General features: G+C 32.7%; 18 protein-coding genes, 1 long non-coding RNA gene and 2 pseudogenes across 32 annotated transcripts; 11 read left to right on the plus strand and 10 right to left on the minus strand.

Annotated features, from left to right (window-relative positions):
• The first annotated feature begins 6922 nt into the window (after positions 1-6922).
• On the plus strand, positions 6923-9740 carry LOC146902749 (F-box/kelch-repeat protein At3g23880-like). The gene is made up of 2 exons (XM_085733471.1): positions 6923-8053; positions 9403-9740. Exon 1 carries the CDS (start codon positions 6949-6951, stop codon positions 8023-8025), a length of 1077 nt encoding a protein of 358 aa, XP_085589597.1. The 5' UTR covers positions 6923-6948; the 3' UTR covers positions 8026-8053; positions 9403-9740.
• Positions 9741-12382: 2642 nt separating this feature from the next.
• On the plus strand, positions 12383-14152 carry LOC146902750 (uncharacterized). The gene has a single exon (XM_085737168.1). The coding sequence runs from the start codon at positions 12383-12385 to the stop codon at positions 14150-14152; it is 1770 nt and encodes a 589-aa protein (XP_085593294.1).
• Positions 14153-21645: 7493 nt separating this feature from the next.
• LOC146902751 (F-box/kelch-repeat protein At3g23880-like) lies at positions 21646-25116 on the plus strand. The gene is made up of 2 exons (XM_085732314.1): positions 21646-23677; positions 24609-25116. Exons 1-2 carry the CDS (start codon positions 22520-22522, stop codon positions 24756-24758), a joined length of 1308 nt encoding a protein of 435 aa, XP_085588440.1. The 5' UTR covers positions 21646-22519; the 3' UTR covers positions 24759-25116.
• Positions 25117-29905: 4789 nt separating this feature from the next.
• Positions 29906-31023, plus strand: LOC146902752 (F-box/kelch-repeat protein At3g06240-like; annotated as a pseudogene).
• A 4217-nt stretch (positions 31024-35240) lies between these two features.
• LOC146902753 (cell wall / vacuolar inhibitor of fructosidase 1 pseudogene) lies at positions 35241-35900 on the minus strand (annotated as a pseudogene). Its single transcript, XR_015022170.1, has one exon. The product of XR_015022170.1 is annotated as a cell wall / vacuolar inhibitor of fructosidase 1 pseudogene (transcript).
• A 13091-nt stretch (positions 35901-48991) lies between these two features.
• On the plus strand, positions 48992-50777 carry LOC146902754 (uncharacterized). Its single transcript, XM_085732317.1, has 2 exons — positions 48992-49382; positions 50237-50777. Exons 1-2 carry the CDS (start codon positions 49062-49064, stop codon positions 50456-50458), a joined length of 543 nt encoding a protein of 180 aa, XP_085588443.1. The 5' UTR covers positions 48992-49061; the 3' UTR covers positions 50459-50777.
• Positions 50778-52997: 2220 nt separating this feature from the next.
• RWA2 (O-acetyltransferase family protein) lies at positions 52998-60236 on the plus strand. Of its 5 annotated transcripts, none has more exons than XM_085732320.1 (16): positions 52998-53343; positions 53473-53564; positions 54092-54238; positions 54350-54406; positions 54498-54570; positions 55580-55738; positions 55971-56120; positions 56208-56463; positions 56546-56667; positions 56982-57068; positions 57167-57255; positions 57346-57408; positions 57608-57664; positions 58131-58227; positions 58303-58461; positions 59714-60236. In XM_085732320.1, the coding sequence occupies exons 1-16, from the start codon at positions 53311-53313 to the stop codon at positions 59717-59719; spliced, it is 1647 nt and encodes a 548-aa protein (XP_085588446.1). In that variant the 5' UTR covers positions 52998-53310; the 3' UTR covers positions 59720-60236. The 5 variants fall into 5 exon arrangements, with proteins under 5 accessions (XP_085588446.1, XP_085588447.1, XP_085588444.1 ...); XM_085732321.1 differs by having other exon boundaries at positions 54095-54238; XM_085732318.1 differs by having other exon boundaries at positions 55971-56463.
• A 4597-nt stretch (positions 60237-64833) lies between these two features.
• LOC146902756 (uncharacterized) lies at positions 64834-65588 on the minus strand. The gene has a single exon (XM_085732323.1). The coding sequence runs from the start codon at positions 65495-65497 to the stop codon at positions 65039-65041; it is 459 nt and encodes a 152-aa protein (XP_085588449.1). The 5' UTR covers positions 65498-65588; the 3' UTR covers positions 64834-65038.
• A 2234-nt stretch (positions 65589-67822) lies between these two features.
• LOC146902757 (desiccation-related protein PCC13-62-like) lies at positions 67823-69883 on the minus strand. Its single transcript, XM_085732324.1, has 3 exons — positions 69573-69883; positions 68953-69178; positions 67823-68355 (listed from the first exon to the last, which is right to left on the minus strand). Exons 1-3 carry the CDS (start codon positions 69869-69871, stop codon positions 67978-67980), a joined length of 903 nt encoding a protein of 300 aa, XP_085588450.1. The 5' UTR covers positions 69872-69883; the 3' UTR covers positions 67823-67977.
• Positions 69884-81205: 11322 nt separating this feature from the next.
• Positions 81206-85294, minus strand: LOC146902758 (serine carboxypeptidase-like 33). The gene is made up of 10 exons (XM_085732327.1): positions 84975-85294; positions 84547-84654; positions 84289-84384; positions 84098-84190; positions 83770-83858; positions 83133-83408; positions 82792-82952; positions 82600-82695; positions 82095-82200; positions 81206-81547 (listed from the first exon to the last, which is right to left on the minus strand). Exons 1-10 carry the CDS (start codon positions 85246-85248, stop codon positions 81398-81400), a joined length of 1449 nt encoding a protein of 482 aa, XP_085588453.1. The 5' UTR covers positions 85249-85294; the 3' UTR covers positions 81206-81397.
• A 1921-nt stretch (positions 85295-87215) lies between these two features.
• On the plus strand, positions 87216-87851 carry LOC146902759 (uncharacterized). Its single transcript, XM_085737169.1, has one exon. The coding sequence runs from the start codon at positions 87216-87218 to the stop codon at positions 87849-87851; it is 636 nt and encodes a 211-aa protein (XP_085593295.1).
• A 6228-nt stretch (positions 87852-94079) lies between these two features.
• Positions 94080-99356, minus strand: LOC146902760 (serine carboxypeptidase-like 33). 2 transcript variants are annotated; one of them, XR_015021383.1, is made up of 10 exons: positions 99052-99356; positions 98827-98934; positions 98560-98655; positions 98369-98461; positions 97909-97997; positions 97019-97288; positions 96689-96849; positions 96508-96533; positions 94954-95059; positions 94080-94364 (listed from the first exon to the last, which is right to left on the minus strand). XR_015021383.1 is itself a non-coding variant. In XM_085732328.1 (10 exons), exons 1-10 carry the CDS (start codon positions 99323-99325, stop codon positions 94215-94217), a joined length of 1443 nt encoding a protein of 480 aa, XP_085588454.1. In that variant the 5' UTR covers positions 99326-99356; the 3' UTR covers positions 94080-94214. The 2 variants fall into 2 exon arrangements, 1 of the variants encoding a protein (XP_085588454.1); XM_085732328.1 differs by having other exon boundaries at positions 96508-96603.
• A 730-nt stretch (positions 99357-100086) lies between these two features.
• On the minus strand, positions 100087-105514 carry SFR2 (Glycosyl hydrolase superfamily protein). Of its 3 annotated transcripts, none has more exons than XR_015021382.1 (11): positions 105178-105514; positions 104267-104597; positions 103389-103527; positions 103026-103192; positions 102563-102784; positions 102206-102374; positions 101892-102125; positions 101651-101800; positions 101436-101565; positions 100894-101141; positions 100087-100707 (listed from the first exon to the last, which is right to left on the minus strand). XR_015021382.1 is itself a non-coding variant. In XM_085732325.1 (10 exons), the coding sequence occupies exons 1-10, from the start codon at positions 105347-105349 to the stop codon at positions 100529-100531; spliced, it is 1893 nt and encodes a 630-aa protein (XP_085588451.1). In that variant the 5' UTR covers positions 105350-105514; the 3' UTR covers positions 100087-100528. The 3 variants fall into 3 exon arrangements, 1 of the variants encoding a protein (XP_085588451.1); XR_015021381.1 differs by having other exon boundaries at positions 100894-101147; XM_085732325.1 differs by lacking the exon at positions 100894-101141.
• Positions 105515-107213: 1699 nt separating this feature from the next.
• Positions 107214-120395, plus strand: LOC146902762 (transcription initiation factor TFIID subunit 9-like). Of its 6 annotated transcripts, none has more exons than XM_085732334.1 (4): positions 107256-107590; positions 116248-116299; positions 117584-117878; positions 119904-120395. In XM_085732334.1, exons 3-4 carry the CDS (start codon positions 117615-117617, stop codon positions 120177-120179), a joined length of 540 nt encoding a protein of 179 aa, XP_085588460.1. In that variant the 5' UTR covers positions 107256-107590; positions 116248-116299; positions 117584-117614; the 3' UTR covers positions 120180-120395. The 6 variants fall into 6 exon arrangements, with proteins under 6 accessions (XP_085588457.1, XP_085588460.1, XP_085588459.1 ...); XM_085732333.1 differs by lacking the exon at positions 107256-107590 and adding an exon at positions 107801-107986; XM_085732331.1 differs by lacking the exon at positions 116248-116299 and having other exon boundaries at positions 107214-107590.
• Positions 120396-127237: 6842 nt separating this feature from the next.
• Positions 127238-132897, plus strand: LOC146902763 (gibberellin 2-beta-dioxygenase 2-like). Its single transcript, XM_085732336.1, has 3 exons — positions 127238-127870; positions 131170-131515; positions 132360-132897. The coding sequence occupies exons 1-3, from the start codon at positions 127494-127496 to the stop codon at positions 132606-132608; spliced, it is 972 nt and encodes a 323-aa protein (XP_085588462.1). The 5' UTR covers positions 127238-127493; the 3' UTR covers positions 132609-132897.
• Positions 132898-133376: 479 nt separating this feature from the next.
• On the minus strand, positions 133377-138767 carry A/N-INVC (Plant neutral invertase family protein). Its single transcript, XM_085732335.1, has 6 exons — positions 137752-138767; positions 137099-137264; positions 136714-136925; positions 134908-135401; positions 134603-134651; positions 133377-134079 (listed from the first exon to the last, which is right to left on the minus strand). The coding sequence occupies exons 1-6, from the start codon at positions 138484-138486 to the stop codon at positions 133753-133755; spliced, it is 1983 nt and encodes a 660-aa protein (XP_085588461.1). The 5' UTR covers positions 138487-138767; the 3' UTR covers positions 133377-133752.
• A 14689-nt stretch (positions 138768-153456) lies between these two features.
• MYB108 (myb domain protein 108) lies at positions 153457-155702 on the minus strand. Its single transcript, XM_085733488.1, has 3 exons — positions 155436-155702; positions 154782-154911; positions 153457-154416 (listed from the first exon to the last, which is right to left on the minus strand). The coding sequence occupies exons 1-3, from the start codon at positions 155602-155604 to the stop codon at positions 153765-153767; spliced, it is 951 nt and encodes a 316-aa protein (XP_085589614.1). The 5' UTR covers positions 155605-155702; the 3' UTR covers positions 153457-153764.
• Positions 155703-176322: 20620 nt separating this feature from the next.
• Positions 176323-178702, plus strand: LOC146902766 (craniofacial development-like protein). Its single transcript, XM_085733236.1, has 5 exons — positions 176323-176472; positions 176708-176788; positions 176872-176996; positions 177101-177286; positions 177932-178702. Exons 1-5 carry the CDS (start codon positions 176460-176462, stop codon positions 178298-178300), a joined length of 774 nt encoding a protein of 257 aa, XP_085589362.1. The 5' UTR covers positions 176323-176459; the 3' UTR covers positions 178301-178702.
• Positions 178703-180275: 1573 nt separating this feature from the next.
• Positions 180276-183278, minus strand: LOC146902767 (dihydrolipoyl dehydrogenase, mitochondrial). Its single transcript, XM_085732337.1, has 2 exons — positions 182946-183278; positions 180276-181821 (listed from the first exon to the last, which is right to left on the minus strand). The coding sequence occupies exons 1-2, from the start codon at positions 183201-183203 to the stop codon at positions 180571-180573; spliced, it is 1509 nt and encodes a 502-aa protein (XP_085588463.1). The 5' UTR covers positions 183204-183278; the 3' UTR covers positions 180276-180570.
• A 13627-nt stretch (positions 183279-196905) lies between these two features.
• Positions 196906-198462, plus strand: LOC146902768 (uncharacterized). The gene is made up of 2 exons (XR_015024228.1): positions 196906-197533; positions 197626-198462. It is a non-coding gene; the product is annotated as an uncharacterized LOC146902768 (long non-coding RNA).
• A 1394-nt stretch (positions 198463-199856) lies between these two features.
• On the minus strand, positions 199857-202165 carry LOC146902769 (putative protein phosphatase 2C 13). The gene is made up of 2 exons (XM_085739408.1): positions 201831-202165; positions 199857-201141 (listed from the first exon to the last, which is right to left on the minus strand). The coding sequence occupies exons 1-2, from the start codon at positions 201975-201977 to the stop codon at positions 200143-200145; spliced, it is 1146 nt and encodes a 381-aa protein (XP_085595534.1). The 5' UTR covers positions 201978-202165; the 3' UTR covers positions 199857-200142.
• Positions 202166-205643: the final 3478 nt, after the last annotated feature.

Below are 205643 nucleotides of genomic sequence, written 5' to 3' on the forward strand. Positions count from 1 at the left end.
TTTTCTACGTTAGATATAACACTGAGCGAGTGAAGTCTCGAATCCTTGTAAAATTAGGGTTACTGGAAGCAGAGTGAAGAAGGTGCTTGAGTATGGAGAAGAAGACAGTACTGTATCTGCCTCATGAATTGATCATTCAAATCCTACTGAAGTTATCGGTGAAACTTCTTATACGTTTTCAAGTGTGTCAGCAAGTCTTGGTTTTCTCTTATCTCTGATCCTCACTTTGCAAATTTTGCATTTTCAACTTACCCCAGCAACACACACTCGTATACTTCTCTCGGTATCAGATTCACTGTCTCTTCAAATTAGATATGTAGATTTTGAACCATTACTAAGGAGGTGAATTTTCGAATTCCACGTTCTAATTTTCGTTTTGAAATTAAAGGTAGTAACGACGTGCACCTTCATCGGATTCCTTATTGTAATTTACGTTTTGAAATTAGAGGTTCATGCAGAGGCTTTATACTTGTGTGCTATTATACAAACATCTACTTATGGAATCCATCCACTGGATTTCGCATACAAATACCTGTCTTTTTTTTTGTTCCTCCAACTTAAAAGACCATCACCCTGGTCTTATGTATGGTTTTGGTTACGACCAGTCAAGAGATGATTACGTGGTGGTTTCATTGTGCTGTGATCTATGGGATTATTCATCACATTGGGAGTTTTTCTCATTGAAAGATAATACATGGAAACAGATTGAAGGTGAAAGCTCCCTTTACAAGAGTGATTTCACTCAACACAAAGTAGGGTTTCTCTTTAGTGAAGCTATTCATTGGTTGGTTTATAGTTTTGATTTTGATTTATCTATCTATCTTATTGTTGCCTTTGATTTGATGGAAAGGAAACTGTTAGAGATGCGTCTTCCAGATGATTATGACGTCATACTTGGATATTGTCATTTGTGGTTATTTGGAGAATTTTTAAGTCTATGCGAGAATAATCATGGTAAAGTTAAAATATGGGTGATGAAAGAATACAAAGTGCATTTACTTGGACTAAGACTCTTATTATTCTTAATGACTACATTCTGTCATTGCCAAATGGTTGTCACCGCATGTTCTTGACCTTTACCTACGGACAAAACGTAGGTAATTCTAAGGAGACCATTTTAAAAATATTATGGACCTCTACCTACGGTTGTGGCTGTCACTAAAACTTATCATTGTTTTATTTTATTTTTTATATTTTCTATTCTACTATAAATTCTAAAAATGAATAATTCATACAATTACCACTAATTAAAATTAGTTTAATCAATATAATAAAATATTATAATCAATATCATTGGAATTCGAAATTGATTACTATAACCAATTTTTAGAATAAATTCTTGAAGTGACCTAACTAGAATAATTCTCCCTAACTATGAATTATTATACCATTCACCCAAACCAATACTTAATATTCACAGAAATTAAAATAGACACACACACACACACACACACACACACACACACACACACATATACACTCCATTGCTCATTTAATTTATGGTAACAAAATTTGAATCACTATTCATAATAGCTTATTAAACAAAATGACATAATATCAAGTTACAATTTACAATCACTTCATACCTAAAAAAAATTTACAATCACTTTTACAACAGGGCATAATAAACCAGATTTTAACTTCTAATTTGTGATTCAAATTTTTCCTAAACTCGATAAAATTTCTAGCTCCGCCACTGAACACATCTACATGTCCTTTTCTCTAATTTTGCAGACTTGTATATCAGTAAGAAATACTACTAGAAGAAGAAACAATGAGTGACCAGTGAACCTATGTTTGGATTAATTTTATACCTTTCATTTTTATTTTTTCATCCCTCTTTTCTTAATTGGTCTAGTTTCATAATTGGTCTAGATCATCCCTCTTTTCTATTAAATCCTAACTTGTTACATCCTTTTCTTTTGCCACTTTCTCTGGTTTATAAATATTCTGATCTGATGAGATTTGTGATAGCAGTGTGTTAGACACTGTAGCGGTAGGAGTTATGACTCATAAGCAAGACAGGAATAAGCATCCTCCTCCACATGGACGGATCTGGGATTGGATTATTAGTGGGTCTACAATTTTTTTAAAGGAAGTAAGAGTAAAATTTTTGGCAAAATAAATTACAAACATAGCAACATATGTATTAATCATAACAAATCATCAATCATTTATGGATAATGTACAACATAAGTTGCAAAATCTTAATGTATATTTATATATCTTAGAGCGAGCGAGCACGCGTGCGCGCGCGCGCCCACACACACACACACACACACACACACACACATATATATATATATATATATATATATATATATATATATTTCAAAGTTGCAAAAAAATAACGTAGCAAGCATTATAGCTTAGTGAAAGATAATCAAATCAATGTGTTTGGAGTTCACAAGTTTAATTCTCACTGAGTTTATTTTTACAAGTAAATTTATTTATGTATGTTGTTTATATTATCATGAAAAAATTATAAAAAAAAAACGCAAAAGTTAAGAGTTGAACTGGCAACCAATATGCTTTTATACTAGATAAGAATTATCAAATTAAGAAGGAAACAATTTGTTTCTTTTGATTTTTATTTTAATTTTTTTTTAATGAAATGGTTTTAATTGGGTGTCTAAATATGAGGTGTTATGTTAGTGGAGAAATTTTAAGAAGAGTGTTATTTGAACAACCAATTTGGTGACAACTTATTTGACAATCATATTTTACAAAGAAAAAAGTGGTATTGGCACGGAAACCATAGCAATAGAGAGATAAAGTAAAAAGTAATGTGAGTATGAGAGAGTTGTTGTAAAAGTTGTCACTAAATGGATGTTCAAATATCATTTCTCAAATTCTAATATGGTCACATAACCAAATAAATAGTGTTTGGTCACACACACATAAATTTAAAATTTAAAATAAATTAACTAACATAGTGTGGCAAAAGTGGTATATACTTATGCCTCTTAATCATTTGGTACAAGTTCTATCCCTGACCAGTGCATATGGAAAAACCTTTATTTGGAGAGATCAACCCTTTAAACGGATCTTAGTTACTTTGAGAAGATTAGTCTCCGCAGTTGTACACAGTCTGGTTTACCAAAAATAAAATAAAATAAAATTTAACATAACTTAAAGCCTCTTCACTTTATTCATGAGTAAATCTAACAAAATTAGTATAGAATTATTATTTTTGGGTTCAAATTTAACAATCTACATGTCCTTTTCTCTGTTTAGGTTTGCATAATCGTATATTAGTAAGAATTACTTCTAGAGGAAGTATTCTTTTAAAGCTGGAATAAAACTTATACATAGTATAAAGGGTTCCCTCTATTGTGATGATGTGAAGGACTTATGCTTACACTCCTTGCTTGCAATGTCCTTTTCTCTTTTTATATTCAGTCTTGATAGGATTTCATGTTCAGAATTATTAGTATGAGTTCGGTTAATTAGTACCCAACATGCTAAGAGAGTTCAGACTTTAGTTCATATGTTTTATTTGGTTACTATGTTTACGGTTTTCTTTTTTGTGAGGTAAAAAGCGAGTTTATGAATATACAGTCGATTTTGTTGATATATTTCGTGTTTTCAATATTTCAACTCAAGTTAGGATTTGGTGTTTCCGTTTCCATAAAGAGAAACTAATTGCAGTGCCAAATGCCGCTCAAGTTGAAGGAAATTTTTTATCCACCGGCCGTAAGATTGGTAAAGTTGTATGGAACGAGTGTTGAGTGGTGAAGAATCAACACCCGAATATAATAAGCGTAGCGGAAACAAGGATGTTGTGTTGGATGTGTGGTAAGACTATATGAGATAGGATTGAAAATGATAATATTAGAGAGAGAGTTTGGGAAACATAGAAAAGATGGTGGAAAATAGGCTTAAGTTTTTTTTTTTGAAACAACTTATATTATTATTAGAGGTGTCAATATCATGGGGCCTTAAAGTTTTGGCCCCAGCCCACATAGTAATGGGGCTTAAAAATCCACAAGATTAAAAGACTCACATTCATGCAAGCCCACAAATCAAAAGCCCCCAAGCCCCAAAATTTCTATAAACATTTTCTTTTAAAGTTTTTTTTTTTATTTTTAAAGTTTTTTTTTTTAATTCAAAACAGCTTATTACGATTTCATTTTAAAAAACAACTTATTCAAAACAACTTATTTATGCAAAACAACTTATTCAAAACAGCTTATTTATGCAAAACAGCTTATTCCAATTTCATTTTAAAAAACAACTTATTTCATTTTAAAAAACAACTTATTCAAAACAACTTATTTATGCAAAACAACTTATTCAAAACAGCTTATTTATGCAAAACAGCTTATTCGAAACAACTTATTTATACAAAATAGCTTATTTGTGCAAAACAGCTTATTCAAAACAACTTATTTATACAAAACAGCTTATTTGTGCAAAACAACTTATTCAAAACAGCTTATTTATGCAAAACAACATATTTATGCAAAACAACTTATTCAAAACAGCTTATTTATGCAAAACAGCTTATTCGAAACAACTTATTTATACAAAATAGCTTATTTGTGCAAAACAGCTTATTTGAAACAACTTATTTATACAAAATAGCTTATTTGCTACAAGCTATTATACATTCATACATTCAATCAAATTCAACCACAATTCACACACATTTAGTGGTGATGAATATTGACCCTAAATGTTTATTTCTTAATTATATGGAATATGCTTGGAAATATTGATTTATGCATGTGTAATTGGATTGAGTTCTAAATGTCTGTTGTTGTCACTATTTGAAATTGTTTTATATGGTAAATAAATTAATCTGATCAGATTATGGATGTTGAATGAAAATGTTTTGTTCTCTACTTACGGTGGACTTTGTTAAACTTCAGATAAGAAGAAACATCAAAATTAAATCACCCCCATGATCCTAAGTAGTGCTACAATCATATAGACCTGCCCTCACTTACCAAACTCTTGTAAGTAACCGTTAAGACAATTATAACCACTGTAACATTATGATGAGCAACCTGTTACAGAAGAATCATAATAGAACAATACAGTAACGATTCAAAACAGAATTCTGAGCAATTTATTGGTATCAGACGAGCAGTGTAACTATCTAGTGCTCTCTTCGCAGAACTCTGATTCGCAACCTGGAACAGCCATCAGCGCTGCAGTTGAAATTTCTGTCATCGTCAACGCTGCATGTTTAAATTTAACACAACTTAAATTCTCCATTTAATTCAATGAATAAAACTGGAAATACTACTAGACGAGTAACGATTCTTTTAAAGCTCGAGTAAAAACTTATATGATAGCTTTGCATACATGTTTTTATAGAAACGAAACATAGTATAAACGTTTCCTTCTATTGTGATGCGAAGGACTTATGCTTACTCTACTTGCTTCCAATGTCTTTTATCCTTTTATATTCAGTCTTGATTATACCAAACATGCTAGGACAGACCAGAGTTTAGTTCATATATGTTTTTGCCAATAATTGACATAAGAGCCTAGTTTTCAAATCAAGATATTGTGAGGGGAAATAAATAGCAATTTTCCAGTGAGTGAGTTTGAGTGATCTCAGATAATTGCTTCCTAGTAGTCATGAGCGGAAATATCAATTTTCCAAGGAATCTTCCAATTCTAGATGGAAGAAATTGGGAACGAAGGTCCACATTGATGAAAACATTGTTTGAAGCACAAGAATTGGGCGCAAATCCAACCGAGGCACATAGATAGAACTGCCCTGAGAGATGCAAAGAAGAAAGACTGTAAGGCATCATTATTACTGTGATAAGGATGGTCATTATTATTCATATGAATGTTCGTTTGGAAAGGGTAAGCACGTCAATAATGACTACGAGGCCAAATTGCCTCAAGAAGACTCAAATTCATATCATGTTCTTTTAATGGTGACAATAACTAGTAATTAATGAGAGTTGAAATTTAGAAAGATGGTTCTTTTTTTTTTTTTTTGAAAGAAGAAAGATGGTTCTTAGATACTAGTTGTTATAATTATATGATATGACAAGACATAAAGAATGGGTGAAAGAGATTGATACTAGCAAAACAACAAATGTGGAGCTAAAAAATCACATAACACTAACAATAAAAGGAATGAGAAAGTATGCAGTTGAAAGGAAGGATGGAAAAATATTTGTTATGCAATCTATTACGTGTTGGACAACTTATGCAAAAGGGTTGTTTAGTGACTATGAAGAACAATGCATTGAAATTGTTTGACAATAATCAAAGATCAGAGTTCAAGTCTTCTCTCGCAAAGAATATAACCTTTCATGCCAAAACATATATGAGATGTCTTTTTAGCAACAATGCCTACTCGAGATAGCGGGCTGACTTAGGCCATTGCATACTATTCAGCTTTTTTATAGCCTAAATCTAACCTATTTAATTAAATAAGTTTTTTCAAAATTTAAGCTTAGCCTCTTTATTAAATAGATCAAACCAGATCAAACCTAAACAGGGTAGGTTGTAGGCTCCTATAGACACATATTTCCAACCCTATTTAAAAAACGTTAATGAATTTTAAAAAACATTAATAAAATTTATTATTTCTGTTATTTATCTTTCGACTTTTCAATTAATTTTATATAGAAAAGAATAAAATATATTTTTTTGACAAATAAAAATAAAATAAGATTTTTATTTTCATTGAATCTATATTATAATAAAATATAATAAAATAAAGTATGCGGTCTATATTATAGATCAAATACATAATTTATTCATTGAATCTAAAAAACTACATTTATTCCGTGTACTATTTAATATTTATTTTTATTTTATTTAATTAAGATTTTAATCTATATTTCCTCTATGCATATTGGGCCTCTAAGCATCGATTTTCTAATTTAAATAGAAGGGGACGTAAAACACTCGATTCCTTCCCTTGTAACATTAGGGTTTTTCGAAGCAGAGTGAAGAAGGTGGTAGAGACGCATGAGGAAGAAGACGAAACTACCGTGTCTGCCTCACGAATTGATCATTCAAATCCTGCTGAAGTTACCAGTGAAGTTTCTTATACGTTTCAAATGTGTTTGTAAGTCTTGGTTTTCTCTTATCTCCGATTCCCACTTCGCAAATTCACATTTTCAACTTACCGCCACAAACACTCCCAAGATTTTGGGCATATCAGTTTCACCTCCTGAGTTTCTATCTATAGATTTTGAAAACCACGTTTCTGCTTCACTCAACCTTAATTTTTCGCTTCCCCAATCTTATTTTCCTTTCCAAATTAAAGATTCATGTCGAGGTTTTTTGTTTTTGCACTTTGATTTCTCAAGAAACTATCTATGGAATCCATCAACTAGATTTCACAAGCAAATACCTGTGTCTCCTATTCATTCCAACTTAGAAGCATATTATCTATTTGGTTTTGGGTATGACAAGTCAAGAGATGATTACTTGGTGGTTTTAATTTCCACTTTATCTGATAATTCATCGTCATATTTGGAGTTTTTTTCATTAAGAGATAATACATGGAAACAAATTGAGGGTGATCGCTTTCCTTATATGGATGCTTCGAGTGATCGCACTCTAGGGCTTTTCTTTACCGGGGCTATTCATTGGTTGGCTTATCATCATGATTTATCGGTGGATGTTATTGTTGCCTTTGATTTAACGGAAAGGAAACTTTTAGAGATGCCTCTTCCAGATGGTGATTTTGTCCATGTACCTATAAATTGTGATTTGTGGGTGTCTGGAGAATTTCTTAGTTTATCGGCTATTGATTATGTGAGTGATACAATTGAATTATGGGTGATGAAAGAATACAAAGTCAATTCGTCTTGGACTAAAACTCTTGTTATTCACATTGATAATGTCGCTTACTTTTCCCCTATGTACTTTGCAAAAAACGGTGATATCATTGGAACAAATGGAGGTAATGTGGTGAAGTACAATTATAAAGGGCAGTTGTTAGATCATCGCTCTTATTCTGATGATCCAGATGGATCCCAAGTGGTCATGTATACAGAGTCTCTACTTTCACTTCCTGGTGGCGCTGAGCAAGTTTAAGAAAATCACATAAACAAGAAGAATGCAGGTTCTGAAATATTCTCCTAAACCATTTTCTTGATATTTTTAATTATATGCTAGCATGCAGCACAAGCTGATCCATTATGTCATGAAGCATTTATTAGTTAACTTTTATAATATGCTTATTGAAAATATTTGACAACTTTGTTTATTTGACTCATTGCTATTTATGCATGTGTAGCTGTATTGAGTTCTAAATGTATGCAGTTGTCTTTGTTTGAAATTGTTTTAAACTTTTATATGGTAAATTAATATGTGATGAGTTTATGCATGTTGAAGGAAAAAGAAGGATTTGTTCACCAATTTCAATGGACTGTATTAGCTTTGGCACATGCCATCTCTCTGTTTCAAACCAGGAAAAAAATTAATTACAAACTAATGATTTACACATGAATTTATAAGACTTTAAATCAGTAGAAACATCAAAACTCAATCACCCCATGATCATAACTAGTGCTGCAATTATAACTTAAAGTCCTAACACTTTATTTAATGAACAAAGCAAATATTCACAGTGAGAAAAATTTATCACTGCTTAAAGTGTTGACACTTTATTATGTGAAGCTAACTTTTAACAATGATAATTTTTTTGTTAAAATTTAACACAACTACATGTCTTTTTCTCTACATTAGTTTGCAGTCGTATATAAGTAAGAAATACCAGAGGAAACAGTGAGTGTGAGTGACCCATGAATCTATGTTTTGGTTAATTTGTCATCTTTCATTTTTATTTTTTCATCACTTTATTATTATTCTATTAATTCCTAACTTGTTACATCCTTTTGTTTTGTCCCCCCTGATGAATGTGAGTGATCAACTACTCAGTCATCTTACATGTATTGTGCACTCATATTAGTTCAACCGCTACACATTCAAAATCATTTATTACCACCATTAACTGATCAGTTTAATTTATATAATAAATTCTGATGAGGTTCCTGATAGCTGTATGTTAGACACTTTAGAGATAAGGAGTTGTGAGTTGTGACTCATGAGCAGGGCAGAATAGGCATCCTCCTGCATGGATGAAGTACTGTTACTAAATAAGAATTATCAGACAATAAAAAAAGCAATTTGTTTCTTCTGATTTTAATTTATGTTTAATTTTAATGATATGGTTTTAATTAGGTAAGATGAGGTGTTATTTTTAGTGTCTATACAAGAATTTCTCTGTAACATTGATTCCTTTGAATTAAAAGTCATTAAGTCCTACCTATGCAAATTGATGATCGTTCAAGTGTTTTGAATTTTAGAAGGGTTTGCAATGGTAGTTCAAATGATGTTTCATTAGAAATTGTTTTCTCCTTTGTACAATGATTGTCTTTTAAATGTTTTTCCTTTTCACTCTGTCTGCAGGTAAATGTTTCCCAAATTCTATCTTCGATACCATCCACAAGTCATGCTTTTTCACCATAGGATCCATGCTATGATACTGTCATTCATTATCAAGTGAAGTTACGCCGACATACTTAATTGACTAAAAACTAGATTTGGAAGTTTTTTCTGTTTTTTTCTTTCAACTTAGATTTAGAAACAGCATTATTTTATGTCATTTTTAGTAGGTAATATTATTATACTGCAACTTTGATTTATATTGCACAAGTTCTTTGATTCTTTATCATTTGAACACAAATATATTTTGTGCTTGATTCCTCATCCTTACATGTATTGAATAGATATTTTATTCAGGTTCATTCTATGTGTGTTTGTAGCAATTGAAATCAAGCATGTACCGCTGCATATTTTTTGAGCCTCATGTTCAATAACACCAACTTTTTTTGAGCGAACAATCAAAAATTTATTCAAACGATCTATTCCAAACACAAAGGTGTATCAAAATAAGACTAAAATGATACAACAATCGAACAGAGAAAGAAAAAATTGTACAGCCATGAACTCAGTCCCAAGAGAAGGAAATCTAAAATCAGTAAAAAAGGAAAAGTAGTACAAGAGATCAGCTCCAGGGGCGCTCTCTGAGGCCAACAGGAAAATACTAGACATTGCCTGTCAATATAAAAAATCTGGCAGAAACTTGACAGGAACTAAAACCTGCACTGCAAACAACAAAACCAGTCACCAAAACGGGAACCTAGCAGCAGCAGATGGCCTTAACACTGACATTAGAGGGCACCTAAAACCAGTGTATCGATGGGCCTGTAGTAGGATCAGAAGCTTATCTCCCCATACAACCACAAGGGTCTCAAGACCATTCGTAAAACAAACAGTGAGGCATACTCATTCTACTCAAACCCCATCTCCACGACAACACTTTGACCGCATCCACCCCTTTCAAACGGTCTTCAATCCTATTTGAAAAGATAGTCATTCCTTTCTTTCCAAATTAACCAAAACATTGTGTGCACAATCAACCAAAATCCCTTTCTTAATTTTTTCTTTTTGCAGCCCTACTCAAACATTCAAAAAGAGCGAAAAAAAATTCTGGGGGAATAACCAAAAATAAACCAAGACAACGAAAAATATTGTACCACACTTTCGAAGCAAAATCACAGTGCAAACACAAATCTTTATCAAAAAACAATGCAAAATACAAATGCAACGGTGTTCCCTCTTTCCAACACACAGAGAGCACAATCAAGTGATGCTTCCGCTTCAATAACTCCTCTCTAGCTAGATTCACTTTACACGGGATAGGTTAGAAAGAAGTTTCCAAGAGAAAGTTGAAACTTTTTAATCGGAGCCAGACTTTTTCATAAACTATGGAACACAAAGGTCTTATCCAACTCTAAATTAACCTCATTTAAAATCACATGAGCAAGCAAATTGTAAGTTGATTTCACCGAGAACAAACCATCGCTATCCGGACTTGAAATCCAAGAATCCTCCTCCTCACTCAAACCCACAGATTCCAAGAAAGAAGACATCTCTTAAAAAATATGGACGTCCCACACAAACATTCTCCTACGCCAAAGAAAGACCCACCTCCTACTCTCCCCCCATACCAATAACCTTATTTCCTTTTGTTCCGAAATCAAAAATAACGGTGAAAAACATTCCTCAAGTCCCAAAGGCGAGCATTCCCTAACCACAAGTCCAGCCAGAAACTCGTATGGCTAACTAACTATTACACAACATTGTGCTTCTCCAGGAAACAAACATCAATCACTAACTAACTAAATCACAATTACAATAAAAAATTAATATAGTAGATTAAATTCTGGTTGAAATTGGAAAGATCAAAGGAAGAAAACAAATTCTAATGAAACATCATTTGAACTACCATTGCAAACCCTTCTAAAAAAAAACTAAATTGCACTAGAAATTATCAGCAATTGTATTTGTTACGGTTATTCGTTGCTGATAATTTCTAGTGCAATTTAGTTTTTTTTTCCTTTCTCGATCTTTTAAGGGAAATTACTTTCTCGATCTTTTAATAAGGGAAATTAGTCATTTCTGTTAATGTAACGAGTGGATACAATGTCATCAATGTATGGAAATTCTAAAATAGTCATGCTTGTGTATTATGTTAGTCAAAATAGTCTCTATGTTAAAATAATCACTCAATGTATACAATAACTCTTTTCTTATAGTGATTGATATAACGGTAAATAAGCCTAGTAAGAGACTAATATGACAATATTAAAGGAGTATTTTAACATTATGGATTAGTTTAACTAACGTAGTGCACAATCAGAAACTGTTTTGAAAATTCGATACATTGAAAAACTATTGACTATTCGTTACACATTCAAAGGCGAAAATGACTATTTACCCAATTTTTCAAACATACCTAATATAAAAGAATATCAATGTGATCCACAATTTATATCAACTCACCAAACACTACAATACAAGACGTGCGACGTGAGTATTTATATCAACTCACCAAACACTACAATACAAGACGTGCGACGTGAGTATTTAGATTCAATGTAAAAACCTAATATTTTTTTTGGTGGTGGCCGGGGTTTGAACCCCGGACCTTTCATGTTTTATGCATTGTCCTTACCAACCGAGTTATGCCCACGAGGACATAAAAACCTAATATGAACGGGAGCTTATCATTTTTCCAAAATGATTAATTAATTAAATATGTTGTTAAATAAGAAAAACATCTTGACCGTCAATGTTTTGAATGGCTGAGATAAAGTAACACAAAATTAATAAGGGTTACGGTTTTGATTACATTTTCATTAATAAGGGTTACGGTTTTGATTACATTTTCATCGTCACAGTAAACCAAACCTGACCTAAACCCTTCTTCAAAAAGAACAACCTAACCTAAACCCTGAAAAACCAAACCCTAAACAATACATTCACAAATAGCTGCTCTTTGCGCTGTCGGAAGGAACTTCATCGTGTCACTGACTTCCTCAGTATGAAAAGGAAGAGAACAAATTCTCTCAGTCCTTCACAACAAATTACGGCTTCTTCTATCAAAACAATGGATTCAACAAACTTCCATTTACCTGATGAGTGTTGGGAACGCGTCTTCAAATTCCTCGATGACGACGATTATCATCGCCACTTGAAGTCTATCTCCCTTGTCTCCAAACAGTTTCTCTCTATTACCAACCATCTCCGTTTATCCCTCACTATATGTGATCAAACACACTTCCACAGGTTCCCCAACCTCACCTCCCTCGACCTCTCCTTCTACTGCTTTTTTGACATCTGTAAGCTTCTCCGTAGAATCTCTCGTTTTCCATTGAAACTCACATCACTTGATATCTCCAACCAACCCACTATTCCCTTTAATGCTTTGCAAGCATTCTCTCAGAAGTTTACAACTTTGACCTCACTCACTTGTTCCAACATTGATTCTCTCGGTAACAACGATATGGTTCTTATCTCTCATTGTTTCCCTTTCCTTGAACAACTTGACCTAAGTAGCAGTAGCTCTTTCTCTAGTAGAGATTTTGACATTATGAATGTTGGGGTAAATTCTATGTCAATGTCGCTTCCTAAACTCCACAAGGTTAATCTCTCTGGACATTTCTATATAAAGGACTCGTCACTTTTGCACTTGTGTAAGAATTGTGAGTTTCTTGAAGAGGTTATCTTGTTGAAATGCCCATTCTTAACTCAGGAAGGCATTGCTTCCGCCATCCGTGAGAGACCAACTTTGAAGTCTCTATCCGTTAGATGGAGATCAAATGGACGCCTTGATGATATTAGTTCACACATTATTGACTCGCTCGTGAGTTTGAAGGGCTTAACTTGTCTTGATTTGTCGTCTTTGCATATCTCGGATGGGTTTCTTTCCTCCATTGCAATGGGAGGTCTTCGTTTGAGAAGGCTTGTCCTCCAAAACTCTACTGGCTATAGTTATCATGGAATCTTTCAATTATTATCCAAGTGTCAATGTATACAACATATGGATCTTCAAAAAGCCGAGTTTCTGAATGATGACCATGTTGTCAAGTTGTCTTTGTTTCTTGGTGGTTTGGTGTCTTTGAATGTCAATAAATGTGCGATGCTCACAGGATCATCCCTGATTGCATTAGTTATAAAATGTCCTTCACTTAATGAGATCAAAATGGAATACACAAGGATTGGGGAAAAGAGTGTAGAAAATTCTAATTCTTTCATAGATGTTTCTGTAAGCCCTCAATTAAAGTCTCTCTATTTGTCTGGCAATCCATACTTAAGAGATGAAAACATCATATTTTTTGCTTCCATTTTCCCAAATTTACAGCTGCTTGACTTGAGCTCTTGCGATTACATATCTGAAAAAGGTATTTGTCAAGTTTTAAGGAGATGTTGTCAAATTCAAAATTTGAACTTAGCATACTGCGATGGAGTGAAGTTGCTTGGATTGAATTTTAAAGTTCTCAAGCTAGAGGTGTTGAACTTGTCATATACAAATGTTGATGATGAGACACTTTATGTGATCCCAAAGAGTTGTTGCGGGCTTTTGTACCTGTCACTGTCAGGTTGTGATAATATCACAAAGAAGGGACTGGAGCATGTCGTAGAAAACTGTACGCAACTTCGAGAGATAAATTTAGAATTTTGCGATAGAGTGCATGCTAATATTGTTGAGAAGATGCTATTGTCAAGGCCATCGTTGAGAAAGAAAATTGTTCCACTTGTTATCGATTCAGTGACTGAAACAGGGGACCCTTCTAGCATCATGTTTTGCTAGTATTTTGAAATGCTCTGCTGATATTTAAAGGCTAAAATGTAAGATGTATTTTATTTTTAGATTTACTTCACTGAGAATTCACTTTATTTTTTTATCTGTATTTGCTCATCAGTTTGTGCATGATAGTTGCCTAAGTAATCGTGTAAGATTTTTGTATAATTTAGAATGTAATGCAAGCAGTTTAATGTTATATACAGATTTAAATTGTGTTGTTTTTCATTGCTTTGCCTTGAACTATATTTCATTGATAAGATACTTGTGTCATAATACTTATTGAAGCCATCATTGTTAGCATCGGTGTAAGCAGGGCTGTCTCAACAAATTCGTAGGCCCGGTTTTAATCTTTTTAGAGATGTACAAAAATTTAAATTTTGGGGCCAAAAAAATAAATAAGACACTATTAAGAAAAATTATAAAAAAAAATGCACTCTGGTGGGACTGAAAAATAAATAAGACACTATTAAGAAAAATTATAAAAAAATTGCACTCTGGTGGGACTGAACCGAAGTCCCTACACTCACAGACACACCTCCGTGCCACTGAAGCACATTGAATAGTTTAAAATTTTTTGCTTTCATTCTATATAACAATTATTTGAGTGGATATATATGTGACAATTGGTCTTTGACTGATAGCTTGCGATTGCGATACGGCGATAGCTTGCGATTGTGATACGGCGATAGGCTTTCCACTTCATGAACTCTGCACCTTGCTACATCTTTCTACATAAATTCCAATTGATTTGGCAATTTAGGGGGATGTATTGGATTAGGATTCTAAGGGATTTTAAAAGACTTTTTAATTATGAAAAAGTCTTGTGGTATTCAATCAAGACTCTTTGCAATTTTAAAAAAGTCTTGTGGTATTCAATCAAGATTCTTTGTCATTTTAAAAAAGTCTTTAAGGTATTCAATCAAGACTTTTCATCACTTAAAAAAAGTCTCATGGTATTCAAAATCATTCAAATTTCAAAGGATTGTTTAATAAATTAGATTTTGATGGATTTTATGCGATTGTCTAGTGAAATTTTAACAAAAAAAAGTCTTTCATGAAGACAAGATTTCTTGGGATTGTTTTTCTTTAAAAGTTTTTACTATCTCTTTCTTATCCCTTCTTCCTTCTCTCTTCTCCCTTCCCTCTCTCCTCTCTTTTCTCCCTCCTCTCTCTCTCTCTCTCCCTTCTCTCTTCGTCTCTCTCTTCTCCCTTCTCTCTCTCTCTCTCCTCTCTTTTCTCCCCCCTCTGTCTCTCCCTTCTCTCTCTCTCTCTCTCCCACTTCTCTCTCTCTCTCTCTTCTCCCTCTATCTCCTCTATTTTCTCCCTTCTCTCCTTCCTCTCTTCCCCCTCTCTATCTCTCATAAAAATAAAATAAAAAATAAGAGCATGTATTCAAAATATTATGATAGAGAGTGTGTTGTAATCATTTCTTTTCAATGAGTACTTAAAATTCATAAAATCTTTTGAAATCTTATAAATCCATAAAATCCTTTAAAATCTTATGATGTAAATCCATTGAAATCCAAATTGAAAATCCTGATTGTCTTTTAAAATCATGAAAGTCATTAAAATCCTACAAAATCTTTTAAAATCTTTGAGACTTTTTTAAGCAAAAATTGTCCTTCAAAATCCTAATCCAATACACCCCCCTTAATGTTATCATATTAAAAAGCAAAATTCTTCTATTAACTTCACTTTACGGCTACACTATTGCTTGGTGAGGGGTTTCAATCAATTCGAAGGAAAACTACATTCGTCCATGTTATTGATTTTGACAGGATGATTGATAGTTGAGAAGACATACACTATGCATTCTTAATTAGGGTTTCTTTCGTGTTGCTACATTTGAAATTCATTCGCCCTCCTCTATTAATATCAAGTAAGGATGCCCTAAACCTGCTTGATGAATTGCTCATGAAGAATGTTCTTTTTTTGTTTTCCCTTTTAATAAGGAGTATTGATTTTCCCTTTTCAATAAGGAGTATTGTTTTCCTTTTCAATAAGGAGTATTGATTTTCCCTTTCAATAAGGAGTTTTTGTGTTTATCGGAGACAATGAGTTGCATAGCTTGGAATTGTCGTGGGCTTGGTAATCTACGAACGATTAATGCGTTCAAAAAACTCTTACGAGATAAAAACCCCACATGTGTATTTCTATCTGAGACTAAGAAAAAAGATTTTGAGATTAACAAGTTTAGGAATGTTCAAGGTTTATCTGGTGTTGTTGCCGTTAGTTGTTCAAGAGAAGGTAATAGACGTGCTGGTGGTCTTGCAATGTTTTGGAAGGAAGGGGTTGTAGTGGAGGTATTATCTCTTTCCTCTAACCATATTGATATCTTAATTGCTATTGAAAATGGAGATGAGAAATGGAGGCTCACGGGGGTATATGGTTTTCCGGAGTCTCAAATGAAACATAAAACTTGCGAGTTAATTGACCAGTTATCATCTGTGGAAAGTACTGATAAGTGGCTTCTCATGGGGGATTTTAATCTGATTCTTTCACAGGATGAGAAGGAAGGTGGGAATTTCGGAAGCTCTCATATGATTTCAATGTTTAGGGACAATCTTCAAAATCACAATCTTTCTGACTTAGGTTTTGAGGGTGATAAATATACTTGGCATAATAGACAAGATGGTGAGTCTAATATCAAGGCACGCCTTGATAGGATGGTAGCTACGCCAGCCTGGTCCTCATTTTATCCTTCGGCTTCAGTGGTACATTTAACAAGATATGCTTCAGATCATCTACCTTTGTGGCTGCGGCTTGCTTCTAGGAAGCCAAAGAAAAAACAAAATGTTCTTAAATTACAACGTTTTGAAGAATGTTGGCTACGTGATAGTGGAATTTTGGAAGCAGTGAAAGGTTCTTGGGAGGTGACAGGGGATTCTATGTCTGACAAAATTAATCGATGTGTGAATGATCTTTCTAACTTGAGTAAGGATCGTTTTGGTGATGTTCCCAATCAGATAAAAACTGTTCAAAAGAAATTGGATGATCTTAATAAGCAAACCCAGCATGAGGGGGTGATGTCAGAAATTCGACGAGTTGAGGCTAAATTGAATGACTTGGTGGAAAGTGAAGAAATTTGATGGGCTCAGAGGTCTCGTGCTTTGTGGTTAAAGCATGGAGATAAAAATACAAAAAAAAATCATCAAAAAGCTTCTCAAAGAAAATCTAGAAATTGGGTGGAATCTATATGTGACGATCATGGGGAAAAATTTGATGATGAGGAAGACATTGCCAGAGTTTTTAATAATTTCTTTCAAGATCTTTTCTCTACAAGTCACCCAGAAAGAATTACCGAAGTTGTGCAAGTGGTCAAAGATAGATTGTCGGATGCTATGCGTTACATATTGGAAGCTGAGTTCACAGAAAATGAGGTTTTGCTAGCAGCTAAAAACTTGAAGCCTCATGCTGCCTCGGGGCCGGACGGAATGCCTGTTTTATTTTATCAACAGTTTTGGAGTATAGTTGGCAAGGATGCGACTTCTTTTGCTTTGAAGATTCTCAATGGTGGTGAAAATCCGAGCAACATTAATTATACATATATTTGTCTTATTCCAAAAAAAAAAAGAAGCCAAAGGTGCCAGGTGATTTTCGACCTATTTCTCTTTGCAATGTTATTTTTAAAATAATTACGAAAACAATTGCAAATAGGTTGAAATTAATTCTTCCGGATATCATTGGAAAATTTCAAAGTGCTTTGGTGTCGGGACGTTTAATTACTGATAATGCCTTACTAGCTTTTGAATCTTTCCATTATATGAGGAAAAAAAGAAAAGGCAAGAAGGGGTATGTGGCGTTAAAGCTAGATATGTCAAAAGCATATGATCGTATCGAGTGGAATTTCTTGATTGAGGTGCTTCAGTCAATGAGTTTTTCTCAGAAATGGTATAACTTGATTTTCAATTGTATTTCCACTGTTTCTTTCTCTGTTTTGTTGAATGGAAGTCCTTGTCAGAAGTTTTATCCTCAACGAGGTCTTCGTCAAGGAGACCCTTTATCTCCTTACCTATTTATCTTATGTGCTGAGGTTTTTTCTGGGCTTCTAAATAAGGCACAAGCCGAAAAGGGTCTTCATGGAATTCAAATAGCTAGAGGAGCTCCAAAAATTAATCATTTATTTTTTGCAGATGATAGCCTCATTTTCTGTAAGGATTCTTTTCAAGATTCTCAGACCATTCAAGAAATTCTTAATACTTACCAATCTGCTTCTGGTCAACTTATTAATTTGGACAAATCTGAAATCTCTTTTAGCCGAAATGTACCTGATGATTGTAAAATTTTGTTCCAAGGTTGGATGCAAATTAAGGTTGTTGAGTGTCATTCAAAGTATCTAGGGCTACCTGCTTTTGTTGGTAGGTCTAAGAAACAGGTTTTCAATTTTGTCCAAGATAGGGTGTGGAAGAAGCTGAAAGGTTGGAAAGAAAAATTTCTATCAACTGCTGGGAGAGAAGTTTTGATCAAATCAGTGGTTCAAGCTATTCCTACGTATGTGATGAGTTGTTTTCTACTTTCGATGGGTTTATGTGAGCATATTGAGAGTATGATTAGTAAGTTCTGGTGGGGTAGCAAACAAGGTGAACGTAAAATCCATTAGATTAAATGGGAGACATTATGTAAGGAAAAAAAGAAGGTGGGATAGGCTTTTGAACATTTCATGAGTTTAACCTTGCAATGTTGTCTAAACAAGGTTGGTGTATTATGCACACGACGACTTATTGATCTCACAATGTTTGAAAGCAAGGTATTTTCCTAGAAGCAATTTCTTGAAAGCTTCAACTAGTTACTGCCCAAGTTATACATGGAGAAGTATTTTGCAAGCACGAGTGGATGTTATTGAGAAAGCTGGTATTTGGAGAGTAGGAAATGGTCGTCTAATTAATGTATGGGAGGATAATTGGCTTCTTTATCAAAATGGACACAAGATTTGGTCCCTTAAACCCCCTAATTGTGATATTATGTTTGTTTCAGATCTCATTCACCATGATATTCGATGTTGGAATGCTCCCTTAATTAATGAAATTTTTCTCCCTTTTGAGGCTCAACAAATTCTTCAATTGCCAATTTCTTTCTCTCAATTGCAAGATGAATTTGTGTGGGGTGCGTCACGGTCAGCTACTTTTTCTGTGAAAAGTTCATACCATTTCTTAAAGGCAAGGCGTGAAGCAGATGGCTCACATAGCTCAACGCATGACAATAATTACCAAGTGTGGAAAAAATTATGGAAAATAAAAAGTATTCCAAAACACATCCATTTTGCTTGGAGGATTCTACATGAAAAACTACCAGTAAAAAATGATCTGTTTAAAAGAGGAATAAGTAGTGATCCATTGTGTGCTCTATGTGGGGAACATAATGAAACAATTTCACACCTCTTTATGGAGTGTCATTGGTCAAAGCAAATATGGTTTGCTTCCACTTTAGGTGTGGTATTTAATTCACATGATTCCATGTATGTCCCTTTTCACAAGTGGCTAGAGGAAAATATTATTGATGTCGATAAGGATGTTATAGTCCATGTTCTGGCCTTGTGTTATGAGATATGGTGTGCTAGAAATAATAAATGTTTTGAGGGGACTGATGTTGATGTGGCTGCCACTATTCAAAAAGCACAAAGATCTATTGTGAATTTTAAGAATGCTAGTACGGTGTTGGTGGAGACACTAAGTGGAGGTCCAATTTTACCAATATATGATGTTCATTGGACACCTCCTTTTAGTGGCTTCTATAAGCTTAATGTTGACGCAGCGGGTCCGATAGAGGGTGATAAGTGGGGTATTGGTGTTGTTGTGAGAAATTATGAAGGTGTTGTTGTTGGTGCTAGTTCTTGTCAAGTAGTTTCTTTACCAGATTCAGAGGTTGCAGAAGCCTGAGCTATGCGAAAAGGTTTGGAATTTGCAAAAGACATGTCTTTTCTGAATCTTATAGCATAATCAGATGCTTTAAATGTGGTTTCAGTGTTGAATGCTCACCAACAATCTTCCAACTATGTTGGCTCTATTATCCGAGATTGTATTAGTTTTAAGGATAGTTTTCGTAGTTTAAATTTTTTTCATATTAGGCGTGAAGCCAACCAAGCTGCTCATTATTTAGCTAAATATGCTCTTAAGAATTTAGATTGCATATGGGTCGAAGAAACTCCGCCTTGTATTTCTGCAGTCTTGGCATTTGATTTATTGTCAGACTTTCGTTAATGAAATTGTCTTTAACGTAAAAAAAAAAAAACAATTATTTGAGTGTCCTTCAAAATAAAAATAAAAAGTATTTTAGGCCCCCAAAAATTCGAGGCCCAGTGCCATAGCCCAGCCTCAACAGCCTATGGGCCGGCCCTGGATGTAAGGGATTTGTCTAGTAGTGTGTATCACCTAAAAATTGTGCTCTGAAAGATTAAATTTAACACAATTTAAATTCTCTACACTCTATTGAATGAATAAAACTAACAAATATAATTAAGATAACATTTTGGATAAAAGGTAACACATTTAGAATGGTTTCTCTACTAGAGGAACCATTCTTTTATAATTCCTTCATTTACGCTTTGATGGACTTGTTGATTGGTTCTTATTGTCTCATTGATACTAACATCGCATATTTTTATTGGTGGTGAGATTAGTGAAATCACGGTGGTCCATCATGATTTTGTCTAACTCATTGCAAATCCATACATTCGCTGATTCACACAATTATGATAGAGGCGTATACTTTTGTTTATCAAGTTACACATGAAATATATAAGAAGGTTGATTCTTTTGTTTTTCTTTCAAAATTTGACTGCCCATGCAAATTGATGATCATTCAAGTGTTGTGAATCTTAGAAGGGTTTGCAATGCTAGATTGCTAGTTCAAGTGAAGGTTAATTAGAAAATGTTTTATGCTTTGCATAGTGATTTTCTTTTAAATGCCTTTCCTTTCACCCTATCTGCAGGTAAATGTTTCCCAAATTCTAGCTTCGATACCATCCACAAGTCATGCTTTTTCACCATAGGTTTCATGCGATAAGAAGTTACACCAGCATACTTGGATGACTAAAAAGCTAGATTTGGAAGTTTTTTCTGTTTTTTCTTCCACCTTAAATTTACAGGCAGTATTTTTATACATCGTTTTTAGTAGGTAATATTATGATGGTGCAACTTTCATTTATATTGCACAGTTCCTTTATTCTTCATCACTCTGTATTTTGTCTTTTCAAGATGAATATTTTGTGCTGTATATGATTCCTCATAATGAATAGATATTTTATTCAAGTTAATTTGATGTGTGCTTTTTATCCATTTTAATGGCACTCATTAACTATTACACAGCATTGTGCTTCTGCAGGAAGCAGACATCAAAACTAACTAATTAAGGCACAACCATATGTCAAATAGCAATTAATATAGAAGATTAATTTCTAGATTGGTTGAAATTGGCAAGCCTAAAGGAAGAAGATAAATTTCAGTTACTTTTTGGTATTTGTCAGTTATTCAGTGTTGATCTAGAGCAATTTAGTTTTTTTTTTTTTAATATTTCAAGCATTCCTAATCGTACCCTCAAAAGTAGGGATGACAAAAAAAAAAGTACAAAATATCTACGGGATAAAATGCAGGTCCGACGTGGCTTACTTAAAGGATAAACATGGGTACGATAAAATAAATGGATATTTTAACTATGTGGTAGTTAATCTTTCAAAAAAAAAAAACTATGTGGTAGTTAATGGAACAAATGTAGATTTACTACACTATTTTAAAAGTGGATTTAATGACACACGTACCTCGACATCCGCTTATAAATTAAGAAAATTACTTAAATATCGCATAATTAAATATAAAAGTTAGCATCTTCACTAAAAAACAGATTATTATATTATTTAACTTGTATAATTAATTTTTGCTGAATTTGAAACTAATATTATGTGGTAAAAGGAGGATAATTTAATTACTTTTTCATCACCACACTAAACCAAACCTAACCTAAAGGCTCAAATTGAGTATAAAAAACTTAAACCGTCAACAATACATTCACAAATCACTCTCTTTGCTCCTTATGAGGGACTTTGAGATTCGCTTGCCCTATAAAGTTAAATTAAAGGTGGTTGCTTCTTCTGCTAAGTATATTTTTAAACACATTAACATATTATATTACACTTTAGAAAGACCACACTAAAATGTCAGACATGACATATTCCCACCCCAACTTGTCATAGATGAAACTTTGTAATATTATATTGTCTAAATAAATAGATATATTGTATTAATTAATTAATTAATTAACCCTCTCAAAAAATATTAATGAAATCTTGTTTCCGTAAAAAAAACAGGTACCTGGAACTTTTTAATCCCTCGGTGTGACCATTTTCCATTATCCCCTTTTCCATATGTCATTGTCTCGAAGATGGAGATGGAGAACACGACACTACCGTATCTGCATCACGAATTGATCATTCAAATTTTGGCAAGGTTGCCCGTGAAATCTCTTATACGTTTCAAGTGCCTTTGTAAGTCTTGGTTTTCTCTCATCTCCGATCCCAATTTTGCTAATTCTCATTTTGAACTTACTGCCGCATCACACACTCGTAGAATTTTATCCATATCATCACATTCACCCCAGGAGTTTCGATCTATAGATTTTGAATCATCATCGCTTATGCTTAACAATCATTGTGCTCCACTCAACGTTAATTTTTCACTTCCCCAATCTTATTTTACTCCTGATATTAGAGGTTCATGTAGAGGCTTTATATTTTTGCACTGTTCTTCCAACATCTGCATATGGAATCCATCCACCGGATTTCATAAACAAATACCATTGTCTCCTTTTGATACCAAATTAAAGGATTATCATTTTGATCACCTATATGGTTTTGGTTATGACCGGTCAAGAGATGATTACTTGGTTGTTTCATTGTCCTATGATCCGACCATGGATGATATTTCACCAAATTTTGAGTTTTTCTCGGTGAGAGATAATACATGGAAACAAATTGGGATGGAGGATACTCACTTCCCTTATATGATTTCCACTAATGATCATCGCAAAATAGGGGTTCTCTTTAATGAGTTTATTCATTGGTTGGCTTTTCGTTATGATTTAAAGATGTTTGTAATTGTTGCCTTTGATTTGATGGAAAGGAAACTGTTAGGCATGCCTCCTCTTCCTGATGATTTTATCCATCAAACTACATATTGCGGTTTGTGGGTATTTGGAGAATTTCTCAGTCTTTGGGCTATGAAGGGGCGTAACATATTTCAAATGTGGGTGATGAAAGATTCCAAGTTGCATTCATCTTGGACTAAGACTCTTGATCTACGGATTGATGATGTCATTCCTAACTTTTCCCCTATATGCTCTACAAAGAGTGGTGACATTATTGGAACAGATGGTGGTTCTGGATTGGTGAAATATTCTAATGGTAAAGTACAACTCTTAGACTACCACTCCTACTATAACAATTCAGTTGGATCCAAAGTGGCTATGTATACAGAGTCTCTACTTTCACTCCCTGGTGACCATGAGCAAATTCATAAAGATGACACAAACAAGAAGAACGAGGTTTTGAAATATTCTCCTTCACCATTTTATTTATATTTATAATTATATTGTATTTTTATCTCTTGGGTGGCTGCATTTTAGGGTAATATGTTTTTTAACTTCTTTTTGTAACATAAGCTAGTATGCCACACAAGCTGATCCAATATGTTGTGAAATGTTTAAATGTATGTTGTTGTCACTGCTTGAAATTGTTTTATATGGTAAACTAATCTGGTTAATGTATGCATGTTGAAGGAAAAAGAAGGTTTTGTTCTCAAATTTTAGTGGACTCTTAACGGTGGCATTTGTCATTTCTCTGTTACAAACCAGGAAGAAAAAAACTAATTTCAATTTAATGAGCAATGCTTGAATTTATAAGACTTTAGATCAGCAGAAACATCAACATTAAATCACCCCATGCTCCTAATTCAATGAAGAAAGCTAAGAAAAACGAGAGATTTTTTGTTAAAATGTATGTAACACATCAACATGTCTTGATGTCCTTTTCTCTTCTTAAGTTTGCAAAGTTACATATCAGTAAGAAATGCTACTAGAGGTATCATTCTTTTAAAGTATAAAATTCTGTAATTGGGTGTATAGTGACCCATGAACCTATGTTTGGGTTAATTTGGCAGCTATCATTTTTATTTTTTTCACCCCTTTATTCTATTGATTCCTAACTTGTTACAATTACTTCCTTTTCTACCAGAACTCCGATATAGTGGACTCATTCCTTTATTGGCATAGTTTGAATTACTTATACTTTGAAAGTTAAAGTTTTGCTACCAGAACTCCAAACCATGACTTGCATAATACAAATTTTAGTCTTTTGCATCAATTTTGCTGCTTAAACTTATATTATCAATCTAATGTAAATTTGTAATATGTAATTCAATTTTTCTGTATGACTTGTTGCATATGAGTCACCCTTTCTTTCACAAATTGTTTGTAGGAGGAAGATGAATGTGAGGAAATTGAAGGCGACAATGATGATGACAATGAGAAGGCTGAGGTTGCACCAAAAAGAAAGAGGTCAGACAAACATGATTCAGATGACGATGATGGAGGAGAAGATGGCGTAAGAGTAAGATCCTCTAAATGATAGAGTTTGTCCATTCTTTGCTGAAGAACTGGTCAGCTACCAAACATAACACCATTTGTCCTTTAAAAACATTCCAGAGATGTGATACTCTAGTAATTCATGGAAGTGTTTGTTGCTATATTGTATTTTTATGGTGCAGTATTATTAGGTTTACTATGTTTATCAGGTAAGTGCAAGGTTAAAAACATGTGGTAGGACAAGGTTTACAGTTCAGGTTTTTATCTTCCACCCATTTCTTAGGTGGGTAGATGTTGTTCATTATTGTTTCTTGTACTCCGAAATTGTTGGTAGACAAAAGTTTTTTTTGTTGTGTAAAACCTTTTTGATATAAGCATTTAATCATGCCTTTCTAAGTAGATATTTTTATGAAATATTTTGAACTAACTAATAAAGTGATATCGTGGTGCGATTTCATTAACGGGTTCATGTTGATGCGAGTTTCATGAACTAAAGTTGTATTGTTGTGATAAGTCCAGCATATAGTGAACAGCGAATTTTTCATTATAAGGAGTGTAAACATGCTGACTTCTTGCAAAGAGAAACAAAAAATAGGCAAACTTACGTTTTCTGGAGTGAAACAAATTATGAAATAAAGTCTTTTTTTTTTTTTTTTTAAGTTGAGCAAGTGAGAAATGTTTGAACTCTAACCCTGCATATTGCAATTAAACTATTTTTTTTAATATTTGTTTTTCAAAAAGCTAAAGGAAATACGATCCTTAAATTAATTTCATTTTATCATTTAATTCATTTTTTGTTTCTTCATGTTTTTTTTGTCTTATTTGGCCATTTGCATATGCTTTTTAAATTTCAAATGTATGGTTTTATTCTCCGACGAAGATAAATTCAGCAATTCTGTTTCGGGGATGAACCGAGTCGGTCCAGATCTGGATGAGACTGTGTAGAGTACGGTTAGGAACAAAATCCTTAGTGTGAAGTATTTGCATGGTAGCGGGACATGTGTTGTTACCATCGTCTAACCACAGTTGGATGCTGGAACGTCGTAGGTGACACTGCTGCAGAGACTAACAGAGGATTTCATAACGTCGAGTGAGATTGGGCATTCGAAGAAGGTGGGAAGAGTGATATGCATAGATCAACGATTCTTTCTCTAACCAATTCCGTTAACACTTTGTTGTTATTGTTTAAGATTGGAGTATTGAATTAATGTGTTGTGTTTGGTGGATGATGAATATGAATATATGATGGTGAACCGGAGGGGATGAATATTGATGGTGAAGAGATGAATTTGTTGGGTGGATGATGAATATGATAGTGTTTGAAAATGAATCACATGCCCTTTCTTTTTCCTTTCTTTTTTGATTTTTTTAATTCAATAAAGACATAGTGGCATTTTTTTTTAATTCATTATAGCCACGTAAGGGTTGACTTAATCAAAATTAGTAAAAAGGACTACTATTATAAAGGGCAAAAACATAGAGGACTCCATTTATTTTTATTTTTAGGGGGCTAAAATCGCATCATTAAAAACATAAAGGACTACTATTAAGGTCAGCATTCTTGTATTGAATGTAAAGTGCATAATTTGGAGTCTTCTTGCAAGCTTGTTCTATCAGATTGACATTGTTAGGTTTGATAATTCTGCATTGAGTTGCAACAAGAGTAGTGCATAAGACGAGAATGAATAATGCATTTTTTTTGTTTGGCTTAAGTATTTTCATCTTTTTAAATGGGAAAAAGGAGGAAACAAGCAATTTCTTCTCTTCTCTCAAAAAAAAAAAGCAATTTCTTCTCATAATGGAAAACTAATTACCACCCAATCGTTATTTTTTGGATCGGAGCGTACCTCCCGATCACTTATTTCAGAGGTTGATCATTCTTAGGGACCTATAGAGCAATCACCATATTTATCACTATCTAAATTCTGAATTAGCAGACTGAGCTAAAAGGTGAGCAGCCCTATTGCCTTCTCTCCTAGTATGCTGAATACTAACAATAACAAAAATCCCTAATTTTTCCTTTATTTTCTCTCCTAGTTGCTGTTAATTTGATTTTCATTTTCCTGAGATTTTGAGTAATTTACAGCATGATCCAGAGCCTTATTTATGGATTCTTGGATAAGGGGATCTTTATCCTCAAAAAAAAATTATTTCTGGCTATCCAAATGTTGTCTATGATTGCTATTAGAAATAGTTAACTGATCAGCTTCCATTTGATCAATCATATGGCCAAAACAAATTAATAAAATTTTGATCTGATTGAGTTAAAATTGATTCCAAACCAATTTGCACCGCCCAATTATGCACTCTTTAAAAATATGGTCAACTGTTTCTGCTTTTTAAGACATCTAGGACAGTAGATTCGAATTATCTCGGACAGGAATTATGTTGTGAAATATATCCGCTGTCAAAGTTTGTTATCTTATTCTGAAAAGCATTTTTGTTCCATAGTTAGATTAGAGCTACCTCTTCCTACAAACTGTATTTCCAAGGCTTCTTACATTCTCCACAAAAATGTGCTATTTGTTACGGGAGAATAAATGCAAGAGACACAAGAACAAGTGAAAAGCTTCTCTCTCACGTGGGTGTGTTACTGTTTTACACTTCCTCATTTAGCGTAAATCATGTGCAGTTGAATGATAATAAACGATCGTACCTTTCATGTGTGCTGTTTGCTTCGTGATAAACAACATTTCTCCTAAAGAAAATGAACTGGGTAATTTAAACCAATAAAAAAACTTTTGCAAACTAAGAACATGAAAGACGAAAGCCCCAAAGGTTGAGATTTTCTCTATGCCAAGTGCACAGTAAACTGTCTCGGCAGCAAATTGCTAAGCTAACTAATGTGCTTCCATAGATATGATTTAAGTATAATAATGAGAACCAATTTAACAGACTGAAGTTATTATACAGTGGTACATAGAGTGAACTTCTATTTTTGACAAATCACTCTATCTAATATGAAGATATTTTACCATTATGCAGTAGTATCTTAGTACAATCATGGATGGATTCAGAGATGAGAGAACCAATTCAATAGAGTGAAGTATGTATGTATACATGGAAACATTAGCTAAGTCATAAAATTCCACAACCAGTTCTATTTAAATGATAGTAGAAAGAAAAACAGACATTTGAAGATTTTTTTCAATGTACAAGCTAGAAAGAAAACAGGATTTCACTGTTAAGATCCCATTTACCATTTTTTTTTTTTTTTTACAAGCCCATCTACCATGTTAGAGCACACATTATAACCAATATTGGTAGATTCAGACATTTGTTTACCCTTTGTGGCCCCTGTGTAAACCAGACATACAAATTGTTCATATCAAAACCAAGAAAAGTAGCATCTACCAATACTTCTTCTGAAACAATCTGTGTCTTTTTGCGCGAATCGTATTGTATGATAAATACATTTTGGCTTGAAAGACAGCTCAATTAAAGGAATCTTGTTAAAAATATCAAGCTTATTTTACTAATTTATGATGAAATCATAACTAAAATGTGTAGCAGAAAAACATAACATAAATTTTGCCTTGGGAGGGAGCAATGAACACACATACATGTATGATACATTATGTATATAATGCTGACTGGTATATTTTCTAATGGGTCGTTTTCTTTCCTAATGCCTTAATTATTTCTGTTCATATTTTTGTCAAGCACATTTTGTAATTGTTTCAAAATAAGGCAAGAAAAAGTTGATAACAAGAAACAAGTGATAAAACAAAACACACTACACAGGAAATCAAATTGAATAACTATAATGGAGAGAAATCGTAGGAAAGACATTTACTATGATAAGTCCAAAATTAAAAACTACTTAAGCCTTTGAAATAAGATACTACAGTTCTCAATATATAATTGGCAGCCTATAATATCCAGTGTTGTGAAACTAAAGAAATATTCTATTATTCTATTGTTATTATGTGCAAATAGGTTACATGTGAGTTCTATTTATAGAGAAATACAATGACTTAGCAAACAAGCACAATAGTATGTATGACATGTGAGCTCTATTTATAGAAAAATACAATAACTTACAAACAAACACAATAGTATGCATGAGCTAGTAGTGCCACAATAACTCAATTGATATATGAACATCTGCTTATAATATTGTTTATCCATTCTTTATGATAATTTCTAAATCCGCCCCTAAATCACGGGAGGCTAGCAAGAATTGTGCTTTCCATACTTATTTCAATTATTTAAATAGCAAACATGTTCTTGATATATACTGGATACACTATTTCACAATTTACTTACTAATTTTTGCCAATGACAAAAATTAGTAAGTAACATCCTTCTAATGCAGGGCATAACATTGGCTCAATTGTCTATTTTTAATTTAAATCTATTTTTAATTTAAATTTTGGATTTTCACTTGAATGCTCAATTGTTTTCCGCTGTGTATTTTTTGGATTTTTCTATCTTTATTTTGATGTTGACATTTTTTGGATTTTTCTATCTTTATTTCACAATTTACTTACTAATTTTTGCCAATGACAAAAATTAGTAAGTAACATCCTTCTAATGCAGGGCATAACATTGGCTCAATTGTCTATTTTTAATTTAAATTTTGGATTTTCACTTGAATGCTCAATTGTTTTCCACTGTGTATTTTTTGGATTTTTCTATCTTTATTTTGATGTTGACATTTTTTGGATTTTTCTATCTTTATTTTGATGTTGACAACATAATTTTCTTTTTAGTGGTGGCCGAGGTTCGAACCCCGGACCTTGCATATTTTATGCATTGTCCATACCAACTGAGGTAAGCTCACGAGGATGTTAACAACATAATTTGATTTGTCTAACAAGTAATAATTTGCTAACGGCACAAAAAATCTTTTTGTTCGCCCGTGCGTTCACGGGTGGAAATACTAGTTCATAACATATAGGGATATTTTAGTAGTTTATTATGGCTTTGTCATTTCATCTGTCTACAACAACAAATAAAATAGGACCTTACCCAAACCTCATTAACGTCCCAACTAACTTTGCAGATTATCCTACAAATCAGTAATTTCTTTTTTTTTTTTTTTGGTGAAGCAAATCAGTAATGTATGTTTAGCCTTTTTTTTATGACGAGAATTGAATAAATAATTAATTAATTACCTTACTCTCTCATAAGTCATAACTTGGAATCGATCCGTGATAAAATTAGGGTTACTCAAAGCGAAGGAGCATGAAGAAGACAATGCATCTATATCTGCCTCACGACCATGATAATTGAAATCCTTCTAAGGTTACCCGTGAAGTCTCTTATACGTTTCAAGTATGTTTGTAAGTCTTGGTTTTCTCTCATCTCTCATCCCAACTTTGCAAATTCACATTTTGATCTTGCCACCGCAACACACACTCCAAGAATTCTGTCCATTTTTTATTCACCTCTTGAATTTCAATCTATAGATTTTGAATCCTCTGACGATTCTGCTTCTTCAGTGACCCTTAATAATTTTTTTATTCCCCAATCTGGTGATAAAAAATTTCGTGCTTATATTGTAGTTTCATGTAGAGGATTTATATTTTTCCACTGTTTTTCAAGACTCTACTTATGGAATCCATCTACTGGACTTAACAAACAAATACCTTTGTCTCCTTTTGATTCCAAATTCTTAGCATATCGTGTAAGGACTAATCTATATGGTTTTGGTTATGACAAGTCAAGAAATGATTACTTGGTGGCTGTATTGGGCTATGAGTCAACCTTAGCTAATAATGTCTTTTTATCACATTTGGAGGTTTTCTCCTTGAGAGATAATACCTGGAAACAAATTGAGGGTGCTCACTTCCCTTATAAGAATGTCACTAATGATCATTCCAAACAAGGGGTTCTCTTTAATGGGGCTATTCATTGGTTGGCTTTTCGGTATGATTTATATGTGTATGTTATTGCTGCATTTGATTTGATGGAAAGGAAACTTTTTGAGATCCCTCTTCCAGATCATGATGATTTTCATTATCAGTCTTCATATTGTCATTTGTGGGTATTTGGAGAATTTCTCGGTCTATGGGATGTCGAATATGAAAATTATACAACTAAAATAAAATATGGGTGATGAAAGAATACAAAGTGCGCTCCTCTTGGAATAAGAAACTTGTTCTTCCTCGTCATGACATTTTCCCTATATACTCTACAAAAAATTATGATATCATTGGAGCAAATTTTTATAAATTGGTGAAGTACAACGATAAAGGACAGTTGTTAGGGTATCAATACTACCGTGGGAATCTAGAATCATCCCATGTGGTCATGTATACAGAGTCTCTACTTTCACTCCCCGGTGACAATGAATTTTAAGATGACACACACAAGAAGAATGAGGTTTTGAAATTCTTCCTTCACCATTTTCTTGATATTTATAACTATTTTATCATCAACTACTAGGGTGGCACCATTTGTAGGCTTATATGTGTTTGACTGCCTTTGTAACATGTGCTAGTATGCCGCATGAGCTGATCCAATATGTCGTGAAATGTTTATTGGTTAACTAGTTGTATTGGAAATATTGATAGCTTTGTTTGTGTGATTCACCGCTGGTTATGCGTGTGTAACAGGATTGAGTTCTAAATGTTATGCCGTTGTCACTGCTTTAAATTGTTTTAGATGGTCCTGCTCAGTTTATGCAGGTTGAAGGGAAAATAAGGTTTTTTTTTCTCTAATTTCAGTGGACTCTATTTACTTTCTCCCTTGCCATTTCTCTGTTTCAAACCAGGAAAAAAAATGAACTTCAAATTAATGAGCTACACATGAATTTATAGGTCAGAAGAAACATCAAAATTAAATCACATCATGATCTGAAATAGTGCTACAATCTTAATCTTATCTTAATCTTAATCTTATCTTAATATATATAAATGTTAAACAGTTCTGAATGGTTTGCCCTAATTCTGATCCCGCCTTTTTTGGGGGGTCTGAGTAATTTTTATGAAAAAAAGAGGTTGCAAGGAATCGAACCAGATACCATATGCTTACACTTTACAACTATAGCCACTATGCCACTTCTCTTTTTATTGAAATATTGTTGCTTCCAAAAATGAAATACATGACTAAAATATTTTTTTAAAAGCTCCAACCGCCCTAGCGGTTACCTCTCTCATAGCAGTTATTTTTTAGTAACTTTATTGATAGTAATTCTTTTTCATATTTTTTTGGGTGTACGCTAACTACGTGTTACGATATTAAAGTTGCATCTTTAAAATTGTAGATAATTTGACTGATCCATATGATAATTTTTTTCATTAGAAACTTCACTTTTTCCTGTATTATATTACATGAAGTTTTTGTTCTGAATTTTTTTTTTTTGCAAAAATCATTACAGTAGACTATAACATTACTTTGTTTTGGCAAAGTAATGACTTTGATTCTATATTCATTTTTGTTGATTTCCATATTCATTTTTGTTGATGCAAACTAAATGTTGTTAATTTGATTCTTTGAGATTATGCATGTTGATCACTCTCAATTGTCACTTAGTTTGATTGTTTCTGAGTTTAAATGTAACTCTACGATTAATAGTATAGCCAATTTGATATTTTATATATGAAACTCTACAAAAACCCGTGCATCGCACGGGTTAGGGTCTAGTTATATCCTAAAATCTCAACCTTTTATTCAATGAATAACGCAAATATTCATTGTGGGAAAAATTTAACACAACTTAAATCTCAACAATTTATTTATTGAATAAAGCTAAAAAAAACAAGATATATTATTTGTGGAAATTTAACACATCTACATGTCCTTTTTTCTACGTAAGTTTGCAGAGTTGTATATCAGTAAGAAATACTACTAGAGAAATAATTCATTTAAAGCTTAAATAAACTTCTATAGTGTATACTTTTCTATTAATTCCTAACTTGTTACATCCTTTTCTTTTGCAACTTCTCTGATTTGATACGCTGATTTGATCCACTAGTCAGTCATTTTACATGTGTTGTGCAATTACCTTAGTTCAATCACTACACATAACACATTATTTATGATCATGTAATACCTTCTTGCAGCTTACACTAACACTAACAATTTTCTCACACCACCATTAACTGATCAGTTTCATTCCTGATAGTAGTGTGCTAGAAACTGCAGCGGTAGGAGTTGTGACTCGTGAGCTGGACTTAAATTAGCATCCATGGATGAATGACTGTTTTATTCTAGATATGAATTATCAAAAGAAGAAACAATTTGTTTCTTCTGACTTTTATTTTTATTTAATTTTCATGAAATGGTTTTAAACTTTTAATTGGGTGTCTATATATGAGGTGTCATCAGGGCTGTTTTTATGAAATAAGAGGCTCAATTCTCATAGTAAAATAGACCCCCGGTAAAATAAAAACACAATCTTTTTAAAACTTTCTAATCCTAGGAGGCAATTTAGAAGGCGTAGAGGAAGACTGAAAAAAATATGTAGAACCTGAAATTTAGGAGGCTTATATTATCAACATATACCAAAATTTGTTAGCACTCAATGTCCAGCATATAACAAAATTAGCAATTATATTTTTCAACATTCAACATATAATGAAAAATTTCAACATTGAACATATATTAGAACCATATATATATTTGCAACATTCAACAAAATTAGCAATTATACACTCAAATTTTAAAAAGTAATTACTAATAAGCATTAAGCAACGTATAACAAACATGTAGCTAAGCATCATTAAAAATCAGAATCAGAAGAACTTCTAAACATGAAATGAAATATAAAAAAATTAAGCGACAGAAAGGTAAAATTTAACTAATGGTGTCGTTTGAATTTATCACTCATTCGTTGTGGAAAAGGGGAAAATGAATTGTTTATGCGAAAAAGAAATAATTGTTGTGATTCTTTCAATGAATAACTTTTCAAATTGACTGATTAAGTGATTATTTTTAAATTGGGGATGGTTTGATAGCATCAGATTTATGTCCAGAAAGGAGAACTAGTCTAGAAGATAGATGGAGGTTGGATTGGTGGTGGTTAATTACCGATGTGTGTGGCGGCGTGCGACTAAGAGATGGAGGTCGGATGGGTGGTGCAACAAGAAGTGTTGAGTGAGAAGAAGATACTCAAACATCATACCGGAAGAAACAAAAAGAAGAAACATATTTTTTTTATTTGAGTAGGGAGTGTGTATTGGACTATAATTTTTTTTAGGCACATACCTTTTGGAGGCTTGGCTTGATTGAGCTGTCTGCACTCTCCCGGGCTTGGGTGTCATGTTAGTGTCTACCTAGAATTTCTCTCAACAATATAATGAATAGTGAATAATTAGATTTTCATGATGCTTAAACTTTATTTGAGTTTATTATGTTAGTGTCTACTTAAGAATTTCTCTGAACAATGAATCATGAATAATTAGATTTTCATGATGCTTAAACTTTTATTTGAGTTTTGATGTTTAGTTAGGAATGTTCAAATATAAACGACTTAAAATAAAACCGTAAATCGATTTAAAATAAAACTGCAAATCGATTCAAAAAAAATTGAAAACCGCACAAAACTGAAAAATAATGGATGTGTGTGGATGTCCTTTTGCGAAAACCACTAGGATCGAATTTTAGATTGATTTTTCAAAATCGAGTCAAATTGCATACGCATGTTTTAATATTTTATTTCTTTATGATTAGTATGATATATTGTATTAATATATTTTTTTTAAGGAATATTGTATTAATATATTATTTGTTACGTTTTAATTATTTTGATACTACTAATTCTTTTCATTTAGTCTGTTTTTTTTTTTTACTATTTCATATGTTTCAAACATAATTGATTTTTTTAGGGAAAACATAATTGATTATTGTCATGTCTTAATATTAATTTTTAATATATTATATATTATACTTTTCATTAAATATATTATTTTACCGTATTTTTATAATATTAATATGCTCAAAAAAATTACAAATTTTAATTTGGATATCCAAAAACCGATCCAAATTAAACCGCGTTAATTTGGATCGGGTCAAAAAAAATATTGATCATCCAAACATGAACCGAACCGCATCTTATTTTATCTTTAGACCGGATGAGTTTTTATCTCAAACCCGGTCCAAATAACACCACTAACACCCCATGTTTATTTACTTTAAACTTTAGAGGCTTCAAGCGTTTGTTTCATTGAATTTTGTTGGTATTCACAAGTATGTTTTGCTTAAGACTTTCATCAATTAGATTTTCATGATGCTTAAACCTTTGTTGATTAACTGCATAATAATCCTAAATATATCGAATAGCGTCCACTCTACGCTTCCACCCTACTCCATTTTCGAGGTTGGCCGCTCCGCTGTGAGGGATCGACAACTTTTATATACAGAGGTTTTGGTTGTGTAAAACTTTTTTTACATATGTACTAATTACAACAACTTATTATGTAAACATTTCTTGAAATGTTTAACATACTATAGAGACATGGTGCAATTTGATTTGTCATGTATGCTGGACTCATTTCTAGGAAGGGATATATAATTAATTTCTCGATTTAAAAGGAAGGACTGAGTTTGTACCAAAAACAAAAAGAAAAGTAAGGACTGAGTACTATGATATAATATCATTTTATTAATTTATTAATTAAATGTAAATTGCATAATGAAACATTTTGAGGAAACTGGCTATAGCAAATTTCTAATAATAGCTGCTGCTATCGTTGCTACATTATGCATGACGTTATTGTCAGCAGTGAGTGGTGAATTTCCAGAAAATCCACCCTCACAAGCTTTTTGTTCAACATCAGCATCATTTGCACCATCTTCTGCAAATTTTGGGTTTCCTTTTTGCAAAGCTTCAGTGGCTTGAGCAACATCAGCAACAATAATTGTATTGTATTTACTCTCACATGATTTAAGTGCCTCCTTTTGACCAGGAGGACTCGTTCCAATAAGTTGACGGATTTTGTTTAAGGTAGCGGTTGCTTTGGTCTTAATTACGTTAACCATGATTAATGATAAACCCCTGATATCTGCACTAGGTGCTTTAGGGTCAGAATTTAGGTACTGAATGCAAAGTGCATAATTTGGAGTGTTTTTGCAAGTTTGTTGAATTAGATTGGCATCGTTTGGTTGGATAGTTCTGGACTGAGTTACAACAAGTGTGGTGTACAAGATGAGAAAGAATAATGCAAATGGCTTAAACATTGTCATGTTTTTTAGAATGGAAAAGGAAGATAGACAAGACAAGTTTGCATATGATCAAAGAGGGTGATGGTGTGACCTTTTATACTAGGATTCTGCTTAGTTTTTAGGAATTTAAGTACTCCCTCCGGTCCTTATTATAAGAAACAATTGACTTTTTTGGTTCATTATATAAATGATGTATCTAGTCTATATTTACAATAAGATACATTAATTATTCTATGAACCTAAAAAGTCAACTTTTTCTTATAATAAGGACCGGAGGGAGTAGTCTTCTTATTTATTGCTTCGTAAATTAGGCCTTAAAGTATGCTTTCACTTTAGTCAATTCTTCTCACTGATATTTATTATTGCTTCGTAAATTAGGCTTTAAAGTATGCTTTCACTTTAGTCAATTCTTCTCACTGATATTTATAACCATTAATTGATAAAATTAATTTGTCCTTCTTTTTTGACAGAAATATTAAATTGTCCTTAAAAATAAGGATCTTGTTTTCAATCAAACTTTTAATTTTTTTTTTGTGGTGTCCGGGGTTCGAACCCCGGTGTCCGGGGTTCGAACCCCGATTTTTGTAGTTTTCGGGGTTCGAACCCCGAACCTTGCATATATTATGCATTGTCCTTACCAGCTTAGCTAAGCTCACGGGACAATCAAACTTTAATTTAACACCTTATTATTGAATAATAAAGAGTAAATAAACATTAATTTTTGTTTAGGAGAAATAAATACACATTGAGTTTTGATTAGAGAACATTAGTAAAAAAAATCTTTTGTCAAAAAAAATTAGTAAAAAAATATATTGGCATAAAATATATTTTAATTTTAATTTCTTTTTGCATATATTTCATTTTTGAGATAATATTTAATAAAGGTTTGAATCAAATTTCTCCTAAATAACTATAATTTGGGTTTGAATCAAATTTTTTTTATTTTTTTTTTATGGCGATTTTTAATAAAGGTCAATCCTTTTTTAGTTCTTACTAAATATTTATCTACAAATTTTTTTTTTAAGGAATAAATTTTTATTTAATAGGAAATAAAATATATTGAATTTAATAAAGAAAAAGTCTGCTACTATTGTCCCAAAAAAAAAAAGGCTACTACTCCTTTATATAAGGTTATTAGTTTAAGGGTTTATAACGTTTTACTCCCAGTAACATTTTATGGAGTGGAGAAGTCTTGCATAATCGCAAGGTTTAGGTACAATATTTAGACACAAATGTAAAGGAGAAAAGGTAGGGAAAAAAAGTTAAATAATATATACTTTTAAAATAATTATAATATACTCCTCCGTTTCAAAATGAGTATCGTTTTAGCCAATTGCACACATATTAAGAAATGGAATAAAGTAGTCAAATGTCATAGCAATTGTACCAAATTATCCTAATCAACTATTGGTTTGTTTTTCATTAAAGAAAAAATAATAGTACTTTGGAAGTAGTGTAACATGGTATTAATTGAAGGGTACAATTGAAAAGAAAAAGTTATTATTGCATTGGAAATTGAAAGTCACATTCATTTTGAAACAATTTTTTTTTGGCTAAAACGACACTCATTTTGAAACGGATGGAGTATAATTTTTATACACTCTCCGGTCACTAATATAAGCAAAAAACTATATTTTAGATTTATTCATTTAATGATGTATGTGGTCTATAATAAAGACCATGTGCATCATTAAATGAATGAATCTAAAATGTAGATTTTTGCTTATAATAGTAACCAAACGGTGTACGGATGTATCCAAATAATTTTTTCTTGCCATTGTGACTAACCACGCAATTCTCCATGTAATGTGTGCCTGTAATCTTCTTTTTTTTCCTCATTAATTAATCATGGAAAATGAGCAATCAACCCTTTAAAAAAAAGTAGTCAAATTGTCCTTTAGCGTTAATTTTTTTGTTGAAAGAAATGTTGAATTCAATGTATCTTTGACTTGATTACTCAATGTTCTAAAATATACAATGTCGCAGGCAATCACTGCACACATATTAATACACAACTTTGACTGTTAATATATTTAATTATATATAATAAAAAATTATAAAAATTTTATATTTTGAAAATATTTATCGAGACAAATCAAACAACATCTTACATACTAATATTTGTATTTACATACTCCCTTCGGTCCTATTTATAAAAGAAAATTGGGTCAACAAAAGTTGATGGATGTGGACTGAATTGTTGACCAGATACATCAACTTTTGTTGACTAAAATTTCTCTTATAAATAGGACCGGATGGAATATTAGTATATGGTCAAAATAAGTTATGTGAGTAGTACGCATTATAAAATTACGACATTATTTTAAAACGGATAAAGTATTTATTTCTTTATTTTATGGAAGCAAGCAGATGTAGCTTTGCCACCCACTCCAATGCTGACAAGAAGTCGCAGCTTCATTTGTGTCAACCACTAAAATAGGTGAATTGATTATTTTATTATATACTTCTCCAAAATAAATAAACAAAGTCAAAAAATTTGGCCGAAATTATGGCATAATTTTTTTTAATCTTCAATTTCTTTTTGCAGATAATTTATTTTGGAAAGAGTATTTTATACTAGGGCTGAGCAAGAAATTCTGAACCGACGATAACCCGTCCCAACCAATGGAAAAATCTTAGATTTTAGGGTTAGTAGCATAGAGTTCTCAATCCATCTCATCTTCTCCATAGATGAGCATGAGTGCTAGTTCTGAGTGATTTAGAGTTATGATTATTTCGGTGATGCTTTAAGCGGCAAAAGTTATGGTGCATAAGCCATTTGCTTATGCACCATGCATAAGGACTTCACAACCATTAGATTTATTGGGCACTTGTAATAATCCTAGCAGAAAAGGGAGTATATAAACGTTTCTTTAAGAGAGAGAAGCATTGTTTCAATTCTTTTATTTCTTAAAGTTCAGCTCTCTCTGTAAAGAACAGACCGCCCTATAGCTTATCTTCTCCGGCGAGCTTGTGCTTTCCGGCGCAGTGGCTGCCAGCCCAACAGGCCGCCGCCGCCGCGTCGGACGACCCAAACAGCTCTGATTTCAAAACTCTTTACACTTTTAAACATCGTTTTTCATGCTAATGACAGATCCGAAGCTAAATTTCACAAAAACATAAGGATGAAGCATAGATCGGAGAATCAAGTTTGAAATTACAAATGAGAAAGATACCTCTTCTTGCTCGAAACGGACTGGATCTTTTCCTCTTCTTCGGATTTGAACTGCTTCCGACAGCTTGTGTTGTTGTTGTTGAGCTCCGATCTCACCTGAACGCGATTACGGTTTCCTCTTCTTCTTCTCCCGTGAATTCGGTTTGCCTATTCTCTGGATCGAACAAAAGGAGATGGTGTTATGTCTTGCTGAGATCGGTTCAGTTCCGGCGAGAGTTGTTGTTCTTCGCGGTAGTTCTGATCCTCTTCTCTTCAACTTGGATCTGGACTTGTGTTAATTGAATGAACGATGGCCGACAGTGTTTGAAGGTTTGATGTAATGGATTGGGAAATGATTCGATGTGAAATCTGTTGGTATAAGCTGGAATTCGGATTTGATGAATTATTGAGAATGTTGTGATGAATTGTGTTGTTTATGATCTGGTGTTAGCATTACTCACGGAAACCATTTTCACTGCAAAATGGTTTTGGAGTCCAACTCACGGAAACCATTTTCACTGCAAAATGGTTTTGGAGTACAACTCACAGAAACCATTTCCACAGCAAAATGGTTTTGAAACCAACTCACAGAAACCATACCCATAGCAAAACCATTAGACAATTATTTTGGTTTCTCATAGAAGACTATCAAAACCATTAAACCATAATTATGGTTTCAGTAATAATTTCAGTGTATAACATCTTAATCATTATTCAAAACCATCTAACAATAATAATTTCATTAAAAACCATTACACAATTATCTTGGTTTCACATACATGATTATCAAAACCATTAAACCATAATTATGGTTTCAGTAATAATTTCAGTGTATAACATCTTAAACAACGTTCCAGTAAAGAAACTCATAATCCATACTCATTTCTCTCTCTAACTCATAAAAAGCTCTCATCTCTCTATAAAACAAAGAAACAGCACCGCCGGCAAAAGCCTTCTTCTCCGACGAGACTCTTTTTTTTTCATTTCCGAATTAAAATTTCAATTTTTTTCGCTGTTAGGTTTCATCTTGAAGCGTGATTATGAAGGTATTTTGTTTTACATCATCAGCAACTAAATCAATGAAAAATGTTTTTTTTTAATTATAATGAATTATTACTGTTCTTCATGATTTATGAGAATTATTATATGATAATTATTTGATTTGGTGTATTGTCTATCATTTAGAATCACTTAATTCTGGTTTTTTGTTTTTAGGTATACTTTTGTTGCTCTTTTGCATTTATATGTATTTTTATGCCCTGTGTCATTGAAACTGGTTGTTGATATTGTCAGCGGTAGAATTAGAAAGCAATTGGGGTGTAGAAAGGTTAAATTGTTTTTGTTGGACTAGGTGTTAATGGGCTGGACTTATGCAGGACTTATTAGAATTAAGCTTTCACTTGGGGTGTAGAAAGCAATTATGTTGGGTGTAGAAAGCAATTATGCACGGTGCATAAGGATCTCCTTATGCACCATAACCAGGCAAAAGTTATGGTGCATAAGGATTTCCTTATGCACCGTGCATAAGCACTTCACAACCATTGGATTTGATCACACGTCTCTTTCCCTTTCCCTATCTCTTTCTCCGTCTCTATCACGTTTCTCTTCCCTAACCATCACAGAACCACCACGAACCTCTTCTCCGACCCTCTCTGGTTCAAACCCGAACCCTTCCTCTCCCCTAACTTCGATTCCGAATCAACCACTGCAATCTGCCGCAACATCACCAAATCCTCCGCCTCTAATCAACTCCTCCGCCTCTGATCTTGCCGTCGACGGCGGGATTTGTCTCCTCTGTCTTTTCCGGCGAAGGTTTCTTCCTCGAAACCTAATTCCTCTGTCTTCTCTGTCTTCTCCTCTGTCTTCTCCGATTCAGCGGATTCGTCTCCTCTGTCTTCTCCGGCGAAGGTTTCCTCCTCGAAACCTAATTCCTCTTCTAACAAACAGGATTATCCAGATCCATACTACATCCATTCAAACGAGAATCCATCGCTCGTTCTCGTTTCGTTAGTTTGTTGATGGTTCGATTCGAAAGCCTTCCGGTACCGATCCAACGTGAGGATGAAAATTCTCCCAATTCCAAACAGAAGAAGTTTCGGAATTTGAAGAACAAATTTCCGTTTGTTGATGGTTCGATTCGAAAGATCAACAACTTTAATTCACACGACGGCGAGAGATTCATACAGCTTCAATTCATTTCTTGAAATATTCAATTGCTGTGAATTGATGAAAAAGAAAATTCAAAACCATTAAGTACATCTAATGGTTTTTGAGTACAACTCGCAGAAACCATTTCCACGGCAAAATGGTTTTGGAGTACAACTCACAGAAACCATACCCATAGCAAAACCATTAGACAATTATTTTGGTTTCTCATAGAAGACTATCAAAACCATTAAACCATAATTATGGTTTCAATAATAATTTCAGTGTATAACATCTTAATCATTATTCAAAACCATCTAACAATAATAATTTCATTAAAAACCATTACACAATTATCTTGGTTTCACATACATGACTATCAAAACCATTAAACCATACTTATGGTTTCCTAGAATCGAGCCACTGGTGATAACTAAATCAACCCAGATAAAATGACACTATCTTCAAACAATTAAATTTTTTAAACATCTGTAAGTTTAATGACCAGAGCGCACATGAACCTAAACTGGAGAAGGTAAATTGGAATTTTCCCGTCAACAAAGTTCACACAAAAAATGGTCACTGTTATTTGAGCATGAAAATTTCTGTTTATGTTTGAAGGAAAGTTGACAGAAAGGCTAAAGTGCACATTTTTATTGTTTGATGACTAAAATGAAGATGGTCCTAATGCTAAGTTGTATGGAGTAAATTGTAGTTTTCCTTAAAAAAAAATACAACCAGACTACAGATTTAGTGCCAGTAGATAGCAATACATCTTAGTAAATAGAGGTAAAAAAATCAGAAAGAGATAATACCCCTGCTGGAACCAGAGTAACGGTTACTGTTCTAGGAGTTCGTGTATTGTTTCTCTTGGGGGTGTATGACAAAATGGGTTGGGGTGTACGAAGCAATTATGTTGGGCAACCAGTGAATGGGCTGGGATTTATGCACGGTGCATAAGGATTTCCTTATGCACCATAACCACTCCCCCATAACCACACCCGCTTTAAGCTCACCTTTTTCCTTCTTGAATTGTAATCTACTATTGACTTTAATTTATCCATTAGTTTAGATTTTCACTTTTTATTTATGTTTCATTTCATCTTTGTGGTTAAGCTCGTCATAAATTAAACCTCTTCTTGTGGTTTAGACATGATGAGGTTATGATATTTTTTACTTAAGATTTATAAAGCAAACTGTGTAAACTCAAAATCTTTAAAAGTGAAACTTGATTTCTATGTTCAAGCAAACATGGGAAACTCTGAACAAGAAAAAATATCTTACTTTTCTAACTTGTATTATATAATCTGAATTCTATGCTTATCAAACAAGTCTTAAATCACCAGTCCAATCAACCCAATATATAATAAAGACCGAATAAGCATGGGAACATGAGAAACCTACTTCCCAAACCGATTAACCTCCTCCATGATACCATCCACCGACTTCTTTAAATAGGGGAAGCCCATGGGGAGAGATTTCAGAGGACAAACATTTTTTGATGGTCGCTCGAAATTATTAGAGGTCGAAATTCCTTCTTAAAGAAAATTATTTGAATTTAGCATAAATAAAAATTTAAAAATCAAAATAATAATATATTTTGGGCTTAACTACAATTTTATACTTCTTAAATGTTACTGTCTAATTCAAACCCCGTCCTTTTATACTTCATTAAAATTTTCATAATCATCTATTTATTTTTATTCCGCAAACTAAATTAATTAAATTAAATTAATTTTTTTTTTTTGAAGAAGCAAAAATGGTATATATTAACAAAACCACAAGAGTCTTCTCTGCACAAGGTGTACTAAGAAGACCCGTCAAAATTTACAATCTGTCAAAGTAAACAACAAGAAAAAAGGTTAGCCGATACCCAAACAAAACAACAGGTCCGACCACCATCTCTGACAACCAAACACAAATGTGGCATTATTAGCCTTCAGCCACCAAAAGGAATGAAACTTAACTTTATCTAACATCTCATGAGTAGAGGAATAAGAATGATTAAAAAACCTGTTATTTCTTTCATTTCAAATTACCTAGACACACACAAGCCAAAGTGTAACACCCCGTTTTCCCAACGTAAAAATTTCTTAAATAAAATCAGAGTTTTTCATCATAAAACGGAATGTCACATTTCTTAAAAAAACGTAAATGGAATAATAATTTATCCTTCAAAAATATAACAACATAATCTTTAAAACTTCGCAGCGGAATAGTTTGACAACTTAAATAATCTTTGGCACAAGGGCCTCAATATAAAATTTCATAAAACTTAGTTCAACATCAATTCTTGAAAGATTCATAAAGTAATACGTAAGGAACAGAAAGTAAAGACATAATCCCATCCCGTTACGTATCAGAGCACCTAAGACACACTTGTGAGGAGTCCACTCACGACCGCAACTAATCCTGGTTACCTGCAAGTTACCCATACGAAGAGCAACATTTCCAAGCAGAGGGGTGAGATTTCTCAAACAATAATATAAAGCATATAAATCATATAAAGTACATTCAACAACTTAAACATCTTATAATTCATTAATCATATCTAACAACTTAAACTTTCTTAACTAGTGTCACTATTCTTCCTATATTAGTCATATACTTCATCTTATATTATCAATAATATCACATACATCATCACATATCATCATTAGTAAACATGTAGCATCATATCATAAATCACATAGCATCATACCATAAATCACATAGCATCTTATCATAAATCACATAGCATCTTATCATAAACAACTTCATAATCAATCATCATAAGCAACTTCGTAATCAATCATCATACACATCATAATCATTCATCATCTTAAGCATCATAATCATTCATAAAGCACTTCATTAATAGCTCATCAACTTGACATCTTAACATCTTAACATCTCGATAACTTGACATCTTAACAACTTGACCTGACAATGCATCTAGACTCGACTATGCAACTCTTAACGTCTTAAACCATCTTTGATCATCATGAAAATGCAAATGCATGTGGTACCATTTTAGGGTATAAGCCCTCATCATCGTGGTTGAACATAAATATACTCCTAGGGCATAAGCCCTCATCGTCGTGGTTGAGCAAAAGCTCCATCGTCGTGGTTGAGCAAAAGCTCCAGGGCATGAGCCCTCATCTTTAAATGAGTATGCATGGACTCAACATCTTACGTCTTAGAAACTTTATGAACATCTATGACATCTTAACAACTTGACGACTTCATAACGACTCGACGACTTAACAACTTTATATCATCTTAACGTCTTAACATCTTAACATCTTAGCATCTTGACAACATATGGATCACATAAATAATTCATATCATATCATAATATAACAATATCAAATGATAATAAACAACATCTTAAAACATCATATTCATCAATCATAAACAACATCATATAACATCATATTTAAACATCAACAATAATTCACTATGTATCTTTGTAAAAACATAATAAATTATCCACAACATATTTTCATGTCAAACCAAAGCTACTGGAAAGGTATCACAAATATCAACAACTTTCATGTTTACAACAAAGATCAATTCAAAACAGAAACATATGAACAAAACGCAAAAACATGAAACAGAGAATGCTGTCACCATACAATTTTGTTAAGACCTCCCTGTAGTATTTTCATCATAACTCAAAGACCAAACATCATTTTCACGTCAAACCAAAGCCACTAGAAAGCTAACAAAATTATCTAAAACTTTCATGTTTACGCCTAATACCAATTCTGTACCGATCAATACCAGTTTTCATTTTAAATTCGGAAAAGTTGTGCTGAAAGTCCATAAAAATTCACTGTGACCTACGTGCAGTAATTTGACCATAACTCAAGTTCTATAAATCCTATTGACGTGAGACCAACGACATTAGAAAGCTAACATCCATACCTACAACTTTCGTGTTTACACCTAAGACCAATTCCGCACTGATCAATACAGGTTTTAATATCAAAATTCGAGCAGAATGCAGATTTTCTCCAAGTTTCACCTAATCTCATGGTTCTAACCTCAAAACTACTACCAATAATCATCCTATGGATTATCTAAGGTTTGTACACAATTTCTACATCAATTCAACAAGTTTTCATCATCTAATCATCAAAACTCTCTCAAAACCCTAATTCTCACAAACTCTCCCCCAACTTGTTAGATGTAATCTAATGATTTAACAACTTAATATTAATGCAAGATAGTCTCACCCTCACCTTAGATTAATTCCTGAATCAGCAGCAGCGTTCTTCTTTCCTAAGGTATTTTCCTCTTCTCTTGACTTTTCTCTTCTCTTCTCTTCTTTCTTGTTCTCCTCTTTTCCAAAAAGCGGTTTCCGGTAAACTCTTTCTAACCTAAGCTTCTCTATTTATAATACTAAACGCTCTTCCTAAATCTATTTTGGCCCAACAACTTATTCTTCTTTCTATTCTAACCCCCTTCTTATTTCTCTTACACCTCAAAACTACTCTATTTCTCATAATCTTATAAATAATATTTCTCTACTAAATATAGTCTTCCACAAAATATATAATAATACACCATATAACAAATAATAGCATATTTCATCAAAATATATGTATATAATATTTTAACACCAAATAACAAATATACCTCTTCATTGAATAATAAATATATTTGCACACTAGATAACATATATATTTTCACACAAAATAACAAATATATTTCTACACTAAATAACATATATATTTCCACACAAAATAACAAATATATTTCTACACCAAATAACATATATATTTCTACACCAAATAATATATATATTTCTACACAAAATAACAAATATATCTCTTCACCAGATAACAAATATATTATGCTAGTAAATACCAACATACACCCTCCGGTCACGTATATAAGCAAAAAAAAAAAACATCAATCTTTGGTCACAAATATAAGCAAAACTAACCACTTTACACTGTTATTCCTAATATACCCCTTTAAAGTCTTCTGTGGTTTTCAAACACCTCTTGGAATACACGTACATACATGTTTTCCATAACAGCTTTCCATAATGCATTCATTTCAATTCACCACAAGTTTAACTCTTGGTGTACCCAATATTATAAAAACCCATTTATTGTCAATTCTCCACAATAATATCTTCCTCTAATTTACGGTTGTCTATCACCCTGCAATACAACTTCTTCTTTTCAACTCAAAAAAAAAAAATGGCATCCCCACAAAATTTGTTTAATGAAGTACCCTCATTTGATTTGGGCATCGACAGCAACTCAGAAGATATTTCCCTTCTTGTTGTTGAAGACTCACTTGATGGGGATGGAGATACCAACGTAATTCAAGATACTTTGTTTGAAGGTGAAGTGATGTCAAAAAGTGATGATGAGGTCACAACAAAGCAAACACGGGTGTTTGAAGATGTAGCATTTGGAGGGCAGTACAAGAACAATTTTGACTTGAACAAAGCCCCTATTGAAGATGGGTCTTCTATGAGTGTTTGTGAAGTTCCAGAGGTCATGCAATCTGGAAGAGTGAAAAATCTGCGTCAAAAAATTGTTCAGCCATGTGAGAGAGCTTTTCTGGACTTAAACATGGAAAACTTTGATATGAATGAAGTTCCAAGTGAAACAATGGACTCTGGAGCTGAGATTGATGAGTTGAAGGATTAAGCAAATATTTGGTGTGTTAAGAAGCTGAAATGAAATTGTTTTAAAACTCTAAAAATAATTTAAATGAGTGGTTTTTGAAATAAATGTGAGGTTACTTTGGATAATTGAATTGATGTTTCCAACCGAATGAGCTTGTTCCAATGCCTTGCCTATTCTCACGTGAGGGGGAAACCAAAAGTTGTAATAAATTTCTCTGATTGCGGTCGTACAATGATGTTGGTGTATTAATTTTAAGAAAAGGGTAATATAGTCAAATTAACTTATGTTTTACACAAAATTTAGAAAATCAACTACACTTAATTGCATTTCTTAATCACCGTGAAAGTTGTTTTTTTTGCTTATATATATGACCGGAGGGTGTATAACATAACAAAATACCACTCATCAAAATAAATCGACTAAATCATAAAAAGACATCTAATCTCAAAACTACCTTCAAATCTACTTACTCTAGTAATTCTCATATTCTTATAAATAATAGAATAATGCCACTTAATAAAATACTAACACCTCACATATTTAAATAAATCACATAAATAGACTCTAACTTAATAAAAATAATTAAATAAAAAGGAGGGCGTTACACAAAGCAGCTGCAGGGATGATCGCCGCGTCTTTAACCCACCTAAACAATAAGTAAACTGGATGAAGTGATCACAAATGCTGTGAGGATCAACACATGTAACCCCCAACCAAGACCAAACTATCTGCCACAAAGAGCCAAAAGTGGCGCAATGCAGGAACATATGAGAGGCCGTCTCAGTTTGTCCACAGGCCGCCGTACATAAAGAAGCCTCGGGCGCTATGATGTCGCGATTCACCAGGTTAAATTTAGTCGGTAACCTGTCACGGAGCAAATGCCAAGCAAGAATAGTCACCTTCAGTGGAACCTGAGCATGCCAAATAAGATCATATGGAGTATGTGCCTGAATGACGTCCTGGGATGTGAGAAGCTGATAGGCTGTCCGCACTGAAAAACCCCCTACAGTATCGGGGAGCCACTGCCACTTATCTGAAACATTAGGCTGCAAAACAAAAGTGGAAAGTAAAATACTACACTCCTCCAACAACTCCTCCTCCCACGCCCACAAACTCCTCTGCCAAACCTACGCCTCCCCACCCTCCTCCCAACCCAGATCAAACATAGTAGCGACTGAGCACGACTTAATCGCGTACGTAAAGGAACCTCCCCTAACCACCTATCATACCAAAAATATGTGTCGGCACCATCTCCCACCAAGCGCACCACCGACGAAGGGAACCAACCGCCCCCACCCTCACCTACACCATCTCTAAATTTTGTTATCTCCCTCCACCAAGATGATACACTCCGCCCCCCAACCTCCAACCTCCCCACCTCCTCACCATACCTCGCCACCAACACCTTATACCAAAACCCTTCCCTATCTACTAACAGCCTCCAACACCACTTTCCTAGCAAAGACAGGTTAAACTCCCTCAACCTCCTAACACCCAAACCCCCATGCTCCTTTCGTAATCAAATAGTATTCCAACCAATCCAAGACATTTTTCTATTATCCTCACTTCCTCCCCAAAAAAAATTCTGTAAAAATAGATTCAATGGAAGAGATTATACCTGACGGAGCTTTGAAGAAGGAAATTAAATTAAATTGATTTAGACATTAATTTACTCACATATTGCCAATTACGATATCAAATTCACCTCAAAATTTAAAGGTTTTAAATTCTTGTTCTCTTGAAATCCTAACACGACATCATATTTTTTCAATAGGTAGATAAAATGACAAACACAATATAAAACTCACACACTCAATTGTAATGTCTTAAATTCAAATACAAGTGAATATATTTTATTTAACGATGTCGGTATAACCAATTGAGTCAAGCCCTACAGACTCTAGTACGATATTGTATAATAAAGAATCAGAATGAATTAATTTCAATTTGTTTTTTAAATAAAGGTAAAATGAGCATAATTGTGAATTTTGTTGACAGAAGACGTGGGCCGGATATAAATGAACAAAGCCCAGAAAAAAACCCTAACTCGAGTGACAGTTAAAACAAAAGTCGCGGGCGCCGCAGTGCGTAATCACATTATCTTCGTTGTAGTACAAAGACCGTCCGATTAAACGCCACGTCATCGATCCGCGTGAATTCGTGTCTCAACGGCTGAGATCGTTGTTTGAGAGTAACTGTAGAAACGAAGGGAAGAAGAGTGTGTTCTTCTCTATTCTCCTAGTGCTCAATTTTCGATCGATTTCTCCCGAACATAGAATTTCAATTATTTGTGAATTTCAAGATGAAGGTTACGGAAGATTCGAAGGATAAAGTTGAGGAGAAAGAGGTTATCGTTTTGAGTGATGAAGATGACGAAGGAGATGATTCCGCGGAGGAAGTAGACGACGGCGATGACGACGGAGACGAGGATGATGACGACGGTGATGAGGACGATGATGAAGAGGATGACGACGACGAGGATGCTCCTGGCGGAGACGACGATGATGAGGATGAGGACGACGATGATGAAGAAGCAGCAGGTGCCGGTGAGCAAGGTGGTGACCCTGACGACGACGACGACGATGATGAGAACGACGACGATGATGAGGAGAACGATGAAGAGGTAACCGACTTATATATACTTGTTTTATATAAACCCTAATTTGTTGAAATTGTTAATCTCAATCATAGATTGTTCGTTAATTTCATTCATAGGTTTAACTTTCCTTTAAAAGTATTTTTAATTTTTCAATTTTGAGTTAGGGTGAAGGTTTTATTTCAGCTTTTTCTTTTACTCTGTTCATGAATCATGATAATTGTTAAGATCTTGCAATTTTCTCTGTTGATTTTTACTATATACGATCTATTTTTCTTAAGATCTTGCAACTTTCTATGTGTTTTTTTAGATTTCGTTTTGATTTTTCAATTTTCAGTCTAGTATTTTTAGTTAGTTTTTTTTTTTTTTTTTTTAGTTTTATTTTTATTTTATTCACTCTGTTCGTGAGTATTTGTTAAGACGTGAGAGCTAGCAATTTTCTCAGTCTTTAGTAGAATTTATGATTTAGAATTATGCAGTATGTTTGGTAGTACTTATAAAAAATGATAGAGGACACTCGAGCTTAAGTTCATCTGAATCCTTTTAACTACTAATTGCAGCATACTTGGTATATAATATCATCATGAATTGTTCAATTCTTCAGTGTTTGATTTTTTTTTTTTTTTTTTTTATAATTATTTATATTTTGATTTGCTTGCTTATTCCTCTATGAACTCAATAACATGTGACATAAATTGCGTCTATTATGTTACTCAATTGTTGTGTTTTGAATCAGCTACCTGTATAATTCAATTTTGCTGCAAGTCTTTTTTGTATTTGAATTACTCACATCTATTTTGTCACACAATTGTTGTGTTTCTGCTTGCCAATCTCTGCTACCTCTATAATTCAATTTCACTTATGAGGATAAAATATTGTAGGAGGATTTGGGAACAGACTACCTTGTGCGCCCTTTAGGCAACGCTGAAGAGGAGGAAGCATCTAGTGATTTTGAACCGGAAGAAAATGGTGAGGAAGATGAAGGTGCTGATGAAGATGATGAGAAGGCTGCCGAGGCTCCACCAAAAAGGAAGAGGTCAGATAAAGATGATGATTCAGATGATGACGATGGAGGAGATGATGAGAGACCCTCAAAAAAATAGACTTGGGTCTATTATATGCTTGAGGACTTAACAAGTCAACCATAGGTCAATTAGATCAATATCATTTCTTTGAAAACTTTTCAGAGATAAGATGATTAGGTCCATGGAGTTGTTTCGTTCTCTCTTGTATTATTATCATGCAACATTGTTAGGATTTCTAGTTTCTGTCTGGTTGGTGCATAGTTGATTGTTGGTTAAACTTCTGCTAGGACAACTTTTACAGACTCAAATTTTATCTTAGTAATTTGTAGGTCAGTTGAACTCATGCATAATATTTCTGACACCCTGAAATTGTTGGTAGATTTCTTCTGGTTTTACATATTCGTTTTCTTTCGTTACAATCTTATTGCACTCATTTTTTGCAACTGCATATTGATTGGGGCTTCAGGTCTATTGAAGTTGTGAATGTTGGATTCGCTTCTCAAAAAGCGACTTCCCCATTCCATGACTTATTTGTTCTACAATGAATCATTTGTTTGATATCTATATAACTAGCTGAAGGCCAGAAACGGGTTATACTTCTGTTTCAGTAAGTTTTGCCTATGGATTTGGATTGAAGATGGCCTGATGTGATGCCACTGCGCTTGATTGACATTTTACATTGCTCACCTCACCTGCAATCATAATGTCCTTCATCCAAGTAAATGCAGAAAATAAAAGGTCTAACTACAGACTCTTCAATGCTCTTCATCCAATTTTCTCTTCATGATTGAATAAATTTCGTATGGGTCTTACTAAATCAATGTGTCTTATTATATATTTTGTGAGATCTACTTCTAAATCGTGTAGGTCTTGTAAAGAGAGTATAAGATACAAAAAAAAAAAAATACGGTGTTTTGAAAGTTAAAAATGATGACTAATATGAAATAAGTTGATGAGGTAATCGCCTTACCCTTAGGTGGACTAAAGACCCACGTAAACACAGGATAGGAGGAAAGCACCACTGACCAACAACAAATCAAAAGTGATCCGATAATTTATAAATTAGGAAGTAACTTTTCCTACCTTTCAACTAACTTACACATCAAGTAAATGTACATAAGAGTAAATAAAGTAGAATTTTGCTCTCCACCCAACACATTTTGCTCGCGCCCTGCAGCCATGCCAAAATTGCCCTTGCGCATGTTAAGTAACGCAGCGTACGTTAACTCACACTGTGCAAGTTAAGTGACGCCGCGCAAGTTAACTCACGCTGCAGTGTCGATGCAAGCTTTTTTCGTGGACAGAATCGCACATGCGTTGGTTGTTGTATTTGAGGCATAAAAGGTCAGTTTGTTCGAGCATTTACAAGATGGTCTCAACATAACATGTTGGTGCATGAGGGAGGAGTTGTTACGTTGTTGAATGCCATGAATTGTGTGCAAAAAATGGGATTGCTACGTGTGAAGTTTCTAAGTGACTAGTAGGTTCTTATAGATGTTGTGTGTGCTAATAGAGAAGGTTTGATGAATTTAATGTCATTGTTGACAACATTAGGCGTATTAGCCTATACAAAATGGATGCACAGACTCTACAAAATTGTAGTGAGTGAGTTAACTCGCGCAAGTGTAAAACAGTGCGTGAGTTAACCCACGTAGTGTTTTATACTATACATGACTATGCGTTAGTTAACTCACGCAGTGTTTTACACTAGCGCATCTTAATTGACGCAGCGTTACTTAACTAACGCATAGTTTTACACTTGCGTTAGTTAACTTGCGCAAGGGTAAATTTGGAACGGCTGCAGGGCGCGAGCAAAATGTGCAGGGTGGAGAGCAAAATTCAATAAAGTATTTTTCCGGTTTAGATGTTTACTTTCAAGCAAGCACAAGTACACGATCTTTCTATCAGCTGAGAAAATACATTTCCAAACCATGTATGATTTTCTAAAAAATTTGAGGTGAAAAAGTTGCTCCCAAAATTAGAAACCTTTTCCCAACTAAATTTTTTTAACATGCGAATGTAAGTTTTTTTTTTGGTTACAGTATGTAAGTTTCATTCAAAATAAAAGTTTTAATGCAAGATGTGATCAAATGTCATGTGACTAACATAAAAACATACAACTGTGCGATTCTTTTATAGATTATTATTATTATTATATTGGTATGAAATTTTCACCTCCTTTTATGTTAATCTTCATAAAAAAACCCATGTCATATTGCATGCAAAGTGGGTTACCTTTTTCAACTGAATTTTTTTTAAACATATAAATCAGAAATCAGAACCCTGAATATATACGCAAGAGATACAAACAACTATTATATTTTCTTAATCAAACACCCATTTTATTTTGATATATGTGAAATTGAAAAGAAGGCAGAAATGAATAGCCCTAAAAAAATGGCAGAAGATAAATGAGAAATTTGGAGAGTTTAATGAGAAGATTTTTTTTTTTTTGTTTTTTATTAAGGATTTAATGAGAAGATTATTAACACTGGTAATAATAATGTAAATAATATTTCCCTCAAAAATAATGTAAATAATGTAGTGGGGTAGTTGGGAGTGGGGCACGCGGGGAATGAACTGTAAACATATGTGTCGGTGATAATGATGATAGATTAATGTGGAACTCGATCTCCCAGCAGTATCAGATTAATAAACTTGAATTCAAATTACAGAAATCAATGCAAATTGTCGGTTGCAACGCACTTCCATAAACAACACAAGTCAAAATCCTTTTCACATTTTTTATTCAAGTGAGTGAGTGAGTTCTACTTGCACTACACTAAGCATTTTGCTTACACAAAATCTCTTCATTCACATTTCCCAAATCTAGGGTTCACATTTCTTCTTCACTAGATCTAGCCGTAGATCACCGTCGAATGCGGCATCAATTCCGGTGAATTCAACCGCATCGGAACGATATTCACGAAATGCATATTCTCAGTCCTGTTACTCCCGGTCAGGTTCGTTTTCGATTTCTTCTTCTCTCAGATCTTGCACCGTTTCGTGTTATTCAACGGATCGTTATTTAGTTCGGTTTACTGATTTTCCGTGATGTGAATTACTGATTTTCTGGATTTTGATGCTTTCAGGTTTCGTTCTTGCTCGGGCTCTTTCCGGTAATTATAGCATGGATATATTCCGAGATTTTGGAGTATCGCAAAAATTCTTTAACGTCCAAAGCGTAAGTTTCATCCATTGGTTATTCTTTTGCAGCGTTAATTTTTACTTATTTTTGATTGACGGTAAAAAAAATTGTGCTGTATTATCCGTTTGAGCATTAAAGTTGTTTGAAACTTTATGAGATTATTAACATTGTGTGTATTTTTACTATATCTGGTTCTAAATTGAGAAATGCAACCAATGAAGCATTGACACTATGACACTAACACGTCCACACCGATAAAAATTTGAAAAAAATTTAGTTAATTCAATGTAATCACATGTATTGGTGTTGGACACCAAACACGCCTTCCATCAGAAGTGTCGGTGCTAAAAAGTATGCAACCACAATTGGGACCGCAGTATAATGAATGTTGTTTGAGGTTTCTGCAGTGGTTGAATATGATCATCAGCCAATTAAGTGGTAAAGTGTTTTGGGAGAGAGAAGTCTTGTTGGATGGTTTATGTTTTATCCAATGTGTAAAGAAGGGAAGGGATTAAAAACGTGATGCTAGTATTTCTTATGGAAGTTGTTTATATTCATTCTAGTAGGCACTCGGACATCGGTTTAGTTGAAGTGCGCACTGATGTTGTTAAAGATGAAGAGACAACAGTTTTATTGGAGGGAGGAGCTCTGCAGCCAGCATCCCCAACTCCAAAAGCTCGAAGCTTCACTGCTTCAACATCGATTATTCGGTATTAATTCACATAGCTCTTCTTTTTGCTTGCACAAATTGTGGTTCTATATTTCTGTCTGTGCTTAAATGAAAACTTATGCATGTACTTGGCCATTTATTATTTCTTCAGGTTCTTCTTTTTGGACGAACATTTCCTTATTGAAAACCGTTTGACACTTAGAGCCATGTAAGTGAACCATTTTATTTATATGACAAGATATTTAAATGTGTAGATCAAACTACTAAATTCTATTTCCTTCACTCATACTTTGTTATAGGTCTGAATTCGGTCTTCTTTTGGCCTACTACTATTTGTGTGATCGCACAGATTTCTTTGGCTCATCAAAAAAGGTTAATAATTTCACCATGTTACTTCCTTTTTGTCTTTTTCTCGATACCTGGATCTAATCATGTGATTGAATAGTCAGTTCTGTAAGCAAATATTGCAGCATGACATTATAGTTCAATTCCTCCCAACTGTTATCTTCATAATGTTTCAACATACTTGCATCTTTTGTATTGTAGCACTTTATATTTCTTTCATTTGGGTAATCATGGATAGACACCCACCTCTAGTACTTATTGAACTTCTATCATAATACCACCAAATATTTGATATAATTTTTGCTTAATTTATATGGCAAAACGGATCGCACAGTGAAGAAAATAAGAATTGGTTGCGTTATTATAAAAATAAAACATAATTAGATAGGCAATATAGGTATTAGAAAGAAACATTCCAGTCTTTAATAAAACCTAATTAGATAAAAAACTGAAAGGCAGTATAGGCATTAGAAAGAAACATTCCAGTCTTACTGTATTTCCCCAATTTTTCACAATCTCCTCCTATTTTGAAAATCTACATTGATCTCCCCTGAATTTTTGTGGTTTGGAATACTTGGGTGGCCATTTGAAATTAGGAAAAATATCCAAGCGGGTCGGACCATTGTTCTGGAAGAGTTAACTGCCAAAAGATTGAACTCAATCGTTAAGGGGGATAAAAAGAGAAAGAAAAAAAAAGGGTGTGAATTACTTGTTGCATTAGTACTTGCACAGTTTACCACCTTAGAACCAATTACCTGTTGGGTCATGAGGGGAACCCGGGGACCATTACCCAATGCATTGTAATGCTCATCAACAACAATAACCTAACCTTATCCCACTAACGGGGTCGACTACATGGAGCGAACCATGCCGTAATGTTCTATGATATATTATATCTCAATCCAACTCAGTGTAATGCTCACATTGTGTGCCTTATCCATAAAAGCATTAGTATATATTTGAAAAACATGTTTTTCATGTGCCTTTCATGAATTACTGATATGATATTTTTGCTGACAATCATCTGTTTTTGCAGAGTTACAATAGGGATCTATTCATCTTCCTCTATTTTCTCCTCATCATAGTTTCAGCAATAACTTCATTTACAATACATCATGACAAGTCACCATTTTCTGGGAAATCCATACTTTACTTAAATAGGCATCAGACTGAAGAATGGAAAGGCTGGATGCAGGTTGGTCACGTTTTCAATTCATATTTCATATGTAGTCTCTTTGTTATCATCTATGATGGAAATACTTTCAGATCCACGTTTGCTATAAAGGAAGCACCATTCAGTTTTGGCCAAGAATTCTAGATTTTTTTCATTATATACCCCAATTATTCAACTCTTATGTGACTAACATTCCACATTTCTACCATTTGAAATTGACACAGGTATTTTTTATTTTTTTTAACAAACACAGGTATTGTTCTTGATGTACCATTACTTTGCTGCATCTGAAATCTACAATTCAATCCGTTTATTCATTGCTGCATATGTTTGGATGACTGGATTTGGAAACTTCTCATATTATTATATACGTAAAGATTTTAGCATGGCAAGATTTGCTCAGGTATACCAATTCCTAGAACTATGGCATTGCTATTCACATTTGGTCTGTACTGACTGTAACATCTTCCGTCTTTTTCTGGTTGAACAGATGATGTGGAGGCTTAATTTCTTGGTATTGTTCTGTTGTGTTGTACTTAACAACAGTTACATGTTATACTACATCTGCCCCATGCACACTCTTTTCACTCTTATGGTTTATGGAGCACTCGGTATTCTCAACAAATATAATGAGTTTGGGTCGGTCATTGCTGCAAAAATTGGTGCTTGCTTCTTGGTTGTTATCTTAGTATGGGAGATACCTGGAGTATTTGAATGGGTTTGGAGTCCATTCACTTTCATGCTCGGTTAGTAACATTTTTGATGTTTGGGTGCACACATTAAAGCACAGCAGATCATGCTGACAGGAATATTTCTTTGAACTTGCAGGTTATACTGATCCTGATCCATCTAAATCACATTTTACCCGCTTGCATGAATGGCATTTTCGCTCAGGGCTTGATCGATACATATGGATAATTGGAATGATATATGCTTACTATCATCCAACTGTGAGTTTCTCATTTTATATATTTGAACAAGCCAAGACAAATCTAACATTCACCTCCATCCTCTCTGTTATTGAGTGATGATTTTGAAATGGCAGACTATGGCCTGGTTAGGATGATCTTCTAGCTTATAGGAGTTTCTCAATTTAATAAGATTATGAGGAGCCGTTTAAAAAATTCATAGTTTTTGCATGATTCTCAATATATTTTTTCCCTGAAGTGTTTCTTGAGAATCTTATCCAAACAGTCTCTATATTCTACTTCTGCCTCTTTTCCTTTGAGTTCAGCATGTTAGTAACTATCACATGATACTATAGGTTGAACGATGGATGGAGAAATTGGAGGAAACAGAAATTAAACGCAGAATATCAATCAAAGCTTCTGTTGTGCTAATATCTTCAGTGGTATAATATTTTAAGTGGTATTGTTGTTATACTACCAGTACACCTTCGATTTGTATAATTTTTGTGGCCCTGACTGTTTGATATTTTTTCTCTTACAGATGGGTTATTTTTGGTTTGAGTATATATACAAGCTGGACAAGGTCACGTACAACAAATACCATCCTTATACCTCGTGGATTCCAATAACGTATGCCCATTTTTCCTCATGTATTGTTTTTGGGACTTGAGCTATTCAATACCTTTCTAGTGATTAATGTGCCATTTATTTATTTAACAGGGTTTACATATGCTTGCGCAATATTACTCAAAGTTTCCGTAGCTATTCGCTGACCCTTTTTGCGTAAGCTGTCTTTGTAGACCACAACTTTTATTATGCTCCTTTCCTTTGCGCACATTTAAAAATGCACAGACATGTATATACTCAATGAGATAATTTGTACTGCATGTTGTCAAGTATTTATGTATTGCATTGTAATAACTTTACTTTGTTTAAGGTTTTTAATTTGTGAACTAACTTCCTAATGATTCTTTGCTCCTAGATGGCTCGGGAAGGTTACACTGGAGACTTACATATCCCAGATTCATATCTGGTTAAGGTATTCAAAAGTTGATTTCTTGCTTTTAGCTTTTACTGGTGCTTCACTAGATATAATTCATTTATATTTTGATAGAGTTGAGGGGGTGTTTGGTGCCCACTTAGATGCCTAACGATATTAGATTCCTAGGCATGAGATACCAGGATGTTAGTGCACATAGAATTCACATGTTTGGCATGACATACCATAGATCAATGAATTCATTGATGTGCGTTTTTAGTTATGCCTTTCAATGCCATGTTCTTTTGAATTTTTTGTTTCTTTTTTGACATTTAACTTATTGATCAAGACTCTCTACTTTTACGTTAATCTTTTTCATGTCAAATGGGGAAAATCCATGACAAAGACGGGTGCATAGTTACATCCACAAAAGGATTTATGTATGCATTCCTGATGCAACTTGTGTGGGTAACTTTTTCGTTGTTTATCCTAATAAATTTTTTCCCCTGTCATCGGTTGATTTCAGGTCAGGCATTCCAGATGGTCAACCCAAACTGTTGCTTTCCCTGATCCCAGATTACCCAATGTTGAACTTCCTGCTTACTACTTCCATATATGTTGCAGTAAGTAAACACCGCTGTTTGATTTAAATTCTTTATATTGGTTTATTCTGGATTTAACATTCTACTTGCCTGCAGATTTCCTATCGGCTCTTTCAGCTGACCAATACACTGAAAAACGCATTTGTGCCTAGCAAAGATGACAAGCGCCTGATACACAACCTAATTACTGGGACAACAATCTCAGTTGTTTTATATTCGTTGTCCTTTCTCTTCCTTACGATACCCCAAGTCTTGGTAAGTGTCATTACACTGACTGGATATGATCTTAGTCAGTTGATTATCCTTGCATCCAAGTCGTTTTTCTGTTTACTATGTTAAGTTTATTATATGTTTTGCTAACGTACACAGCAGAATAAACAAATACATCCCTTAAAAAAAACTAATACATGTGTGGGAATCACATAAGACATTGGCATATGGTTTTCGTAGATTTAAAATAACACAATATGGGGGTAACACGATAACAAGGCTGGCAAGAAAGTGATGGGAACTGGTATTTTAATTACAGAAAAATAGGGGCACTCGTTATCATTTTCCTTTATTTATATCATCACTGCCTAATCTTCTACTTGTTGTCTGACCAGCCAACAGGGATTACATACCAATATTCCCACCCCCAAACATTTGTTTTGTAGTTTCTACTTCGGTGAATTTTACAACTGTAGTTTGAACTTAAATTGAATGGGCTAAATAAACCATACCTGGAGGGTCTAAGGTGCCGATGTGCCATTACATAACACTTAATAATTTAGTTTCAATTGACCAAAAATGCACCTGGAGGACGATGTTGGTGGAGGTCAGACTGGATGGCCTTCTTTCGGAGCCCGGTTTTTGGATAGAGAATCAAGTCTACCTTTTTTCCTTGTATTCCTTTTCTTCTATTAAAAGTCCTTCCACAGTTCCACCATACCCCTGGAAGCATTTTTTTGTCTTTTACTATTTCTGTTTCCTCAAAGTTGGTTTCTCGCCTTGCTTGTGATTGTGATACCATGTTCTTTTCCTCCTCTCTCACCATAGTTCTGGTTCTTGATCTCCTTCTATCTTCTCGACCCGATGGTTTTTGTATCCTTTATTGGATCCAAAACCTCGAGTAATCTTCTAAAAACTTGCGACCTCTTTCCTTAACTCTCCAGGAATGTCATGATCTTGTTATGTATTTTGGCTGAACTTGACAACCCCTGAATCCATCCATGTGCACTGCCTACAGCCCTGTGACTGGATCGCTGATGATATTTATCCATGACATGGGACATTCCCTCTAATCCCTTCCTCTTATTTATTTATTTATTTATTTAGTATTAGCCCAATCCTCTGCTAGCTAACTAACTAAGAGGGTTACCAATAAGAAAACTGTATGCATGCATGCCCTATAAATAAGTTGCAACATACAGTAAATGAAATGCAGTCCACTTATGTACAATAATTTGAATTTTGTATTTGCATGTTGTTGCACTATGCATTTATCTGAATACTCATAAATCTGCAGGTTTGATTCTGTAAACATGTACTATATTGCAAGCTTGTGCCAGTTTCCAATGTACACTGAAAAAAGCTGTGCAACTGATACAATTGGTTTGTCAAGTCAAGTAATTTAAAGAAAGATGCAAGTCTTCACAATCCTCCATGACCACCACCCACAAAAAAATCTACTAAAGGAAGAAGGAACCCTTTCTAATAGGCTAGTTGCTGCAATTTTAGAAAGTTTGAAGTTGTATAGAATATAGGTGAGAAGAGGGCAGAGTGGATGGCATGTCTTTTATTAGTTATGCAACCTCATTCTTTTTGTTAGTGTTGTAAAATAATAACGTCTGTAATACCATTTGCCATTATGTCAGTTAGGAGGGTAAGAGTTGGAGGAAAGGGGAATGAAGGGAAAGATAAGAGAATCCCTCACTTTTTTTGGGAGTGTTCGTTCTTGCATGGGATTAGATGAGAATACTAATGAGTATTTTTTTTCTTTCTTGAGATTATAATAAATAGAATTAATGAATTTGAAAATTGATTCAAAATCATCCAAAACCCTCCTGCAATGCATGTTTTTAGTTTTCCCATATTGGAGGATTTTAGTCCAATGAAGAAAAATAAAATCCCATACAAGGTGGAAGACAACTCACCCTTCCTTCCCTCTCTTTTTCTCTAAACGCCCAAATAAAGTCATAGTGAGTTTTTGACCAAAAAAAAAAAAAGTCATAGTGAGTTAAGTAAATATTGTGGTTATTATCATCTATTCTTTAGATTTAGATATCATTTTCTTAGGGGAGATTTAGATATCATTACATTATTACCTAGCATATTTTTGTTTAGATTAAAATACACTCAACATGTAAATGATATATTTATCAGTAAACCAAAATTAAGTGGAGTAGAAAATGTCTTTTTGGAGAAAATTATAGTGTGTGTTATTCATACTTATTTTTCTCGCGGATAACTACATGATAATTTTATTTTGTTTATACTTGATACAGTTTTTTTGTTTTTTTGAGAGAACTTTTGAGATAGTTCTGTGATGTGAAGTCTTTACTTTACACGTGACATGTTTGTTTTCTACAAATATTAGTTCCAACAACAATTGCAGAAATGCCACCCAATTTAAATGCTCCTACTTTTTTTGACAGAAATTTAAATTGCCCCTACTAGTAAAATCATTTTTTTAAAAGATGGTAAGAATCATTTATTGTTTCTAATTTCTTCATTTTAATAAGAATAAAAAATAAAATATAAATGAAAAGGCAAGATGTATTTTTGTTCCCCTCCATAGCCTTGGATTTAATCGACTGAACCCACAGTATCTAGAAATCAATCAATTAACGAGTTTCATCGTATTAAAAGAGACATGTTAGTATTTATCTAAGAGAGACATGTTAGTATTTATCTAAAATAATTTGGTAAGAGTTTGTTTAAATCTTCTTTTTTACTTTAATACAACTTAAACTTTTTCTTTTTTGAGTAAATATAACTTAAACTTTTAATTAGTTGTACTAGTCGAGATACCCGTGCTACAACACGGGTAGCGCGGCTTTGCCGCGCTGTATGGCTGCGGCTCCGCCGCGTGTCGTGTCTCGGCTGCGCTTGGCATAGTGATTTTTTTTATGTCTATGGTGAAAATATGTAAAATATTTAAAGCATAATAATGTATATATTGATCGGTAGTAATGAAAAAATTATAAAATAATTAAATTTTAATATGAACAAATATATATTAAATTTTAGTATTGCCGATATTAAAAAAGTTAATAAATAAAAATAATCATAGTTTTTATTTACTAATATCTTTTAGTGTGAAAAATACTAATAAGCATCCCGTGAAAAATCATAATTAATGTATTATATAATATTGTTATCGTAAAATATATTTCATAAATAAACATATGCTAACATATTCCCGTAAAAAGAATACAGTCAGATATATTTTTGTTAATATATAGTCCATACACTCATATATATTTTATCAATATATATAGTTCTCATTAGATTTCAGAAATAAGAATATACTAATATATTCCCGTAAAACAAACATATACTCATATATATTTTTATTAATATATAGTTCATACACCCACATATACTTTATTAATATATTAATAAAACTTAGGCAGTCGCGGTGTTTAAATAGAGATATTAAAAAATACTAATTTTTTTAAAGATTAAAAAATACTAATTAAAACTGATCACTCGTTTCTTTAAAAAAAAAACTGATCTTTCGTTATAGTTACTAAAATGGGTCCCTGTTACAATTGTACACTCCAACGGGTTTTTTATTGATACATTCTTTTAAAAAAACAACGGAAAAAACTGAAGTATGATTAATCATAGTATATTATAATTTTTTTTGTTTGTTTTAGTATTGACGATATTAAAAAAAAATGAAAATACGTTTCACAAATAAGCATATACTAACATATTCCCGTATAAAAACATATAGTGAGATATATTTTTATTAATATATAGTTCATACACTCATAAATATTTATCAATATATAGTTCCCATTAGATTTCAGAAATAAGAATATACTAATATATTCCCGTAAAACAAACATATACTCACATACATATTTTTATTAATATATAGTTCATACACCCACATATATTTTTTGAATATATTAATAAAACTTAGGCAGTCGCGGTGTTTAAATAGAGATATTAAAAAAATACTAATTAAAACCGATCACTCGTTGTAGTTACTAAACTGGATCCCGTGTTACAATTTTACACTCCAATGATTTTTTTAGTGATACATTTTCAAAAAAAAGAAAACAACGGAAAAAATGAAGTATGATTAATCATAGTATATTATAATTTTTTTGTTTGTTTTAGTATTGACGATATTAAAAAAAATGAAAATACATTTCACAAATAAGCATATACTAACATATTCCCATATAAAAACATATAGCGAGATATATTTTTATTAATATATAGTCCATACACTCATAAATATTTATCAATATATAGTTCCCATTAGATTTCAGAAATAAGAATATACTAATATATTCCCGTAAAACAAACATATACTCACATATATATTTTTATTAATATATAGTTCATACACCCACATATATTTTTTGAATATATTAATAATACTTAGGCAGTCGCGGTGTTTAAATAGAGATATTAAAAAAATACTAATTAAAACCGATCACTCGTTGTAGTTACTAAAATGGGTCCCGTGTTACAATTGTACAGTCCAATGATTTTTTTAGTGATACATTTTCAAAAAAAGAAAACAACAGAAAAAATTGAAGTATGATTAATCATAGTATATTATAATATTGTTCTTGTTTTAGTATTGACGATATTAAAAAAGCTAATAAATGAAAATACATTTCATAAATAAATATAGAATAACATATTCCCGTAAAAAAACATATAGTGAGATATATTTTTGTTAATATATAGTTCATATACTCATTTGTATTTTATCAATATATAGTTCCCATTAAATTTCAGAAATAAGAATATATTAATATATTCCCATAAAACAAACATATACTCATAAGAATATATTAATATATTTTTATTAATATATAGTTCATACACCCACATATATTTTATTAATATATTAATAAAACTTAGGCAATCGCGGTGTTTAATTAGAGATATTAAAAAATACTAATTAAAGCTGATCACTCGTTGTAGTTACTAAAATGGGTCTCGTGTTACAATTGTACACTCCAACGGGTTTTTTAGTGATACATTTAAAAAAAAACAGAAAAAATTGAAGTATGATTAATCATAGTATATTATAATATTGTTCTTGTTTTAGTATTGACGATATGAAAAAAGCTAATAAAGAAAAATAATCATAGATTTTATTTACTACTCTCTCCGTCCCGGAATAACTGACCCATTTTCTAAAAAAAAGTGTCCCAAAATAACTGACTCATTTCAATTTTCAATACAACTTTCATCATTCCCAATACAATATAACACTAAATAATACTACTTTTATCATTCCCAATACAATATATTTCACTTTCCCCTTTATTTATACATTTTTCTTAATCTGTGTGAAATGAGCCAAGGGGTCAAATAAATTGGGACGGAGGGAGTAATATGTTTGAGTGTGAAAATATTAATATGCGTCCCGTGAAAAAACATAATTAACGTATTATATAATAGTGTTATCGTAAAATACAAAATCATATTTTGCTATAACAACAACACTTGTTAGTTTCCTCTAAAAAAAAACTTGTTAGTAAAACCGAATTGAAAATTAGTAGACAAAATGGAGTTGAAAATGAAGAGAGAAATTGAAAAATGGAAAAAGTTGGTAAGAAAAAGATAAGAGAGGAGATTGATATTGAGATTGAGAGAGAAAAGTTTATTATTAAAAAATAAAGGTGAGAGAAAAATTTATTATTAAATAAATAAAGATGAGAGAGAAAAGATTATTATTATAAATAAAGAAATATGAGAGAGAAAAGTTTATTACTCCCTCCGTCCCGCAATACTTGACCTACTTGGCCATTTCACACAGATTAAGAAAAGTGTAAAGATGAAAGAAAGAAAATGATATTTTTACTGAATTGCCCTTATTATTATTTTTAAGCCTTCACTTTTTTAAGTAATGATTACTTTCTTTGTTCCACTACAAACTTTTACATAGATACCACAAAAAGTAACTATAAGGGGTAAACTTGTCAAATTAAGCTAAAAATTTTGAGAAGGTCAAGTATTGTGGGACAATTTTTTTCCAAATAGGTCAAGTATTGCGGGACGGAGGGAGTATTAAATAAAGAAATGTGAGAAAGTGAGTTTTAGTAAAGTGAGTTTTGATAGTAGATATGACAAAAATAACCCTAAAGTTGTAAAGGAAAAAGTTTAGAAGAAAATTAAGTATGAGTAGTTAAGTAACACAAAATTATACTAACACAAAATTATCAGTGGATTTATCAACATTATACTAACACAAAATTTACTATCCAAGAATTATTACGAACCACATGTATCACCTTGTCTTCAACTTACTTAGCGTCTCCATCGTAAATGATCCTTTCAATCAGAATTACGGCTCTTGAGGGTGACCCTTGCACTGGTCATACTTGATGAATGATGCCATGCATAAGAATGACACACACACCCCTTCTAAGAAGATTACGTGAACAATTTGGAAAGAGGACAATAAGCAGTTTATTAAGCATATTCTTATGGAACAAATATTTCTTAGCATATTCTTTTTCTGGTACCCTCTTATTTTACAGAGGTTCCCAATTTTCAATAAACTACAGGCAACAAATCATAAAAAATATATACAAAGTGCATCACATCAAGCATAATATGATGTGAATAATTATCATAGCCAGTTTTTGCACTAATTAATTACAATTTGATTTTCCTTGTCTTCAAGTTTCCCAGCTTGGAACAATGACACTGGAAATGACATGGACAAACCAACCAAAGACTTGAATGTGATGAAGGATCCACCTTTCTTAACTGGCTTGACATAAATCTCCTGCAAGGTGAACCAAACCAAGAAATCTCTAGCCTTAACGCCAGTAAGATTCTTGATCTTGTTTGGCTCCACATAAGCAGTGACCACTGAATCATAGCAAACAAGTATGTTATCAAACCTACTCTCCATCTTCTTCCCAAGCTTGAGCCAAACAAAGCCTATTTCCTTCACGTGCCCACATTCTTCAATGTCCTGTATGGTTAACAACCCATCTGGTAGACCTTTTTCTGCTAGCAAAAGAGAGAACTTCTCCCTGCAAACTTTGTCACCATAATACACCTCTGCTTTGGATTTCAATTCTTCGGTTAACAAAGGCATTGCTTGTGCTTTGTGTATTCAAATAAAGGTTTTGGTGTTGGTGGTGTTTATTGGGGGAGCTAAGACATCAAAGCAATGGATAGATTTTGAAGTTTTATAACACCTGAAAATACATATATGGGACCGACCAATATTGTGTCACTAAATTTTATGTTGGGACCTAACAGTTCAACCTAGGTTCTTCTTTTCTTACCAAACGGTCTAGAGATAAGCTTAAGAGGTGGATGGATTTTAACTTTTATCAAGCCTCTTTTTATGGGAAATGTTTTATAAAAGTTCATTTTGATGCCATCTATTTTATTATGTATCGTGAAGCTTGGGAAATTAGAATATATATAATTATGAAAAGTTTTTTTATGGATGAATTTATAGTTGAAAGTGACTTGGACTCGTTGATTAAGTGATCATCGATTCAATCTCCAACTCTTATATATAAAGAAAATTAAATTAAAAGAAGAGAATTCATCTTTTATGCTTTGTGGAAATCCCAACTCAAGTTACATCCAAATAAACAATGGTGAAAAATCAAATCAATAACATGTTAACCTAAAAAAATGTGCGCATTAAAATTTGATAATATCTCAAATAAAACATTTCCGGTAAGAAAAATAAAGATACAAGATATGTTTTTTTTTTAAAAGACCAAAAATATAACCCATTAAAACTGAAAATGGATTCTTTAATTTGAATTCTCTACCTTTAAGTACTTTAGAGAGAATAGATGTGAGAGAAAATATAAGATGAGAGAGATATAGCGAGAAAAGATAGATGTCCTGTATGGATCAATTTGACACCATTTTATTTAGTAGTGGTATTATTTGTTTTTTTGGGACAGGTTTATTCTTTTCTTTTTTAAATATGGTTTATTCTTTCCTAAAAAAAAAAAAAAAGGTTTATTCTCCTTCTTATTCGTTGTTAGAATGGCATCATCATTTTATACCTAGGATTTTAAGCCTATTTTAATGTCGGTGAGAAACAGCAAACATTTGAATAGGATATACGCAATTTATGTTGCGGTGGACGGTGGTGGTAAATATTTTTTTTATGAAACGGATTAGTTTTTGAAAAGGTGTATTATACATTATTTTCTTGGTAAAGTATTATATATCAGGTTGTATTTTTGCTTGGAGTGTCTTTTTTTTTCCTTCCTAATCTATGAGTTGAGATTCTCTCCATTTCCTACAATCACATTACTATAGTTTTGTACTCCATCCGTTTCAAAATACTCCCTCCGGTCACATTTATAAGCAAAAAACCACTTTTTAGGTTCATTGAATACTTAATGTATTTGGTATATATTATAGACCAAATACATTAGGTGTTGAATGAACATAAAAAGTGGTTTTTTGCTTATAAATGTAACCGGAGGGAGTACATGTCTATTTTGGAGAAATTGCAGTAACCAAGAAACCAAATAAATTTTGTTATTTTTGATGAAATTATATGTGTGTTTTCTATAATACCTTTAACCATTTATTATTTCATTCTATTTTTTCTCTCTTTGCAATAAATATGCAAGGGTATTATTGACAAGACAATAATTAATGTTGCATTGAAACTTGAAAGTGACAAGTGGAACAAAATTATTCTCAAAAATGGACAAGTGTTATGAAACGAAGGGAGTAGTAAATACATGATATAAATGCACACATTTCTATACTATGTGACACTAATTGAATATTTATACATCGAAACTATAATAATGGATTGTCATTTATTGTAGGAAATGGAGAGGATCTGAACTCCTAATCTATATGTGCACATATACAAAATGTAAAATAGGGTAAGTTAACTCTGATGCATGGGTACTTCATAGAAGTGCCAGTATTGGATACGCACCCTTGTTGGATACGCGTACTGTACTCGACTATACTGAACTGTATCCATTTTAACTTAGTTCATTTGCTGTAGTTGGTGCAGTAAAAAACGTACAAAAGGTGGAAAAATAACCAAAATTGTTTGCCTTTTATATTGTATTTCAATTCTCTCTCTTGATTTTGTTAAAAATAGTGGAGAAGATGGACCAAAAAAATAAATCTGGAAACCAACGTGATAATAGAAGTATGGTTAAACAAGATTAAAATATGAATAGTATTATACTATTTTTATTAAAATTGATTTTCTTTTCTAAACATGTTTTCACAACAACAATGATAATAATTCACTTGAAAAATCTTTTTAGATGTTTTACATTAACGTATCCGTACTTTCACTTTTTAAAATTTACTGTATTATGTACCAGTACATATGCATCGTATGTAAGTAACCCTCAAAACAAATCAATTTAACATAGAGATTATAACTTTTGTCAAAAGAAAAAGTAAATTACTATAACTCAACTTAGAATATTGTTATTATAACAGTCTCAAATGAGATTTATACTCCTTTATTTCGACACTTCTTAATTAGACATAGTTTATTTATAGTTACCTCTAAGACATTGTTTATTTTATTCATTAAACTCAACATAGTTTATAGTCTTAACCTATAGTAATAGCTACACACTTAGCTATACGACCATCTGCTCCCTTAGGAAAGAAGCCACCAGGAACAATTTCATATCGACCATACATTATCCTCAATATTTCCTCTGGAGTCCTTGAATATGAAAGTGAATTTTTGTCACCAGCAAGTACATTTCCTGAAACTTTACCTTCAGCACCTTGTGATGTAGTGACCTCTAGACCCTCATCTTTTACGCCTTTGTTTCCTAACTTATTTCTAAGCATTGAAATGCGATTTGTAAATTCTTCAACGGTTATTGGGTATGGTAACACCTTTAATTTTCGACGTTCATATAGCAATGTTCGAATAACTGCATCTTGTCCTGATTCTACTCCCAAAAGGCTTGCAACAAGCTACATAGCATATGATAAGAATTTGGCAACTTTAAGTTCACAAAATTTGAAATAAAATTAAAAATATTAAATTAAATTAAAAATTTGTGAAATTCATCTCTAACTTTATTTGAAAATTTGAAAATTATAAACTACTTTTTTATTTAATTTAATAGTTTTTAAGAGTAACATAATAATTTCAAAGTAGTTCAAAGATATCTCCCTTTTTTTTTTTTGCATTATATAGAATTTCCCTTTTTTTTATACCTTGAATTACTTGCTATATGCCACCTACTTTTTTTTTTTACATACAAATGTAGGATTTGTCTAATGTTCACAAGTAAAATACACTTAAAACATGTACATGTGTGTTTTTATCGTTAGATCAATAAATTTCATCATATCACATATGATTCAAAGATGAAATCATTAATGCAATGAAGAAAATTAACATGTATATGATGCAAAATTTATCTCACTTATGCACCATCGAACTAAACACAAATGTATAGCATAAAAATGCATGTATTTCTAAAAGTAATGTTATACATTTTCACTTTTGTGGTATATAAAGGATATAAAGGATTTGATAAAGTTAGATAAGTTAGGCTAACATACCTTCTTGGACGTAGATTCTTGCAATTCAGGAATAGCTCCAACATACCCGGTGAGGCCAACATAAGGAATGATGTAGGACGCAAGCAAGTAATTGATGGAATTGGCATAAGGATCGAAAGGTGGGTACAAAGGTTTTTCAAAGGCATTGTTCATCACTTGTGCAAATGATTCCTTGCTTATATTTAACAATGGCCTAGGAAACCCTTTTACAGTACTCTTTATGGCCCTGCATGCAAAATCAGGAATATTAATAAAACTCTACTTTACAAATCAAAATTTAAAGTTGTAAAATATTTTATAGTCCAAATTAACAATGTCACACCATTAAGTCTTATTCTATACATCATTAATAAAAATAACATGTGATGAAAATAAAATGTTCTAGAATTTTGAAATTTGAGGACTTTATAGAAATGGAGGAACTAAAAAACTTTCAGATAAAATAGGAGTTCATAAGAGCATTCAAAACAAAATAGAATTAATAATCAAAATTAGCAACGGAAAAAAAAAACTCCAATTTTCCAGTTAATTAACTTAGTGATGAAATTAGAGACGGAATTCTCTCAATTTTTTTTTTCTTTCTAGAATTCCCTAACCAATTTAAACTTTTCTAGTGTAACCTTATATGTCCAACTTCCTGCAAAGCAAATTGGAAGATAACATCTCTAGTGAAGGTGTCCAAAAGGGCCATTTTGGCTCCTATGGGAGGTGGTCCTCCTTGGGCTAATTCTGGTGCAACAACATCCAATCCATGACCCGTAGCACCAAACAAGAAGAACTCTGCCTCTAAATATTCTAAATTTAGAGGGAACTCCAAAATATCAGCATCAGTTATATTGATGCTAGAAGAGTATGATATTGGGATCGGGATGAGGAGGGAAGTCAGCAAAAAAGCAATGGAGGAAATGTGAATCAACATGTTTTAGGATATATTTCATTTGTGTCTCGTGGTGCATATATATATGGATTTTGGTAACGTACATCCATTTATTTTTTACTTTAAAAAAAAATAAAAAAATATCCATTTATTTTTTAAACAAATGAGGACTTTAGCAAGTTACGACTAAAGGGGGCTAAATGCACGTTAAGGTACAATGATACATGTTAAAAAATAAATGGGTGTGAGTTAGCAGTTCCAATAAATATTTCATATTTGTTAGAATACACATACTCAATTTTTAGGAGTGTGTTATCAATTGATAACCAAAAACTTGTTAAATAAATAATAATGTACATGCTGCTAAAATATTCCTTCATAAAAAAACTAGAGTGTATTCTAGCAAATTAACATTTAGTTACTACTAGTACAAAATAGTAAACTTGAGTTTTTAGTCAAAATCAAGCGAGTGTATGTTGCTAACTTACGCCTTCATGATTTTATATGAATGTAAATTAATAGTCATATACGCACACACATAATATTGATATCGTTTTCATCCATTCTTCTACATCTCATGTGAGACCCACATTCACTACACCTTCCAAGAAACAAACTATTGAGAAAAGATGAAAATGTAGGGTTGACTTGATGCGTAGCATGGATGGATAACGTGTCAACTAAACATTACATTTTACACATATTGTGAGCTCACCATAAATAATAAAACAATTTTTGTTGATTTTCTAGGTCTGCAGGCAGCAAATTTTTTTTGACAAAATGCATGGGTTGCATTTAATGACCTTGCCTGCCAAAGGTACAAGCACGCCAACAGTAGGAATTTAAATAGCCAGTTTCCTTATGCCATTTTTGGCATATCCCAGAATCTAAGTAACATAACCAATATAGAGAGGAAATATAGAGAGAGAAATATACATGAAATATAGAGTGAGAAAATTGGCGAGCTTCCATTTTCTGCATCCCTTGTATTTGTTGAGAGAGCGAGTACAGAGTGGAGATAGTTTCTTCATTAAGCTTCTTTTAGTGCAAATATTTTTCTACTTTCAAGGGAGTTGTTTATTCTCTTGTATTTAGAGAGGTGTTATAATCCAGTTTTTTTTTTTTTTTTACTATTGACATGTGGATTTCTCCTTTATTTGTTGAAAAGTTTCCACATAAGTATTGTGTCTGATTTCTCTTTTTTCATATCTTATTTAAGTTGTGTCAAAAATATCTTATTTAAGTTGGTGTGGTACTTTCTTTGATATCCGATATAAGCAACAAATTAAAAAAAATTAAACAAATAAATAGACATATCTTGTTTAAATTTTTAATTACATACTTCAACTTTATTTGATTTTTTTCACTTATATTTAAAATCCGGGTAGTATTATTTTGTTACTCTTCTACGCGACATATATATATTTAACGTTTCAGACTCATTTGATAATATGATATATAGGATACTTAAAATAAGGAGCACTCATGTGGTGACTCTTCTAGTTCTAGAAATAAGTACAACTCGCCTTAACTTAGAAGGATCTAATGTAAGGAGTAATATAGAGTATGTTAGGATGCACTTGTCTTAGTGTGAATATGCATTTATAGAAGTATTATATGACCTCGTAATAAATCAATGAAGAATTTCACCATTATCTTTGGTTTCTTATATATGAGTAGTTCTGATGATATTCATCACCTATATCATAATATATTAGTTCATGCAGTTGCACAATGCAATGCAATTAGCATGACATAAGAAGGAAACCGAGTCATAGGAAAGTTTTCACCAAAACAAGAAAGTCATAGGAAGGAAAGTTTGATTAATTTACACGTGTATTGGTATGTTCGTGTAAGTTGGCTTTAAAAACTAAAGTCAGCATGTTTAAATGGAGAGGGTTTGGCGCCGGCCTGTTGATCATGATCTAGAAAGGGTGGGTTTGGTGCCTCTTTGAATTTGAATTTGAATTTGATTATGATCTAGAGAGGGTTTGGCGCGGCCTACAAGATGAAAAGTCATTTTAATTTTTAAACGTGTGAAATATTGTATATTATAGTTAATGAATGTATCAAAATTGAATAATGTTATTTGAATATTTAAAAAAAGCAACAAGTATTTGAAAACTAATATAAGCAAACACAATTTATAATTAATGATGTGACTATAAGAAAGAGAAATAAGTAATTAAAAAATAAAAGTAAATTGATCAACATAAATTATAAACATCCGTAAGTGTCAAATTTATTAATAATTTTATAAACTAAATTGATCAACATAAAACTCGTTTGAGAACTAAATTAATTTTAAGATATATGAGAATTAAATTGATGAATATAAAACACATTTGAGAACTAAATTAATTTAAGATGTATGAACGCACATGACCTCATATCCTCGAAGGTTCGTTTTTAATTGACGGCTAGCATCAGTTAATTATTAATTAATAGTAGGAGTAACAGTGAAATAGTTTATCAACTAAAAGAACTTATTTGAAACTTTTGAAACTTAAAGGACTAACTTGAAAATTCTGTTAAACTAAAAGGACTTAATTGAAACTTTCGAAAGTTAAAGGACTAACTTGATAATTTTGTCAAACTAAAAGGACCAAACGTGGTATTTGGCCTTATTTTTATTTTATAATTACAAAAGTTAAATAGTTAAAAAATTTACATGCCAAAAGTGTTTTACTTGGCCAATATTCTAGGTTCACAAATTGTTGAGCTCTTAAAGCTTGAATATAAAAAGAATTGTGTGCAACCTTTTTTTCTAATCCTGGACTAATACACTACACACTTTATTCTCATCTTGATGAAAACAATGAAAATGAAGATGATCACCATTCACTATGATCAAACTAAATATTATTATTACGTAGGTCATAATCTAACACATAGATTTATTTTTACTTCGTCAAATAATAGATTCGTTGTATTTAGTTTGTATCAAACAAGAAGTTTTTTCATTATTTTATCCAATCATTTTGACTTGTATTCAAAATGATTGGGTAGAGTTTTTGGTTTTTATGTAATTGTGTTCAAATGCAGATTTTAACGACGGGAACTATCTTTCTATAAAGCTTCAAGAACATTAATCAAGTGATGCAGATTATTTTTTCTTTGTTAGATATATTACTGAACAAAATCTAGCAATATATCTATATTTTTGTTGTTTTAAATAGTTAGAAATGTATATTTTTGTTCAGTAATATAGGTATATCACTGTTGAGGGCCAATGATGGGAGTTGAGACGCCATTGTTGAAGGCCTTGGAGAGAAAGAAAACTTGTACTGAATAGTGGAGACGATACTTCCCCACATAATTTGGAATGGGCTCTATCATTGTTGGGTGTTACATTTTCAAACTTGTATAGGTCTGTCTGAAGGCAGCTCCAAGGAGATACCAAACCTCTAATTTGACCTAAAACCTGGAAAAATTGCTTCAGGGAGATGACCAAATCGCAAGGTCTAACATTAGTTTGGGGTTTCTGTAAATATGTGATTGAAGACGAAATCTGAAAACTAAAGTGTATTGTGTTGGAATATTTTATTTGATTATATTTCAATATTAATATGTAGGCATATGTGTTTAGTTAATTATATTAACTATTTATCAATTAACAATCTTAGGGGGATGTATTGGATTAGGATTCTAAGAGATTTTAAAAGACTTTTTAATTATGAAAAAGTCTTGTGGTATTCAATCAGACTCTTTGCAATTTAAAAAAAGTCTTGTGGTATTCAATCAAGATTCTTTGTCATTTTAAAAAAGTCTTGAGGTATTCAATCAAGACTTTTCATCACTTAAAAAAAGTCTCATGGTATTCAAAATCATTCAAATTTCAAAGGATTGTTTAATAAATTAGATTTTGATGGATTTTGTGAGATTGTCTAGTGAAATTTTAACAAAAAAAATCTTTCATGAAGACATAAGATTTCTTGGGATTGTTTTTTTTAAAAGTTTTTACTATCTCTTTCTTATCCCTTTCTTCCTTCTTTCTTCTCCCTTCCCTCTCTCCTCTCTTTTCTCCCTCCTCTCTCTCTCTCTCCCCCTTCTCTTTTGTCTCTCTCTTCTCCCTTCTCTCTCTCTCTCTCTCTCTCTATCTCTCTCTCTCTCTCTCTCTCTCTCTCTCTCTCTCTCTCTCTCTTCTTCCTCTATCTTCTCTATTTTCTCCCTTCTCTCCTTCCTCTCTTCCCCCTCTCTCTATCTCTCACAAAAATAAAATAAAAAATAAGAGCATGTATTCAAAATATTATGATAGAGAGTGTGTTGTAATCATTTCTTTTCAATGAGTCCTTAAAAATTCATAAAATCTTTTAAAATCTTATAAATCCATAAAATCCTTTAAAATCCTTTAAAATCTTATGATGTAAATCCATTGAAATCCAAATTGAAAATCCTGATTGTCTTTTAAAATCATGAAAGTCATTAAAATCCTACAAAATCTTTTAAAATCTTTGAGACTTTTTAAAGCAAAAATTGTCCTTCAAAATCCTAATCCAATACACCCCCCTTAATCGATTAATGATTAAATTAAGTAATGATACAATTTATTTTTTTTAATTGGATAATTAATTTAGTATTTAATTAATTGATATGAGTTTGTTACATACAAAACTTAAAAAAGCGTTTCGAGTCATTTGACCAGATAAAAACAAAGAGCAACGTAGTAGTTCTTCAAAAGATCACATTCAAAACAAGCTATAGTCCAATAAAGGCTAAGCACTCGAAAGATATCTTCGAAGACATTAAATTCTTTTTTTTTTTTTTTGGTACAGAAAAGACATCAAAACTTTAATCGAGAAGAAAATGAATTTGGTAGCATTTGATGATCCAATTTATTCAATTTTCAAGCAACGACCTCATCAAATCATGAACGTGCAAAAGAAGTTTCACAAGGGAAGTTATATGTGAGGAGTCGTCATATTCAAAAATAAAAAACTAGAAGAAACTTGCAAAAAAAAAAAAAAATTCTAAGTTAGCTAGAAAAAGACACATGTCATTCATGCATCATTAGAATTGGTTTTGTTCATTTTCTACAAATAAAAGAACTATATTTTATACAAAGGAGTTCATTTTCGTTCTATAAATTTGCCTAATAGATATCTGCTCACATAGAATAAACATATCTTTATGATTTGTGATTGAAAGAAATATGTAACTCGCTTTAAAATAATAATATCATCTCTTTTTTTACCACATATTAATATGTAGGGAAACTAAAGTGTTTGGGGTTCTTGCCATTTTTATCTTTACATGTCTGTTTCTTCCTTCCGTCTTCAATAACTTCTTATTATCACACATTTATTTTCCTACAAACTAATACTTAAGACATCAAACCTATTATCAACTTGAAACCCCTCAAGGATTCGTCTTGAGTCTTAGATTGATCATCGAGTTCATTTGTTGAAAGTTCATGTTAACTAGGCTGAATATGAGTGGATGTCAGAATGTTCATTTTGAAATAATGAGAATTTTAATTGACCATCACATAGTATATATGTTGTTGTGAAAGTGACTCAAAATTGGAGTTTGGAGGCCAAAATTGATGTTTGCTGAAAGTACAAATCGGGGCCCGAATGGCAAAATCGGGGCCCGATTTTGGCTGTCTTTGGGAGCAGTTTGGTGCTGGAAAAATCGGCGCCCGAATGGTAAAAATCGGGGCCCGATTTTGCGTGCTGTTATTTTTCATAAACGTATTTTTGGGACAGATTTGGTACAATTTTATGGGAGTTACTTTTACTATAAATATAGGCATTGTATCAGTGTAAACCTTGAGATAGAGGGGGCTGAAACAAGGGTTTAGAAAGGCAACAACAAAACTAGGGTTTGTATAGAGTTTGTCTCTTTGGAACAAACACTAGGTTTTGAGGGTTGATTCACCTTGGGAAACACTATTAGGATTGAGTCTCTTGGTTACGGGAAGAGGCTGGGATTTGGGTAGAATTAGGAAGCGGGAGACTTATTCTTGTAACCCATTGATATCTCTTTTGTAACGTTACTCATCATATAGTGGAAAGGAGGGCTGCTCTCTCCCCCAGACTAGGTCAATTTGGACCGAACTGGGTCAACAAATTCTTTGTGTTCTCTCTTCCTTTTCTCTCGCTGTTGTTTTCTACTTTTGGCTTGTGATTATAATTGTTCCATACACTTTGATTTTGGTTGCTTAATTATCCCTTGCTCCACACATCAGGTTGTTATTGGTGTGAATTTTTCATCGAATTCGCAACAATTGGCGCCCACCGTGGGGCAAAGGTCAAAGGATAATCAAGTATCATGGGTTCGAAGTGGGATATTGAGAAGTTTAACGGCGATAACGATTTTGGGTTATGGAAGGTAAAGATGGAAGCGGTATTAATACAGCAGAAGTGTGAGAAAGCTTTGAAGGGTGAAGGTTCGTTACCGGTCACCATGTCACAAGCGGAGAAGACCGAGATAGTGGACAAGGCCAGGAGTGCCATTGTCTTGTGCCTCGGGGATAAAGTTTTGAGAGAAGTAGCGAAGGAACCAACCGCGGCATCGATGTGGGCAAAGTTGGAATCTTTGTATATGACAAAGTCTTTGGCTCATCGGCAATTCCTAAAGCAACAACTCTACTCATTCAAGATGGTGGAGTCAAAGGCCATCATGGAGCAACTTACGGAGTTCAACAAAATCCTTGATGACTTGGAGAATATTGAGGTGCAACTTGAGGATGAAGATAAAGCTATACTCTTGTTGTGTGCTCTACCAAAATCTTTTGAATCATTCAAAGATACCATACTCTATGGCAAAGAAGGCACCGTTACCTTGGAAGAAGTTCAAGCGGCTTTGAGAACCAAGGAGTTGACCAAGTCCAAGGACTTAAGAATTCATGAAAACGGTGAAGGCCTAAGTGTCTTAAGAGGGAATGGTGGAGGAAGAGGTAATCGGAGAAAGAGTGGTGAAAAGTCAAAATCTGAATGCTTTAACTGTCACAAGATGGTTCACTTCATGAAGGATTGTCCGGAGATTAATGATAACTCCGCACAAATTGTCACTGAGGGTTATGAGGATGCAGGTGCTCTGATGGTGTGGTGTTGTTTGGAGGATGAAGGTGATGTTGGTCACCTTGGGATTGATGCCTAGTGAAGCGGTAATCGTCTGGAGAGACGTTAAACACTCAACATCAGCCTGGAGAGGCGGTGGTAAGAATACTCATGATCAGTCTGGAGAGGCGGAGGCAACAATACTCATGATTTACCTGTTGAGGTGGAGTTTCAAGGTTGAAGACATAGTGGGATGTATGCATTTACTAGTTGAGGTAGAGTACGCTCAGCTTGAGGTGGAGTTGAACACACCGGTAATGGTACGACTATGGAGGACCTTGGGTGTTATGCTCTATGGTGAGCAAGGGATTTCTTCATGAAGACGGAAGGCATTCCGGAGGTTGAAGAATGTATAGCACGGCTTGCAGGATTACCCTAAAAAAAAGGCCAAGGGTGATTGGATGCAAGGAGACCTTCAAGGAAGCGGGAGATGTCCTGTGTTGAAGATGTCATGGTGAATGCTTGTGGAACTACCTAAAAATCCTAGTGTAGTTGAACTGCAAGGACTCTTCGAGAAGACGGAAGACGTTCCGATGGCTGAAGAGGTTGAGGTAAAGGCTTGTGGAACTACCTAAAATTCCTAGCGTAGTTGGACTGCAAGTACCTTCGAGAAGGCGGAAGACATTCCGATGGCTGAAGGGATTAGGGTGTAAACTTGTGGAGCTACTTGGTGTAGTGGGAAGCAAGGGAAAGAGCAGCAAGGTGTTGATGTTAAATGGGCATCATCACTACTTTGGAGTCAAAGTGGAGATTGTTGTGAAAGTGACTCAAAATTGGAGTTTGGAGGCCAAAATTGATGTTTACTGAAAGTACAAATCAGGGCCCGAATGGCAAAATCGGGGCCCGATTTTGGCTGTCTTTGGGAGCAGTTTGGTGCTGGAAAAATCGGCGCCCGAATGGTAAAAATCGGGGCCCGATTTTGCGTGCTGTTATTTTTCAGAAACGTATTTTTGGGACAGATTTGGTACAATTTTATGGGAGTTACTTTTACTATAAATATAGGCATTGTATCAGTGTAAACCTTGAGATAGAGGGGGCTGAAACAAGGGTTTAGAAAGGCAACAACAAAACTAGGGTTTGTATAGAGTTTGTCTCTTTGGAACAAACACTAGGTTTTGAGGGTTGATTCACCTTGGGAAACACTATTAGGATTGAGTCTCTTGGTTACGGGAAGAGGCTGGGATTTGGGTAAAATTAGGAAGCGGGAGACTTATTCTTGTAACCCATTGATATCTCTTTTGTAACGTTACTCATCATATAGTGGAAAGGAGGGCTGCTCTCTCCCCCAGACTAGGTCAATTTGGACCGAACTGGGTCAACAAATTCTTTGTGTTCTCTCTTCCTTTTCTCTCGCTGTTGTTTTCTACTTTTGGCTTGTGATTATAATTGTTCCATACACTTTGATTTTGGTTTCTTAATTATCCCTTGCTCCACACATCAGGTTGTTATTGGTGTGAATTTTTCATCGAATTCGCAACAATTGGCGCCCACCGTGGGGCAAAGGTCAAAGGATAATCAAGTATCATGGGTTCGAAGTGGGATATTGAGAAGTTTAACGGCGATAACGATTTTGGGTTATGGAAGGTAAAGATGGAAGCGGTATTAATACAGCAGAAGTGTGAGAAAGCTTTGAAGAGTGAAGGTTCGTTACCGGTCACCATGTCACAAGCGGAGAAGACCGAGATAGTGGACAAGGCCAGGAGTGCCATTGTCTTGTGCCTCGGGGATAAAGTTTTGAGAGAAGTAGCGAAGGAACCAACCGCGGCATCGATGTGGGCAAAGTTGGAATCTTTGTATATGACAAAGTCTTTGGCTCATCGGCAATTCCTAAAGCAACAACTCTACTCATTCGAGATGGTGGAGTCAAAGGCCATCATGGAGCAACTTACGGAGTTCAACAAAATCCTTGATGACTTGGAGAATATTGAGGTGCAACTTGAGGATGAAGATAAAGCTATACTCTTGTTGTGTGCTCTACCAAAATCTTTTGAATCGTTCAAAGATACCATACTCTATGGCAAAGAAGGCACCGTTACCTTGGAAGAAGTTCAAGCGGCTTTGAGAACCAAGGAGTTGACCAAGTCCAAGGACTTAAGAATTCATGAAAATGGTGAAGGCCTAAGTGTCTTAAGAGGGAATGGTGGAGGAAGAGGTAATCGGAGAAAGAGTGGTAAAAAGTCAAAATCTGAATGCTTTAACTGTCACAAGATGGGTCACTTCATGAAGGATTGTCCGGAGATTAATGATAACTCCGCACAAATTGTCACTGAGGGTTATGAGGATGCAGGTGCTCTGATGGTGTGGTGTTGTTTGGAGGATGAAGGTGATGTTGGTCACCTTGGGATTGATGCCTAGTGAAGCGGTAATCGTCTGGAGAGACGTTAAACACTCAACATCAGCCTAGAGAGGCGGTGGTAAGAATACTCATGATCAGTCTGGAGAGGCGGAGGCAACAATACTCATGATTTACCTGTTGAGGTGGAGTTTCAAGGTTGAAGACATAGTGGGATGTATGCATTTACTAGTTGAGGTAGAGTACGCTCAGCTTGAGGTGGAGTTGAACACACCGGTAATGGTACGACTATGGAGGACCTTGGGTGTTATGCTCTATGGTGAGCAAGGGATTTCTTCATGAAGACGGAAGGCATTCCGGAGGTTGAAGAATGTATAGCACGGCTTGCAGGATTACCCTAAAAAAAAGGCCAAGGGTGATTGGATGCAAGGAGACCTTCAAGGAAGCGGGAGATGTCCTGTGTTGAAGATGTCATGGTGAATGCTTGTGGAACTACCTAAAAATCCTAGTGTAGTTGAACTGCAAGGACTCTTCGAGAAGACGGAAGACGTTCCGATGGCTGAAGAGGTTGAGGTAAAGGCTTGTGGAACTACCTAAAATTCCTAGCGTAGTTGGACTGCAAGTACCTTCGAGAAGGCGGAAGACATTCCGATGGCTGAAGGGATTAGGGTGTAAACTTGTGGAGCTACTTGGTGTAGTGGGAAGCAAGGGAAAGAGCAGCAAGGTGTTGATGTTAAATGGGCATCATCACTACTTTGGAGTCAAAGTGGAGATTGTTGTGAAAGTGACTCAAAATTGGAGTTTGGAGGCCAAAATTGATGTTTGCTGAAAGTACAAATCGGGGCCCGAATGGCAAAATCGGGGCCTGATTTTGGCTGTCTTTGGGAGCAGTTTGGTGCTGGAAAAATCGGCGCCCGAATGGTAAAAATCGGGGCCCGATTTTGCGTGCTGTTATTTTTCAGAAACGTATTTTTGGGCCAGATTTGGTACAATTTTATGGGAGTTACTTTTACTATAAATATAGGCATTGTATCAGTGTAAACCTTGAGATAGAGGGGGCTGAAACAAGGGTTTAGAAAGGCAACAACAAAACTAGGGTTTGTATAGAGTTTGTCTCTTTGGAACAAACACTAGGTTTTGAGGGTTGATTCACCTTGGGAAACACTATTAGGATTGAGTCTCTTGGTTACGGGAAGAGGTTGGGATTTGGGTAGAATTAGGAAGCGGGAGACTTATTCTTGTAACCCATTGATATCTCTTTTGTAACGTTACTCATCATATAGTGGAACGGAGGGCTGCTCTCTCCCCCAGACTAGGTCAATTTGGACCGAACTGGGTCAACAAATTCTTTGTGTTCTCTCTTCCTTTTCTCTCGCTGTTGTTTTCTACTTTTGGCTTGTGATTATAATTGTTCCATACACTTTGATTTTGGTTGCTTAATTATCCCTTGCTCCACACATCAGGTTGTTATTGGTGTGAGTTTTTCATCGAATTCGCAACATATGTTATAGTCTCAATATACCGGACACCTCATTTTATCCTTTGATCTGAAGAGTGACTAAGGCATAAGGAGTCTAGGTTGAAGAAGAACCACAAATTGATGTTCGTCATCTGCTTCCCTTTCTTAGTTTAAGGATTATTGTTATTGTTCCCGAGAAACTTTTCACTGTCGTAAATCCTAAAATATACACACACAAATGTTTATTTGACTACACACTAAAAGTACGATAATAGTTATCATCAATGTTGTTGAGCATGCCTTGCATAATTGATTATTAAGTCAATTCCAACACATTGTATCTGGTGAGTATTGAACTAAATGATTTATGCTTTTGCTATATGGAAGTGGTGAGCAGTTGCGCGGAATTAGAATTCTAAAATTGTTGTTGTTTCCTTAGCTTATAGATTATGTGAGTAAACAAATTAAACATTTAGACGCTATGCCAATGAAGTTGAGAGTGGATGGATTTTATTTTCCATTGAAAATTAAAACCGGTGTGTGTGAGTAGCATAATGCTATTTATTAAGAAACAAACATGTAGATTTCATGGATAAAGTAAAGACATACATACATCAGCTAATTTTGACATTCCTTTTTGATTATATTGATACACCAGCAAATGAGGGTTACATTATATCATATATTCCTGTGACTTAATTTAATAGATTGGTAACTTGTGAGTTTGAAAATGCAGAATTCATTCATGATGATCATGGACGTATAGTAGGGAGATGATCTCCAGTTAGGAAAGAATGAATAAGAGAGAGAGCCTCAGTTGGTTTGTTGAGAGGCACCAAGTGACCAGCTCCTCTCACTGTCACATATGTCAATCCTTCATACTCCACTATCCTTCCTCCAACCTGCATTCCATTCATATCCATTAAGTCTTAGAGGAGAGAAAATTTTGAGTTTACAGCGGATAGTTTATAGCTTATAAGATCAAAATAGATTTATTTAGTAACAACTTTTTCTAATGCGTTTATAGACGTGTTTCCTTTTTACTAGCTTGATTATGGCGTTTGCATATAAAAAAAAAAATGTATAGTGTTTTTTGACAAGCTACTCTAAACATCTTATAGTATACTTATTTTTCCCTTAATTTTACCTCTTAGTTGAAATTAATTATTATTTCCTTTAAAAAAATTAATTATTAACTAAATATTTTTTTTATGTCAATTCATAGTTATTCGCTAGTTCAACAATTAATTTTATCAAACACCACAAACTCAATCAAGTAACTCATCAATTATCCACTGTAATTTTCCTCATTCTCTAATCAAAATTAAGGGAAAAATATATACTACAAGATATTTTTTCTTTATTCTAATGATTGAAAATAAATAAAAAATACTACGATTTCATTTTAATTAAGAATTTATACAATGGCAAAAAAGATAAATAGAGGACCTGATTATTATGGTACCAAGATCTCCAAGTAGACTTTAGAGGTAGTCCTAAAGCCTCAACACAATATCGTGTCCCTATCACAGGTAGTCTGCCATCTGCATCTCCACTATTAATTCATTCCACAAGGTACAAACAAACATACTCATTAATCTCATCAATTCAATTCATCAATCAAAAATTGAATCACATGAGTACGTAACCCTTTCACCGAAAGCTACTAACAACTCTATGCATGCAACTACCTCTATTAATTTTAGAATTTAAAAGCATGTGACCATAAAGTCATAAATGCATTTTTCACTTTGCACTTGGTCCATAAACAATATGGATCCTTATCTATAAAGATGAGATAGTAAAAATACTCCCTCAAAAAAAAAAAAGATAGTAAAAATACACAATCTATATGGTTAGGATAAGTAAACATTTTTTACACTCACAATATATATCTATTCAGTCTTAAGGCTATCCTAACGATTAATTTAGAGTATAAGTAAGAGATATATACCTGTAAATCCATATCTTAAGGCCACCTTTGATGAGTTTGGTGTAGATGGGCAGGACAGAAAAAACAGAGAAGTTGTAAGTCCTCAATATGGAATCACTGAAAAATTAGACATAGATGGAAATTAGTATTCAATATTATATAGATTATAGAATAAAGTATCAATTAAGGGATCTATCAAATTGTAGTGCTTACTTGCAAACCTTCCATGCTATGTTATTGTTTTCTTTTATAGTATTTGCATGAAAAGATGATTGAACATCTACCCTGTTGAAAAATTCTTCTGCATATGTGGAATAACAAGGATCATAGCCCCCAAAAATTCTCATCCTCTTCATTCTATAATCATTTTTCACCTGCAATAACCAAATTTTCCCTCTAACTTAAACAAATATTGTTTCATAAATGATATTTTGACACGCAAATTTAACATCAAATTTCGATATCAACTTCAATATTTAATGCAATTCAAATATATACTAGTTAATACAGTGCTATCATTTAGAATCTATAGATTTGTGACATTAGTTATCTACCTTGGAAAATGATTCAGGGACATTATTTGTTACTGTCACTGAGGATGTACTGTTTGAATGACATGCTGGTGCATAAATGTTGTATATATCAATTTCTGAGTAATCATGGAAAACTTCACTCATGACCTGATTGCACTCATTAGACCATTGAGATTGTTTAAAATCACAAACTTGTTTTGCTTTCTCATATTGCTGGTCTGATATAACTGCATGACTCCATGCATATTCTAGAAGGCCTTTGTTGTCATAGTAATCTTCAGTTTCTGGATTCCCTACCTGAAAAAATAAAAATCATTTAGGGGTGCATATTTAGGGCTGTTTGTTGTGTTATAAAAAAGTGATTCTGGTATTCAAAAATTTAAAGATTATTTTTTTAGAGATTTTCCAAAATAGCAGAAGCTATTTTGTGTTTGTTTGTCATGATAAAAGTCAAATATTTAAAAATCATCTATCAAATGCAATTTTCAAGAGAAGATGTTCAAAATAGCTTTCTTAAATAGTTTTTAGGTTTATTTCAAAAAATTTATAACAAATAAATGAGAACTAAAAATTGTTTATTTGAAAAAAAGTTCTAACAAAATGTCCTTAATCTCCTTAATTTTCCATTCTTTATTTTGGTTAAGGATGATTTACTTACAATAAAACCTTTAAGATTAATAAAGGTGTTTTTGCTTCTATCTTTGTTTCTGTCAAAGATTAACTCTGCAAGCTGAGGGATATAGTGGCCTGAAAAATAGTTGCAATAAAAATGTGGTTATTATACAATAGTATATGCTAGTAGCGAACTATGAAGCACTAAGACATACACGGACACAACACTGATACTGACACATGATAACTCAAATAATTTGAGAAAATAGAGATATAGATACACATTGCACATACAGGACACGCCTCAATTTGAAGTATCGGTGCTAAGTTTGCGACGAAAAGAGATCATAGTTATAATTAGTTATAAAACTAACCAGCATAGCTTTCTCCTGCTATGAAAAAGTCCCTGGATTTAAACTGTGGAAATCTTTGTAGCCAGTTCACCAAGAAATTGTAGGCATCCTCAGCTGATTCAAGTAGTTTGTAATTAAATATTACGGTGACTTTAACAAAATCAACACAATTAGATTAGATGATGATCTTATCTTATACAATGAAAACTCACCTACAAAATGATCCTCTAAAATAGTGAGATCAGAAGAGGTATTGGTGTAAGAAAAACCAACTCCAATGGGTGACTCCACAAATAACAAATTTGCTTCTGCATAAGTTCACAATTTTCAAGTAAGCAAAATTAGTATCATTATTCTTTTTGCAGCATTTATTGGCACAGCAATAATTGGATACAAACAGATACTCAAACAAGACAAACATATACTATATACTATACTTCATAGTAAAAAATTGGGAAGAAAATATAAACCTTGATTCCAAGAGTATGGGTTGAATGTTAGTCCTTCACCATTTTGGTTGACTAAAAGAGGTCCTATCTCAACAACAGCACCATATCCAATTGAGGAGCATCCAGGTCCTAATTCAAAGGCAACATTACAAAATGAAATGTAGCATCACTAAATAAATAAATAAATATGACTAGAGTTGGATCTCTACAACCATACATAAAAAACTATATGTTATAAAAATAAGTATTAAGTCTCGGAAAGGTATAGTCCATTGGCATAGATTGAGAAGTTGAAAAAGTATTATGAAAGAGGTTCAAGGTTCAATCCATGTTGCTAATAAATTCATACTCCCCTAGCAAATTAACCACTAACATTTACTAATAATAATATAATAATAATAATAATAATAATAATAATTAGTTATAAAAATGAAATGATGAGAGATCACCTCCATTGAGCCAGAGAAGGAGAGGTTTATTGGAGGGTTGAGATTGAGCTTCAAAGAACCAATAGAAAAGGGCCCTCCCATGATCTTCATTGACAGTGATGTAACCTGAAAAGTGTGAAATTGGTGGTGTCGAAGGTTGTCCTGGTAGATCACTTATTCTATCAGTTTCATAACTTCCAACATTTATTTCAGATGCTTTAATGAACAATGAAGTGGTAGTAGTTAAAACAAAGAAACATATTAGGAACTGGACTACAAACAGAAAAACATTCATTTCTCTAGCTAAAATGAATAAAATTGGTTTTCTTTAATTTTGACCCAAAGCCAATGTAAAAGCATTGACTACTTTTATAGTGCTAATATGTGAGTGGGTGATAGCACTTGGGATTGTCATGTCTGAAAATGACAAGTGAGGATTGAAAAATAAAACATTTTTTGTGATCTTTGGGCGTGTACTTCTAGACTAAAACATGATTATTTTTTGGTATGAAAACACACTCATGTAATCATGAATTGTTTCTATAAATATGGCTTAAATAAAGTTTTTTTTTTTTTAATAGACAAATGTAGTGGTTAGTTTGTTAATAGAAAGAAAAATTGTTAGCTGCGATGATTGAATCCTAAACCTTATTCTTAAGAGAACTACTTTTAACCTCCTCGATGTTTCTTAAAAATCACCTCTTCAAATTTACCAACTTGGATTAAGAAACACACTGTTTTCTTTGAATGGAAAAATTTGGACGGGACCAATTTTGAAAATAATTAGTGGTAAAATAAGAAACTCTCTAGTCTTAACATTCCTTCAACATCTCAACTCATACCACTAAGCTACACATTAGGAGAATGGGGTGGGCAAAGTTGCTCACATATGACAATGAACATTTGAATTTGTTGGAGTGGGTCTTACCCAATCAACACACAAAAACCTTAGCCCATTTGGCCACACAACTTGTTTGGCCACAATAGTGACCACCACCCTAGATGGTGCAGTGCACTAGCATTGTGCATGTCAATTTACTTTATCACAAGACTGTCATTAGTCCTTCTGCCACTCATTGGATTGAGGTAATCTCTTATCAAGATTTACATATTAAAATCCACTTGAACCTCTTTGGAATTATTCATTTGTTTGTTTCTTACTGAATTATCCTCCAAAAAGGACAAAATTTTCTATCATGGTGTCATTATTGGAGTTGGGTAATGTGTAGAAATTAGAAAACACTACTCCCTCCGTCCCGGAATATCTGAGCCAGTTTGTTTTTTCACACAGATTAAGAAAAATGTATAAATAAAAGGGAAAGTGAAATATATTGAATTAGGAATGATGAAAGTAGTATTAATTAGAGTTATATTGTATTGGGAATGATGAAAGTTGTATTGAAAATTGAAATGACTCAATTATTTTGGGACATTTTTTTTTTTAGTAAATGAGTCAGATATTGAAAAAAAAAAATTTCTGCCCTACTTTATTCCCAAAAATACAAAAATACCCTACTTTTTCGAAAAAATGCAAAAATGCCCTACTTTTCAGTACCACGCAACTGCCAGTTGCGAGGTACCTAAAAGCTGCAGCGCCCACCACGCAATTGGAAATGGCGAGGCATTTTGTGTGTTTTTTTTTTTTAATTTTTAAATACCTCTCAACTTGGAGTTGAGAGGTATAATAAGGACAAAAAAATTTTCCATAACATGCATGGACACACGTGTAACTTGTAGCAATATTAATAATAATAAATTAAAATTAATTTAATTTTAATAAACTAATAAAAATTATATAACAAATAAAATTACCATACAAGAAAGTCAACAATTATTATAAATGCCCTCCTGTCCCACACCCTCGTCTTCGACGATTTCTTCCGCGATTTACTTGAGAGTCATGTTGGTCTTCGTCATTGTTATCTGCACTTGGTTGTATTTGACTACCATAACCCAACGACAACGACACATCGTGTTCCCGTGTTGGCCATCCCATATCCAGAAATTGTTCATTGGAGTTGATCGAAGCCGGAGAGAAGTGAGATAGTAGGTTTGTTGGTGTTGGTGGGTAGTTGTAGTTTTGGTTGGTGTACATTGGGTATTGTGGGTTGTTGTAGGGGGGGTAATTGGTGTTGGACGGTCCAGCTTGGTTTGGGTCATTATAGGAGAAGTAGTTGGTGTTCGATGTGCTAGCTTGGTTTGGGTCATTGTAACCATAGTTTGACTGATAATGGGGCTCATATGCATTTCTCGGGGAGGTATATGGGTATTCGAGGACTCCCGATCACAGCTATTGTGAAAGCATCATATTACAGGTTGGCGGCCTTGTTTGCTAAAAGAGGACATGAGGCAGCGGCAAGGGTAAATTCTGGTGAGCCATTCTCAGAAAACATCATGAAATATCTCAGGGATGAGGCTCATAAATCCAACAGTCATCATGTCACTCAGTTTGACCGGGATCGGTATACCTTCTCCGTCCGTGAAACCATCGACCATAAAGAAGGATTACCAAAGGGAGAATACAAGGTGGACCTGCAAAATAAATGGTGTGACTGTGGACGATTCAGAGCGTTACACCTACCATGCTCACATGTCATTGCCGCATGTTCTAGCTTTTCTCACGACTACAAGACTTTTGTCGATCCAAAATTCACGAATCAGTGTGTATACGCCGTATACAACATCCACTTCGACGTGGTTCACCACCATACATATTGGGCTGATTATGAAGGACTGAAGGTGGTTCCCAACAAGTCCATGCGTCGGGCAAAAAAAGGTCGTCCACCAATTACTCGCATTAGGACCGAGATGGACGATGTGGAAACCGAGAGAAGATGCGGCGTTTGTAGGATGCCTGGTCATTCCCGCAAAGATTGCATTAATATTACACATCAGTAGAAATGTAGTATTTAATATTTATTGTATTTCGTTTTTTTTATTTTATAAATATTATGATTATTATTATAATTTCCTTTTTTAAAATTAAGTTGTTATTATTATTAATATTGCATGCAACTACACGTGTGTCCCATGCAAGTTTTGGAAATTTTTTGTCCTTATTATACCTCTCAACTCCAAGTTGAGAGGTATTTAAAAATTAAAAAAAAAAACACACAAAATACCTCGCCATCTCCAGTTGCGTGGTATGGCTGGCAGCTTTTCGGTACCTCGCTGCTGGCAGTTGCGTGGTACTGAAAAGTAGGGCATTTTTGCATTTTTTCGAAAAAGTAGGGTATTTTTGTATTTTTGGGAATAAAGTAGGGCAGAAAAAATTTTTTTTCTCAGATATTCCGGGACGGAGGGAGTAACCAATAAGAAACCGTTAAAAATAAAATACACTAACCAATAAGAAAAGGAACAAATTACAAGGTGACATAAAAGTTGGTGAAATTATTTGAGATGCAAATTGAGTAATGAGTTTGTTTGTTTGTTCAATTCAAGCATTTCTTTGTCAAACTAAGTCCGTTTTTATATTAAGTAAATAAAAATATGTTTTAAATTTTAATGTTAATAAGTTGAAATCATAATATCAAAAGGTTAAAATAATAATTATTACAATAATACACTTCAATTGATACAAAAATAAATATTAAACCAGCTTTTATGAAGAAAAGAATAGTAGTTTATCCCAAAGTTGATGGAATTAAGATTAGATTCATGTTAACTTGCGCCCTAAGAATACATATTAAAGAACTTAAAATAGATATAAAAAGCAACTTTCAAACTTCTAAAAAATTGAATGCAAGATTATAAGACAAAAAATTTAGTTGTCTGTTTCTTAATGTAACACCCCGTTTTCCCAACTTGAAAATTTCATTTAAAATCAGAGTATTTAATTCATAAACGGAATGTCACAAACTACTTAAAAATCTTAAAACAGATAATAATAATTATCCTTCAAAATTTAACATCATAAAATCTGAAACTACGCAGCGGAAATAGTTCAACATGATAAAAGTCTTGGCACGCAGGCCTTATTAGGAAATCTCATAATTTAGTTCGATACTTAATCATAAAAAGGTTCATCAAAGACACGGAAGGAATAGATATGAAAGCAAGCCCCATCCCGTTACGTATCAGAGCACCTAGACACAAGTGAGGAGTCCACTCACGAACACTTCTAGTCTTTAATACCTGCAAGTTACCCATACGAAGGGCAACATTTTCAAGCAGAAGGGGTGAGATTTCACAGTCAATAAATTAAGCATATAATTCATTAAAATGCATTTAACAACTTAATACATATTGAACATTTATCACTTAGCATAATATCTTTTCATGACGACTCTACAATGCAACTACAACTTCAACAACAACGTAGACAAACTCAACAACAACTTAGACAACTTCCACAACAACTTAAACAACTTCAACAACAACTTAGACAACTTCATCATGCATGTGGTACCACTAGGGCATTAAGCCCCCTTCGCTAAGGTCATAATTGGACATGTCGGGCATTAAGCCCCCATCGCTAAGGTCATATTTGGACCTGTCGGGCATTAAGCCCCCATCGCTAAGGTCATAAAGGACCTGTCAGGCATTAAGCCCCCATCGCTGACTATGCAACAACACAACTCTAAATGCAACTTGGACAACAACGTGAACATCTTATACAACTCCATTAAAATGGACAACTTCTTAAATCATGACAACTTAGACCGACTCATGCAACTTCAAGACATTAACAGTTAACAGCAGTAAACAGCAGCAAGATACAACATATAATAGTGCTAGAATGCATTAACATCATTTAAGGAATGAATTACATCAACATAATTGTCATAAAACATCATAATATTACTCATGTCCTTAATTCAAGGAATGCCAGCCCTCAACTCTCACTATCACAATCCTTTTTATTGTTTATTTAAAGAGTGTCGCACCTCAGGTTTCATTGCCGTATACACAGGATAATTATGAGTGTACAATATCATGTAAATATAGCAAATAAGGTAATGTTTATCTTATAATTGTATTTATTGTGACACACACAAAATTAAGCTTTGCTGTGTTAGACACTAGATTCACTCAAGCCCCTAATTCAAAAAAAGAAAATCATTAACAAGGATATTGAATACATGCACGTATAGTTGTGTCCAAAATCCACCTAACAGACTTCCTTTAAATTCCACACTTTCTACATACCAAGTTTGATAGTTATTGAAACATCTCTTAAGCTCTACGAATGCAACATCAGTGCAATCACTGCCTAAGACAATTAACATTTTATCTCATGTATCGATTAACACTTGTCAAGGATCAATAATTAATGATGCCACATTAGTTTCAATAACCAGAAAAATAATGTTAAGTATCAAGCGTTATACAATGGTTATTCCTTAACTTGTCTCTCTTATTTGCTGTCAATTGGTCCTTGGGCTATTGATTTTGATGCCAACAATCACATTCGGGTAAAAGTCTTAATTCTCTAAATTTTCTACCTTGTTTACAAAATAAAATTGAGTGACATAAGCCACATCGACAACATTAGACTGTTGTCTAGCTTTGGTGCAGCATTCGGCTTCAACATGGCTATAATGATAGCAATAAGTGCGGTGACAACCACGACTTTGAATATAACCTCAAATTCATTATTTTGTGAGAGAACCTGTAACACCCTAATGATTTCTAATGATTATCTAAGGTTGTATACAAGTTTTGCATCAATCTAACATCTTTTCATGGTTCAATTCTCAAATTGGTCATTAACCCTAATTCTCAATCCTAACCAAAACTCAACCTAATCATGCTAAATTCATTTTTCAGAATCATATCCTTAATAATATTGAGAGTTAGTCTCACCCTTACCTGGTTATAGATGAAAATCGATGGCCTCCCTTTTGTTCTCCTCTTTTCTAACTTTTCTCTCTTTTTCTCCAAAAACGTTTCACGTACGTTGTAAACTATTCTCTCAACCTAGCTTCCTCTATTTATAATCCTAATTACTCCTCCCAAATCTATTTAGGCCCAATAACTTATTCTTCTTTCTATTCTAACCCCCAACTCTGCTTACACTAATAATTCTCATATTCTAATAAATAATAGACTAATGCCACATAATAAAATACTAACACCTCATATAAATAATTAAATCACATAAATAAATTCTAACTTAATAAAAATAATTAAATAAAAAAAAGGAGGGCGTTACACTTAACATGTATCCTTAAAAGCTTTGTTTGTGAGTTTGGAGGGGAGGCTTTGAGGGGTGGAAAATATGAGGGAAAATGGAGAAATCTTTCAAATTTTGTAAAAGAGTACTTTTTTAGAGAATTATAGATTAATGCATATGATTACTATATTTTTAATTTTAAAAATAATATAAACATAGATTAAATTTGAAAAATTAATATAAACCCTCCTCCAATACAATTTTTTTAGTTCCTCCAAATGAGGAGGGTTTAGTATTATGAAGAAAAGTTAACCCCTCAAGCCCTCCCCTCCCATTTTCCTCTATTTCTTCCACTTGCTCATTCTTTTTTTTTCCAAGCATTTCCCTCCTTTCCCCTCCAAACTCGCAAACAAAGCCTAAGACATGAGTTAACATTTCTTGAGATTAACCTTAAGATTTATGATTCCTAAAAGTTCAAAATTGTTTTGACGTTGAAACCTAAACTATAATATTTTGTCTCGTATTCGGGTCGTCTTAAATATTTTGGAGACTATTCTAATCTTAAAAATTGGTGTATGTAGAAATTTGGAAACCTTTAAACACGATTAATTTATCAATTTTCAATCTGAATGTTATACGCATTTGTATCAAAACAAATATGTTGCTTCGGCTCGGTGTTTAGTCTTTTACCATCCCTTTGCAAGGGTTGCAAGTTCAATTCCAAGGTATGTCATTTTGATTTTTAAGATCAGTTTATAAAACATAAAATTAAACAAAACAATATGTAACAAGACTCAAATCTGCGATAATTTGTAACTTTCCAAGTTATAATCGTTCCACCAATCCAAACATGTATTTTGGAACAAAAGATTAGGCCTCAAAGTACTATGTATCTGTTGCACTTGCTTAGGGCCAACCCTGCTCGTATTGTACGGGTTTATTTAAATTTTATTTATAACTAGACTCTTACCCGTGCGATGCACGGGTTTTGTATATAAATATCATATTGATTGTACATTCAATACATGCTATGAAACGACTGCAAAAAACAAAAAAAAAATGCAAAAATTACACTATTTTAAGTTATTAACTTTATTTTCTTACCAAATAATATTACCAGGTTGTGTTTATGAATTTCTTTTTTCTCAATCTTCATATTCAATTACATTCATGTTAAAAGAACAACTAAAATAAACAAATTGAAAATAGTAAACATGTTTAAAAAGTCAAAGGGAGAAAGCAAAGTAATGTTATAATCTAGTGTAGTGATTTTTGCAAATGAAACGTCAGAATAAATAACTTCAAGTAATATAATATATAAGAAACAAAGAGGCTGACAAAATTACACTAAAAAGTGAAGTTTCTAACGACAAAATTATTATTAGAATCAGTCAAATTATCAACGATTTTAAAAATGCAACTTTAATATCGTAACACGTAGTAAGCATACACCAAGAAACTGATCCTAACCGCAAGGGCCGTTAAATCTATAAAAATGAAAAGGAAAATGAACTTTTATGTGGTAACTGAAATAAGAAGAAATATGAAAAGGAACTTTTATATGGTAAACGACAAAAAATAATAACAATAACAAAAAAAAAAATAATAATAATAATAATAATAATAATAATAATAAATACTGCCATCAATAAAGGAACCATTAAAAATGAAAAGAAATTGTTATCAGAAAAGGAACCGCTAGGGCGTTTGCGTCTTTAAAAAAATGTTTTAGTACTGTGGTATATCAATTTTGGAAGCAACAATATTTCAATCAAAAAGGAAGTGACTTAGTGGGGAGAGTTGTAAAGTGTAGCCAAGAGGTACCCGGTTCGAATCCTTGAAAAACCATTTTTTTTTCATAAAAAATATTCAGACCCGCCAAAAAGGACGGGATTAGGGTTAGGTCAGACTGTCTAACATTTATATATATTAAGATTAAGATATTCCCTACTAAAAAATATTCAGACCCGCCAAAAAGGGCGGGATTAGGGTTAGGTCAGACTGTCTAACATTTATATATATTAAGATATTCCCTCCCTTCCAAAACAAGTATCGGTTTAGTATATAAAAGGTTTTCTATATACTACATTTGATAAAATGTTGCAAAAACTAGTTAACAATATTTTTCATCATAAGTTCATTCGTTTCTAATCTTATGTCCTTTTAATTATGGACACGTTTTTTTTTTTTTAAGAAAGCAAACTTATATCATTTTCAATTACATGCATGAAGAATACAAGAAGACATAACATAAAAAACTTGATGATTAAACATGAATTTAGCCGCCCTTATGGGTCACTACATTTGTGTGTGTCTTCTAGAGAATTCAATCACCAAGTTTGGACAGCAATGAAACCAAACTATAAAAGAGTACTTGATTATTGAATTCAATCACTACATTCGTGTAAGATAAAGAGAAAGTACTATCCTGAATAATGAAACCAAACTATAAAAGAGTACTTGATTATTGAAACTATCCATTACCAGCTTAGAGTCCTCAAATATACATTGTCTTTATCTCAGCTCTCAAATATACAAAATAGCTTGTATGGTAAGTCGTACCTCTCGCCTTCCTTCACTATTAATACTGGAGCATATGTTATAGTTTTGGTTCTAATAAACTTTCCAGCGCATAATCTAATCTAAGTAAAATAAATTAGGACGACTAGGATGACAAAAATAAAGCGTATCCGTGTAAAAAATCTACCATGTACATACATGGTGGATACTTAACAAGTACACGCGCGTAAAATAAATGAATAGTTCAATAATTTGTCAACTACAAGAAGTTCGGCGAGGAAGTAAATAAAATCTGATCAAGAATTGTTTCACATATGAATCAAACTTAATTCGTCATTTGGTGAAGCTCATTAACCACTTGAATTCAATTGTTTGGTTTCTTGATTATTTTGAGTACGTAGTATATGTAATGCTTTTTTTTACAAAGAATACGTAATGCTTTTCATTAAGACACGAACATGCAGATTTCATGGATATATACACAAATCAGCTGATTTTGACATTGCTTTTTCATTTATTGAACATTGATACACCAGCAAATCAGGGTTACATTCATATTATATATTCATATGATTTAATAAATTGTTAAGTGATGAGTCTAAAAATGCAGAATTCATTCATGATGATCATGGACGTATAGTAGGGAGATGATCTCCAGTTAGGAAAGAATGAATAAGAGAGAGAGCCTCAGTTGGTTTGTTGAGAGGCACCAAGTGACCAGCTCCTCTCACTGTCACATATGTCAATCCTTCATACTCCACTATCCTTCCTCCAACCTGCATTGCATTTTCATTTCCATTGTTTTCCTCATTCTCTAACATAACATATGAGGGTGTTATATATTTAACTTCTCCATAAACTCTCAAACTTATACTTGTTACAAAAAAACGTCAAACTAATTTTTTTTCATGCATAAGAAATTTAAATTCATTTTAATTAAGAATTTCTAAGACATTGTGGATTCAACATGATGGTAGTGCTTGGAGAAGTCTCTGGTTTATTCAAACTTGGAAGCAATGAAGTGAAAAAAAAAAAAAAAATTATGCAGCATGTAAACTTTGGAGTTGGGATTTCAACAACTTTAGGTTCGATTATATTGTCTTGCACGACTATTTTGTTTTCTGTTTTTAACAACTCTATCGTCTCTCATGTTAAATTTTTCAGGAAATGAGTTAGATTTCTTTTGTGAAAAAAATTTCTAATATTAAATTGAAAAGTAATTCAAGCTAGAACAATAAATTAAAAAATAAGGATTAGGAGCTAGCACAACTTGTTACTCGCTTATCTTTCTTGTAATTTTCTTTTTTTTAAAAAAAAAAATGAAGGGAAAAAAAAAAACTAGAACGTAAAAGTGAATTAGTGGACCTGATTATGATGGTACCAAAGCTTCCAAGAAGACTTAAGAGGTAATCCTAAAGCCTCAACACAATATCGTGTCCCTATCACGGGTAATCTGCCATCTGCATCTCCACTATACATAAAATAAATTACAAACTTATACAGTTATACATCATATAAGTAGTTTTGAAATTTTTACATAATTAATTTTGTATTGAAACAAGAAATTATGAATGATTTTACAAAATTATCACTTGTTAATAACATGAGAAAGATATACTAAAATAACTGAAAGAAGTGAGAGTAATAAATAATAAATAGTATGATAGGAAGAATATATACAAATGGTGCATTGATATTGTAAAATGACATAAAATAATACACGGACGGACATAGTAGAGGGTTACATTTTATTAATTCAATTTAATTTAATAACAAGGCTTCACACATCAATCAAAAAGTTTATTTTGGAAAGACAAAATTGTATTAGAAGTTAGAACTCTACTCGATCAAAACAAAAGGGGTGCCGAGCATAGATCAAAAGAAAGCACTCCAGGAATATAGCCACAAAATTTCAAGACCAAAGTACAAAGAAACAAAAAGATGGAACAATCAAAGAGTGAAGGACCCCTTTCAAGGAAAGCAAACAATTCTATGGAGCAACCACATCTATTAAATTAAAAAGTATGCACACTACCAAAAAAAATTAAAAAGTATGTAACCATAAAGTCATGTATGGCATTTACACTTTGTTTAAAAAATACATTTCGGGTCCATAATTGGGATCCATATAATGATGACACTCACAATATTTTTTTTTTTTTTTTATAATAATAGAGTGATAGTAGCACTTTTCTAATTTGCACAATACTTGTCTGATGGCTATGTAGTGCTTCTTTTTTTTAGTTTATATTTGTTGTACGCATGTAGATATGTTTTCATTGGAAATCATATTATGATTTATAAAAAAAATCATATTATGAACAACTTTTAATGACATGGCAATTTATAATAAGTTTACGCTGTAACAAACGTTTATATTATTAAAAAGGTGTTTAGGATGAGTGTCACTTTAGTGTCAAGATTTACAAAATTTCGTAGTAAATAAATGAGTGTATAGTGTTACAAAATTATCCTCTCTTTTTTTTTTTTTACCAAGTTTACAAAATATCCTTGTTAACTTTAGGAGTGTTGTTAATCATTGTCAAAAATTTCGTAGTGATCGGTATAATAATGAATTAAAAGTAGAGAAATGTTTGTTCTTGCGAAACCATTTCACGCGATATCATCCCGAGCGGTTGTATTTGTCCTTTTGCAGAAACTTCCTTTTCAATCCCACCGTCCGTTTTTTCCGCCAAACAAGCATCTAACGTGGTAAATACGTCGGGACGATTTCACTATGATATAAATTGCGAGATATAGCACTGCTGTTAAAAGTAATGTACGCAATACTATATTGAGGATAAAGTTAAAATAAATTAATCTTAACTTTAAAACACCAAACGACAATCGATTTTATTTTATTTTTATAAAATGGCATTCATTTAAAAGTAAAGTTGAGAGAGTGGAACCAAGAGATACCTGTAAATCCATATCTTAAGGCCACCCTTGATGAGTTTAGTGTAGATGGGTAGGACCGAAAAAACAGAGATGTCGTAAGTATTGAATATGGAAATACTGAAAAACACAGGTGAAAATTAATATTCAATATTCTATAGGATAAAATGATCAATTAAGGGATCCATCAAATTGTAGTGCTTACTTGCAACCCTTCCATTCTATTTTACTGTTTCCTCTTTTATTGTTTGCATGAATAGATAACTGAACATCTACCCTATTGAAAAATTCTTCTGCATATGTGGAATAACAAGGGTCGTAGCCCCCAAAAGTTCTCATCCTCTTCATTCTATAACCATTTTTCACCTGCAAGAACCAAATTTTCCCTAAACTTAAACTACTTTTTGAGCATGATTAATTGATCTATATTCAAACTGGCAACTGCATTAACCCTCTAATTTGTTGTCTGTCAAAATTAGCACAGCTCTATCATTTAGAAGCTATAGATTTGTGACATTAAATTTAATATATTTACCTTTGTAAGTGATTCAGGGCCATTTTTCGTTTCTGTGGATGTACTATTTAAACGACATGCGGGGGCATAAATGTTGAATATGTCAATTTCTGAATAATCATGGAAGAGTTGGTCCATGGCCTGAAAGCACTCATTAGACCATCGAAATTGTTTAAAATCACAAACTTGTTTTGCTTTGTCATATTGCTCATCTGATATTACTGCATGACTCCATGCATATTCTACAATGCCTTTATAATCATAGTAATCATCAGTTTCTGGATTCCCTACCTGAAAATATATAGATGAATAGTTCATTTAGGCAATGAAATCATTTAGAGGTGCATGATGTTTATCGTTGTTTGCTAAATATTATAAAAATAATGTGACTTTTACATTCAATATTTTATAAATTGTTTTTTGGAGATGTTGAATAAAAGAAGAAGCAATTTTGTCTTTGGTTGTCATAATAAAATCATTTTTTTAACAATGTCGTCTATCACAATCATTTATAGGGAAAGCTAGACAAAAGAGTTTCTCATTTGAAGTAAGTTTTAGTCTTTTTTAAAATTTTCAATTTTTTGTAAAAGTACAAATAGATGAAAACTCTCAATAGTTTATTTTTTATATAAAAAAAAAAAGTAATTTAAAAATTGAAAAAAGATAATGCTACATATAGCCAAAAAAAAATTCACAAGGCTTCATGAACAGTGTATTTTAGGTACATAACACCACCACCATCTTGATTGCCGTGAATTTCGGGATTAAATTATTAAAACTGCTTTGCCACATTTACTTATATTGAAGGCTTCATAAGAGTGTTCGGAAAAACTCTTTCGCTGCATATGGCAGAACATGCCCTTATTCTCCTTAATTATTCGTTCTTTTTTGGTTAAGCACGATGTACTTACAATAAAACCTTTAAGATTAATAAAGGGATTTTTGCTTCTATCTTTGTTTCTGTCAAAGATTAACTCTGCAAGCTGAGGGATATAGTGACCTGAAAAATAGTGGTAATGAAAATTTGGTTATACAATATATGTTTATTCAAAATACTTATAACTAAAAGGTTAAAATAAAAATTAAATATGCTTTTAGTGTATAAAATTTGAGATCTTACAAGTTTGGTCCCTATAATTTTTTTGACCATTTCTAGTTTTTACCTTTTATAAAATCGAGTGTTTGCGGTCACGACAAAGGACAAAAAGCACTGTTATTATAAAAGATATATGAACTAAAAATATTGATTTTTATGAAATAGTGAGGACTAGCTAAGTTTAACTAAATCAGTTATATGCACTAAAATAAAATAAAAAATTATATTTTCTATTAGAGACTACAACAATATTTAACCCAAATATAAACACTAACCAGCATAGCTTTCTCCTGCTATGAAAAAGTCCCTGGATTTAAACTGTGGAAATCTTTGTAGCCAATTCACCAAGAAATTGTAGGCATCCTCAGCTGGTTCAAGTAGTTTGTAATTAAATATGGTGGTGACTTTACCAAAATCAACACAATTAGATTAGATGATCTTATCTTATACTACTATGGAAACTCACCCACAAAATGATCCTCTAAAATAGTTAGATCAGAAGAAGTGTTGGTGTATGAAAAACCAACTCCAATGGGTGACTCCACAAATAACAGATTTGCTTCTGCATAGGTTGAAAAAATTACAATAAAGCAAATTAGGATTATTCTTCTTGTTATGTTTACAACATTTATTGGCACATCAATAATAGTATACAAACTTAGATAGTCAAATATATCAAACAAACATATATTATATACTTCATTGTCCAAAGATGAAAAAAAAATATATAAACCTTGATTCCAAGAGTATGGGTTGAATTTTAGTCCTTCACCATTTTTGTTGACTAAAAGAGGTCCTATCTCAACAACAGCACCACCTCCAATTGAGGAGCATCCAGGTCCTGACTCAAAGGCAAAATGACAAAAATGAAAAGTAGCATCACTAAATAAAAATGACTAGAACTCTATAACCATACATAGAAATAATAATTAGTTACAAAAATGAAATGATGAAAGACCTCCATTGAGCCAGAGAAGGAGAGGTTTATTGGAGGGTTCAGACTGAGCTTCAAAGAACCAATAGAAAAGAGCCCTCCCATGTTCTTCATTGACAGTGATGTAACCTGAAAAGTGTGAAATTGGTGGTGTTGAAGGTTGTCCTGGTAGATAAATTATTCTATCATATTCATAGCTTTCAACATTTATTTCAGATGCTTCAATGAACAATGAGTAAGTAGTAATAGTTAAAAGAAAGAAACATAGGAATTGGAGGACAGACAGAAAAACGGTCATTTCTCTAACTAAAATGAAATAATTTGGATCCAAAGCCTATGTAAATGTATTGACGACTTTTATAGTGCTAATAAGTGGGTGGGTGAGATCACTTGGGATTTTCTCATGTCAGAAAATGAGTTTTACCACCAAAATCATTTCAGACTATACATTAAAAAATGCAGTAAGCAAAGTTGTTAACAAATAAAAATGTACACTTTGTTGGAGTGTGCCTTACCCAATCATCACACAAAAGCTTTATCCCATCAGATCAGGTAAGACAGCTTGTTGGACCACCATAGTCACCACAGATGGTGTAGTGCATTAGCACTGTGCATGTCACTTTTCTTTATTGCAGTAGACATCAGTCTTTCTATCACTCAATGGGTTATGGTAGTCCCTTATCTATATTTATTTACAAATTAAAATCCACTTGTACCTCTTGAATTATTCACTTTTGTTTCTTACTGAATTCATCCATAAAGGACAAAATTTTCAATTAGGAGGTAAATATTGGAGTTGGGTAATGTGTAGAAATTATAATACACTAACACCAATAAGAAAAGAAACACATTACTAGGTGACATAAAAATTTGTATAATTATTTAATGCAAAAAGATAATGAGTTTGTTTGTTTGTTCAAGCATTTCTCTGTTCAAAGGAAGTTTATTTTTAACTGAAGTAATAGCTTTCCATCTTCAATTCGGACTCACTGGAAAATCTATTTTAATTCACAGTTACATTTTTAATATAAGTATTGCTGTTAATTGGAACTATACACCTTGAAACAAGTAACAGTCCTTTTGGCATATCATTAATACAGGCATGAACGCGAACATAGCAGATGAATAGAGTAATAGACAACTAAAAGCATCTTGAAAATTACTATGACTCATCTTCATTATACAATATAATAATATATCTGAACAATGCAGCAAAGCTGGAAGACAAACTGCACAACCTTGATATATAATGCAGTCCCGAATGCAATTCTCTTCCATTTTCAATAAGCAAAAAAATCTCCAGAATGAATCTCTGTAGCGGACTGCACCTAAATCCTGTGCTGAAGATCCATATGTAAAATTCCATCGAGTTGATCATTCTTGTGAGGGTAGCATATACTAGAACGCTGAGTCATTTGGCTGCGCACTTTGAAGCATGTATATGTATTACTTTGAGTAGTAAGAGGATCGATGAGATTTGATAAGTTATCAATGGCTAAGATCAAAGCGGGTGCAGAACTAATTGCTCCTTTTGAGATTTCTTTTTCCTTTTTAGGGAGAATCGTTGAATAATGAATCTTGAGAATTGGCTTAAGTAATCCTGGAGGTCATCCATCTCATAATGACCAAACCGCCAATCTCTTTCTATATAAGGCCGCTGTATGGGTTCATCAAGTCCACCTGTCACCACAAGCCAGGAGACTTGTCATGCATTTATTCATATATATAACCACCATAAGAAAAATATAGTATTCATGTTCAATTTGCCTATTGGAGTTTGTTTGGTAAGTCCTGTAAAAGCTAGAGCAATATTCTAATTTTGTTAGCTAAGTGGGAGTTTGTTAAACAGAAAATTCAGTTTCGCACCATTCTTTGGAAGTTATGTGTTCAAGAGTTGATCCACAGCACAACATGTTCACTGCCCTCGTAACGCAGTACCAAACCTGCGCTAAGACAAATTTGGTGGACAGAATACTATTTTGCTTCTAAAGCAAAGCACGTTCAGTTTTCACAATTTTATGCAACAGTTGATTTTCAAAGTTCATCTCCAAACAATCAAGCCTGTATTAGTTGTGCACTCTCTGACTTCTTATTCTAATTGCCCTGAACCTTACCTGCAACTTATAAAATTAAGGTTGGTGTAGTTAATAATCCATTCTATTTATAATTGGTTCGGTCTTGACTAAAACAAAGCTCATTATGCAACTGCTGTCAAAGGTAGTAACTATCGGTTTATCTAGTAATATGTTGGCATATGGTAGCTAAAGCATTAATTCTATCGACAGTAAGAGCAATATTTAAAGCTTTATGCTCATATCAAGCATAGAGGATAACTAAGTTACTCCCCACAAATCAATAGAAACGCATTTTTGTCTGAATTCTCAAAAAAAAGAGTATATCATTATTACCTGCTAACATTAAACCATTTTTGTCCACAGCCCGATAAAATGGTCTTGTCTTCTTCTCTTTAGCGGCTCTTTGAAGTTCATTCCAAGCGTTATCACGATCATCGCGTGTAACTTTACCGGTACTTACAACCTGCAATCAAGAGGCCATTAAAAATGTCACCCAAAATTACAAAGGAAATATTATAGAGAAACAAATGAAGACAGCAAATACAAACTTTAGAAAACAGATGGTAAGAAGGGCGAGGAATCCGTGCAAGATTATTTGCTCGGTCAACTGCGACAAGTCCAAACTTGGGACCATATCCATCAGCCCACTCCCAGTTATCAGAAATAGTCCAGAAGAGGTAACCAAGCACAGGCACACCCTGTAGAACAGTTACAAGAAGGTATAAGCTGCAATTAGTGTTTATGAAAGAGCAATTCAATTTTGAAAACTGAAAATTCTAGAGTCAAAACCTCGATCATAGCTGCATAAACAGCAAGTAAATGCTCCAAGAGATATGGTCGGCGGATCAAATCAGTCTCATCTGCAATTCCATTTTCAGCAATAATGAAAGGGACATTTAGATGCTTGTATCTTTCATGGAACTGAAGTAACATGCGATATAAGCCATCAGGATATACTCCACGTCCAGATTCACTGTACTCATCATTTTCCACAAGCTTCAGGCCAGCACCCGAAATCGCTTCCTGATGTACATGTTAGAATCGTCGCGTGAGTACATGTCTGGTATCGTACAGAATGCATTGTTAGGATCGAAAAATCAAACCTGGCCGTAATAGTTAACGCCTATAAAGTCCATCTTTTTGGATATTTCATCGATGAATGGGAAGAGACTCAATGAATTAGCCAGTGAAACGGCAGCAATATCAAACAGACCATAGGGTCGCATAAACGACACATGATGTGCGACACCAACTATTTGATTTGATGAGTTACTGCAAAATGTTAATATTGTTCAGAGAAGTGCAATTGTAAAATTAGAAAAGTAACCAAGTAGTGCAGTCAGCTTCAAATGTTCAGACTGCTAAATGAGAAAGGGTGGGAAGGCGGAAAAAATCTAGTTGAACTAGAATGATATGGCTGAAACTTGCCATAAATTCTGAAACCTCTGACACATATTCACCTGAGTTCGTGGATGTAATCATATGCCTTTGAGTGTGCAACAGATATCCAATGCATGGCCTGCTGGAAAACACCTGTAGGAAGTGCGGAAGTAGCAGCCTCTAGCATATCAGGATGTCCACCAGGCCAGGTTCCAGAACAGTAAGTAAGCATACAGAAGACATGGGGCTCGTTAAATGTTACCCAATAGTCTACTAAATCTGATACACTGTCAACAACAAGCCTGCATTGATTGAGAAACATGTGAGAGAAATCACAAACATGCTACATTAGATCAGTAACTCCATAAAACTAGATAACATGATGATACCAGTTTCAAGAGAGATTCGCAAATATGCTACATGGGATTAGTCGACTCGATAAAACTAGTACAGACTAGCAGTCAGTCTGAGATGAAAATTGAGTCATCCTCAGCAGGCAGAGTTCGATGGCATACAAACAAATGCCACTAAAGGAAAAACTACCTGGTAAAATCCATGAAATAATCCACTGTCTTTTCCAGCTTCCAACCTCCATAATCACCGGCCCAGGGTGGAAGTGAGTGATGAAAAAGAGTGAGCATCACCTTCATTCCATATGATCGAACCCTATTGATAATCCACTTATAGCGCTCCAATGCAGCATAGTTGACCTAAGAAAGAACGCCAAGTGAATTGCTTACATAAGTAAATCTCTTTTGCCAGATGCATTGGTCAATGGTCAGTAAAGTTTGAGATAAAACTTTGGAAATTGAGAAACGTATCCATGAGCTCCATCCACTAATATATGCTAAACTATGAGTACCACGATAACTAATCATCATACAGAAAGGTCAGAATTTGACTTACAGATTCTTTAAGGCTGTTTACTGGCTCATGAGGCATGACTCTTGACCAGTCAATTCCCATACGAAAAACAGTAACACCAGTATCCTTGGCCAATTTTAGTTCTGTATCAGGATCAGACCAAAACCTTAATCTCTCCTCCCTGAAAATCAGGCATTAATTTTAAATTCTACTAAGCAACAATATTACAATTTAACACACACACAGACACACACAGAGGACGCGGTAACCTATGACGAAGAGTAACTTTTCCATTTTCAGTTTAAGAAAGCTATATAATTTTTATCAAAAAAAATTTAAATAAGGAATTATTGGAAGAATTCATACAAGATATCATTAAATATTTTGGATATGCTAGGTACTTGTTTAACTGTGATTTTCCTAGTCTTCTCATACTAAGCTTCATTGCGATAGCCAAAGTGCAATTCAAATACGATGATATCTTCCATGAGTGTATCTATCAGGCATAAATAAATTGGCAATCGCTTTATTCAACAACATATCACTTATGGTGTCCATTGCCTTCTCTCTATAGGCATCCTCATACACCTAAACATTTGTAGACTTTGGTTTCCATAATCAAGTTGGTTTACTCCACAGTGACTTGAGTTTAAGGGGGGATGTTACAATATCTTCAGCCTTGATTTGTTACAAATTTATTGATTCTGATTGATTGTATTAGGATACCATTTATTTGTAACTACCATATCTTGTATGGCTAGAATCTTCTGTAAAGTCTTGGCATACAAAGAAATATACAGAAATGCAATGCAATCCTTGACAACAATATTAGCTTACAATGAAAACCCACCATCCCTTTCACTTCAAAATCCAATGTTGACGGCAAATGACATTAAAAAACAAAGCAAGTGAGAGCTTACGGATGTGGAACATTATGCCAAGCAGTTACATTAGGAATGTGTTCTTCTTCTCCTTCCTGTCCATCTACTTCCATGTATTTCTCAAATCCTCTGATCATGGCCTCCATAGCTACCTTAAGAGACTTCTTGTTACCCTTAAGCCCTCGTTGTGCAGATGATATGGCTTGTTGAGACTCACCATCAGCAGTGGCAGAGCCCATCAAAGCATCTACTTTCTGCTCAGCACCGGCAACACTCTCTTGTTCAGCAAACTGAATCCAAGCATCATCAAGCCTGTCCTCAACATGTGCCGGTGCTGTCGCTAGACCAAAGAAAAACCCATTTTCTTCTTCTGCAAAAACAAACAAATAAGCCATGTTTGGATTGTCTCAATCGAACTTATATACTCACATAAGCATTTGTGAAACTCTGGAAGAACTTATGGAAACAACATATGGACATGTTTTCGGCTTATTTCCATAAGCTCTCAAAGATCGTTAATACATAAACACTTACGACATGTTTGGATTGACTTATTTGAGGCTATTTCCTTGTATAAGCACTTGTGAGACTCTGAAAGAACTTATGAAAACAACTTATGACATGTTCATAACTTGTTTTCAAGTTATTTTGACAGCTTATTTATTATACATAAACACAGACTTAATTTTATCTTAAGTGTTATATAAATAGCTTATCCATAAGCGCTTCTTATGATGAAAGTTGCAAATTAAGTTATTTATCCAAAGATGACATTATATGATAAGCGTTTATGCTAATGAACACTTAATTAAGTGGTGTATCCAAAGAGAGCCTTAATCTATTTTATTAATGACATCGTCAAGCATGCATGCATGTTTGCAAAGAAATAACATAACTGAAGTTAATTGCAATTTGCAAACCAATTAATGAATCATAATAGAGATTATTACCGGTAATGTTGAAATCGGCGAGAGTATCGGAGGATTCATCGATAGGGGAAGTGAAACGGCGAAGATTTTTGTTGCGAAAACGAGAGAAGGAAAATGCATTGGCGGCGACAGTGAGAGTGACTAAAGCTCCGGCGAGTTTAGTGGCAGTTAGGAAGAGTGAAACTATCGTCATGGTAGTGGCGAGTGGGTCTTACGCGCTCTCTATCACAATACTCATACCGTTAAGTTCTGGAAACTACGAAGAAGAGGAGAAAGAGAAGAACGGTTAGAGTGCACGTAATCTCCACTGTTCTGAGATGAGATGATGAGAATCTAAAACTCTATCTATCCATGTGTTCTCTTCTGTTATTTCACTTTCCCTCCTTTTCATTCATTTCTAGATATTTTTTTAGTACTACTATTTTTTTACTCTCTTTAAATTGTATGTCTCACTTGGTCACTTTAAAGTGATTTCTATTCTTCCTCCCTCCTAAAGTGATTTGCTAACTTCAATGCACATCTTTTATAGTATTTAATTATGTAAATAAAATTTATAAAAATTTCATATTTAAATCCTTAAAAAAAAAATCATATTTAAAAAGCATTCATCAAGATAAATCTAACAACATTTTACGGGTTATCATTCGTTTTTATATAATGGTAAGAAAAATATGGTTAAAGCATGTGAAATGAATAGTACTCCCTCCGTCTCACAATAATTGTCTCTTTACCCATTTTTCTTTTTCTCAAAATAATTGTCACTTTAGAATACCAATGCAGCATTTATTGTTTTTTTTCCATTATTATACCCTTGTTTATTAAATTTCATCCAACTTAACTACTCCATTAACTACAATTAATAAGAGTGTTTTAGTAAATGATACTAATTTTACCATCAAAATCAACACAATTAATCATTTCCTTAATAATCGTGCATAAACCTTAAACGACTACTCCCTCCGGTCACATTTATAAGCAAAAAACAACTTTTTAAGTACATTGAATAACTAACGTATCTAACATATAAATGTGACCGGATACATTAATTATTCAATGAACCTAAAAAAGTGTTTTTTGCTTATAAATGTGACCGGAGGGAGTATTATTTAGAGACGGGAGGGAGTACACATGATCAAACAACGTCACTTATTTTGGGACGGAGGGAGTACTAAAATTGGTCCCAAAAAAACCTAAAAGTTTTATTTGTCTTCTTTAATTCTCTTTATTTTGTTAAAAAAAATTCTCGTTTGCCTTTATTTTGGAGTTTGACGGTGGGAAATATAAGAGAAAATGAAAGAAAAAAATTACATTTTTGAAATAATATTTTTAAATAAATTAATAATTATGATTAATACACTTTTAGTTTTAAGAATATAATTTTTATGAATTGTTTAATAAATTCATAATTATGGAAAACGAAAAATTCATAATTAATTCGTCCCTCCTTTAAAATCTTCAAAATTTTGTGGTGGAAGTTCTTATGATGTTATATACAAACTAGAAAAATTAGAAAACAAAATTTGACTCGTGGGCATATGTTTTTCCCAAACAAAATTGCAATTTTGCAAATTAATGTTAAAAAATAAAAATAAAACAAGAGAGAGAAAGAAAGAGATAGAGGCGATTTGGAAATAGTATAGCTAAAGAAGGCGGGAGTTGAAGGAGGTCATTTGAAGAAGAATCGGAGATGCTTGTGTGTGATAGTTATGTTATCGAGTTGCTAACTCACAAAAGCTAAGGATAAAAATAACAAAGGGTAAGTAAGATATGATTAATAAAATAGATTACATTTCATAAATTTTGTTTTGGAACTCAATAAAAATGGGTTGCATCCCCGTGAGCTTAGCTCAGTTGGTAGGGATATTGCATATTATATGCAGGGACCGGGGTTCGAACCCCGAACACCCCACTTCTCTCACATTTAATTGTGTGAGTTGTAGCCATTAGACTACTTGACAAAAAAAAAAAAAGTTTTGCAAAACTCAATGGTAGAGAGAGAAAAAAGTAAAAAAAGTGAAGTAGTATATAAACCAAATAGGTGGTGTAATTAGCAATCCACTTTCTTTAATGGGGTTGGCACAGAAAACCGAAGCCCAATTATGTTGGTTTCTGTTTCTTTTAGACGGAAACACTCTCCAACCGAGTCACTCACTCGGTAACCATAACATTCAACATCGAAGTGATTCCGGCGAGTCAATTTCATAATCTTGTCCAAACTAGTTCTCATTGTCTTTTTTACCTCTTGCGCCAGCAACAACTTGCCCTTTTAGACTTTTACCATCAGAGATTGAAAAAATCTTATCCCCAAAAAAACAGTTCACGACCAGAATCAGAAGGATACCTTGTGTGTTGTGTTGTGTTGTGTTTGAACTTGGAAGTACTACCAATTCACTTTGTCTGTGTTTGAGAGCATCGACACAAGCTTCAACCACGGGTACCCTCTCAATCTTCTTAATTCCTCCTGTTTTTGATTGTGTTCTTCTGCTTTCTATTTTTAATATGTTATTATCATTATGGTTTTAAAGGCATGTGCCTTTGGCTCAATCTCATCCATCTGATCAATCGTGCGCTCAACATAATGACATGTATCAAACATTTTTTAATTTTTTACTATGAATAATAATAATATAATAAAACAAATCAGATAGAGTCCATCCAAAATCGCAACCAGTTTCTTCACCGTTCGCCGTCGTCGTCAACCCTAACGTCGCCGGAGTTGTGACTGACGCCATCGACCACGCACGAACGTCTTCGCCGATCTTCCATCACTGCCAGATTTGTCTCTACTTATAAAACTCTTCTAATTATAGATTTACACAATTTTTTACAGGTATAGATTTAAACGAATGTTTCTCATACGCATCATAATTTGTTGATTTTTCATTCATCTTCAGTTTCTTTGTTGTTGTTGCTTGGCAACATTTGATTGGGGCAAAGGCAGGTGCCTTTGGCACCTTAAGGCACTGTATTGAAAACAAGCTGTTAATTATGGATTGTAGAAAATAGCGATTTGCTCAAATTCCTTTACGCAGCAGTATTACTGATACGGCACCACTATTTGACTACATTTTGACACTGAGCTAAGTGGGTTGAGTAGCTCAGCTGGGTTGAGCCGAGTTAAGAGGTTAAAGTCCAGGATTCAAGTCCTGTCAATGAGAAAATATTTAACATAACCATTAACATACTAACATTTAATTATACTGAACTGAATGACGAATCACAAAACAATATTAACTTGTTCGAATTTTGCTGCACTATAGCGCTGTTATTTAACAAATCTGAGATCATTAATGATCGAGAAAGTCAAGATAGCAGCTCTCATTGTATGAAAAGATAGTTTAGTTTTTGTCTCGGGTTATTTTGGTAATGAATAAGGCACACCTGTAAAACTACTGTACATTGGATATAAATCAGTAACACTACCATAGGCTAAACAATTAAGGCTTTGTTTGGGAGTTTGGAGGGAAGCGGAAGGAAGGGCTTTGGGGGGTGAGAAATATAGAGGAAAATGGAGAAATCTTTCACATTTTTTTGAAAGAGTATTTTTTTAGAGAATGATAAACTAATGCTTATGATTCATGTATTTTTAATATTAAGAACATTATAACAACATAGATTAAATTTGAAGGTATCTCTATTCAAATTGTATATTATGGCCAGAGTAGTCAATAGCGCGATATAGTGGTGTCGCCGAGTGGCAAATAATGGTAGAAGCCGAGCAGTTCAGGTTAGCGACCACTCCAGCAGCTATGGCAGTCTGCGTGTAACAGGGCGGGTAGCGGATTCTGATCCGCTATTGTATTTGAACAGGAAAATCCCAAATTTACTTTTAAAACTGTTTTGAGGGCATTTTGGGGATTTCAAATCAACCCTAACATTTTCCTCTTCTTACACGCGATCTGCCAACTCTTTCTCTCTTCTCACTGTCATTGCAAAACCCTAACATCCTTTCTCTCTTCTCACTGCATCGGCCGCCGCCGTCTTCCTCTGTTCAGGTTATGTTCCTATTCCATCTATCTTTCTCTATTCCTCCAATCCTTTTCTCTTTTTGCTTCTTCTGTTCTGTTTTACGCTCTTTTATTTTTTTTCTTTCACTGCATATCTATGTTTTAGTGTTTTGATTTAGACCTGTATTTTTTATTCATGAATGTTTCATGAGTTTTGAGTCATTTGTTTAAGGCTAAATTGCTTTTGTATATGCTATAAGCTCTTTTCATAAGTTATCTTAGAGAACTGAAAATACGTGAAAACGACTTATTAACATGTCATAAGCTGTTTTCATAGGCTCTCCGAAACAGTCTCAAAAAGGCCTACGCCAATAGATAAGCTCAAATAAGCCAATCCAAGGCCCTATATCATTAGACATAATTCATGGCACAAGACATTATTACATGTTGTTATTTGGTTCATGTAGCAAATCCCATCTAGTGGGAAAAGGTTGTTGTTGTAGTTGTTGTTGTTGTTTTGCTTCTTTAACATTGGAAAATGCAATTGGAGAACCATTTAGGTCCTGTTTGGTATGGGATAAACAACTTCATTGATAAATGCTTATGTCTAAGCTATTTTTATAACAAAAGATAAAATAAAATCAAACTGTTTTTATATAAACTACAAGCTGTTTTTATAAATATTATGGAAAGCTTATGAACGTGTCATAATTTGTTTTCATAAACTCACACAAACAGTCTCAGAAGTGCTTATGCAAGTAGATAAACTCAAATAAGTCAATACAAAAACCCTTAATAGATTACAGCAACTTGAAAAACTATGATTTTTTTTTCTAATCCTAATTGAATATCATGGTTTTCATTTCCAATCTCCTGGTTCTCCTGGGTTAGTTAATTAGTTAGGTTTGATTAGTTTGTTGGTCAAGTTAGTTAGTGTGATTTGTTATAACTAACTTTGTAACTACTTTGTAATATGGGTAGTATATAACTGATGTATCCTTGTGAAAGGATAGAAGAGTGATATTTCATAGAACCATTGATCAAGAGAGAAAATAGAGTGGTGAGTGGGGATTGTGATTTTCCTTCCTAGAAAATCTTGTGCCAATTGTGCTGCTCCATTCATCTTGATCATTGTAACGCCCTCCTTTTTATTTAATTATTTTAATTAGTTTTAGAATATATTTATATGATTGGTATGATTTACATGATTTATGTGATATTTTCTTATGTTATATGTTGGTATTTACTAACATAATATAATTGTTATTTGGTGTAGAAATATATTTGTTATTTGTTATAGATATATTTGTTATTTGGTGTAGAAATATATTTGTTATTTGTTATAGATATATTTGTTATTTGGTGTAAAAATATATTTGTTATTTGTTAGAGATATATTTGTTATTGGTGTATTATTATTATTAAGTGGGGGAGAGATATATTTAATTTAGAAATAAATAAGATTATGAGGAATAGAGTAGTTTTGAGGTGTAAGAGAAATAAGAAGGGGGTTAGAATAGAAAGAAGAATAAGTTGTTGGGCCAAAATAGATTTAGGAAGAGCGTTTAGTATTATAAATAGAGAAGCTTAGGTTAGAAAGAGTTTACCGGAAACCGCTTTTTGGAAAAGAGGAGAACAAGAAAGAAGAGAAGAGGAGAGAAAAGTCAAGAGAAGATGAGAAGACCTTAGGAAAGAAGAACGCTGCCGCTGATTCAGGAATTAATCTAAGGTGAGGGTGAGACTATCTTGCATTAATATTAAGTTGTTAAATCATTATATTGCATCTAACAAGTTGGGGAGAGTTTGTGAGAATTTGAGAATTAGGGTTTTGAGAGAGTTTTGATGATTAGATGATGAAAACTTGTTGAATTGATGTAGAAATTGTATACAGTCCTTAGATAACCCATATGATGATTATTGGATGTAGTTTTGAGGTTAAAACCATGGAATTGGATGAGATGTTGGTGAGTTTAAGAATTAGGGTTTAATAATTGTAATAGGTTGTTAATAGATTTGAGAACCCTTTGAATTTGCATACAGTAAGTTGATGAATGATTAGTGTTCTAATGATAGGGTAATCATAGGGTAATGATTAGGGTCAAGTTTGGAGAGTATTGGATCGAATAAGAAGTGGAAAAGATTTCCCCAAAGCGAAATCGCAGCTGAATGCGATTTTGCTGTCAATGTGCAAATCGCGTTTTTATTGTCTCAGTTTGACAAGTTTAAGTTCCGAACTGGGTTTAGGTGTAAACACAAAAGTTGTAGGTATGGATGTTAGCTTTCTAATGCCTTTGGTCTCACGTCAATAGGATTTATAGAGCTTGAGTTATGGTCAAATTACTGCACGTAGGTCACAGTGAATTTTTATGGACTTTCAGCACAACTTTTCCGAATTTAAAATAAAAACTGGTATTGATCGGTACAGAATTGGTCTTAGGCGTAAACATGAAAGTTTTAGATAATTTTGTTAGCTTTCTAGTGGCTTTGGTTTGACGTGAAAATAATGTTTGGTCTTTGAGTTATGATTAAAATACTACAGGGAGGTCTTAGCGAAATTGTACGGTGACAGCATTCTCTGTTTCATGTTTTTGCGTTTTGTTCATATGTTTCTGTTTTGAATTGATCTTTGTTCTAAACATGAAAGTTGTTGATATTTGTGATATCTTTCCAGTAGCTTTGGTTTGACATGAAAATATGTTGTGGATAATTTATTATGTTTTTACAAAGATACATAGTGAATTATTATCGATGTTTAAATACGATGTTATATGAAGTTGTTTATGATTGATGAATATGATGTTTTAAGATGTTGTTTATTATCATTTGATATTGTTATATTATGATATGACATGAATTATTTATGTGATCCATATGTTGTCAAGATGTTAAGACGTTAAGATGATAAGAGTTGTTAAGTCGTCGAGTCGTTATGAAGTCATCAAGTTGTTAAGATGTTATGTTGTCAAGATATCAAGATGTTAGGATGTCATAGATGTTCATAAAGCTTCTAAGACGTAAGATGTTGAGTCCATGCATACTCATTTAAAGATGAGGGCTCATGCCCTGGAGCTTTTGCTCAACCACGACGATGGAGCTTTTGCTCAACCACGACGATGGAGCTTTTTGCTCAACCACGACGATGGAGCTTTTTGCTCAACCACGACGATGGAGCTTTTGCTCAACCACGACGATGAGGGCTTATGCCCTAGGAGTATATTTATGCTCAACCACGATGATGAGGGCTTATGCCCTAAAATGGTACCACATGCATTTGCATTTTCATGATGATCAAAGATGGTTTAAGACGTTAAGAGTTGCATAGTTGAGTCTAGATGCATTGTCAGGTCAAGTTGTTAAGATGTCAAGTTATCGAGATGTTAAGATGTTAAGATGTCAAGTTGATGAGCTATTAATGAAGTGCTTTATGAATGATTATGATGCTTAAGATGATGAATGATTATGATGTGTATGATGATTGATTACGAAGTTGCTTATGATGATTGATTATGAAGTTGTTTATGATAAGATGCTATGTGATTTATGATAAGATGCTATGTGATTTATGGTATGATGCTATGTGATTTATGATATGATGCTACATGTTTACTAATGATGATATGTGATGATGTATGTGATATTATTGATAATATAAGATGAAGTATATGACTAATATAGGGAGAATAGTGACACTAGTTAAGAAAGTTTAAGTTGTTAGATATGATTAATGAATTATAAGATGTTTAAGTTGTTGAATGTACTTTATATGATTTATATGCTTTATATTATTGTTTGAGAAATCTCACCCCTCTGCTTGGAAATGTTGCTCTTCGTATGGGTAACTTGCAGGTAACCAGGATTAGTTGCGGTCGTGAGTGGACTCCTCACAAGTGTGTCTTAGGTGCTCTGATACGTAACGGGATGGGATTATGTCTTTACTTTCTGTTCCTTACGTATTACTTTATGAATCTTTCAAGAATTGATGTTGAACTAAGTTTTATGAAACTTTATATTGAGGCCCTTGTGCCAAAGATTATTTAAGTTGTCAAACTATTCCGCTGCGAAGTTTTAAAGATTATGTTGTTATATTTTTGAAGGATAAATTATTATTCCATTTACGTTTTTTTTAGAAATGTGACATTCCGTTTTATGATGAAAAACTCTGATTTTATTTAAGAAATTTTTACGTTGGGAAAACGGGGTGTTACAATTGGTATCAGAGCAGGTCGGTCCGTTCGGCCAAGTAGAAGAGTCGTTGTGTCGTGTCGTCATGTTTTCTAGTTAGTAGTTATGTTTTACTATGCGATCATGTTTAACTGACTAACATTGATGTGGTTTTGTGTTTTGTTTGAAGAAACAATAATTAAATTTATTTTCTCTTGTGCTTGAATTTCGAGGACGAAATTCTTTTAAGTTGGGGAGAGTTGTAACGCCCTCCTTTTTATTTAATTATTTTAATTAGTTTTAGAATATATTTATATGATTGGTATGATTTACATGATTTATGTGATATTTTCTTATGTTATATGTTGGTATTTACTAACATAATATAATTGTTATTTGGTGTAGAAATATATTTGTTATTTGTTATAGATATATTTGTTATTTGGTGTAGAAATATATTTGTTATTTGTTATAGATATATTTGTTATTTGGTGTAAAAATATATTTGTTATTTGTTAGAGATATATTTGTTATTGGTGTATTATTATTATTAAGTGGGGGAGAGATATATTTAATTTAGAAATAAATAAGATTATGAGGAATAGAGTAGTTTTGAGGTGTAAGAGAAATAAGAAGGGGGTTAGAATAGAAAGAAGAATAAGTTGTTGGGCCAAAATAGATTTAGGAAGAGCGTTTAGTATTATAAATAGAGAAGCTTAGGTTAGAAAGAGTTTACCGGAAACCGCTTTTTGGAAAAGAGGAGAACAAGAAAGAAGAGAAGAGGAGAGAAAAGTCAAGAGAAGATGAGAAGACCTTAGGAAAGAAGAACGCTGCCGCTGATTCAGGAATTAATCTAAGGTGAGGGTGAGACTATCTTGCATTAATATTAAGTTGTTAAATCATTAGATTGCATCTAACAAGTTGGGGAGAGTTTGTGAGAATTTGAGAATTAGGGTTTTGAGAGAGTTTTGATGATTAGATGATGAAAACTTGTTGAATTGATGTAGAAATTGTATACAGTCCTTAGATAACCCATATGATGATTATTGGATGTAGTTTTGAGGTTAAAACCATGGAATTGGATGAGATGTTGGTGAGTTTAAGAATTAGGGTTTAATAATTGTAATAGGTTGTTAATAGATTTGAGAACCCTTTGAATTTGCATACAGTAAGTTGATGAATGATTAGTGTTCTAATGATAGGGTAATCATAGGGTAATGATTAGGGTCAAGTTTGGAGAGTATTGGATCGAATAAGAAGTGGAAAAGATTTCCCCAAAGCGAAATCGCAGCTGAATGCGATTTTGCTGTCAATGTGCAAAACGCGTTTTTATTGTCTCAGTTTGACAAGTTTAAGTTCCGAACTGGGTTTAGGTGTAAACACAAAAGTTGTAGGTATGGATGTTAGCTTTCTAATGCCTTTGGTCTCACGTCAATAGGATTTATAGAGCTTGAGTTATGGTCAAATTACTGCACGTAGGTCACAGTGAATTTTTATGGACTTTCAGCACAACTTTTCCGAATTTAAAATAAAAACTGGTATTGATCGGTACAGAATTGGTCTTAGGCGTAAACATGAAAGTTTTAGATAATTTTGTTAGCTTTCTAGTGGCTTTGGTTTGACGTGAAAATAATGTTTGGTCTTTGAGTTATGATTAAAATACTACAGGGAGGTCTTAGCGAAATTGTACGGTGACAGCATTCTCTGTTTCATGTTTTTGCGTTTTGTTCATATGTTTCTGTTTTGAATTGATCTTTGTTCTAAACATGAAAGTTGTTGATATTTGTGATATCTTTCCAGTAGCTTTGGTTTGACATGAAAATATGTTGTGGATAATTTATTATGTTTTTACAAAGATACATAGTGAATTATTATCGATGTTTAAATACGATGTTATATGAAGTTGTTTATGATTGATGAATATGATGTTTTAAGATGTTGTTTATTATCATTTGATATTGTTATATTATGATATGACATGAATTATTTATGTGATCCATATGTTGTCAAGATGTTAAGATGTTAAGACGTTAAGATGATAAGAGTTGTTAAGTCGTCGAGTCGTTATGAAGTCATCAAGTTGTTAAGATGTTATGTTGTCAAGATATCAAGATGTTAGGATGTCATAGATGTTCATAAAGCTTCTAAGACGTAAGATGTTGAGTCCATGCATACTCATTTAAAGATGAGGGCTCATGCCCTGGAGCTTTTGCTCAACCACGACGATGGAGCTTTTGCTCAACCACGACGATGGAGCTTTTTGCTCAACCACGACGATGGAGCTTTTTGCTCAACCACGACGATGGAGCTTTTGCTCAACCACGACGATGAGGGCTTATGCCCTAGGAGTATATTTATGCTCAACCACGATGATGAGGGCTTATGCCCTAAAATGGTACCACATGCATTTGCATTTTCATGATGATCAAAGATGGTTTAAGACGTTAAGAGTTGCATAGTTGAGTCTAGATGCATTGTCAGGTCAAGTTGTTAAGATGTCAAGTTATCGAGATGTTAAGATGTTAAGATGTCAAGTTGATGAGCTATTAATGAAGTGCTTTATGAATGATTATGATGCTTAAGATGATGAATGATTATGATGTGTATGATGATTGATTACGAAGTTGCTTATGATGATTGATTATGAAGTTGTTTATGATAAGATGCTATGTGATTTATGATAAGATGCTATGTGATTTATGGTATGATGCTATGTGATTTATGATATGATGCTACATGTTTACTAATGATGATATGTGATGATGTATGTGATATTATTGATAATATAAGATGAAGTATATGACTAATATAGGGAGAATAGTGACACTAGTTAAGAAAGTTTAAGTTGTTAGATATGATTAATGAATTATAAGATGTTTAAGTTGTTGAATGTACTTTATATGATTTATATGCTTTATATTATTGTTTGAGAAATCTCACCCCTCTGCTTGGAAATGTTGCTCTTCGTATGGGTAACTTGCAGGTAACCAGGATTAGTTGCGGTCGTGAGTGGACTCCTCACAAGTGTGTCTTAGGTGCTCTGATACGTAACGGGATGGGATTATGTCTTTACTTTCTGTTCCTTACGTATTACTTTATGAATCTTTCAAGAATTGATGTTGAACTAAGTTTTATGAAACTTTATATTGAGGCCCTTGTGCCAAAGATTATTTAAGTTGTCAAACTATTCCGCTGCGAAGTTTTAAAGATTATGTTGTTATATTTTTGAAGGATAAATTATTATTCCATTTACGTTTTTTTTAGAAATGTGACATTCCGTTTTATGATGAAAAACTCTGATTTTATTTAAGAAATTTTTACGTTGGGAAAACGGGGTGTTACAATCATAATGTCAGAAACGGGCTCAACAAGGTTGTAAGATAGAAATTGCTACAAACTTCGATAAATCTTGTGTTCATTGTTTACTTTCTGCTATCTTTCTTTCTTCTTCATGTTTTCTGATTTGCTAAATAGAATGTTTCAATCCGCTTTCAAGAATCTTTTAGTTATGTCCAACTTTTCTTTACACAAAAAACATTATGTAGGATGCAGATTGCTCTGAACTTTCGATAAATCTTGTGTGTTCATTGTTTACTTTCTGAAATCTTTCCTTCTTCTGCATGTTTCTGATTTGCTAGATAGAATATGTCTCAATCATGTTTCAAGAATCTTCTAGTTATATCCAACTTTTTATGACACAAACAACATTATGAGGTTGTAGGATGCAAATTGCTCTGAACTTTGATAAATCTTGTGTGCTCATTGTTTACTTTCTGCAATCTTTCTTTCTCCTGCATGTTTCTGGTTTGCTAGTTAGAATCTGGTTTCAAGAATCTTCCAGTTATGTCCAACTTTTCATAACACAAACAACATTATGAGGTTGTAGGATGCAAACTGCTCCGAACATGATAAATCTTGCGTGTTCATTGTTTACTTTTTGCAATATTTCTGATTTGCTAGATAGAATCTGTTTCAAGAATCTTCTAGTTATGTCCAACTTTCATAACACAAACATTATGAGGTTGTAGGATGCAACTTGCTCCAAACATTGATAAATCTTGCATTTCATTGTTTACTTTCTGCAATCTTTCTTTCTTATGCATGTTTCTGATTTGCTAGATAGAATCTGTTTCAATCCAGTTTCAAGAATCTTCTAGTTATGTCCAATTTTTCATAAACAAACAACATCGTTTTACTACACCCATTTAAAAAATTCTTGTCGTCCTATTTATCAGATACAGAACATTGAATTAGAAACTTATAATGAAATTTTTCCATGTAATACAATCACTCATTTGTCTTTTTTTTCATGGGTGCAGTGATTGCAGTGGGATCAGTGGGATAACTTCTATGGCTGATAACGAGGAAGACTCGAATATGCCAAGGGATGCAAAGATTGTGCAGTCTTTGTTGAAATCAATGGGTGTGGAAGAATATGAACCTCGTGTGATAAACAAGTTCCTTGAGCTATGGTATCGCTATGTGGTTGATGTGTTAACAGATGCCCAAGTGTATTCAGAGCATGCTGGCAAGCCTGCAATTGATGTTGATGATGTTAAGCTTGCCATTCAATCCCAGGTCAACTTCAGCTTCTCGCAACCACCCCCTCGTGAGGTAATATTTTTTATAATTCACTGTTTATTAATTTTTGTGCCTGAATTTTAGATTTTGTTTCGCGCCAATCATCAACAAACCCACCAAAGGATTAAATGCATCTATTTTGTTTGTCCTGCGTAGTTGTTACAATTTGTTTATTAAATTATCATGATTGACTAAATGGTGCATATGAAGTTGTGAATTATTGTTGTTATCTTCTTTCCTTTTCTGTTGGCTCTAGCTTTCTTGGTCTCCAACTCTTATAGTAATGCAATTTTTTACTAATGGCATGTAAAAAATTTCATGCATTAATTTTTTAAGATTCACATGTTTGGACTGAGATTGGCATATGACAGAATTATCTCTTAAAATCAAAACTATCTACTCCAAAATAGATAGTTTAGTAACAAATTTTTTCTAACGCGTTTATAGTTTTTTCTTTTTACTAGCTTAAGCTTATGGCGTTTGCATATAAATGTATTTTTTCTCAAAAAAAAAAAAAAAAATGCCATGATTACATTTTAATTAAAAATCTATACTAAAATGTACTCCCTCCGGTCAAAGACTCTTTATTCTAGGTTAGCGTAAGCGAGAAAGAAAGCATTCTTCGCTCCATGAAAACAAGTAAGTATATCTTTAGTGAGCAAGAAGAATCGAATGCTCAACACAACAGGATGTACCTTATCCCTTTGGCCAGTCCAGTCCCTCTTTAGCATCTCAAGAATTCGCGCTGTTCATAAAACATAAAAAAAAAAGAGTAGGTGTCTTGGTTTGCACAATTGAAGAATAAAATTAAGGGCTTGTTCTCAGATGCCCATAAATTGCCCATTTGCAAAAGCACTAGGCATAGAAGGAGCTGTTATGAAGAGTTGTGCAAGTGACATTTTCAACTAAAACGATAAATAAGCCAAAAGCGCACTTTAGATATACTATACTATACTCTAGCTTTAGAGTTATAGGCTGCGACGGTGGAAGTAGAGGTTTAGGCTTGCCCCTGCTAGACTTTGCCTGCCATCTTACTAGAAGAAATCTTCCTAGTTTCAAAGGTGCCTTTGTAGCAAGGAGGAGCATCGACTGTGTGGGAATGGTCTCTTGCAAAGAATATAGGGAGGTATTGCCCATACATAGGTGCTGTGCTCATGCCCATGCCATGGGCAATGCCGCAAAAGTTCAGGGACGGCCGTAGCTACACAGGTTATTCTTTTTTTTTTTTTTTTAAGATTACATGCTTCCACAAACAGAAGCCCTGATACGAAATTTATAAGAAACATTTGACTTTTTCGGTTCATTGCATAAATGATGTATTTAGTCTATATTTTAGACAAGATACATTAATTACACAATGAATCTAATAAGTCAACTTTGTCTTATAAATAAGACCGGAGGGAGTAGAAATTAGAAACATGTTACTGATATCCATTTTGTTAGTTACCAGCTCATGAGTTGTAATCAGGAAACATTTGCTAGCTCCTTGTGTGTCATGTAACCCAATACCATATGCTCTTTTTCTTCAGGTTTAATTATTTTGCAGGTCCCTAAACTATTTGTAAATTTTTAAATAGGTCCCTAAACTAAAATAAATTGTAATCAGATCCCTGGGTTTTTTTTTATACAAGCAATTGCCTAAATTTATTAGTAATTGTAATTAGGTCCTTAAACTGAAAAGTTTTTAATTGGTCCTTAAACCTTTTTTTTTTTAACAGCGGTCCTTAAACCTTAAAATAGTTTGTAGTGAGCTCCTTGAATTTAGGGACATTAATACAAATTATTTAAAATTTTAGGGATCTAACTGAAATTATTTTAAGTTTAAAAGGGACTTGATTAAAGATTATTTAAAAGTCCAGGGACTAGATTAAGAAAATAGTTCAGGGATCTAATTGAATATTTTTGACAAATATAGGGACTCAATTACAAATATGTTTAATGTAGGAACCTATTTAAGAATCCTCAAATAATTCATGGAACTACAGCACAATTAAATCTTTCTTTAAGCTATAACATGTTAACCTGAAAGATGATATGTTGAATGTAATTGCGTTTCAGGTGCTTCTAGAACTGGCACAAAACCGCAACAAGATACCATTGCCGAAGTCTATAGCAGGGCCTGGATTTCCACTTCCACCCGATCAGGACACATTGATTGCTCCCAACTACCAGTTCGCAATTCCAAACAAAAGGTCTGTCGAACCTATAGAAGAAACCGAGGATGAAGAAGTTCCCAATGCTGATCCCAACCCGTCTCAAGAAGAGAAGACAGATGCGCAACAAAATCCCCATCAAAGAGTGTCCTTTCCCCTGCCTAAACGCCAAAAGGATTGATTTCAAATCCCATATGTCACTGAGGCTTTATTAGTAGGCGATGGTTGTGTAATAAAAAGCGAATTTTAGGGTACATCGATCACCCCTGCTGGTGATTCGTTGCTATTAAGACTATTTATGCAATTTTTTTTGTAGCTGCGAAGTGATTCAACTTTCTGAATTTACAAAATACACTCCTACTTTTTATCTTTGTTATAATCTCAGAATCTATTCCTATCCTCACTCTCTCAGCTTTCAGCAAAAAAATCGCAAAAACATTGTTCCCTAGTCAAATTTCTAGGGAGGTTGTTTTTATGAATGTCTTCCAACATTTCACCTTCTACAAAATCTCCACCTAGAGATCACTTTTTGCCTAGAGGCTCATCAACAAACAATGAAACCTCTTTCTCTTTCTCACGGGACAAAATGTTCCTCTTTTTCCTCACACTGGCCTTCAAATCCTCATTTTTTCCTGTTGGAATTATAATTTTCCATAATCCAGACGGAAATTGTTTGAAACACAAGAACCAACCTAATGCATACCACAAGCCATAAAAAGTTAATTTAACATGATTTCTATTGCTGTTCAGTTTATATGGTATAGTTTCAGGGTTGATTGATAAAATTAAAAGGTATGTTTTATACTAGCTATAGATTATATTCACCACTCACCAGTATACACGCATATAGTATGTACTGTTGCTTTTGATGGGCAATAATTTGTGTGATATAATAATTCCGTCTCATGTATTGATGATTGGTGATTGATGGGCAAGAGGACTCCATTAGGACCCACCCGTTACTACAAAACCATCACCTAGAAAGAGGCCCCTAGCCAAGTAGCACTGTACTGTACTTGTGGAACTGTCAGTAAAAAATCTTTTGTAACTTGTAACTAGAAATTTATGGTATTATTTGTCGTTACGGATAAAAGGGTAACCTAACCTAATCAGTATGTGTAATTAGTCCAGCCTTCTAAGATTTTTTTCAAATGCGATTTTGCTAACATGTGTTTTCTTTTACGTATATGTGATAATTCATCAAATTAATCGGTATTGATTCAACAAACAACAAATAAAACAAATTTTCTATTGTTTATTAAATCACATTGTCTCATTTAAGAAGATCATTGAAGATCATGCACATCTCTTGTAAGATAAAGTGTCATGTATCACTTGATGTGGATCAATCTTTTAAAACCATGATAAAAATCGATGTTGTTCTATGTAAGAATAAGTTTATGGTACTCCCTCCGGTCCCAAATATAAGCAAATTTAACTTTTTAAGTTCATTCAATTAATGATGTATGTGGTCCATATTATGAACCACATACATCATTAATTGAATGAACCTAAAAAGTCAAATTTGCTTATATTTAGGACCGGAGGGAGTATTACTCAAGAAAAAACAATAGAAGACATCAAAACTCAATTTATGTTCTTTTCTTTTTTTACTTTTATCGAATCAATATCAATTAAATCACTATCTCATTCATAGAAACGTTGAAAGCCATGAATAAATGGCAACATCAATTGTTGTCGAAATTCGTAAACCACATAGAACACCCATCCACTCCAGCTGTCGCCCTCTGGTTGTAGTAAATATAAAACATACTCCCTCCGTTCCGGAATAACTGACCCATTTTCTAAAAAAAAGGGTCCCAAAATAACTGACTCATTTCAATTTTCAATACAACTTTCATCATTCCCAATACAATATAACACTAAATAATACTACTTTTATCATTCCCAATACAATATATTCCACTTTCCCCTTTATTTATACACTTTTCTTAATCTGTGTGAAAAACCAAAGTAGGTCAATTGTACCGGGACGGAGGTAGTATCTTTTACTTTATGAACTAAGAAACATAGGGCATTGAATATAGAAAAATGAAATTGAAACCAAATAATGTGACAGCACTAACCCCATAAAAATAAACTAATGAAAAGTACATTTGGTTCCAAGTTTAGACCACTAACTAACATATGAAACGTGATATATTATGGATTGGGAAACTGCGAGGAACTTTCTTGCACACAGTATCATGTTAATTTCTCTATATCTTTAATTAGTAGTAGTATATCCTAATATAGTAGTACTATTTGTCATATTGAAGTATGGGATATAATCTACTGCATGGAAAAAAGCATACCTATCTCTAATTACCACAGTCAACCAACAAATTAAATTAATAAAGTTCAGAAAAGGTATGTTCTGTAGTTTTAATTGGTCGTGGATAAGCTAGGTGTGCTCTTATAATTAGTGTTATATATAGTATAGTTGCATGAGTTGGTCAATTATTGTTCTATTCGATAAAACTAATTGTACACCGCATCCACATATAACATATTCAGCGTACCTTTCAATATGTTTGTCTTCCAACCTGTAATATTTTAACGGAAAATGTTTAGGTGTACACCTATATGATATATCTATCTTGAGAGAAAGAAAAAAAAAAAGATTAAGAGTAAATGAGGTGATGAATGATATTTTTTTTTTATTTTTTTTTTTGTGAATAAACGTGATAAATAATAGATTGATTTTTCAATAATAATTTTCTTTCTTATTAAACAAGTCTCTATGAGATATTATGAAGAATATGATGATTTTTTTAATTAAATTACCTACTATATATAATTAATTAGTGTAAATTACCTACTATTGGCAAGAACATAACTTTTTAATTTTATTAAAGAAAAGATGTTTGTGTTTTGACAGAATGACTATGCAAATACTACAACTTTATTGCATTGTCTAGAAATGGGGTCTTTTGCATGCTAACCATCATCTGAATATATTACACTCACATGGCAATAGAGAAAATATTCAAAGTGGAAGAAGAATCATAAATGCTAGGATGGCATCTTCAAAGATACAAATGGTTTATGGATTTAGGCAAAAATAGGGTAATGAAGAAAACGAGGTTTAAACCAACAATAGAAGTAGTATTTCAAGAAAAATGTGGGAACTTTATAGCTAGCTATGTGTATGATTTCAATTTGAAAATGGTATATAGTGTGACCCATTAAAGATATGTAAGTACTTACTACTCAATGACAATTTGAATATGATAAGGACATGTGAGATTGTAATGTGGCAATTGGTATATATGGGTAACCATAAACAGCAAGGCTTGGTCTCCAGATGTCCATTATTAAGGAACGGGAAAGATCACTATTTAAAGCAAATGTAGATGTGGAAAGCTATAACATGATGCATTGTTGAACAACTTTTTATATCGATTCTAACTCGTTTTTGTGATAGATGATAAGATGAAGAATATAAACCATTAAAATTTATAAATGTAAAATAAAATCATTTTCAGGTGATTACCCATTATTTCAAAATCAATTTTTAAGATTGATACTCCCTCCGGTCACTATTATAAGCAAAAATTGACTTTTTAGATACATTGAATAATTAATGTATCTAGTCTATAATAAAGTCTACATACATTAATTATTCAATGTATCTAAAAAGTGAAATTTTGCTTATAATAGTGACCGGAGGGAGTATCTTTGAGATAAAATAAAATGAATGTTTTATTTTTAATCATATCTTGTACTCCCTCTGGTCCTATTTATAAGAGAAATTTTGGTCAACAAAAGTTAATGTATCTGGTTAAAAAATTGGACCAAATACATCCGCTTTTGTTTACTCAAATTTCTCTTATAAATAAGACCGGAGGGAGTACATAATATAGATTGGAAGGAAAAATTTATTTAAAGGAAAATGGGCAGGGGCGAATGGTAGTATAAGGGAGGGGTAGCCCTTGCTACCCCAAAAAAAAATATTTTTTTGAGTGAGTAGGTATATTTTTATATTTAGCTACCCCTAATAATATATATTTAGCTACCCCAAGTTTTATTTTAAGTGAACTAATTTTTTTCTATCTTTATTTAACTTCCGGTTGAACTTCAAATTATTTAATCGTGTCATATAGGAACCGAAAGATTTACACCCAAAGAGATAAATAATAATAATCTTTATAGTTTATCTAACAGTAAAATAATACAAAAGTGGGCACATACCCACAGCCCACCACACAATTATTATTAATAAAAAAACAAGGTAAAGTGGCTTTTTAACTCTTCAGATCACAACACAACACACAACACGGGATCCCCACGCAACACAATTACACAGTACACACGAGAGAGACAAACAAACAATCCGTGCGGTGCCATGGTGACCTAAAAGTAACAGGTTAACAACAAGCAACATTAATTAGATTCTCAATTCACCCAGGTTACCAGGTATGATCTCAATTCACATTTCACAATAATCTCATTTAGTTTGAAATCAATTTTTTATGTTTTGCTTTGAAAAGGACATTGCAAGTCAGTTTAACTCAGATGCAATTATGGATGAATTTGAGTCTTTGAAGGGCCGTGGAGTTCAATTTTCATAAATAGCTGCTATTAGTCTTTATTTCTTTTGTTGTAGCTTTTTTGGTACAATCCGCTATTCTAATGTGGCTTTTTTGATACAAAATAGTTTATTGCCGCATTTTTAGGTATAATCCGTTCTTGTTGAATCAAGTGTATATTTTATTAAGAACATTTCATATAAGTAGTAGTTATTGTGAATTTTTTTGCCTACTGCATTAGATAAGTTTAAAAAAAAATTATATGTGGCCACCTCATAGAATTATCGCTAGCTTCGCCGCTGATAATGGGAACGAGATAAAACTAGACCAAAAGCTTGTATTCTCTTTTTTGATAAAAGAATATTATTCCCATTATATATAAAGTTTGTATTTTCTTAATACATACTTAATATAGATTTCAAATAAATAAGGCTTAATTGCACTTTTGCCCCCTATATTTTGCCAATTGTGCGATTTTGCACCCCATTGTTTCAAACGAGCGATTTAGCACCCTATATTTTGCCAATTGTGTGATTTTGCACCCCATTGTTTCAAACGAGCGATTTTACACCCCAAGAAATCATAAAAATATTCAGTTTTTTTCCAAAAAATTTAAAAAATCAGAAAATATAATAAGATTTTTTTAAAAAATTCTGGAATTTAATTTTCAAAATACAAAAAAAGTAAATTTTCAAAATTTTAAAAAAAGGTCAGATTTTTTTAAAAAAATTCTGAAAAAAATTTAATTTTTAAAAATCTGGATACAAATTTTAAAAAAAGGTCAGATTTTTTTAAAATTTACTTTTTTGTATCCAGATTTTTAAAAGGTCAGATTTTTTTCCAAATTTACAAATTTTAAATTTAATTTTTAAAAATCCAGATTTTTTTTGTATTTTGAAAATTAAATTTTAAAAAAATCTGACCTTTTTTTAAAATTTGTATCCAGATTTTTAAAAATTAAATTTTTTTCCAGAATTTTTTAAAAAAAATCTGTCTTTTTTTAAAAATTTGTATCCAGATTTTTAAAGATTAAATTTTTTTCCAAAATTTTTTAAAAAAAATCTGACCTTTTTTTGAAATCTGGATATATGATTTTTTTTCTGATTTTAAAAACAATTACTATATTTTCTGAGTTTTTTAAATTTTTTGGAAAAAAACTGAATATTTTTATGATTTTTTGGGGTGCAAAATCAGAAAGGGGGAAAAGTATGGGGTGCAAAATCGCTCGTTTGAAACAATGGAGTGCAAAATCGCACAATTGACAAAATATAAGGTGCAAAATCGCTCGTTTGAAACAATGGGGTGCAAAATCGCACAATTGACAAAATATAGGGGGCAAAAGTGCAATTAAGCCAATAAATAAAAACATTTACTCATATGTTTACAAAAAATAAGTTGAGCACGTGAAAGTTGGTGAGGAAAGGGGAGCGAAAGTGAAGTGATTAGTCAAAAGGACGGTAATAAAGTTAACTAAAAAGGAAGATTTATGTCAAAGAAAGACATGATACAGATTATAGGCATATAAAATACTACTAATTAAAGTGAAAAGGCAAGAATCAGTCCTCACGAGTCCTGACAGAGTGTACAAAGTCAATGTCCTTAACTTAGAATTTTCCTAGTTGTACTTCAATTTTAAAGTATACCAAATTCCCTAATCCCCATGAAATAAAAATCGAAATATTAAGTTTTAATTATATCTAGTCATCATATAAATATTATTCTCCCATGGGTAAAGAAAGCTCTAGAGTAGTTAGGAGAATGGAAGTTGGAATTTGAGGTTTAACTCATTCTTATAAAACCGGTTCATAAGGTGAGGAGTGTATCCTCTTTATAAATTTTTATGAAGAGTCTTATTTATTCGATGTGAGATTTGAATTTTTTCCAATACAACTGTCTCACGCCCCCATCACTCTTTGGGCTTGGTGCGTGGATAGGTAGATGACCCTTGAATTCGACAAGTTCTGATACCATGTTGAAATTTGAAGCATAACTCATCCTTATAAAACCGGTTCATAAAGTGGTGAGTGTCTCCTTTTTATAAACTCTTAACAAGAATTTTATCTATCCGATGTAGGACTTGTGTTTTTTCCAATAATGGATGTTAGGATATAAACATTTTGGCTTGTTGTAAACTGTTCCTTGCATTTTCTGTGTATCATATAGTTGAAGAGTTTGTTCCTACAATGCATAATCAATACTATTATTGTCATTTACTCAAAAAAAATACTATAAGTAATTGTCATGGTTTTAGGTTCGATACTGAGTTTAAAAAAAAAATACTATAATTGTAATGGTTTCTTGTTGAGCAATTCAACGAAGTTTTTCTACCTGTAAAAAAATATCTCCCTATCCCACCATAATCAATTTATTTAACTATTTCACATAAATTAAGAAAATATATAAATAATATAAAAGAAGGTTTTATTTTTTCTTAAAAAAATATAAAACTATGTTACTTTTACTAAATTATGACACAATGATTGTCAAATATTGATGTATTCATTGTTATTATAAATATAAAGTGAAAGGGATTGACTTAGAAGTGGTGTAAATAATATTAATTAGAGGGTAAAAAATAAAATTAAAAATATTGCATTGAAAATTAAACGTGTCATTTCTAATAAGTATTTACAATTTCAAAATATTTTAATCCCCATCCTCTCCTATTCTTGCTACATATAAAAATATATCCCATTTTAGTAGCTAAGCTCATAATCCCCCTTACCTCTCTTCCTTTGTTCATATACTGCATATACTCTTGCTGGAAAAAAATTCTCTCTTGCTCTTCCTCTCTTTCTTGCTAGTTTTCTTTCCTCACATGTAATATAGCACCAACTTGTTAACACAAAAAGAAAAAGCAAATACATTTATATCTAGCTCTCAAAGTTTTATACTATAGCATAGAGTAAAACACAAAGATTTAGAACCAAACTTGATACTACTCTTTACCAAGAGAAACAAATATGGTGTTGGCTTCACCAAAACCAATGAGGAATGAAACGATTTTACCAAATGATCTTATTCCTATAGTGGACCTCAAGAGTGAAAGGTCAGAAGTAATAAAACAAATTGTGAAAGCAAGTGAAGAGTATGGTTTCTTCAAGGTGATAAACCATGGTATTAGTGATGGAACTATTGCCAAAATGGAAGAAGCAGGGTTTAGTTTCTTTGCAAAACCAATGTCTCAAAAGAAACAAGCTGCACCTGCTTATGGTTGTAAGAACATAGGATTCAATGGAGATATTGGTGAGGTTGAGTACCTTCTCCTCAATGCTAACACTTCCTCCATTGCTCAAATATCCAAAACTATATCCAATGATGATCCACATTCTAACTTCAGGTATGTCATGAAAACTACCTAATTACTACTATTTTAGATTTTTCTATTTGTCATTATCCTTTGAACATTTAGTAAGTGGAAGTAGTAGATTTCTCCTTATATGCAATAACATTTTGAATTTTTTTTTGTCTCACTTCATTCAAATTGAATTAATATTTTATTATTAAAGTATCTAGTTATATATTTAACCATCTTTCTCTTGTGATGATTAAGGAACGATGTGGAGTGATGAGTCTTGAAACAAATTAATTATGTGAATAATCAATTAGATAAAATGGTGGGTAATATATAAGTCCTAGATCACATTCAATTTTGTAGTCATTCTTAATTAGTTTTTATTTTATTTTAGACTTAAGTTTAATTATAAGGGTAATTTTGATGACATAATACAACTTATTATGAAACTTAACATTGTACAAACGAAATTAACCAACTTTATTAATTAGTGTGAATGTATTAAAAGAGCCTTGTATATAGAATCAAAGGTATTATATTGCTTTTCTATGATTTTTTTTTATATTGGTTTTTTTTCTTATTTTTTTAATTTATTATATTGACTTTTCTATGATGTTGGGACTTGGGGTGGCCATATAGAAATTAGAAACTGTAATATTAAGTATAATAAGACTATAGCCTACAAATGTGAATTGATAGTTGGAGAGTTGCGGTATCATGCACAATATACTTTTTTTTTTTATGGGTCTTGTTAACGAGTGTTTTCGGACAATCTTTAAGCATTTCAAAAGGAGAAATTATTCCATAAAAAAAGTCAAATGTTTCAATTTTCAATGCATTGATTGCATAACTTTTCAAAAAAAGTTACCTTTGGTTCGAGAGTTTTGGAGGGGAGGGGAGGGGAGGGGAGGGGAGAGTTTTAATTTGACGTGTTTGGTTCAATTTTTAGAAGGGGAGGGGAGGGAAGGGGAGATGCGCAAATTTTATTGCACAGTCAAAATTATCCTTATATTAATTTAAAATCTCAATATTATCCTCGTAACAACATTTATTATTATTATGTTAGATTATCCTTGAAACAACTTTTACTATTATTATATTATTAGTTTATCTTGTAACAACTTTTATTTCATATTATTAACAATATTTTGTTGTAACAACTTGTATTCTATATTATTAACAATTTTTCCTTGTAACAACTTTCATTACTCTTTGTAACAACCCTATTACTAATCCATTATTCCATCGTCTACATCATATTGTTATCGATTACATCGTTATTGTTTCGTTACTTTATTATCCTTATTTAATTAAGTTTAAGGGTAAAACAGTAAAATAATTTTAAAATCCTTCCCCTCCTCCTGTGAACCAAACACACTTTTAATTAAAATATCTCCCCTCCCCTCCCCTCCGTTAAAATTCCTCCCCTCCCCTCCCCTCCCCTTCTCTCCCCTCCTAATTCTCGAACCAAACAGACCCTTAAAGATTTTAAAGAGTGCCCCGGAGGCACTAGTTACCATTTCCCTTTTTATATTATGGACCATGCTATAGTGGGTTATTAATTGGCTAGCAAATAGATAAGGGTCTTGTTAACGAGTGCCCTCATGGCACTCTTTAAGCATACCAAATTTGGAAATTATTTTAGAAAGAAAGTCAAATAGTTCAATTTTCAATGCATTGAATACATAATTTTTTATAAAAAAGTTACTATTTAAGACCCTTAAAGAGTGCCCCGGGGGCACTCGTTAACATTTCCCAATAGATAAATATATTATGCCCGTGACTATTTTAGTTCATTGAGTAATTTTTAACGTATTGTTTTGAAACTACTACACCTTCCTGTGACTTGTATTGTTGTATCTGACCACCAGCAAAGAATGAATGTGCTTCAGAGTTCAACGTTTCCCCTCTTTAAATGAATATCATGTTTAGTTTTGTTATTGACCATAGATACTATTTGATCATAAAAAAAAATGGACCATATACTATGTTTATTATACGACTTGTATGTTTATATTCATAAAAAATGTAGTGCAATATGAATTTAGTGTATGTTTGAAAACACGGTATTAGTTTTCGCCAATTTTAACAAATCAACCGAAATTTCAAACATGCCCTTAAATCATGTACTGCTACATATTTTTTTTTTGAACCGGCAAATATTATTAAACGTCATCCCCGCAAGACGCAAGGTATGAACGAAATAAGATACAAATGGTGCCGCATATAGACGGTACACCATAACCACCTAAAACACCCCTGAAGATAAACCAACCAAAATACATCACCACCTAAAACAAGCTCCATAAAAACAAGCACTGTAAACACGGTATCCACCATCGTCCGTCGTCACTACTCACACTCAAAGAACACCCTCAAAATAAAACTCCCAGACCCCGACATCCAAGCTGAGCCACATTTCAAAGAGCACATAACCGAAGGATCATGCAGCTATCACAAACCTCGCGACCTCCGATCCACCGAAAGAGCACAACACAAAGCCCAAAAACCAACTTAAGACAAAGAACTGACTCCCGATCTCGAATCAAAAGTGATCGGCCCACCAGACTAAAGTATCAAATTAGCAGGGCACCTCTTGCCCCCGGTACACCAGAGAAAAACCAAACCAAGTTTAGGTGTAGGAAATGCATTTACCATTTTTATTGAAAAAATTAGTATACATATTAGTAATTATTTTTTAACATAAAAAATTTATTGTTAAATACAATAATGTCTCTTAGTATTTATTTCTATTTTTGAAAGGCATGTAATTTGAAGAAGATAAAAAGTAAGAAAAGATATATATAGATAAACAAATACAATGTCTGTAACACAACAGTATAGATATAAATATGAGTATTGCAAAGGTTTGAAGCATGACATATTGAGTAAATAAAAGCTGAAAAAAGAAATAAATAAGAAAGGGAAGGTGCAGTGAGTAGTCAAGAAAAGAGGCAGATAGAGTACTAGTGGCACTGACAAAGCTTGAGTTCAGTAGTTACTTGTATCTATCTTAGTCATCACCAGCTAAGAAATCAAATGATCATGTTTGTGTTACAGTTATTTTGTTAATTAGGAGTAATTACTACTCCCTCCGTCCCAGAGTAACTGACCCATTTTCTAAAAAAAAATGTCTCAAAATAACTGACACATTTCAATTTTCAATACAACTTTCATCATTCCCAATACAATATAACACTAAATAATACTACTTTTATCATTTTCAATACAATATATTCCACTTTTCCCTTCATTTATACACTTTTCTTAATCTGTGTGAAAAACCAAAGTAGGTCAATTATACCGAGACGGAGGGAGTAAGATTTATGATATGATTATGACAGGTGTAGGGTGAGTGAATATACAGAAGCAGTGAAAGAGGTGGCATGTGAGATATTAGAGCTAATGGCAGAGGGTTTGGGGGTCCCTGATACAAAGGTTTTCAGCAGTTTGATAAAGGATATTGATAGTGACTCAGTTCTTAGGCTCAATCACTACCCACCTACACTTAACAAGGACAAGTCACATTCCAACAATGTTGGCTTTGGGGAGCATTCTGACCCTCAGATCTTGACCATTCTTAGATCTAATGACGTTTCTGGTCTTCAAATTTCTCTTCAACATGGTCTCTGGATTCCTGTTAACCCTGACCCAGAAGCTCTATGTGTTAATATAGGTGATGTCCTTGAGGTATTTTTCCTTTTCTTATTTTCATATGAATAAGTTTTTTTTTTTTTTCTGTTCTATTCAGTCGTGTTATTTGAACATCAAAATAATATATCGTATATACATTATATCTCGTTTCTTACTTTTTACCTTCTATAGTTTATACGCATTTAAAAAATACACACAAAAATCAAATGATAATGTATTCTATATCAAAAAATTATTTCTCTTTTTATTCTTTCTATCTTTTAAGTCATTTTAACCCCCACAGACTTTTCTTGATTCAGTTTGCTTATACCATAATAAAAGGGAGGGTCTCACACTCACTAGGGGCCTCCTCTTGTCATTAAAAAAAAAAAAAAAAAACCAAAGTAGGGGCCTCCTCTATCTATCTATCTATCTATATATCAGCAGCACTAGCATGAAAAGGGGAAATATTTTCAACTTGATAGGAATTGAAGTGAAATGACTTGCATTATTGACTTAATGTCTCTGGAATTGAATTTTAGCAATATCAGTTTTCTGTTCATGATCAATGACACAAAAAAATGGGCTAGCTACCTATACTATACTATACTGATAAGGTTCAAAATATTTTGGGGGACACATCAATTAAATAACCTTGCCTTATCCCTATCATATCCTATTTTAATTTTACATAATTGAGTAAATTGATTGGTATCATTTAATCTAATACGTGCCATTTCGTAAATTTGAGGGACTAAAGTTACTCATCCGCTACCATTTCGAGGACCAAAATACCTATTTACTCAGAATGAATGAGAGTTGATGAGAAGTAGTAACTTTGGTGGGAACTAAAAAAGGAGGTAACTGATTTTGTGTGGGTGTATTGTGATTGTGATGACAGGTTATGACAAATGGAAGGTTTGTAAGCGTGAGACATAGGGCAATGACAAACTCATACAAATCAAGAATGTCAATGGCATATTTTGGGGCTCCACCTCTAAATGCTTCCATTGTTGCTCCACCAGTTTTGGTTACACCAACCAGGCCCTCTCTCTTCAGACCATTTACTTGGGCCGACTACAAAAAAGCCACTTACTCTCTAAGGCTTGGTGACACCAGAATTCAACTTTTCAGAGCAAACATTGCATGAGCATTCATAAAGTTGAGTATGCACCAATACTTTTTACTATGTAATTGTAATGTAAAGGACAGGTTGTTGTTGTTCCTCTCACTCTCTCAACCTTTTTTATTATTTATTTTTGTTGTCCATTTTGGACCTAGGAAAGGTTGTATGCTTTTGTTTGCCTAAATATGTTACAAAGTTAACTTGACATGGCAAAGAAAGCTACTGTTCTTGCATGTAAGACTGAGTACTAATAGATGGTTGCCAGTTCTGTTCTGTACCCTTCCTTCTATCATCAATCACGATCTCTCTCTGATCTCTCTTGTCTTGCCATTTATTTATCTTATTAATGTTGCCAACATACTGACTAGATAATGTTGCAGCTGATATATGCATACAAGACTATAGCAAATTTGTATTTCAGAATTAATGAGTTACAACAAGCTAATTTATTACACTATCTTGACAGACTATAGCAGGAAGCAACTAGTTTTGTGATCATCACATTTATTTAGACATTACATTGAATAACATATCTTATTCTCATTCATTCTTTCTTAAGACTATCTCTTTCTCATTCATTCTTTCTCAATACCTGTTCTTGAAAGCAATTGGCACAAAAACTTAATTGGAAGTGACAACCCCTTTGAACATTGATTCATAACTTCCATCAAGTTACAAATAAATATTTATCAAAATTTATTTGTACCTATTCACTTTATTAAACAACATATTTTCACATCAGTCATAACAATTGATTTTAATTAATTAATTATTCTTGCATCAACAACAATATTCAAAGTTTATTCTTTATCCTTTTCCTTGAAATCAAACCTCCTTTCTAGTTCATGGTCTGGAATTGTTCTAGTCAGATACACAGTGAAGCCACATGGCACATGCAGTTACAGTATAAAACCAGTGAGGGAATATGAATGAATCTACGTGGAATGAGTTACCCCCACATAATTAATGATGTTACAATACTATGTTCTACAGATTAATTCTGAAAAGTTTAGTCCATCATCGTACTATAGTAATAACAACACACTATGGTAGCATTATTAAATAATGAGATAAGTTCAAACAGTATAATAAATAACTCTACACCTCCATGCATGCAGAGTTACAACTGTATCATCAGTGAAAGACTGTAGAAGAAGACATGTCAATATTAAACAAGGATTTTGGATCTTGCAGCAAAACGGGAACACTTCCTTCTACCAGTTTTATTTAGCATGCAAACACAATTCTGAAGAATTTCAAAATCCTCTTCCCAAAACAATAAAGATGCTTTGTCTGGATTTTTTAGAAGCATCTTTGAAGTAAGGAAACCAGCGATAGTCCATGTCTGCATCAACCTCGATTGCTTCCCAATAAACTTTCCATTTCTGGTATCATAATATTCTGGCCATTTATCTACACAAAGTCTTTTCTCTGCTAAATCAACTGCCTTCTGTGCTAAATCAGACCTGCCCATCTTGATGCATGCTAAAGTAAACTGTAATTTAAAGGCACCATGTCAGCTCATTAACACAAAAGCTCTCATTCTTCCATAATCATAAAGCCTCAACGCACCAATATCAGGAAGTAATTTTTTCTTGGAATTTGACATAAAAGCATAATTGAGAGGCTCGTGATATTATGTTTTTTTTCTAATAAACAGCAATCAAAAGAGATATTGCATTCAACTCCCTTAAGGTATGCTAAAATAACAATTACATGATACACCCTTCTATGTTTAAAAGAATACTCACTACCGTGTTATTTGTTGGAAAAATTGTACAGGCTTCCCTCAATTCTGTTCAAATGACACACCCTCCCTCTGTTTTTAATAATAGAGGAGAGTGTATAATTGAGGAGCAATCAATATATTTTTAGACTTTTACAACATAGAGGGGGTGTATGTGTCGATTAAACATATTTCAAAGGCGTTAAGTGTAATTTTTCTGTAGTCGTAATGATAATAATATTACTAATCATCATCTTAAGGATAATATTGTCCAAACAAATATCAAACTCACCTGCCAGAGAAGTGTTGGCCAAGACCCGCCATTGTGATATGACCAAGGGCTGCAAAGAGTGAGACAAAAGTTATTATTGTAACTTCAACGGTAGATGAGAGTGCATAACAAACAAATATATCGAGCAAGAATTATGCAACAGCCAAAACCTTTTTGATAAAAAGAATGTCTATGGCGAAATGACTAATGGCACGCATGCATGAAACAGTTGTGAATTTTTCATAGAAAGGGTTATGTAGGTTGTGGCATTACTCTTTCGAAAATAAAACAATGTCAAAAAGAACAAGAAACTTTAAGAGCCTCACGTGTTCTTGGGGTCACAGCCAGTGATTATACGCCACTCCTCACCTTCCAATGCTGGATAGCATATTTTGAGAGGCATTTGACCAATGATATCATCCCATTTGTCGTCTATTAAATTCAAAATGCCCTCATTTTGTCTTGTTGTGCCTAAAGAAGAGACAATGGCCCAAAGGTTTCCGAGTGTGAAAAACCTGAAGTCCATATGAGCAGGTTGCAGATTGCCTATGAAGTATCCACCTTCCTCAGATATCCAGTCCACAAGCCATGAAGGAATTTGCTCAGGATAGATGTTAAACTTGTTGACAGCATCAGTAGAATACTCTTCAGTCTTATACCGATAAATTTCATTAATCTTCTTTATGTCAACCCAATAATACTCTCTCATGTGAAAGGAGAGTGCACTCAGGCGATTACTAACGGCAGCCACCAGATCCCTGGTTGTATCGTTCACTATCAGCATCTCACGAGAACAGCGTAAAGCTGAATAAAATAATGCCTGCATATATTCAAACACAATTTTATGAGCATATATCCAGATAGTAATAGTAATAGTATTACACATAATAATTGAATTGTTTCATCATGCTGTTGCAGAAGGAAGACCTCCGAAGTTCAACTCGGAGACTCATGATCTAACTATTCAATTAAGAAGACAAAACTATATATTCATTCATAAATCACCGAACCATCTAACACAGGACAGAATGATAGTGAACACATGGACAAAATTTAACTTGTTAGAGACGGGAAGAACGCTATGGAAGACAATCAACTGTGCCACAAACAACCCCAATCCAATTTAAAACTTAATTGTATAAAGATGATGCAATAAGTAGTATCAGTTCAGTAAAGCATATTTTCAAAAGTTCTAAACAACCAATCTGTCTTAGTTTTGAATATGAAAAAGGTTGTCGGTCATTTTGCAACCTTGAGCGAAGAGAAACTTGTACATTTTAGAATTCCCAGTTATTCTGGCAAAGAATAAAGATTTTTAAAACAGTGAAATCACTTGTTCCAGCTCAGTGAATCTAACCAGAAGAATGAGATGCTGCTCCAAATAAAGAGCAAGAGACCATGTTACTAAGCGGAAGAGTTCTCGTTTTAGCACCAATAAATGAAAGAGCATAAGTATAATGCAAGTGAAAGAGAACAACCACTAAAAATTAGAAAGGAACAAGTTGTTATCACATTGACTAATATAAAAGTTGACAATAAAAATGGCACGGGCCAATGTGAATAGCTTCTTAAAAGTCTTCGGCCAACTTTTGGGCCCTTTTGAACTACTTCCAACATCTCCACAATACTCACTCCAACAGAATCAAGAGTCCCAATATTGAGAGCATCCATCGAACACCAAATTAGGCAAGTAAAGCTTAACCACCTAGAGAAAGCCATGTCTCCGGGCTTAACAATTTGGTAGAAGCAACAGACAAAAACCAAGTATAATCACCATAAGACAGAATCTAAAACTTAAAGAAGAAACAGATAGGGACTAAGGGTATTTCAGGGTACTTAAGTCGCACATTGAGTAGTATGTGTAAAAAGAAGAAAAGTTAAGAACAAAAGCAGCAGAAATGTAGCTCAAGGTGGATAACATGTTTGCAAACATGGCTCAGAGAAAACGGGTGGAGAGAATTGGGAGAAAACTGAATTTGGTATTTGATTAAAATGAGTAAAACGGTATTTATAAGTGATTATATCAATCCCATTTATAGGCACTAACAAACCGCTGACTAATTATTATGCTCCAGCTAGCTATATTTTTAGTAATTACTAATATAAACAATGATAGCGAGCAATCAGCTTACTTGGATTTCCAGAGGGTGACCGTGAATTCCCATTCTTCTATCAATCATACAAGAACCATCGGTGACTAGTAGAGAAGGAAACATGTCAAATCCATCGGTTAAACACAACTTAAGGATCAGTCTTATGCCGGTCTGGACATCCACTCTATCTTGCAATGAATAGTCACCTGTTAACTTCCCATATGCTCTCAACAATATAATCCACCATAATCCTGATAACAACAGTTTTTCACATAAGATTTAAAATTGAGAAGTAATGTGAAGAAAATTTTGAAAAGCAAAATGATAGTAACACTCTCTGGAAAAGATGACGTATTAACAACAGTGCAATAACTTTTCATGTGATAGAAACATGCTTTAGCTTCGAGATTTTTTTTTTTTTTACCTGAATCAACAGGGGCAACACGGCCTATAGCTGATTCACCAAAATCAGGATCTGAAACATCCTCAAATGCTTCATTGCTTTCATCAAGAGGGACAGTTCTAACTTTGAAGCTCGCTGGCATCAACCCTTGCCCTGGGCTGTAGCAGTCAACAGTCTTCTCCCAACTCTGGCAAAATATAAACAAATATTAAATGAGGAACAAGTGTACTAAGTCCCATAATTGCTTCGCCAACATAATTTGTTTGAGATATACATTGGTTAAACTTAGCAAGTGAGCCATTAATCAAGACTTTCTCCCTTAAGTTCTGATGAAATAATGATATGGATTCATTGGCTGAGAACATTTAAATATTTCAACAGTGGCATATTAGATAAAAAAATATAGTAGGACAACTCAAGATGAGTAAAGAAACATCATCTTTCACTTATTATGCGGTAATAAAGCTAAATTGCATCATCTACACAAATTATACTGTATGTAAATAAACTGTGCTGACAGAATCAAGTATATCTAACAGTTCTAAATGTGAAACCAGCGCATTTATTTTCAAAAGTTCAAGTAAAATTCGACACATGCGTCAGGGGAAACTATTTTGTAAAAAAAGAGAGCAAGTAGTAACAGATTAAATTCAGTTGTTGAAGCCATAATATACCTGCAATTGCAAAGTGTGTAGTAGAAAATTCTTGACAATTTCCCCTTCACCATTGAGCAGAAAGGCAAGTGCGGATGGAACAAAATCACGGATGAATACTTGATCATAATTCAGAGGTTGTTTCTCATCAGGATCATTAGCTGCAACAGTCCCAACTGGATTCCCACAGTAAGTAACAACAGCACCTCGAAGCAACTTCCAAGCTTCCTTTTCAATCTCAGAAAGCTCCCTCTCAGCTTTATTCTCATTCAAATCATTCAACTTATTATCTAAATTTACATTCGACCCGTCAACTTCCTCCACTTTACTTTGATCATCAGTCTCAATTCTATCAAACAGCAAGGGCTTTGGATTCAAAGCAGTTTGAATGAAAATATTCTCAAAGCTTTTGTCATTATTAACATTAGAATCAACCGATGTAGACTGGTTTCTAAAATTCGAAGCTACATTCGGTATCAATGATCCAACCCTAGGCCTAAAATTCCTAGATCGAACCCAATTTGAATCGGTAATGCTAAAATCTCTCCGATTCAAACCATTCAAATTTATATACCCTACAATCTTAGTATTATTGCATCTATAGTATCTATAGCTATGGATTGATCTAGAACAGCTTGTCATCATTGTTGAATCACTAAACTTAATTGAAGAAAACCCAGAAATCAATGGAGTTTTAGTTAGGATTCTACAACAAGGTTTCATGGTAGAAATTCCAATATAGCTACCAGTAGTCATGTGTATATTAAGATCAAATCAAATAACAATAGCCCACAAAATTAAACAATTTGGGAATAGTAAAAATCAAGACTTTAATCTATTTCTATAATAAAATAGTAAAAATAGATCTTGAAAGTGATTATTCTATAAGTTGGTAGCTGAAGATAATTGGAATGGAAATTTACAATGATTAAGTTATATACTTACAGATTGAGGGGATGATTATTGTGTTGAATTGATCAATGGAATGAAATTAGGTTGAATTTTGAGAATGAAAGTGTTTGAGATTTATGAAAGATGAACAGTGAAGATCAAAATGTGAATTTATAAGCTTTGAAATGAAAAGGGAAAGTTCGTATGGGCAAGGAGGGTGTAATTACTTTACTGTCCCTCTGTCATGTGCAGGTTGTTTTGTTTTTGGGTTACTGTGGATTTTACAATTATAGCCTTTGGTAGGTTTTGTTTTGCTAATTTGAATCGTACACACCACACTTTTATACGTTCGATGTGTTCTGATTCACAGAATCAGGTCAATAGCTATAATGAACAATGATAAAAAAAAAAAAATATGATTTAAATCAGACAACTAAAAAGGATAATGATAATTTTTTAAATAGTATAGTGGTTAAAAATTTGTCTTTTAAGATAAATAAGTGGATGTTTAGGGTTCGAATTTCAATCTTTATGTGTGTTATTATGCAATTTTCTACCAACTTAAACTCACAAGAAAAACAAAATAAAGATTTCATTGGCACACTTCTAGTTCTGGGATCTGGATTTAATTATAAAGTAAACAATTTTTTTTTGTATACTGTAAACAATTTTGTTTAAGTAGATAAAAACATGTGTTCTCGTGAACTTAGCTCAGTTGGTTTGAACAATGCATAAAATATGTAAGGTCCGAGTACAAACCCCGGCTACTAAAAAAAGATAAAAACATGCAAAAAAGATAAATGGCTTTTGAAACCACATTTTGAGTTTAATGTAAAATCACGTTTGGCTTGGTTTCGTTGCGTCTCCTGTCCGTAACTTTGGACAAACACGCTTTCCAATTTTGATTCTTGATTTTCCCCTAAAAAATGGGATAGGGTCAAATTGGGTAAAACATAATAAGAATGATGTGGTAAGGATAGCCATGTTATCAAGAACCGAGGGTAAAGCCGTCTAAGTAAATATTTCTGTAGATATTTTGAATGCATCAAAGACCAAGTTGTGTGGGTCTACGAAAAAGTACCCAAATACCAATTTTTTAGCGAAAAAAGCACAAGCAACTACCACATGTAACTGTTTACGTGCCCTCTTTTTATTGGCTCCTTAACACATCTTTGTCTATTCTCCTTTTCCACGTGCTGCAACAATTGGATCCTGTACAAAAACGCGTGGCTTGTTTGTCCATGTCTTTTTCTTCTTGTTAGACAAAAAACATAATAAGCACGTTGAACTTGCACTTATCAAACTCCATTTGTATACGATGGAGAGAGAATTGTAGCATCTAGCAATCGCTCACAAGCACTTGTATTTTTTAAAAGAGAATTGTTAACTTAGACTAACAAAAATTACGAAGGTTTAAGTCAGCAAAAGTGCAGCTTTTTATTTTGACAAAAGAATCAATATCCACTAGTGTAAACCAATTTAAAGTAAGTGATAGTTTAGTAAATATCCCTTAAACTATTTGTTACTCCCTCCGTCCCATTTTAAAGGACCTAATTTAAAAATATGTATTATTCACACATGTTTTGACCCTATTTTTTACTAATATATAAAGACAAAATATAACATATAAGATGTTGTTAGATTCGTCTCGATGAATATTTTCAAAATATCAAATTTTCATAATTTTTTCTAATAGATTATTAAAGATATCTAACTTCAAAATTGTGCATTGGCATACGTGACAGGGTCAACTAGGTCACATAATATGGGATGGAGGAAGTATAAAATAAAAGTGGGTCTAAATTAGCAAATTGGTGCAAGTTAACAAATATGTTTTAATGAAAATTACTAAAGTAACCCTCAAGTTATTAGTTTTAAATAATAAAGATGAAATATATTTTTGTCCAAATGAAAATGTGCATTTTTGCTAACTTGGACCTTCATGTATTTTGTTGGTCTAAGTTAGCAAACCCCTTTTTAAAATACCTCAGACTAAAGTTAACTATCGTTCGTTTGTGAACTGCAATTAAAAAGTGTTCGAGCTCAGCCATATGTAGAAACATTAGTTGACTGCTGTTCAAGTTTAACATAGGCGCTAAAGGATAATTTGGGTAAGCCATGATATGTGATCGTCCATTTATCATAATAACAATCAATGTAACGCCCACTTTTTAATTACTTGATTTATTCCTTGTTACTTGATTTATTGGTTTATTTATTGAGCCTAGAAATATATTTATATATATTTATATGAATTATGTGATGAGATGTGAATATTATATGATTTCGTATGATTTTATGTGGTGAGAACATTTATGTGATTTTATATGGTTTATGTGCCGTGATATTTATGTAATGTATTTATGTGAATATATTTGTTATTTGTGAGAGATATATTTAATTTAGAAATAAATAAGATTATGAGGAGTATATGATTTTGTGAAGTTGTTACGTTGGGTGACTTATTTTATTTAATAAATAAAATAAGATATGAAAAATAAAATAAAAATATTAGAATTTGGGCTGTGGTGTGAAAAGAGTATTTTTAGAGGTGTAAAGAGAAATTAGAGTGAGGTTATAAATAGAAGGAGTTAGGTTGAGAAAAGTTTTTAGGCAGAACGTACGTTTTTGGAGAAAAAGGGAGAAAAGTCAGAAAAGAGGAGAACAAGAGGGAGGCCATCGATTTTCATCTATAACCAGGTAAGGGTGAGACTAACTTTCAATATTATTAAGAGTATGATTCTGAAAAATGGATTTAGCATGATTAGGTTGAGTTTTGTGAGAATTGATGAATTAGGGTTTGAGGGAGTTTGAGGATTAATTGATGAAAGGTTGTTAGATTGATGAAGAGACTGTAATTAGACCTTAGATAATCCCCATAATGATTATCAGAAGAAATTTTGAAGCTAAAACTATGTGATTAGATGAGATGTCGGTGAGTTTAAGAATTAGGGTTGTGAGGTTTTGGAAAACGATTTTTTGAGTGGTTTAAACTTGAATTTTTCTGTAGAATATGATAGAGCTTAGTGTCAGGAGCGCGTAGGCGAAAACGGCATCGAAAACGGATCAACGGTTTGAGTTTTACGGCCGAAAACGTGAAAGGTAGAAAATCTGAAGTTGTCTGTCGAACTATGAACGTGCCACGATGGAAGCCCAACGTGCCACGATTTTTCCAGAACCGAAACCATTTTTAGGTTGTCCAAACGTGCCACGATGGTACCTCAACGTGCCACGATGCAGTGTTGACTTAAACTATATTTGACCCATTTTTATGCCTCTAAAGGGTTCCTAAGATGTACAGTAAGGCCCCAAATCAATAAGCTTAATGAGAGGGATTTAATTAAGGGTTATAGGAGTAGTTCCTTGCCATAGTGTAACCCACCTTGTGAGTAAGTGATGCTTAGTTGCCTTGATTAGTTTCCTTGCGATCCTTTCGCACATGTAGTCTTGAGATGACCTTGGGATAGGGATGAAAGTTGTTCATGAGATTATAAAGTATTCAGAGAGCTTAAGCTAAGATGATTTTATGTTAGTAGAAGATGATGAATGATAATAATATATGATTAATATGTGATCTATAAAGATGTTTATAATGTTGTTTCTCATTGAATGATATTGCTATTTTATGATGCTAATTATGTGCTGCTATGTTACTATTACTATTGAATTATGATGATTAATGAGACGATTAGTGTGCTAATGCTATATGATTATTATGTGACTTATGTGCGATGTTTATGACGTTGTTGTCTATCGATTGATGTTCATTATTATGCTATTCCTGAGTTATCATGTTGCTGTTAATTGATTATGTTGCATGAGTCTACTTGAGATGTCGTCCAATTTGTTGGAGTTTTTAAGAAGTTGTCCATTTTAATGGAATTGTATAAGATGTTCATGTTGTTGTTCAAGTTGCATTTAGAGTTGTGTTGTTGCATAGTTAGCGAAGGGGGCTTAATGCCCGACAGGTCCAATTATGACCTTAGCGAAGGGGGCTTAATGCCCTGGTGGTACCACATGCATGTTGAAGTTGTCTAAGTTGTTGCGAAGTTGTCTAAGTTGTTGCTGAAATTGTCTGAGTTGATGTTGAAGTTGTCTAAGTTGTTGCGAAGTTGTCTAAGTTGTTGTCGAAGTTGTCTAAGTTGTTGTTGAAGTTGTTGTTGCATTGCAGAGTCGTCGTAACTTATATTTAATGAGGATCTAACGATTTAATGATGATGGTTGTTTATGCTTTGATTATGTTTTGATGATGATAGTTGTTTATGTTTTGATGACGATGTTTGATGATGATAGTTGTTTATGTTTTGATTATGTTTTGATGATGATAGTTGTTTATGTTTTGATGATGATGCTTGATGATGATGTTTGATTATGTTTTGATGATGATGTTTGATGATGATGTTGTTTATGAATGATGATGATAATAATATGATACTAAATGAATATTAATTCTGATGTTATGATGTCTTGAGTTGTTAAATATATGATGATACTTGGTTATGATTTAAAGGTGATTTTGCTTATGAATTAAGAATGATATTTGTTTACGAACTAATGATGATAATAATTAATTATGATTTGTTAAGATGCTAAGTGATAATTGTTTAATATGTTAGAGATGTCTTACGTTGTTAAATGCATTTTGATGAATTATATGCTTAATTTGTTGACTGTGAAATCTCACCCCTTCTGCGTATATGTTGCCTTGACCGTGGGTAATGTGCAGGTATTAAAGATTAGAAGTGTTCGTGAGAGGACTCCTCACTTGTGTCTAGGTGCTCTGATACGTAACGGGATGTGGCTTGCTTTCTTATCTATTCCTTACGTGTCTTTATGAACTTTTTACGAATAAGTATTGAATCAAATTATGAGATTTTCGGATAAGGCCTGCGTGCCAAGACTTTGTTCATGTTGAACTATTTCCGCTGCGTATTTCCATACTTTTATGATGTTGAACCTGGAAGGATATTTATTAATACCTATTTTATGACTTAAAAGTAGTATGTGGCATTCCGTTTATGAATTAAATACTCTGATTTTAAATGAAATTTTCAAGTTGGGAAAACGGGGTGTTACAATCAAAGATGAGATATTTTAAGGATTTCAATCTGATAGAATGGTTTCACGATTTAACATAACTTTGATTCAAATCAAATAAACAAAGCAACTCGTAAAACGAACCAAGATTAGGGTCATGGTTTGAATGGTAGTTAACTATGATTGGAGTGTTTTCGAAAGTGTGAGGTGCTCGTCATCAATCTTAGGTGTCTAAAAAGCAATTTTTGTAAGATAGAACTTCAACTTGAAATGAAGATTTGTCCTATGTGGGCTTTCTTTAACTATCCATTTTATGGCCCAACAAGCCAACATCATTAGGAAAACAACTCTTTTCACTATTATGTTTCCTCTTTACACACCACAAAAATACCAAAATACCTATAACAACAACTAACCGTTGTTTGCTGTATAAAAATATTTGTCGAACAACAGTTAACTATTGTGGGGGTATTTTGAAATTTTCGCTGTGTGTGGGTGTAAAAATAAAAGTGAGAAGAGCAATTTTTCACCACAAGAAAATACCACCATACAATCCAAGTGGATTTATTGTTAGGCTTAATAGGTCATTTGGTCCCTCAAATAATTTCCAGTTTTCATTTTGGTCCCATAAGTAATAAAACTCATGTTTTGGTCCCTTAAGTTCACCTCCGTCGGTCAAATAAATCCTTTCCGTCAAAACATGAAACTTCCGTTAGTTTTTGCTACGTGGCCAAATCCTACGTGACTGATGCTTTTCATCCTCCTCCACCGTTATGGCCACCATGGACGCACCTAACACTTCCCTCAATTAACCCAGAACAACAACATCATGGAACAACATCAACAAATTCAATTCATAGAACAACAACAACCGTAAAGCAACATCAATTCTCCATTCATATAGAACAATAACATCAATTCACCAACCGTAAAACAACATTCAATTCACCGACCGTAAAGCAAAAAAAAAATCAATTCATAGAACAACAACATCAAAAAATTCGTGGATTGAATTGAAACAACAACAACATCATAGAACAACAACATCAACACCGGATTGAATCGAAACATGGCTATTGCAGAAAAAAGATTCGAATTACAACAACAACATCTCTGGATCTCTTTCACCTTCTTCTTGTTCGTGTTTCTTCTTCTTCTTCTTGTTCGTATTTCTTTAAGCTCACATCTAAAACCCAGAAAAGGCTTTCAAGAGAAGAGGGTTTCAAGAGAGGAAGCGTAGGCACATAACCAACTCAGATTTGAAGGTTTCTTTCTCTCTTCATTCTTCTTCTTCGAATCTGGAATTCAAACTTTATTTTGCTTTGTTGTTGGGATTCGAATATGAAATTGAGAGAAGATGTGACTATGGTGGAATGAATGATTTTAGTTGTGAGAATATGAAATTATGCTGCATCCAATCATAGTTTCGGGAGAAGAAGGGGGAAATTAAAGAGAATGAAGTGGTTGTGAGTGAAGGGAAGATGTTCTGTCTTCTTTGAAGTTGCTGATGTTGGTGAAGTTAACACTGGTGTTTGGAGTGAGATGGAAAAGAGAAGAAAAATTAAAAGAGAATAAAGGGTTTGAGAGATACATTAAAAATTCTGGATTTTTTTAATTTGAGTGATGACAGTGTTTAAAATTCTGGATATTGAAAATTTTGGATTTTTTTTTAATTTGAGATATATTAAAATCGAATTCCATTGTTGATGTTTTGTGTTGTTGATAGTTGTTGTTGTTTTTTTTTGGATTTTTTATGGGTTTTTTTTATGAATGTTATTGAACATTATGAGGATGATGATGAAGAAAGTAGTTTGGTTTGGTTTGTGATGAATTTGATAAATTCTGGGTTTTTATTTTTATTTTTTTATGAATGTTCTTGAAGATTGTATGAAGAAGTTGGGGAAGAAGATGAAGAAATGAAAAAAACAATTAAGTGTTGATGATTCACTAAAAGATACAGTAGACTTGCATGATCCAACGGTCCTCTCTCTTAAAAAAAAGATCAAAAGGTTAAAATTGAAAAAATTAATAAGGTCTATGGTGGACTATCTATCATGTTGGTCCACCATAGACATTTGGGGTTAAAGTTAACACCCATGGATTTATTTGACCGACGGAGGTGAACTTGAGGGACCAAAACATGAGTTTTATTACTTATGGGACCAAAATGAAAATTGGAAATTATTTGAGGGACCAAATGACCTATTAAGCCTTATTGTTATTATCTCTTATAAATTAATGATAAGCACAATCATTTAACCATCGTAAAAGCTTTCACTACAAATCCAAAGATGAAGCCATGATGTTGTAAGAAGCACTCACTCGAAATAGATCTCACAATATACTAACTAAGACTCAAGGGAAAAATGAGTAGGACAAAATTTTAAATGATAGAGATTGGATTATGCTCTTATTTATTTTTACTATTCAAATGAAAATGCATTTATGAACTTGTGACTATGTGTGGTGAAAAATAGTTGATAGCGGATAAAATAACCGATAAGACGTGAATAAGCTATTAAATTGAATTTGTAGTGTTTCATAAAATTAATGGTTGAGCTAACCAACAATTGAGAGAGAGATTATAAGCTTAAATGTTATTTGAAGTAACTTATCAAAACATTTTTTTAGAAAAACTTATCAAAACATGTTGTTAATTAATATTTTATTTTTTCAATAATAAATCAAAGGTAAAATTGAGAGATAGAGAGAGGGAGAGAGAGAGAAGAATAATGGAAACGCTAATTACCCATCACATTATATTATATATAGCTATGGTTACCAACATATCTGAATTACTACATATTGCTTCTTCTCCCACATGTAGAGTGCCTTAGGGCATAAGGAGCCTACCTTAAGGAAGGACTACAAGCCAAATAGGTGCTCGTTGTCATCTCTCTATCTCTTTATATTTCATATCACTAATGTTGATAGAAAAGTTACAATCAAAAGTTCAATCATCCAAGTATTCATAACTCTTTATGTCTTGATAAATTAAAATGTTGTAGATCCTAATTTATATGCATACTCATGTGTTTATTTGGATTACGCACTAAAGTAAGATTATAAATTTAATCTCTATCTTCCTTCAAAAAAAAAATTAATTTTTATCTTTTTGAAAGAATAAATTTAATCTTTATATTGAGCATGTCTTGCATCAATTAATTATTGAATTGATTCCAACGTAATCTCGCTAGAAAAATTGTTGTTGAACATGCCTCTTCTGATATATGTTATCCGCTATAAATCGAAAACAATTTAATACCAAATCCCCCAAAAAACAATTTATTACCAAACAAAACTTATATACAATTGTACACGCAAAAAAAATATTATATACAATTACCACCTGGTGGATTTTATTTATACATCTTCTCTCTTTTTTTGAAGGGTTTATACATCTTGTCTTGATAAAGGGTATTGTAGATTGTACATTATTTAGCATGTGTTGTTCATTGTAGTCCATCAAATATCACACATCATCAACAATAGTCCAAAATTTAATGATTTATTATACCTTTTTACCTAACCACTCTTTTTGGTAAATCAAACTCAACCTCTAGACAATTAAAAATTCAATAAACATGCAGACAATTAATTGAATATTTTCTCAATACTCCACGTAGTTGACAATAATTAAATTCATCTAACCAATATCAATAAACCACGTTTTTTTATTCAATTACTGTTTTTTTTTTTTTGCATATCTTAAGTTATACATTCGTTTAGACCTTAAACCATATTTTTAAGGTATTGTCTGCTTTCATGTTTTATATGTAAATCCTCACAATTTTATCATTTACAAATTTAAAAGACATTTCGGCAAGTTGAGGAGTATGATCATGTTTGAGGAGTATCATCATTGTTTGTAAACTAGTGTTGGACCTAATTCCAAAGCAATGTGAGGTTTTTGTGTATCAGAACAATAACCCCTCAATTGATACTAAGTGGTTGTATAAAGAGTTTATAACACTTGAGTGTGGCAAAGGTATGATCGTTGTCCTTTTTTTATGAATGGAAAAATATATAATATATGGATAAGACATGGGATTTAATCCAAAAAGTATAAGTGCATCAAAGAGGCCTGGCCTGAGGGGGTGCAAACAGCTCAACAGAGCTGGGCCTCCCTCAACCATGGGCCTCAATTTTTTTTCTTAATATCCACTAGTACTACTGCCCTCCAATTTTTTTTAATACCCCCAGCCATTTTCTGTTCTCTTGTTTTAGCCTTTTAGGCCTATTAGAGTCAGGTCCTCTTGCTTTTGGTGTTAGGTGGGGGTTCCTCATGTATACGGTAGTCATTTTCACCTTTGGGTGTACCGCATATATACGACACCTTATATTTATCTTTTAAAAAATATAAATAGAACATTGCTCTTTTAAAAAAAATACGTTTTGATTTTATCACTGGCCTCTTTTCATTCCCAGAGCCGAGCCTACGAATTCTTAGGGACGGCCCTGGCATCAAAGAAACACAAACAAAAATGTTTCAACCTCAAAACATACAATAACTCATAAACAAGACTAATGAGTAACAAGTGCAAGATGGATTATGACACATGGTCCAAAAGTTTGTCACTGTTAAACTTTATCTAAATGAGGTCCTTGCGCATTTTGCCATAGTTAACTTGTGACTAAATTATGAAAATGGCTCTTTTCCAAATAAAAAAACACCCACTCCCATATAAACGGACAAAAATACCCCCTAAGTAAGTTAACTCACGTTCGGCACGATAGGTTATAACCTACATGAGTTAACTCACGTGGGATGTACCAATGTAGCGAACGTGACTTAAATTACGTTGGGTTTAACACATGCATGACTTAAATTACGTCGAGGGTATTTTCGAAAGTTCAGTTGGGAGTGAGAAAATCTCACGATATTATCACTCCCAACAAAAAGTCTCACGATATTATCACGACAGTGTATTGTAATCATGTGGGCCAGCTCTTATGTTTTCCATCACCCCATGTATTCCTATAAATAACTAAATCCAACGGTTGCAAAGCTTCGTGAAGCATTCTAGATAAAAACCTTCGTTGTTAATAGCATTGCTGTTTTCCTAAGAAAAATGCTAAATATCCCGACAAAAAGTCTCACGATATTATCACGACAGTGTATTGTAATCATGTGGGCCAGCTCTTATGTTTTCCATCACCCCATGTATTCCTATAAATAACTAAATCCAACGGTTGCAAAGCTTCGTGAAGCATTCTAGATAAAAACCTTCGCTGTTAATAGCATTGCTGTTTTCCTAAATTATACCCCTACACACGACCCTAAAAAGTTTAAGCGGGCCTGCTTAAAAAATATGGTTTTAGGTTGGAAAAGTTTTTTAGAGACTTTATTCCTTCTAAAAAAAGTTTAGAGACTTTATTATATTTAATAAAATTAAAACGAAAGTTTTAGTTGAATGAACAATTTTAATATAAGAAGTTAAAGTTGAATCTGTACGCAGTGAACATAATTCAAATGGTAAGGACATTGTAACCAATGTCGTCCCAATCAAATTAATTGAAGGTCCTGCTCAAATATTAAAAGTGTACCCTTGTTTAAATATCAATTGTTTGCAAAAATTTCACCATTTAACGTGATTCATACCACAATCATTGAATAATAAAAATGTATTTTGATGCTAATAATATTTCACAATTATATTAACAATGATAATAATAATGAAATTGAATTAAATATGACGATTTTCATTTAAAAAGAAGTTAAAAAAATTTAAACCACTTATAGCGACAGACAATTAAGTCGTAGTTAAATATATGAGTTATGGTTCAAACATGACCTTTATCTACGGAACACATGAATATTTTTCCATGGACGATGTATAATTGACAGTAAAATTATTGTTTTGGAGACTTTTACCTACAGAAAAATTACCTTTGGCGACAGATTATATCCGTAGGTAATTTTGTTTTTTTTTTGCAAATCCTCTAATCTTGAGGCCCCATGCTAAGGGTTTCATTGTACTTTCAGAGAGCCGATCCAACAATGATCTGAGCTTGAACTCTGAATTTTTCACTTATTCATTTTAAAGGGTGAAGTTTTGACTACTCGATTGCTTATAAAAGAAAAAAAAAAGTCTAAGTTGAATCTAATCCACATACGCAGGTTTGATTTCCATGGGTATGGTATGATCATATATTTAAAATTTTCTCTTTATCCATATCTTATAAAAACCTAAGATATCATTTTCAAATCCTAGCCCCAAACCATTGATTAACAACAAAAAATGGTTCCATCTGATCTAATTAAGTTTGTCATAGATAAGAATGAAATAAATGCAACACATGTCTTTACTTAAAGTGGAAGGCCGATGCAAACATGTATTTTTTCAGTTACGGGTTGGAAATATATTCTTTATATTTTGAGGCAATAACCGGTGGAAATTGAAAACAAAAACATCATTTAAACTTTTTTGCGCATGCACCTTCAACTTGTGGGTACGAGGATTAGGCCCTTTGAAAAAAACCTTTAACTTGCAACCATGTTTCATCACAAAGCTTCACGCAATGAATGATCAATGAAAGTGATATAACCTTGGCAGAGGATGTTAATGGAGTTGCAAATGGTACAAACAGAAAAGGTCAAAGTGCATAAAATATATATAAACAAAAAAAAAAAGTTAAATCAACACTTTTAGCATTTTTCTTTAGTTAAAATTTAATCAGATGTACACGTGAATATAACTCAGTTGACAGGTACATGCATTATTATATGCAGGAACCGGGGTTCGAACCCCGGACACCACATTTATTCACCTTGACAGAGACATGTTTATATGATTTTTAAATAATGAGTTGAAAAATGTGAATTCTAGCCACTAAAATACTTGGGAAAAAAAAATTAATCAGATAAAAAAGTTATTTTTTTGAGAAATAACTTTAAAATATAGTTGATTAGTTTTGGAGTATTTGGTTAATGTAACTAATGAACCATAAAGTGGCATGTTTATATGATTTCTTAAATTTCATATATTGTCATTGTAAATAGTTCTACTCCACGGCTCACCAAAAAACAATCCCACGTGTAACTTTATAAGTAGTTAGAATAAAAATCAAACTTTTTTAACGATGCTCTGACGTCTATAATTGATTTTTAACGTAAAAAAAATTATATTGAGAGTTTATATGAATTAAATTCATAAGAATCGTATGTCTGTATTCATTTGTTGTGTTCATGTTCACCGAAAGCGTGTATAAAAAAAAGGTTTTATTAACAAGTGTCTTTGAGACATTTTTTTATAAAAATATGTGCTGAAAAATGAAATATTCGACTTTTTTAATCCAAATTGAAAAACAAAAGGGCACAAACATTGCAATAATACTCATAAAAAAGGCATGTATCATGCTTGCTAATTGCCTAACTAAGATGCAGGAACACTTAGCAGTAACAAACAGTATTGCAACAACAACAACAAAAATTGAGGCCCTAGGCCAAAGACGTTGCATGTTGGAGTATCCCTTGGGGGATAATTAATCATTCATGTCGTCCTACTCTAATATCGTGATATCTACGCGCAAAAAGAGGTAAAATAAAATAAATTATTTGTTAAAATCTTTTATTGAGTAGAAATTAAAAAAAAATGTTGATCTTAACAAAAAAATCGTGTATCCCAATTAAGCATGTACACAACTAGCTAAGTTGGTGAACCGAGAAATATCGAAGGAAGGAGGAACTGCAATAATATATGGAGCTCTATATGTTTGCATGGTTCAAACCCTAGAAACTTTTTTTCTCCGATAATTGAAGTTTTATTGATACTACAGAGGGTGGATTACAAAGCACCTTACAAAACAAGACCACGTCTAAAAACACTTGATAATCTATGGCTTTTACTTAAAGAGGCCAAGAGTGAAAAATCCTACACAAAAGCCACATAAACTAACGTAACCTACTAATATTTGTTTATAAAAACAAACATAGAAAATATATAAATCATTTTACTTTAAACTATGTTACATGTCAATCAAACACATCAACTCATCATCATAGTGTAAAACTAAATAATTTTGAAATCAAACTCCATTATTGTACAAAACTAAAATCATTTTTAAATCAGTTTTGATCATATTCTCCATTTGAGTGCTGAAACTATCATTTGCACCCATAAAAGCATATTGATTGGACTGAAAGTGGTTAAACAAATTTATATATCCAGCTAAAAATATGTTGGCCGTACGAAATCCAACAAGCGTGAGAAGAATTTCGGTCGACTTTTTTCTTTTTAGGAAAAGAATTTCGGTCGACTTGAAAATTGATTTCGTGGTAATTAATTAAATAATTAAAGAGTAAAATAATTAATTTGAAAAATATATTAATAATAACAAAAATATATATCTTTGTTTTATATGTAAATAAATTTTCAATTTAGTTCCTAAACTATCAGATCTCTCTCCAATTTAGTTCCTGAATGATATAAGGCTTAAATACGATTTTCGTCCTTGTAATTTGGGTCAGTTTTGATTTTCGTCCCTGTAAAAAAAAATTGAAATACGTCCCTGTAAAACAATTTTTGTTTGAAAAAGGTCCCTGACCCCACTTATGATCTAATTTGGCATTGTTCCTGCCACGTGGCAGTTGTTCAAAAAAATAAATTTTCAAACAAGCCAAAGTTGCACAGTCAGCAACTGCCACGTGGCAAGAAACATACCAAATCATCACAGAAGTGGGCCCAGTGACCTTTTTCAAACAAATTTTTTTTATAGGGACGTATTTCAATTTTTTTTTACAGGGACGAAAATCAAAACTGACCCAAATTACAAGGACGAAAATCGTATTTAAGCCATGATATAAATATAATAAGTAGTCTCCGATAAGTACTATAAAATTTGTCAATTTAATTCCATTTATTTATATTTTATATTGGGGCGGAGATAAATTTGCATAAATTAAAGTGACATTAATGATAAAAACTACTCCCTACGTCCTAAAATTTAAGCAAAAATTGTTCAACAAACGTTAATGTATTTGGTTCTAAATTTGTACTAAATATATCAATTTATGTTGACTAATTTTTGAGATAAATGGAGTACAACCGTTTTTTAGGGAACTTGAATATAGGTTATAAGACAACTCTTAACACGGAACAAAACTTTATATGAAAATCTTTAAATGTAGTCTCAAATATTTTAAAGAGTAGAAATTAAATTGACAAATTTTATATAATTTAAAGATCACTTAATATATTTACATATTTTAGATGTTAAATTTGAGAGAGGGTGATAGTTTATAGATTAAAATGATGGTTTATTCAAATTTCTACTCACGGATTTGTCAAATAATATGTTGACAATCTTATGATCTTTATATGAACTTTGAAAAAATAAAAGTAAAAATAATACATTTTATATAAAATTATATTATCTATAAACTAACTAATTAATTCCCACGTCAAGCATGACTTAAGCCATCTATACGTTTGAGCTTTTGATAGTTTTGTCCCTAATGGCCAACTTGAACATACCAATAATATAATACCACGTCTTAAAAATTACCATATATTGTCACCTTTTTCTTTAATAATCTAGAAACACTTTTAAAGAGGAGTTTGGTTCAGGCCCCGTGGACAAAGGTTTCAACTTTTAATTGTGGGATTTCTAATACAATAACAGTTTTAAGTAGGGACAGTTGAGTATGAAAAAGACATCTTATGCGGAACCATTAACTATGCTCATCTTTAAATTATTATTACTACTATTTTAATCATGCACGAATATTTATCTACAATGCACTCACTATAGCTGCCAATTATTAATTACCAAAGAAGCAATAGAGAAGAAAAAAAATCAACCAAAGAATGAAACCATATAAAGAACGGTTAAATTACAATAATATTTCAACAATCACCTCTAAAATTTGAAGAAAAAATGAAGAAGCTAAAAACTGAAAAATAACCCCCCACTAATTTCTTCTCTTTAATTAATACTATGCTATAAAATATATAATCCACAATTTAGATATAGGCCAATACATCCTTTTTGTGTGTCCTAAATATGATCTTTTTTTTTTATTTGGTGTTTCTACTTTTATCAATCTGTTTTTTTTTTTTTATTATCAAACATCCTTCTCCTATATTCCCATTAATGAATGGTTTTTACATTGTGTCGTTCATGAGTTGTTGCTGTAAAAACAACATGTTCTCAGCATTCCAAAAAATGTCAGATGAGTCCCCACTTTGCATCCACGTGTTGTTTGGCTCCATGGATTGGAAATCCATTAATCCTTGAGAAAACAATCCAGACGGGCTTGTGATACAATCCGAGAAGCTAAGTTGATGAGAAGGTTGATAATAATTTGAATTAGCATTAGGGTTATTCTTATTACTAACACTTGTACAATAATAATTATTATCACCCAAATCCGATAATGTTGACACCTTATTCTCAAATGAATCTGATGATGCAGTTGTGTTGCTGTTCTCTAGGGTATAACTTTGTGTCATATGTGGTTGTGAACTCATAAATTCATAGTTTATAGTTGTTGGAGTTGAACCCGTCATTTTGCTGCCGTTATTATTGTATGAGGTATTGGTCGCGGTGGCTGTGGTGGTGGTGGTAGTGGCAGCAGCAGCGGCTTGAATACGTTCGACTAGCCTCGGCATCCAAAGGTAGCGCATGGTGTCCTTGAATTGCTTGCTATTCACGTCGCATTTGAGTTGTTTGGCAAGCTTTTGAACACGAGTTCTCCAATAATTTTTTATTTCATTGTCTGTTCTTCCTGGTAAATATTGAGCTATTTTCGACCATCTGATGCAATCCATCATTAAACAAATAATCTTTGTCAAAATTAATGGTTAAAAAAAAATCTAAAATAGATAAAATGAAACACTTTGTTAAATGATTAGAAGAAGAAAATAATTGGTATATTTTGTTTAAAAATAATGATATTTATTTTTAATTGATTTTTTTTGGTGGTGAATCCCAGACATTTATTTTTAATTGATTGATGCATGGATAATGTTCGGCATATATATATATATATATTTGTAAAATTTGAATTGGACTAATTCAGCTTCACGAAATTGGTTTATAAGATGAAAAATGTTTTAATTAAAGCTCATAAATACATTTTTGGTTCCGGCATATGAAACTCTTAAAATTTATATTATTACCGGTTACCCCAACGAGTATGGAGCTCGAGAATCAAAAGTTGTTCTTCAAGTGTGATGTTTCCACGTCTAACATCGGGGCGGAGATAATTAAGCCACCTTAATCTGCAACTCTTACCGGTTCGTTTGAGACCTAATATAACAAAAGAATGCAAATTACTCATGCTGATAAAGACTCGATATATATTATGACAAAATACAAATACTAATAGGATTTATACGGGTAAAATAGAAAGAGAGTCCGAATTTTATATTATATTGTAGTACTTTCTTTTTCTCAAGAAACATTAATCATATGATTTTTGGTGGAGGTGTATCAATCCATTTTATTTTTTCCTTTTTTCACAAGTGGGCGCGCCAAGCAATTATATCCAATGAATATTGACAAATTTCATATATGCTAACTTATTATAAACCTAGCTAGAGACAATTACATCCACATGTATCATATAATAAGGCCAATGCATATCACAATATATATTTCACTATTATAGTCACAAAACCACAAACTTTGGCTTTTCAATGGTAATTTAATGGATCGGATAACCATCCATTTGTGGTAATGAAAAGAAGTGATAAAAGGAACTAATTAAGTACGTGCACCACAATCACATAGGTAGAGAGAAGAGGCTAATTTAGGAAACCAATAATATTTACCAGCAGAGTTGGCGAGGGTATTCCAACGACCTTCACCATGAGTAGCAATGTAATTCATGAGGGTTAAGTCCTCATCCACGGTCCAAGGACCTCTTCTAAGGTCCATCTCATCCTCTTCACTACTCATAAGGTTGTTTTTGTTGTCGCTTCCTCTTCCTTTTACATCCATTGATTCTCCAATAGCCACTTTCGAATTTTATTTGTATATAATAGGATTTGAGAGAGAGAGAGAGAGAGAGAGAGAGAGAGAGAGAGTCTTGGATTATTACAAAGAAGGAAGGGTGAGGCTTTTTATAAATACTCCACATGGACGGAGTTTTGAAAAATGCATGTGGTAGAATTAAGAAAACGATTGACTCTATAGTTGGGTTGGGTATGTATGGATCGATGGATGAGAGAGAATGAGAGGAGGCAGAAAATTAATGATTTACACTAGTTAACTAAGGTTTGGGAGATTAATTAAATGAAGTTTGTAAGTACTAGTATGACTCTTTTGACTTTCTTTGCTTTGTTTGCGTGCTCATTAGGTTTATCGTTTACTGTTTCTTTTCTTGGACATGCTACCCATCCTCACAACTCAACTTTTTTTCTTTCTTTCTTTCTTGATTATTATTCACCCCGTCACATTTTAGATGCCCATTTAAAAATGATTTACATATACTTTTTCTTCTTATTTCTTAATGTCAACTGATGGAGTATCATATACACATAATTACATAGATTAATTTCTTGAATCGGATATGAATACAATAAGCAATGTTGCATAGATATTTAACACCGCGTATTTTTTTAGGATGAATTATAAATTTTTTAAATAAATATGAAGTCTCTTTTTTTTGGTGGTGGCTGAGATTCGAATTTTTAGGATGAATTATAAATTTTTTAAATAAATATGAAGTCTCTTTTTTTTGGTGGTGGCCGAGATTCGAACCCCGGACCTTGCATATATTATGCATTGTCCAAACCAACTGAGCTATGCTCACGAGGACAAATATGAAGTCTCTTGCCAACTCATTCAATTGTTTTTGTGTTATTTTATTTATAAAAATTAAAAGCAACCCATTAGACATTGTGTAGACTAAAAATCGTTGGAAGTTTCTATAGGTACTACAAACAAAATTTTATAAGATCTATATAGGTACTACAAACAAAATTTTATAAGAACTAAAAAAATATATCTAACCCTAGTTATTATAATTTTTTTATTTCACCTATGCAGAGGGAGAAACCATTGTTATTTGTCCCATACATTAGTATCAACCACTACAAAAATGATGACATAGCAGATCGATAACTGAATTGAAAAGTTTAATAAATAATATTATGGATTAGTTAATATTTAGTTTAGCTGAAAAATTCTTATGGATTGAAATGATTAGAAAATAATACTATGGATTTAATTGATCAGTATATATTTAGTTTAATTGAAAAAGTATTAGGATTGATTAAAGAAATTAAGGAGAAACAAAAATCTTGTTTTTGCATAAAAATATAATTTATTTGATTAAATGTTTAAATAAATATGAAAATGCATGACATGAAGATGGCATATGATTTCATGAAGAAAAAAAAATGTTGTGAAATTGTTTTATTAATTAATTTTTTTTGCACAATAGTGTAAAACTTTATATAGATTTAATTTCAATTTACCAACAATGAAAACATTAATAATTAATCGTATGGAATGACTGTTAATATTTAGATTAACTAAAAAATTCTTATGATTTCTTTTAAGAAGCCAAACTAGCCCACCGAAATTGTCACCGAGGAGAATCAAACATGAGACCTTGAGAGAAACAAATTTCAAGATCTCAAACCAACAACATCTGCCCAACGCAAGTAGATTAAAAAAAAATTCTTAAATTACCATAATATTATGAATTTAATTGACTAGAATATTTATGGTTTGACTGGGAAAAAAATCCTAGGATTAATTAAAAAAGGTAATTAAGGGGAAACAACAAGTCATTTTGATTACATAAAAAATATTTGATTAAATGTAAAAAAAAATACAACTATGCATGAAAAAGTATTTGTCAAATGAAAAATGACCGAAAATATATTTTTGAATTTAATTTGTTTTTAGGGGTTTTGAATTTAATTTTTACACGTCAATCATTAAAAAGAGAATATAAACATTTTTATACATATATCCGGTTAAATCAAAATGTATAAAGTACTTGGGGTTTGAATCCTAAATTCTCAACTTATTCATCTTAAAAATAATGAATTTCTAAACACTAAAGTACCGAAGAAGAAAAAATCAAACTATATAAAATTTTGCCGAGAAATTTAGTAAACTAACTTGAGTGTTGAGTGGTAAAAATTATTTACGATGCGAATGTATAAAAGACAATCACATGTTTTATTTGTTTTTTTTTAATAATTAATGGAAAATGTTAATAATTGTCCTTGAGACATCTCTTAAAAAAATAAGAATCCTGAGACGCTGGTTAAAGAATCAAATTTAATTAAATTTTATTGAAACTCATGTAGTCTATTTTATCTTTATTTAAAATTCTGAATTACTAGAGTCTCTTTCCACTAAAAACTGAAGTATTAACAAAAAAAAGTTCAATACCAACAATACTTTCTTTTGTTTCCGTTAACATAACTCGTAATTAATATACAATAATTCTGCATTTCTCCTACTGTTGATCAACTACTCTATCTATTGATCTCCCGCATTGCACTGCACACGGCGGATTGGGTCTCTGTTTTCAACAATTGTGTCTTTGATGCCAAGACACTATTTCTACATATTTCTTGTCTAGGACGGCTACAATAAATTATCCATTTACGATCCTTTGAAAATTGATGATGTTCTGATTGAATCTTACAAGTTGATAGTTTATTTTAATGAATTAAATAATCTGTTTTAATTATTGGTAGAAAATCATGTTATTGATGTTTTAATTAATCTAATTTTGTAAGAATTTGTCAATGTAAAATATCACATTTAGCGGTTTATATAGGAGTATTTGTTTGTTTCAGATTATATAATCCAAATGCATGTCTAGTAATGGTTCAAATTATATAATTTGAAACATGCAAACTGTGTTAAAACTTGTGTTTTTTAGGGTTTGACACGTTTTGGATTATACTATTTGAATCAGTCAAATACAAGATTTTTGTGAACTCCACATTGCACCGATAGTTTCTATGGTCCATGATGTGATGAGCCTTGCATAAATTGTCATCTTTGGTTCATTTGCAAACCACACCATAGAACCATGAACATTTATCCGGTACATATGAACAATAAGCTAGCTGCAATTTGCAACAACATAGGAAACCTAATTTGTATAGGGTCCATGTTGATGTCAACTTGACCAAATTGGCTGTCATCTTAACCACATATAAAAGAAAGGTGGGCAATGTTGAGTATTGTCGTTTGTCAATCGACTCAAATGGAAGCACGTGGTTCGCCAGATAAATCTCAAGAACGACGATGATGTGAGAGTCATGTTTTTTATATTTAGACATTATAGTTCAAAGAGACTGATTGAATTAGACGCTTCCTTGGCCAGATCTTTTTATGATATTCGAAAAAGTTTGATTTGGCCCAGGTCCTATAATAAAATCAAGGCTTCCATGGGTAAACTATGTTGGATATAATGACAATCAATTATCTTTTACTCCTTTAATTATCTTTTCTTCTTATAACCGATTGGTACAATTCCTTTATGTTAATGAAAATATACCAACGGATCCTATGGTCAAAGTTATTGTCATCAGTACACTTCAATGCTATATACTATTTCGGTTATGAATAGCATTGTGAAGGAAAAGTAAATATGGAGTTAGCTTGGTAAGATATGGTACCTTGGTCTCTATATATACGAGGATAAAGATATAGGAACAGTGGACGTGAAAAAGCATGTAGCCAATTGCAACATATATACAAGGACGTGTATGGAAACTATGGCAGTGGCTAGAAGTGGTCAAAAATCATATTCATAGCTTTCTATTCTACACTAAACTTGGGCATTGTTTGTGAAGCACCAACGTGTTGACCTCGAGTGCACGAGTTCAGACACGTAGTTGTGTAAACATTGGGGAGCAAAACCGGTTATTGGGTTGCACCGGAGGTCCACCGGAATTTTGCTTTCAGGGCAGTGGTTTTGGCCACGGCACAACAACAACTCTCTTCTATCTTTCCTTAACACTCTCTCAATTCTAGTTTACTCTTAATATTTCCAACAATCTGAAAGCAAAATCTTTATTTATTTATTTTTTATATTTGGAAATATTAACTTTGTGATTTTTCTATGTATCATGTTGGTTCGAATTGCATGGAAAGGATCACTCAATACCCTCATCAAATGGATGGTAAAGAACATTGCGGGTGAGAGTTCAAATAAATCGTTGTCTAATTTGAGGAAAAAATGATGATGTTGGAGTTCAAGTAAGCCTCAAACTCAAAGATGTTTATGCATATATATGTTGACATAATCATAGAAATATTTTTTATATCCATGATTAAAAGAAATGATTTAAACATTTTTCTATCGGTGAATAATCATAGAAATATTTATATGAAAAGTTCTACCGAGGAAGTATTGATTATAGCTGCAAAATATTATGTGAAATTTTTATAGGGTAATATAGTGGTTCATAAACTTGAAGCTTTCATGGAAAAAGTATACCTTGTTATGATTTTGGTTGAAAATCTACAAAACCAATTTTTGTGAGATTTTTACGTAATGTAGAGAACAAATTTGATTACCTATTTTTTTAGAAAAATTCTCTTACATATTTCTGAATATTTTATTGATCTTGTCATGGAGCTGAATGCGACAATAATTGGAAGTTTCTCCATTTCAGAATTTTAAGAAAAATAAAATAAATTGTGCATGTGGGAATGAGTCTAGTTGTGACTGATTATATTGTCTATAAATATTGTGATATTTGGAGTGTGCTCTTATGCATGAACTAGTTTATGCATTTGATGTATTGTTGATGAGAAAGTTATACATTTGATGTATTGTTGATGAATTTATTTATTCATATAATTTATGTTTAACTTTCTCTTATATGTGTGGGATGGTTATATATATAAGGTAGAAAAGTTATTCTCCTTACCTAAATTTTTAAAATGTGGGGGCTATGAGAATTTTCCTTAATTTGGTAAATGATGTTAATTAGTTTTGCTTCTAGTCTTATTATTTTTAATTGGGTCCAAAGTATTGAAATTGTTGGACCAAAATGGAAGTAAAAGTATTAGAGAAAAATGACATAGATTGTATAATTTTCCCCTTTTAGCAAGAGTAGAAGATGTTGATAAATTATGAATAAAAAGCTATGCTTAAGATAATTTCATTATCTATGAGTATGCTAGGGTTAACCAATGTTTTTTTAAAGGAAAGGGTTAACCAATGCTATTTTATTGTTACTTAAAATAAAAATAAGGCATTAGAAGTGAACTAAATTACATGGTAAATATGGTTTGAAAATAGTGAATATGCCTTAAGGTAGCAATCTCATAGATAGCAAGTGAAATTTTAAGTGATAATCTCTCAATTTGAGTGTGAGATAATTGACTATGTTATGTATTTTGTGAATTATATTATACATGATATTGCATGTGGTATAATGAATAGATTGAGTATATAAACTCATGATTTCAATGGTTATTATTTGAATGGTCAATTATGTTTTCCAAAATATTTAAAGAGTATTTTGGATATTATATTTTGATGATTGTCTATCTTAGAAGGATTTTAGTGAATTGGATCTCAAATAAGGATGAGGTAAGTTCCTTTGCAAAGCACAAATTTATTTCATGATGATGTGATGATTCTTGGAAATAAATAAAGCAAATATTGAAATCAAAAATCATAGCTCTTGAATTTGCAGGTCAAGAAGCATAATAGTTGAAAGAGTTTGTGTGAATGAGATACTTTTATTGAGGAGATCCACACCTTCTAAATATTTTGTGAACACAAACTATAAGTTATGTGACTAATAATAGTGTCTATAAGAGACGACACAAATCCTTTTGTGAAAAGAATTAAAAATAATGTTATCTCACTATATGAGAAGTGAGAAAAAGAAGAAGAAGAAGAAGGAAAAACTTAAGATCCTTATGTGAAAGGATTACCCAGGAAAGTTGTCCTGGATACGTCGAGGGGGATGAATATAAAGCCTTGAGTGGAGGAAAATATGGTGGATACCCAATTCGTGGTCAAACAAAGCCATATGAATACTCCTATATGCACTACATTTTTCATCCCTATGGCGTGTGGTAGTGCTTAATGTGAGGTTGAGCTTTTAGCTCTTAAATGAGTTCATAGCCCTAATTTTTTGGGTGGTCCTTTTGAGACGGACTTGATGGACTCGCCGCTTGTTAAATTTGAGGTTGAACATTTTTTTTTATGTTCTTAATAAATTCACAGCCTTTTATGGTGGTGCTTTTGAGACGCACTTGATGAATTTACCTACTTGAGTGTGAAGGCTTAGACCACCTTCTATGAAAGACTTGGGCAATCTTTCTAGAGCACTCATGAGAGACCCAAGGTAATAAAGGTCTTATGTATTGTGGAAATAATTATCGCGGAGCTATCACAATTTTAAAGGTAAAAGTGCGTGTTGTGGGGGTCTCATCTAAAATCTATTAAGTTCAAGAGTGATTTCACTTTATATATTTAAGGTGTTGCCTCACTTCACTACGTGTTAATTCAATCCTTGTGACATTAACACTTAAGCATGAAAAAACCTTTCCTTGCCCAATGTTTCAATTTCTGTTCTTTGTCCATGCTTCAATTCAATTTTCCTTGATTGCCATTAGTGGGGGATTGTTGGATATAATGACAATCAATTATCTTTTACTCCTTTAATTATCTGTTCTTCTTATAACCGATTGGTACAGTTCCTTTATGTTAATGAAAATATACCAACGGATCCTATGGTCAAAGTTATTGTCATCAGTACACTTCAATGCTATATACTGTTTCGGTTATGAATAGCATTGTGAAGGAAAAGTAAATATGGAGTTAGCTTGGTAAGATATGGTACCTTGGTACCTTGGTACGAGGATAAAGATAGAGGAACAGTGGACGTGAAAAAGCATGTAGCCAATTGCAACATATATACAAGGACGTGTATGGAAACTATGGCAGTGGCTAGAAGTGGTCAAAAAACATATTCATAGCTTTCTATTCTACTCTAAACTTGGGCATTGTTTGTGAAGCTCCAACGTGTTGACCTCGAGTGCACGAGTTCAGACACGTAGTTGTGTAAACCTTGGGGAGCAAAACCGGTTATTGGGTTGCACCGGAGGTCCACCGGAATTTTGCTTTCAGGGCAGTGGTTTCGGCCACGGCACAACAACAACTCTCTTCTATCTTTCCTTAACACTCTCTCAATTCTAGTTTACTCTTAATATTTCCAACAAACTATATGAAGAATTCAATTTTAGTTTATCCATGATTTTGTTATGTTGTTTTACATTGTTGTTGAAATTGTTAGATTTAATTTATGTTGTTGTTTTAGAATTTGATTTAATGACATATTTTCTATTTTACATGTTTTAAATACGATTCAGATTATATAATCTGAAACGTGTCAAACCCCCCAAATCACAATTTTTAACATCGTGTATGCACATTTCAGGTTATATAATCTGAACCAACATTGGACATGTGTTCAGATTATATAATTTGGATTGCGGCGTTGCAAACAAAGTTTGGACGATTTGTGGTGTGTTCAATGCATTTTTGGCATGCTTGGTTGATTTAATATGTTTCCTTTAACTTTTGTTATAGTCTAAGTTAGTGGTGTGACTATAAATAACATTGCATTTTTCACCATTCTCATTGCAACTCCCATATTATATCCTTCTTCTATTTACTTTTTTACATTTCCTTTGGGGGCGGTTATGATGTACTGGTCATTGTTGATCATTCATATCATCTTCAAAACTGATGTGCAATTTTTGTGGGGTGGTATGATAGTCAACTAATAGCTCTGAAAACACTGTAATTTCAGGAGTCTTACTAGTGCATGTATACACTGTTTGAAGTAATAGTATAAAAAATCAAACCCACAGAGACTGAGGCGTTATGGCTCTCTACAACTTTCCAGTGATAAACTTGTTTGTGAGACAATAAATTAAAAAGCCTAAAACAAATTTTACAATGAAGCTTAAATAAAAATATGTTTTACTGGGTATAAGATTCGAACCTAAGACTATAAAGACTTTAGGCCTTAATCTTGACCAACATTTTCAACAAACACATATAACAAATTTTTATTATTTCAAAATTTTGAGACTTTAGATTGCTTGACCCATAAGTCGGCCTTGATATCTAGATGATTCAAACCACTAATTTGTTTAGGAAAATGCTAGCATATGTTTTAAGGCACATGTTAAAGAATTCTACAAATAAAAATTGTATATTAAAAATTATATCAATTTATTTTTCATAATTTTAAATTTTATTTTTGTAATAAATATTTACTATTTATAGAATACTTAAGATGTGGCATAACATTACCCTTTTCCTTATTTAGGTTTTATTCATTTTCCATAATTAACTATGCCTATCAAAAGGACGTGCTAGCGCTAGGCAGATGGTTTTGTTTACATTCGATAGGTTGCTCTCGAAGGTTATATATGGAATTGCCCTAGAGTTGATGGAAACGCTTATTTTAGAAAGGTTTGCCTTCAATTTGTGTGCTTATGTATTCGCCATCAAGACCTTATTCCCAAGGAAGGTATTTGTTCATATAGAAATGATATTTAAACGATTATTTGTTGACAATTTTTATAACAATTTTTTCTCTTATACTCACATTATATTTTTATTTTTTCTCCATTGCTTTAATTTTTGTGTCTATCCTAACTTTCTTTGTATGTGATTGTCCAACAAATTATCCCAACAAAGGTTGTTCAAATAACATTACTTTTGTTGGGACAAGAAAAAGGTGATTGAAAAGGAAAATTGTCCAACAAATTGTCCCAACATTTCTACACAATTTTATTAAAAAATACAAAATATACTTAAAAATAGGGACCAGAAGTGGTGATTGAAAATTTTATAGAGAATAAAGTTGAAAGAAAATTTTAGAGGGACTAAAATGAAAATTTTGTATATTTATAGGGACCAAAAACATATTTAACCATCAAACATAGCTGTAATAAACATTTGAATACTCTTTTCTAATCTTAAAATTTGAGCTATAATAAAAAGAAGGGAAATGCTAACAAGTGCTCTTAGCACATTGTTTAAACAACTAAAAGTAGTAACTTTTGCATAGAAATTTGTGAAATTACTACTTTTACATGTGTTTAACTAATGTTTTCAAGCGAATGAGGTTGCACACACATTAGCTAAGGCAGCCACATCTAGTACTAGCTTCCAGGTTTTTGATGATATTCCTACATGTATTACGGATCTGATCTTTAATGAAATGATATAATTTATTTTCTCTCAAAAAAAAAAAAGACAAAATTTCTTATAATGAATTTCTTAAATACTCTTAAGACACTTGTTAACATAACCCTTATAAAAAGTGTCAAACTAGGCCTCTAAATCTCATTAATTTAACCACAGTTAAATGTTGCAAAGGTGTAAGAGCCAAATCTAGTCACCGTTGAACCCTGAAAAAATTAGGGGCTCTAACCCGAACCGGTCCATAATATAACTATTGGTTCAAATAACATTCCACACCGGTCCATGTAAAATACAGGCCTCGTGGACTGACCCAAAAAGATAGGATTTTTTTTTTCGTGCCTTTTTTACAGCCAAACCCACACTAAAATAGAGGGCTGATGGACCGGTCTCGTAGGTTTGACCCATTTTGACAACTCTAATCACGTATAAAAATAACAAAACCACCAAGCGTCATTATGGTATAATAATAACATCTATTTGTTTTTTAAGAACATATATGTATTTTTATTATAATAGAAACAATATTTATTTTAAAAATGAGCAATCCGCACAATGAAAAAAAAAAATAATCTATTCAAATTATTCAAATGAGATCTTTTCTAAATATTATATAATCAAATGTGATAGTATGTAAATGTAAATATATAATTAAACGTATTGGAAAAATATATTGATGTTGTTCCTATGACTTAACTCAGTTGGTGGGAAACATTGCATAAGGTTCGACCTGAAAAATAAACAAAGGAACAATTGTAGTATGATACTAGTTGAAGTAATTAAGAAGATGTATGTTATTTGAACAATCATTTATGTGACAACTTTTAAAACAACCATAAATTTAAAAAGAAAAGTAGATATTGACACGAAAATCAAAACAATAGAGAGAAAAAAGTAAAAACATAACGTGAGTATGAGTGAGAAAATTATCATTAAAATTGTTAGAAAATAATTTTAAGAATTACTTGTAAGATATTTCACATTGAGGACAATTTGTTGGGAACCATGCCACTAGGAATATCTTAGAACTTGGGTTCAATGAGAGTGACACTGACATGATCATTCATAGTTTCGTGGTATTTTGTCAAAAGATAGCCGGGTTTTTAGGATTTATGGCGTTGACATTCTGTTTCAAACCCCTCAAACAAATTGTAAACATTTATGTTTTGGCTAAAATATGGTATTGGTCCCTGCAAAATAGGTCAGTTTTGGTTTTAGTCCCTGCAATTTTTTTTTATAGTTTTTGGTCCCTGCAAAAATATGTCAGTTTTGGTTTTAGTCCCTGCAAAATTTTTTTTATAGTTTTTGGTCCCTGCAAAAATAGGTCAGTTTTGGTTTTAGTCCCTGCAAATTTTTTTTTATAGTTTTTGGTCCCTACAAAATTTTTGTTTTTGGAAATAGTCTCTGACCCTAATTATGTGATGATTTGTCACTTTTGTACATATGTGACATATGTGCATACTTAATAAAAAGAATATTATTTTTTATAATTTATATAGCAATAATTATTTTTTAATTAAAAAATAATAATAAAACAGATACAATAATTATTTTTTAATTTATAAAAGTGACAAATCATCACATAACTGGGGTCAGGGGCTATTTCCAAAAACAAAAATTTTTGCAGGGACCAAAAACTATAAAAAAAATTTGCAGGCACTAAAACCAAAACTGACCTATTTTTGCAGGGATCAAAAACTATAAAAAAAATTTTGCAGGGACTAAAACCAAAACTGACCTATTTTGCAGGGACCAAATCCATATTTTAGCCTTATGTTTTTAAGTGTAATATTTTGGACTTCCAAAATTAGGACCATTTTCACAAGTTGATGTAGCAGAATTTGTTATCGATCTTTACTTGTCCTCTGTTTTAATATCCAAAGCATCTTTGACTTAAACACGTGTTTGGTTCCATTTTTTCTCTTAACCCTAATCCTTGACCTCTTTGAGTTAAGGATGCAAAGCGTGTATTTTCTTCCCTCTTAACAAGTATACTTAATGTTAGGCATAAAAGGTGTAGAACAAAGGAGTGCAATATTACTGAATCAAAAAAAAAAAAAAAACAGAGAGAAAGAAAACTGAACTAAATCCATTGTACGTATTCATTTAATTTATCGTTTACTTGCTTGATGGTTGATGGATGCGTTTATTTTAAGAGGATGTCATTTTAAGTGATGTCTTAATTATGATCATAAAATGATGCACACTCTTGACTAGTTTCAACTGCAACTTATGATAGAACTTTTAGACTAAACACAATGGAACTCCTTTTTGTTTATTTTTTGATAAGCAAAAGATTTTATTAATGGAGTACAAGGGTGCTCGAACCCATATACAATTACGACACTATCAATCTAATACTTTTGTAGATTGATATGTGTAATAGTGACATTGGTTCAATGACCCATTCAAAATGTATTATTGATAAGCAAAAGAGAGAACGGAACAAATAGAAGGTTGGGACTTTTTGTAGCAAAAGTGAATCCATATGGACAAATGAGGGTGTGCATATCGATATTTTTTTAGACAAAACTATGTTTGCAATACCAACGTAGTGTGACACAACTAATGATAGAAATACTTATAAAATAAAAACATAGAAATATTCCATCTGTTTCAAATTATAAGTTGCTTTGGGGAAAAGTTTCAAATCTATGACACTATGTCAATATGTTTTTAGACAAAAGTGCATTTGCATTACCAACATAGTTCAAAATGATTTTTCTATGTTCTCTGTGTTGCTATACATATAACATATGTTGCTAATTTGAGATTATACACATCACTTGAGTTTTTTTTCTAACCTAAACTCAAAGCAAGTCATCGATACAAATTTAAAACTTAAATGTCTTATATGAGATAAAAAAAACTTAAAATACCTATTTGATACAATCAAATAATTAAACGACTACACATACGGATTTTTCAACTAAAAGTATCATCCGCATGCATCATGCAGGTATAGACTAATTTTAATTTGGATACATTTAAAGGGTTGATCTCTTACAACAAATACTTCTTTTCATATGCATCGGTCAGAGACTAAACCATCATGAACCAAAATAACTAAGAGACCCAAACATCTATCACTAATTGTGTCACACTATGTTGATACTTTTGTATATATATAAAAAAAAAAAAAGATCCGCACCCTCATTCACATGGATTCACTTTTGCCACAAAAAGTCCCAACCTTCTATATGTTCCGTTCTCTCCTTTTATGTTACTAATAATTCTAATTAAATACAAAATGTGTATGAACTAATCCCACTAAACGAATATTCCATTGTAATTGATATTAGGAGTTTCCTCCTTTTCTCTTATATTATGCAGGAGGGGTCTTATGGAGAACTATTTTAAAGACAGACATGCATGTACATTTCTTACGAGACAAAAAACCAAATTAAACTTGTATAATAATCCAAACATGCCTTTGATGAAATGTGATAATATTAGGAAGAAGCCGCCAAAGCATAGCATTTAAAAAGAAAAAACACGACCACCATTGTCTTGTCCTTAAGACGCACGCTTGGGCTCCTCAACTAATTATTAAGGTTACAAAGCAATATTATAATCCTAAGTATGAATCTATGTTCCCTTGTCTTTGCCGGTTTTATAAAGCATACGTAACTTTGTTGGTTTCAAACTCTATTTCCAAATATCAATTACATAAAAATAGGCAGTGCTCCCTTCATGATTTACAAGCCCGGTCCCCTCGTGCATGTCTCATTGCACCCACTATATACATAAATTCAAAAGGTAATATAGTCCACCCCACCATAACCACAATAATATAAACTTATAATTAATTAGCTCTTTGTCTTATTTAATTTAATTAATCATGTAGTAGCATTTTGTTCTCTACTCCTCTTCTCTCATACGGATTTGATTGTTCATATGCATCAAAATTAGACCGAGTGGCATTATGTAGTCCCCTTTTTTTGAAGAGATTTTCACACCTTATGTGTAATGTTGATATTGGGTGACCATGTTGGATATAAGATTCGGTGTAGGACAATAATGGCCACGTGCACGGTGGCAGCCATATCCCAAGACACGTGTCTATAGCTTAACTAGGGGCTATGTGGGGGACCATTCTATCTAGCTAGGATCTTTTTAATTAATAATTAGTAAAACCCACTTTAAGGTTGTGACCTTTTAGACTTTTACACATGAGTCGTTGGTTATGGTTTGATTTTTACTTGTAAGGTAAGCTCTAGAACTTATACTCATTCCATGGTTGATGTCAAGCTGTGATTGGTGGCACACAAGCACAAAGCATAAGAGGTGTCCTTATAATTTGAAAGTAGGCATTGATCTTTTTGAAAGATTCGTGGGTTAGATCGATCTAGATATAGTATCAAAGATATGATTGAGATTAAGAGATGGCAAAAATAATGTAGCGTCCATGGTTAATTACGTTCTCAGGTGGAATATACATGACCTTAACGATAGTAACTATCATGATATGTCGTTTTACTTGTATCCAATACAAATCCAAGTCATCAAAAACCTACATTTTCCACTAGCTATGCTCTAATGCCATTCTATCCTGATCCTAGCTACAAGAATTCCATTTTTGTTTGATTGTTATGACATTTTCAATGTATATAATCAAGAAAAAGTGAAAATGATTTGTGCCTTTTTCTAGTGCGTATAAAATTTCCGGGTCAACGTGCACGCTTTTTGAGTTTATCATACTACACCCTCCGGTCACTATTATAAGCAAAAATCAACATTTTGGATTCATTTATTTAATGATGTATGTGGTCTATAATAAAGACCACATACATCATTAAATGAATGAACCTACAATGTTGTTTTTTGCTTATAATAGTGACCGGAGGGTGTATGTAACAACTATTATAATGTCACATTGTATTATTATTTTCTAAACTATTTACATAAATTTCTATATAAGATGATATCTAAATTGACATTTGAGTTTATCATAATATTGCATTGTAAATCATTTATTTTTGTATCTTACAATTACATGATATAATACTTACATTTGTGTTAATTTTTAGCTACTATACATGATTTTTTTTTTTTTTTTTTTTTTGGATAACAAGAGGGCCGAAGCCCGAAAGAAAGCAACTACCGCTTCACAAGACGCGGAGTTGAAATGCCAACAAAGTCTGCTACATAAAGAGATCTAATCTGAGCGGGACATTGCTCATACAAAATCAAAGAAAAACCACTATCACAAGCCATATTCGCCAACGCATCTGCACAAGCGTTGGCTTCTCTAAAGGAGTGACGAACTTGAACTTCCCAATCTTGGTCGATCAATCGTCGAATATTATGCAAGAGAGTCGGGCCAACTACATTACCACCTTGATCACGGGATATGGAAGAGACCACACTCGAAGAATCTATGTGAAGCTCTACTTTACGGTATCCATTAGAACGAGCCAACTTCAAACCTTCAAACACACCCCACAACTCTGCCACATAAGCACTACAAGAGCCCAACCCTTTTGAAAAACCACAAATCCATTCTCCCTTATCACCTCTGAACACCCCTCCACAACCAGCATTTTGGCCACCTTTAGAAGCACCATCTGTATTAAGTCGAATCCAGCCAGAATCCGGAGGCCACCACCGAATTTCTTCCAGCTCTCTACTACCTGCTAAAATTGAAGCATTTATACTAGAATGAGCACCATAATTCAGGACTCTTTGATTAATCACCTGCCAAGGATAAGCAGGCATCACAAAATCATCATCATGAACTAGCTTGTTCCTCCAATACCAAAGAGTGTGACACGCCGTCGCCCAAAATTCTGCCCACCTCTTCCGGTTTAGATTCTGCTCTATCCAATCTCTCAAATCTGTCGTATAGAAATTGGTACGGAATTTTAATTCAACAGAATTTAACCACACCGCCTCTGCTAAAGGACAATCCCTTAGGACGTGCAATGTTGTCTCGATGGCATCCCCACAATGATGACAGTAAGGATTCCCTATGTGCATACGGTTGAGCCTGCTGTAAGTCATTAGCCTATCATGTTTGATAAGCCAAACGAAACTTCGAACTCTTTCCGGAACATGAAGCTTCCACACTCGATCCCAACGATCTACAGAGTCACTCGTGTCAAAATTGCATAGCACTTTATAACCATGAGAAACAGAAAAATCCCTTATATTCCCGCCTGTACAAGCACCAATATCATCCCCTTGCTCAGCCCGAGGAGGAGGGATGGCACGAATTTTTTGCAGAATTTCCACTGGCATCCACGTTTGAAGATCACAAAAATTCCACTCTCCACGATCATCAACAAGCTCTCCAACCTTGGCATTTATCAAAGATGGAGGAATGACAACATCCAAATCACTAATTTTCAACCCCGCCTCTATCCAACACTGATCCCACGCATGGATTGTATCACCATTTCCTACTGACCATAACACCAAACTCTCTAGTTTAGGCCATAATTGAACCAAATTCTTCCACAAACTGGAATCATTCGGTTTAGACACCACCTCATCCATCAACAAATTAACTCGGTCATATTTTCCTTTGAGAACACTACACCAAAGAGCTACTATACATGATTTATTTTTAAAAGAAATGGAGAATTGCAGAATCAAACTCGTGCCCCAACACATCAAATGTCAATGTAGTTGTCTTGTTAAATTGTATTTACGAAAAAGTACATTAATATATTTTTTAAGCCAAATAAAAAAAAATGTACTTGAAGTATATATTTTTTCGCTAGTGCATCCATATTTTCAAATATATTTTTTCTTTCATATGTAAGCATTACTAGCAATGAAATTTATTCCTTCTTTAAAGGGATAATCTTATTCAAAGAAAGGAAAAAAAGACACGAATTGGTAGACAAGAAAGATGGTGAGGAAAAGACGAAGATTAAGACGAGCTAGATATGACAAAACAAATTGTGATAAGAGAAAGCATGAGAAAGTGATGTATCAAAGATTCAAATCTTTGAAGACAAATTAAAATATGATCCAAGATTAGAAGAAATTAAGACAGGCCAGTCCAGATTCAATGTCATTTATCAAGTCGAGTCCACGTTGTAATAACGACATGTCATTTGGAATTTCTCCAATTCTCTACTTCTGGATTTCTTCAAATTCAGTGGCTTAATTACTTTCTTATCATATGCTACTAAAACTATATTCTCACATTGATAATCCAAAAAAAAAAAAAAAAAACTTTTGTCCCATTATGCCATGATTGCCTACCTTTTTTTCCCCCACTTTTCATGGCTACAGGCATAAATTTTCTTTTTTGAAACAAGACAAGATTGTTGGTATTTGTCTCGCATGATCAATAATACTATAGCTTCTTTTTTTTCAAAACACAAGAAATGTTAGATTGAAGAATTATAAAGTTATCAATTGCATAATTAACACCAAAACAACGGTGCCTCCAAACCAGGAAAAAGAATCTAATATATAAATTACAGATAAAATCATTCTTAAATATTTGTGTGGTTGACGACTCCATTGATAGAAATCATAAGAAAAATCTTTAACTTTGGGTTTGATCCAATACCAAATCATAACTTTCACCATATCCAAATAAGCAAGAGTTAAGCAATCCTAGTCACCGCACATCATATAATTGTGATATTTTCAAATTGACCAAACACATGACAACAAGATCGAATGAAAGCATTTCTTCACAAGTTTAATTAACTCTTTCCAAACATACATGAATTGAGTTGTTAATGATGTCTTAAGGAAAACAAGACAACATGGATTGCTCAACTACAACCAACATAAGAGACTTTGTATTGATCAGGTTGTATTAATTCATCTTCAATATCCCTGCAATGATAATAGGAAATATCAGAAAATGAAAACACAAAATAAGTACTTAGTAGATATAATTTATATCCATGTAAACAAATTCAACAGGCAAGTAACAGAAAGCAGAATCAAGGCATGTATGTAGAGAAGAGATGTTCACATGCAAGATTTCTAAGAAGTGTACGAATTTTTACCTAAAACATGATATTGATACTTAAATCACAGGCAAAATGCTTAAAACTTGAGTTAAATTCTGAATTTTATAACATGATGTAAAAATGACAGCCAGAATGCATAAATTTGAGTCCATTCTGAATTTAATTTAATATGAACAGAAAGTAAGAGCAACCTTCCAAGGTTTGAAACAATAAAGTTCAGTTTTTCAGCTCAACGCATAATTTTATGGAATTACCAACACAAGTAAAGTCCAAGCGTATTCCTATATATGTATTTGATTTTTCTTTATTACCAACCTCCTCATAATAAATCACAATTTAAAAGTCAATGAAACTCAAGGATTTTCATCATCTTATCTTAGCTCTAATATTGAGTAATTTCCTTTACAGAAATGCTTCTAAAAATATCTTTAAGCACACTCATAAGTCATAAGAATATCTACCTGAGTCATGCCTAGGAATCTACAAACACTTGGGCCAGTGGAGATTTTTGAATAAAGCAGTCAACTAGACTTGTTACATTCTCATCTAGTAATATATTTGACGGTTTCACTTTCAATTTCAGTGACTTCAATTTAACAAAGCAAGGAAGTCGAGTTATGATTGAATCGGAAGTTGAGTGAAGTAGAACCTGCACAAATATAGAGTATCATACATATTATGAAGAGTAATTTGCATAGTGAGATTAAGTATTGGCAAAAAAGTATATTGAATGAACTAATTAGGAGCAAAATGAAAATCAATGCTTAATTGCACTTTTTGTCCTCCTAGATTCCCACATGTCTGGCAAAGCAAATAACTTACAACATTGCTAAATTTTGATCCCAAAGTCTTAGGTGGGCAAACTGTCAAATGTGTGTGAATTTTAGGGGACTAAAAACCTGGATTTTAAAAATTGGTAACTAATTAAGCTGAAAATTACAAAGGAAGTAACATACAAAAGAGGTTACCTTAAGGGTACTCCATGAGAGTGACAATATTTTAACGTAGTTAGCTAGCATCTGCAGCCAACTGATTAAGCCTGAATATGTAATCTCCAAACCATTAAAATTTACTTGTTCAAGAAAATAAAGATCACATACAGAGACCTGGTGAATGAGATCACGCAAGAGAGTGATAGAATTAAGGTTTGGAGTAGAAATCATAATTTTGTAACCTACTTCTTGAATGGTGCTTCCTATGGTCAAACTAGAAAGGTTAGAGTTATATATGGAGAGGAAACTCGCATTGCGACGTAGATTACATGTGACAATTTGAAAATGGATCAGCAATGCCATTGTCGTTCGCGGAAAAGGCGACATGCACAAGATGCAAGCTTTTCAATGCCGGCAAATGCAGGAAAGTTGGAAGTTGCACCATTTCAACTTCCGTTAATCTTTCTTTTCCTTCAATCTCACACGTAGCCTAAGAAATTGAAACAAATACATATCATCATCTAGAAAATGAATAAATGATTCAAGTGAGTACATGGATTCGGAATCAACATTACTTCATTTTCGTATAAGAGAAGCTAAGGCACTCCCTCCATACCACTATAAATGTTAGATTTGAAAAAACAAATTGTCCAAAATGAATTTCTTTTCAATTTTAAATCTAAAATTAATTACCCTCCCTAAAATATTGTTGAAAAAAGAGTCACTTTCAATTTTCAATTATACTGTCTATGTGTGCATCGTTCACACCTTACAACATTTGTCTCACAAAAATATATCACTCTAGCAAAAAAAAAAAAAAAATTGTCCCAATCATTCTAGGTTTAAACATATTAAGATCAAACATCACTTTATTAAAAATCATATTCAAAAGAAAAATGTGGAATTAAAGTTTATTGAAACCAAACATGAGTTAGCTGATATTTTCACTAAATCACTTGTTGATGAAAGATTCAATTTTTTTTGAAGAAGCTAATTAACCCACCCAAATTAACACTGAAGAGTATTGAACCTGCGATCTCGAGGAGGAGCACACTCTCGAGGAGGAGGAGGAGGAGCACCTAAATTGTTTATCATGCAAAATTCTAACTTATGTTGATTTTCAAATCAAGTTTAAAATGATTCTTAAAATTTTAAAAATCTTCTAGTTAGGAGTCAACCTGATCTTGATACTTCAGAAATGCTTATGAAGTTTAAGAATTAGTCTTTTTTTTTTTTGCACTTAGTCATTGATTTATTTCTCATGGATCGTCTTTTCCTATTTTCATTTAAGAATAAACAAAAAAACCCATATAAGCATACGACGACTAGAATTCTTAAATCTCTCTCTTTCTCTCTCCCTCTCCCTCCCAACAGCTAGTAAATCATTACTAGCTAGGAGCCTAACAAACTTCTCAAGATCTCTCTCACCCAGAAAGTTTAAAAGTAATCTATTTTCTTTTCTGAACGAAAATACTCGGATGACATTGAGTTTTGAAGACGTTGATGACTTTAGTGTATTTTTTTTATAAGAAAGAATAATAGATAAATGATCAAAATAAATTATTATGACGAGAAAATGATTGATTAGAAGAGAGATAGAAACAAAGTCACTTGTGTCTCTAAATATCAATGTCACCCAAGTAGAACCTTATGAGCTCATACGTTCGTCTCAATCTCACATCTCTCTCCTAGTTTCATTAAAACGTTAGCATAATCTATGTTTTTGGTAAAACCCTCACCAAACCTGAAAAAATGGCCAAAACCAAAGGTATAGAATTATCCTCACCAAACCACTAAAATCCCAAAATCATTTTGAGCTATAATCACATATTCAAGTTCAATACGATGTTGACCTTATTTTAGACCAAGTTGAATCTCAAAGTCTCAACTAAAATCCTCTTCATAGATGCATTTTGATGCTTCTAAGGTGGAATCTCAAAGTCTCAACTAAAATCCTCTTCATAGATGCATTTTGATGCTTCTAAGGTGATTCTAAAGCTCGTTCACCACCATCAAAATTTAATCATCCCTTCCACGAAAACTTTAGGAGTCATCTAAACCGAACTTAACCTCATATATTTAATTATTTAAATTGAACGATCTTTTATTTTATAACCGAATCAAATTGCACCACAAACATGGACATCCCCTTTTCAAAAAAAAATAAAAAAAAAACATAAACATCCCCTACATTATCGCTAAACTACAAATCTTACCAATGCTCTTGATTTGGATTAGTATTTTATAAAATATTTGCTTAACAATTTTTTTTTATGATGACCGAAGTTTAATTTTAAACTTGCATATATTATCACTAAAAAAAAAATTTGCATATATTATCACTAAAAAAAACTTGCATATATTATACATTGTTCCCACCAACTGAAATGTACGGAATTTAACATTTTTATTTTTGTTACCAAACTTGATTAATTAAATATAGGGTCTTGTTAACCAGTGTCCCGGACACTAGTTAAGGAAGCAAATATAGTAATATTTGCCTTAAAAGCTGTGTAATCAATGCATTAAAAGATTAAAAAATGTATTTTTTGATTTTCACTTTCTTCTTTAGCTTCCTTAATCGTTAACATTTTCCTTAAATATATACCTAAAATAATTTAGGTCGTGGTTGCATAAAAAATGATTAAAAGCGAGCAAGCAGTATCCATGGTTAAAAAAGGGATACGAAAATAAGAAGGAAGGTTTCTGGTTCGGTTGCATTCCTTCGCTATCTATCGTCACGCCGCGGGAGTGATGAGTTCCGCCGGTAAAACCTTGCGCGCTCTTTTTTCTCTCTTTCCGATCCATCTAGATTTGTTTTTCATAGTGATTGGTTACAGTGAAATTCGATACATTCTAAACACAAAACCTAATTCACTACAATTTTCCACCTCTTTTACTCCTTTTTCATATTTATATATATATATATATATATAGTCATTGCAATGTTTGATTTCATGCTAGTTGTTGCTTTGGATTACAATTTTGGTTTATTGTTTCAGATACAATCAATGGAAATTCTGCAAAATCTGTCAAAGAACCTGTTCCAGGGGAAAGCCTGGAACGAAAACAGGATGTTACTGGTGAGGGTTTTGTTCTGTAATGAGTATGTTTATTTTCGAGATTTATGCTCATAAACTTGTTCATATGCTCTTTGTGTTGCTAGAAGTAAAAGCTCAAGTTGATGCCATATGGGAACAAATGAATAAAGGAGTGTCCAATAAAGTTATTAGCAGTTTTAAAAGCAAGCCTAAATCTACTGCAAAAACCACATCAAAGAAGAGATCTTCGGTAATACATTGCCGTTGTTTTGTTTTTTATTTTTGTATAGCGATTTCTGTTTTAAAATTTATTAGCTCGATTTTGATTTCCTTCTACTCAAATTGTGAATGTAGAACTGGATGTCTTATTTGGGATTGGCGCCCAAGACAACTGAATCTCCTGGGCAGTGTGCTCCTCAAAGTGTACCTGGTGTGCTGGAAGGCAGTACAAGTGACGAAGGGAAGAAGTTTGCTGCTGCTGCTCTTGCAGCGGTGAAAGACGATGCTTTCGTTTCTGCCTCAAGCAGGGGGAAAGTTGTGGTAAGTACATTGATATCTATCCAGTGCTCCTATTTTTAGTCAGGTGCTAATCCAGCTGAAGTGGGAAAAACCTTGTGCATTTAGGCAATAGGGAGAGGAAAATAGATCAAAATTAAAGACGTGTGAATTTAAGTTTATTTTTTTACATTCAAAGTTGATTGATATAAAGACATGCAGAATCATATCCAAGAAAATTGTGACATAGGACTGGCTTAGCTTGTTTGTTACTGCTCCAATCACCAATTAGTATTGTCAAATAGCGGCTATAGCAACCCTGTTATAACATAGTGGAATTTGAACAAATCGTCATTGTTCTGCGGTATGCTAGTTAGTACAAAGTGTTGTCAAATAGCGGTTATAGCATTGCGGCGTAGCAGAATTAGAACCAACTGCCATTTTCCGTGATCCGCAATTGACAACATTGGTTCCAATAACCGTAAAAATAAAACATTGGTTCCAATATTTGATATAGTAGGGCTGCATATTGTTTAGTCCAACCAATTTGAGCATACCATACAATGGACAATTTTCCATTTGAAGTGGTTTGAATTCATGTTTGGTTGATGACTGACCATTATTCATTATTCATAGAACCTACATATTACATTTGAGTTTCAATGTTTGTTCATTTGTTTCCATTATCAGATTACTGAGGTTCGAGACTTTGCTGGTAAAGAAATTGAATATAAAAAGCTTGTGGATTCTGATTCAAAGGAGGCAATTGAAAGAGCCAAAGCTCCTGCACCTTCTGCTGTGGATGCTGTCCTTGAACAAATCAAGAAGAAAACAAAGCTCAGTGTACTTGATAAGACCAAAAAGGACTGGGGAGAATTTAAGGAAGAAAATAAAGGACTGGAAAATGAGCTTGATACTTACAAGAAGAGTTCAAACCAGTATTTGGATAAGGTTTCCTTTTTGCAGCGAACAGATTACCGTGAATTTGAGCGAGAGAGGGATGCACGATTGGCATTGCAATCCAGGAAGCGACCAGATATGCAAGACGACGCTGTATAAATGAAGGCAGTTGAAGTATGGAGTTGATACCTTGGCGAATTATTTATGGTTTTGTCATGAGTTTATTATCTTGGTGTTCCTGGAAATGTTTTGGCTTCTGAAGAGGAAAAAAAGATTTTGATCACATCAGTGGGTGATGATTCTTTTTGAGGTTCAAGATTTGGAATGCTTTCAAATGACATGGTACTTAATATGGATGAGGAAAACAGGAGACTAAAATATACAGATGTATTTTGGACTGACATTAGTTCATTAAATTCCATGAAGTGAGCCTCAGAGAACATGTCATTCACAACTCAGTGAAGTTCCTAGCTTACAAGAATCATTTTGTGTATGACTAATATCCATTTTTTTAAGCCATTGATCAATATCAATTTTAGACCGACATTAGTTCATTTAAAACTCATTTTACGTCTGGTTTCAAGCCAGAAGAGATCGATGAATATACTAATCTTTTACCTTTGCTATCCCATATTCTGCAATTGAATCGATGACATTCATTGTGCACCAAATTTTAAGCCACTGATAGTTTTAACTAAATGAATTCACTGATAGTTGCTCCTGCATCAAAATCATTCGAAAGTTTTGCTTTTGGAGACTATTTTTTTCCTATTCATTTTGCCATCCATTGATAAACACCAAATCCATCCCTCATTGCAGGCGTATCTCGAAGTGCAGACATCCTAATAGCACGTGATTGTGTGTTTTTGTTAGAAATCTCTAAATAAAAATAAACTAAAAGCATTCAGACTACTCTCTACAAAAACTTGCTCCTTCCACACTTCACATCCATTCCATTCAATTTGGTGGTATAAATAGACTCCATTCAATATATTATATTACCTTACAATTTTAAATTATTTAAACAACTCAATTATATTTTTCAAATATTCATACCACCCATCCGAAGCTCTAAAATGGGTCGCACTAATATCACAGTATACTTCAAATTTGTATTTTAATTCAGAAAGATTTCGAGAAAAAAAAAATGAAAAGCAACGTTGCATAAGTTGGAAATGTGGTTGAGTAAAGCCACAACATATTAAGCCAATCATCAATGCTTCTCTAGACTTTGCTACACTTTGGCTAAAGCTTGCAATGCAACCACCAATAATTGTGCTCTTATCAACCTAGTTAGTACTATTATATATAATACCAACTAAACATGGTTTTAGGCCAACCTACTAATCTGAATTACAGATTTGAATACGCTATCTTTAAAACGAGAAAGTTAATGACTCTCTCTCTATTATCTATCATTTCTCTTTCTTTCTTTTCATAAAATACATAAAATTACACTGAAGTCACGATGACTTTCCCGCCACCAAAGTCACTGAATCCCAATCTCAGCTAGCAGAGTCGGCTTGCAAATATGTGTCATCTTTAACACGCCTTTAGATTCAACACTAACTCATGTTACAATCAAATAACTCAGTCTGCATCCAATACCAACCTCGTAGATCTCTCAATCTTCTAAAACGCTCGTTATGGTTAAATTCTTATCCAGAGTGAGGAGTTAACCTAATTAACTTATCAATATGAAGATGCATATCAAAGAAGTCTACTTATTGTGTGATTCATAAAGCTTGGAACTCATCTTTTAACCTATACTCATACAGGCAAAGCGGAACACAAATCACATGACTTTTAATCCCATCAAAAGTTTTGAAATATGTAGACTCTGGCCAACTTTCAACTCTTTAAACAGGAGGCTTGAACCCAGATTTGAAATTTTTCTTCAACTTTTTATTTTTAAGAAATTTGTTCTTTAAAATTACTATTATTTTGCAAATATTTCCTTGTTTGGATATTTCTTCATATCCAATCTGCAAGATTCGTTGAGTTCTAGGCAGAAACATTAAACTCGTCAAAGCAAGTGCAAACGGCTTTCACACAGAAATTGATTCTTCAGCGAAATACTAAATGTTTTCAGCTGAGACTCATTGACAACTTAAACCAAGTGAACAAAGGAAGATGAAAATAAATCATATGGATCACTCAAATTGTTGGTCAGAATCGTGGGATTGAATTGTTTTCACCCAATTGTCAAAATTACAAGATTGCTCCTGAGAGGAGAGATATATATTATTCAGCAAGGATAAAATCAACACAATAATTCATCTTATTATGCATATGCATAGATGTAAACGAAGAGCTAATTTGTATATAAAAACCTGAATCTAAATTTAACACACAAGGTATCTTCTCGAAGTCAAGGTAAAATCCTTGGACAAAAATGAAAACAAGAGAATAAAGAAGCAACAGGCTCTTCAAATGTGAATTGGCTTGTCATAAGTGGCCATTGCGGCTTCTTTAACAGCCTCACTCATTGTTGGATGTGCATGACAAACACGTGCTATGTCCTCACTTGATGCATCATACTGCAATGCAATGGCTGCTTCATGAATGAGTTCTCCTGCATTGGGTGCCATAATATGCACCCCCAATATTTTGTCTGTCTCCTTTTCAGCAATTATCTTGACAAGTCCTTCAGCGTTATCAATTGCCTTCGCCCTGCTATTGGCCATGAAAGGGAACTTCCCAACACGGTATTGAACTCCAGTTTCCTTAACCTGCTCCTCTGTCTTCCCTACAGAAGCAACCTCGGGGTTTGTATAGACAACACCTGGTACTTTGTCATAGTCCACATGCCCAACCTTACCAGCTAAGTACTCAACACAAGCAACTCCATCTTCTTCTGCCTTGTGTGCCAGCATTGGACCGGGAATTACATCACCAATTGCATAGACACCCGAGACATTTGTGGAAAACCTTTCATTTACCAAAATGCGTCCTACCTTGTCAGTTTCAACTCCTATCTTGTCCAAATTAAGTCCAGAAGTGAATGGAGTCCTACCAGCAGATACAAGGACAACATCTGCTTCAATTATGGTCTGTTCACCACCAGCTGCTGGTTCAACAGTTAGCTTCACACCATCCCCAGAAGTATCAACTCCAACCACCTTGGTATTCAGCTTGAATTTCATGCCTTGCTTTTCAAGAGAACGCTGAAACTGCTTCCGGATTTCTCCATCCATGGATGGAACAATCTGCGATGCAAACTCAACAACAGTTACCTCAGAGCCAATTCGTCCCCATACAGAGCCCATCTCTAGCCCAATGTAACCTGCCCCAATAACTACAAGCTTCTTGGGGATTTCAGTCAATGCGAGAGCCCCTGTTGATGATACAATTTTCTTTTCATCAATAGTGACGCCAGGTAGAGATTTTACATCTGAACCGGTGGCTATAATGATATGCTTTCCTTTCACAACAGTATTTTCACCTTCAACGGTGTCTACAGAGACCTCAGATGGTGAAAGGAATTTTCCGTATCCTTTGACATATGTTACCTTGTTTTTCTTAAATAGGCCTTCAATACCCCGGGTCAGATTAGAAACAGCTTTGTCTTTTTGCGCCATCATGGCAGCTAAGTCAATCTCCACATTTGAAAATTTGACCCCATGGTTGGCAAATGAATGTTTAGCCTCATGGTACATGTGGGAAGAATGCAAAAGCGCCTGAAATATGAAGGCAACACAAATAATAATTACTATTAAAATAATACATGGGGACACAGCAACAACACTAACCAAAACCATATTCCACTAGGTGGGGTGACTATATGGATCAAACAAAGCATTGTGTAATGTCAAACACCAATTCCAGACCATATCATTTAACATACAATTTGGCTCCCCTAAAGTGAGAAAATCAAGAGTTGTTATTGCAACAACATACCAATGATTTAATATAATATGCTTGCAATATACACATTCAATTCGTTAATCAACGGTCCATAACAATATGTTTACTCTCTAACATCTGGGAGCACATCAATTTGTAAATTAAAAAATACTTGACACAGGAAACCAAGAGGTTAATACAAGTTTAGAAAGAAGCCAGAGTAGACTTTAAAAAAGAGATTTCAAGATACCAAATGACTCTACGAAAAGTTAAGTAAATTACATACAACTAAGAAAATGCAACTTAGTGTACAAAATTTATAATTTCTCCCATCCAGCTAAATCTAATAATCCGGTTAAGACAAGCGCTTAGACATGAAAGGTCTGTTTAGAATGACTCATTAGAGCTCATGTACTGCTAAAAACACTTGCGAGACTGTTTGGGAGAACTACTGTAAACAACGTATGACATGTCCATAAGCTGTTTTCAGCTTATTTCCATAAGTTCTCCACGACAGCTTAAGAAAACAGCTTATAGCTTATAAGAAAGCAATTTAAACCTTATTTTATCTTTTGTTTTAGAAGCACCTTATACATAAGCGCTATTCATGATAAGCACTAATGCAAATTAAGCTGTTTATCCAAACAGGGCATTAAATCAAGAACAGCACATACTTGCATTACACTCAATTATTACATAGAACAATACTAATAAAAGCACCAAAGACACAGAAATATAAACAACCGATGTTCATCCAAAATCAAAGTACTCTCCACCTCAGCAGAAAAAACTAACTTGAGATTCCAAAAATCGAAAATAACAAAAACAACACTTCCTTCAACTTAATCAATTAAAAATCAACAACAAAATCAAATCATATAATCATGTATAATCCACATCTATATCTATATGAGAAAAAATGAATAGGAAGTAGTAGAAAAGTGAATCGAAATGGAACCTTGGAAGGGATGCAACCAACGTTGAGACAGGTACCACCAAGAGCACCACGCTTTTCGATGCAAGTGGTTTTGAAACCAAGCTGAGCAGCTTTAATGGCGGCGACGTAACCGCCGGGACCACCACCGATGATGACGACGTCGTTTTCATCAGATCCGGAAGCGAAACCTCTTGACCTTAGAGAGAAAGTGTAACGGAGAGTCTCCGCCGATGAAAGAAGAGCGGAACCCTTCCTACGAGCCAAGTTCGCCATAGCCATCGTTAAGATTCTTCTTCTATTTCACACAAAACGCAATACTCTTTCTTTTTCTCAAACCTAACACACACACACACAGCAAAACCTATTTTCTTTAATATTTATAAATTAATTAATTGTTATTGTTTTATTTTTATTATTGTCCAAGAAATATTTATGTCATTGGATGATGCCTTTGTGGAGGGCCATTATTGGGATTTTTTAATATAACTATTTTTCTTTTTATTTCTCCCTCACCTGCAATGCAAATTCAGCCTTTGCTTTCTATTCTTACTAGTTTAGACTTGGACCGTTCATGTTTTTGTTATGATAATGTTTTTTTTTTTTTTAATTTTATTTTATAATATTCTCTACTTGGCTGCGGCTGCGGCCTAATTTGATTGAAGTGTGTGGTGTGAACTCAAAATATACTCACCACATTTGTTTTGATTAAGTAAAATTATAAGTAAATAACAAGTGACATAATATGTCACATTATTATTAATATTGATATATGGACATGTTCAACTCTCTTTTCCTAGCTTCCTCTCAAAAAAAAAAAAAAAAAAACTCTCTTTTCCTAGCTACAGTTCAAATAATGCTAAGTTGGGTTTCGAGATTTAGATTTGAGGAATTAAATCTATCTCACCAAGTACCAATGACTGAAGTTTATTTTATTCTTGAAACAAATAATGTGTGTACATTATATTAATAGATGGCTATAGTTTTATGTTAATTTTTTTTAGTTTTAAAAATTGTTTTCATGAACAAAATTTTATACAAAGTAGTAGTCACCGATTGACTTTTCAAATGAATTCATTTAGCTTTTTATTTTTATTATGATTTGTTTTAGGCTCTGTGATATTTATGTAATGTGAAATAAATCTCTCCCACACTTGGGCATATTTTCCTTGTGTGCACATAAAGTATTGATTGCATTGCTTGCCAGAAAAAGGTAAATTTATGACATGTTTTGGAGGCTGTTATGTTTAGAGTAAGAAGTTTTGACGATGCTTTCAAGCCTGTTTAGAGCGTTTATATAATGGACCAATGACTAATATCTGCTATCATAGCATGGAGTCTTAGTCTTGGGAAGAAACGTAATTTGATGTTGTGAGAGGATGCAAAGGACTCAATGGTGACTTGCGCGGCGACACAATTCTTACACAACAACTATCAAGTTGTTTTAACTAGATGATCAGCTAATGATAGTGCCCATTCTACTAGAACATATATCTCTTACGCTCATCGCATTATTTTCCTTACATTTCTGATTGTATTTTCTTCATTATCACTAGTCGAGATACCCGTGCTACAGCACGGGTAGCGCGGCTTCGCCGCGCTGTATGGCCGCGGCTCCGCCGCGTGTCGCGTCTCGGATGCACTTGGCATAGTGATTTTTTTTGTCTATAGTGAAAAAATGTAAAGCATTTAAAGCATAATAATGTATATATTGATCGTTAGTAATAAAAAATTATAAAATAATTAAATTTTAATATGAACAATTATATATATTAGATTTTAGTATTGATGATATTAAAAAACCTAATAAATAAAAATAATCATAGTTTTTATTTACTAATATGTTTTGGTGTGAAAAATACTAATAAGCATCCCGTGAAAAATCATAATTAATTGATTATATAATATTGTTATCTTAAAATATATTTCATAAATAAACATATGCTAACATATTCCCGTAAAAAAATACAGTGAGATATATTTTTGTTAATATATAGTCCATACACTCATATATATTTTATCAATATATATAGTTCTCATTAGATTTCAGAAATAAGAATATACTAATATATTCCCGCAAAACAAACATATACTCATATATATTTTTATTAATATATAGTCCATACACCCACATATACTTTATTAATATTAATAAAACTTAGGCAGTCGAGGTATTTAAATAGAGATATTAAAAAATACTAATTTTTTTGAAAGATTAAAAAATACTAATTAAAACTGATCACTCGTTATAGTTACTAAAATGGGTCCCATGTTACAATTGTACACTCCAACGGGTTTTTTATTGATACATTTTTTAAAAAAACAATGGAAAAAATTGAAGTGTGATTAATCATAGTATATTATAATTTTTTTTGTTTGTTTTAGTATTGACGATATTAAAAAAAAATGAAAATACATTTCACAAATAAACATATACTAACATATTCCCGTATAAAAACATATAGTGAGATATATTTTTATTAATATATAGTCCATACACTCATATATATTTATCAATATATAGTTCCCATTAGATTTCAGAATAAGAACATACTAATATATTCCCGTAAAACAAATATATACTCACATATATATTTTTATTAATAAATAGTTCATACGCCCACATATATTTTTTCAATATATTAATAAAATTTAGGCAGTCGCGGTGTTTAAATAGAGATATTAAAAAAATACTAACTAAAATTGATCACTCGTTGTAGTTACTAAAATGGGTCCCGTGTTACAATTGTACACTCCAATGATTTTTTTAGTGATACATTTTCAAAAAAAAGGGAAAAAATTGAAGTATGATTAATCATAATATATTATAATATTGTTCTTGTTTTAGTATTGACAATATTAAAAAAGCTAATAAATGAAAATACATTTCATAAATAAATATATACTAACATATTCCCGTAAAAAAATATAGTGAGATATATTTTTGTTAATATATAGTTCATATACTCATTTGTATTTTATCAATATATAGTTCCCATTAAATTTCAGAAATAAGAATATATTAATATATTCCCATAAAACAAACATTACTCATATATTTTTATTAATATATAGTCCATACACCCACATATATTTTATTAATATATTAATAAAACCTAGGCAATCGTGGTGTTAAATTAGTGATATTAAAAAAATACTAATTAAAACTGATCACTCGTTGTAGTTATTAAAATGGGTATCGTGTTGCAATTGTACACTCCAACGGGTTTTTTAGGGATACATTTAAAAAAAACAACAGAAAAAATTGAAGTATGATTAATCATAGTATATTATAATATTGTTCATGTTTTAGTATTGACGATATGAAAAAAGCTAATAAATAAAAATAATCATAGATTTTATTTACTAATATGTTTGAGTGTGAAAAATATTAATATGCGTCCCGTGAAAAAACATAATTAACGTATTTTATAATAGTGTTATTGTAAAATACAAAATCATATTCTGTTATAACAACAACACTTGTTAGGTTCCTTTAAAAAAAAACTTGTTAGTAAAACTGAATTGAAAATTAGTAGAGAAAATGGAGTTGAAAATGAAGTGAGAAAATGAAAAATGAAGAAAGATGGTAAGAAAAAGATAAGAGAGGAGAGTGAGATTGAGAGAGAAAAGTTTATTAAAATAAAGGTGAGAGAAAAGTTTATTATTAAATAAATATAGATGAAAGAGAAAAGTTTATTATTATAAATAAAGAAAGATGAAAAAGAAAAGTTTTTTATTAAATAAAAAAATGTGAGAAAGTGGGATGAGATAGAAAATTTTATTATTAAATAAAGATAGGTGAGAAAGTGAATTTTAGTAAAGTGAGTTTTGATAGTGGATTTGACAAAAATAACCTTAAAGTTGTAAAGGAAAAAATTTGGAAGAAAATTAGGTATGGGTAGTTAAGTAACTTTGGTAGTACTTTATTTTCATATATTGTTAGTAGAGTAGATTAATGAAATTCATTAAACTTAAGTAAAAAACAACTTTTCCACAGTTTTTCTCACAAAACTTGAACTCGTGATCTTTTGTAAAGAGAGAGAATTAAGCTCATTGTCACTTGAACAAAAGAAATTAGTAGATCAATTTAGACTTTATTTCATCTTAAACTGAAACTGAATAATCAACACTGTGATCATTTGATACTTGGAGTTGTAGATTGCTCTATCATATCATGTTTCAAAACCAGCAATTTTGAGTCATTCGTTTACAATTTCTAAGATAACGAAATAACGGCCTTACACATCTTACCAAGGCCTGAATATTTGGTTGGACAACAGCAACTGATTGGCTCCACTCCAAACGACAAAATAGTGGAAAATCTTTAATTCAATATGTAGTGCTTCTCATACTCACTCACGGGTTCATTTGCATATAAAAAAAAAGATAACTGATTAGACTTCTATGATGTCCAAGGATGATATTGTCCCATGTCATAGGCATATAGATATAAGATGGACCCTTGAGAGAACCAATAACAATGACAAGAAAAGATCAAGCTTGTACTAAGCCATCTGATGCCTCAAACAAATGCCACTAAAACTAATGTATAACAAAAATGGATGAGTATTATGTAACACACTACATGCCACCAAGAGAATTGTTAACAAGTCTAATTTCAATTCAGGTGGCATTACCAATTGCAATTCCATCTACATCGCTAATTTGCCATTGAATTAAGGTATTCAATTTATAATTGAGATGAAAAGATAGGCAAAGGAAGAAGAGAGGGAGAAGAAAATGAAAAGGGGAAGAAAGAGAAGGTAATGAATGAAAATCTAAAACAAATTGAAAGACATTTTTGTAAAATCGGGGTGTAACTAATATAATAAAGGGTTAAATTAAATATATTTTTGTGTTTATAGATATGTCAACTTTTCGTTTTAGTCCCTTTAAAAAATTTCATCAACTTTTACTCTCTCAAAAGTTTTTCATCTTTACTTTGGTCCCTCATTTAAAATAAACTCATATATAGAATTCATATTTTTGAATAAAATTTTGCAAAAAAAATTATAATATTATAAGAATCTCTCAAAAAAAATTAGAATTTTTTTAACAAAACATGAATTAAATATGAATTTTTATATTTTTAGCGGTTAAAAATTCATATTTAATTTATATTTGGTTAAAAAATTCTCATCTTTTTTTTGGAGAGAATTTTGCAATATTATACGCATTTCTTCAAAATTTTATTAAAAAATACAAAAATTGACTTAAAAATAGGAACTCTAAGTATCTCTGGAAAAAAAAATAGGAACTCTAAGTAGTGATTGAAAATTTTATAGAGACTAAATGTTGAAGAAAAATATTAGAGGGATTAAAACAAAAAGTTGGTATATTTATAAATACCGAAAATATATTTAACCCTATAATAAATCATATAATTATGTTGAAACAATTCTCAAACACTTGAAATCATTGCTGAAAAATTTATATACAGAAGTCTCCTACTATCATACTTATTTCTAATCCTACTTAACATTATCATACTTATTACTAATCCTACTTAACATTGCATCCCTAGATGGAAAACCCTAACCCTACTTATTTGGGCGCCAAAACTTATTAGGTTTATTACACTTAACTTCCATCTACTTTGCACACTTCACAACACGATTTTGAATTTTAAATCATCACATTAATGATAATTACAACATTTAATTACTAAAATGTATGAAACTTCTATTATAACAGTGAATGTTGTGATAAATTTGTCGTGTTCCACATCATTATATTTGATTGTTTATGTTGAACATAATATAAGTGTCATATACTATAGTTTAACATGTAAATAACACCATAAATATCAATTGTTAAAAAATATAAATCTTCAACTCTAATAGACTCGTGCGATAGCATGGGTGAAGAGTCTAGTTCATTCTAAATTACAAAACCACTTGGAATTTCTATCTTCATTCTAAATCGCAAACCCCTGAACAGAAGGCTCAGACGTCGTCGCACACTACTCTTCTTCTATCTTCAATGGACAACGCATATTGTCAAAGTTAGAGAAGCCACATACGAGAAACTCAATCATCATTTAGTTTATTGTCATGTCACAATTATGGTTAGTTATGTGTTCAGTGCAAAGAAATCGTGTTCTATTTTTATGTTCATTTAGTTTCATTTTCTTAATTTGTAGAATCGTGAATCATTATTAAGATCAAGGATTTTGTTAGGGTGTTATGATTTTCTCTTTTTTTTTTTCTCGTTTGTTTTAATAAAGAATTGTTTGCTTAATCTTTACATAAATGGGTATGCAAATGTTCACCGAAATGCTTTGACCAAAACTTCAAAAGTATACTGAAATTACAGGAATGTATGAACATTTGTGACATTCCTGCAATTAATGTCAAAGTTACTTTTGACACTGAGTTCTCTTAGTTTCAACTAAGCTAATTGACTCGTTTTGTTCTTCAACGTTTTCATCTTTGGTTAAAAAGAAACTTTTAAAAGAAAAAAACAAAACAGGGCCCAGACCAATTGTTTTTGTTCTCTAACATACTTATTTCTAATCCTACTTAACATTGCAGCCTAAATGGAAAACCCTAACCCTACTTATTTGATTTGCACACTTCACAACACGATTTTGAATTTCAAATCATCACATTAATGACAATTACAACATTTAATTACTAAAATGTATGAAATTTCTACCATAACAGTTAATTATTAAAATGTATGAAACTTCTATCGTGTTGTTGTTGTATGCATGTCTTGAAAAAAAAAACACAAGCAAACAAATAAGTACTTTTGGAAAATTAATTAAACTTAACAAACGACTGGATTGCCACATTGTTGGCATTTGTGTATATAGAAGAAGTAGAATACAAGGTTTTCACTCTACCATCATAAACATTAAACACAAGCAAACATGTATCAAACTCAGCATGATACAAATCAACACATGTATAAAAGGAATTTCAGTGAACATTTTTTGAAGCATTGGTTTCTTGGAGGATATAATATATCATAAACCAAGCACAAATGTATATATCTTGGTAGAACTGTAGGAGTATTTGTACCGTTTGAAGGATAATTGTTTCTAGCAACTCATTTTCTAGATACTCTTAAATTTGCAACTGCTTGTTAATAAAATTCTTTGACTAATTAAATTTATCACATGCGTTGTTGTATGCATGTCTTGAAAAAATGACAAAAAAACACAAGCAAACAAATAAGTACTTTTAGAAAATTAATTAATCTTAACAAACGACTGGATTGCGACATTTTTGGCATTTGGTGTATATAGATGAAGTAGGATACAACACTTTCACTCTAAAATTTGGATTTGCATGGTTAATCTTGTAATAGGCATTGGGATTCTTAAGAACTCATAACATGCTCACAAGTACCCCTTCCCTTGCTACCCTAACAATCAAGAACTTGATGTCACAATCTTCATATTCACTCATCCACACACACACACACCCCTATTTGGAGTTTGTAATCTTTTCTCTTCAATTTCATTTGTTTAATTTTCTTGACATGTAGATAGGTGTAGGCAGGGGCAGCAAAACAAGCTTGACTCGTCGGGTCTCCCGTTATTTTTAGTTGACTAAGCCAAAAGTTTGGTCACTGAAATTGATTCGGTTTGTCTGTCCTGTTTTTGAGACCGCACACACACACACAAGATTAGAGTCTAAACACCTTCATATATAGTTTTCAACTGATAAATGCCGAGATTATGACAGTATTTTTCGTGGTTACAACCATTCGAATTTGGGATATTTTCTTGGGGTAAAATGTAGGTATTTGTTACTCTCTCTATTTTCTTGGGGTAAAAGTTTTCTGCAGGTATTTGTTACTCTCTAGAAAAAGACTTCTTTTGTAAAAGGTCATTTTCTTGCGTAATTTATAAAACTTTATTATAACGTATAAACTTATGTACTGCAAATAACTCATTGACGGCAACGTTCCCTCAAAAAAAAAAAAAAAACTCATGGACGGCAACGTATTTACCCAAAATATTTTAAATTTTAGGGTTAATAGGCTTTTACCCCCCCTGTAATATAGGTGACTTTTGATTTTGCCCCCTAGGAAATTTTTTTTTTAGATTCCGTCCTCGTAAAATGAAGATTCTTTGGTTTTGCCCCCTGAGCCAGTTGAGTCAGCAGAATCTCCTACGTGGCACGCGACGTCAGCAGATTCTGCTGACGTGGCGCGCTGACTGTATAATTATTTTTATTTTTTATTTTTTTATTGGGGTACACGTGGCATTTTTGTTTTTTTTTTTAAAAAAATAATTAAAAAAAATATTAAAAAATTCTGGAAAATTGAAAAATTAATAAAAAAAATTTAAAAAAATTTAAAAATTCTGGAAAAATTAAAAATTAATAAAAAAATTGAAAAAAATATTATAAAAATCTGGAAAATCTAAAAAATTAATAAAAAAATCTGGAAAAATCAAAAATTAATAAAAAAATTCTGGAAAAATGAAAAATCAATAAAACAATTGAAAAAAATATTAAAAAATTATGGAAAATTGAAAAATTAATAAAAATTGAAAAAAACTGAAAAAATTAAAAAAATCTGGAAAATTTACGAAATTTTTATAAAATCTTTTTCGAAATTAAAAAATTCAAAAAAATTTACGAAATTTTGAAGATTAAAAAAAAAATTCTTGAACTTAATTTTTAAAATAAAAAAAATTAGATAATGTTATTTTTTCGATTTTTTATAATTTTAATTTAATTTGGGTTTTTTTTGAAATTTTTGTATAATTTTTTCGAAATATATTAAGAGTCTTTGAAAATTCAAAATAAAAGTCTGCAATTTTTTAATTTTTGAAAAAAATCTGATTATTTTTCTGTTTTTTAAGATTTTTAAAATCTAACTTTTTTTTCGATTTTTTAAATTTTTGAATTTTTCTGGTTTTTCAAAAAAAATTTAGAATTCTTTTCTAAATTTAAATTTTTTGAAAAAAAACTGAAATTAAGATGTTGAAAAAAAACACAAAAATCATCTTCATATCCATTCGAAAAAATTAAAAAATTGAATTTTTAGTGAAAAGCTATTACATAAAAACAGAAGAGGGATTGAATAGCGAGTGAATGGCAAGTGAAGGAGGAAAAACATGAATTGAGAATCTAAAATTGCAGCAATATGAAAATGAAAACAACTCCATTGCAGCAGCTTGCATAGTTGAAGATGTTAATTCCAGATTTGTTCATCGACATGCTTCATACTCCCTTTTCACAATTCAAATCATATTGGAATCTCATGAAATTAGAAAACCCAGTAAGATTTAATGGATGCAGAAGGTGAAGGATGGAAGATGATGAAATTGAAATGGATGAAGCAACACCAAAATCGAAGAAGAAGAAGAAGAAGAAGAGATATGTTTTAAATTTCATGATTTTTGTGTTTTTTTTCCTTTTTTAAAAAAATTCTGGAACTTAATTTTAAATAATAAAATCTGAATTTTTTTCTGATTTTTTAAATTTTTTTTAAAAAAATATGACATTTTTTAAAAAATTGAATTTTGAATTTTTTTCTGATTTTTTAAAATTTTTTATTTTAAAAAAAAAATAATTATAAATGACGTGTAAAATAATTAAAAAATGTATTTGAATTTTTTTTATTTTCTCTGAATTAATATTTTTTATTAATTTTTCATTTTTCCAGATTTTTTTATTTATTTTTAGATTTTCCAGATTTTTTTAGTATTTTTTTTTCAATTTTTTTATTAATTTTTAATTTTTCCAGAATTTTTCAATTGTTTTATTGATTTTTCATTTTTCCAGAATTTTTTAATTTTTTTTTCAATTTTTTTATTAATTTTTGATTTTTCCAGATTTTTTTATTAATTTTTAGATTTTCCAGATTTTTTTTAATTTTTTTTATTAATTTTTAATTTTTCCAGATTTTTTTAATTTTTTTTATTAATTTTTCAATTTTCCAGAATTTTTTAATATTTTTTTTAATTATTTAAAAAAAAACAAACAAAAATGCCACGTGTACCCCAATAAAAAAATAAAAATAATTATACAGTCAGCGCGCCACGTCAGCAGAATCTGCTGACGTCGCGTGCCACGTAGGAGATTCTGCTGACTCAACTGGCTCAGGGGGCAAAACCAAAGAATCTTCATTTTACGAGGACGGAATCTAAAAAAAAATTTCCTAGGGGGCAAAATCAAAAGTCACCTATATTACAGGGGGGTAAAAGCCTATTAACCCTAAATTTTATAACATGAGGCAGCTTCGAAAAATAACAATAACATTAAGAATTGTAATAAAAAACTAACAAATGAACTTATTAATCATCAAGTTCAAGGCCGTTCTTTGGGAAGTGCAAAGAGCTCAATCGAGCTGGGCCTCCCAAAGTGATGGGCTTCAAGAAAAAAATTATTGCTCAATATCCCCACCCCCACTCAAAAAAGAAAAATGAACATGTTTCAATTTCTAAGTAAAAAATCATGTTCCATGTTTCTATTTCTAAGTTAAAAAACACGACTTTAGTAAAAATAATTGCTAAGTTTGATTTTTGTGGCTAATAATCATTATACGATTGTTATTTTCAATTTAAATAGAAGATTAATCTTTTAAAAAAAATTGTAGGTTTTTTTTATTAGGGGCCTATTTTTACTATGAGAGCCGAGCCTCCAGTTTCATAGGGACGGCCCTGATCAAATTTTTAGTACCACAAATTCTAGTCGTTGAACTTATTCGAACATTCCTCAAAATTTGCCTAGTAATAAAAATAAAATTTCCAAATCAATTGAATTTTTGAATGTCGACCATCCGATTTTTTTTTGGTAGATAGACGAAATGACAAAGTCATTATAAACTCACAAACACAAGTGGAGCTACCAGGGTTCGAACCAGTGGCGGAGCCAGACAAAAAATTATGGGGTGGCCGCAATCAAAATAAACTAAAATATATAAATCATATAATATAAAATACGACCCATTTCGGTTTCGTTCAACAAAAAATCAAGTGATTTGTAACTAACTAGCAACATTACTCATTTACTCTAATATTCAAATTTGATAACTAACAATACATTATACATGATTAATGATTTGTAACTATTTCCAAAAGCAAATAACAGTGCTGTAATATCAACTACTAAAGTCTAACTAGCAACACAAACACAATTTCGATTCCCTACTCAAACTCTGCAATATTTCCAAAATCAAATTTGATTCCCTATTCTCCATCAAAACAGTTTCAATTTCAATTTTTGTAATTCAGTTTTGATTTCCCCCATTTTGTTTTGACTAGGGTTATGGAAAATTGAAGGTGAAACCAAATAAAAAACCAAATTCAACACCAAACAAGATAGTAGGATTCGAAAATCAAAGTGAAAATATGAAATTAGTAGGATTTTCACTTACAGTTGTCAATTAGGGTTTGTGCCTTTGTGGAGAGATGGAGTCGGAGAAGGACGAAATAGATACTGAGAGATGAATTTGAGTGAACCGTGAGCGACGGAAGGATCAGAAAAGGGAAGTGTGACGCGTTCTGGGTGGTGAATGAAGGTCCATGGAGCCTGAGGGAGAGTGAGATGAGATGCGTTCTCTGTCGCCAGAGAGAAGAAGAAAAGAACGCGATGCTTCAGAAAAAAGTGAGTGTGGGCCACTTGTAATTTTCATTTGAGTAAGGGATAGTATGGTAATTTCTGTATATATAAAAAAAATAAAAAATAAAAAAGAATGGGGTGGCCGTGGCCTCCCCTTGTCCTTGAGTGGCTCCGCCACTGGTTCGAACTCCGGTCATAGTGTCCGGTCTAACAATTTCGGCATTTTACCGATTGAGCTAAGACTTATGGACAACCATCCGAAAATTTACGTTCCATTAATCGGATAACAAGTCTTACGGGTATGATTTATTCAATCATGAATATATGTACATTCAAAATTCACGTTCTCAAAGTCTCTTCGTGAAGCAGAAAGCAAAATAGAAGTTTCATGAAGCGAAAAAACAAAGAAAAAACAGGAATTAGCCAATGTCCAAACAGAGAAAGAGGGTTTGGCCACAAACTATGTTGGTGTCTTTCTATGGAAGGAAAGCTTCAATGACATGTTTAATTTTCAAGCTTTGAGATAATGAAGAAATATAGAAAGATGTTAAACAAATGAAATTGAAGAGAAAAGATTACAAACTCCAAATAGGGTGTGTATGTGGATGAGTGAATATGAAGATTGTGAAAGTAAGTTCTTCCTTGTTAGGGTAGCAAGGGAAGGGGTAATTGTGAGCATGTTCTGAGTTCTCAAGAATCCCACATCGACTAACACGGAAATTAACCTAAGGAGGCTATAATTAATCCATGGGTCATGTTAACTTGTGCCCTAAGGCCACATGTTAAATAACCCAAAAAAAAGCAACTTTGCATTGAAAATCATAATATTTTAGGGTCTTGTTAACCAGCGCCCCCGGGGCACTGGTTAAGGAGGCAAATATAGTAATATTTGCCTTAAAAGTTGTGTAATTAATGCATTAAAAAATTAAAAAATGTCTTTTTTTATTTTCACTTTCTTCTTTCAGCTTCCTTAACCAGTGCCCCGGGGGCACTCGTTAACATTTTCCAATATTTTAACATTTAAGAAGTCAATTGCACGACTTTTGATACATATATTTCTATAAGGAGTTTTTTAACATGTGCCCTTGATGGCACAAGTTAACATTTGCCTTAATGTATTTTATTCAAATTGCTAATCTATTATTAGCTTATTTAATAAGCTTATATACCGATACAAACACGATTTTTTCTATTCACACCCCATAAATTTCTGGCTACACCCAAATTTTCTTAAAAGTTTTGGATAATACCAAAATTGTCCTTTTATATAAATTTTCTTAAAATCTTGATTTCATTCATTGTCACTCTAAAATTTCACCCTCTTTCACCCACAAACGATCAAACAATCCTGATGTTCAGTCAATCTCTATGGAAGATTAAAGAGTGAACAAAACATCTTTCATCCATACTCGATTGCATATAAGTAAGTGAATTTTTTTTTTCTTCAAGAATGCTAGTTTCAATTTTCTTGTTAAACTGCATTGTACGCGGTTTCAATTTTACATTATTTAGGTTAACTTAAATTCAGTTTAAGTAGGTTCATGTAAACTTAGTTTACATAACCTACTTAAACTGAGTTTACATGACCTACATAAACTGAGTTTAAGTCTGTACACTTAAACTTATTTTACAGGACCTATTTAAACTAAGTTTACATGTACATACTTAAACTGAGATTGAGATTGTGTAGAATCATTGAACAAGGTTGAACTTTTAGATGTACACTTAAACTCAGTTTAGAGTCTAATCAAGTCTTCTCCATCGTTTATCTCAATTTCAAAAGTTTTTTTTTTTTTTTGTAAATGGACATCAAAGAATAAAATACTGACGCACTCAGCGACATAATCGAAGAAGAAAATGTTTACGTGGTTAGCAATGGAATGGAACTTGAAAACACACAAGAAAAACATAATCGATTGAAGAACACAAATTGCTAACCTTATTTGCTTCGAAATTTCTTTGAAATCTTGCACAGAAGTGATAAATCTGCTTGAAGAATTATGGTTTTGGAAGAGGAAAGACGAAAGAGAGGTTTTGGGGTGTAACCAAGAAAGAAAGAAAGAAGAGACTTTTTGAAAATTAAATTTTACGCAAGGATAATTTTGACATTTTAAGGTGTAACCAGAATTACATAAGGTGTAATTAGAAAAACTCTGTAAACACTCCTTGAGAGCGCTTATTAAAAACAAGTTATCACATTTCCATAAGCTTTCATGATTATTTATGAAAAATGACTTGTAACTTAAATGACAACATTTGCTTTTATTTTTCCCTCAAAAAACAGTTTGCTTTTATTTTATCTTTTATCCCTTAGTCTAAATGCTTATTAGGTCATGCTATCATTAACCCTAATTTTTCCCTCTAATAACCTGTCATTAATTGCTAATCCCACATAACCATAATATTTTTCCCTCCTATTCCATTGCCTATTTGAATTTGATTTTTTTTCTTCCTCTCATGTGTTGCGGCCCAGCAGAAGCATTCTTAGTAGAATTATTTTTCTCTCATGCATCAATTTACCCTTTCATCACATAGATCTCTCTCTTCTTCTCTTCCTCTATTTCTCTTTTCGTTTCATTTCTCTCCAAATTTCATTCCCAATGAGAATTCTCATTTTCCTATCTCTCACTACCCTTCTCTTCTTCTCCTCCTTCACCCACATTCTATGCAAAGATGATATCGATGAAGATCTCAGTTTCCTAGACGAACCAGAGGCTGATCAAACCACCACCACCATCATGACAGATTTCTCCGGTTACGAAGATTCAGAAACCTACCAACCCCCTCAATTCGACGAAAAAGACGTCGTCGTTTTGAATGATACAATACAAACTTCACTGACGTAGTCAACAAAAACCGATTCGTTTTGGTTGAATTCTACGCACCATGGTGTGGTCATTGTCAAGCATTAGCACCGGAATACGCCGCTGCTGCAACTGAATTGAAGGATGAAAATGTCATTTTAGCGAAACTTGATGCGACTGAAGATAATGAAGTTGCTCAGAAATTTGATGTTCAGGGTTTTCCCACTATTCTTTTCTTCATTGATGGTGTTCATAAGAGTTATACTAATCAAAGAACAAAGTAATAATCTTTCATATTTGAATTTTCTCTTTCAATTATTGAAATTTTATTCAATTTTATTTGTGAGTTTTTCTTTTTTGATTGTGATGCAGAGAAGCTATTGTGACATGGATTAAGAAGAAGACGGGACCTGGTATTCTTCCTTGGATGATGCTAAAACAATATTGTCTTCTGAAACCAAAGTTGTTTTGGGTTTCCTCAATTCATAACATCAAATGGGTTCATGTTCCTGTGATCAAAATGCTTCCAAACAAAACAACCATTTCTCCAACAATTGATAATGATTCCTTTCCTTTTAATTTTTTTTGTTCCCTCCCTCTTCTCTCTATTTCACATTGCCCCTTTTATCATTTTTTTTTTTGTAGAATTATTTTTCTTTTTTTCCGTCAAGCTTGCTGTCTTGGCTCCATCATGGTTGACTATGTTTTTTCAGGAAAGCTGTTTCTCTCTCTTCCTCTTTGCAATGATGCTACGCTTCTTTGGGGTGTAGGTTTATTTGTGGTACTGCTGTGTCAAGTTTTTTCTAAAAACAATTGCTTTTGGTTTGTCTCATGAGTGTCATTGGATTTGCAGTTAGCATATCTTTTTTCTTTTCTTTGTCTGTCTTTTGGTTATCTTTTGTAGGTGCAAAAGAGAAGAAGGCATAGCCCTACCCCACATTCTGTTGCATGAAATGGAGAAGTGATGATGCTATTGTATTATAACCACCAATGGCTGTTTTGGTTGTGTGGGATTATAAGGGGATGCATTGTTCTCAATAGACATAGGTGTATTGATATTTACCTTTGTATGCTTGAAGTGTATTGTGCCTTGATTTGTGGCAAATGTTTTCATCTGGGTGTAATTTGTCCATGATTTCACATTGATTTGTAAATGGGTCATCAATAGTTGTTTGATGCATTGAAGATAATGTGATATGACGTTTAGGATATTTTTTTTGTTACATCGTTTATGATATATTTATGCTTACTTTATGAATTTGTTCTAAACTAATGATAATTGAAAGGGTATATTTAAAAAATTGGTTAAAGCTTCCTTAAAAAAAAAAAATTTGGTTAAAGCTAGACAGTAATTTTAAACATTTTGTTTATGCATCTCTTATAAGGTTCAATGTAAGATGCAAATATTGCCTAACCAACACAGTATCATATTCAACTTTTTAAATATCTGCATCATCATAATTTGATTTTAACTGATGTACTTGCATATTTTTAAAAATAAATTAAACTCAATTTACACAGTTATATTACTATTTTATATTTTAAAGTTTGAGCTTGAGAGTAAGGCAAACAACACATTCTTTAACCACCATTTTTATATTATTTTTTTACTATTTTTTTAATTAACCACTAAACCATATGTGATTAACCACTTATCTAATGCTTATCTCATCGATCAGGGTTTATTTAAGACAGCACTATTTATTTAACATGAACTTTCCCGTGCATCGCAAGGTGGAAAATACGTGTTGGAGGGTAAAATAATATCTGGTAGTAGTGTTGTAGAAAAAGTATTTATACCGCGATTATCTCTATCACCTTCAGACATCCGAGTTCCTTTCAAGTTTCAAAAACCACGGTTCCCTTTAGTGGTCTCATTTGTCACGACTATTAACAAGAGTCAGGTGCAATCATTGCGACATGTGGGTTATTCCTCTCAACGTCTGTATTTTCACATTGACAGCTATATGTTGTTGTATCTAGAGTTACATCTAGAGAAGGACTTAAAATATTGATAGATAATGAAGATATTGATGTGACATCTAACTTCGTGCACAAAGAAGTATTTCGAAATATACAATACTCTTTAATATATGTTACATTGTCTTTAAACTCTTTTCATCTTTTAGTTGTAACATTATTATTCTGTAATAGAATATTATGCTATGTTGGTTTCTTTCGTGACTCCGAAAAAAAGTTTATGTTTTTTGATTTTTTACATTTCATTACGACATATTTTGTTTTAGGGTCATGTTAACTTGTGTCATAAGGGCATAAGTTAAGAAACTAAAAATGGAATTAAAAAATAACTTTTGCATTGAAAAGACAAAATTTCAAACTTTTAACATATTGAATGCACAATTTCCAAGAAAAAATTTCTATGTTTAGTTTCTAAACTTGTGCCCCAAGGGCACAAGTTAGCATTTCCCTTTGTTTTATTGTCTATCTGATTATCTTGGCTCATAAGACCCGTGCGCACGGGTCAAAGATCTAGTTATAAATAAAACTTATACATTAGCATTTATACTGTATAAGCCTTTAACTAGGTTGTTTATTCAAGCATGGCCTAAATCAAATCATTTATATTTACAGAATCAACAATGTGTAATCAAAACCACAATAATGAGGGATTTAATCTACGCCAAAATTTAGCTACAACTGTCTTTAGAGGCTACAACTGTCTCTACAGATACCAACATAATAACCCATAAACACCCCTCCAATTAAATACTAGGTCCAAGGCTAAACCTCCTCTACCCCTCACCAAGTATAACTTTCTATCCCTACAAAACTGTTGACTGCTTTGTCTACATATATCTGAACAGCCTGAAAACAGATTAACTTTTTAATCAAAAAAACATTTGTGAATCACAAGAATTGCATTTACAGTCAATTCCCCTCTATCAAGCTCTTCAATCTATTACGAGCCTCTTCAGAAATACTGCAAGCTTTGAATCTTCGCCTTTGGGGCGGACATGATTCAGCAAACTTTTCAACAGGAGACAAACATATAACAATCGCGGTAAGATTATCTGATGTATTTAGGCGCAATGATTCCTTGACTAGATCTCTGGCACTTTGCTGGGGGTCGCCGTGCCTTCTTAATCCACGGCGAACAAAACTAACAGCAACTTGGCTAGACATTACATCCCAAATCCCATCACACGCAATGATCAAGAATTCATCCTCTTCTGTTAATGTAACCAGTTGAACGTCTGGTTCGGCAATAAGAGGAGATGCAGCACCAAGTGGAAATTTTAAGTCCCAATCCCCAAGGGCACGGGTTACTGAGAGATAACCATTGAGATATCCGTCATCAATGAAGCCACCTAATTCCTCCACTCTCCTTCGTTCTGGTAAATAACTTGGCCTGTGATCTTTAGACATTTCAACAGCTGTACCTCTCCTACAAAGAACTGCTCGACAGTCACCAGCATTAGCAACAAGCAAATGCCTTCCGAGTACAAGTGCAGTCAGTGCTGTCGTCCCACATGAATTACTAACACTCTGCTCATCAGCCAATGCAAGATCCGCCCGTATAAAAGCTCTCCGGTGAGAATCCTCCAACTTCTCTAGAAAAAACTCATCAGTATCATATGATTGAAGCATGTCAGCATCTTCAAAAAATAATCTCATAGCATTCCTCTTGACAAAGGCAGCAGCATCAGGCCCTCCATGCCCATCAAAAACCGCATAAAACGCACTTGGCATTGGGTAGTTGGACACAAATCCAAGGTGGCAAGCTAGATCATCTATCTGAATGTGTTCATCATCCATTGATCCCCGTGGTCCGATATCAGTATAGCTACCAGAATGCACGTTCGGGATAAACATCTTTGCAGGGGTCTCCAATATGGAATCTTTAATGATCTCAGGGCAACTCACAGCCTAATACACAAAAACATGCAGTCAGCACAACATTAAAGCAATGTACTAAGAAACAGTTTGGAATAACAAATTTACTAAAATAGTAGTTTGAAGAAGTTGGAATAACGAATATACTAAAATTGCAGCAAGCTAATTCAATTGAAATTGATGCCAACAAATGAATGCAACATAAATTAAACTAAAACACCCGATTCAAAATTCTAGTTAAAAAATTCAGGTTCACCAATCACAAAAAACATCATACTAATATTGGGTCTTCCCCACAATTACCAAACAAACAAAAATCATAAATCCTAGTTCAAATCAAAATTAAACTAGAGGAAATTTACAACACCCAATTCATAATTGAAGTTCCAAATTCAGTTTCAACAATCTCAGCAAACATCACATGAGTATTAGACTTCCCCACAATTATCAAACAAACAAAACTCATAAAGCCTAATTCAAAATTGAAATTAAACTAGGGAAAATTTATAGCTAAATCCATACTGATGATTAACACCAATTTACCCACAAATTTAAGATCAAGCTTCAACAACTAATAACCTAAAAGGGTCACGGAAAAACCAATTTTTTAACCAAATAAAACAAAACAAGTGTATGAATTCAATTACAATCAAAATACACACCGAAAGGTGAAAATATGAATTGAATTGAAATAGAGAGAGAGAATAAGAGAAAAGGCTTACATGTGCAAAGATTGGAAGAGAAGAGGTAGGAGGAGAGGTGGGAGAAACATCAACCTTGACGTTGTGTTCTTGAGTAACGCAAAGATGATACTTGACATCTAACATAGAAATGCTCTGTTGACATATAAATTCGGTTTCGGCAACCATCTTCAAACGCCGTTTTGCAAAATCACTTTCTCAGAAAACAGAAGCTAAGCTATGGTTTGAAACTGGGAAATTGAATTGTTGGAATTTGGAGTTGTTTGAAATTGAAAATTGAAATTGAATGAGTAAGAAGAAATTAGGGTTTGTGTTGAGTTAGGTGTGAAGAGAGAGTTGTTTGGGGAAATAAGAAGAAGTACTTAAAAGCAAGCAAAAGGGTGAATTATGTATGAGTCGAAACGCGCTTGTGTACAAAAGTTAGTTACGTGTTTCAGGAAAAGTCTAGAATGCCCTTTATTAAATATATGTGGTCGTTGTGAAACTAGAGGGCAAGAACGGGGAATCGACACGCTTCTTTCTGTGGGCCAAGTAGATTAAACCCCGGTTCGGTTCGGTCGGTTCCTGAATCTTCCTTCCAAATTGTTTTTGCTTATTACCAAACTTAATTAACTAAAGTCGCCAACAGATTAACATGATGTAGTGCATTTTTACTCCTATTTTATTTTTATGTTGCTTTTGAGGCTAAGCTGTACACACCATTTGATTATTACATGAAGTAAATAAAAAAGGTTTACACTAACAACAAGTGCATTAAAGACATTTGTTAAAGATTTAAAAATAAAAATAAAAATAATATGTAAATTTTTTTGTTTCAATGTTTTAAATATATAATTTTCAAAATAAAATCTTTGCTTTAAATTTTGAAAGCTTTTGTTAACATTTTTCCATAAAAAGATAGAAATATTTAGGCGGTGGTGATCTTAATAAAGGTTATTTGGCAAAAATATGTTTTATTTCCATTAAGAAAATATGTTTTTTTTAATTTTTGTTTTGTTTTGTTTGTTTGTTTGTTTGTCTGTCTTTCAAAAAAAAAAATTTGTTTTGTTTGTATAAGTCTTGTGATCATAGGAGACTTTCTCGGTTAAAATTCATGATATATTTTTGTTTTTAAAATAATCATACTTGTATTGAATAAATAAATACTCACATGCAAAGGAGGATAATAACACAAGGGCATCATCATAAACATGTGAACACAAGGGCATTAAAAAAAAGAAATGTTAACGAGTGCCTCTGGGATACTCTTTAAGGACTATAAATAGCAAGTATTTATAAAAATACATGTAATCAATGCATTAGAAATTGAAATGTTTGACTTTTTTAAAGAATAATTGCTTGTTTTAATATGCTTAAAGAATACTCCGGAAGCACTCGTTAACAAGACCCTTAAAAAAAATATTTTTGAGAGGGCAAGGGCATTATTTATGTTGCCTCTCTTTAACTGTTTGTAGAATTGTACAATGGTTGGTGATTATTGCAAACAAATGGTAGCTAAAACCGGTTGCGGAAAGAGGAAAAGTCACGAGGATTCACGCTACTAAATGATTGCTAAATTTTGTGCATATTCCCTTTTAAGTTCAGCAGTTACTTCGTTTCATTATAAACACACTAACACAAGGAGGATTAGTTTTTTTGTTGGTGGATGGGGTTCGAGCCCCGGATCTTATAAATATTATGCATTGTCCATATCAATTAAGCTAAGCTCACGAGGACCACAAGGAGAATTAGTATTAGTACTTAATTTATTTTCAAATTGTAAAAAAAATACACCATCAAATTTAAATATATTTTTTGTTTATATATACCATCAAATTTAAATATATTTTTTGTTTGTATTCAAAGCCAAAAGGAGTATAGTATTTAATTGTAGGCGCACCACTTTAACATAAAGTGGTGAAAGTTTTTCATCCAAACCAACTTCAAAGTTAAGTTTATTAGCCAACAAACCTAATATGATTGTTCCTCGTTAAGCAAAGGTGGCACTTTTATGTATAATCGCAATATTTTTTAGTATGTTATCTCGTATTGTTTTTTTGAAGCAATGTTATCTCGTATTGTTGATTATGATTTCTAAAATGATGTAGAATAACTTTCTTCTTGTAGAAAAAAATCTTATTCTTATAGTTGTATAGCTTGGTGGTTACGTGTTAAACTAGTATTTGATCACATCCTTATCGTCATTTCCCAATCTAAATGTGATTTTGACTATGAGCTTTAAATTTCAACTATTAGTAGTTTGAACTAGACTAGTTTATTCAATAAAATGCCCAATACCTGAAAAAGACAAAATAATAGAATTGCTTCTCATTTAATCCCCAAAACATTTATGTTAAGTAAAAAATAAACACAACCACTTTTTACTTTATTATTGAAATGAAATGAAAAAAGGAGCAATGTGAAACATACACGTAAGTCTAAGCATAACTTGGATTTTAATCCTATTCATTCATATCATATTATTAGGTACCTTTCCGTTAGTGGTACGCTTGTCATGATCCGTTTGCGTACAAGGCATTAGTTTTGCTAATGATTCTAGCCACTAATTGTCAACTATTAAGATTATGATTAAGAAGAAGAGTAGGTGATTACACTACGACTTCCATTCAAATGCTTAAAGCCAAAACCAAACTCAAGGTTTGTCCCTAATTTTGTATGGTAGTAATATCTTTTAATCATTCACATTTTGTTTAATAAGATTTAAGCCACATGATTTGGCCACGCCTTGAGTCACCTTCTAAAATCTAAACTAAACATGTGGATCTGCTTGTTTTCTAGCCTCCACTGCATACACTTGTGATATCATGTGGATAGACCAATGTTATGCAACATAACCACTAACAAGGGATGAGAAATTCTTACATCCTCCTCCATAAGATAATTTCTCACTTCTAAGTTTTTCCTTAAAACAAATATGCCTTTTCTTTTTACGGAATAAAATGCATATGTCTAAAATGTTAAGGATGCATCTAAAATTAACGGTACCATGCTTCATATAAATAATTACTATTTTTTTTAGTAAATAGATAAATACTAGTACTTTTTTTTTTACAAGAATAAATACTAGTACCAACGTGTAAAACTTTGAATTATGATCCTCTCTCACTAAGAAAATAATGCATTAGATCTAGACTCTTGGAATATAAAAGAAGAGATTATGGATTAGGAAAAAAATGGAGAAATGTTAGTAAAGGGCTGAGATTAATGACTTGAGAAAGCATGTGAGAAAAAATTGAGAGGATAATTTTTTATTTTTTTTTGAAAGGAGAGAGGATATTTTTTTTATAAAACTCGGTTTTCTTTCTTAAATAGTAAAATAATCAATTTTTTTTTAAAAATAAAATAGTAAAATAATCATAAGACCATAAGTTAAATAGTAAAATAATCATATAAGACCATAAGGTTCCTATTAGCGCAGCAATGGTTTCTTGGTGCACAAGCAATTTCAGAAAAACTAGGGCAGGGTTTCAATGGAGAAGATGAAGTTGGTTAAAGGTGTTGATGAGTTTGTTATGATTGAGAGAGAGAGAGAGAGAGAGAGAGAGAGAGAGAGAGAGAGAGAGAGAGAGAGAGAGAGAGAGAGAATATTGAAGAAAAATTGTATTCACACATTGTTATGAAAGAGTTACAAGCATTTATATATATATATATACAATGACTTAGAGATTAAGTCTCTTGTAACTAACTATTAAATCTTTGTAACTAGCTGTTAAATCTTTGTAACAAACTAAACAATCTCTGTAACAAAACTAAACTCTTTGTAACAAACTAAACTCTTGAGTGTTTGCTAATCATGATTATGGATTAAAACACACAAACTAATACACCCCTCTT

Source organism: Medicago sativa, chromosome 8 (assembly GCF_051527215.1).
Source record: "Medicago sativa cultivar Bolivia chromosome 8, Bolivia_mono, whole genome shotgun sequence".
Taxonomy (NCBI): domain Eukaryota; kingdom Viridiplantae; phylum Streptophyta; class Magnoliopsida; order Fabales; family Fabaceae; genus Medicago; species Medicago sativa.

What these genes read in the sequence shown, in the direction of transcription:
- LOC146902760 (XM_085732328.1), bottom strand. Translation starts at nt 99,325, where the DNA reads ATGACCGTTTTTCTGTCTGTCCTCCAATTCCTATGTTTCTTTCTTTTA. An exon ending in CCTTCTCTGGCTCAATGGAG is followed by an intron (nt 98,935 to 99,051) that starts GTCTTTCATCAT and finishes CCTTTGAGTCAG; the next exon opens with GACCTGGATGCTCCTCAATT. An exon ending in TTAATCTTAAAGGTTTTATT is followed by an intron (nt 97,289 to 97,908) that starts GTAAGTACATCG and finishes ATATATTTTCAG; the next exon opens with GTAGGGAATCCAGAAACTGA.
- LOC146902762 (XM_085732329.1), top strand. Translation starts at nt 108,861, where the DNA reads ATGGTAGAAGCCGAGCAGTTCAG. An exon ending in GTAGAAGCCGAGCAGTTCAG is followed by an intron (nt 108,884 to 117,583) that starts GTTAGCGACCAC and finishes TCATGGGTGCAG; the next exon opens with TGATTGCAGTGGGATCAGTG. An exon ending in CGCAACCACCCCCTCGTGAG is followed by an intron (nt 117,879 to 119,903) that starts GTAATATTTTTT and finishes ATTGCGTTTCAG; the next exon opens with GTGCTTCTAGAACTGGCACA.
- LOC146902767 (XM_085732337.1), bottom strand. Translation starts at nt 183,203, where the DNA reads ATGGCTATGGCGAACTTGGCTCGTAGGAAGGGTTCCGCTCTTCTTTCA. An exon ending in TTGGTTGCATCCCTTCCAAG is followed by an intron (nt 181,822 to 182,945) that starts GTTCCATTTCGA and finishes TTCATATTTCAG; the next exon opens with GCGCTTTTGCATTCTTCCCA.
- LOC146902750 (XM_085737168.1), top strand. Translation starts at nt 12,383, where the DNA reads ATGAAAAGGAAGAGAACAAATTCTCTCAGTCCTTCACAACAAATTACG.
- SFR2 (XM_085732325.1), bottom strand. Translation starts at nt 105,349, where the DNA reads ATGACGATAGTTTCACTCTTCCTAACTGCCACTAAACTCGCCGGAGCT. An exon ending in TAAACAGCCTTAAAGAATCT is followed by an intron (nt 103,193 to 103,388) that starts GTAAGTCAAATT and finishes GTTCTTTCTTAG; the next exon opens with GTCAACTATGCTGCATTGGA. An exon ending in CTTACCATCTGTTTTCTAAA is followed by an intron (nt 101,566 to 101,650) that starts GTTTGTATTTGC and finishes TCTTGATTGCAG; the next exon opens with GTTGTAAGTACCGGTAAAGT.
- LOC146902757 (XM_085732324.1), bottom strand. Translation starts at nt 69,871, where the DNA reads ATGTTGATTCACATTTCCTCCATTGCTTTTTTGCTGACTTCCCTCCTC. An exon ending in CAGGAAGTTGGACATATAAG is followed by an intron (nt 69,179 to 69,572) that starts GTTACACTAGAA and finishes TTTTGCATGCAG; the next exon opens with GGCCATAAAGAGTACTGTAA. An exon ending in AAGAATCTACGTCCAAGAAG is followed by an intron (nt 68,356 to 68,952) that starts GTATGTTAGCCT and finishes TATGCTATGTAG; the next exon opens with CTTGTTGCAAGCCTTTTGGG.
- LOC146902758 (XM_085732327.1), bottom strand. Translation starts at nt 85,248, where the DNA reads ATGAATGTTTTTCTGTTTGTAGTCCAGTTCCTAATATGTTTCTTTGTT. An exon ending in AGCAGGAGAAAGCTATGCTG is followed by an intron (nt 83,859 to 84,097) that starts GTTAGTTTTATA and finishes ACTATTTTTCAG; the next exon opens with GCCACTATATCCCTCAGCTT. An exon ending in TCCCTGAATCATTTTCCAAG is followed by an intron (nt 82,953 to 83,132) that starts GTAGATAACTAA and finishes TGGTTATTGCAG; the next exon opens with GTGAAAAATGATTATAGAAT.
- RWA2 (XM_085732318.1), top strand. Translation starts at nt 53,311, where the DNA reads ATGCATATTCTCAGTCCTGTTACTCCCGGTCAG. An exon ending in AATTCTTTAACGTCCAAAGC is followed by an intron (nt 53,565 to 54,091) that starts GTAAGTTTCATC and finishes TATTCATTCTAG; the next exon opens with TAGGCACTCGGACATCGGTT. An exon ending in TCTTTGGCTCATCAAAAAAG is followed by an intron (nt 54,571 to 55,579) that starts GTTAATAATTTC and finishes CTGTTTTTGCAG; the next exon opens with AGTTACAATAGGGATCTATT.
- LOC146902759 (XM_085737169.1), top strand. Translation starts at nt 87,216, where the DNA reads ATGGGTATTCGAGGACTCCCGATCACAGCTATTGTGAAAGCATCATAT.
- LOC146902763 (XM_085732336.1), top strand. Translation starts at nt 127,494, where the DNA reads ATGGTGTTGGCTTCACCAAAACCAATGAGGAATGAAACGATTTTACCA. An exon ending in GATCCACATTCTAACTTCAG is followed by an intron (nt 127,871 to 131,169) that starts GTATGTCATGAA and finishes TGATTATGACAG; the next exon opens with GTGTAGGGTGAGTGAATATA. An exon ending in ATATAGGTGATGTCCTTGAG is followed by an intron (nt 131,516 to 132,359) that starts GTATTTTTCCTT and finishes TTGTGATGACAG; the next exon opens with GTTATGACAAATGGAAGGTT.
- MYB108 (XM_085733488.1), bottom strand. Translation starts at nt 155,604, where the DNA reads ATGGATGTAAAAGGAAGAGGAAGCGACAACAAAAACAACCTTATGAGT. An exon ending in TACCCTCGCCAACTCTGCTG is followed by an intron (nt 154,912 to 155,435) that starts GTAAATATTATT and finishes TTGTTATATTAG; the next exon opens with GTCTCAAACGAACCGGTAAG. An exon ending in CATACTCGTTGGGGTAACCG is followed by an intron (nt 154,417 to 154,781) that starts GTAATAATATAA and finishes GGATTGCATCAG; the next exon opens with ATGGTCGAAAATAGCTCAAT.
- LOC146902756 (XM_085732323.1), bottom strand. Translation starts at nt 65,497, where the DNA reads ATGCCTTTGTTAACCGAAGAATTGAAATCCAAAGCAGAGGTGTATTAT.
- LOC146902754 (XM_085732317.1), top strand. Translation starts at nt 49,062, where the DNA reads ATGAAGGTTACGGAAGATTCGAAGGATAAAGTTGAGGAGAAAGAGGTT. An exon ending in ATGAGGAGAACGATGAAGAG is followed by an intron (nt 49,383 to 50,236) that starts GTAACCGACTTA and finishes AAAATATTGTAG; the next exon opens with GAGGATTTGGGAACAGACTA.
- LOC146902751 (XM_085732314.1), top strand. Translation starts at nt 22,520, where the DNA reads ATGGAGATGGAGAACACGACACTACCGTATCTGCATCACGAATTGATC. An exon ending in ACACAAACAAGAAGAACGAG is followed by an intron (nt 23,678 to 24,608) that starts GTTTTGAAATAT and finishes AATTGTTTGTAG; the next exon opens with GAGGAAGATGAATGTGAGGA.
- LOC146902769 (XM_085739408.1), bottom strand. Translation starts at nt 201,977, where the DNA reads ATGGTTGCCGAAACCGAATTTATATGTCAACAGAGCATTTCTATGTTA. An exon ending in CTCTTCCAATCTTTGCACAT is followed by an intron (nt 201,142 to 201,830) that starts GTAAGCCTTTTC and finishes TTTGTGTATTAG; the next exon opens with GCTGTGAGTTGCCCTGAGAT.
- LOC146902749 (XM_085733471.1), top strand. Translation starts at nt 6,949, where the DNA reads ATGAGGAAGAAGACGAAACTACCGTGTCTGCCTCACGAATTGATCATT.
- A/N-INVC (XM_085732335.1), bottom strand. Translation starts at nt 138,486, where the DNA reads ATGACTACTGGTAGCTATATTGGAATTTCTACCATGAAACCTTGTTGT. An exon ending in TACACACTTTGCAATTGCAG is followed by an intron (nt 137,265 to 137,751) that starts GTATATTATGGC and finishes ATATTTTGCCAG; the next exon opens with AGTTGGGAGAAGACTGTTGA. An exon ending in GTCACCCTCTGGAAATCCAA is followed by an intron (nt 135,402 to 136,713) that starts GTAAGCTGATTG and finishes GAATATATGCAG; the next exon opens with GCATTATTTTATTCAGCTTT.
- LOC146902766 (XM_085733236.1), top strand. An exon ending in CATCAAAGAAGAGATCTTCG is followed by an intron (nt 176,997 to 177,100) that starts GTAATACATTGC and finishes TTGTGAATGTAG; the next exon opens with AACTGGATGTCTTATTTGGG. An exon ending in CAAGCAGGGGGAAAGTTGTG is followed by an intron (nt 177,287 to 177,931) that starts GTAAGTACATTG and finishes TTCCATTATCAG; the next exon opens with ATTACTGAGGTTCGAGACTT.